At 40.3% G+C, this 288,358-nt stretch overlaps 1 protein-coding gene across 1 annotated transcript; it reads left to right on the top strand.

Moving 5' to 3' along the window:
* The first annotated feature begins 45,987 nt into the window (after window positions 1-45,987).
* ACER3 (alkaline ceramidase 3) lies at window positions 45,988-259,885 on the top strand. Its single transcript, XM_036744926.1, has 11 exons — window positions 45,988-46,198; window positions 160,788-160,898; window positions 184,736-184,788; window positions 199,748-199,800; window positions 205,630-205,711; window positions 210,816-210,851; window positions 235,457-235,515; window positions 244,638-244,739; window positions 246,248-246,352; window positions 257,788-257,833; window positions 258,113-259,885. Exons 1-11 carry the CDS (start codon window positions 46,093-46,095, stop codon window positions 258,167-258,169), a joined length of 810 nt encoding a protein of 269 aa, XP_036600821.1. The 5' UTR covers window positions 45,988-46,092; the 3' UTR covers window positions 258,170-259,885.
* Window positions 259,886-288,358: the final 28,473 nt, after the last annotated feature.

Raw genomic sequence — 288,358 nt, 5'->3', positions numbered from 1 at the left:
GACCTGAAGTCAGGAAGATTGGAATCCAGTCTCAGACTGACAAGCTTGTGTTGTGCGGCAACAAAAAGTCTTTTATTAGCAGCTGTAGTAATGATAACAGCAACAGCATTTAGCATTTATATAGTACGCTAAAGTTGGCAAAGCATTTTACAAATATGATCTCGTTTGATCTTCACAGCAACCCAGGGAAGAAAGTGTTATCATTATCCCTATTTTACAGATGAGGAAACTGAGACACAGAAAGGTTAAGTGACTTGCTGAAGTCAGTGTGGCTGGAGGTAGGCTCAGCTTAAACTTCTTTGTGGCCAGTTAGACTGGGTTAAGGCAGGAATATCTACATATGCCCCCAAAGACTGGGTTCTTCCCTCCTCCAAGATCCTTTTTTCTGGTTTTTTTTTTTTTTTGTCTTTTAAGATTTCTTTTATTTCTCATAATGTTTAGTATTTATTTAATTATTTATTTCATTTGACATTTTCCAACTACATGTAAAAAACTTCGCATTCTTTTTTTAAATTATGAATTCCAAATTCTCTCCTTCCCCCCCATGCCTCCCCTACCCTTTGAGAAGGCAAAAAATATGATATTGATTATACATGCAAAATTACATAAAATATATTTCCATCTTAGCCATATTGCAAAAGAAAACACACACACCCACAAAAAGGAAAATAAAAAAAGTTTTTAAAATATGCTTTAATCTGCACTCAGAGTTCATCAGTTCTGTTTCTGGAGGTGGACAGTATTTTTCATAATGCATCGTTTAGAATTATTGCTGTTATCATGTACAATGTTATGCTGGTGCTGCTCACTTCACCTTGCATCAGTTCATATAAGTCTTCCCAGGTTTTTCTGAAGCCATAACCTTCATCATTTCTTATAGTACAATACTATTTCATCACAACCATATATTAGAACTTGTTCGGCCATTCCCCAATTGATGCACATCCCCTCAATTTCCAATTCTTTGCCACCACAAATATTTTTGTACAAATAGGTCCTTTTCCCTTTTCTTTGATCTCTTTAGGATAGGGACATAGTAGTGCTATTGCTGGGTCAAAGGGTATGCAGTTTTATACCTTTGGGCATAGTTCTAACTTGTTCTCCAGAATGACTGATCTAGTTCATAGTTCCACCAATAATGCATTTGTACACTTATTTTTCCATGCCCTTTCCCCTAGGATTCTTAAGAGCTTTGGACCACTTTGGGACTGACTTCTGTAGAATTTAGTCTGTAAGATTCCTGTCCTTTCTCTGAAACCTTTGAAATCCTCTCTGTCCAAACCTAGGATGCCTGTCAGACTGTCCAGCTTTGCTCTCCTCTCTCACTAACTCTGAGATAGAGTGGTCACTTTCCCCACAAGGTCCCTATCATTTCCATCCTAACAACCAGTTCTGCCTTGCTGATGGGAATCTGACCCAGAAGTTCCCTTTATTGGTTCTTCCTCTTTTTGAAAAATGAAATTGTTGTTCAGGCAAAATAAGAAATAACTGAATTGTTCTGCTTTTGGCAGAAAAAAAAATGTCTAGCAGACAATTGAAGTCCCTCATCACTACTACAATAGCAAGCTTCAGTGTCAGGTTTTGATCTGTTTCCTGGATTCCTCATCCAATCCTTCTTTCTACCCAGGTGGTTTGTAGTACACCCCAATGCACACCCAGCCCATGGCTCTGTGCATACCTAGGCTCCAAGGACAACAACATCTGGCTTTCTATTCCATTCCCATTCATCTCCACCCAAATGCTTTCTGCTGAATTTCCTCTCTGGTTGTTAGATTTCCTCATATGAATGAATGAGTGGGTGAGTGAATGAATGAATGAATGAATAGAAAAAACATTTATTAAGTTCTTACTATGTGCCAAACACTACGCAAAGTTCTGGAGATAAAAATGCAAAGTAAAGATAGTCTCTGTCCTCAGAAAGTTTACATTCTAATAGAGAGACAACTCCTATAGGTTGGTTGTGTTTCTGTGTGTATACATATACACGCATGTATAGCTGTGTGTACATATGCGTACATGTGTATATATATGCATGTGTATAAGTATACATGCATTGTATGCATACCTGTGTATACTTATACATGCATACCTACATATGTGCATGTATACATACCTCTGTGTGTCTGTGTACACACACACACACACGCACACATACACACATACATACATAGCCAGGCAGCACATGCTTTGTTGGTTTATTTACAGGCAGACACAGGATTGGAGGCCTTAGGTTTTATTGCTGGCTCCTTTCTTGAATTTTATCTCCCTACTCTTATTATTCCTCTTTGACATTTACTTCTCCATGGTACCTGTCTTGGTGGATATACACAAGCAGTTTTCTCCCTCCTCTTTTCTTTTTCCAATTCAAAATACTTTCTGTTTTTCAATTTGTGAAACTCGAAGTAACCTTCATTGGGGCCATTCCACCCCTTGCCAGGAATATATCATTCCTATATTTTAAGCCAGGGCAGAGAGATCAGATATTCAAGTCCTAGGTCTGTCACTAATTAACTCTGTAACCTGGGCAAATTATGTGACTTCTTGGTGTGCTCGACTGTAAAAAGAAGGATTTGGACTAGTGGCCCCCAGGGTCCTTCCATGGTTTAGCGATCTATGCATTTAAAGTATTGCTTTATCACCTGGCAGCTGCAAGTGGTTAGAGTTGCATAAAAGGACTGGTGTCCTTCCAGCTAGGGTTTACTGAACAGAATACATCCTGGGTCATCTCTAGTTATCCTCGTGAATATCAGGTCACTGGATCCAGATGGCTCTGGAGGAGAAAGTGAAGGTGGTGCACAGCCCTCCCTCCCTAACTCAAATCAAAGTCAACTGCAAGTCATGTCGTCATTTCTCTGATGTCATGGTCCTTTTCAAGACCGAAGGACAAACACAACAACTTGCTGAACTGAAGTAGGGTGGACCTTTCTCAAGGGGTAGACCTTGGACTTTATAGAATTTGATAGGTAGAAGGGAATTCAGAGACAATCTAGCCCAGGGGTGGAGAACCTGCAACCTCGAGGCCACATGTAACCCTCTAGGTCCTCAAGTGCAGCCCATTGACTGAATCCAAAGTTCTGTGGTGTTTGGATTCAGTCAAAGGGCTACACTTGAGGACCTAGAGGGCCGCATATGGCCTCGAGGCAGCAGGTTCCCCACACCTGATCTAGTCCAACCCTAAGGTCACATGGCTAGTGAATAGTTGAGCTGACATTTGATCCTGGTCTTTTCTCTCCAAATCTGGTGCTCTTGCCAAGTTTTCAAATGAGATTGACAAATATTTCCACATTGGATCCTCAGAACAACACTTTGAGGTAGAAAGGGTAAGTGTGTTATCATCCTCCTTTTGCAGTTCAGCACACCCTACCTGGAAGGACACTTTCCTTTCTTCGGCTTCCCCTGATATCACCCTAAGTGGGACCCTTATCCACTCCTGCCTGAACAGAAATAACCAGTCAGCTCGTCTTTAGCTCTCTCCTTGGCTCCAATTTGGACACACTGCCATATTAATTTTATTTCAACCCTGCTTTCATCATATGATCCCACAGACTTCTAAAAAAATAAATCTTATAAGGGAGTCCCCTATTCCTTCCTGCCTCTAATCTAACCTTCCCTATCTAGCTTTCAAGACCTTCCATAATTGGGCCCCAAACTGGTAGGAAGATGTAGTGGAAAGAACCGTACTGGGAGTAGAGTTAAGGGACATGTGTTTCATTTCTGGCTCTGCTCCTTAGTAGCTATATGACTGAAAGGGAGTTTCTTCAACTTTCTGAACTTTAACTTTCTTATCTGTCAAACAGGAATGCTCAAACATGCACTAGCTTCTTTGGGGAGTTGTTCCAAGGCAAAAAAGAAGAAAAAATGGTAGGACAATCTGGAACAAAAATTCTCTACTAAGGCCCATGGACCTTTCTTCTCTTTCTTTTTTTAATGAACATTTTATTTTTCCTTATTATATGTAAAAACATTTTTAACATTCATTTTGTAAAACACAAACCTTTTAGAAATATATATATTTTTGATTATTTATTTCAATAAAATTTGTTTCTTGTTTAGTCCTTTATATTTTATTCATTTAAAAACATTATTGTGGGAAGACGTCTATAACACACACATGCACACACAGGTTATACATCTCTGATCGAATCCTGCTTCTCAAAAGACACTCTTGACTAGTTGATCTCCTCCATCATTCCAGGCCAGCACCTGTTCGTGTTGATCCCTCTTCTGTTTCCTTACCTCTGATGATTTCCCTTCTCCCTTCATCTCCCTAGCCTCTCTCTACCCCTCCTCTAAGCTCCCACTCACTTTCATCCCCTAGCCCACAGGCATCTTCCATCTCTCCACTCTCCCCATCCCCCCATTCTCCCACACCTCCCCTCCACCCCGGCTGCACTGTTTCTGGATATGTGCTTTTGTCAGGGTAGAGAGATAGTTCTCTGCTGAGGAAGGTGAGGAAACTCCCTCTTCCAAAGCAGATTTACAACTAGTCTGCAACCTAGAGTTTTAGAGAGTTGCCTGGTGGAGCTATAAGCTTAGGTGTTACCCAGGGTGACACAGTCCATGCCTATAATGCTTTCCTTCCTCATCTTTGTCTCCTGGCTTCCCTCCAGTACAAGCTAAACTCTCACCCTTTACAGGAATCCCTTCTCTATCCTTCATAATTCTAGGGACTGTCCATTTTTTATTATTTCTAGCTTATTCTTTTTGTATTTTATTTTTAATTTATGGAATAAAACAAGTATTTCCATAACATAGTACAGTAAAAAAGATGATTGTACTTGAAACTACAAATCTATTATTCACAACTCGCTAGTCTTTTCAAATATACAAAAAAATTATCACATAAATTCTTTTCTTCCTCCCTGGCTCCTACCCTAGAGATGGCTACCATTAGACATAAATACACACACACACACACACACATAAAATTATTCCATACATACTTCTATTTCTCAATTCTTTCTCTGGATGCAGACAACATCTTTCTTCATATGTACTTTATAGTTAATTTGGGTATTTGTAATAGACAAAATAACTTATTTGCTCAAAGTTATTATTGAAACAATATTGCTGTTACTGTCTACAGTGTTCTCTTGGTTCTGCTCGTTTCACTCTTCTTTATTTCATGCAACTCTTTCCACGTTTTTCTAAAATCATTGAGCTCATCATTTCAGTATTTCATTGTGACCATATACCACAGCTTGTCCACCCATTCTCCAGTTGATGGGCATCCCTACAATTTCCAGTTCTTTGCCGCCACAAAGAGAATTGCTATAAAAATTTTAAAACATATAGGTTCTTTTCCTTTTTCCCTAATAATCTTTGCAAATAGACCAAGTAGTGGTATTGCTGCGTCGAAGGGTAGAAGTGGTTTAATAATTCTTTGGGCATAATTCCAGATTGCTCTCCAAAATGGTTGGATCATTTTACAATTCCACAAGCAATGAAGTAGTGTCCTAATTTTTCCACATCCCCTCCAACATTTGTCACTTTCCCCTTCTATCATTTTAGCCAATCTGATAGGCATAAAATTATATCTCAAGGTTGTTTTATTCTGCATTTCTCTAGTAATGATTTGGAGTGTTTTTATATAGCTATAAATTGTTTTGATTTCTTCATTGGAAAACTGCCTGTTCATATCCTTTAACCATTCATCAATTGGGGAATGACTTTTATTCTTATAGATTTAGCGAAATTTCTAATTTGTGAATTTCCCTCTGTCTTATTTTTATTCACTATTTTCCTTCTCGGCCTTTCTTTTTTACCCTATCCCTGTTACCTTGTCTTTTCCCCTTACCCCCATTCTTTGTTTTACCCACTTCTCTAAAATACCCTCCTTATCTTCTCCCTCCATTCTTAATCTTATTCTATATACCCCTTTAAAGGTCCCTCCCACACCCTATATCCCCCAGTTTTCTCACCTCTCTCGAAGTTCAAAGGACTTCTAAACCTCTTCAGGTGTACACTTTGTTTCCTCTTCAACTCAGATGAGAATAAGGTTCCAAAATTACCAACCCCCACCTGCTTCCTCTGTATTAGTTCTTCCTTTCACGCCCCAGTTTTATGAAATAATTGCTCCTTTTTAACTTTTCCTACCCAATTTTGTTTTTTAGAATCACCTCATCATACACAACTCAGCCACAACCTTTCTTTCAGACTACCTTACTAATGATAGCAGTATTAAGAATACTGATAACATTTTCACACATCATAAGTAGTTTAACTTTTATCAGTGCCTTATAATTAGTCTTTAATGATTTCCTTATATTTCTAATGGATCTTTCATATTGAATTTTCCATTGAGTTCTGATCTTTTTGTTGGAAATACCTGAAAGTCTTTTAGTTCACCAAATATCCTTTTTTCCCATTCAGGATTATATTCAACTTTTCTGGATGCACTCCCAGCTCCTTTGCTCTTGAAAATATAATGTTCCAAGACCTGTGGTCTTTTAGTGTGGAAGCTGCTAGGTCTTGTGAAATTCTGGTTGTTTTTTCTGCAGTATGTAAATTGCCTTTTTTTCTTGTTGTTTGCAATATTTACTCTTTAACCTGGGAATTTTGAAACTTGGCTATAAAAGTTCAAAATATTTAAAGTTTATTCTTTTTATAGCTGGCTTGTACATAATTTGTACCTATAAAGGACCTCTGAGCTCCCAAAAAGTTTTTGTTGTTTAATCATGTCTGACTCTTCATGACCCCTTTTGGGGTTTTCTCAGCAGAGATACTGGAGTGCTTTGCCATTTCCTTCCCCAGCTCATTTCATAGATGAGAAAACTGAGGCAAACAGGGTCATACAGCTAGTAAGTGTTTGAGGCCAGATTTGAACCAAAGAAAAGTCTTCCTGACTGCAGGCCCTGCATTCTATACCCTGCACCATTTAGCAGTCCTTCCTTGAAAGTAGGAACTGTCTTTTACCTTTTTTTTTGTATCCCCACCACTTAGCATAGTTCTATGCACATAGTAAGCACTTAACAAATGTTTATCAACTGACCTCTTGACAGCCAGTACATGTCAAAAGTGGGACTTAAACCCAAGACAGCAATCTGTTCAGTAACAATGCCCCCTCCCAGAAAACTCAGTACCTGCTTATTCACCAGGTGTTTTACACATACAACTCCCCCACCCAAATTAGAAGCTTCATAGTCATTAAATGTTTAGTCAGTGCTTAACTACGTGACCCACACTACTAAGTGTTGTGGATACAAAGAGAGGCCAAAACAAGTGTCCCTGCCCTCAGGGAGCTCACATCCAAATAGGGGAGAGAACATGCAAATAAATGTGTGCACACAAGATATGAACAGTGTAAACAGAGGATAGGCATTAGCACCTGGAAGGGGAGTAGGAAATTTTTCTCGCAGAAGGTAGAAATAGAGTTGTGTCTTGAAGGGAGCCAGGGAAGCCAGAAGGCAAAGACAAGGAGGGACCACATCCTAGGCTTTGCAGAGGGCCATTGGAAAGGCACAGAATTGGCTGACCAAGTTGTTGCAACAATTCAGCTAGCAGCTGCTGTGAGGGTGAAAGACCAACATAAGCCCAACAACAAGAACGCTGCCAGCACAGATTCTTCCGATCTGTTTTACTAAGGAAAGTAACATTAAGGGGTTAACAATCTTATTTCAATCCAACATACAAATATCATTCACTTAGTTCAGGGGAAAAAGCCAGCACCCTGAACTTCAGAGCAAATACAAAAAAATTACAAACATCAACAGACAGACCTTATCTGATTCAAATCTTAATGCATAGTTACCAGAGTTTAATAAAGTCTCAACATTTGGATTTGCAAGGCAGGAGGACTCTTAACAGCTGCCCAGAATCTCTTCCAGTCACATGCCACTCTTCCAGTCGGTGAGAGCCCCAAGCAAATAGCTCTGTTCTCTCTTTTTATACAGTCTTTGGACTTCATCAAATGTCATCTGAGTGACCAGAACTTAGGCTCCTACTATTGGCCCTGGTCTTAGCAACTTCCCTTAGGACCCTGAAGGCTTCACTCCTGCATAGGCTTAGCACCTAGTAAACAGAAGATTGGGCTTGGGGCTTTGTACCTAGTAAGGCTCAATCAAAGACAATTAATTTATCATTCTAAAACAGTAAAAAAAAAAGTGCCAACTTAATTGATATTACATAAGTATGTCTGTGTAAGAGGAACCACAAAGAGGTGTGCATGCCTGGACTGCAGAGTGTATAGACTTGAAAGATATAAAGGGGCCAGGCTATGAAGAACTTTAAATGCCAGAGGACTCCCTATTTAATCCTGGAGGTAATAGGAAGCCACTGGAGTTTATAGAGGCAAGGAGGGTGACACACACAGTAGGACCTGCACTTGAAGAAAATTACTTTGGTGGCTGAGGGGAGGATGATTTGGAGTGAGGAGAGACTGGAGGCAGGTAGACCAACGAGGAGACCACACTGCAGGGGTCCAAATGAGAGGTGATGCACTCAGGTACTGGTGTCTGAGAGGAGAGACAAGGATGTTTAGGTGAGATGTTGTGAGGTTAAAAATGACAAGGTTCAAAGAGAGATTGGATCTGTGGGGCTTGGCCACTTAGAGTGGAACCTTAGGCAATCCATTTCTTTCTATTGGACCATAGAAGGAATGGGGGGGGGGGGTGCATGGGTGCAGAATATTACACATGATGCGTAATTAATTACACATACAGACACAGTCATCATGTTGATTGGTTTTGTTTTAACTTTTTCTTCGGTATTTTTTTGGGTCTCCTTTAGCAAGTTGTTGACCTGTTTTTCATGATTTCCTTGCATCACTCTCATTTCTCTTCCCAATTTTTCCTCTACTTCTCTTACTTGCTTTTCCAAATCCTTTTTGAGCTCTTCCATGGCCTGAGACCAATTCATATTTTTCTTGGAGGTTTTTGATGTAGGATCTTTGACTTTGTTGACTTCTTCTGGCTGTATGTTTTGATCTTCTATGTCACCAAAGAAAGATTCTATAGTCTGAGTCCTTTTATGCTGCTTGCTCATTTTCCCAGCCAATTACTTGACTTCTGAGCTTTTTGTCAGGGTATGACTGCTTTCAAAGTGTAGAGTGCTTTGTCCCAAGTTTCAGGGGTTTTGTGCTGCTGTTTTCAGAGCTACTTCTATTCTGAGGTGGTATGATGTTCTTCTCCTGATCTGTGCTCTAGTCTGTGAGTGCAAGCACTCCTTTCCACCATGTAACCACCAGGACTCCCTCTCCACAGCCACCACAAAGCTCTGCCACACCAGTGCTCCTCCTCCCCCAAGAACTGCCAACCAGGACCGTGACCCAGATCCAAGCAGGGCAATGCAAGAGAACCCTGCTTCTGCACCCACAAAACCATCTCTACACCCTCGCTCTGATCAGCTGCTTGATTCCCCCTGCTGTCTGTGTGCCTGGGGCCAGAAGCAGCTGCCATGCTGCTGCTGCTTCTGTTGCTGCTGCTGTGGCAGCCACCTCTGCTGCCCTGGGGCTGGGGCCGGACCGAGCACTTCCCTCACGGTGATCCAGCAGTTTTCCCACTGACCTGCTAAGTTGTCTTTGGCATTTGTGGGTTGAGAAGTCTAGTAACTGCCACAGCTCAGGGATTTAGTGCCCTGAGACCTGTTCCTCCCCCCTCCCACCCCAGCTCTACTCCACACCTGGTCTGTTCTGGAGCAGCCCATGCTGAGCTGCACTCCACTCCCAGCACAGTGTGATAGACCCTTCCCAGTGACCATCCAGGCCATCTTGGGCTGGAGACTTGTTTCCCTCTGTTGTTTCATGGGTTCTGTAGTTCTAGAATTTGTTTAGAGTCATTTTTTACAGGTGTTTGGAGGGATTTGGGGGAGAGATTAAGTGAGTCCCTGTTTTCAAGCTGCCATCTTGGCTCTGTCCCCTAATTTTTTCTTTACTACAAGGGAATGTTTGTTGGAGGTCTGCCTGGTTTCTCTGGGAGTGACACATAAGAACCGAGGACTTTGAAAAACTTTACTTTAAAAAAATGAGTGGTTTGGACCAGATGACCTCCAAGGTCCCTTCCAGCTCTAAATCTATGACTCTCTTATTCCCCTGCATGTACTCTATGTGCCAGTGAAAATGGATTACTCATTACCCCTGACCTATGAATCTGGAGGGAGCTGGTGGCACAGTAGATAGAATACCAGGACTGGACTCAGGAAGGCCCAAGTTCAAATCCAGCTTCAGATACATACTAGCTGTGCAACCCTAGGTGAGTTACTTAGTTTGCCTCAGTTTCCTTAACTGTAAAATGGGGACAATAAATAATAGCACCTACCTCACAAACTTAGCAAGGTTCCTAGCACATAGTAGGTGCTATATAAATATTTATTTCCTTCCCTTCTCCCTATGCTCTCTTACCTCTGAGCCTTTGTTTAAGCTTTTTCTCTCCTCCAAGTGCCAATTTAAATGCTACTTTCTCCAAGAAGCCTTCCCTAATCCACACAATCAATAAGAATTTTCTCTCTTTAATTTCACATAGCCATTTGCTTCTCCATCAGTCAACAAATCTTTATTTAGAATTGGTCCAGTGACTCCCTCAGTGATCCTGAGTAAATCACTGTCTCCTATCTAAGCCTCAAGTTCTTTGCTCATCCTGCCTCCCCTCTCAGGCCCCTCCTAAATTCTCCTAGCAGTTTTTTTTTGTGCATTGTAGTTATCTGTGTTTGTATCTTATGGGCCAGTAGAGCATCAAGACTTCAAGAACCTGATTTTATCTAATCTCTGTATCTCTCTTGTTGCCCAGCCCAGTGCTCTGAACATAGCGTGTGTTACTATTGTGAGATGAATTATTGCGTTATTATTGCTGAACTGAATTAGATGAATTAATTACTTCTACAGGAGCTGGCTTAGCAGGTCATATATCATAGAAGGTTTGAGTGGGAAATGGGCACAGAAATCATCAACTCTCTACTTTTACAGAAGACAGAATCAGGGCCCAGAGACAGGAAAGGAGACTTGCCCATGGTTGCAAAAGCTACCAGCCAAATTCTAAATAAAGATGTGTTGTCTGCTGGAAAATCAACATTAGTAATAGTTCAAATATCTATAGTCTTTAGGTTTAAGAAGTGTTTTCCATTTTATGGATGAGAAATCTGAGGCCCAGAGAGGTGAAGAGATTTCTCTAGAGTCACGCACCTAATAAGTGGCCTAATACACTGGAATTTGAATATAGATCTTTTGACTCCAAAGCCATATTATTTCAGTTATGCTATAGTTGTTTCTAAAAACTTTAGCAACCCACAATTTTCTTATAACAACCCTTAGACAATAATAGTAACTCACATTTGCATAATGCTTCAAGGTTTTCAAAGCAGTTTCCTCAGGATAACACTGTGAGGTAGGAGCTATCATGCCATTTTCCAGATGAGGAAACTAAAGTTCTAAGAGTTGAAATGTTCAAAAGTTGCCCAGTGTCTTACAGGTAGTAAATATTGGAGCCCAGGACTCCTAACTTCAAATCAAAGCTTATTTCCACAATTCCACATTACCTAGGAGGACAGGGGCATGGAGTGGGGCTTCCTGAGAAGAACCCAGTCCAGTCTTAGCATTATCCTTAAGCCAACTTCCTGAACACCCATGCTTCTGGGTGGTTTTGGTTATTGACATGGTCAGTTATGTTTATGGTTTTCCTAATATTGACCCAGCCTGGAATTCCTGTTATAAATTCAGCCTGGTCATAGTATATAGTCTTTGTGCTAACATTTTATTTAAATTTTTTGCATCAATATTCATTAGGGATATTGTTCTGTCATTTTCTTTCTCTTTTTTGACTTTCTCTGATTTGCATATCAAGACCATATTTATGTTATAGAAGAAATTTGGTAGGACCTCTTCTTTTCCTATTTTTTCAAACTCTTTATGCACTATTCGAATTATTCTTTAAATATTTAGAATAGACAGAAATAGTTTAGATAGAAATAGTTCAGAATAGACAAAATGGTTAGACTAGATAGAAATAATTAAGAAATGATAGACTTCACATGTAATCCTTCTGATCCTGGCTTTTTTTTTTCCTTTGGGAATTCATTCATGGCTTGTTCAATTTTTTTTTTCTAAGATAAGGTTATTTAAATCCTCTATTTTCTGTTCTGTTGATCTGGACACTTTACATTTTTGTAAATATTCATCCATCTCACTTAGAGTGTCAGTTTTATTGTCATATAATTGGGCAAAATAGCTTCTAATTTTCTTTTATTTCTTCTTCGCTGGTTGTGAATTCATCTTTGTCATTTTTATACTGGTAATTTGATTTTCTTCTTTCTTTTTTTTTAATCAATTTAGCCAATGACTTATTTATCCCCAAATTCCCCCCAAAAAAGAAAAACCCAGCTCCTTGTTTCATTATCTGTTCCTTTATTTATTTTATTTTGCTTTCAGTTTTGTTATAGCTCCTCTTCTTGGAGCAGATTCAGGGCATTTTTACTGACATGCTCAGGGTTTTCACCTTTCCCTCAGTATTAAACTTCCTTGATCCCTCAAATACCCCTGTGCTTTCCTGCCCCAGGAATCTGCTTGGATCCTGGCATTCTGAGATCTGCCGTCCCAGATCCTTTGTTTCTTACCTCCCTCCTCCCACTGCTGCTACTACCGTATGTTGGTGCCCACTGCCAGCCCACACTGCCCTCTTTCCCTTCTTTCTCCACCTCCCCCAACTCTGACATGATCCAGTCCCAGCTAAGTGGTACAGTGAATAGAGTGCTGAGTCAAGTAGACCCGTGTTCAAATCTAGCCTCAGACGCTTCATGTGTGATCCTGAGTGATTCGATTTACCTCTCTCTGCTTCAGTTTCCCCAATTGTGAAGCGGCATAATAATAGCACCTAACACTCAGGGTTATTGTGAAGTTCAAGTGATAATAATATTTGCAAAGTGCTTGGCAACGTAGGTGCTTAATAGATGTTTATTTCCTTCCTTCTAGACCACAAAAGTGCATTTTCTAGGGTTCACTCGGAAGAGAAATAAGAATATGCGAATAAATACAAAAAGAATATTATGAAGGTAAACTAATCAGGAGTGCCTATGCCAGGAGTTAGGAACCTGTAGCCTCGAGGCCACACGTGGCCCCCTAGGTCCTCAAGTGCTGCCCTTTGACTGACTCCAAACTTCACAGAACAAATCCCCTTAAAAAAAGGATTTGTTCTGTAAAACTTGAAATTAGTCCAAAGGCCTCACCCAATGACCTAGAAGATCATATGCGTGGCCTCCAGGCCACAGGTTCCCCGCCCCTGGCCTATGCAAAATGAAAGAACTGTATTCAATCCCAGACTGGCTTTTTCTCCTAATCTTTTACTAAAATTGTGGTCCTAACTTTACACATAGGCCGAGAACACTATACCTAGTATCTTTCCATCCAAACACAATCATACCAAATCTGGAATTTGTTCCTCTGAACTCCCAAGGTCAAGTTCATTAGACCATTCTGCTAATTCTGTTATCGTTCTCAATGAGAGGTTTTCATCTTGCCCATAAGGTCATGAGTGGCAATCATAGAAACATAGATTCAGAGCTTAAAGAAATCTTTGAAATCATCTAATAGATACCTTTATTCCCTACCATCTCTACCTTTCCCCCATTTCATAGTTGAGAAAACTGAGGCACAGAGGAGTAAAGTGAGTTGCCTGAGGTCACAAAGATAGTAAATAGTTAAGCCAGGATTAAAACCCAAGTGCCAAATCAAGCCTTCTTCCCACTAGTCTCTTTCACATCAGTGACAGTACTCTGACCCATCTCCCAATTCCATACAAGTCCAAATACTCTTTCCATTACAGTATACCATAGCTGACAACTACCCCAGAAGGACCATGATGACCTCTGGGGATCTGGGGTGTAGGTTTATGTAATGGCAAGCAAAGCGGGACTTTTTGCTATTTTTTCTTTTGGAGTGCTTCTGAGCACTAAGGCAATCAAGTTCCTCTGATTTAGCTTTGCCTTTGGTTGAATTAAGAGTCTTTGATGACCTGCTTAAGTCACAAAAAAGCCTAAGTCACATGAGTTTGAGTCACATGGTTGTGACACCCTCTGTTGGCTGACCTTGAAGAAATGTATATATACTCTGAGGTTAGTATTTTGCTTTGGGGGCTCACTCATTGGAAGAGTGTTACTGTGATTTGGCCAGACAAGACTCTGAGTAGCCATCAAGGAGCCCCCTGGCTTTGAAAACCCAGATGTTGGTGCTTCTCTCCCTGGTAACTATGTATGTTTTGCTATGGTCAGACAATTAGAAGCCTGTCTGTTGATTTGTGTTATTTTCTCTGTTTGAAATTGCTGTTTGTATTTGCTCTGAATTTCCGGGTGCTGATTTTTCCCCCTGAACTAAGTAAATTATACGTGTGTGTGTTTGATTAAAGTAAGATTGTGAACCCCTTAAAGTTGCTTTCCTTAGAAAAGCAAATCAAAGAACCTGTGCTAGCAGCCCTCCTGTGTGCTGGTGTTGTTGGTGTTACACCTCCATAGCAGCTGCAAGCAGCATTGTTGTTACAGTTTATTAAACAATGAATAAGGCCTCTCTCAGTGTGGTCTGGATCTCAGCTGTGATTGCTGCCCTCATCTTGTGGAAGCATTTCCTTAGCGAGGTTAGCTGTTGATGCAGAACCACTCTTAGAGCATACCTTGATGAGAGCCCCTGCACATTGACCCCAGAGATCAAATTTACATGATATTAACATTCCTTGCAGTCCTTAGTTAGTGAGCATACACCATTATATTCCAGTGAGCCCATGAGCTCATCCATATGTATATTTCCTGCATTGGTGAATATCACAACCTATCCATACCTGTCCACCGAGGGCAACTCTTGCTCATGTTCCCCACAGGAAGTCCATGCAATGTTTCAGAGGCCTTCTTTGTGTGCACCTGACATCATGAGGTTACTGATAGAGCTGATGAACTGACTGTTTTATCTTATGTTCTTACCACATGACTAATTTCATTAAATTAAGAAGCTAGTGGATAACAGATTAGGGTGAGCTCTTCTGCTTTCCCCTTTCATTCTGTGCCAGGCACTTTCATAAACAGTGATCAGAGAACCAGATTCTATTGCCTACCTCTCCTGCCCCCTCAACTGAGCAAGTTCATACCAAGACATGCTTGACTCCAGTTGAAAATATTTTTATTCAACGACCTGTATTGGAGATTATCTATCATTTTCCAGCAAAGCTCTTATAGGGGAAATGGCTTGCTCAAGATTACACATAATGGCAGAGCCACAATATGAAGCCAGATCTCCTAAGTCCAAGTACAGCGTGACTATACTCTGCCACGGGCAGGCTCTACAACATGATAGGCAGACAATAGCCTTACTCTATGCTCTTTCCAGCATCAGTGGTCCATAGCTTTTGTTCTGACCAATAATAATACATTCGAGGCAGACTTGAGCATGAGTCCTCATAAGCAACAGAAGAACCGAGTCTGGAAGGAAAAACTCAGGACAAATTGGGATACAAAAATTCTTTTTAAAAATATACTTTCTAATTGACTAGCCCATCTTAAAGGAGATTTATGGGGTTAATCAAGACTGTGATTACTAAAATTTCACAAAGCTAAGCTTAACGTGTGGGCTCTTTTATTTGGAGGCAATTATGTTTTTCCTTGAATCCTCCAGATCAGAGAGAGAATCACCAAATCCCAGCATTGGAAGGGACCCCAGAGTCCATTCAGTTCACCTTGTGCCTGAACAAGAATCTCATGTAATATTCTCCAAGGGGTCTAACTTCTACTTGAAGACCCCTAGTGAGGGGGAGCTCAGGTGGCAGTGTGTTACAGTTCAAAAGGCAGAGGGTCTTGCTTCAAATCCCATCCCTGCCCTGCCACCTGCTGTCTTTGTGATATTGGGCAAAGCAATCGATATCCCTGGGTTTTGTTTTGTCTTTTTCATCTGTAAAGTGAAAGTGTCTCTGATTATTTCAATAATTCAAGAGATCCATGCCCCTACTCCCTCCCCACCCCCTGCCTCCTGATCTCTATCCCTCCACTTCCTAGAGTGTCTTCTGGGGTTGCTATGGCTGAAAGAAATTCATTTTCTGGAAGCCTTTCTGAGATGAGCTTTTCCCCACTTAGCTAAGCTGGTCTTTATCCAATGACTGGGGGGAGGAGGGGCAGTGTAGACATCCAGAAGCTTTTTCCCTTGGCAGGACTTGCCAGAGCTTGGCTTCTGCCTCTCTACTTCATAGTGAACTCTCTGATGTCATCCTGGACGCCTCATTATCTCTCACCCCCCACATCCAAGCCGTTGCCAAAGGCTATTGATTTCCCCTGTGCAACGTCTCTCCAATACATCCCCTTCTGTCCTCTGACACTGCCCCCACTCTGGTGCAGGCCCTCATCACCTCATGCCTGGACTGTTGCAATAGCTGCTGGTGGGTCTGCCTGCCTCAACCGTCTCCTCATTCCAATCCATTCTCTATTCAGCCACCGAAGTGATCATCCTAAAGTTATGGTCTGAGTATGTCATTTACTCTAGTGAATAAACCCAATTGGCTCACTACTACTGCCAGGATCAAACAGAAAATTTTGTTTGGCTTTCAAAGCCCTTCAAATCAAATTGGATGACAGCGTTAAAGCTCTTAGCACAGTACTACTGTCATACAGTAAGCCCTCAATAAATGCTTATTTCCTTCCTTCCTTCCTTCTTTCTTTCTTCCCTCCAGACTCCCTTCTTCTTTTCTACCTTCCTTTCTTCCTTCCTTCCTCCATCCTTCTCTGCTCCCTTTCCCCCTCCTTTCCCACCTTCCTTTCTTCTTTTCTTCCCTCCCTCCATCCATTCTTCCTTCCTTCTCTGCCTCCCTCTTTCTTCCTTCTTTCCTCCTTCATTCTTGCCTTACTTCGTAACTTGGGTTGCTCCTACCTTTCCACTCTTCTCAATCAGTCAGTAAACATTTATTAAGCATATACACTAGGCCAGGTATTGTGCTAAGCTCTAGGGACATAAAAAGAGGCAAAAGACAGTCCCTGCCCTCAAGGGTCTCACAGTGTAATGAGGGAGACAATAAACAAATGGATATATACAGATAAGTAATACACGGGATTCATAGGAAACATTAATGGGGGGGAGCTACAATTAAGAGGGTTGGGAAAGGTTTCCTTCAGAAAATCAAATTTCAGTTGATACTTAAAGGAAGCCAGGGAAGCCAATAGGCGTGGATGGGGAAGGAGAGAATTCCAGGTATATGGGACAGCCACAGAAAATGTCCAGAACCAAGAGGAGGAGTTCCTTGTTCAAGGAACAGCCAGGAAGCCAATGTCACTAAATCTCCCCTATAGAGAAGAAGAGTGTAAGACCAGAAAGGTAGAAAAGGGGGTCCATCATGAAGGAAAAAGAAGAGATGAAAAGCCAATAGATTATGGTTGGATAAAGAGATTTCAGGATTCTTGAACATGGAGGCAATACATTTGTGGGTGATGGAAAGGTCAAGGGTGTGGCCATCCTTGTGTGTGGCTGAGGAGGGGCAGAGGAGGTCATGGGAAGTGAGTAGATGGAGGAACTGAGTGTTTAGAGTATTTGAGGGTGAGCGAATGTGTATTTGATGTCCTCTACCATGAGGGCAGGAGTTGGGGAGAAGAGAAAGTTCATTGATGAAGGAAGGGGAGTGACCTGGCAGCCCATAGACCATAGCTACCAAGATTTCAATTAGGTGGTAGATACTAATAGCATGAACTTCAAAGGAAGAGAGGTTACTAACTGAAGGAGTAAGGGGGAGAGCCTAGAAGTTGCAGTGGGGAGCAAGGAATATTCCAACTCTCCCACCTCAATCACTGAGTTGAAGTAAGGAATGAGTAAAGATGCAGCCAGTGCAGGAAAGGGTGGCAGGAGAGGCTGTGTCATGGGGGGAGCCAGCTTTCAGTGATAACTAGAAGATGGAAGGAGTAGAAAAAGAAAAGATTTAAGATGAAGGAAAGTTTCTTGCCTATGGAAAGGCATTCTAAACTAAGTTTGTTTAACTTTTATGGCCTAAGAAGACTTAAAAGATTGCTGTATGTCAAAAATGATTTCTCTGTCTCTCTGACATAATTTTTGTCTATTAAAAGCCTCGTTAGAATCCTAATATGTGTTCAGGGCTGTTTTTCTGCCTCCTGAATATGTGCTTAAGCAAAATAAAACCTAGACTTTTGTCTCTATCATTTTTAACCACAAACAAACCAGTTTGACTGGAACACAGTGTATGCGAAAGAGAGGGAGGCCCAGTAACATAGAGTAGCAGGTAGCAGGAACCAGATTGTGAAGGGCCTTAAGGAGACTGAGGGTCAGAGAGGCTGAGGATTTTTAACCAAAGTCAAACGCTCCCACACCAGCCAGAAGTCAGATGCAGAACCTCCGATTCCCAGCACAATGCTCTTTCCACTTCATAGCCCCGCTTCCCCTATTGAGGGTAAGCTGCTAGACAGAATGGATAGAGCGCTAGGCCTGGATTCAGGAAGACTCGAGTCCAAATCCAGCCTCAGACACTTACTAGCTATATGGCCCTGGCAAGTCACTTTGATTCTGCCTGCCTCAGTTTCCTCATCTGTAAAATGGGGATAATTATAACCCCTCCCTTACGATCAAATGAGATCTTTCAGGTTTTTTGTTCATGCATCATCTCATCTGAACTTGTGAGGAAAGTCCATAAGGGGCTGTTAAGGCAGCTAGGTGGTCCTATATATGCTAGAGTCAAGAAGACCTGGGTTCAAATCTAGCTGCAGACATTTACCAGCTCTGTGACCCTGGGCAAGTCATGTAACTATCATCCACTTCAGTTTCCTCCTCTGAAAATGAGGATAATAATAGTACTCACTTCCTAGGGACGTTGTGAGGGTCAAATCAGGTAATGTTGGTAAAGGACTTTGAAAACCTTAAAGCACTATGGAAATGCTTGAGCTAGGAGTGTAGTAGTAGTAGTAGTAGTAGTAGTAGTAGTAGTAGTAGTAGTAGTGGTGGTGGTAGTAGTAGTAGTAGTGGTGGTGGTGGTGGTGGTGGTGGTAGTAGTAGTTTTGCCAGGCTTGATGTAAGGATAGAATGAGATCATGTTGATAAAGCACTTTGCAAACTTTCAAGCACTATGGAAATTATTATTATTATCATTCAGATGAGGAAACAGACTTTGAGAGCTTCTGTGGATTTCCTGGGGTCACCAAAATTATGGAAGAACCAGGATTTGGACCCTGGTCTCCTGACCCTCAGTCTGAGGCTCCTTTCTTTCTGCCGCACTCTGCCTTCCTTTAATGATTACGAAGTATTTGATGTCCAAGACATGAGTGGGAATCCTACCTCAGATACTTTCTGGCCGTGTGAGCCTGGGCAAGTCACTAAACATCTCTGAAGTTGTTTCCTCATCTGTAAAGTGTGGGTAACACCTACTATGGTAGGGAGGATCAAATGCTCCCTAATAATTTATATCCTCACAACAATCCTGAGAGGTAAGCAGAGCAGAGATTTTCATTTTTGTTTGTATTCTCAGAACCTAAGATACAGTGCCTGAAACATAGTAGACACTTCATAAATGCTTGTTGACTGACTGACTAACTGAATGAATGAATGAATGAATGAATGCATTTTAATGCCCATTTCACAGATGAGGAAGCTGAGGTTCAGAGAGTTTAGCAGCTTGCTTAGGTTTACCCGAAGTTACTCAGTAGAGGAACTGAGATCAGAACTCAGGACTTCTCACTTTTAATCATAGTTATTAAATGTGCGATCTGGTTCTTACATTTACCATGTGGCCCTAGACAGACCACTTTCCCTTATGGGACCCCAGCTTCTTGCTTTGTAATTTGGGGATAATAACAGCTGCAGCGAGATGGCATGTTGGACAGAGGGCTAGAATCAGGACTTGAGTTGAAATCCTGCCTCAGACATTTACTAGCTTGGGGGCCCTGAACAAATCACAGCCTGATAATGATAGCACCTGCCTCACAGGAGGGTTGGGAGGCTCACACGGGATGAAATGTGACAAGGGCTTTGAAAGCCTTAAAGAACTATGTAAATGCTAGCCATTATTATTATGTTATGCTCATGTCCTACCTAATGGGGCTACAGTGAGGAAAGCACTTTGGAAGCCTCCAAAGGCCAGGGAAATTTGAACTATTAGCCTAAGGAAATGAGTCCCTGTGGATGGCAAGGAAGCCTGCCACCCTCCTAGTCGGTATAAAAGAGATGTTCTCCCATATTTATGTTTAGCTGGGCTGACAACATTGGCAAATGCTTGTTTTAGTGGACTACCTCTCCCTACGGAGCTAAAGGGCTGGGTGGATTCCTTTCCTAGATGTGAGAATAAATAGCCTGGACCTTTTCCCTCAATGTGGAGGCAGGAGGCCAGAAAAGGGCATGTAAGGATATGTTAAGAAAGCAACAGCCTCCCAGGCTGCTTCAGCATTTTCTCCTCCAGCCCAGCAGAGAGTAACTGTAGATGTAGATCATCTGGGTGGCAGAAACTGCCCCAAACTGGGGGCTCACAGAGACTCAGATTGCAAAATCCTAGAATCATCAATTCCTAGACATCTTAAAGATCTCCTAGATGTTGTAGGAAGATTTCTGTTTAAGGTCAGGTTGAATCAGATACACACTCAGGACTCTTCTAACCATGAGATTCCTTGATTCCACCATCAATCCAACCCGAATAGAAAGACCATCTGCAGTGTGTCCAACGCCTGGGTTATCCAGCCTGAGTCTAAAGACCTCTAGGCAGGCACACTCTACCATGGCATCCCTACCGGAACCCTTCTTCCAGGTTGACATTGCTTCATTAACCATTACTCTGACTCCCATCATTCAAGCAGTTCTAAATACACCTATATTTGTATGATTACCTAGACTTTAGCTTGTTTATTAAAGCAGCATGAGAGACTTTGTCAAATGTTTTCCTGATATTCTGGTTTAGTTAAGTCAACAAGCATTTATTAAGTTTCATTAAGAATTTATTAAGTATTATGTGCTAGGCCCTGTGTTAAATGCTAGGATAACAAATATAAGCAAAATGGAAAAACAATCCCTGGCCTCAAGGAGTTTCACTGATAGTCTTTCAAGAGGCTACTCCCAGGACTTGATGCACCTTTGCACAAAGCTCTGGATTCCTGGGACCTTCTTCATTCTATGAGTCAGAGAGATGAAAGTATTTTATAAGGAAGGGAGGAGTGGGTGGGGTCCCACCCAGGCAGATCTAATTGGTTTCCCACCTCCTGAGGTCACAAACAGAGAAGTCAACTAGCAGGGAAATTGTGCCTTTCTAGCTTCGGATATTCTAAGCATATAAGATTCCAGATATGGGCTAGGGTAGAGGGGGTAGGGCCAATAAAAGGGGCAGGAGGAAATAGGTACCAGGCATCAGGGAGAGGCTTGTTGGACAGAGAAAGACTAGACCAGAGCCTAGAACACCTTTCCACAATATTTCCAAGGAAATATTAATTTTCTTAGTAGAGAAATCAGAGATACCAGTTCTAAAACTCTACAACTTAAAAAATAGTACTAACTCAAAATTAGCTAAGTCCTCTTTCTCTTATCTATTATGATCATTCCCTCTACTCTGAACAATATTTTGAAGTTCATTTTCCCAGAATCAGGGTGTTGGACTAGACAATTTCTAAGGCCCCTTCTACCTCTAGAACAGAGGTATTTAAACTTTTCTTGTGTCATGAACTCTTTTGGCCGTTTGATGAAGCCTATGAGTCCCTGTTCAAAATAATGCTTTTGAATAATGAAGAAATTGCTAGATTTCAATTAGAAGTTAGTGGAAATGATGATGTAATCTTTTTTTCCCATCCAAGTTCATGGACCCTGCGAAATTAAATCTAACCTGAAATCTAATCCCAGTTTAAATCTATCCCCAGGTAAAAATCCCTTCTCTAAAACCTACGATACTAACTATAAATTCTAGGAGTTTCATCATATTATGCCCATAATTCCCTTCCTTATCTATCATGAATTCTAAGATGAAATGTTTATTTCCTCCTAAGCCTCCCATGATTTCTACTGTGGCAACTAATTCCTCTTTATTGGCCAAAATCGGATTCAAAATAGCAGTTCCTCTTGTTATTTCCTCCTCCTGAAGAATTTATCAGCTTCTCTATTTTTATCAGAGAAAGACAGAGACAGAAGAGACAGAGGTGGGGGGGGAGGGGTAAGGGGTGGCATAGAGAGAGACAGACAAAGATAGAGAAAGAAAGAAAAGAGAAGGAGAAAGAAAGGGAGGGAGGGAGAAAGAAAGGGAGAGAAAGGGGAAGGGGAGACAGGAGAGAGAGACTAGAGAGAGAAAGAGTGGGGAGAGAGAGCACTTCCATGCCAGCTTTGTAATCTGCTTCCAGAACTTATCATCTGGTTCCTCCTTCTGGCCAGGCAGTCTATAATATGCTCCCACAACAATACTGTTTCTGTTTCTTCCTCCAGGAATCCTTACCCAAAAGCTTTCCACTATGTTTCTGTGTGGCATGGACTTATGAATCCAAGAATTAAAAACAGAGGCATCTCAAGGTAAAAGTAGAAAGGAAAATTTATTACGATCCCGCAGGAAAGGGCAACTCGGACACCAAAAGGACTGGGGGTCCTCTCAGTGTCAGAGCGTGCTGGACACAGAAAATTGGGGTGTTTATATAGGTCCCTAACCACAATTCCCCCTCCCAACCTCCTTTCTCTCAGTTTGCAGATGTAAGGTTTCAGGGTACAATCCGGACGTGATAAATCTATCCCAGGGACAATGGCAAGGAACAAACAGTATGGTTATTTTTGACAAGCAGGTGACGGACATAACCTTCCCACCATTCTTATCCCATTCTCCAATCAATCTGAAGTGATAAATCTATCTTAATGACAATGACAATGAACAAATGGTTTAGTTATCTGTGACAGGCAGAAGCCAGTTGTTGGTTACTTCATCTTCACATCTGTGGCAAACTAGCCTTTCCCATCACCTTTACATCTGTGACGGATATCCCCAGCACCCTTACACCTTGTCTCCCATCATTCATACCTAACTGGTCTTACACGTCTACATTGCACCTGGCTTTCTGGCTTTTCATCCATTTTTCTGCTGAGCTGAGGGTCCCTTATCCTGGGGTCAATACACATGGGGTGAGCATCCTGTGTCCTATCCTTACTTTCAGAGGATTTTATGGTTGCTGACTTATTCACCTCAACCCTTCTTTCTTTCAGGCCTCTCACCATTAGGTAAATACACAGGATGTGAGCATCCTGTGTCCTGTTCTTGACCTCGGGGGCCTTACGGTCACTAGCTTAGCTTGCAGAATGCAGAAGGAAAGATATCTAAGTAGAGAAATGGCCTTACAGAAAGGAGAATATCTAAGTAACTTGCTATCCTACTTATTTCTATTTGTCTAATTCGTTCCTTTTTATGAGAGGTCTTCACTCGTTCCACACATTTCCTCCCCTGGTTTGCAGATTTCATCATATGAATATATATTATCAATATACCATGCTAAACTACCACCTCTTTTATCTCTTCCTTTTGAATAAGACATAACTTGCATTTTATTGGTTTTTTTTTGTTTTTGGAGGGGGGAAGGCAGGGCAATTGGGGTTAAGTGACTTGCCTAAGGTCACACAGCTAGTAACTGCGTCAAGTGTCTGAGGTCGGATTTGAACTCAGGTCCTCCTGACTCCAGGGCTGGTGCTCTACTCACTGCGCCATCTAGCTGCCCTCATAACTTGCATTTTAGAAATAGCTAGTATACATTTCATATTTGCAAGGCAATATTTACCCACATCTACACATACGTATATTCTCATTTTATTTTCACAACAACTCTGTGCAGCAGATGTTATTATTACCTCCACTTTACAGATATGGAAACTGAGATTGAGAGAGATTGAGTGACCTGCCCAGGATCATCCAGCTAGTAGGTGTAAGAATCAGCATTTGAACCCAGGTCTTTCTGGCTCCAAGTATAGCACTCTTAACCACTGTACCATCTAGCTAGGATACTTTAAGGTTTGCAAAGTGTTTTCTATACACCACTCCTGTGAAGTAGATGGTTTAAATATCACATTTCACAGACTTGCTAAGGCTCGGGGATGTTCAAACCTTGCCAAGGGTCACACAGCTAGGAACTATCAAGGCCAGAATTTGGAAGAGATATCATTTTAGCATAAGTAAAAAGTTTCTAACAATTGGGAGCAATTCACAAGTAGAACAGGTTGCTTTGGGAGGTAGGGAACTCCTCCATCCCAGAGTTCTGTGATTCTATGAATATTTGTCAGGGATGTTGTAGAGGGAATTCCTGCTCCAAGAAGGGTTCGGTGGAAACCTGCTAAATAGAAGAATCTGTGATTGTTATAATCAATCTATTGATCACCAAAGTACCTGCTATGTGCCTGGTGCTGTGCTCTGGGCTTTGCAAAATGTGAAAAGCAAAAGCTCTACCACCCTTGCCCTCAAGAAGGTAGTGCTAGATGGGGGAGCCCAGATGTATAGCTGTCAAAGGATAGCTAATGACACAAATGGTACGTACTAAGCAAAGTATGGGGAAGAACTTCCCATTGTTTAGAGATGTTCAAAAAGAAAATTGCTGCCTTGTTAGGTAAGTAAGATTCAAAATAGAGGAGTTTATATTTGATCCTCCAGGTAATAGGAAAGTCCTGGAGTTTACTGGGGCATGGAGTGGTGCATAACTTGTTCAGGATGGAGGAATTTAAGCAGAACCTGTTTGATCCCCTGCCAGGGAGGCTCTAGAAGGGATTCTCCCACTGAGATCCCCTCCATCTCTAGGCTTTGGAAATGGTATCGTCTATGACAGTGGGATCAAGCTCATATAGAAAGGGGAACCCCTAACCCGTACTTAATCATCCCTGGGACCACACATTGATTTAGAAAACCACATATTAATATAATCTGTGTTTTATTGTCATTTTATTTATTTTGTTAAGTATTTCCCAATTACATTTTAATTCGATTCAGCCACACTGGGGAATTTTGCCGGTCAATGACACCTAGTGCCTGTGTATTTGACACCTTGGGTCTATAGCTCTTCAGATAGGCAGAAGAATGTGACTTTTCATATCTCTTTTTTTAAGCCAAACTTACTCATTATAATTTTGTAGCATTCAATTTCAATTGTTTTGTTGCTTTTTTCATTCGTTCATTCCTTTTTTCTTATTTTAATTTTTTCAACCATTACATTGTCCTGGTCACTGCTTTTTTATTGTTTTCCTAGACTTCTTTTTTTTTTTTTTTTGTTAATCCATCATTATTTATTTATTTCCTGGACTTCTTACTTCATTTTGCATCAATTCATATAAATCTTCCCATGTTTCTCTGTATTCATGTTAATCAATTCTTAATTATCATTTCTACAGTTTGTTCTTTGCCCTACTCATTTTCAGTTTTATTGTTAAATCTCCTTTTGGCTGTGATTTTTGCTTGTGTTCTCTGAAATGATTACTATTTTATTGCATTGTGATCTTCTACAAGGAGGTGTTTACTCTGTGTTTACTGCCTTTTTACACTTATTTGCAATATCTCTGTGCCTTAATACATGGCCAATCTTTGTAAAAGTTTCAGGTGGTACTGAGTACTTTATATATTCTTTAACAGTCTCATTTAGAAGATGTCAGTCTTTTAGCTCTAATTTTGTTTTGTTCAGTTCCATATTTTCCTTTTGTTAATCTCTTTGTTTGATTTGCCCACAACCAAAAGAAGGGTATTAAAATTTCTTGTCACTATTATACTCCTGTCTATGTGTTAATTTATAAATTTAAATGCTAAGTCATTTGTTTAATATTGATATCGGTTTGTTGTTATGGTTCCTTTCAGCATAATGTAGTTTCTTTATCTCTTTTTTAAGTTGTGAATTTTTGCTTTTGCTTTGTCTGATCACATGATCACAACTTGAGCTTTTTGGATTCACATTATTCGTACTAAATTTTGATCTGGCCCTTCATATTTATTCTGTAAATGTTGGGGTTTTTTTGGTATGTTTCCTATAAGCAGCAGATCATGGAGTTTTGTTTTCTTATCCAATCTGTTTCTCCAATCTGTCACTCATTTTCAGTCTACTGAATTGTTTTATCCACTCACATTTAAAGTTATGAGAGGCAGGTTTATATTTTCCTCCATGTGTCTCTAATATTGAGGAGTTGTGGTCTGTTTCTTGTTTTTCTTTTCTTTTTTTTGGCCTGAATTAGGTTCTTTTTTTTTTCCTTTTCTCTTGTAAATAACAGTACTTAGTCTCTTCAGTTATTTTTGGTTTCTCTACTTATAGGCAGTCCTAATCCCACTGGTTCACTTCTCCTCAGTTTCAAATACCCCCCATCATATGTTACCCTTTTCCCTAGTTTTTGGGGTTTTGCTTAATGTTTAAATTTCTGGGTTTTTTTTCTTCCTTTTATCTAGTTAAATAATTCATCCCCTTCCTTTTTCTCTAAGTAGTTAAATAAAAACTTCCTTCTCTTCTCTTTTAACTTGTTTTGTTTATTTTTATTTAATTTTCTGCATATTTTTCTAAAAAGGATTTCTCTCTCATTCTTTTCATTCTTTCGTTTCCCTTTCTATTCTCAGCATTTATTCTTTGATTCATGACCTTTATTTATACTTTCTTTAGTCTGTTCCTCATGGAACTAAAGCCTGTAAGGTATCTATTTTGAGTTCCCTCTTCCAAACAGTTTCAATGTTGTTGTCTTGTAGGTCTTGTCCCCTACCCCTTTTTCTGTTTTGCCTTACTTTTAGAAACACCAATTCCTGCAGCATAAAAGTATTACATGCTTTTTTCCTATGGTTTATTCCATTACATGGAATTTTCCTATGTCTCTGTTCAGCTCATTGATACTTTTTGTTCCCTCTATGATCAATTTTTCCCCCATTTTCCATGTAATCTCTCTGGATCACTGCTCTCTCACTCTTTTGGGTGTCCATTGCCTCAAAAAACTCTAATTTCCCTTCTTTTGAGGCAGGATACTGTCCATGGAGGTCTAATTTTCTTTCAGAGGTTAGTTGGGGTCCTTCATGCTCGAAAAGGATCAAAATGACATCACTACGTTGGGGCCAAGGTACAGTGTGTCCAACTGTGCAGATCAGACCAGTACAAGTTCGGAAGACTCTACCACAAGTTGGGCACAAGTAGTTCATATGAACATTTAGAGTGGAGGTGTCTCCAGATTTGCACATCTCACGTTTCTTTTGAGTTATTGCAATTCTGCTTTCCTCTTAGAGCACAGCACCTTCTTTGATGTGGGCACACCATGCTGGGCAGTCCTTTGCCAGTATTTCCCATGTAGTAGTCTGTCTAAGCACCAAATCCCTGCAGATTATATCCATTGTAAAGTTCTCATATCCCATTACAGAATCTCTCTCTCTTCCCATGAAAAGGTTCTTCAGAGGGATGCCTTGCCACTACTGAATCCAAATTCCCTTTTCCTTCATTGCCCCATTTCAATCCTTCTCTTTTCTACCTTACCTTCTTACATCCTCTTTTCCTGAGAGACTCAGAAGTTATCTTCCCTTTATTGCTAACCATTGACTTGATTAGGGTACAAGATCCATTCCCTTCTATCTTCTTCCTCCCCTCTCCCCTTTTGTATATTCTTTCATTCTCCAGTTTGGTCTCGCAAAAAAAAAAAAACCCTCTAAGGGTGTTGTGAGGCTTAGTCTATGGTGTTTCCAGCCTCTTCCTCCATCACCATTTCTATTTGATTTCAGCTCTAACCCTTCATAGTCTGTGATAACACATTTCTCCTGTATTTCTTTCCTTCTTTCTTTCCTTCTTTCTTTCTTCCTTCCTTTCTTTCTTTCTTTCTTTCTTTCTTTCTTTCTTTCTTTCTTTCTTTCTTTCTTTCTTTCTGTCTTTCCATCTTTCTTTCTTTCTGTCTTTTCTGCATTTCCTTCTGTCTTTCTTTCTTTCACATTTCACTCCGAAGCTCATAGATTGGACCACAAGAGGTCCCTGCCCAAGCTCCACTTAATGGCTATAATTTTGGCCCTTCTGGCTTAACTGTTTCTCTTTTGACTAGTAACCTTGAGGGTCTTCCTCTCCCGGTTTGATTTTTTTCTCATTAAAAGGGCCATCCCTTGACTCACTTCTTAAAGAGGTCTATTCACTGAATAGGCTTTACCTCACTCAAAGTGAAAACCTGAATAGGCCTTATCCTGAAAGGGCCAGGGTCTCCCATTGCATCCTGGGCCATCTCCAGTCATCCTGATGAATATCAGGCCACCGGACCCAGATGGCTCCGGAGGAGAAAGTGAGGCTGGTGACCTTGCACAGCCCTCCCTCATTCAAAATCAATGGTAAGTCATGTCATCATTTTCCAGATGTCATGGTCTTCTTTGAGAACAAAGGATGAACACAAGTTTCATATTCTCTGAGAGACAGCATGGCACAGTGAATAGGGCCCTGGATTTGACCAGGGTTCAAATCCTGCCTTGAACTCTTACTACCTGTGTGACCCTGGGCAAGTCTCTTAATCTCTCTAGGCTTCAGTTTCTTCATCCGTAAAATGGGGGAGTGGATGGACTTAATGCCTTCGAATGTTACCTTAGAGGTTACCTCTAAATTTATGATCTGTGATCTATTTATTCCTCTATCCTTTCATCCCATTGTGTCCTCTGGTACCCCCACTCTAAACTCCTCTTCATCTGACACTCTTTCCTTCTTGTAAAGTTCACCTAAATCTGGCTTACTCCAGAAAATCCTACATGTTTGTCGACTTTCTCCAGTGCTAGACTCTCCTCTCCTTCTCTGAAACACATTAGGTCAGGAAGAAGAGTTGGCATACTCCTTGCTATCCAAAGCTGCTTCTAGATTTTCTCTTTGCCACTATCAAACTCTTCCCCTTCCAGGATCACTTCCTCTTATAGATCACCTTTTCTTTTTTTTTGAGGGGGGAAGGCAAGGCATTTGGGGTTAAGTGACTTACCCAAGGTCACACAGCTAGTAAATGTGTCAAGTGTCTGAGGCCAGATTTGAACAAAGGTCCTCCCTACTCCAGGGCTGGTGCTCTACTCACTGCGCCACCTAGCTGCCCCTAGATCACCCTTTCTGCAGCATACTCCACTTCACTCTCAGTACCTGGCTCACAGTCTTCCTCTTCATCATTCTCCCTTGACCTCATACTTAGGGACTTATAAAATACATGTTGCAGATATCACTACTAGGTCTGCATCAGATTTAAAAAAAAGGAAATGGACCTATATGCACAAAAATATTTATAGTATCTCTTTTTGGGTAGCAAAGAATTGGAAGCTGAGGGGATTTCCGTCAATTGTGGAATGGCTGAACAAGTTATGGTATATGATTTGATGGAATATTATTGTGCTATAAGAAATGATGAGCATGATGCTCCCAGAAAAAATGGAAAGACTTACAAGAACTAATGTAAAATGAAATGAGCAGAACCAGGAGAATATTGTATACAGTAAAAACAATATTGTGTGATGACCAGCTGTGAATGATTTGGCTATTCTTAGCAAAACAATGATCCAAGACAATTCTGAAAAGGACTTATGATGAAAAATGTTAACCATCTCCAGAAAAAAAAGAACTGATGGAGTCTAAATGAAGATTGAAGCATACTTTTTCTTTACTTTATTTTTCTTAGGTTTTTTTGTTTGTGTTTTCTTTCACAACATGTCTAACATGGAAATATGTTTTGCATGAATGTACATGTATAACCTATATCAAATTGCTTTCCTTCTCAGGGAAGGAGGGATAGTAGGCAGGAAGAGAATTTGGAACTCAAAAATGTTTTAAAAACTAATGTTAAAATTATTTTTACATGTAATTGGAAACAATAAAATATTAAATTAAAAAAACACATGTTGCAGAACCGTCAAGGCAGTCTGGCCTCCATGTTCGTCAACTTCCTAAGTTTCTATATCGCTTCACTGAACCACAGCCATTCACAAGGGTGATAATACCTTTGCTCTCATTATTATCCATAACTCTTTTACTTCTATGTTTTCAAAGACTTGAATTCCTCTCTGATGGCAATTTCCTCTCCATACTCCATTTCTTCTACACTTTTCCTAAGCCTGTTCTTCATCCTAACTATGGCCTCTGTTGGTTTTATCCTTTTCTGCCCTCCCAATATTCTGTTCTGGCTTCCCTTTCCTCTCCTCAGAGTCTTGACCCTGTGGTCGACCAGTTCAATTTTATTACTGTCCTCTATCCTTCAATTACTTTTCTCTGAGTCTTATTGCCACTCGTGCCCTGCCCGTCTTCACCCCTGGTCCATCTCTGCCACCCATTTTCTCCACTCTTGCTTCCATGTTACAGAATACAACGACACAGACCAGGTACACTACAAATTCCTATTATTTATTTTCCACAAGCACTCCGCTGCCACCTGGCCTTCTAGTACAAACTAGACATGAAAAATAACCAACTCTATACTTACTTAACAAATATTTACCCAACCTATGGCTGTAGATCTCCAAGGAGAGAGAATATGTTCTCTCTTGAGGCAGGCTATTCTAATTTTTGGTAGCTCTAATGGTCAGGGAATTTTTCCTCATTTTAAGCCTAAATTTTCCTCTTTGCAACTTCTACTCACTCCTTCTAGGTTCATTATCTGGAGTCAAGTGAAGCAAGCTAAGTGCTTCTTCAACTTACCAGCCCTTCAAATACACAAAGACAGCTACATTCCTTTTCCTGCCAAGCTCCTAGAAAGAGCTATCTACTCTCACCACTTCCACTTCCTCACCACGCACTCACTTTTCAATCCTTAACAACCCCAACACTCTACTGAAACATCTTTATCCAAATAATTTTACCAATGATTCTTTAACTACTAAATCCAAATCTTTTTTTGGTCCTCATTGATGCTATGGCACCATGGAATGAGCACTGGATTTTGACAAGGGGTGTTACGAGGCTCAAATGAGATAATGAACTAAATCACTTTGTGAACCTTAAAGTTATGTAAATACCAGTTGTTATCATTATCATTATTTTTATTAGTCTTCAGCCACCAGGCCTGCAGTCTAGTGATAACTTTATTCTCTCAGCCTTCTCCTGCACTCCTGCTGAGCACAAGTAATGTCTATAAAGCAGTTCAGGATTGTGCTAGTAAATGTTTAACAACTGGCCTCTCCAAAAAAAAAATTGTGCATACATACTTTAAAATTTAATATGCATTTTAAAGACTTTCTTAAGTCTAGACAATCAACAAAATAATAAATCAAGCTCATAATTGTAGTGATTGCCAATTTTTGAGTAAATGCTTACACTGAAAATATAACAGTTGAAGAGCATTTAGACTCCTGATTTGGATCACAAGGACCTGAAGGCATATCCTGGCTCTGCCATCTTATTTGGGTGACCTTGGTCAAGTCATTTAAACTCTCTAGGCCCCAGTTTTCTCATCTATAAAAAGAGAGAGTTCGACTAGATGAACTCTAAGGTTCCTCCAGCTCTAGATCTAAGATCCTACCTTCTCTCTGTGGCTTTTGACACTGAAGACCACACCTACCTCTTGGACACTCTCACCTCCCTTGGCTTCCATGACAATGTTGCCTGCTGGTTCTCCTCCTAATGATATCACTGCTCCTTTTCAGTTTACTTGTCTGACTCTCCATCTATTCCCAGATAACTAAATATAGATGTCTCTCAATGCTCTTTTCTGGACCTTTTTTTTTCTTCTCTCTCTGTACTCTCTCTTCCTTTGAGATATCATGGATTCCCATAGGTTCAATTATCATCTCTAAGCAGGTGACTCCCTATATGCCCAGCCCTAATCTCTCTCCTAATTGGTCTAATTGGTCTCTCTGCTTCTAGTCTTTCCCCTTTCTAATCCCCTTTCCAAACAGTGATCAAGTCATCTTCCTAAGGCACAGGTCTGATCATGTTGCTCTCTTGCCTAAGCCCTTCCAGTGTACGCAAAAGAAAACATTAACTCGTAAGCCTAATACTTAAAGACTTCCATAACTTCAACCACTGACTTCAGCTTACCTTTCCTGTCTCATCTCATATTATTCCCTTCATGGACTCTACATTCAGTCTTACCTGGCTTAGTAGTCGTTCCATTTTCCATCTCTGTACATTTGCACAAGTCATCTTCAATGCCTAAAATGCATTCTTCCTCATCTACCATTCTCAAAATCCTGACTTTCCTTTAAGGTTTAGTTCAGGCGTCACTTCCTACAGAAAGCCTTCCCTAATCCCTCCAATCTTTAATTCTCTCTTCACTCTTCAAATTACATTATACAAATTTATCAAATACCTATTGTTTCCTACTAGTAGGACACAAGCTCCTTGAGGACAGGGAATGCCATATTTTTCTCGTTGTACACCCAACACCTAACACGATCCCCTGCCTACGGTATATGATTAATAAATATTGTTGATGACTTGAATTCTGAAAGCATACTATACATTCCAGCTTATCCATGGCAATGAAGAGAACTCAGATCAATAGGGCTGCTGCTGAAACATCTCAAACTCTATTTTGAACTCAACATGAGATAGAATTCTTCACTTTTCCTCCCTAGTTCTCACAATGCTACAACAATTCATCTTGTACAATGATTTTCCTACAATAACTCTGTGAGAGAGGTAGACCATTATCTGGTCTACTTTTACAGATTGGGTAACTGAGGCTTGCCTGTGATTACACAGCTATAAGTGTTAGAGCCAGGATTTGAGTTTAGATTTCTTCTGTCAGCAGGTCCCACACTTTTCACTCCAGTACCAAGCTTCTCAGGGAGTCTATTGGTAACCTCTTCCTCCCTGAATAGTAGGCTAGACAAGGAAATAGGAAGACTATAAGAATCCTTTACTTCCTGGATTATAGAATTCCACGGAACTCACTACTTCATGAAGCAGCGTATTCTGTTGTTGGATAAATGTAATTGTTAGAGAATTCTTCCTTATGTTAAGGCGAAATCTGTTTCCCTTCATTTTGTTGATAAAAAGGCAAATAGGTGGCACAGTGGATTGAGCACTGGGCATGAAGTCAGAAAGACACAATTTCCTGAGTTCAAATCTGGCCTCAAACACTTACTAGCTGTGTGACCCTGTTTGCCTCAGTTTCCTCATCTATAAAATGAGCTGGAGAAGAAAATGTCAAACCATTCCAGTTTCTTTGCCAAGAAAACCCCAAATTGGGTCATAAAGAGTCAGATACAACTGAAAACAACTAAACTACTGGTCTGGAAAGTCTCCAACTATTAGGCTAGCCATAGATTTTGTGTTTATCATTTGAGAATTAATCTAAGTACACAGAGGTTCATCACGAAAAGTCAGTCACTAACTGAGAAATTGGTTTTTGGTCAAGAAACTCATGAAATCATCTTATAAGTCTTAGAAAGGTTTCTGGTGGTGTTGGTGAAGATAATTCACCTACTGTGGGAATCACAAATAAATATAAGCAACATTTACTGAGCATCATCAAAGCGTTACCAGGATAAGGAGCTGGCAAAATGGAGAATGAATCAGAAGAGGCAAAATGACCTGAATTAGTTCAACATCATCTGCATGACCTGGACTGTTTGTCCATGTGAAAAACCCACTAAGGTTAAGACAGAAACATTGAACTCTACAGAGCCGCTCACAACAATGTGCATACTAGAGTGTAGGTCAATGATGGCTACTGAAGAGTAGAAGCTGACATTCATTCAGCATGTAAGTGAATTCAAATCAGTTTAGTTTAGGTCAATTCAATTCCTGCCAAATGGAGAACTTCACAGAAGACCAGAGCTCCTAGGTGCAGCTTCTCATATGTAGAGATGTTGGATAGATGTATTGGCAACCAAAAATGGACTCCTTAGCACTTAGTCAACAAGTGCCCTTGACTAGTTTGGCTTTTTCCCCTGAACTGAATGCTGTTTGTATGTTGGACTGGAGTAAGCTTGTCGGCCCCTTCACCTTGCTTCCCTTGCTTAAGATGATGGAAAAACCGTCAACCCCTTCACCTTGCTTAAGCAGATTGAAAGAACCTGTGCTTTCCCCGGAGTACCTTACACCTCCGCAGAAGCCGGATGGTTAAAAACAGCTTCCGTTGGAGCCAGAGGCTGCTACAGCCACAGCCACAGCCACAGCCACAGCCACAGACGAAGCTGAAGCAGGAGCTGCCAGTAGCAGAGCTGACCTATGGGAGGAAGCTGAACAAGGACTTGAGGCTAGTGGGTAATCTTTTTACCATAGAGGGGGAAGCATGATTTTGTTTTACACCATCATGCTTCTCTGTAGCCTCCTGGTTATTCTTGTGAGGCATACTTATTGGGCCTGGAAACTTTTGATCAATATGTCAAAATGGGGATGCTGGTTCATGGGTTGGTTACTGTGGAGCCTAAATATATGTTTTGATTCTTCTGCCTTCTACTTTGAGAGTTTCTTATATCCGGCGGTTCCGAACCTTTCAGACATGTTTATGATCCTCTTTGAGATTATAAACTCTGCCCTCCTAATACAATAGGTCACGTAGAAATGGTGGTGGAAAACAAATGGATCATCCGGCTTCCAGACTGGATCTCGGAATTCCATATACAGTAGACTAGGAGGCTTAAAACTCAGTGTGATGAATCAATGAAACATTTGGTTGTGTGGATAGAAACAGGAAAGACTAGTGTAGGATCATCAGTTTTGGTATCTGATGGATCTGCATCATAATCAATCAATTAATTTCAACAATTTGTGAAATTTATTAAGCATCATCAAGGTTCTTTAATATTGGCACAGTAATAGAATTATTGCTCACCCATAATGCTAGGAGGAGCCCTCATAAGGGCTATGTTGAGTCCTGGGGGAGTCTGATTTCTAAAAAGAGGGGTCAGGCCCTTTTGTTTTTCATTGTCTCTGACCTATATACCCTTATTCTGGAGACCTGTGAGAAATCACTTAAAGTTTAAAGACCTACCCCCCAAAGGCGGGGTCATTATTATCATCTTCCCAAAAGGACTTAGAATGATATTCAATGTATACAAATGTCCAAAATATGTGTAGTGAGCAGTATGAACTGGAGGTCCTAATGCAAGGGAGCAAATTTGACCTCATAGGGATTACTGAGACTTAATGGGATGAGACCTACGACTAGATTATGGTTCTGGAAGGATATACCTGATTCAAAAGAAACAGGATAGGCAAAGGAAGGAGGGGGAAGTGAAATAGCATTTTATATTAAAAAGATATACTTGAATGAGGAAATACAGGAATGAAAGGGAAAGAAGAATGGTAGAGGATGTCTAAATAAAATCAATGAAGGCATAAACAGAAGCCATATTACCATTAATATATATTACAGATCACCTGGACAGAAAGAGTAAATAGATGAGGAGCTTGAGAAACAGATCACAAGTCTGGCACCAAGGCATCATAACATAGCAGTGATGGAAAACTTCAATTATCCAAACATTTACAAAAGTCCAACAGCTGTTATTTTCTTGACTTGTCTTACTTACAATTTCATTCTTCAAAAGGTGGAAGAACCAACAAGGATGAGGGACAACAAAGATAGGGCCTTGGATTTGGTGTATACAACCCTCCCCTCAAAACAAACCCTTAGACACTTACTGTTCAAGTCAGTTAATCTCTTTGTGCCTCAGTTGCTTCATCTATAAAATGAAGGGATGGGATTCAGTGGCCCCTGAGAGCTTTTCCAGCTCTAAATCTAAGAAACTATGAGGGAGAACTTCTATTTTTGGATCTGATTCTCACCAACCTGGAGAACTGACTCCTGGAGCGGAAATGATCTTTGGAAGAAAGTAGCCCATCCACTTTATAATTTGTGGTAGAGAAGGAGAAAAATATGAAATCTGATATGCAGCCTAGATTTCAATAGATTCAGAGGGAATCATCAATAAGATTCTGTGGTCTAAAATTTGCAGAGGAAGTCTGCCCATGAGGCATGGGAAACTCTCAAGAATGAAAATCCGAAAATACACAGAAAAAAATTCTAAGAAGAGGAGAAAGGACAGTTGTTTAAAGATACCAACATGTCCTGGGGAACTCACCAACCAACTTAAAATTTTAAAAGATACATATACAAGTTAGAAACAAAGACAGTAGTGGAGGACAGCTATAAAATCATGGTATGTTCTTGTAAGAGTAGTGTTACAAGTGCTAAAATTCCCAACATGGTGTGCCCTGCAAGGAAAATTAAGGATAACCACAAATTCCCCTCCCAATTTTAAAAGCTACATTTGAGGAAAGAGAAGGATCAACAGAGGAATGGGACCACTGGGGTTTTTTTTTTTTTACATGAATGGGATGATAGTAATTAGTCCAGGAAGACAGAGAAAACGTAGACTTACTCAACCCTTTTTTTTTTTACTGCCAAGGTAAGTGATCTTTTGACTGAAAAAGAATAAGAATAATAAATAGGGAATTGATACCCAGGATAAGGAGATAGTAAGAAAGAAGTTAGCTGTCCTTGATGAGTTGAAGTCACCTGAACCAGATGAACTATGTACAAGCATACTGAAAGAATGGACAGATAGAATTGCTGAGCCATCTCATTGATGTTTGATAGATTCTGGAAAATGGCAAATATACTGAAGGGTTATAGAATAACAAATGTCTAATTATCCTTTATACCACATTACCTGTAAGTAGAATCATCCGAACCCGTTTTGGATGTGATTTGCCAAGCTTCATTTTGATCCTCTCGACAGCTGCAGGTAGACTGAAATGATAAATTAGATGACAAACTAAAATCTTCCTGTTTTGCATCGTCACTGGATAAAGCAACAGAGGTAAAGATGCTCACTTGATTACAATATGTTGAAAGTGTTAGAGAAGATTTGTTGTTTTAGAAACCTTGAATGTAGAGCCCTATCAAAATAAATTTGCAATAAAATTGGCAAGTTTTTTTTCCATGCAAATCATGAAATGTGGGAGAATTATAAGAAAAGGCGGACAAAAAAGGTGGTCCTCATGCAATATAAACACATTGCTTGTTAAACAGGCCACCACTTATACTGAGAAATATGAGAAAAAGCTACATAAAGCTTTTCAAATTGTTACGAAAGTAATCAGTTTTATAAAAAATTCATTACAGTGAATGTTCATTGCAAAATTCTGTGACAATATTTTGCAACATACTAGCTTCCTTGTGCCAAAGTACATCAAAGGTTATTTTTATCTAAAGGAAAAAATTGTCATTTTTCCTAGTAACATTATCAAGATGAAACAAATTCATTCTGATAACAAGAATTTCCTTCTAATACATGTGGATTTAAAAACCTTGAGTAGTACAAATAAATCAAAGTCCTCAAATTCATACTCTGATTCATAAAAATAAAAAGGTTCATTTGCAACAAAAAGTTAGAGCTATGTGGTTCTGAATTTTCTTGGAGTTCCTGAAAAGGCATTTCTACATAAATCTCTACTGGAGAAAAAAGCTGCATTTATCAGGGCCTTCATCTATGATCCTTAATGTCATCTTCATAACTATTGAAAGGATCTAAGACTGTCTAAAAGAGGAATTCTTAACCTTTTTGTGCATGTGTTTTTGGACTGCTTTGAAAGTTTGCTGAAGCCTCTGGACCCCTCTCCAGAATAAATTTTTTAAGCATAAAGTAAAATACATAGGATTATAAAGAAACCAATTATATTGAAATGCAATTATCAAAATATGTTCTTTAAAAAATTCACAGATCCCAGATTAAGAACCCCTAGTCTAAATTCTGGCTGAAAGTTTCCAAGTCATCTGTTTATTTATTTGGAAAAAAAATAAATAAATATAGGCATTACTAAAGACTCGTAGGATTTAGAGTTGGGAACGAACATTGGAAGTCATTTATTCCACTACCCTCATTTTACAGATGCATAAACTGTGGTTGAATAAACTGAGGTTTAGCTACGTGAAGTGACTTCCTGGAGCTCATTCAGTTTAGCAAGTAGCAGAATCCAGTTTCAAATTTAGGTCCTTTAACTACGAAATCTACTTGTTTTTTTTCCCCATTACACACCATGCCTTTGAATTTTCTTAGGGGAATAAGTCTAACACGCTCTGATTAAAATCTAACTTTCCAGCCTTATTTTCTACTCTATTCTCTTACCCTACAATGTGGGAAAACACTGATTTGCAATCAGAAAACTATAGATTAATGCTGAGTTCAAATTCCTGCCGTTAGTTGCTACCTATTCGAAGTTGGGTAAGCGAGTCTCTGAACCTTTCTAGGCTTTGGAGGATTGTACCAGATGACTCTAATGGCCCTTCCAGCTCAGAACAATTTTAGGTAAAAACACATGGCACTTCGGTTGGAAGGATCGATCATTTAGCTAAGTGGTTAAAGTGAAGCAGAGAGGTGGGGCAGGGGTAGGGCACAGTAACCCATTGCCTCCTGAAGCAGCCCAAACCCTTTCAGGTGGCTCTAATTGTTGGGACGTTTTTCCTGACCTCAAACCTGTATCTGCCACTTTACAATTTCCATTCATCGTTTCTCATCAGGCAGTGCTTTGAATGGAGACTAACAATGGGGTATTGAGGTATCTTCCACAGGGAAGGGGAACCTGCAGCCTCAAAACCACATGTGGCCCTCTAGGTCCTCAAGGATGGCTCTTTGACTGAATCCAAACTTCACAAAACAAACCCCCTTAATAAAAGGATTTGTTCTGTAAAACCTGGACTCAAAGGCCACACGTGGAGGCCGCAGGTTCCCCACCCCCGGTAAAGCCTCCCCTGCTTGTCACTTTTCCTATTAAAAGAAATCTGATGGAGGTGGCTGGAAAAGACTAAGACTGCTAGTCTGTCCAGTTGAGAGCTGAGGAAAAGCTGCGAAAGGCTTAACTTCTCCAGATCCCTACCCTGTGCCTATTGCTGGCCAATTTCTTGATTTTGTTTCATATACTCAAAGAAATTATGCTTGATCATAACTTCTTTGTGATGCATGTCCATAATTTTGTGGGGGAGGGGTAGCACAATGGAAGATTCCAGTGAATATCTGGAAATACACGGAATTTAGGAGTTAAAGCACCCCAGTTCCATTTAACTACTTAACTGGATGGGAGTATCTCTGTTTAAAAGTTAGGATTTTATCCTGGCTGGAGGGATCTAAGCAGTAAAGATTTTTTTATAGTTTTGATATAAGTGAAAAAGCATTCATAGCACTTTGCAAACCTTGAAGCACTAGATAAATGCTGCCTATTATAAAATTATTATAAAAATAAACTTTTTAAAAATAAATGCAGAGTGAAGTGAATAGAATCAAGAGAATGTTGTATTCAGTAATAGCAGAGTTACTGTGGATGACTAAGCTATTCTAAGAAATATGATCATTCATATCATATTTCATATCATATCATATCATCATTCATATGAAGGACTTATCAAGAAAAATACTGTCCCTAGAGGAAGAACTGATATATGGAAGTATGTATTCCACATATATATCTATATCAAATGTTGTCCTTCTCTAATGTGGGGTTGTGAGGGAAGGAGGGACATGACTTGGAATTCAAAAGACAGCAAAATAAATAAAAATAAACAATAAAGTTTGTGAATTCCTAAATAACAACTTTAGAGATTCACATCGATCTCTAATATAGAGGACCCTGAATCCTTAGGCTAAAAAAAAGTCCGGATTGAACCAGATTCCAGGGTCTAAAGCTGAGGTGTCAAATAGAAGGCTTGTGGGCTACATGTGGACCACAACGCTCCCATAGTGCTGCACAAATGAGATTAAAATGTAATTGGGAAATAGTTAACAAAACAAATAAAAATGCCACAAAACATAGACATTGTGATATTTTATAACTAAGTCAGTCCAGAGACTGCAGGGATCCTTATGGATGGTTTGGTGGCACCCATTTTTGTTTGAGTAGGACATCAATGGTCTCAGAGAATCTTTGGGCATTGAGTAAGGTATGGGATGGAGTTACAGAGAAAGGGAATGTCATGCCTTTCAAAACTGCTTAGTGGGAGGAGAAAAAGGTGTGATTTGGGAAAAGTAGCTATGCCGAAGACTGGAAAGAAAGCTTTCACATAGCCAAATCTTGCCTCTTTCATCAACACTCAGTAGTTGTATTTCACCCTCCCCCAGGGGTCAGAGGGTATCTATTCTCTGCCATTGGCTTAAGCCCCTATTTACTTGTTTTCCTTCACTTTTAGAAGTCCAAGCACCCTAGTTCCATTTAATCTCTCAGCAGTGAGATTAGCTTTTACAAAGGAATATTTACTTCAAAGGTATAGTAAAAACATACAAATATTTCCCCAACTCCTAGGGAGCATAATCTCCCCTAAAGTCCCTCTGTCTCCATGGAGAGGAGGAGGATTAGGTTCCCAGTTTAGCTCAATTCCTATATAGCATTAGTCCCACCAAGTTCGAAGTCCAAAGCCTTCCTGGGCTTGCCTCCCAGGACCCTGGCTTCTCAGGGCTTCCTTTCTAGGATAGCAGCAACATCACACCTGGAATCCTAGCTCCAAGGTCACTGTGCTTGATCTCCCAGGTCTGGGACTCCACTTCCTGCGTCTAGAACTGAAAAGTGCAAGTGAAACAAGATCAAAATGTTAGGCCAATTTCACAGGGGAAATGACCCTCCCCCCTCCCCCGGTTTACTACAAGGTATCCATGCTATGGGGTGAATGAAATCTTCACCTCTAGATGCCACCAGAAAATGAGAACAAGACTGTCCAAGTCTGGACATTTTAAAAATGCAAGCAACTGCTGTCATTTAGATGATGGAAGGAAGATCCCAAAATGTCTTCTCCCAGAAGCAGGTCCCTGACATCTTCCATATGGGTGCTGCCATCTTAAGTGAACTGGGCGTGTGCCAAAGTCTCATTTTACACACACACACACACACACACACATACATACATAGATGATAGCTTATGATTCTAATATGACTTTTTTGAAAGCCCTATATATATTCAGCTCAATTTCTTTCCTGAATTTCAGTCACATATCATGAACTGCCTATTGGATATTTTAAACTGTTTGACCTGTGGGCATTTCAACTAAACATATCCACAACAAAATTCATTCTGTATCTTCCTGATGCCCCTAAACCCACACACCTCTTCCAAATTACCCTGTTTCTGTTGAGGGCACCACCATACTTCTAGTCACCCTGGCTGGCAACTTTGGAGTCATCCTCGATTCCTCACTCTGTCTTACTCCTACATATCCACCCATGTGGGAGTAGGGGAGAAGTCCCCTGTCCACTCTCCCTGCTAGATTCTGGAAGAGGTAGGAGGGAAAAGGCAAAGAATGATTTGAATTTTTTTAAAGACGGTAACTTGCCACCTTTTTTATTTTTATTTCGTGAGGCAATTAGGATTAAGTGACTCACCCAGGGTCACATAGCTAGTGTCAGGTGTTTGAGGTTGGATTTGAACTCAGGTCCTACTGACTCCAGGACTGGTGCTCTATCCACTACACCACCTAGCTGCCCCCTTTTTTAATATTAAAAAAATTATTAATCATCATCATCATCATCATCATTACCATGTACAGAAAAAGAAAGCATTATTTTCTGTCACCCATATTGCCAGCTGCCTTCAAGGCCTGGGCATGGAAGGGGTGCCCCTCTGCCCCCCCCCCACCTGGGATGTGTGCTCTCCTTGGGGACTTACCTTGGGGAAGAGTCTATGGAGCCTCCACAGGTTTAAAAAGAATATATCTATATATATCTATATCTATATCTATACACACACACACATACACATACATATATACATATATATACATATATATATGTATATATATACACACGTATATACACAGAGGCCCAAGAACTCTGACTCTAACTTCAATCCCAGAGCCCTTTCCCTCAAAGGGAAGGGAGGAGAAAATCCTTTTCAGGACATAGAAAAAACAGCTGACAACTAGCTCTCTTCTTCAGTCAGACTGCCCTGACAGACAGAAATGACTTTCCTATATAGAGAATCAAAGTATTTTGCCCTTAAAGGCACTAGGGGCGTAGCTGATCCTGCAGGAAGGAAAGGAATTAGCATTTCTATAGTGCCTACTATGGGCTAGACACTGCGCTCCTAAAGGCTGTTGTTGTCATTCTCCTTGACACCATTTGGGGTTTCCTTGGCAAAGACACTGGAGTGGTTTGCCATTTCCTTCTCCAGGTCATTTTATAGATGAGGAAACCGAGGCAAACAAAGTTAAGTGACTTGCAAAAGGCCGCACAGCTAGTTAAGTATCTGAGGCTGGATTTTAACTCGGGTCTTCCTAACTCCAGGCCTGGTACTCTCTCCACAATGCCACTTAGCAGCCACACCTAAAGGTCTAGGGAAGCCTTAACACTTCTTTACAATTTCCTTTAAGACCTTAACACCTTTGTTTCTGTTACTTGCCACTTACCTCCTCCAATTTGGTTGTATCACACTCAGATGAAAACAGGGGCCAGTAACCTTACTTAAGGATCCCTGCAGGAGAGTGACTTGAAAACCACATATTAACATCATATATACTTTGTGGCATTTTTGTTAGATATTTCCCAATTAATCTGTTTAGAGCTGAGCAATGTTCCATCTCACTAAAATTATTTTATCCATCAGTTTTTTTGTTTTTAATCTCATGTCTGAACAGACCTTTCTCCCACCCCTAAGAGAGCCTTCCTTCCAAATTAAAAAAAAAAAAATGTAGCCAAGCAAAACCAGCTGACAGACACATTGACCACATCTGAAAGCACAGGCAACATTCCACAGTCCCTGCATCTCTAAAAGGTGTCCTTCTGCTCCTTAGATTGGCTGGGATATACATTTCTAGTCTTATATGTCTTCTTTTCATAAACTCTACATTTCAGCCACACTGGTCCACTGACTGTTCCAGAACTCTTTCTTCCTTTGCCTGCCATCCTTCGTACTCGTAATTAATCTACTCCCTCTGTATTTTTGTCATTCAGAAGCTGTATTTTCCATCAAGGCTCTTTAGGTGCTGCCATTTCTCTGAAACTTTCTCTGATTCCCTCCCTCCCTCCCTCCCTCAAAAGATGTGGGGTCTTTCTCTCAAATTACTTTGTATTTATTTATTGTAGATAGTAGGACGGCTAGGTAGCCCAGAGCATCAAGTCCCCACCCTGGCGTCAGGATAGGCTTGAGTTCTAAATCTGGCCTCATTCACACTAGCTGTGTGACCCTGGGCAAGTCACCTCTGTTTGCCTCTGGGCAAATCACTTAACTTCTCTCCACCTGAATTTCCTTAGCTAAAATGAGGATAGTAACAGTACCTATCTCCCAAGGTGGTTGTGAGATACTAATAATGGTTAAACCCTAAGCTGTTTGGTTGGTTGTTGTCCTTTGTTCTCAAAAATGACCAAAATGACATCACTATGCTGGAGTCTAGTTACAGTGGGTCGGACTGTAGTTGATCAGACCAATACAAGGTCCGAATGAGGGCTGGGTACAAATAGTCCACATGAACATTTGGGGTAGATTCTCTAAATTTACATTTCTTTTGAGCTACTTCAATTCTACTTTGCTCCTGGAGCATAGCACTTTCTCTGATGAGTCTCCCATGTCACACAATCAGTCCCAAAGTTCTTAAGAGAGAGCTTGAGACTACCTTTATATCACTTCTGACCACCATGTGAGTGCTTGCCCTCTGTGAGTTCTCCATAAAATAGTCAGTGCAGTAACTGACCTTGGTAGACCCTCAGCACAATCTTTTTGGCAAGCTTAAGCTTGGCATTCGAACAACGTGGCCAGCCTGTCAGAGTTGTGCTCTCTGAGGGAGAGTTTTGAATGCTTGGCAGTTTAGTTTGAATAAGGACTTCAGTTTCTGGTACCTTATCCTGCCAAGTGATGTTCAGTATATTCCTATACTGGTTGACAGTCCAGGCTTCAGAGACATACAACAAGGAGGTCAGCACAATGTCTCTGTAGAACTTCAGTTTAGGAGTCAGTTTAATACTTTACTCTTCTTGCCCACACTTTCCTTTGGAGCCTCCCAAACACAGAGGTAGCATTGGCAATGTGTGCATCAACTTCATTATCAATGTGTACATCTCTGGAAAGGACACTACACGGTAAGCGAACTTTTCCACAGCATTCAAAACTTCTCCATTTGCTGTTAACTGATAATTCCACATATGAATGGTGTGGTGTTGGCTAATGGAGCACCTGTGTTTTTTGGTGTTAATTGTTAGGTCAAAATTAGTACACGCAGCAGAGAATCGATTCATACTTTGTTGCATCTCAGTTTCAGTGACTGTATTCAGTGCACAATTATCTGCAAACAGAAAATCATGCACCAATGTTCCCTCCACTTTGGTCTTGGCTTGAAGTTGAAGAATTTACCATCAGTGCCGTAGCTGACCTTGATAAACCCTAAGAACAGTGCCTAGCAAGCGGTAAACATTATCTAAATATTGGTTATTATTACTGTTTATTACAGGTCTTGATCTAGAAGAGACCTCAGAGACCATTTTATCCAGGAGTTTTTAATCTTATCCTTTTTTGTGTGAAAGACCCCTTTGGCAGTCTGGTGAAGCCTATGGTCCCCTTCTTAGAATAATGTTTTTAAATGTATATAAGACATAGAATCACAAAGGAAACCAATTATATTTATATACAATTATCAAAATATTAAAAGAAAATAAGTTTATTGCTTGCCTTATCAATGAAGGAACAGGGAAGAGAGCATGGAAGATAATTTGGAACTCAACAATTTAAAAAAACGAATGTAATAAATTGTTTTTACATATAATTGGAAAAAAAGATAAAATATTTAAGTTCCAAACTAAACAAACAAAAATAAACAAGTTTACAGACCCCAGGTTCAGAATCCATGAGCTAATCCCACCCCTTCTTTTTACATTTGGGGAAATTGCCTAAAGTCACTGAGGTAGTAATTCCCAGAGGGAAGATTTGAACACCATACTCCAAGTTAGTGATCTTTGTATATATGTTATTACTATCCCTATACCCCAATAGAAGGGTATGCTTCTCTAGGACAGAAGCTGCTGTCTTTGTATTTCCAAAATCTAACGCAGTGCCTGGGCACTTGATTGTTGAATCTGAATGTGTTGAATTTCTCGTTGTCGGTCCTCTGTTTTGTCATTTGTCTTGTATGTGTGTGGCCCCCGGATCTGATCCCTATTACCCCCAAGAGTATGTTTGGGGCAGCTCGGTGGGTGCTGGGCCTTAAGTCAGGAAAACTCAGCTTCCTGAGGCACTTAACTAGCTGTATGACCCTGGACAAGTCACTTAACCCTGTTTGCCTCAGTTTCCTCAACTGTAAAATGAGCTAGAGTAGGAAATTGCAAACAACTCCAGTACCTTTGCCAACAAATTCCAAATGGGGTGACAACGAGTGGGGCATGATTGAACAACAAAAATAGGAGGGAGTTGGGACTAATGATCTGTATGGACTCTGTACTAATTGGCATTCTGGGTGATGTGCAGTTATTTCTTGGTGTACTGAAAAGAACTCTGATTGTTGAGCCAGAGGACTGACTCAATGTGCGTTCATGGCTCAGTTCATGGCTCAGTTCTGCTCTTAGCCGAATGACCTAGAGAAAGAGACTTCTCGTTTGTGAGGCTCAGTTTCCTCCTCGGCGGTTAAGCTCCATGCTTCCTTCCGCTGCGGACTCCTACGAGCGTTCCCTGGGATTAGATGAACTCTAAGCATATACATGTCTTGCATAAATTATTGGTATTATCTCTATCCTGGAGGATCCTTTCCCTTTACTTTCTTTCAAGGCCTGGACCCCACAAAAAAGGAGGGTGGAGGGAGACGGGCACGAAATCAAGGGAACCCTGATGGCAATCTAGGGACATTTCTCCCCAGGCATCTTCGGCCTTTATTTACTGTGGTCATTGAAGACCACCTTCTTACTTTACCCCGCCCGCGTTCAGTCCCCTCAACAAACTCATGCGCCCTTCCCCTCCTCTCTGACGAGGTCTTTTCGCGCGTTAGCCTCAATACTCCAGCCCCACCCGCCATCCAGTTACCATGGCAACCAAGGTACCCGCCCCTTCACCCACGCCCTTCCCTGCGTTCGCTTCGGTCCCACCTCCGGACGACAGCCCCCTCCCTTAACCTTCCCTCCTGGGAATCGCCGCGACAACGCCCTCTCCCCGCCCCCAGCTCCTCCTCTAGGCCGGGATTGAGGAGCCCCGGGCGGCCCCGGCGACAACCCCGCCCTTTTCCCGGGGCGGAGCCGGGCTGTGGCGGCTGCGGCGGCAGCGGCGGCTGAGGCGGAGACGCCGAGGAGGCCGAGGAGGCGGAGCCGGCCGGGGCTGCCTGAGTGACGGCGGCGGTCAGCCCGGCTTGGCTTGGCTGGGCTCGGCGGGGAGGCAGCAGCGCCATGGCCCCGCTGGGGGCGGACCGGGAGGGCTACTGGGGCCCCACCACGTCCACCCTGGACTGGTGCGAGGAGAACTACGCCGTCTCCTTCTACGTGGCCGAGTTCTGTGAGTGGCGGCGGGCGCGGGAGGCGCGGGAGGGCGCGCGGACACGGGCGCCACCGGCACTGCGGCCCCGGCGCGAGCGAGCCGAGGGGGGAGGGGGGCCCCAGGGCTCTGGGGTGGGATCATGGGGACCCCAGGTCTCCGCAGGCAGGGGGAATGGGGAGCTGGTGACCTGACCCCCCAGGGATGTGAAGTGTGGGGTCTCCCACCTCCCCTCAATGCGGGGAGAATAGGGTCCCTTCCCCCGGGATGTGAAGTGTGGGGACTCCCACCTCTCCCTCCCCGGGATGTGAAGTGTGGAGACCCCCACATCTCCCTCCCCGGGATGTGAAGTATGGGGTCCCCCACCTCTCCCTCCCCGGGTTGTGAAGTGTGGGATCCCCCACCTCTCCCTCCCCTGGATGTGAAGTGTGGGGTCCCCCACCTCTCCCTCCCCGGGATGTGAAGTGTGGGGTCCCCCACCTCTCCCTCCCCGGGATGTGAAGTGTGGGGTCCCCCACCTCTCCTCAATGCAGGGAGAATAGGGTCTCTCCCCCCAGATGTGAAGTGTGGGGACCCCCACCTCTCCCTCCCCGGGATGTGAAGTGTGGGGTCTCCCACCTCCCCTCAATGCAGGGAGAATAGGGTCCCTCCCCCCGGGATGTGAAGTGTGGGGACCCCCACCTGTCCCTCCCCGGGATGTGAAGTGTGGGGACCCCCACCTCTCCCTCCCCGGGATGTGAAGTATGGGGTCCCCCACCTCTCCCTCCCCGGGTTGTGAAGTGTGGGATCCCCCACCTCTCCCTCCCCGGGATGTGAAGTGTGGGGTCCCCCACCTCTCCTCAATGCAGGGAGAATAGGGTCCCTCCCCCCGGATGTGAAGTGTGGGGACCCTCACCTCTCCCTCCCCGTGATGTGAAGTGTGGGGTTCCCCACCTCTCCCTCCCCGGGATGTGAAGTGTGGGATCCCCCACCTCTCCCTCCCCGGGATGTGAAGTGTGGGGTCCCCCACCTCTCCTCAATGCAGGGAGAATAGGGTCCCTCCCCCCGGAGGTGAAGTGTGGAGACCCCCACCTCTCCCTCCCCGGGATGTGAAGTGTGGGGTTCCCCACCTCTCCCTCCCCGGGATGTGAAGTGTGGGGTCCCCCACCTCTCCTCAATGCAGGGAGAATAGGGTCCCTCCCCCCGGATGTGAAGTGTGGGGACCCCCACCTCTCCCTCCCCGGGATGTGAAGTGTGGGGTCCCCCACCTCTCCCTCCCCTGGATGTGAAGTGTGGGGACCCCCACCTCTCCCTCCCCGGGATGTGAAGTGTGGGGACCCCCACCTCTCCCTCCCCGGGATGTGAAGTGTGGGGTCCCCCACCTCTCCCTCCCCGGGATGTGAAGTGTGGGGTCCCCCACCTCTCCTCAATGCAGGGAGAATAGGGACCCTCCCCCCCCATGTGGACTGTCATCTTTCTCTGGGCAGGGAGGATGGGGAGCGTGGAGACCCCCACTTTTCCTCAGACAAGGGGAATGGGGAGTGTGGAGACACCCATCTCTCCCAATGAAGTAGGATAGGAAGTAGTTTGGAGATTCCCACTCCCCAAACTCCCCAGGGCAGGGGATATGGACTGCGGAGATTCCTTCCCTAGGCAGGGGATGGGAAATGTGGAGACCCCTGTAAGGCAGGGGATGAGGAGTGTAGAGACCCACCTCCCTGAAATTTTGGGGATTGGGAGTGTGAAGACCCCCATCTCTCCTCAATGCATGGGGGATGGGGGGGTGGAGACCCCTATCTCTTCCCAATGCAGTTTGTTGGGGAGTTTGGAGATTCCCACTCCCCAAATATCTGGGGACAGGGGTAGGGAACTTGGAGACCCACCTCCCTAAAAGTTAGGGGATTGGAAGTGTGGAGACCTGCCCCCAGCAAGACAGAGAGTGGCAGGCTCTGTCCACAAGGCAGGTGATAGTGGAGACTCCACTTCCTCCAGGGCAGGGGAAGGCGGAATGTGGAGACTCCACTCCTTTCCAAACTCAAAACAGGGAAAGCCGGAGTATGGAGGCCCACTCTTTCAATGCAGGAGGAGAGAAGTAGGGGAGGGACCCTCCCTCAAACCAGAGGATTAGGGGGCTTCCTGCCACACACAGGAGACTAGTAGCTGGAGCCTGGACTTGCCAGGACCTTTAAAAAAAGAGGAGTGGGTGAATCCTGTGATTTGCAGTGTTTTAGGGAAAGATACCTGGCCAGTGCAAGGCATTGGGTGGGGGGCACCCTCTGGCAGAGGAAGGAGTTGGGAGAGAATGAATGGAGCCACCACTCCCCCATACCACTCCCTAGGGTTAGGAGGAGCAAGGACCCAGGTTCCAGGGGAAAGATGGGGGAGACCTGGGATATCATGCAAAAGAAGAATGGGAGAAGAGGAGGGAATTCCCTGTACACTGAGAAGTAGGGGATCCCTCAAGGGCTTGAGGTTTGGGGACACCCTTAGATTCTGGCAATTGGGTTAATGCAGGGCATTTGGTCATCCATAATACCCTGGAATGACTACAGGTCTATGTACACATCTCCACCTTCTGGGACAAACAAAAATCAGCTCCCTGCAGGTGCTGACACCCTTGCCACCCTCCCCCTTAGTGCTCTGCTGGTTACCAGGCCCCATGGGTGAGAAACAGTTGTTTTCTCTTCTCTACATCATGAACCTTAAGTTCTACTCTTCTTTCCTTTTCTCTATATCATATACTGTCTGTTCATGCCAGACTTAGCACTGATCTTTCCCTGACCTCCCCAAGCCTTGCTGTTTGTGCCACTGCTTGACTCCAGCTGGCTCTAAGTGCCTGGGGGTAATTTCCCATGCCCAAGAAAACCCCCAACCTACTCTCTTCCACTTCCCTCCCAATGATTCTCAAATTCTGCCATGAGCTTATTGCAGATTTCTCTCCTCCTAACATGACTACTTTAGGTACTGCTTGTAACCAGCTCTTAAGCTTCAGGAGAAATTCTCTTTACCCCACAACATAAACTCATAACTAGATATCTATCCACTAACAACCTGTCCTCATCCCCTCTCTGCTAACTGTTCAGTTTGAGGGTACAATACATTCTGCTCCCTTCAGTTATCTGTTTTGATCAGGCCCTTTGGTCAGGGCAAAGGGTACTTAAGGACTGTCTGTGTTCCTCAGCTTGACAGGAGAGGGGATCCCCACCTGGCTCTGCTGTGTGTGCCTGATATTTTCTTTGTGCCACAACTCTCCAACTCTGCTCACCAAACACCATTATCTTAATGCCCCACTTGGACCAGGTCCTGAGTTAGCCCAAACACCAGAGACTATCTCACTTTGCTCTCTTGCTCCCCCAATCACTATCATTTCCTGATTTTTTTAGGCCCTGAAGGTAACAGGGGAACCATTCCTGACTCTGCTTCCTGCTCCTATCTGGTCCCTAAGAAGACAGAGGCTATCTGAGGATATGACCTCACTTTTCTGTACTTTCCTGGGGACACAAGTCACAATTCTTAAGCTCACCATCCCTGTCAAATCATGCTTCAAGTGGGGTGGAGAGGTTGATGTGGGACCTGTGCCTTTCTACCCCATTGACTAGTTTTGGTCAGACCTGAGGAGGCCAAGGGAAAGTCTTCCAGAACCACTTCCACAGATCTTGTTTATTTTTGAGGCCACTAGACATATATGTTGCTTTCTTTGGTTATCTTTTTCCTTCAGGCTTCTGTCAGGATACAAGATACTCCTGTAGTTTTGCCTGGCTGATGACACCCTCTATTCCTGAGCAAAACTGCACGTCTTAACTTATATTCCTGCTATACTTCTCCCCAAGGCAAGGGGCAAGGGGCTTCCTGGCAGACGTTCTTACCTCTGACCCAGCTGTATGTACAGAGAAGAAAAGAAAAAAAAAGTGCCTTTCTGGATCTTCAAGTCATCAATCTCTTGCCTTATAGGCCTGTTTTTATGCTAAAAGCTCTTTGTTTAGGTATTTTTTTTAAAGGGCCAAGCTAGTCATATCACTTCGGTTTTTAAAAACTGTGCTTGTGCAGTATTGGAGAACTCGGACTTCTTACAAGCAGAGGTGAAAACTAAAGGGATCCCTTTTGGTTGTTTGTACATATGACCCTGGGAAACATTATTTGTCAAAGGAAGCCATCACAAATTATAGTGACAAAGACCTTGGAGTCATGAGCTAGAACCAAAGGAGATAGCTAAGCAGGTGTTTCATGAGGGCAACAAAAGAAGGAAGGGAGAGAATGTGGAAGATTGCCCTTAGAAATGGAAAATGGCCTTGTTTTCTGCATAGTTAGAGACAAATACTATGCAGGCAACTAGTGGGTTTTCAATAAGAGGATAAGGTGAAGGACTGGCAAGCACTTTGCCCAAGTATTCTGGGGGAACTGTTTAATTTGGAGGAAGTTAAGGTTAGGTCTCATGAAAAGTCATAGAAGACAGCATAGTGGGGTGAAAAAAATGTTGGTGTCAGAAAACCTGGGTTTGAGTCCTGGCTTGACCAGTCATACTTCTCTCTGAACTAATTACAGTTTCCTTCTCTAAAATAACAGTGACATCACTTACAACTCTGACCTCCCAGTGTCGTGTTGTGAGTATGAAGTAAGAGCAGTGTTGTGGTTAGTGGAAGGACCCTGGACTTGGGTTGCAGGCCTGCCCCCCCCCCCCCGGCTGGCACTGCCTCTTGACAAGGTTCTCCATTCCTCTTAAAGTGTCAGCATTGGACTACACGATCTTTAGGGTCCGCTCCAGTTCTAACACTTTTTCTTAAGTTCTGTGAGATTATGTTAGGTGCTGTACAAATCTGAAGTATTAATATTCTCAAAGAGAAACAGAAATTTGCAGTGTTGAGATAACTAGAAAGATATAGAAGTTGGGATAAATAGAAAAACAAATTGTGAGGTGAGCTCAGTATGTCTAGATTCTTAGGATTAGAAGTGACCTTAGAGAGTACCTAGTCTAACCTTTCACTCAGGCCCACAGGCCTCTCTGGAGCATTCCTGAAAAGTAGCCTACCAGGCTTCTATTGCAACATACCACATAGCCCTTTGTGACACAATATTATATTGCAAAATTACCTTGAGTATTTTAGATAAAATGTCACATTTCCGATTCTCCCCATTTCAAAAAGAAATTTGGACAGATAAGCCTTTTAAAAAAGAAATATTGAATGCCTTAGAGATCATACATCATGATGATAATGGATAGAAAAATGAACTTAGAACATAAGGCCTACCTAGGGAGATTTGAGCTCTGGTTCTTCCACCTTCTGACTGATCTCTGGATGTTCACCTTATTTCTCTGGGTCTTCCTCTCCTCAATTATAAATGGGAATAATAAATAATACTTGTATTGGCTGCCTAATGCCCCACAAGGATCCTGAGCTCTGTTTGAGAAGTACTAAGGAAAAACTGGCTCGGAAAAAAGGACAATGACCAAAAAACCCTACTTCTCCCCAATTAGAAAAGTGTCCATGAGGGAAGTGAGGCAAATGATGATGGAAGAATAAGAAATTAACAGGATAGGAACAAAATTCTGTAAGAGGAGTTTTGAGGAAGAGTCCATGGATTAAAGTATGGTGGGTAAAATTAATGTATACCAGAGTCATAAACTCTGATGTGCCAAATTAATACTTCTTTTTCTTATTACTTCCTTAAAGATGAATTTTGAGTGCTTGCCACAAATGAAAAGCAGTGACAAGTTCTTCATTGTGTTATTATTGAGTTAAGATATTGTTTATTAGGAGTCGGAGGAGCTAGCTCCAAATCTTGCCTCTCTTGCTTACTGCCGTTGTGACCATAGGCGCATCATTTCCCTTCTCTGAGCCTCTCAGTTTTCTCTGCTGTAAAATGAAGACTAGATGATTTCCAAGGTTCTGTCCAGCAGTACCAACCCTTTCACTTTGCCTCATCTGCCTTTTAATGGGATTTCCTAGAGATGGTTGTTCTTCTAGCATATATGGAAAAAATGCTGCCAGCTTTCACTTATCCTCTTATTGCCACATCTCTAATTACTATGTCCCTCTCAGTTCTAATTATCATTCTGCAATCCAGCTAACCATTGCAAGTACAAGCAGCATTAGATTCCTAGACTATATACATGCCATCTAGAAGGTAGTGTGATCATGATGAGAGCTCCCTTTTCTAAAATGCTTTATAGTTTATCAAAGCTTTCCTTACAGTTTTATGAAATTAGCATAAATTATCCCTACTTTACAGATAAAGATACTGAGGTGAAATGTTTTGCCTAAAAGTCTTCTCTTTTCCAAAACATTATTTAAACATAATAAAAGTACATGAGGCTTGAGTGACAGTATCCCAGTGAGGTAGATGGTACAAGCATTGAGCACCATTTTGCAACTGAAGATATTGAGGCTCAGAGAAGTTAAGGAATTTGTCCAAGATCACACAGCTGTGAAGTGTCAGATTGTAACCTATCAGCTCATAGGGATTATTTCATTCTTTGTACTTGTATTCCCAGTGTATATAGTACAGTGCCTGGCACATAGTAGGCATTTAATAAATCCTTATTGATTGAAGCATCAGAACTCAAACCCAGGTCTTTTCATTGTAAAACCGATGATGTTTCCAAGTAAGTGTCATGATATTTCCTGTTTGTGGGTGAAACTGTAATAATCTAGGTAGCTATGACATATCTTCCCAGTAGTAACCAAATCACATGGACTCAGAAAAGCAGAAGTATCCTAACATTTGTGCTCAAATTCAGTAGCAGTAGGCTAGCAGGATTGACTCTACTGAATAATGAGCCAAATTAAAGTTAAAAAGGTTGTTCCTGTATAGTCTTTTGGGATTAATTGCTTCAGGAATTACAGAGGTAGAAGGAATCTCAAACCAAACCTATACTTCTTGACTTAGGTCAGGAAGATCTGATTTCAATCTGGCTTCGTATACTATTAGTTGCATGACCCGAGGCAAGTCATTTATCCTTTGCCTCAGTTTCTTCATCTGTAAAATGGACATAGTGATAGCATCTACCTCACAGGATTGTTGTGAGGACCAAGTGAGATGATGTTTGTAAAAAGTGCTTAGCACAGTGCCTTACACATAGCAGATGCTTAATAAATGGTTATTTCCTTTCTTTCTTTCTTTCCTTCCTTCTTTCCTTCCTTCCAGTAATCAACCTCACAAGTCCATGATGGGGGACACATAACAAGACAATATAGTTCCTCTAAAAAAGATCCAGGTATTTTAATGTGCTGTCAGCTCCGCGTGAGTCATCAGCATGCAATCTTAAGTTGTATTTACTTAGTGATTTTACTTACTTTCTTATTTATGATAGTGTTTCTGTTGCCCAACTCACCTGTTTTTTAGTTTTATTAATGCCTTTTGTTTTTCTATCACATACTAATTATATCCTTCTCCCCTGATCCCCATACTATCCCATGAACTTTCCCTTATTAACAAGTTAAAAAAGAAAAGCTGTCCCAAAAACCCAACCAACACACTGATGGTATCTGCCAACGTATGCAGCATTCTGCCTTTAGTCCCCCACCTGGCCTTTAGAGCCAAACAACTTTCAGTTTTGCTTCACCGTCCTTTCTATATATGTTGTTGTCATTGTGTATATTGTTTTCCCCGGTTCTACCTACTTTACTTTGCGGTTATCTTTCTATATGTCTTTGAATTCTTCACGTTGGTTGTTTCTTATGGCACAATTTGTTTGCTATTTCTTTGCTATCACAGAAAGTTCTGCTATAAATATTTTGGTACATATGGGACTTTTCTTTCTGTTTTTGACTTCCTTGAGGTATATACGTCTAGTAGTGGGATCTCTGGGTCAAAAGGTATGGACACTTTAGTCATTTTTGAGGGGGGTTTAATTTCAAAATGCATTCTTAGACTGTATCTATAGAGATAGAGTTCAGAAGGAGGGTTTATTGTCATTCAGGTGTTGAGCACCACAGTCTTAGGAAGGCCATTGGCCTACTGTAACATGTTCAAAGGAGTCTGACCAGCATGGGGAGAGAGGGAACTGAAGACTATGCCATATAAGAATGGGCTGAAGGAGCTGTGTCTTGAAAAGAGAAGACTAAGGGGGAATGTGATGGATATATTCAAGTGTTTTAAGGACTATCATTAATCAATCACTCAACATCTATTTAAGTGCCCACTATGTAACAGGCTCTATGCTAGGCTCTGAGGAAACAAAACAAAAAGAAAAAAACTCTACTCTATTATGTGTTTAGACTGTGGTTCTCCAACGTATTCTATTTGGCCTCACAGGCCAGAACTAGGAGCAATGAGGTTATAGGGAGGTACATTTTAATTTCATGTAGAAGAGTGCTGGACTTAAAATCAGGAAGGATCAAAGTTCAGACTCACTTTATACACTGTTAGATTATAGACAAGTAAAGTAATTCAGCTTCTGTCTTCATCTGTGAAATGGGAACGATAATACCTGTACTCTTTACCTCACAGGATTTTGGAGGCTTAAAAAATAAACATATGTAAAAGTGATCTGCGAACCTTAAAGTGCTATTAGTTATCCTAACAGAGCTATCCAAAAGTGAAATAGTTTAGCTGAGGAAAATTGTAGATTTGTTTTTATCGCTTGAAGTCTGCATAGAGGCTGGATGGCCACAGGAAGCTGGGGCGGGGGGAGGGGGTGCGGATTCTGGCTCTAGCATAGTACATGTTGGACTTTATGACCTGATGTTCCTTACAACTATTACATTCTGAGACTTTTTTGGAAGAATGATTGCTCTCTGTAATACAACCTCCCAGAAGTGCTCATCTGATTGCTGCTTACAGAACTCCAGGAACCAAGAGCCTTGAGGCATACAGCTCCAATTGGTGAGAAGCCAAAATTTGTCCCCCCTTAATTTATACCAATTGCTTCTAGTTCTGCCCTCTGGGGCCAGGCAGAACAGTTCTAATTTCTTTATCATGACATCCTTTCAAATATCTGAAAATAGTACCTACTCCCCCCCGCCCCCCCAAGTCTTTGCTTTGTTAACATTTCCAATTTCCTCAATTAATCCTTTTATTGCACATGATACACAAAAGGTATTTACTAGATATCGAGTGTTTCCTAGTTGCCTTCCTCTTTACCATTTGTCAACCTGATCAATATTTATTTAGTATTAATACTCAAAAGGACTGATTTTGTTTGTGTAGGTATCCTTTCATTGATGCAGATTGTAACCTCTCCAACTCGGTAGATGGACTTTGAGAGCTGCTGTGGTAGTCAGCTAGTGAGGAACCTCTTCATGTTTTTGAGGCCCTTCCTTGGACAACAGAAATACAGTTGATTCCCCCACCCCAGAATCCATCACCTTTTGGCCAGCCTGACAATGAGGAGCCTCTCCAGACTTACCAGACAGTTGCCCAGAACAGGAAACCTTCCCAGCTTGGTAGATTCTGGCAGGTCTTACTCTGTGCTGGCACAGGCTCTGAGAAATCAGTAGGCAATAGTGGAGAGAACACTAGAATGTTAGAGGATATGGGTTGCAATTCCAGCTTGCCTGCTTATGACTTAGGTGTTCTGAGGTTTTGGGCCTTAATCTCCTCTCTAAAATGAAGGCTTGGACCACATTGTTTCCAAAGATCCTCTGAAGCATTGGAGGGCAGATTGCGTCGTCCTGTCAATCCTTCATCTGAAATATTGTTTCCAGAATTGAACACAATAATTTAGACAGGCCTGGCCAGGACAAATATTCATTATTCCTTTTGTAAACTTCATACTTCCATTACCCGTCAGAGGCCATATCTGTACATGGGGGACTCATGCATGTGCAAGTTGGGGCTTAAAGACAAAATTAGTCTGACTTTGTTTTCAGGTCTCCCTGAACTTGAGTACTGGCCCAGATCTCTTTTCAAGATATTTAACTGGTGTGAACCATGATCTTGTAGTAAATCATGTTGAAGGGGGCTGGGGAGGTGGGGAAGACATGGGGTTGTTTTGACTAAGGAAATAGTGGGCCTTTGGAGAATTAGAATTTGAAAACAAGAATTTAATGTGTCCAGAGTACTGGATAGGTGCTGTGGGAGGTACAAGGGTGACAGACTTTCAGTGGTTCTTTATGAATAGGTGAAAAATATGGAATTCCACTGTGTTGGCTCATGTGAAGCCATAAAGAGTTAAAAGAAAATTTTGCTCAGTGTGTAACAATATGTTCACAAGTAATGACACTATTCTTTCCACCCAGGGTTTCTCCCTGACTGCTTTATCAACTGCCTCCCAATTAAAGGGAAAAGGCTGCACCTTCAGAGTTTTAGGAGGACAAGGGATCTTTTTTTTTTTTTTTGAAGAAAAGCTTGAAGAAAGTTGTGTAATATTTAGTAAACTGCTAAATAGCAAGTGACACAGTACAGATATGGAGTGGCAAAAGGGTCAAGAGTCACCCTGCAACATACTTTTCTGCCTCACCCTGCATTGTGAACATTCCCTGATAGTGGTAGGGAAACCAGGCTTCCTACCAACACAAGTTCCCAAGCCTACCTTTCTTCCTATCATTCCCCATTTCATAGCCAGGCACCACATTTTAGGAAAGATTTTAGCAAGACGGGTACATGCCAAATTCAAATTCTACAAACCTTTTTAAGTGTCTCCAAAGTGTAAGGTAGTATGCTAAAGGCTGGGCATACAAAGATTAGAAATTGACAGCCCTGATGTAAAGGGTCTTCTATCCTGCAATGGAGGAATATAAAAGGAGCCAACAGTTAACTATAGTAGCAGGTAGAGAGAGAGAGGAGGCCAAGGAGAGAGCCAGATAAAGTACTCTCGGATACTTTGAAGAGGGAGAACTTTCCTAAGCTGAGGGTGTCAGAGGAGAGTACGCTCTAGGATGCTGAGAGAATTGTACACCATGCCATATTAAGACCTGGGGTTGTTTAGCTGAGGAAATGAAATATGGGGAGAAGCGTGAACACTTTTCAAATATATGAAGACCTTTCATATGGAAGGGAGATTATATGTATTCTGCTTGATCACAGAGGGTAGATTAGAGAAAAATGAGTAGAAATGGAGGCAGATTTCAATTTGGTATAAGGAGAAACTTGCTAATCATCTGAGCTCTCCAAATATGAAATGCACTGTTATATTCTATAGTAAACTCATCATTAGAGACTTCAAGTGGGGACTAGATGATCAAATAAAAGGGAGAGTCTTCTGATTCAGATTGGGGATGGACTAAATGACTTCCAAGTCTGACACACTTATTTTTTGTGTGCAGTGGGCTTTTTGCTAGTATATGAGGGAACTAAAAGGTGAATAACACAAGGTTTCCATCCCTCAGGATGCTTACAACCTGGGACACAGAGAATAAGATGTACACAGATAAATGGAATACAAATTAAAATATTGCATAAAAGGGGAGAAGAAAGTGGTATGAGTGATATGAGGTTAACAAGCCTTTGTTAAGTATCTACTATGGCACCAGGCTAGGGGTGTGTTTGGGTGTGTGTGTGTAAGGGGCAGGGTGTACAAAGACAACAAAGAAGGACAGTGTGGCTGAACTATAGAGTACATGAGTGTGAAAGGGAGTAGTGGGCAATAAGCCTGGAAAATTAGGTTGGAGCCAAATTGAGAAAGGCTTAACTTGCCAAATAGAGCAATTTATATTTAATTCTAGAGGTAATAGAGAGCCTTAGTAACCAGTAAGGCCACTTCATGTGAGATGGGTAAAGGAGGAGATAGTGGTAGAGGGCACTTGTGGGATAGGAGATGAGGGAGAGTGGAGAAAAGGAAGCTCATGGTGAGTGGCTTCAATTTTTTCTATAAAAAAAGACACAGGGTTCTCAGCTGAGAGATTGTGGGGAGGGAGAGCTCTGGGAGGTTTGAGGAGTGATGAAAGGTTTAGAAAAGCCATTGTGGAGAGTGGGCTAGTGAGTTTATAAGGGAGTTTATAATAGGATTACCTAACAACAGCAAGGGCCCAGTTGAGGTTGTGCAACCCACTTAGAATTGTTTGTATGATTTTCTACATCTTCCTTCCTTAGCACATATGTAGAAGCAAAGGTGGCAAATGGTAGGAATGATCCAAGGCTGAGGCTCGGCTAAGTGTAATCAGCGATGTGGTAAGGAGGCTAGAGATTTGAAGAGGACATTGTGTAATTGAATTGGTTCACCCAGGGGTCAAATTGGGGAGAAGAGTAGAGAGTGACTAAAGCAGGGCAGCTGATGTGGGAGAGAATCAAAAGGTATGGCCGAAGAGTGGGGTTTTGTAAGGGAAGGCAAAGGGAGAGTGAAAAGCAATAGATTATGGTTGGATGAGGGGACTTTGGAATTCTTGAACATAGGTATGGTACGTTTGTAGGTAATGGCAAGATCTAGGGTGTGTGTGGTGAGATGAGGTAGAAGAGTAGCCTGTAGGAGAAGAGTAGGTTGAGAATCTGAGTGATTAGGGTATTTGAGGGAGAGTCCATATGCATGTTGAAGTTCCCTAGTATGCGGGCAGGAATTGGGGAGGAGAGAAAAATTGTGAAGTAAGCACCAAATTCATCGAGGAAGGAAAGGGAGTGACTTAGGGGACTATAGGCAACAGCTACCAGAATTTTGACTGGTTGGTAGATATGAATAATATGAGCCATAAAGGTAGAGAGGTAACTGAGTGATGGAGGAAGTGGGGAAATTGGAGGTGGCTATGAGGAGCAAGGAATATTTCAACTCCTCTACTTAGACCAGTGAGCTAAGGAGAAAGAGTGAAGGTGCAGCCAGTACTAGACAGTATGGCCAGGGAGACTGTCATGAGGGGACAGCCAGGGTTCAGTAAGATTGGAAGGAGTGGGAGAGGAAAAGACTTAAGATGATGATGTAAGATGTTCCTATGGAACAGGCATTCTAGGGGTCACAGTGGAATACTTATTAAATTATCCAACTGGAGGTTCACTCTCAGGTAGTTTCTTTACATAGCTGTCTTTACTGCTCCTGGGACATCATTGCTATCCAGTAGTGTTTGATCAGGGAACACAAAGTAGTTTTAATGTTAGCCTGATCCTAATTAAGAAGATAAATCTATTGAAGAAAATGTCCATATAATCTTTTCAAAGCCAAATTTAAATAATTTGGGATAATATAATATTTTACATTACTCAGACTATTCCTGTGGGTAACTGAGAACTGGCATTCTACTTCAAGACTCAAATGGATCTATGATTTCCTTAGTATGGGCATTCCCTCCACCTGCCTACCTGTGACTTTCATTCATGTCCTTCCATAAATTTGCCACCCAATGACCTGTAGGCCTTCCTTACTTTCCTTTGAAGTAAAAAGGATGCCTTTGGAAAAAACACAGGCTCTCAGTTGATTATCCCTTATTCTCACTATGTAGCCGGTCTATCATCTTTTTCATTCACTCATTTTTTGATACTCTACTCTTTTTTAAAAAGAATTTTAAAAAATATATATTCTGTTTCTTATACGAACATAGTATCCCATTTATCCCTCCCTTTCCCCCTCCCACAGAGCTGTCCCACATGATAAATAGTATTTTTTTGGAGAGGAAAAAGAGGGGGGAAATGTCAACCTAACTGATCACTACTTTGAAAAAGCCTGGAAACATATGCAGTCTGTAATACCGGTGGATCTCCCCTCACCACGTGGTTTGGGGTTGTCTTCTCGTATCTCTTCGTCTGAGGCCCACTTGATCTTTATAATTCTACTATATTTACTTTGGATTTTTTGGTGGATTCTTGTTCTTTCCATTTATATTATTGTAGTTACTGTGTATGGGGCAGCTAGGTGGTGCAGTGGATAGAGTGCAGGGTTTGGGGGCAGGAGGACTCCCTGAGTTCAAATTTGGCCTCAGAAACCTACTAGCAACCTGACCCTAGGCAAATCACTTAACCTTGCTTGCCCAGTTTCCTCATCTGTAAAATGAGCTGGAGAAGGAAATGACAAACCATTCCAGTATCTCTGCCAAGAAAACCCCAAATGGAATCATGAAGAATTGGGCCTGGCTGAAAAACTGCTAAACCATAGTTACTTTGTATATTGTTTTCTTGCTCTGCTTACTTTGTTCTGCATTAGTTCATATTGATCTTTCCATATTTCTTTGTATTCATCCACACATCATTTCTTACAGTGCAGTAGTATTCCGTTACATTCATGTGCACAATTTGTTTAGTCATTCCCCATTTGATGGGCATCTTCTTTGTTTCTGATTTTTAGATATCACAATAAGTGCCACTGTAAATATTTTGAAATATTTGGGAACTTTTTTTTTAATCAAGAGCTTTCTTGGGGTATATAAGCTCACTAATGGAATCTCTGGTTTAAAGGGAATGGACATTTTAATCATTTTGTTTGCATAATTCCATATTGATTTTCAAAATGTATCATTTCACTGTTCCACCAATATTGAATATGTCATTTTTGTCATCTTTGCCAGTTTACATGGTGCGAAGTGAAGCCTCCAGGTTGTTTTGATTTGCATTTCTCTTTTTATTAGTGATTTGGAGCATTTCTTTTCATGTAGTTGTTAATACTTCGTAGTTGTTTTAAGAGGGCTGTTTGTTCATATCCTTTGATCATTTATCTATTGCAGTTCTTTTGCTAACTATTTGTTCACATTCTTGACCACTTATCTATTGGGGAATGACTGTTAGTCTTATGTATATTTATTAATTGTTTATATATCTTGGATACTAGATCCTTATCAGAGAAATTTGATACAAAGATTTTTTCACATTTGACAGTATGCAAATCTTGTTCAGAATCTGCTTTCCCCAGTACTGGCAGTTCAGAGCTTTGCATCACTGGTGTTTTGCTCCTGAAGGGCTGTGGCTGAGATGCCTGTCAAAGCTGGAGCAATCTTTCACAGGCTGGAGCTGGGGTCTCTGCAGCACTGCAAAAGGGGGAGTAGGAGTGATCAGGTTATAGGGACGTTTTGATCTAAGCCTGTATTGTGTCACATGACCTTAAAGTTCCAATAACATCCTTTACTCTTGTTCTCTTTCGTAATGCTTCCTATGTTCTACTCTAGTACTGTTTCTTAAAGCCTAATCTGTTTGGAGTATAAATGGAGTACAGTCTCACTTTGCTTACAGAGGAAGAGTCACATTTTATTTTACTTTTTCCTCACTGGTGCAGCAAAATTAATTTTTTTCTTTCAACTTGATTTTTGAAAGGGGCAGATGATGACTTAAGCCTGTGAGTAAATCAATTAAAATGACCATTTTTGTGCTATAATCAAAGATGATATGACTTTCTGACAGCTTATTGGGAATTTAGAGGATATGAATTCAAATTATGACTATTACTGAATCATGGTTAGGTTTTTACAGCTCATTTCTGTAGTGTCTTAGAGTTAAAAAATTTTTTTTTACAGTTGAGGAAACTGAAATTCAGCTGAAGTGATTTGCCCACGGTTATACTAATAGTAGGTATTACAGGTAGAAGTGAAACCAGATCTCCTTAGTCCAGGTTCAGAGCTCATTCCACTAAACTATGTATATCTTAGAATTATACAACCTTAAAGTTGAAAAAGATCTTATGTGCCATCTAATTTATTCCATACCTGAAGCAGGAATTCCTCTATAACATCTTGAAGTAGGGACTAAGCAAAGCAAGTGTAATTCTCTTTTGGTCATTTTCTTAGTTACCTCTTCCAGTTTTGTTTCATTCATACACCATACATTCATACATTTGCTAAGTATGGCACCTATGCCTTCATGCAAGTCATTTTGTTTGTAATGACCTATTATTATCCCCTATTTAAACTCATAGGTTGGGTACTGTGATGGATTACCCCAGGTTAAAAGAATTCTGTGAGCTTACCCCCAAATATAGCTCATGAACCCCCCTACTGATATATTTACCTTTACTATTACACCAGAATTCATTGTCAACTCAAAGCAAAAGCTTTTACTGAAATGGCATAGTAGGAAGATTTATGATAGTTCATTTCCATCATAAGCTTAGCAAGTACTCTCCCACAAACATACACACAATCAGTAGGGAGAATTATTAGGAACAGACTATGCATAATTGGGACCTACATATGAGAAACGTGAGTGGAAGGGTGACTTTACAATTCCATGCTGCTCTTGGTTGGGCATGTTATTGCTATGGACTTACTGAACTACTACACATCATTGCATGGATGTCCCTATAGAGGTTTATCGGGCTTGCTTTCTGCAGGTCATCTAGTTTTCCTAGTTTTCTGTGGTCTCTGTCAATTCTAGTTTCTGGCTCAGCTGAAGTACTTGGTTAGGGTGTGGCTAAACTATTTTGAAAAGAACAAGAACCCTTGCTCTCATATCAGTGGGAAGCCTCCCCAGTTCTGCTCCCTCAGAATCTTGGCTCTGAAGTCGGCTGTCTCCTGAGTGGTAGGATTCCAGCTCCAGGCACCAGGCTGTTTCTACACAGAAGGTCAGGGTTTAGGTCAGGCTACATAGAAGTACATGTTTCTTCTGGTCATGTGCTTCTGCAGGGTGCCATTATCCTGCTAGGGAAGAGGAGAAGAGGGAATGCCCTTCCTACCTTGCTGCACTCTGAAAGAGTTCAATCCTCCATACATTAAATTGACCCTTAGCTGCCTGTTGGTTCAGAGAGGGGCCGCTTTGCTTTTTAAAGCCTACGGGGGCATAGCTGATCTGCAGCTGATCAGCCAGTCTCTGGAGATTTGTGTGTTCTATCAATTGTTTTGTTCAATGGCCAACATGTTATATAATGTTATCAGTTTGTTTGGGTATCTCCTTTATACTGTGTTATTGGGTTGTTTAGGAAAACTACCTAATTTGGTCAAGGACTGACTGATTCATCTCCTGTATATGTCAGAAAGGGAAATTAGATTATGACAAAACATTCTTAAATCGATGCTGGTTTATAGTAAACATTTTCTCTTTTTATGGAGTTAAACCATTCCATTAAAAATTTGTTCTTTAATTTTTGCTAGGTAAGTTTGAAGAATCTACCTTTTTCTCTTTTTTAATAATTGGAACAGTATTTCCTCAGCTCTAGCCCTGAGGTATTTCCCATTTTCTGTATTTCTGAAATCACTGTCCGAAGCTCAGCAGTCACATCTGCCCATTCCTTACTACCCGGGGATTTAATTTGGCCAGGTCTGATAACTTGAACTAATTGAGTGCTGTCTTGAATATCTTACTCATCTTGTTCCAGTTGTCTGTAAACTATTTTTGTTCTATCCTTTCCAAATTCTTTTGAAGAAAAAAGACATTTATTTATCAAAATTTATTTATTAAAAGGCACCTAGGTGGCACAGTAGAGTAGACAGAGTTGGGGGCCTGGAGTCAGGAAGTTGTTCAGTCATTTCAGTCACATCTGACTCTGTCACCTCATTTGGGGTTTTCTTGGCAAAGATAGTAGGGTGGTTTGACATTTCCTTCCTCAGCTGATTTTGTAGATGAGGAAACTGAGGCAAACAGGCTTAAGTGACTTGCCCAGGGTCACAGAGCTAGTAAGTGTACCCAAGAAGATGATTCTTCCTGACTTCAGGCTCAGCACTTTGTCCACCGCACCTCCTCGCTGCTCCAGAGTCATTTAACCTCTTTGCCTCAGTTTCTTCATCTGTAAAATGGTATAATACCTCCCATGGTTGTTGTGAGAATCAAATGAGATATTTATAAAGTGCTTAGCATGGTGTTTGGCATGTAGTAAGTGCTATATAAATGTTAGCTATTTTTAATAATAATTATAATAACTAACATTTATATAGCACCTACTACATGCCAGGCACTGTGCTAAACACTTCACAAACATTTTTTCATTTGATCTTCACAACAACCCTGGAAGGTGGGTGCTGTTATTGCTGTCTTCATTTTACAGATGAGGAAACTGAGATAGATAGAAGTTAAGTGATTTGCCTAGGTCCATCACACAGCTTTTCTAGCTTTCTGTATCCGAGGCCATGTTTGAACTCAGGTCTTATGATTTATGAAAAAGCAGAAGCCAAATAAAATATTCAGTAGATATGCTTTCTCTTTGTCATCTATTGTCATCCCATCCACCTCAAGCACTTCTTCTTGCTCCAAAGTTTTTTTAAAAAATTATGTTTATTTAAAATTTTTTTTATTTTGAGTTCCAAATTCACTCCCTCCTTCCAGTCTCTCACTCATCCATTGAGAAGGCAAGCAATATGATACCTATTATACACATGAAAGCATGTAAAATATATTTGCATATTAGCCGTGTTGCAGAAAAAAAAAGCAAGAAAAAATAAAGTGTAGAAATGTGCTTCAATCTGCATTCAGAGTTTATCACTTCTCTTTCTGGAAGTGGATAGCATTTTTCATCATGAATCCCTTAGAAATGTCTTGGATCATTATAGTCTTTCGTATTTGAGTATCATCATAATATTGCTGTTATTGTGTACAGTGTTCTCTGATTCTGCTTGCTTCACTTTGTATCTGTTCATCTAACTCTTCTCAGGGTTTTCTGAACCACCTTGTCATTTCTTTTAGCTATTATGCTAAAATTATGCTATTTCATCACAATCATATACCACAACTTGTTTAGCCATTCCTCAGTTGATGGACAGCCCCTTAGTTGCCAATACAAAAAGAGCTGTTATAAATATTTTTTTATAAGTGGGTCCTTTTCCTTTTTTTAAACAAAACTTTTTTCAATAGAAGTAATAATCCCTCCCTTTTTTACCTTCAAATGTTGTTAAGATGATATGAGAGATAATCAAAATAAAAGCACTTTGTAAATGGTAAAGGGAGGCAGTGTTTCATAGTGACTAAAAAGTATTAGGAGACGTCATTTCAAATCTTCACCTTTGCTGTCACACTTTTGTCATTGTTAGCATCCATGATCAGCCTCAACTCATTCTTTACAACACCATGATATTCATTTCTTTTCAGTCTCAGTTATTGGCTATTTCTTCAGTGTATTCTGTAGTATCTTTAAAAATCCTAACTGCTTGAGGAGTTTGTTATAAAGCCACATTGAGTTTTTTTTTTATATAGCTTCTCTCGTTTTTCATTAGAATAATTTCTATTTGTGTTTTCAGAATTGTGTTGAGAGTGAACCATCTCTCTTGAGCCAGCTTCTCCTATAGAATGGCCATGGGATCCTATTTCTCTGAACCCTTTGAAATTAGCTCTTCAGAAATTAAATTTTCATGTCATTGTGTTAAGCATTACTCCCTTAGCTGTCAGAAACTCTTAAGAATGTTTGGTAATTTCCAACATTCCAGCATTTCTACTTGATTCATCAGTCCCTTTAAAAAAAAAACCAGTCCCTTCTTATTGGTCACAAGCAATTCCAAAATAGAAGCTTCCCATGCTTCTTCCAGCCACTGATAGCTGAAATTATGAGCAAGACCTAGGAAGAATTTATCAGTTACTCTACTTTTAGTAAAGAAAGCCTTCAGCAGGTTTTCAAGTAGTTGAAGTTTCCCCTAAGTTCTGTCTCTCATTTCAGTGCCAGTCTTGTGAGCTTCTTTCAGATTAACTCGTTCATCTGGCCAGATGGCTTGTAATACAGCCCTGCTCTCATTAACCTGGTGTTTTTCTCTTCTTTGATCATCCTCATTTAAAAATTTTCCTTCATTTCTCCCTTCCGCCTACCCTGGTAGGTTTCCTTACAGGAGGAATGTTTTATTGGAATATTTTGTTGATGCTACTCCACAAGCCTAATATCTCTTTTGAATAAAGTTTTTTAAAAATTAGCCCTTCCATTGTCATTTTCCTGTCATATATTATATCCTCCCAAGCCTCAGTGATGAGTATGGAGTTGAATTTATCTTACTATTCCTAACTATATTCATGCAGACCTATTTGCTAGCTAATGTTTCTCTAATACATATCGCATCCTGCTTTTCTTCTTTTCAGTTAGCACATAGTATGAGGTTAATTTCCTGTTTAAAGATGCTTCCTTTTCTTTTGTCTGCATTAGGTAATTGATTTTTTCTTGTATTTGTTTCCTTCTGTTAGAATAAAAATTAAAGAAATTCAGAAATAAGCCTTTTTTAAAAAACCATTATACTTCTTATTGACTCTGCATTTTTTTCCTGTCCCTACTGTATCAGTCTTGTCTACCTCATGATTCTCAACCTCGGTTTTTCATGGTACATAAGCAGTTTCCCATTTATCATTCTCAAGGTTCAAACCCAGACTCTCAGACTTGTGTCGTACAGCTGCTTCTTTCTGTCAGCAGAATGTGGATCCCTCTGAATTCCATTGTCTGCCCTAAACAGTCCCATGTCAGTCAATGAGGTCATTAGTAGAACCTCTGGAGAAGGGCAGCAGATTTGAAATACTACCACCTGCATTGTGGATAGGATTGTGATTTGGGGCAGATTACTGTATACATCTTCTAGGCTTAAGTTTGTCATCTGTAAAATGGAGTTAATGATCTCTGCCTTTTCTGCTTTCTAGTGTTGTTGTTGTGATCATATGAGAGATAATCAATACACAGTACTTAGCAAGTTGGTAAAGGAAAGCAACGTGGCATAGTAGAAAGAATTAGGAGACCTCATTTCAGATCTTCACAGTTACTAGTTATGTGTTGAGGAGCAAATCATAAGATCTCTTTGAGTCTCAGCTTTCTCATCTGTAAAATGGGCTTAATAGTACTTGTACTACCCTAACAGTATTGATGTGAGGAAAGTATTTCATAAGCCTAAAGTTCTGTGGAAATGTGACTTACTCCTCCTCTTCTTCCTCCTTTCTTAGACCCTCAACAAACTCTGATCTCGTTTGTTATTAAGAAACGTGTCCAATGCGTCCATGTGTTTTGTCTTTGGTTCTTTTATTCTTGTCTTTCCAATCGGTTTTTTCCTGTCTTTCTGATCACTCTTTTTTGTTTCTGTTTTACCTTCCCTGTTTTTCAGACATTGTTCTTACTTACTCCTCCCAGCACAGCTTCACAATTGCCTGCAGATTCACTCTCTGCAAAGGCTGCTAGGACAAAGTGAAACTGATGAGGAATTGATAATGGAGAGCTCTCTCCCTATGCTCAGCTGAGCAGAATGACATATGAATCAGCTTTGTCTAGTTCAGGATTTTGCAGAGGGCTAGATAGTAAATATTTTAGGCTTTGAGTGCAAAAGACATCAAGGATATTATGTAGATACTTATATGATGAGAGAAAACAAATTTCCACCCTTTTATTGACAAAATTCAAAATATATTAATAACTATTGAGTACAACTTTGTGTAATGCAGACCTACTAATGAGAGTGGAATTCTTTTTTGGGATAACATTTCACTTAATTGGGTTCAAAGTTATTGCTCTCTATCATCAAAATAGATTGCAAATGTTCACCTATTAATGCTAAAATATGTAATGAGATTTTACATTTTTCCTCTTTGAATGCCTTTTCACACAGATAGATACTGCCAAATACTGATATCAATCTCTGATCACATTTGGGAACTGATTGCTTATGTGAGATAAGAGAATATGGAGTTCATGATATAGGCCAAGAATGAACCTGGGTGACTGGATGGAAAATAGGGAAGTGTGGAAGGAGTTTGGGGCTGGAGGTGTGTAACAGCAAGCAAAGTAGGATTTTTTGCTGTTTCTCTAGATTGAGTTCTAGCCAATCAGAGACTTGTACGCGAGTCTGTGAAATTTAAAAAAAAAAACATTTATTGAGAGACAGAGGGTTTGGAAATAAAACTAAGATATTTGTATTTCCTAGTCTGATGCTTTTGACTACTGGATTACAAAGATAAATTACTAGTCTCATCCCATCATTTAACCATTTTGGAAGATGCTGTCATTTAGTGTTTTAGGAATATTTTCCATATCCTAAGTCTTTGGACGGTAAGAATATCTTGCCGTTTTTCTCCTTTACTAGGAAATGAGAAATTATTTTATTTGAGGAGTGTAGGAATTCCAATAATGAGGTTTCACAACAGTGTTTTAGCTCCAAATTTCTAGCCTCTGGGTCAAGAGTTAAAAGCTTCTCTTTTTTTATAACATAGCATAATAACCAAAGAGTTATCTTCATACTTGATTTACATGAGTGTTTTCCCTCTTGATTTTACCTCTGTATTTGAGAGTAAAAAAGAGGGGGAGAAAGGGAGGAGGAAAAATGGAGGAAGGAGGAAAGGAGGGGGGAAAGAGAGAGATTTAAAGGGCTGAGACAGTTATTAATTCACATTTTTCTAGCAATTTGAAATTTACAAAGACCTCTCTCGACCTGTGATGTTGGCAGTGTGAATATTATTATCTCTATCTTATAAGTGAGAACACTAAAGCTTAAAGTGGTTAAGTGACTTGTATTAGAGGCCTGGAGTACCTTCCTTCTTTTTTTTTTTTTTTAGGGTTTTCTTTTTTTTTTCTTTTTTTTCTTCAATTTATTTAATATATTTAGTTTTCAGCATTGATTTTCACAAGAGTTTGAATTGTGAATTTTCTCCCCATTTCTACGTTCCCACCCACTCCAAGATGGCATGTATTCTGGTTGCCCTGTTCCCCAGTGAGCGCTCCCTTCTGTCACCCCACTCCCCTCCCATCCCCCTTTCCCTTCTTCTCTTGTAGGGCAAGATAAATTTCTACCCCCCATTGCCTGTGTATCTTATTTTCTAGTTGCATGCAAAAACTTTTTTTTGTTTGTTTTTCAACGTCTGTTTTTAAAACTTTGAGTTCCAAATTCTCTCCCCTCTTCCCTCCCCTCCCACCCTCCCTAAGAAGGCAAGCAATTCAACATAGGCCACATGCATATCATTATGTAAAACCCTTCTACAATACTCATGTTGTGAAAGATTAACTATGTTTTGCTTCTTCCTAACCTATCCCCCTTTATTGAATTTTCTCCGTTGGCCCTGCCACTTTTCGAAAGTGTTTATTTTTGATTACCTCCTCCCCCATCTCCCCTCCCTTCTATCGTCCCCCTTTTTTTATCTTCTTCCTCTTTCTTTCCTGTGGGGTAAGATACCCAGTTGAGTGTGTACGTTATTCCTTCCTCAGGTCAAATCCAATGAGAGCAAGATTTACTCATTCCTCCTCACCTGCCCCCTCTTCCCTTCCTAGAGAACCATTTTTTCTTGCCACTTTTGTGTGAGATAATTTACCCCATTCTATCTCTCCCTTTCTCCCTCTCTCAATATATTCCTCTCTTATCCCTTAATTTGATTTTGTTTTTTTAGATATCATCCCTTCATATTCAACTCACCCTGTGCCCTCTCTCTCTCTCTCTCTCTCTCTCTCTCTCTCTCTCTATATATATATATATATATATATATATATATATATATATATATGCATATATACACACACATAGACACACACATATGTGTGTATATATATATATATATATACACATACACATATATATATATGCATATTCCTTTCAGCTACTGTGATACTGAGGTCTCATGAATCATACACATCATCTTTCCATGTAGGAATGTAAACAAAACAGTTCAACTTTAGTAAGTCCCTTATGATTTCTCTTTCTTGTTTACCTTTTCATTCTTCTCTTGATTCTTGTGTTTGAAAGTCAAATTTTCTATTCAGCTCTGGTCTTTTCACTGAGAAGGCTTGAAAGTCCTCTATTTTATTGAAAATCCATATTTTGCCTTGGAGCATGATACTCAGTTTTGCTGGGTAGATGATTCTTGATTTTAATCCTAGCTCCATTGACCTCTGGAATATCATATTCCAACCCCTTTGGTCCCTTAATGTAGAGGCTGCCAGATCTTGGGTTATTCTGATTGGGTTTCCACAATACTCAAATTGTTTCTTTCTGGCTGCTTGCAGTATTTTCTCCTTGATCTGGGAGCTCTGGAATTTGGCGACAATATTCCTGGGAGATTTCTTTTTGGGATCTATTTGCGGAGGCGATCAATGGATTCTTTCAATTTCTATTTTGCCCTGTGGCTCTAGAATATCAGGGCAGTTCTCCTTGATAATTTTTTGAAAGATGATATCTAGGCTCTTTTTTTGATCATGGCTTTCAGGTGGTCCAATAATTTTTAAATTATCTCTCCTGGATCTATTTTCCAGGTCAGTGGTTTTTCCAATGAGATATTTCACATTGTCTTCCATTTTTTCATTCCTTTGGTTCTGTTTTATAATATCTTGATTTCTCATCAAGTCACTAGCTTCCACTTGCTCCAGTCTAATTTTTAAGGTAGTATTTTCTTCAGTGGTCTTTTGGACTTCCTTTTCCATTTGGCTAATTCTGCCTTTCAAGGCATTCTTCTCCTCATTGGCTTTTTGGGGCTCTTTTGCCATTTGAGTTAGTCTATTTTTTAAGGTGTTGTTTTCTTCAATGTTTTTTTCAGTATTTTTTGGGATCTCCTTTAGCAAGTCATTGACTTTTCATGGTTTTCTTGCATCACTATCATTTCCCTTCCCAATTTTTCCTCTACTTCTCTAACTTGCTTTTCCAAATCCTTTTTGAGCTCTTCCATGGCCTGAGACCAGTTCATGTTTTTCTTGGAGGTTTTTGATGTAGGCTCTTTGACTTTGTTGACTTCTTCTGGCTGTGTGTTTTGGTCTTCTTTGTCACCAAAGAAAGATTCCAAAGTCTGAGACAGAATCTGAGTGTGTTTTCGCTGCCTGGCCATGTTCCCAGCCAACTTACTTGACCTTTGAGTTTTTCAGCAGGGTATGACTGCTTGTAGAATAAAGAGTACTTTGTTCCAAGCTTGAGGGGATGCATTGTTGTTTTCAGAGCTATTACAGCCAGCTCTGCCACATCAGCACTCCTCCTTCCCCAAGAACTGCCAACCCGGACCTGACGCAAATCTTAAGTAGGTTCTGCACTCCTGCTCTGATCCGCCACTTAATTCCTCCCACCAGGTGGGCTTGGGCAGGGTGGGGGGGTGGAGCAACTGCAGCTGTAGTTCTATAGCTGCACCACCCCTGCTTTCCCCAGGATGGTGACTGAACCACAAACTCTTTTCACTCTGTCCCCCTCAGCTTTTCCCACTAACCTTCTGTGTTGTCTTTGGTGTTTGTGGGTTGAGAAGTCTGGGAACTGCCACAGCTCACTGATTCAGGGCGCTAGGGCCTGTTCCGCCCGGCTCCTGGTCTGGTTGGTCCTGCCGCCGCCCACACTGAGCTCCACTCCCCTCCACTCCATTCGCAATAGACCTCATCCAGCGACCATCCAAGCTATCCTGGACTGTATTCCTGCTTCCCTCTGCTATTTTGTGGGTTCTGCAGTTCTAGAATTTGTTCAGAGCCATTTTTTTAATAGGTTTTTGGAGGGACCTGGCAGGGAGCTCACGCAAGTCCCTGCATTCCGGCTGCCATCTTGGCTCCGCCCCTTCGGTACCTTCCTTCTTAATGATTGTAGGTATGATTGTTGATATAATATAAATACAAGGAGGTCCAAACAGACTGATGTGAGATTTTAAGAGGAAAAAGTCATTTGTCACCAGGAGGAACTAGGGAAAGCTTGATGGATGAGATGACACCTTCTCTAGACCTTGAAGTAAGGAAGGGGGAATCCAGTGATGGGTTTTGAGCATACTGATGTGATAGGTATGTGTTTTAAGAAGATGACTATGATAGTATATGTGGGATAGATGAGGGATAGAAACTGGAGCTAGGGAGCAGGAGCTAAGTTAAGCAAATTGTTGTAATAGACTGAGAGATAACGAGTTCTGAGCTAGTGTGGTTACACTGGGAATAGAAAGAAGGAAACAGATATGAGAAATATTGCTAAAGTTAAAATACAAAATTAAAAAGGCTATGCAAGACATGTGATATATGTATGTGTGTATGTGTGTATGTATTTCTCAGATTCTAAGCAGTGATTGAATTTTGGATATGAGAAACCATAAAAAGAATTTTCTGAGAAAGCAAATTAATTAGTCTAAGCACCATAGAACTGATGACAGTTTGGATGAGAAGAAAGGCATTTGTGTCTTGGACAGTTCTGCTATCATAGGAAGATTGTAACTTGTAGTAAATACCCAGTTGACAGTTCTGGACTTTTCCATCTTTCTTTTCGAAGTTTAAGTGTTGAAAAGCCTAGTTTTCAGAATTTGTTTTTACCAGTAGATCATGAAGTTGAAAGGAAATTACAGGCATATCTCAGAGATATTGTGGGTTCCGTTCCAGACCACTGTAGTAAAGTGAATATCACAAGCAAGTCACACAAATATTTTGGTTTCCCAGTACATATAAAAGTTATGTTTACGCTATACTATAGTCTATTAAGTGTGCAATAGTATTTTGTCTAGAAAATGCATACCTTAATTAAAAATATTTTGTTGCTAAAAATGCTAACCATAATCTGAGCCTTTAGAGAGTTGTAATCTTTTTGCTGGAGGGTCTTACTTTGATGTTGTTGGCTGCTGGCTGACGAAGGTGGTAGTTGCTGAAGGTTGGGATGGCTGTGGCAGTTTCTTAAAATGAGTCCATAATGTAGTTTGCCACATAGATTGAATCGTCCTTTCACTTAAACACTTAGGGCCACTGTAGGGTTATTAATTGGCCTAATTTCAGTATTGCTATGTCTCCAGAAATAGGGAGGCCTAAGGGCAGTTGAATAGTCAGAATATGTATGATATCAATTAAGTTTGCTGTCTTATATGGGTATGGTTCATGGCATCCCAAAACAATTACAATAGTAATATCAAAGATCACTGATCACAGATCCCTATGACAAATACAATACTAATGAAAAAGTTTCAAATATTGCAAGATACCAAAATGTGACACATGACACATGATGTGAGCACATGCTTTTAGAAAAATGATAGATTTGTTCAATGCAGAATTGCCACAAACAAATTTGAAAAAAAAGAAAACACCAGAAAGCCTCAATATCTGTGCAGCACAATAAAATGAGGTGTGCCTGTAGTTTCTTAAGAAAGCAAGATGGTTTTGCTACTCATCTGAGTCCAATGCTGATTGCGTACTTCTTTCTATTTGTATGTTTGGCTTTCTAGGTGCTAGGAACTATAATGCTCATTTTTTCCAAAGAAGACCCTATGCCTAAGAAGCCTGGCAGAAGTAGCCATGGCATAAAGGAAAAGCACGAGACTGGCAGTCAGAAGTCCTGTGTCCTGGCTTTGTGAGCTTTGATAGATTGGGACACCATGTCGGTTCATCCATCCAGCTGGTCCCTTGGGTCTCTTCTAACTCCAGTGGCCTATGTGCTAAGGGCCTTTCCAGTTCTAATGTTCTTACCGTGTAATTCTGGGAGAGAGGACATACTTCTAATTCTAGTCTGCCAGAATTAGAAGTTATGGGATGTTGTTTGGAATAATGTAGCCCAGGGTAGTGGAAGCAGTGCTGGACCTGGATTCAGGCTATACTTCAGTCTAGCCCAATTGCTCACCAGTGTTGGCCCTGTGGCTTTTCTTTCAGCCTCTGATTTTTCATATGTGCGATGGGGATGGTGTGTTTGCACTCCCTATTTCACTGGGTTATTAAGAGAAAGGGATTATGACAATCTGCAAAAGTGAATTCTTAAAGACTATGGTACTATGATAGGAGTTTGAAAGCCATGGAATGATCAGAAAGTCTTTAGAGAGATAAATTTCTAAGAAGTGATTTAGTAATAAGTCTTGCCCAGCTCCTTATCATCAGGGCTTTTTCCTCTAAAGCATGCTTATGCTTTGGGTTGAGTACTGTCCTTTGTAGTTAGTACTGAGATGCTGTTGCTGACTCAGTCAGGCATAATTTTAAGGTACTTTTTTTTTTTTTCAGTAGTGCTGATGGGTTTTTGCATAACCATCTCCATTTTCCCAACATGAATGTGTTTGTTGGCTAGAGTTTGTGGCATATCAGAATATCAGCCTAAAATTCATTGATAAATACAATTTGATTTTTATCTGTGAAATTTAATCAAATGTAAAAATCTCCTGAATAGAGCTATTTAGTGATGCATGCCTATTGTTCTTTCTACTGGGGAGGCTGAAGCTGAACTCAGGAGTCCTGAGGTGCATTAGGGTAAAAGACAATCAGGTTTCTTCACTAAGTCTGGCACAAATATGGTGGGACCCTAAGATCCAGGGTAGAGGCTGAGGGTGAGGAAGCTACCAACCTGCCTAAGGAAGGGGGAACTAGCCCAGGGCTGAAGATAAGGGGCCTGGTCAGAGCTCCCAAACTGATCATCAGTAGGATTAGCCAGTGAGTAGCTAGCTACTGCAGTCTCAGTCTGGGTGAAATAGGGAGACATATTCTCAAAAAATTAAATGAAATAATAACACACACACCCCAAGTAAATAGTAATATCTTTTATAACACTTTGACTCTTAGAATCTTTGGCTTCCTTTAAGATTTGGCTCAAGTACCACCTCTTCCGGAAGTCCTTTTCTGGTTCCCCCACCATCGGTGCCATCATCTCCTGTAAGGTTACCTTCCATCTGCTCTGTATTTAATTTTTATATTCTGATTTACATGTGTTTGCCTTGAGGCTTTTTCTTTGTGCTTATCACAGTGACTGACACATAGTAAGCAAGTGCTTGTTGATCTGTAGATTACAGGGCACACATACACACACACTCCCTTCACTGTTAACTGAGCAACAGAGATTAATGGACTTACCTCTATGGTCATACTGTATATGTCAGAAGCAGGGCTTGAATTTATGTCTTGCAGACTCCAAAGCTGGCCACCCTGTGTCTGCTATAGCAGTTTGCCTTTCTTGAGCACTTTAGAGGTTACAAAGTATTTTTACTTACGTTACTTCGTAACATTTGATCCACACAATAGCCATGTGAAGCCAGTAGGGCAGGTGGTGCTTCCCCCATTTTATAGATGAAGAAACAGACATTAATAAAGTCTAAGTGACTTGCCTGTGGTTAATTAGTGGCAGATCTAGGGCCCCAAACCAGTGGGCTATGGATTTTTTTTTGTTTGTTAGTTTGTCTGTTTTGTGGTGTGTGTGTTTTCATTTTCTTATTTCACAGCTACATTACTAATAAAATAAAGTTCCCTTAAAGATTTGAAACTGCTTTTTAATGAGGTAAGGAGACAACTTTGCTGCAAGGTGAGCATCTTATTCTTACATGAAAAATGTCGTTTTTCCTGTTAAATTTGAATTTGAAAGAACTAAAGTTTAAAATACATGGCTTGAAGTTCCAGTCCTGACACTTTGATCTTAGGCAAATCTCACTTCATTTCTCTGAGTTTTAGTTTCTTCTTTATAAAATGGAACAGCTATTACCCTGCCTTCTCTGAGGTATGGAGGAAAGCATTATTAAAAATAGAGAACTATGGAAATGTAAGCTATTATTAGCATTATGATTATATCCCAAATGAAGAGAACTAAAATTTTTCCCTCTTTGGGACTTACCTCTGAAATCTTAAAATGATTTTTTTCTCTGAGAAAATCTTTTTTGTTTTAGGTGAAGTTCTGAGAAGCAACTTTTTAAAAAATTATTTTAAAGTTAACTTCCTTCTCTCCTCCCTGACACTATCATATATACATTGTAGAATAGAAAAGGAGAATTCTAGAAGACACTGCAGGTCTCTATTAGTTACGTCTTGCTTAAGTTTACACTGTAGATTTCAAAGCTGTCCTGTTTATGCTTCTTTCTGGAAGAAGCAATGTTTTCCATGTTGATTTCACTTTATTCTTTGGTAGATGATCTAATTGATGTGGGTGCTACCTCTACTCTTCATCCTATGAAATTCTTGTTCATGTATTCCAGTAAATCCTACTCAGAAAACCCACCCAGTGCATTGGAGCTCTTCTTCTAGTATAATTCATTTCTTTAGTATTATTGACTTAGATTTGTGGTATAAATTTAAATATTGACTTTTTTCGGTAATCAACAAAGCTAGTCCATCTTAACATCAACACTTTTTCATTAATGTACACCTGTAAGTCATGGAGTAAGATGGTCTCTGAAGAATTGACATTGAGGAGCACACAAAGGGCAATGGAAGCATGGGCTGGTTGCAACTCATTACAAATGGAACTAAGATCATCTGCAGAGTAGTTGCCTTGAGAATGTAGTGACCTTATAGCAGGGCACACTCCCCAGGGTTCCTGAGTTCCCTGTTGTCCTGTACTTATCTTTGAATAGACTTCTAGGAAGAAGACAATAGCTGTAAACCAATACCACCATCGTCATTGTTGTTTTTATTTTTAGACGTGTTTTAGATAAATATGGATGGATTGAGAAAGAAACTGGGAAAGCTAACGGAAAGCCCACATGCTCCATTGATGTCCTCGAGATGTCAAAAGAATATGAGCAAAGCTCTCAGCAAGTTGCCAGCACTGTGGCAAGCATATGGGAGGACAGGAACAAGAGTTTTGTAGGATAGGCAGGCATGGATGGGGTGTGGTGTGCATTATTGGAGAGAATATGCTCATCAGTAAGATCACAGGTCCCCTAGAGTACTGGAGTATTCATTAGTGGGATGAAGATGGAGAAAATTAGTTGTCTCAAAAACAGAGTGCAAATTAACAGAGTTTTGTTTAGAGAATAGCAGGTAAGAGAGTCTTTCTTTAATTACCTGTACTCTGCTACTCTGTTATGGAGCCTTGTTCCCTATATCCCATATAAATTCAAACTAGCTCATGATATATTAGAGCAGAGTTTTTTGCATGTGTCTTCCATAAAGTGATAGAAAAGTTTCATGGGTATTTTACAATTGGTGTTATGTTTTGGTATTCTTAAAAATTCTGAAGTTTTTAGTGTGTTGAATTCATGTGCAGATGTCATTTGGCAGAAAGAATACTTAGAAACAAGGGGATTTGAATCTCTGTTCTGCCTCTTTCTTTGCTTTTTACCTTTTTTACCTTTTTACCTTTTACTTTTTACCATTTTACTACCTGTTCTACCTTTTTACTACCTGCTTTTTACTACCTTACTATTTTTGCTTTTTACGACCCTGGGCAAAACCCTTTGGTCCTCAGGTTCCATAATCTGTCATATGAAAGCAGGTTGGAATAAATGATTTCTTAGAATCCTCTCAGCTCTAAATCTGTGATTCTTCTTTTTTTAAGATTTAAAAATCTCTTTATTTCATAACAATGATGGAAATAGCTAATGCCAGCATTATTAGCACCATTTTAGAGATGAAGAAACTAGAAATTGTTTTAGAACCAGTACTAGAATTAGGTGTAAGCTCTCATAAGTCCCTTCTAATAAAAGTATTTTTGAGTTATCTGATTTTGTGTTATATCCATTTTCTTTCTTTTATAATTTAAAAAAAAAGTTTTTCAGGCTGAGCTAATGATTTTGTTGCTGTACAGAGGAAATTCCTAGTGTGAAAATTCCCTCTATCAATGGAGACTGGCAATTGTTCTTGCACTTGGTCTTTGAGAGTTGCCTTGTACGCTGAAGTTAGTTACCTTTCACAGCCACTATGAGTCAGAGCTAGGACTTGAGCTGAGTTATTCCAGAATCTGAGGGTAGTACTCTACCTTTTTTGACTTTCCATATTCAGTTGTTTTTTTCATATTTTATTACTTAATATTTTTAGTTTTCAGCATTGATTTCCACAAGATTCTGAGTTACAAATTTTCTCCCCATTTCTATCCTGCCTCCCACTCCAAGATGGCATATATTCTGATTGCCCCATTCCCCAGTCAGCTCTCCCTTCTGTCACCCCACTACCCCCATCCCTTTTCCCCTTACTTTCTTGTAGGGCAAGATAGATTTCTATACCCCATTGCCTGTATATCTTATGTCCCAGTTGCATGTAAAAACAACTTTTTTTGAGCATCCGCTTTTAGAACTTTGAGTTCCAAATTCTCTCCCTTCTTCCCTCCCCACCAACTCTCCCTAAGAAGGCAAGCAATTCAACATAGGCCACACATGTATCATTATACAAAACACTTCCACAATAATCATGTTGTGAAAGACTAACTGTATTTGCCTCCATCCTATCCTGTCCCCCTTTATTCAGTTTTTCTCCCTTGACCCTATCTCTTTTCAAAAGTGTTTGCTTTTGATTATCTCCTCTCCCAATCTTCCCTTCCTTCTATCATCACCTTTTCTTATCCCCTTCCCCCTACTTTCCTGTGGGGTAAGATGCCCAGTTGAGTGTGTATGTTATTCCCTCCTCAAGTCAGATCCCATGAGAGCAAGATTCACTCATTTCCCCTCACCTGCCCCCTTTTCCCTTCCAACAGAACTGCTTTTTCTTGCCACTTTTATGTGAGATAATTTACCCCATTCTATTTCTCCCTTTCTCCCTCTCTCTTCCTCTCTCACCCCTTAATTTTATTTTATTTTTTAGATATCATCCCTTCATATTCAACTAACCCTGTGCCCTCTGTCTATATATATGTATATTCCCTTCAACTACCCTAATACTGAGAAAGGTCTCATGAATTACAAAAACCATCTTTCCATGTAGGAATGTAAACAAAACAGTTCAACTTTAGTAAGTCCCGTATGATTTCTCTTTCCTGTTTACCTTTTCATGCTTCTTTTGATTCTTGTATTTGAAAGTCAGATTTTCTATTCAGCTCTGGTCTTTTCACTGAGAAAGCTTGAAAGTTCTCTATTTTATTGAAAATCCATATTTTGCCTTGGAGCATTATACTCAATTTTTCTGGGTAGGTAATTCTTGATTTTAATCCTAGCTCCATTGACCTCCAGAATATCATATTCCAAGCCCTTTGATCCCTTAATACAGAAGCTGCTAGATCTTGTGTTGTCCTGATTGTGTTTCCATAATACTCAAATTGTTTCTTTCTGGCTGCTTGCAATATTTTCTCCTTGACCTGGGAACTCTGGAATTTGGTGACAATATTCCTAGGAGTTTTCTTTTGGGGATCTTTTTCAAGAGGCGATAGGTGGATTCTTTCAATTTCTATTTTACCCTCTGGTTCTAGAATATCAGGGCAGTTTTCCTTGATAATTTCTTGAAAGATGATATATAGGCTCCTTTTTTGATCATGGCTTTCAGGTAGTCCAAATAATTTTTAAATTACCTCTCCTGGATCTATTCTCCAGGTCACTGGTTTTTCCAATGAGGTATTTCACGCTGTCTTCCATTTTTTCATTCCTTTGGTTCTGTTTTATAATATCTTGATTTCTCATAAAGTCACTAGCTTCCACTTGCTCCAGTCTAATTTTTAAGGTAGTATTTTCTTCAGTGGTCTTTTGGACCTCCTTTTCCATTTGGCTAATTTTGCCTTTTAAGGCATTCTTCTCATTGGCTTTTTGGAGCTCTTTTGCTATTGAGTTAGTCTATTTTTTAAGGTGTTGTTTTCTTCAGTATTTTTTTGGGTCTCCTTTAGGAAGTCATTGACTTGTTTTTCATGGTTTTCTTGTATCTCCCTCATTTCTCTTCCCAATTTTTCCTCTACTTCTCTTACTTGCTTTTCCAAATCCTTTTTGAGCTCTTCCATGGCCTGAGACCAATTCATATTTTTCTTGGAGCCTTTCGATGTAGGCTCTTTGACTTTGTTGACTTCTTCTGGCTGTATGTTTTGATCTTCTTTGTCACCAAGAAAAAAGATTCAGTAGTCTGTGTCCTTTTTCACTGCCTGTCCATGTTCCCAGCCAAATACTCGACCCTTGAGCTTTTTGTCAGGGTATGAGTGCTTGTAGAGTATAGAGTACTTCGTCCCAAGCTTTAGGGGCTGCGCTGCTGTTTTCAGAGCTACTTCTACTCCACTGTCACTGCAGCCTCTGCCACACCAGCTCTCTTCCTCCCCCAAGAACCGCCAACCAGGATTGCGACCCAGATGCAAACAGGGCAAAGCAAGAGAACCCTGCCTCTGTGCCAGCAAAGTGCTCCCTACACTCCTGCTCTAAACTGCCACTTGATTCCTTCCAACATGTGGGCCAGGAACTCTGGAAGCAGGTGATGCTTGATCTCTGGAAGCAGCCACAGGAGCTTCCTGCTGCTGCCACCGCTGCTGCACTGAGGCCAGACCGGGCACTTCTCTCACCCTGATCCAGCAGTTTTCCCACTAACCTGCTCTGTTGTCTTTGTTGTTTGTGTTTTGAGAAGTCTGGTAACTGCCACAGCTCAATGGCCCTAAGGCCTGCTCCGCTCGACTCCCTGTCTGGTTGGTCCTGTCATGGCCCATGCTTGGCTGTGCTCTGCTCCCAGCACGGTGTGATAGACCCTTCCCAGCAACCATCCAGGCCGTCCTGGGCTGGAGACCTGCTTCCCATGGATTCTGCAGCTCTAGAATTTGTTTGGAGACATTTTTACAGGTGTTTGGAGGGATTTGTGGGAGGGCTTAAGTGAGTCCCTGCTTTCCAGCCGCCATCTTGGCTCCACCCTAAATCTATGATTCTTGATGAGTTCAGAGTACAATTTCTTACTCTTCTGTCCTTATGTAGCACTCTTGTCCTCATCTCATCGTGGTACATTTGGTTGTGAGTGCACCATACTAGAAATAAAATTGTATTAATCTGCAGAAAATAAATTCTTTGTTTTACCTGGATGATGAACAATAAAAATAGGAACAAGAGAAATTTTATTATAACTATTCTTTTATCCCCAAACCTATTACTTTAGTATTTATGGTACTATGTAGATCATAGAATATCCAATCTGGAAAGGACCTCAAATGTCAGTTAGTTCACTTACTCTCTCTATTTGATAGAGATGATGTTATTATTTGATACACAGCCTTCCCTCCACTTCATCATGAATTGTTTGCTTCCAATTAGTATAAATTTTGCCTTGTTAATATGGCCTTTTGAATGTCTTTAAAGCTCCATTAAAAACCCTTTTCTGCCTCATCATCATATTGTGGAGGTGACTGAACTCTCAAAGGCTATGCCCTTGGAATCTTATCTCTGGCAGATCCTACCAAACTGAGGAGCCTTTGAGCATAGATTTGATGTGTTTTGTATCTAAGGATGAGCCTAGCTAAATATAGAAAGGCTCATCATATAAAGGTTAACTAACAAGTGGTCATTTTTAAAATTAAAATTAATTTTTGAATGAAAATCCACCTTGTCTCTCTCTCACCTCCTCCCTCCCAAATTATAAAACCAAGAAAAAAAACCCTCTGTAAAATATGCATAGTCAAGCAAAACAAAATCCTGCTTTGGCCATGTCCAAAAAAAAAATATCTAAATTTGTATTTTGAGTCCATCACCTCTTTTTCAGAAGGTTGATAGCATATTTCATCATGGAATCATATTTGGTCATTGCATTGACTAGAGTGCCTAAAATTGTTTTCTTCACAATATTACTGTTATTATATAATTTTTTCTTCTGGTTCTGCTCACTTCAATCTATGTCAGTTCATATGTCTTCCCAGGTTTCTCTACTCCCCTCATCATTTCATCATTCTATAACTTGTTTAGCCACTCCTCAATTGATGGAAACTCTCCTTATTTCTAATTCCTCATCATGACAGAAAATCTGCTGTAAATATATATATATATTTCTTACATATGGGTCCTTTTTCTCTTTCTTTGATCACTTTGGGATCTAGACCTAGTAATGGTACCACTGGATCAAAAGGCATGTAAAGTTTAATAATTTTGGGAGGGCAGAGTTCCAAATTGCTTCCCGGTATTACTGGACAAATTAAATATTCCTTCAATACATTAGTGAGTTTACTTGTTTTCAGCACATACCTTCCAGCACTTGTCATTTTCCATTTTTTTCAACTTTGCCGATATGATGAGTATGAGGTGGTACCTTGGATTTCTTTTAATTTGCGTTTCTATAATTGTTAGTGAGTTAGAGAATTTTATCATATGGCTGTTGATAGCTTTGTTCTTCCAAAAACTGTCTTCACATTCTTTGAACATTTATCATTTGGAAGAAATGAGGTTTTTATCAGAAACTTGCTGCAAAGATTTTTTTTCCCCATTTACCTTCTTCTCTCCTAATCTTAGTTGCATTGGTTTTGTTTGTACAAAAACTTTAATTTTATGAAATCAGAATTGTCCATTTTCTTTTCTGTAACCCTCTTCCTTTGTCTGTTGATTGATTCTTCCCTTATCCATAGATCTAACAGGTCATTTCTTCCTTACTCCTCTGATTTGTTCATAATGTCACCCTTTGTGTTTGTCATGTACTCGTTTGGACTTTATTTTGGTTTACAGTGTGAAATGTTGGTTTAAACCTTGTTTATGAAAGACTTCTTTCTAGTTTTTTTAACGACTTTGTCAGATATTGAGCTTTTGCCCAAATAGCTGGGATCTTTGGGCTTATCACTAGGCTACTGTGCTTGTTTGCCTCTGTATCTTGTATAACTTTGTGTGACATGGGAGACATTGGCACAGGACCGTTCATCATGGCGTGCACACTTCAGAGAAGGTGCTATGCTCTATGAGCAAAACAGAATTGAAACAGCTCAAAGGAAATGCAGGATGTGCAAGTTTGGAGTATCCACCCCAAATGTTCACATGGACTATTTGTGCCCGACCTGTGGTAGAGCATTCTGAGCTCATATTGGCCTGATTAGTTAGCCACATTCAGACACAGTGAATCTTGACTCAAGCATAGTGATGTCATTTTGGTCTTCTTTGAGAATGAAGGACAACAACCATATTGTATAACTAGTCTGTTCCTCTAATCAGTCTCTCTATTTCTTAAACAGTACCAAATTGTTTTGATGATTATGCATTGTAATATAATTTGAAATTTTGTGCTGCTTTCCTTCCCACCTTTTTTCATTAATTTCTTTATGATTCTTGACCTTTTGTTCCACCAGATGAGTTTTGTTATTATTTTTTCTACTCTGTAAAGTAATCCTTTGATGGTTTGATTTGTATGGCATTGAATAAGTGAATTACTTTAGGTAGTATTGTCATTTTATTATTTTAGTTCAGCCTACCCATGAACAGTTAATGCTTCTCCACTTATTTGTGTCTTTATTTGTGTAAAGAGTGTTTTGTTAGTTGTGTCAAATAATTCCTTTGTGTGTCTTGACCAGTATACTCCCAAAGATTTTATATTTTTTATAGTTATAGTAAATGGAGTTTCTCTATTTCTTCCTGTCTATTTTGTTGATCATAACAGAAATGTAAATGATTTGTGAGTCTATTTTATCCTACAACTTTGCTTAAATTGTTACTTGTTTCAGTTAGTTTTTAGTTGATTTTATAGGGTTCTCTAAACTACCGTATTACCTACAAGAAGTGATAATTGTGTTTTCTTTTATTCCCTCAATTTCTTTTTCCTGTCTTATTGCTATAGCTAGGATTTCTAACACAATATGTGATGATGGACATTCTTACTTTACCCTGATCTTATTATCTTCAGTACGGATTACAAATTTGCTTCAGACCCTGCATGTGTACCTTTCTGTTTTATGTGTGTTCAACATAATGTTTGGAATTGGTTTCTGAACCATTCCCTTCCATTTTGGATAGTGCTGTGGGAAAGATTAGAAACAATGGGCGGAGTTTTGTATCTACAGGATAGTGATAGCAGACTGTAAGCCAGAGGTGACTGGTTCTAATCAGAGCTGTGATGTAGCAGAACTAGGCTTCTGATCGGGTGAAAGGTTAGAAGCTTGTACACATGCTTAACAAGCTGTTTGAGGAGGACTTGACTGGGCAGTTCAGGGGGTTGCATCTGGCCAGTAGAGAGCCAGGAGGGAGATTCAGAATGGGAGCCAGGAAAAGGATAGGCGCTTGTCTGAGTCCTTGTACTCTCCTATGCTCCATTCAGGGGACGTGCCCATTTATTCAGAAAAAATAAATGTAAAATATAATTAAAACCTTCCTGGCTTTCCAACAAGTATTGTTTGTTCCTAGACTATGTAAGTTTCTAACAGTGCCTTCATTCCATTCACATTCACAATTGTGATTGTTCATCATGTAATTCCCTCAATTCTTCTCTCATAGTCTTCTCTTTTTTTCTACTTCCTCTTTATAAAGAAGAGGGTGGTAAGAGGGAAGGAGTGAGTTCAGCAGTAGTGCTCTAGATTTGGTCTAATCTGCTTCTGCTCCCCTGCCTGTCCCCTCTCATTCATCTACAGTGATGGACCATGATGAACTAGGTGGGAAAAGTGGTGAGAGTGATATATTTACGATGTCATTCAAACTTTTATCAAATGTCTGTTACGTATAGGAAATCAGCGGGTGTTACAGGTAATACAGCAGTGAAAAGAGTACACTCTCCTAGTAGAAAAATCACTGATTTGGTTTCAGATTGTTCCAGATGCTAGTTCTGCCAAGTTACTAGCATGGGACCTTGGGCAAGTCACTTAACCTCTCTGGGCCTCTTATTTCCTCATCTGTAAAATGATAGGTATAACATAAGGGGTTGGACGAGGTGGGTCTCCAGGCTCTCTTCCTGCTTGGGCTCCAAGCTCTCTTCCTGCTCTAAATCCTCAGTTTGTAAAGTTGTGAGGAATGCTTTATAAGTTCTGAAGAACTCTAAAGATAATAATCTTTTTTTTAAATTTATTTAACATATTTAGTTTTCAGCATTGATTTTCACAATAGTTTGAATTACAAATTTTCTCCCCATTTCTACCCTCCCACCCACTCCAAGATGGCGTATATTCTGGTTGCCCTGTTCCCCAGTCAGCGCTCCCCTCTGTAACCCCACTCCCCTCCCATCCCCTTTTCCCTTCCTTTCTTGTAGGGCAAGATAAATTTCTACACCCCATTGTCTGTGTATCTTATTTTCTAGTTGCATGCAAAAGCATTTTTGTTGTTTTTGAACATCTGTTTTTAAAACTTTGAGTTCCAAATTCTCTCCCCTCTTCCCTTCCCACCCACCCTCCCTAAGAAGTCAAGCAATTCAACATAGGCCACATGTGTATCATTATGTATAACCCTTCCACAATACTCATGTTGTGAAAGACTAACTATATTTTGCTCCTTCCCAAACCATCACCCTTTATTGAATTTTCTCCCTTGACCCTGTCCCCTTTCAAAAGTGTTTATTTTTGATTACCTCCACCCCCATCAGCCCTCCCCTCCGTCATCACCCCCCATTTATTTTTATCTTCTTCCCTCTTCTTTCCTGTGGGGTAAGATTCCCAATTGGGTATGTATGGTATTCCCTCCTTAGGCCAAATCTGATGAGAGCAATGTGCACTCATTTCCCCCCTCATCCGCCCTCTCCCCTCCTCCCACAGAACTGCTTGGTCTTGCCACCTTTATGCGAGATAATCCACCCCATTCTATCTCTCCTTATCTCCCTCTCTCAGTATGTTCCTCTCTCATCCCTTAGTTTGATTTTATTTCTTTTAGATATCTTCCCTTCATCTTCAACTCACCCTGTGTCCTCTCTCTCTCTCTCTCTCTTTCTCTCTCTCTCTCTCTCTCTCCATATGTATGTGTGTGTATATATATATATGTATATACACACACATAGATATATACATACTTACACATTCACCCATATATATACATAAACATCTATGTATGCATATTCCCTTCAGCTACCCTAATACTGAGGTCTCATGAATCATACACATCATCTTTCCATGTAGGAATGTAAACAAAACAGTTCAACTTTAGTAAGTCCCTTGCAATTTCCGTTTCTTGATTACCTTTTCATGCTTCTCTTGATTCTTGTGTTTGAAAGTCAAATTTTCTATTCAGTTCTGGTCTTTTCACTGAGAAAGCTTGAAAGTCCTCTTTTATTGAAAGTCCATATTTTGCCTTGGAGCATGATACTCAGTTTTGCTGGGTAGGTGATTCTTGGTTTTAATCCTAGCTCCATTGACCTCCGGAATATCGTATTCCAAGCCCTTCGATCTCTTAATGTAGAGGCTGCCAGATCTTGGGTTATTCTGATTGGGTTTCCACAATACTCAAATTGTTTCTTTCTGGCTGCTTGCAGTATTTTCTCCTTGATCTGGGAGCTCTGGAATTTGGCGACAATATTCCTGGGAGATTTCTTTTTGGGATCTATTTGAGGAGGTGATCGATGGATTCTTTCAATTTCTATTTTGCCCTGTGGCTCTAGAATATCAGGGCAGTTCTCCTTGATAATTTCTTGAAAGATGATATCTAGGCTCTTTTTTTGATCATGGCTTTCAGGTGGTCCAATAATTTTTAAATTATCTCTCCTGGATCTATTTTCCAGGTCAGTGGTTTTTCCAATGAGATATTTCACATTGTCTTCCATTTTTTCATTCCTTTGGTTCTGTTTTATAATATCTTGATTTCTCATAAAGTCACTAGCTTCCACTTGCTCCAATCTAATTTTTAAAGTAGTATTTTCTTCAGTGGTCTTTTGGACCTCCTTTTCCATTTGGCTAATTCTGCCTTTCAAGGCATTCTTCTCTTCATTGGCTTTTTGGAGCTCTTTTGACATTTGAGTTAGTCTGTTTTTTAAGGTGTTGTTTTCTTCAGTGTATTTGTCAGTATTTTTTTGGGTCTCCTTTAGCAAGTCATTGACTTGTTTTTCATGGTTTTCTCGCATCCTTCTCATTTCTCTTACCAATTTTTTCTCTACTTCTCTAACTTGCTTTTCCAAATCCTTTTTGAGCTCTTTCATGGCCTGGGACCAGTTCATGTCTTTCTTGGAGGTTTCTGCTGTAGGCTCTTTGACTTTATTAATTTCTTCTGTCTGTATGTTTTGGTCGTCTTTGTCACCAAAGAAAGAATGCAAAGTCTGAGACTGAATCTTGGTGCGTTTTCGCTGCCTGGCCATATTCCCAGCCAACTAACTTGACCTTTGAGTTTTTCAGTGGGGTATGACTGCTTGTAGACTAGAGAGTTCTATGTTCCACGTTTGGGGGGGAGGTGCCAGCTCTGCCACACCAGCACTGCTCCTTCCCCAAGAACCCCCAACCCGAACTGGGCTTAGATCTTCAGCAGGCTGTGCACCCCTGCTCTGATCCACCACTTAATTCCTCCCACCAGGTGGGCCTGGAGCCGGAAACAGCAACAGTCGTAGTTGCCCCACCTCCGCTGCCCCCGGGGCTGGAAGCCGAACCACGAACTCCTTCCACTCCCACAGCTTTTCCCACCAACCTTCTCCGCAGTCTTTGGTGTTTGTGGGTTGAGAAGTCTCATAACTGCCGCAGCTCACTGATTCAGGGCGCTAGGGCATGCTCTGCCCAGTTGCTGGTCTTGTTGGTCCACGCCGCTCAGGCTGGGCTCTGCTCCACTCCGTTCCCAGCTCCCAGCTCCCAGCTCCGTGTGGGATAGACCTTACCCAGAGACCATCCAGGCTGTCCTGGGCTGGAGCCCTGCTTCCCTCTGATGTTTTGTGGGTTCTGCCGTTCTAGAATTGGTTCAGAGGCATTTTTTATAGGTTTTTGGAGGGACTCGGTAGGGAGCTCATGCTATTCCCTGCTTACCAGCTGCCATCTTGGCTCCGCCCCCCCATAATAATCTTTTTTATATTAATGTGACATGTTCCCTGGCCTCAAGTGGCTCGCTGTGTAGTAGAGGACATGACACAGACATATTCACACACTTAAGTGCTTTGGGTCTGGGTTTGCTTGCCCAATCCTACCCTCCTCCTGGACATACATGTTACTATTATCATACAGAGACTATCTGGGAGGCTCAGAAGCATTCAATCAGATGTCTCATACCTATCAGGGATTTGTTGTCATTGTTCATAAGTGTTAGAATTAGCCCTAGGACTTAGGAGCCACCCAGTTTCATTAGGTAATTGAAAGCTGGGTGAATCTGTCTCTTCAGGCTACCTTAATTTAAGCAGTGTGGCCGTGCAGAGAATTTGAAACCAGGGACCTGGGTCTGAGCTGTGGCTTTTTTTACAGGACAGTGTGCTGGAGGTGCACCCTGGTTCCTTTGGGTGAAATTGAGTCAACAAGGCAGTTAGAAAACAATAACAGCAGCAGCAACAACAAACTCCTACTGAGTAATAGGAATGAGAATACAAACAGCGACCAAAGTTAGACATTGACGGGGAAGCTCTCTAGGTCGTCTTGTCATGGGAACTAGTCTTTACCGGGGCAACAGGAGTGTCCAGGGAAAAGAGAAATCCATTGGGTCCAAAGAGCTACGTTTCTTTCTCCATCAGTCTTCAGATTTTTTAAAGTGGGCAACCTCTGTCACCAAAAATTTTTGATGACACAACCATAACATGCGTATTTACTTAAAGTTACAAACATGTGGAACTGCACTAATGTGCATTATAGAACTTATGTAAAAACCAAAATTTATGACGAGGTAGAGATGAAGTAGTATTTGATCCTAGACTCTGTATGGATTCACTGTAATTTAATAAGTAGGAAACTGACATAGAGCTGCCTTTCAGGAATATCAGTTTGGCACTGTGTGGAGGATGAATTTCAGTAGGGAAAGGCTAGAGTCAGGGAGGCTATTGCAATAGTCCAAGTCAGAGGTTATGAGGCCTTGAATAAGGGTGGTGAGTGTGAGTGAATGGAAGAGGAGGAGATGTTGTGAAAATAGAAATGATGAGATTTTGCAACTGATATCCTTTGGAGGGTGAAGGAGAGTGAGTAGTGACTAGAAGAGTAATAGTGCCTTGATAGAAATAGGAAAGATTGGAAGAGGGCAGGATTTTGGGGGAAAGATAACGCATCAGATCTACTATGTACAGTGAAACTCACCCATGCCTATTTATCCTGTGTGACTCATTCTGTCCTACCTAAAATGAAAAGGGGAAGGGGGCAGGGTTCTTATTCATTGGCCATTGCTCTGAGCAGAGAATCTGACCTTTTGTCATAGCCATGAGAGGATCTGGGGACAGGGCATTTTGCCTGCACAGCAGGCAGATCCAGTGCATGGGTTGCACTCAGGTTGCCCCTCCCACCTGGAGGGTCCTCTATATGCCTTTTGCAGCAATAGGAGGACAGTGGTAGGAGAGGGAAAAGTGGAGTGTTGAGCCACAGGGGCTGAAAGGGATGGTATATCTGTGTTGGAGATAAGCCCACAATTGAGTATTATGGAGAGAATAGAATGTGACCTATCCTTCTTCCCACCAATTGTTTTATCATTTATCCCTTACAATCATACCACACCCCTACTTGGGAGGCCACGGCCCTTCTTGGTACTTTGCTTATAAGATGTTTGTGGCTTTTATGGAATTTGTCACATCACTGAAAGCATTGTCTATTTTAATCAATCAGCTAAAGAATGGTACCCTGTTATGGAGCTACCTTTATCTTCTTTCTGGGACTCAGTTACTAAGGGCTGTGCATGTGACCTTGTCAAACCATTAGGACCTAAAGTCTGGGCAGAACATGTGGTAACAGGGATTGCCACTGACTTTGTGGCCTGGCTCCTCATTTGTAAAGTAAAGAGCATGGACTTGATGATATCTCAAATCTCTTTCTATTTTAAACCTATGATTTCCTAATCTCAAATGGAGGTCCAGCTGAAGGGAACAACCCAAACTCTTAGGAAAGCCACATCTGAATGTATGAAACACCCCATCAAATTGCTTGGGCATCTGTACCTGATCACACCTCTGTTTATATGCCCTGACTCATACTCCCTCAGCTTCTGTGTCACTGATTACTCTCTGACTCAAACCACTAATAATTCAGGTGAACAGTAAGTGTCCCTTCATATTCTGTTCTTCATGTTCTGTATTTCTCAATACCTATTACAGACACCCAGGGGCTAATTTTTTACAACACTCTCTCCACTGATTACTAGTGCCAAGAGAAAATTTTGATGCTCATTTATAGTCCATGGGGTAAATTAATGATTGCAGACAGCTGCACCATTGATATCTTCCCCACACATTTGTCTGCCCTTGCCCTGGGGTTCTCAACTCAAAACACACAAAACATGTAGCTATATAACTACAGCAGAAGGCAGACTGTTCACAGGAAAGGAGGTGTGTATATATTTTGGTGACCTTAGAAAACCATAGAGGAGTTAACATTTGAGTTTTGAAGAATAGGTAGTTTTAGCAAGTGTAAATTTGGAAAGAGGACTTTGTAGACAGAGGGAAGAGCAAGGAGAAAGCGCATGGAGTTTTTGGGAACAGCAAGTAATACAGTTCGGCTGGAGGATATAGTAATATATGTGGAAAAAATATATATGTACATATATACAGACATACACACACACACATACACACACACATACACATATGGAAAATATGCCCGGAACGATACGTTGGGGTCAATGAATCACAGGATTTCAGAGTTTGAAGGGACTTCGATGACCATCCAACTAGTTCAAATGATATTTGAAAGGGACTCTCCATTTTAATGAACTTGGCAAGTGGTCATTAGCCTCTGCTTGAAGATGTCCAGCGAAGTGGAACCCACTGCCTTACAGATCACTCCAGTGTAGCTCTATTTGTCAGGGAGCATTTCCTTACATCACATCTAAATTTTCTCTGCACTTTTCATCCATGTGGCTCCTGGTTCTATCTAATAGGGTCAAGCAGAACAAATCTAATCTCTCCTCCCAGTGACAGAGCTTCAGCTGTTCAATGAGAACGACCGTGTTCCCCTAGGAACCTTTTCTTCTTCAGACATTTACGTACCTGCTGTCTCCTCATCTGAAGTGTGAGCTCTTTGAGGGCACAGACTTTTTTTAAACTTTCTTTGTATCCCCACACAACACATTATCTGGCACATAGTAGGCACTTAATAAATGCTTTTTGACTAACTGACTTAACTAAACAGCCCAAATTCCTTCAGCTCACATGTCATGGACTTCACCACACTCCCTTCCTCAGACATCATCCAGCTTATTATCAATGCCCTCCCCTAAGCTGTGATGCCGAGCACCAAACACAGTGTTCCAGATGTGGCCTGGTGAGGGCACAGTGCAGCAGTGACCAGCATCTCCAGCCCCACACTAGCAGTGGCTCAGGTCCTGCTGCTGATTAGCTTTGGTCTGTTAAGAAGCCACAGGCTGTGTTCTTAACTGTAGTCAACCGTCTTTCCATATATCTGCCATTTGCCCTAAGATACACTAGATAATAAGATGGGGGTCTGTAAAATGAGGGGGTTGGACTAGGTGACCTTCAGTCATCCCTTCCATCCCTACGTCTTGTGGTCACATGATTTAGTTTAATTCCACTACACCATTGGAAAAACAATTCAGTGTAACAAGCCTCATCTCAATCATGGCCCAGTTTCTTTTCATAAGGGGCTAGGACACTGCACTTGTGATTTCATTGATATCAGGAGCTCATAGACTAGCGCATGTCATTGGCTTCTCTGCAACTCGTCATGAAGAGCTACCTAGAGCACTAAGAGGATAAATGACTTGTTTGCCCAGTGTCATGCAGTCTGAATATATCAGAGACGAGACTTGAACCCAGGTTTTCTGGGCTTTGAGATAGGTTCTATTCAATGTGCCACACTGCATTTGTTTTCACCTTCAAAGGAAATTATAGTTGTTAGTATAAGGTCAAATGAGATAATGTATATAGATTTTTTATAACTCTCAAATGCTCCATAAACATAACTTTTTATTATTATTGTATGCCATCTGCATTATGCATCTCTGTTTGTATTTTGATTTTAAAAGATTGTGCTTCAAAGGTTCTACTGAAGTTTCATTTAATGCAAAGATCTGTTATCAGCATTAAGATTGATTATCCCTGGTTCATCTAGTAGTCTACATAGGAAAAATGTCCCAGTTTTTGGAAATCTGAAATGGAAATTTCAGAGTGCAAATTAACATCATTGATTATGTATCAGCTCATTTCTGTATTAAACTTCTGATTGGAGCAGAAGGGGGGAAATGCAATCCTTGTAATACAGCTAGAAATTGTCATTTAATAATAGGTGATGATAATAGCTTTATATAGCACTTTTTAAGTTTTGCCAAGCGCTTAACATTTGTTAATTCATTTGATCCTCACAACAACCTAGGGAGATAGTGCTATTATAATCCTCATTTTACAGATGAGGGAAATGAGGCACAGAGAGGTTAAGTGACTTATCCACAGTCACACAGCTTGTGTCTGAGGCAGGATTTAAATTTCGTATTCCTGACTCTTAAGTTTACCGCTCTTATCTCTTGAACCTCCTAGTTGACTTTTTTCATAATGAGATAATGAGCTTTCTAGTACTTTTGGTGGAAATTATCTGTTACTGTTACTTTTTATATGAAATAATTTTGCCTTATTCACTTGGATTGAGGAAATTCTAGAAAGTGTCCCCTGGGCAAGGAAGAATGAGTCATCAAAGTAAATGCTAGGAAGTGGTCAGAGTATAGAGAGGCAGGCTCAGTCACAGCTCAGGACCTGTCCATCATATCAAGCACAGGCATTCTTCAGAAAGGAAACAGCAGCTTGGTGTGGAGTCCAAAAGAGGATGAGAGCTTGGAAACAGGATGGAGCAAGATGCTTATTTCTGGCTTTTGGAAGTAACTGGCATGATTCAGGCATATTTTTAGAAGGAAGAGATACCATCAAGGCCACATACATGGCTGCTAGGGAGGATCAGCCCAGATAGGGTCTTAGGATAGTAGATGAAGTTCTGAGCTACTGCAAAGGCTAGACCCAGCCTCACCAATCAGCTGGGGAGTTAATGCTCTTAAGAACAATGGAGAGGACAGGAAGAGGACATCCAAAAGTTCAGGCTTCATGTGAAGAAAAACTTCCTAACAATTTGAACTCTCCAAAAAAGAGACATGGACTGCCTCTGGGGAGTGGAGAGGTTCCATCAGGAGGCAGTGGATTTCCCCTCAATGAGAGCATCAAGCAAAGGTCAGTTACCCTTTAGAGTAGATCCACATTCCCATGTGTGTGGGAGGCACCATGGTATTGTAGTTAGAGAGCCAGACTCAAAATCAAGAAAGCCAGGGTTCAGTTCCTGCCTCCTGTGCATAATGGCTTTGTGACCCTGGGTCTTAACCTCACAGTGCTCCCAGGCACCTCAAACACTATAAATTAAAACAGTTGGAGATCTGGGTTGGAAGGTTATATGGATGAAGTCACAGGTCCCCACTCCCTGAAAGGGCCTGGGCAGGGGAACCAATATTGATACTCATCATTTCATGGGTATAGGGAATGTCTTAATAACTCCCAGGCAATTGGTCTATAACGTAGAGTCTTAAAGAGTTGCCTTGGAACACAAAGGAGTCAAGTAGCTTATCTGTGGGCACACAGGCAGGACTTAAACCCAGGGCTTCCTGAATTAATTGCCAACCCTCTCTCCACTGCTACCCAAAGCCAACGGTACTACCCACCATACCATGATGCCTCTGGATTTCTGTGATAAGAAAACCTCAATGCTAAGAAACTGACAAGTGATATATTATAGATGAAATCAATAAACAAAATATTTAATCAATGTTATTTGTAGAGGAAGATTGAGGGGACCCAAGAGAGAAAAATAAGGAGTAGAATAAGTATCATATTATAGCTTATTAGGGTCTGTGATTAGTGATTTAGTCAGTTGGCCAATAACAAAGGGAAGAAATTATTTACTAGGATTTTGAGTTCTGTCTAAAGGAGCCTGGTAAGTCCTTCAGAGGGCAGCTAAGTGGTACAAGTGGATAGAATGCTGGTCTTGGAGTCAGGAAGACCCCTTTTCCTGAGTTCAGATCTGGCCTCAGATACTTACTGGCTGCGTGACCCTGGACAAGTCACTCAACTATGTTTGCCTAACTTTCCTCTTCTGTAAAAGTGAGCTTGAGAAGGAAATGGCAAACCAGTTTCTTTGCCAGGAAAACCCCAAAAGCGTTCATGAAGAGACAGACATGACTAAAAATGACTAAGTCCTTTAGTACTTCAAAAATTCATCTTGTCTTTTTCTACTTCACAGCATCTTTCTCAAATGTTTCTTTTCTCTACTTATCCAGCCACTATCCTAGTGCAGGCCCTCATCACCTCTCACCTGAACTACTTCAAAAGACTCCTTGTTGGTCTCCCTCTTTAAGTCTCTCCATTCTGGTACATTTTCTACTCAGCTGCCAAAGTGACTTCTCCTTTAATCTAAGTCTGACCATGCCATGCCCCTTCTTAAGATCAACAATAAAGTCCTGTGGAATTTAAAAAAAATTTATTGCTATTTTTTGTTTTTAATACATCACCAAAATTTTCCCTAATATCTTTCTTGGTCCCTGTTCCAGAAGACTTTTCCATATAACAAATAATATTTTAAAAGAAAAACAGGAAGATGGTGGGGTAAGCAGTAAACCACTGTAACTCTCCCATAGTCACCTCCAAACAACCATAACATAGAGCCCCCAAACATATCCTGGAATAGCAGAACCAACAAGAAGATGGGGTGAAATAATATTTTAGCCCAAGAAACTTGGAGGGATTAGCAAGAAAGGTCTGTCTCACAAGTGAAAGGGGAGCTCAGCCCAGGACTGGAAGCATCAAAGCAAGCCCCACCTCAGCAAACCAGTGGGAGATCCTGAGCTCCAGTGTGGTGGAGCATGCAAATGCCAACACCAGGACCCACACCTCCCCCAAGTGCCTTAGTGTTGTCAGGATAACCAGCAGATTCCAGCTCTGAGAGCCACCATGTACTTCTGCATAGCCCCAGGCAAGCAGGTAGTGTCCAGTGGCTAGACCTCCTAATGCTTCATCTCTGGGCCAGACAACTTTAAAATAGGCCCAGGGAAACAGGCAGTCTCCAAAGGCCTGACCACCTATGCTTCAATGTAGCCACAGGAAAACACAGAAACACCCCACTGGGTCTCAGCACACGCCATACACCACCAGAACCCCAGCTCAGCACCAGGTAAGCTACCAGACCCCTATGGCCTCTAGCAGCACCAGCCAACCTCCACCTCATGCCCTCAGTGCAGCACCAGACATGAGGAGTCCCCCGTGGACCTCAGAGCACTATCAGTGCAGCACTAGGTAAATAGCCAGAGTCTGTAGTCACTAGCACAAGAAACGAGATCGTGCCCCTGCCACCCTGGGAGCAGAGCTCAAATTTAAGGAAAAGGCTTTTTGGCCTTTTCCTTAAATTGAAAACAGAAGAAATAAATGAGCAAAACTGATCAATAGATCAAAAAAGTCTGACAATATGTGCAGTGTATCTGTAGGCTTCCCATCTTTATTAAGGCATAGAGGTGCAGCTGTCTTCTAATCTTTTCTTTGGAGCCGTACTGGTTGTTAAAATTTTTCAACATTCACTTTTGATGTTGTTCTTTCTGTTTATATTGTTGTAGTCATGTTTTTTTCTTGACTGTTTACTTCACTCTTTATTTCTTCACATAAATCTTTCCATACTTCTGTGTTCGTTGTATTCATCATAAATTAATGTATGTTTTATTATTACCTAATTGATGTACATCTACTTTGTTTCCAATTCTTTGAATATTTTGGTGTATATGGGAGCCCTCTTATTATCAGTGGCTTCCTTGGGATATAAATCTAGTACTGTAATCCATGAGTCAAGGGATATGAACATTTTAGTAATTTTATTTGTATAATTCCAAATTGGTTTCTGAAATGGTTGTTTTGATCCATAGTTCCACCAACAGTATGTCAGTGTGCCTCTCTTCCCACACAAAGACCCTTCAACGTCGACTATTCCCTTCTTTTGTCATCTTTGCTAGCTTGCAGGTTGTGAGGTGAAACTCCAGGGTTGTTTTGATTTGTATTTTTTTATTAGTAATTTGGATCATCTGTTCTTGTGGGTCTTAATAATTTGCAGTTATTCTTTTGAGATTTGTGTGCTCATGTTCTTTGACCACTTATTCACTAGGGAATGGCTTTTGGTCTTACTTATTTCTGTTAATTGTTCATGTCTCTTGTTTTCCAAACTCTTATCAAAGAAATTTGATACAAGATTTTTTCTTACTCAGCTGCTTCCCTTCTTGCCCTACATGCATTAATTTTGTTTTTGCAAAAGTTTTTCAGTTTCCCATTGGGAGGGGTAATTCTATCTCTTGTTTGATTAAAAACCATTCAACCCATATCCATGAAAGGTATGTGATCTACTTCTCTTCTAATTTTTTTATGATACGATATTTAATAAAAAGGTCATGTATCCATTTAGAGTGTATTGTGGAATGTGTTATAGGGTGTTGTTCTAGTTTCCCTAGCAATTTTTTTTGGAGGGGGGAAGGCAGGGCAATCCTAGCAATTATTATCAGATAGGGAGTTATTTTCCAAGTAATTTATTTTCTCCACTTTATCTGAAACTAAGTTACTGAGTTCCTTTGGTTCTGATTCTCCCTTGCCTTGCCTACTCTGTTCCCATGACGTACCTCTCTTTTTAAATAAGTGCCAAATGGTTTTAATAACTCCTGCTTTATAGTATAGTTTGAGGTTTGTAGAAATACTCTACCCTCTTCATACTTCCCTCTTTTCATTATTTCCCTTAATATTCTAGAGTTTTTATTTTTCCAAATGAATTTTTGTTATTATCAAGTTCTTTAGACCATCCCGATGATAATTTGATTTCCAAAGCATCAGAATTGTAAATTAACTTTTGTAATGTTGTCATTTTTATTATATTGGTATGGCCTATCCATGAGCACTGAATATTCCTCTAGCTCAGAGGTTCCCAAACTTATTTGGCCTACCACCCCCTTTTCAAAAAGAAAAATTACTCAGCGCCTCCCTGGAAATCTTTAACCCTTTAACTTTTTTTAAAGTTTACACCATTTAAAAAAATCATAATTTTTTTAAAATGATACATCTTAAGTTTAATAATTTGTTGTAAATTTGTGGGGTTTTTCCTGCATTGAAATTTTGATGACACAATATTATGTCATGTAACGGTATAGTATAGTACTGTGAACGAGTCATTACACGCACATATTCCTGCCTGTGCATGCTGGACTTTCTGACAACAGATGACATGCTCGTCTGCCAACACTTGCTTGTTAAAGACCTGTGGGCAGACTTGACCACTGATTGGTTATAATTTGCATTTTGTGTGTTTATTTGGAAAATAATGTAATCACTATGACTTTAATTCTGTTACACAACAAATGAAAAATCTACAAATGTTTTTTCAAAATTTTCTTATCTTCTCATATTTCCTTTGCTTCCACTGTCTCCTTATTCTTATTCAATGTCCCCCATTTGTACCTCTACTACCACCTCCTTGGATCATTCCAGCGCCCTCAGGGGGTGATGTGGCCCACTTTAGGAACCTCTACTAGCTGTTTCAGTTGTTCTTTATTTCTTTAAAGGAATGCTTTGCAACTGAAACTATACAATATTTTGTGACCTTTGGTAGAGTAATCCCTAAATATTTTATGCATTTTGTAGTTACTTGGAATGGGATTTCCATTTCTATTATTGCCTCTTGGGTTTTGTCATTATTTTATAGAAATTCTGTTGATTTTTAAAGGTTTTGTGGCCTGAAATTTTGCTGAAGCCATTGATTATCTCATTTAGCATCTTTGCTTATTCCCTAGGATTTTCTAAGTAAACCATCATGTCGTTAACAGATAGAGTGGTTTTATCACCTCCATTTTAATGCCTTTAATTTCTTTCTTTTACCTTATTGCTATTGCTAACATGTCCAGAACTATGCCGAATAATAGCAAGGAGAGTGGACACCTTGCTTTCCTACTGTATTTATTGGTAAAACTTCTAATGAAGTATCCATATGATAAGATGTTCACTTTTGGTTTTAGATAAGTACTTTCTCTGATATTAAAAATGTTACTCTGTGCCTATAGTTTCAAGGATTTTAAGTGTAAACGAGTGTGGTACTTTGTCAGATGGCTTTTCTGCATCTATTGATGTAATCATGTGGTTTGGGATGTTCTTGCTTTCAAAATAATTCATTACATCGATTGTTTTCCTAATATTGAATGGTCCTTGCATCTCTGGTATAAATCCATCTTGGTCATAATGATTGATTTCTTGTACAAATGTAGCCTGTTAGAAAGGATTTTATTTAAAATCGAAAATTCATTAATGATATTGGTCTATAGTTTTCCTTCTGTGCTTTATCAGGCTCAAATATTTCCCTCATAAAAGGAGTCTGATAGAGTACCTTCTCAAATTTTGATGATAATTTATATATTTTTGGTACTAATTATTTTTTAAAAGCTTGATGGAATTCTTCTGTGAATCCTTAGGATCAGAAGCTTTTAAAAAAAAAAGTAATTCCTTTGTGACAAGTTCTATTTCTTTTTCTGAAACTGGATTAAGATCTCTATTTGGTCTTTTGTGAGTTTGGTTATTTTATATTTTAGAAGGTATTTCTCTATTTCTTTTGTGTTCTCAGTCTTTTTTTCACGTAAATGTGCTTTGTACATTGTGATACTTTTTTTCTTCTTTTTAAATGTTTGGCTAAAGACTTATTAATTATATAAGTCTTCTCAAAGAACAAGCTTTTGGTCTTTTATATAATTTTTGTTTCTAGTTTATCTATTTCTCTTCAAATTTAACATCTCCTTTTCTGTGCTTATTTTAGTTTTGTTTATTTGTTGGCTTTATAATTTTAAAAATGCTTATTCAATTTAGTAATCCTTTCCTTTTCTAGCTTATTAATGTATACTTACAAAGATATTTTTCCCCTGAGGACTGTTTTACTGCATCCCAGAAATTTTGGTCTGCTGTTTCATCATTATAATTTCTTTCAGATAACTATGAATTATTTCTGTGATTTGCTCTTTGACCCTCTTATTTAGGATTTCATGCTTAAGTCTACATTTAGATCTGTGTCTTTAATAGCCATAATAACGTTATTAATGTGGCAAGTGGGATTTTTGTTTTGCATGCAGTTTCTCCAGACATGGTTTAATTGATATTTCCATTTATATTTTTTCAACCACTAATGAAACTGATATTTTGTTTTTATAACAGTTACAGCAGAAAATCCCATTTCATGCAAATGAGATGCTAAAAATGGTAGCAGAATTTGTATCAGTTTTGTAAACTAGAGAACTCTTTGTTCCATATAGCCAAAGAATAATGAAATCTTCTGATTCCGAGGCTTGTTTCAATGTATTATTACAAGATCAGTATATTTGTTCAGATGAAATAAGACCAAATTTATTTCTAAAGTTTAATGTAGGTCTCTCAAATGGCAGCTACTTCTATAGATTAGTGAAGTTATTTTTTAAATTGGGAAACATGGAGATACTATTTTTAAAATTTATTGTCTTATAGCGCTAACTTTTTCCTAAATGAAGACATTTTATTTTGGGAGATGGGTCAGAATATGAATTTGAAGACCTTACAGTGATTGGAGTAGAACACTGAGTTTTTTTCAAAAAATATCAACAAAATAATTTTGAGGAGGAAGTTTTTGTTATGGAATGAATTGGCTTCATTTTGATTATCAATAAAAACAGAAGGCAAAAATGGCAAAAAGGAAAGGGCAAAAATTTCTTTTTAATACTTTGACATCAGAAATAATATGAAAGTACCCTTTGCTGTACCCATATCATCACATAATTTTTAGTTTTCTTTTTAAATTATATTATGTGAAGTTGATTGCTCTTGTGATAACTAGCTCTTTATTCCCAATTTGTCAAAACAAGCAATTCTCTATGAACAGCACATGATGTGTTTACTTTGCATGAAAGACCACATTTTAAACTATTGTTTATGTTGCTTTTCGTCTCCTAACATTGATCAGTGCAAAGTTCAATATAATTCTCCCATTTATGCCATTTTCATTTAAAAAGCTGTTTATTATATTGAAAATTATTTTTACGTAGCAGTGTTCCATAATAAAAATTTCAACAAAATGCCATAAAGAAATTAACAAATTAACATCTTTAAAAATATCTGTAGCTTCATCCACTTGTAGTGAAAAAAGAGAAAGATTTTAGTTTCTCAGTAAATTGATCACAAAGATTTTCAGTCATCTGGATAATTCTCCTTCCCACCTAAATAGAACCATTCAAAGCAGAATCATCCAAAGCAGCTTTGTATAAGATTTGTTCAGCATCATTTTATACTTACCAGGAATTATTTTCTTCATTAAATTTTTGTCCTTTCTTTTCTAAGCAGTTAACACTCTCTTGCATAACTCTTGTTTCTTTTTCCAATTTTTCTTCTACCTCTCTTATTTGATTTTTAAAATCCTTTTTGAGCTCTTCCAAGAAGGCTTTTTGGGCTTGAGACCAATTCATATTTGCCTTTGAGGCTTTGCATGTAGGCATTTTCACACTGTTGTCCTCTTCTGAGTTTGTGTTTTGATCTTCCCTGTCACCATAGTAGCTTTCTATGGTCAGGGCACTTTTCTTTTATGTTCATTTTTAGCCTATTTTGTGACTTTTAAAGTTGAACTCTGCTCTTAGGGCACAGGGGGCACCATCCCAAGCTTCTTGTGCTGAGGCTAGGGGCCTGGTCACTGACTTTCTGCACCGGGTGCTGGTGGCTTGCCCACTGCAGTGGAATGAGTGCAGGTCCTGGAATAAGAGAGATCTGGGTTCAAATGAGGCCTGAGACACTGGGCAAGTCACTTAACTGCTATCTGCCTCCGTTTCCTTAGCTGTAAAATAAGGATAATAAAACATTTGCCTCCCAGGATTGTTGTCAGGATCAAATGAGATAATATTTGTAAAGCACTTAGTGCCTGGCACCCATTAGTGCTTAATAAATGTTTCCTTCTTTCACTCATCCTTTCTGAGACAGCCATCTTTTATTTTTATTTATTTTAGTATATTTTTTATTAATCCGTTCCTCTCACTACCTCCCTTCCATTTAATAAATTTTTAAAACATTCCTCAATACCTATCTGCATGGATGATCATAATTAGTTCCTGCTGTAGCCATGTCTGAAAATTCAAGTTACTTGTTATATTCTAAGTTCAATATCTCTCTGTCAAGAGCAGAGAGTAGACTATTTCATCTTTCTTATGGACTTGTGTTTTATCCTTGTATTATCAGAGTTCTAAAATCTTTTAAAGTTGTTTTTCTTTATAATGTCATTTTATAAATTGCTCTGATTCTGCTCTTTTCACTCTACATCTATTCATACAGGTCTTCCCAGTTTTTCCAAGCTATTTTTAAATTAGTTTTACCTGCCACTGTTTCGCTTTGTTTTATGAGGCATCATGGTCAAGTGGCTGGAGAGATAGTAATGGAGTCAGGAGGACCTGGGTTCAAGTCCCGCCTCTGACACAGAATGACCAAATTAAGCAGATAGTTTAATCTCTGAGTGCCCTGGGCAATTTTCTTGCCCTGTAAATTGCAGAAAAATGTAGAACTGCAAAGAAGAGGGAAGTTTGCTATCTAGGACTTTCCAGTACCAAATAAGTGACAGATCTGACTTCTACCATCTTTCCCAACAAGATTTTACTACTGTGTTACATGCTAAGCCCCCTTATTTTTGACTGCCACCTCTCTCCACTTGGCAAGCAAATCAGGTGTTTCTTGACTAGGGCCCTTATAGTGTCCTTGTTATCATAATCTGTCTTTTTCCTTTCTTCCATTCATATTCCATTTTTCATCACCAATAACCTGTTTAAATAGCTCAGAATGGAGTTGTCTAATTGCGTGCCATATAATTTCTCATTTTTGTTTTAGTTTTGTACTAATTTTAATCTCTTCTCTAACAAGTTGGAGGTCTGACTATGCATAGACAGCTAATTCAGGACTGACCCCCCACATTAATAAGAAGTGATGTCTCAACTTGTTAAATATAAATAAGCTTTTTGAAGTTAGTCAGCACTTAACAAATCTAGTGCTTTATAATTCTTTTCTTGAAGACACTCATGACATATTGATGTAAAGTTTCTGTGCTGTAGTCTTAATATTTTTGGCTCTTATTCCTGATTCATATTTTCTAGTGTGTTTCTAGCTATTCTCCACCTTTGACTGAAATGACTTGAATATCAGTGTATTTATTTATTTACTTTGGAGGGCTTTATTAAATTTCTCATAGAATCGTTCTGCCTCTTTACCACTGCAGTGGATGTTGATGCATAAGCTATAGTAGTGGGGTTCTCCACAAATATTTAACTATAAACATTGTGATGCCAAATGACCGATGAAGTTTTTCCATGAAATCATGTTTCTGGACACACAACACACAATTGCCTACTGTAGTATATGTTTCTACAAGGAGGACCTATGAGCTATCCTTTCATTTAGATCTTTCTGTATTCTGGTTTTATTTTTAGCAAAAATGTCAAGATTGATATGATTCAGTTCCTTCATTAGTATGTCCACTTATTGGATGTTGAATCAAGGATATCATATTTAGAGAAGCAACAAATAAGCTAAAATTTATGTATGTTCTAAAAATTATTTGATTTTTAGCACCCTGTGCCCATTTTTCTATCATTTTCAATCTCATTACAGAACCAAAAGGGAACCACACAGAATTGAAGACTATTTTGCATTTTTCTTTATTTCATGAGTTACTGTGAAAAGTATTTATTACTAAGTGGTCAGCCTAGCATGAGCCTCTTTAAACTTACTAAGCTGGTCTTCAGAGAGCAGACTTAGTCTGCAACCAGGGCTTTTCTAGCATGAAGTAACATGTCATAGCTTGCACTCTGCTTGTGTTTAACTTCCAGAACCCAAGTCACCATTATGCCATGATGAGGCCATGAGTAGGACTTTGTGGAGGACAAGAAAACATGGGAATTATCTTTAAAAAAATTAACCTTGTGTAAAAAATTGTGAAATGTTAAATAGCAATCAAAATAACCGGACTAACTCAGCAGTATAAGAAATATTACAAGAGATTCATTTCATGGTTACAAATGAAACAGATAGTAGGTGTTGTAGTTTTGAAAGAGGAGAGTCCAACCGTATAATCAGAAATATATGGGTTGCTTGCTGCTTAAAAACTGAGTGCTCATGTTGTTCACTCACTGTATCTCCTCTGTTCTGTCTTTCCTTTAATCTGCTTTTATCTGTTGCTGCTTCATTTTCTTATCCATTCTGCATTCTCTGATTTCCTTCTTCCATTTCCATTTCTCATTTTGGTTACTTTGCCTTATAGTTTAGTTGTGGGATTTATGGTAAAAAAAAAAAATCACAGCTGCTATAATGACTATGGGTGCCCCCACGGTAGTGTTTTAGTTGTGTGTGGGCTTACCAGCTGCACAGCTGCCATAATTGGGTCACAGAGAATTCTCTGTTTGCTCCCCAGCCTACACCCTTTGGCTGCCCTACTCCACTCCCTCTGGCCTTCTTTAAAGCAGTTTTTCTCGGCCACTTGAAAGCCAATACTCAGACAATGAATACCCCAGAAAAATACATCCCCTGTTCTTGGGAACTTGACCCAAAGATTCTGGCATACCCAGAAAGCCACTCATTTGAGAACTACAAGAATAAGACACAAACAAAAGATGGAAAGTCTTGATCTTGGATTCCATTCATAGGCTTTCCCTTTTTATGTCTGCTTTAAATGAGGAGGCAGGGGGAATTTTAAAAAATTTAATCCAAAATTTTGGATTTTGTGTTTTACAGTTTTAATCTAAAGAGGCAATGTGGTATAGCAGAAAGAACCTTAGATTTAGGCCATTTGTGTTCAAGTCTGGACTTTACCACTTACTGTAACTATATGACCACTGACATTGCACATTACCTCTCTTGTACCTTCCTTATAATATGTTTACTTTCATTTACTTGTCTGTAAAATGATGATGTTAGGTGATCTTTCCTTTAATTTAATTTAATTTTATTTTCAGTTCCAAATTCTCTCCCTTCCTTCTATCCCTTCCCTACTCATTGAGAAGGCAAGAAAAATAAAACCCATTACAAATATATATAGACATACAAAACAAATTTCCACATTAGCCATATTTTTTTTAAAAAAGCAAAAAAGAGAAAAAAATAGAAGAAATATGCTTCAATTTTCACTCTGAGTCAATCAGTTCTCCTTCTGGGTGTGGATACATGTTTCATCATGAGTCCTTTGGAATTGTGGTTGGTCATTGCATTAATCAGTTACTAAGTCTTTCAAAGTTTGTTTTTTTTTACAGTATTGCTGTTACTGTTTACAGTGTTCTCTTGCTTCTGCTCTCTTCATTTTGCATCAGCTTAGAAGTCTTCCCATGTTTTTCTGAAACCATCTCCTTCTTCATTTTTTATAGCACAATAGTATTGTATCACAATCGTATACCACAACTTGTTCATCCATTCCCTAAGTGATGAGCATGCCCTCAACTTCCAGTCCTTTGCCACTACAAAAAGGGGCTGCTATAAATATTTTTGTACATATAGGCCCTTTTCCTCCTTCTTTGATCTTTTGGGGTATAGATCTAGCAGTGGTATTGCCAGGTCAAAGGATATATAAAGTTTAATAGTTTGTGTGGGCATAGATCCAAATTTTTCCAGAATGGCTGGGCTAGTTCAAAGTTCATGCTATAATACAGATACAGTGTGTATCTGTATTTCCACATCCTCTCCAGCATGCCATTTTCCTTTACTATCATCTTAGTCAATCTAATTTTCATTTCTCTAATTATTAGTAATTTAGAGCATTTGGCTGTTGGTAGCTTTGATTTCTTTCCCTGAAAACTTCTTCATAGCCTTGGACTATATATCAATTGGAGAAGGGCTGTTAGATGATGTTAAAGTGCTTTCCAGCTCTCTAATTCTGTAGGTCACAACCCAGTCAGGTCAGTGACAAAAAAACCAAACCAATTTGATTATTTTGTTTACCAAAATTAAAATAGATACTCAAAGTTATTAGGAGGCCAATGATCTCCCAACTATTAGCTATTGATGGGCTATTTTTGTTACTATATACTATGATGACAACCATAACCAAGGAGATATCTATATTGCTTTATTTCACCAGTGTTTTTTTTATTTTAATTACCTTAACAAAGCAGCAGACATATTTTAAAATATTAAACTACAAGATTTATTCACTCAGTAAATAAATTTGTCACAAGTTATTTAACAAAGCCTTACAATATTCTTTTAGAAAACTTTAGAGAGATGATTTAAAACAAAAAGTATAGTTTGGTGGATACACAACTCCTAAGAGTAGTTATTAATTGATCAAGGTCAGCTTGGCAAAAGGTCTCCAGTGGAGTGCTCCGTGAATTTTCCCTTGACCTTGTGCCGTTTAACATTTTTATCAATGAGGAAGACGGTGACTCAAAAACCTTTTTGGGAAGTGAACCTTCTTGAGACAGAGGGGAGACAATCTGACGCAGCAGGAGTTCCTGACTCTTGGAAAAGAGGATTCAGAATCTTGGCACAGTTCCCAGCTGGTGCAAAGCCTTTTCTGTGTGCTAACCTATGGCCTCAGAAGTAGAGTGTTGTAAGTGCCAGCGGCCACTTGGTCTTGGGATATGGCTGTACCAGCTAAGAACTAGCTTCAGCTCTTACCAAATCTGCTCAGCTGAGTGCACGCTTTGGTCCCTCTTGCTATGTTTAAGGCATCCTAACTGTACTAGTTTGGTCATCTGTAGAGAAAGGGGCCCTTGGGAGATTGCTACATAGCTGAGAAAGGTATGAAATGCTGGTTTAGAAGGTGGGGTTGCACAGGAGCTGCTTGCAAATGCCAACAGAAGTAGAGTCCAGTTAGAGATTGGTGATCACTAGGACTGAGCAGCTGCATTTAAACGTGATTCACTTGACTCTAGTCTGCTGATTCTTACTTCCCTGAATAATCTGAGCTTTAGTCCTGTGTCCCTCTCCTAAAGTGGGGATTTAAATACTTTTTGCCTAGTCTTATTTTTAGAAGAGTAGGGTTGTTTTTGGTTTTGTTTAACTTTAGAGATGGCAGAGGCTTCGGAGATCATCTAGTTCAATTTCCTCATTATATAGATGCAGAAACTGAGACCCAAATATGCCGGCGCTCAGGGTTGGGTGCTCATCCAGCACACTTTACATCGCACCACACTTTCTTAGAAGAAAAGTACAGTTCGTGCACTGTACACACCACTCTGGCACTACTGTTTCCAGCCTGTGTAGGGACTGACTTTCTGATATTCTCTTTTCTTTTGATACAGCGGGGTACCCATCCCTTAGCAGTTGCACTGGAATGCCTTCTCTTGGTATTTAGCAGTGTTAAAAAATTAAAAGAAAAGCAACTTGTCCGCCAGCCTGTCTGGCCTAGACTGCATGGCCTCTCCACTCCTGCCTTGGAATCCCTAGCCTCTTTCAAAGCTCATTTCAGGCGCCACCTCCCACAAATCACCCTGTATTTATTTGTATACACACTCCTTGAAGGCAGGATTCTTTTCATTTTGGCCTTTGTACCCGCAGCTCCTAGAATGGTGCTTTACAAATATTAAGTGCTTACTGAATGCTTGTTGAATTGAATTGTTCAGCATCCCTGTAACTCCTGTCTCCATCTTCCCCACCTTGTCCCCTTCTTCATCCGGGAAAGCAGCGTCAGAGGACCCCAGCTCATGCCTTGCCTTTCTATACTTACTACGTGACCTTGGACAAAGGGCACATAAACTTGCTGAGCCTCATTTTCCTCCTCTGTAAAGTGAGTATACTGATTTTTACTCAAATGGAAAAAAGGTGTGAACATGCTCTTTAAATTGTAAATAACCATAAAAACCCTAAAATGATCGGGGATGATCCTCTTGGGCATTTTTGTCCGCTGTTCTCAAGATTTCTTCTCTTATGAAGTAGTGACTCATCATCAAACTAGACGTCGGTAATTCAGTGTGCTGAACTTTCTAGGAGTCTCAGATCTAGTGGTAAAAGGTCTTTAGACATCATCTAGTCCAACCCCTTCATCAAAAAAAAAAGTTACTGCTATCTTTTGTCTTCACATGACTTTCGTTGCTGAACATCTCCCTACTCCCTCCCCTACCTGGGAAGCCATTCCTTTTAACAGGATATCAGCTGGGCTAGCGGTCTGTGTCCTGTACCCAGAGCTCCCCATCTCTGCATAAAAGGAGGGAAGTTTATTTTCCCGTGTCTTCTTTTTAGGTCTTTATGATTGACAGTATTCAGTTTGGATTTTTGTGATTTTTCTGTCGTCGTCGTGTACATTATCTCCCTAGTCCTGCTTGCTTTACTTTGCACCAGTTCATATAAGTCTTGCAAACTTCTGACTGTTCTTCATATTCGCTGTTTCCTGCAGCACAGTAATACTCCCTGATGTGCCTGTCTGGCCGTTGTCCAATCCACAGACACCTATTTCATGACTCCTCATTTTTACTGATGAGGAAAAGGAATCCCAAAGAAGTGGAGTGAGGTATACAGGGTCATACCAGCAGTAAGGAAGGAAGGAAGGAAGGAACACTGTATTAGAGCTGAAAAGTGGAAGAGAGGGAAAGCAGCTGCCTAACCTAAAGGGATGACTCAACAGGCTGAAGTTCATACTGTCACCATCAGGTCCGAGAAAGAACTTATAGGCTTGGGTAACCTTTCTGGCTTCCCATATATCCCTAGGGACAGTCAGGGAATCATAGGATCTTAGAATTGGAAGGGACCTCAGATTATTTAGCCTTAACAGCCACCCAAAAGCATTATTTCCTCTCTGATGTCCTTGATGAGTGGCTGTCCAGCCTTCTTTTAAAGAACTCCAATGACAGCTTACTCTGCCCATTCCATTTTTGTACAGCTCTAATTTTTATGAAGTTGAATTGAAATCTGCCTTGCCATCCTGATCTCCCTCCCTAGCACGTACTGTTGTTTGTCAATGTCTCTCCTAATATGTGGAGCTCAGAACTGAGCAGCATATTCCAGATGAGATCATAGAATTGGCAATCATGATAATCTAAGTTACTTGTATGAAAAAGCGGACCAGAGGGCAGTGGGATCTCCCTCATTCTGTACACTAGACTTCATTAATTAATAATTAATTAATTAATTAATAATGAAGCCCAAGAGCACATTAGCACTTTGGCTAATTCAGTTTGATTATTCTAGTAATAAATGGTTACATTACCTAAAGGTCAGGATGTCCCACCTCAGAATCAAGTCAGGCCTGCTCTGTGCAGAGAGGAGTAGTTTCTAGATGTGACTACACTATCTCTTTTTTGAAGGATTTCCACACAATATCCAGTAGGCAATGGAAAACCGTGTCTTGTGGCTAAGAAATCAAGAGTAATACACTTCCTTTCCTTTGAAACTCTCAGAAACAGTAAAGTAGGGGAAAAGTTACAGAGTGGCAAGGCTTGCCAGGCTTAGGAGCAAAGGAGCCTGGGAGCCAGTGCTCAAACAGTAATTAAGAATTACAGATATTATGCATTAGCAGAAAGCATTTATAAAAAGTTTCCTTATGTAATAGACCAAGTTAGAAGTTTAATTTCTAGTCTTTGTCTACCATTTTCATGGTACAAAACTGAAATAAATAAGACAGTGAGGTTAAAATGATGTGTAATTGATAAAAAATACTCTTCTTTTTCAAATAGTCTTGTAACAATGCAATTCTTTTTTTTAAAGGAAGTTTTGTCATGGCATTTTCTTACTTTCTCTGCTTCTTCTCCCCCTTCCTCCTAAATATTTCTGATTGGTAGTTTTCTGGTAGAGTATGTGTCTTTACAAATACTCATAGAGTCCTAAAACTTTAGAATGTTAGAACTTATACTAGAGCTGGAAAGGACTTTAGTATGGAGAATGTTAGAACATAAAATATGGAATGTTAAAGCAGTAAAGGGTCTTCGGAACATAATAATTCATATTTATGTAATTCTTTGCAGTTCATAGAATACTTACCTCACAACAGCTGTAATGTGAGAACTAAAAGGATGTCAGAACATAGGATTGCAGAGCATAATAACTCACATAGATGGCTTTTAAGGTTTACAGAGTACTTTACATGTGTTATCTCATTTGATTGAATGTTTGAACTGGAAGGAACCTTAGACACCATATAATTTAATCCTCCTGTATCTTAGGTGAAGCAGTTGTGACCCTAAGGAGAGAAACGGCTTGCCTGAAATCACATGACAAGTTATCTACAGAGCCAGAACTAGGACATGTGGTAGTCCAGTTCTGTTTCCCTTCTAAATGGGATAGCCAGTTTCATAATTTTAATCCATTTAATATATTTTCCAGGAATCTAAATCAAATTTAGTGGCTTGTGATATTCAGAGTCCACCTTATCCTTTTTTGAAAATTAGGCCTTTTGTCATTGCCAGTCCTGAGGGCGCACCCCATGTTCACAGGTTCATTGAAGCATGGAAGGGACTTTAAAAGTTATATAGTCTAACACTTATTTTACAGAGAAAACACAGGCCTATATTGATTAACTGACACAAACAAGATCACAAAGGCAGTAGATAGTTCACAAAGGCTGATATTCAGTCCTGAGTCTGCTGACTCCAAATTCAGCCCACTTTCACCTGCGCCATGCCTCTTATGCAGTCTTCTCCCAGTGACCTACTACTGTCTCATAGTGTGGCATTGGGTGAGTGAGTCTCTTAACCTCTCTACTCATCAATTTCCTCTTCTGGGAAATGAAGGGATTAGACTAGATGATCTCTAAGGTTCTAACATTTGGTGACTGACTTCTTTGTCACCTTATCTTATCCCTCCCTGTTCATGTACTTTTCTGGTGCTTTGTTATTCCGCATGATTTTTTCTGTCTGCATTTTTGTTATTTGTCATTGTCTTCTCTAAGGGTAGCTGTGTCTTAGCAGACAAAAGCTATGTTTATCTCAATGAAAAGATGTGACATTTGGGCTTTCTTGAGATTGGTAACAGTTGTATTACCAATAGAAATTAAGATGATTTACCAAGAGTGTTTCATGGGACACAATTGAATCTGTAGGGGTAGCTAGGTGGTGCAGTGAGTAGAGAGAGCATTGGCCCTTAGCATCAAGAAGACCTGAGTTCAAATGTGGCCTCAGACACTTGACACCTACTAGCTGTGTGACCTTGGGCAAGTCACTTAAACCCAATTGCCCTGCCTTCCCCCCTCCAAAAAAAAACTAAAAAAAATAAATTTAAAAAATAAAAAAAAAACAAATCTGTAGCCTCAAACACTTACTAGCTGTATGATCCTGGGCAACCCTATTTGTCTCAGTTTTCCTTATCTGTAAAATGAGTTGGAGAAGAAAATATCAAGCCATTCTAATATTTTTGCCAAAACAACTGACAATATGACATATGTTTATTCATTAAATCTAAATACCTGTAATTGTCAGGCTGCACAGTGAGCCCAGGTTATATGCAAATATGTATTTAATACAACTAAATAAAAAGGTCTCTAATTAATCTGCTATAGAATTGGCTGTAACCAAAGGTGTTTCTGTATTTGGAACTTTGTAAAGTATAGTCAAAGATTAGACCAAAACTTTTAATGAATAAAAGAAATTAAGCCCCTCCCCATGCTAAAAGGTCTATGAAAATGCTAAATCTAAGTATTAAAGATTTTTTTTTTTGTTTGACAACACACAAATAAGCAAATCAGTATGTGGGCCCCAAAGGGCAGAAACAAGCAAATGGGATAGAGGGAAGAGAAGGAGACTTTCTGGGAGGTAGATTTCAGTACCACATAAGAAAAAAATTTCATGACAGTCTCATCTGTTCCAGGGTAGAATGGGCTGCCATGGAGAGTAGTGAGTTATTTGACACTGGTGGTATTGAAGTGAAGTCTGGATGACTGAGCATTTGTAAATGTTTTAGATTGAATTCACATTTCTGGTAGTGGTCAGACTTGGTGACATTTTAGGTCTCTTCTAATTCTAAAATTTTAGGAGTGGAAAAAGTATTAATTTAGATTTTTAGATTAATTTAGATTAGGTTAGTTGAGCTGTCAAAGCAGTAGCTAGGTACACTTGGAATCAGGAAATCTGGCCTCAGATACTTAATGACTGTGCCCCCTGGACAAGCTGGAAGAAGAATGGAAAGGTAGAAGGGGAGCCAGGTTGTGAAGGATTTTGAATGCCAAACAACGTCTTCTATCTGAAATAAAAGGGAGCTACTGAAGTCAGAAACTGGGCAGACCTGGCTTGGGTCACTCGTTGGCTTTCTGAGCTAAGTCACATCACTTCTCCTCAGTCAGTCAGTTTCTGATTCAGCCCATTCTACTGTGCCTTACTGACCTCTGCAACAAAAGTGTAAAGTAGGTCTTCATAAAACTGGAATGTTTTACAAATACTCTGAAGGTCAAAGGGCTTGATGCTGTGTCAGGTTTCTATGTTGCTTATTTAGACAGTGTAACAATATGGAGAAATAAAAATGGAGATAGAAATTTAAGGAATCAAAGCTAATAATAAAAAAGTGAATTCAGCCTATTCCTATCCAGTCAGCAAATACATGTGCGCTCAGCAAGTTCTTGCTATACCTTAAACATACTAGGCCTGATCAATGGTTAATGCATAGACTTTCCTGAAGAAGTGCTGTGGTCTAGTGGAAGGGTGCTGGATTTGGAGTCAGAGCTGAGTTGGAATCCTGGTTTGGAGCAAGTCTCCTAACCTCTTTGGCCCTCAAGCTGCTCATCTATACCTTGGACTAGTATAACCTGTACAGCACTGAATTCATGTGAGTTGTTGTTATATATGTAAGGTACATGGCATTTCTTTATGTACGCAGTTATTAGGTGGGCCACATTGTGGAGAGGTTGATCTCATCAATGTCAAGAATGACTTCTTAAGAAATGGAATTATATGAAAAATCTCATGGGCTCTATTACAAAATAACAAGATGCCTTTTACTCGAAAGCTTCAAATGGAGGCTCAAAGACCACTTGATCGTGCTTTGAGCCATTGCTGGACTAGAATACTTGTGAGATTGTGAGGTACTGAGATCTGTGCATCCCTGAGTAGTTAATCTCTATATATGTTACTGTAAACACGTCATGTGTAATTATCTGGAAGCAAACCTTGCTCCATCCCTTCACCAACTTAATTTATTAGTCTCACTGAATTCACAGTAATTCCCTCCACCCTTTAGTTCTGCCTCCAAGAAAACTTTCCAAAGTTAGATAGATACTCCGTAATCCTTATTGCTTTAGTTGGTATCTTCATAGCACTTTGTATTCAGTAGATTTACTCTTATTGGCATGTTGCTCTTAAACATGTCCTTTAGTTGTTTCAGCATGAAGAGACAGACCATTTGGGAATTTAGATGATGATTCAGAGTGGAAAACTAGGTCTTCCACTTTTTTGCCCTATAATGTCTGGTGCAATACCTACACTGGATACTCAGCAGATACCCTCTGCCCTCTGATTGGAGGGCTCCCAGGCCAGCAACTCTTTATTTCTTATCAGCCATATTTTTTGGACTGGACTTTACCACACCCCCCTCTCCAAGCATCTTCTTCTCGAGCTCCTCTCCACCCCGCCTCCTGCCATTCAACTTCCTTTTGTGTGTTGTCTTCCCCCATTAGCTCTTTGAGGACAGGGACTGTTTTTCTTTTTCTTATTTGTATCCCCAACACTTACCACAGTGCCTGGCACAAAGTAGGCACTTAATAAATGTTTATTGACTGACTGTCACCTGGAATATTCCCTAAAGTCCTGAGTAATTGGAAAATGAATTAAGGCTCAGGATAACAGATAGTGACAGATCTTCCTGCTTATGGCAGAGAGGCCCAGGACTACTAGGAGAAAATATTGTATGTGTTTTCATATTTAGTCACCAGGTACAATGCTGAACACTGATGGTCCTTGCTACCAGGGAGGATGAAGCTGGTAGATTTCTTGAGCTTAGTAATCCTGAACTATAGTGGGCTAAGCCTATTGGGTGTCCAAACTAAGTCCCACACCAATATGGTAAGTCCCTTGGAGAGGTGGTGGTGTAGGTCTTCAGGCTGCCATGGGAGGGGTAAAACTGCCCCCCTGCCCAGATCAGAAATGAAGTAGGTCAAGATTCCTTCTTAAGAAGCAGCTATGTGATGTGGTGGATAGAGAGAGTGCTGGGCCTGAAGTCAGGAAGACTCATCTTCCTGAGTTCAAATTGGCCTCAGACACTTACTAGCTCTGTGACCCTGGGCAAGTCGCTTAACCCTATTTGCCTCAGTTTCCTCATCTGTCAAATGAGCTGGAGAAGAAAATGGCAAACCATTCTTGCATCTTTGCCAAGAAAATCCCAAATGGGATCACAAAGAATCAGACAGGACTGAAGTGACTGAAAAACAACAAAATAGATTTAACATTCTTTGTTCTTTGAATTACATTCTATTTTTTAAGGTCCCTTCTAGCTCTAAAATTCTATATTCTTTGTTAGAACAGCCTATTTTTCCTTATTTCATTAAATCCATAAGGGATCTGAAATACTATCTAGTCTCTTCCTTTAATTGTACAGATGAAGAAACTGAAGACCAGGAAGGGGAGATTTGACTTTAGCCATGGTCATCAAGGAAGGCAGTAGCAGTACCAGGTGTAGGACTTAAAGTCTTCCAAGTTCAAAAGTCTTGTTCTTTCCGCTACACTATGGACACCTGGTCTCTAGGACTCTATAAAATAAGGAGATTATTTTAATGAGATGGTCAGGATCCCACATAATTCTGTCATTCTTTGTTTCATATGTTAAATTACAAGATAGAGAACATCTATCTCAGTTCACAGAAGAGAAAACAACAGAGGCCTGGAGGGGGAAGTGACTTGACTTATTATGCTGGTACCAAGTAGTAGAGCTCAGATATGAATCTGTCTTTAGTTCCAGATATCTTTTCCTGGATCTCCAAAAGTGCATCATTATATTGAGTTATTTCAATGAGATGCTTGTGAGTAAATCAGTGTTGCAACCATAAGGAACTACAGTTTAGTTCAACAAAGTTCATGAGGCTTTGGGTAGAAACAAAGTTAAGATAAGTCAGACTTGGCTCCTTTCTATACTATAAGGAGCTCACTGTCTACAAAAGTACCTTAACATAATTACAGTATAATACAAATATCATTATAATATAAATTAAATACAAGTTAAAATATAAGAAGAGTATAAAACATTGTTAAAGCAGATGAGTCTCTTTTCTGGGGGAATCAGGAAAGGCTTAATGGAGAACATGGAATAGGACCTGCATCTTGAAGGATAGAGAGGATATCAACAGGCACAGATGGGATATGGAGAAAGCCATTCTAGACGTAAGGAATATCATAAGCAAAAATACCAAGGCGGGAAGCCATGGGATCTATTCGAAAGGCAGCAAGAAATTCACCCTAGATCTCCTAATTTCAAATCCAGTGCTTTTCCCACTATACTTCACTGCTTTGCTTTCATTCATTCAAGAAAATTTATTCATTTGTGGGCAACATGTACCTAGTTTATGGGGAACATAAACACTTAGACTATACCTTACCCTCATGGAACTCATCATCTAGTAGGGGGAAAAGACACACGCACTCATTATTTCAGTACACAGCAGTAGTACATGGAGAGGCCTTTAATGTCCACAAAAACTTAGATTGCATAAGAAACACAATCAAGAGCTTCCCTTATTCTAGGGAATTCAGATCCTTTAATGCCCCTTCTTTATTCCTCCTTACAGTGGTTAGAGGTCATGGGGTAAGTCAGATTGAAACCCTTCTTGGTCCTCTCAGGCTTAGTTGACAAGATTGGAAACCTTTAAACTGAAGTGCATTGTAGTAGCAAATGTACTAGAAGAAACCTATCCCATTTTTAATTGCTAGAACAGTGGCTTTGTGATTGAATAGGATAATTGGCATGAACCCTTTTGTAGACAACAAAAAATCTGTAGAGCAATGCTCTGAAGTGTTAATGGAAATTTAATTTCTTTCCCCATACAATGTTAGAGGCCATCATTTCTCAGAGGAGCTTAATGGATTAAATTTCATCAAGAGGTGTAAAGGTATTCGGCTGCTTGTTTCTATACCATGCACAAACATGCATGAAATCCTTATTGGTGATTTCCCTGCAGTTATTAAAAAAGCATGAAGAATTTTACATTCTTCCTCTTCTACTTAAATGCTCCATAACTTGGTCTGATGAAACTCCTCATGTTCTAGGCAGTGTTGAAGTTTTAAACTCTAGGCAAACAAGCCAAAATGTCAGGTAGGGACACTTTCTTCTTTGTTAAAATAAAGAATCTCTACAAGAAAAAAACATCCCTTTCCCTTCCTCTTTGCAATAAGAAACCTATAATTTATGAGCATTTCCATTTGTGGTCCTAGCTTAGGAATACTCAGCAGCTCTTTTCCCCCAATAAGATTATATAGGCTATTAGAATGGAAGGGACCTTAGAAAATAGAAGTCAATGTTGGAAGGGTTCATTTCTTCCTTTCTGCCTTAGAAAGAAATGGTAGTACTTTTCTTAAGAGTCCTCAACACTTATTCCTGCTTCAGACATCACATTTTCATGCTCTGGACCTATTTCATAGATGACACATCAGTGAGAATTTGTTTTCATCTAAGTTTGTCAACTTTTTAAGCTGCAGAATCATAAGATATAAATTTAGACCTCAAAGGGGAATATTAGTTTTTTGAAATATCAGTCAAAAGAGGGTTGATAGTCCAACTGTCTTATTTTTCAGGTAAGGCACCTGAGGCCAGGAGAGGTTACATGAATTACCCAGGGAGTAAGTGGCAGGTCTGGGATTTGAACTGAATATTAGTACTTGAAAATCTTCATTGGGGGTAACCCATCATCTCCTAGTCCATATTTGGATAGCTCTAACTGTTTAGAATTTTTGCCTTACATAAAGCAAAATTTACCTTTTTGCAACTTTTTAACATTGCTTCTAGTTTTAGACTTGGACCAGGTAGAATAAACTAGTTTGTTCATCTGTAAAATTTGGACTAGGCATCCCCTGAGGTCCTGTCCAACTCTGTATGATCAATCCTGTGGTCACATGAGCCTAATCCTTCTTCTACATGATAGTGCTTTTGATACCTGAAGACAGCTGTCATGTGCCCCCTAAGCTTTTTCTTCTCCAAGCTAAACATCCCTAGCTCCTTTAATTGATCCTTATATGGCAGGAAAGCTCTTCAGTGTCCTGGCTGCCTTCCTCTCTAGATGCTCCCCAAAATGTGGGGCTCAGAATTGAACACAGGCCAGTGAATGTTGTTTGATAAGAGCAGGCTGCTGTGCAACTAACACCTTCTTATACCCGAAAGTTGTGACTTTCAATGCCATCCAAAAGCACATTAGCTTTTTTGGCTACTGTATCACATCATTGATTCATACTGAGCTTTCAGTCCACTCAAACCCCTAAATCTTTTATACGCTGCTATCTCACCATGCCTCTCCATTAGGTATTTGGGAAATCAATTTTTTTTAACCTAAGTGTAAGACTTTACGTTCATCACTATTAAATTGCATTGTATTAGATTTGGCCAAGTGTTCTAACCTGTCAAGATCTTATTCTGTTGTCCCAGTGAGTAGCTATACATCTCAGTTTTGTGTTTCCTACTCAATAAACTCAACTTTGAAGGCCTTCTCAACTTGGCCCCAACCTCTTTTTGCAGCCACATTAAATATTACTCCTCTTGCCGCACTCTAGAACCCTGTCAAATTGACTTTCTGTGTTTCTCACTCGTGGTACTCCATCTCCATTCTCTGTGGCTTTTGCATTAACTGTCCTCTATACCTAGAAGGTACACCCGTTTCACCTGAGCCTCATAGAATCTCTTACTTCCTTCAAGGTGAAACTCAAACAGCATCTTTCAGGAAGCCTTTCCTGATCTTCCCACTGTTTATATCCTCCTTCCCTAACTACCTTGTATCTTACTCCATTGTATTTTTAAAAATTTATTCTAGGTGCATATGGGTGCATATATTGTCTTCCCCTTCTTGAGAGTAGAGGTTGTTTTATTTTTGTATTTGCATCCCATTAATTGTATCATCTGCAGATTTTAATTATGTCATCTACATCTTTATCCAGTTTATTAATTAAAATGTTAATAGCAGAAAGCCAAGCACACATTCCTGAGACATGCCATTGAAGAGCTCCTCCTAAGTTGACATTGAACCATTACCTACTTGTTGGGTCTGACTCTTCATCAAGTTCCAAATTCACCTAAATGTACTATCATCTAGCCAACATCTTGCCATGTTTTCCACAAGAATGACAGTTTAGTAAATTTGTCAGAATGAAATAAGATTTAACTGGCATTACCTGATATCTTTCATTATGTACCTCTCCCCTTTCACTTTTGAATCCCCTAACCCCTTCAAAAGCAACAGCAGAGAAAAAAACCTAATAAGCTATTCATACTTGCTAATTTAGTGATCACACTTGAAATGAAGTTTATCTAATATATTATTTTGGCTTGGTGGTAAATGTTAATCCTTTAATCATAGAATCAGGTATTAAGAGAATTCCAGCTGTCAACCAGAAAATACAGAGGGTGTGGGGAATGGGAAGGACAAAGGAGTTACGAAATCACACCTGCCTCTAAATAAGAAGCAAACCTGAAAGCCATTATACCTGATTTAATTCTTTAAAGAGTCCATGGTGGGGGGGAATGAATTGGCAAGCCTGGTTAGAAGGGATGACTTCATTATAATGCGGTAATAAACAACATTGAATTGGGAAGCAGACTTTGGTTCTAGTCTATGAGCTATTCTGTGTTCCCGTGGAGCAAATGTCTCGCCTCTCCTCCGGGACTCATTTTCCTTATCTGTAGCATGAGGAGGTTGATGTCTAAGGTCTCTGATTCTGTGATTCTAAACCCTCATTCTATTAAGTGACCTATGGTGCTAGAGATACCTTAATACTACTAGTATTTTTATACTCTAGCTCTCCTCTGGCATTCTGGCACGTTAATAGTCAACTTGTTGTACCAGACTTGAAGTCAGATGACAAAGATTAAAATTCAACTCTGTCGCTAATTAGTTTTTTACCTTGACTAATTTATCTAACCAGAGTTATCCTTAGTTTTCCCAAGCATAAGATGGGTATAGCATTATTATTATCTATTTCATAATAACATTAATAGTGCTTGGTAAATTAAACTGTTATAGAAAATTTAACTGTTATTTTTCTTTGCCACTGAAGTTTCTCACTAGATACTCTATTCTTGGCCCCTTTTTCTTCTCTTTCTTTATTGCTGGATGATCTTGTCAGCTCCCATGGGTTCGCTTATCCTCTCTATGCAGATCTATATATCCAGCCTTAGTCTCTCTCCTGAGCTTCAGTCCTGAATCACTACTGCCTTCTGAACATCATTAACAAGATGTCCATGTCCCATAGACATCTCAGCGTGTCCCAAACAGAACTCAACTTTATTCCCAAAATTATATAACTCCCCCGTTACTGTCAAAAGAACCATCCTCTCATTGGATTCAGGTTTGCAATCTCATTGTCATACTTGACTCTTCATTCCTACCCTACTTGTCTCATCTGTTTCTAAAACTTGTTTTTTCTGCCTTTGTAACATCTCTTATATACACCTCCTTCTCTCTACTCACACAGTCACCACCCTGGTGTAGGCCTTCACCACCTATTGCCTGGACTATTACAATAGCCTTCTCGTTGGTCTTCCTGCACAAGGCTCTCCCTACTTCAATCTCTCCTCCACTTAGCTGCCAAAGAGATTTTTCTCAAGTGCAGGCATGATCATGTCACTAGCATAAAATATGAGGTCTTCTATTTGCCATTTAAAGCCTTTCGTACCCCTTCCTACCTCTCTGGTCTTCTTACATGTGTTCCCCTTATGCACTCTGTAATCTTGCTATATTGGCCAACTTTCTGCTCCTTAAGCACAACACTCCGTCTCCTCTATCAGCCTTTTCTGTGGCTGTTCCTCATTCCTGAAAATCTCTACCTCCTTATATATGCACCTATATTTTGTGTACTTCTTATGTATATACATGATTATTTATGTGTTGTCTCTACCCCTCAATAATAAGCTGCTTGAGGGCCAAGACTATTTTTGCATTTCCTTGTATCCTCACTGCTTACTTAGCACAGTGCCAGGCACATACTAATTACTTAATAAATACTTTTTGATTGATTGGGGGAATAATTTATTTTGTATCATTGTCATTAAGAATTATTTAACTGAGCACTTGCAGCTTATATGGATGATAAGAAAGCAGTGAGGTAGAATACCTATGAGTTCAAGTCTAAAATTCTTAACCTAGGAGTCAGAGCTCTCCAGGATTTGGCTCCATCCGATGTCTACCATTTTCCAAAGGTAACTGCTCAATGTTCCTGAAGTTGTACTGCACTGTCCTATCTCTACACATCTGTTCAGATTGTCCTTATGCCTGAAGTGCTCACCTGTACTTTTCTCTACGTCTGTTGGATCCTTTAACAGCCAGCCTACTGTCATCTCCTCCAGGGAGTGTTCTCTGATTGCCTTTTATGGAGTGATCCTTCTCTCTCCCTCTCCTTTAATTGTACCTCATTTGAATGATAGTATTTCACATATATATTTTACATTACTTTTTAAGCTCTTTGAAGAGAGGATTAGGTCGTGTTCATAAGAGAGAATTTGGACTATGAAGGGACCATAGGCAAGCCACTGCACCTTTCTGAGCTTTCCTGTCCTCTTCTGTAAAATAGGGAGAAAACATGAGCATTCCTTGTTTCATAGACTAGCTAGCTAGTATGTATTAATTAAATCAATTAGCATTAAAATATAAATTGCTATGGAAATGATCAATGTAACTTTTGCACTTCCGGCCTCACATAGCAATTTATACTCCTAATAGACTTCATAATGTACCATTTCACGTTATATATTCCTGTTTTATGTGTTTTGACTAAAGCTTTGTCTCCTCCGGTGACTAGGAAATCATTCTGCACATACTAGGTATTTAATCAGTGTTTGTGGAATTGAATTATTACTCCTCTTTGCAACCTTAGCACCAGGTACAGAAGCTTTCACATAGCATGCAATTAATACATTTCTATTGAATTGAATTGTCAAATTAAGATATGATTCCTAACTTTAAGGAATTCAAAGTCTATTTTGAAAGACCTGACACAAGTGAAAAGATGCACAATAGTACAAAACAGAAATGACATACACTGTGAAGAGGGGTGTAGGAAGAGGGAAACTAGAATGTCAACAAGACAGTTGGTGTTATTTCTCTAGTAGGTAAGCACATCTGTCTCATTTTCTGATAAATTTTCTCAGTGACAGCCCTTCCCAGTGCTAAAGTTCAGGGAGAAAGGTGTGTGACTCAGTTCAGTTCACTTCAATTCTTATTAAGCACCTATTACACTGAGGATACAGAGTATTCCTGTCATCAAGGAACTTGCATTCTACTGGGGGCAGTAGGGAGGGATTCAGCATATGCGCAGAGTAAGTAGAAACACAAAGTAGTACAAAGTATTTTCAGAAGGGAGATCATGCTAATAACTGGGGTATAAGGAATGGCCTTGTGTAGGAATTGGCACTTCAGCCCTGCTTTGTCAGAGCCGAGGAGGGGATGTATGTCAGGCATGGGGCAGCACTTTATAGAGGCCCAGATGTGGGGGATGGAGTATTGGGTATGGGAAACAGGTCGTAGGTCAATTTTACTGGAATGGAGAATATGTGGATAATGATAATAATCGTTATAATAATGATAGCAACTCACACTTATGTAGGTTTGCAAAACTTTTTACAAATACTATTTTATCCTCACAGCAACCCTGGGAAAATAGTCGTTATTATTCTCATTTTACAAATGAGGAAACTGAGGTTCAGAGAGTAAGTGACTCGTTCATGGTCTCACAGGAAATAAACATAAAAGATAGGATTTAAAGCCCAGTCTCCTGATTCCATGTTTAGTATTTTTCCATGGTACTATACAAATGGAAACAGGTGGTAGGAATAGAGAAGAAATTATCAACGGAGACAAAAAAATAGAAAGGTAACTAGAGTGAGATAAGTTGCTAGATCATAGGATCAGTTGGCTAAGCTGATGTTGCTACCTCAGTTGCTGCTTTCTTAACATTCTGATGAACCTTTGTGATCTGAAATTCTTTGTAGACCATTTTAAGTGGTTTCTTATACAGCCTGTGCCTCTTATCTGATATATTATGAGTGAACATCACAATCCCGTCATTCTTTAGATAGATCACTTGTCCCTGTGCCACTGCTTTCCTCCTGCATGTGTTGGCAGTGATTTAACTGTGCAGCCATTGTCATGTTTCCATGATCTCTGTGCAGCTGACTTTATTGAATGTTCTCATTTATTTTTATACTACATTTACCACCTCAGATCTATGATTTGATTTTTCAGTCCCTGAAAACAAGCTTACAGGAACCAGGTTACATGTGAAACTGTTGTTGGTTGTCAGGTTGTACAGGTTTTGATACTTAGACTTTTAACAAATGACCCCCTTTATCTCTTCTATACTGCAAAGCATTTCTAGTCCCAGCAAATCTATTTTGTTTGAGTATTCCAAAGATATAAGACCACAGAGATAGAAGGGAATTTAAAGATTATCCGGTTAACAGTAATGATGATGATATCATCACCATCATCATCATCATCAGGATAGAGATAAGTCCTGTAATTTCTTTGGTAAAGAGAACTCTTCCCCTATCAAGTCCTATTCCAATGCCTTATCTTAGTGTGGAGGTGACTCTGGGTTCTTAAAGGTTCAAAAGGAGTACAAACTCGGACCAGTTCTATTGTGCTAGAAAGGGTTTGAACCCCAATGATAGTTCAAATTTCTTTTCCAAGAACCAAATTATGTAAATACAGAGGGATACTTCATCAAGAGTCTGTCTTCCTACTGTTGAATTTTTTTTAGCCATAGCAACCCAAGAAACAAGGAAAAAATTTCAAAGGGCTCCCAGTCCTTTGTAGTACCCCCTTCTGCTTCTGCGATGGCAGTGGTAAAGAGGCAGGAATGTGAGCAAAGGGTGCTAAGAGTTACACTTTTTTAGACCATCAACAAATCGTAATTTGACTGTAAATGTGGTCCAGTGACCAACAAGTTGACAAATTTTTAGAGCTTGACATTCCTGCTATAAATGAAACTAGAAGAAAGAAGGAAGTTACAGTTAGATCCATTAAGGATGGTTCATAGGTTCTCCTTGGAGAGGCAAAGAAAGGAGTTGGTAGACTGGGTTTTATCATATGCCAGACTACAGGAAACATTTCATGGGTCACTTGGCATTCAGTATTAATATATTGCTAATAATAAGTATTTGCAAAAAGACTACCATGGAAATCATAGCAGCTTCTGTACTCACATCAGTTACTAAGGAAGAAATCAGAGAAATTCCACAAACAACTTGATAAGACCCTTCAAATCAAATCAAAATACACTCCAATATTTGGTGATATCAGTGAATAGGTGAGAATAGGGAGAAAAAAATGTTCAGGAAAAAAAGAGAGGTCAGAGACTTGAAGATTACTCAGAAGCCCCAGGCTTTTGTTTCATGGATATTTTATTTGTAAAAACAGTGGGTAGGCAATACACATAGAAAGCACTGAATAATGCCACAGAGGATGAAGTACATTGTATTTTAAGGGACAGGAAAAAATGTGCCTTGTTTGTATGGCAGTTATCTGTGAGTCAGCTATCTGTATACAATTAGACCAACTCAGCAGAGCTAAGGTTAGAATTTGTGTAAAAGACCAGAAGAGAGAATTAATAGTGAAAACACATATGACATACAAATAAAATGATTTAACCCTAAATTATACAAACAAGCAATTGAAAATCAGAAGTGGGAAATGAGTCACAGAAATGAGAAATGAGCGACAGAAATGACATTGACATACACTAATAATTTCATCCAGAAGTTTAACCAGTGTAAGTTAATTGCCACAGCAAGGAGAACAAAAGATCCCAGAATGCACCTTAGTCAGCAAACGTCTAACTTACTTGCCAGACAAAGTGAAATAGTAGCTCAAGGCAATACTGAGTTAGAATATAACTTCATCTGTATTATCTTAGGAAGAAGAATGATGGACAATTATGAGCAATGTTGTCTCATAAAGCAGAAAGAAATAGAGGGCAAAACCAAAAACTTGGCAAAATATCTAATTAAGCAAAGTCATCCTGTGGGCATTCAAGGATAAAAATGGAAGGAGGACTATAAACAGAAGAAAAAGGGAAAAGATTTGCCAAACTTATTTTAATGAGCTATTTTTTCCATCAAAGATAATGTAATTACTACATTTGGACCCTAACATCACAATCCTGGAGCTGTTTATGGAGGGGGTAGAAACAGTGCCAGAGAGAGTAAAGACAAGAAAAGTAGCCAGATAAGTGAAATGTAGAGGAGATCCATGTTGGAGGTGGTGTAATGTGAGGGCATTGGGGGACCAATAGAGTACCTTAAGGAGATGAAGACACTAAAGGTACAGAAAAAAATCTTGGGCTTCATTAATTCCCCCCCAAAAAAAAGTGACCAAGAGAGTAACAGTACTCTCTGACCTATATGCCTACTCTCCCACCTATCCAAAAATCTTTATGGAAGTCATCTATTCATGAATCTTTAGTAGCTATTTCACTCTATTTGGCATCCTTGATGAGAGTATTAGTGGGCTTTTGCACTGGGCTTTTTTTTGCACTCCTTTTCTTCAAAAGGAGGCCCACCTGACAATTAACTGAAAGATGTAGAAGACATAAGATACCATTGTGCTTATTGTTTGTTGACTAGGAAAAAGCATTTGATTGGCTAGAATAGAATACAGGCTCCTTTACAGCAGGGTATATCCCATCCATGCATAAAAATCATACAGGATTCCTAGGAAGATATAAAAACAGAAATTATACTGTTCTTTGCCCCTCTGATAATGAGCATCAGGAAAGGCATAAAATAGAGAGTTGTGTGTTTGCCAAAGTTTATTTGTCACTGTGATCGAGGGTATCTAGTGCAGTGTTCAGGTTAAGGAGGGATTCTCTGTGGATGGTGAGGTCTTCCAGATACTCCTTTGTGAATGACAAAGTGCTGATTATATGAAGATCCAGGACACTGCAGAGCCTTCTAGAAAAGATCTATAATCATTCAAAGGAATTTGATCCATCCATCCACAAAGGAAAGACCAAGTGGATAAAAATGTCTATTGCCCAGATTTCAGCATACTTTATAGTGCTTGTCCAATAGTGTATATATCTGGGACAGCCAGTATGGATGGACACTGATCTGGGCTTATTGTTTTGGGGAAATTGCAAAGCTTTTTTACTGCTCCCTGCTTTTTGTGGAAAAAAAATGCCCCCTTTTTTTCTTTGATAGTAATAATACATTATGAGTATTGCTCAGTGGCAGCAAGAAGCATCCCCAAAAAACTAAAGAGTCTCACACAGAGAAGGCAGTGGAAAGCCACGTGGTTGGTATGAGCAGTCTGCAAAACGCAATCAGTAAGGACCTTAAAGAAAGATTGGGTGCCAACTGCATAATGGGGGGATGGTGTGACAGAATAAAAAGATGGGCCACTCATCTGACAAGAAAGAGAAATGAAAGGTGGGAAGCCAGAATGAGAAAGAAGTGCCTCTAGCACTTCTAGCAGTCTTCTGTTGCAAACTTCTTTTTGGAAAGCACAGATAAGAATCACATAGACTGGCCAAGTGTGAATGGGCTGTGATTTACATAATTGGAAGGAACTCTCAGTGATTAGAGAGACATGTGAATGTATGAGGGATTTTCCGGATGGAAGAACTCCCTCTACCCATGTGTGCTGGCACAGTCTTCACACCTTATGGTTTTAGAATTGTTAGGTGGTTTACCCAGTCCTCTTGTCATCCAGCCAGTATGTCAGAGGTGGGGCTTGAACCCTTCTTCACTGCACTAAGGGTGCCTCTTATTAACAATAGACATTCACATAGCATTTTAGAGAGCTTTACTTATATTGGACCATTTGATCCTCTTAATAACTTTGTGAGGGATAGGAGAGAAAGTAGACTGGATTGTTTGATCAGGACAATCCAAACACCTCTATTAAGTACCTGCTATATTCTAGGCACCATCCTGGGACTAGGATACAAAGACGTAAATGTACTGCCCCGGTTTTAAGGTGTTATCTTTCAGGAGAAACAGCACACACACTTAAAAGTAAATAAAAAGTATATCTGGGGTAAATACTAAATACTTGCAAGGACAGGAGCTCATTGAAGGGAAGGAGGAGGAATCATGAAGAGTTTTGTGGGGGAAGTGTCACTTGAGCTGAGCTTTGAAATTTTAAAAAAGCTAGAGTTTCTGAGATGTCATTGAAGATGAATTGTATTCCCAGCTTGGAGGCCAGCCTGTAAAAAGGTCTAGAGGTGGGAAATAGAGCAACACATGGTCCAGCTTGACAGGAAGGTAGAGTACTGAAGAGGAATGATGGGCAGTAAGCTCGGAAGGGTAGCCTGAAGCAAGATGAAGGATTTTAAATGCAAAGTAAGAGAGTCTGTATTGGATCCCAAAGGACTTGTGAACCCCTGGAGCTTCTTGAGGTAAGGAGTTCCTGGATCAGACCTATGCATAGCACCTTGGCTACTATGTGAGGAATTGATTGGAGAGATGAGAAACTTGAAGCAGAGGATGAATTAGGAAATTATTGCAATAGTCTAAGAAAGAGGTAATGAGCCCCTGAACTAGAGTGGTGGCCATGTGAGGAGATAGAAGGGGAATGGATACAAGGATGCCGTGGCGGTATAATCTGTTTCTTGCCATCTAGGTTTGAATATGGGTGACGCAGAAGAATGAAAATAAATAGTATGGATATTTTATTCCCATTTTACACATGAGGAAACTGAAATTTAGAGATTAAATGACTTTCCCCTGGTTACAAAGCTAGTGTCAGAGGCGGGATTTGAACCCAGGTTCTTCCTAAATTCACATCTAGTATTCTGTTTACAATGGCCTTTTATCCAGTATATGAGAAGCAGCAAGGTATAACAAAGTGCACTGGATTTGGAGTCAGGAAATGTGGGTTTAAGTTCTAATTCTGTCACTTACTAACTAAAGGACAAATCATTTGAGTCATCTGACCTATCAACCTCATAAAGTAGCTGTGAGAAAAGTTTTCTCAGCATAGTTTTCTCAGTGTAGTTACAAATTACTTTCCACAATAGTTGGACCAGTTCTTAGCTCCACCAGTATATAATTGTGCTTGTCTTTTCAGTACCCCTTGAATGTTGGCCATTTTCTTCTTTTTATCATCTTTGCCATTTTGCTGGTTGTGACGTAAAACATAAAAATTATTTTGATTTGCATTTCTCTTATTGTTAGTCTTTCATATAATTATTAGTCATGTGCAGCTCTTCCTCTTAAGGAAAGTACTTTTTAAATTGTAGGGCACTTTAGAAGCATGAACTATTATTGTTATGTTGTCCAGGGGTTCTTAACCTGGGAATCTATGAATTTATTTATTTAATATTTTAATAATTGTATTTCAGTACAACTTGTTTCCTTTTCCTATGAATTTTGTTAATGCATTTAAAAGCATAATTGTGAGAAAGGGTCCCTAGGCTTCTCCAGAGAACTAGAGGAGTCCAAAGAAAAGGTAAGAACCCCTCATATAATCCAGTGTCCTCATTTTACAGAGTTCCAAAACGTCAAAGAGAAAGTGGCAGAAAAAGGACTAGAATCCCATCTCCTGCCTCTTTCTAATGACTATGCTATCATAGAAGAGGGTGGAGAGTGAAGAGGCAGCGCAGCTCAGTGAGAATACTAATGGCCCTGGAGTGTCAGCCATTGAGTTTGAACCCCAGCTCTACCCTTTCAAGTCACCCTCTATGTAAAGAGGACAGCAGGCATGTGGAGCCTAGAGGAAGAAGACTGGGGAGGGGATGGGGCCCAGAGACACAGTGCTGATTATCATGTGTTAAAACTGCCCAGGAAACGGTTCACATTCCATTATTTGTAAAGTTACCTGCTTTTCACTTTCATAATTTTTGCTACACTCATTTTATTTGTATTTAAATGGCTTAGGCAACCTAAGAAAAAATGTACAAGTAAAGATGCAGTAAAAATGAATTGCTTGATATTCATAAAGTCACTGTATATCAAGCACAGCAGTAAAACAAAAAAAGTACTTAATTTATTTTAGGTTTTTTGCTTTTGTAATTTTTTTTGATACATACATGTGTTGTAAAAATAGTTAACAGGGAAATAACTTGAGGTGACGATTAGCTTTGTTAAGAACATGTGTATTAAGTTGATGTAAGTGGAATAAAAGTTTTATGAATGGAAAAAAACTGCCCAGGAGGAAACAGGAAGCCAGCAGCAGGGAGAGAAAAGTGGAGGAAACACCCAGACGTAAAGACTCTGAGTCTCCCTCAGAAGTAACCAAGAGCACGCTCTGCTGATTGCTTTAGGACCGGGCCCCAGGATCAGCCAGAGGTCCTAAGAACTCCCAGGATCACATAGGAGAGTAGGATCATAGGTTTAAAGATGGAAGGAACCTTAAGAGAGATCTTGTTTAACAGGTGAGGAGACTGAGGCCCAGAGAGGTCACAAAGGTGGGAAATAGCAGCACCATGTTCAGTTCTGGGTCCTCTGGCTCCAGATGCTGTAGCATCCTTTTAACTGTTGGTGCTGCCTCCCTCAACACAGGTAGGCAAGGGTTAGAAGCAGGGGTCTGCTGCAGGAAGCCCTCTGGAGTCAGCTTGAGAGACACCATTGTGAAATATTCAGGGTGAGCTTTGATGCCTCAGACATCAGTGATGATACAAATTAACACCTTAGTTATTGTTTTGTTGATTGCCTAGACTTAAGAAGGTGATGGAGAAAATGTTAAGGGTACAGATTGAACTTAAAAGTGTGTCGTGGGAGAGCCAGTTGTTAAACATTTACCATCTGGCCCCTAGTTAAGAAGATTTTGTGAAATCTTTTGTAGTAAACATAATGGTGGCTCTGCTAGCCCCTGCGCTTATAATGATGAGAAAAATAACAACAGTTCACATTTCTAGAGCACTTCTTTCACAGCAGCCTGATGAGGTATCAGGAGTGTTTTATAAATGAGAAAACAGAGACTCAGAAGTCAGATGGTACCCGAGGTCACATAGCTAGTACCTGGTAGAGCTGCTGGGATTTGAGATCACAACTTCTGATGCCAAGTCCAGAGTTCTTTCCACCACACCCTGCCGCTTCTCTAAAGAATGGCAATAATAATTCACATTTCTGTAGCACTTTACATTTGCATAGCACTTTCCTCATAACAGCCTTGAGAGACAGTCAACATCAATTTAAAAAAGGAAATCGAGACTTGGAAAGCACAAGTACTTATCACCCAGAAAGGAATTAATGGAGTCAGGACATGGACCCAGTGCTCTTTGTAGTACTTCTCAGCTCTTTTGGATAGGCCATGCTTCCGCCCTTTAGAGTCTCACCTGAGCTTCATGGAAATCCAAGGAAACCCATCTTGAAATCTGAGGATCCAGGTTCCAGTTCTGCCTCTGACAGTTATTAGCTGTGTGATAGAGAAAGTCCCTCATCTCTGAGCCTCAGCTAACATGACACTTGCACCATGTACCTCACAGAGCTGTTAGGAAGATCAGATTAGATTGCAGATATGAAGGTGCTTGGGAAACCTACACAGCTACATATTGTCAGCTGTGATTTTAAGTTCTTGCCCTAGACCTGACGTTGGCAGCAGCAAAGTGAAATTGAATATGTTCTTCCCATTTTTTCCATTGGAATCTCTGCAGGAGATCTCAGTACTGTTTGCTGCAGGCAGATATTTCTATTCTTTCCAAATATGGGAAACTCTGGAAGGATGGGCTGATAGCAAGAAGAATAAAGTGGCTTTAGTCATTTTGAGAAGGACTAGTGCCGATTTTGTGAGAGTTACAGCAATGCTGTGGGTTTAATGATTTTTAAAAAATAATTTGCAGAAATGAGTTATGCTCTCTGTGGGTGCTCAGTAAATATTTCACTGCCTGACTGGCAGGTCATTGCCAACTACCGCACTGCCCAGTGAAAACAGCTGTATCAGTTATCATGAAATGGCAGAATTGGAAGTGATTTTAGAATATGTAATATCAGAGCTAAAAGTACCCTTAGGGGCTTCAGGGGGCAGAGCCAAGATGGCAGCTGGAAAGCAGGGACTAGCGTGAGCTCCCTGCCGAGTCCCTCCAAAAACCTATAAAAAATGGCTCTGAACCAATTCTAGAACTGCAGAACCCACAAAACAGCAGAGGGAAGCAGGGCTCCAGCCCAGGACAGCCTGGATGGTCTCTGGGTAAGGTCTATCCCACACAGAGCTGGGAGCAGAGGGGAGTCGAGGAGAGCAGAGCCCAGCGTGTGCGGTGCGGACCAACCAGACCAGGAGCCGGGCGGAGAGGGCCTTATTGCCCTGAATCAGTGAGCTGCAGCAGTTACCAGACTTCTCAACCCACAAACACCAAAGACAACAGAGAAGGTTAGTGGGAAAAGCTGCGGGAGTGGAAGGAGTTCGCAGTTTGGCTACCACCCCAGGGGCAGCGGAGGTGGGGCAGCTACAGAAGTACAGCTGCAGTTTCTTCCTGCCCCAGGCCCACCTGGTGGGAGGAATTAAGTGGTGGATCAGAGGAGGAGTGCACAGCCTGCTGAAGATCTAAGCCCAGTCCGGGTTGGGGATTCTTGGGGAAGGAGGAGTGCTGGTGTGGCAGAGCTGGCGCATCCCCCCAAGCGTGGAACATAGTTCTCTTAACTCCACAAGCAGTCATACCCCACTGAAAAACTCAAGGGTCAAGTTAGTTGGCTGGGAATATGGCCAGGCAGCGAAAACAGACTCAGATTCAGTCTCAGACTTTGGATTCTTTCTTTGGTGACAAAGAAGACCAAAACGTACAGACAGAAGAAGTTAACAAAGTCAAAGAGACTACATCAAAAGCCTCTAAGAAAAACATGAACTAGTCCCAGGCCATGAAAGAGCTCAAAAAGGATTTGGAGAAGCAAGTTAGAGAAGTAGAGGAAAAATTGGGAAGAGAAATGAGAAGGATGCGAGAAAACCATGAAAAACAAGTCAATGACTTGCTAAAGGAGACCCAAAAAAATACTGACAAATATACTGAAGAAAACAACACCTTAAAAAATAGACTAACTCAAATGGCAAAAGAGCTCCAAAAAGCCAATGAGGAGAAGAATGCCTTGAATGGCAGAATTAGCCAAATGGAAAAGGAGGTCCAAAAGACCACTGAAGAAAATACTACCTTAAAAATTAAACTGGAGCAAGTGGAAGCTAGTGACTTGATGAGAAATCAAGATATTATAAAACAGAACCAAAGGAATGAAAAAATGGAAGACAATGTGAAATATCTCATTGGAAAAACCACTGACCTAGAAAATAGATCCGGGAGAGATAGTTTAAAAATTATTGGACTAACTGAAAGCCATGATAATTTCAAGAAATTATCACGGAGAACTGCCCTGATATTCTAGAGCCACAGGGCAAAATAGAAATTGAAAGAATCCATCGATCGCCTCCTCAAATAGATCCCAAAAAGAAATCTCCTAAGAATATTGTCGCCAAATTCCAGAGCTCCCAGATCAAGGAGAAAATACTGTAAGCAGCCAAAAAGAAACAATTTGAGTATTGTGGAAACACAATCAGAATAATCCAAGATCTGGCAGCTTCTACATTAAGAGATCGAAGGGCTTGGAATATGATATTCCAGAGGTCAATGGAGCTAGGATTAAAACCAAGAATCACCTACCCAGCAAAACTGAGTATCATGCTCCAAGGCAAAATATGGATTTTCAATAAAATAGAGGACTTTCAAGCTTTCTCAGTGAAAAGACCAGAGCTGAATAGAAAATTTGACTTTCAAACACAAGAATCAAGAGAAGCATGAAAAGGTAATCAAGAAAAAGAACAAGCAAAAGAAATTGCAAGGGACTTACTAAAGTTGAACTGTTTTGTTTACATTCCTACATGGAAAGATGATGTGTATGATTCATGAGACCTCAGTATTAGGGTATTAGGGTAGCTGAAGGGAATATGCATATATATATATATGTATACATATATATAAGTGAATGTGTATATATGTATGTGTATATATATATATGGAGAGAGAGAGAGAAAGAGAGAGAGAGAGAGAGAGAGAGAGAGAGAGGACACAGGGTGAGTTGAAGGTGAAGGGAAGATGTCTAAAAGAAATAAAATCAAATTAAGGGATGAGAGAGGAATATATTGAGAGAGGGAGATAGGGAGAGATAGAATGGGGTGGATTATCTCGTATAAAGGTGGCAAGAGGAAGCAGTTCTATGGGAGGAGGGGAGAGGGCAGGTGAGGGGGGAATGAGTGAATCTTGCTCTCATCAGATTTGGCCTGAGGAGGGAATACCATACATACCCAATTGGGTATCTTACACCACAGGAAAGAAGAGGGAAGAAGATTAAAAAAAGGTGGGGGGGATGATGGAGGGGGATGATGGAGGATCAAAAACAAACACTTTGGAAAGGGGACAGGGTCAAGGGAGAAAATTCAGTAAAGGGGGATGGGTTGGGAAGGGGCAAAATATAGTTAGTCTTTCACAACATGAGTATTGTGGAAGGGTTATACATAATGATACACATGTGGCCTATGTTGAATAGCTTGACTTCTTAGGGAGGGTGGGTGGGAAGGGAAGAGGGGAGAGAATTTGGAACTCAAAGTTTTAAAAACAGATGTTCAAAAACAAAAAAAAAAGTTTTTTCATGCAACTAGAAAATAAGATACACAGGCAATGGGGCATAGAAATTTATCTTTCCCTACAAGAAAGGAAGGGAAAAGGGAATGGGAGGGGAGTGGGGTGACAGATGGAAGGGCTGACTGGGGAAAAGGGCAACCAGAATATACGCCATCTTGCAATGGGGGGGAGGGTAGAAATGGGGAGAAAATTTGTAATTCAAACTCTTGTGAAAATCAATGCTGAAAACTAAATATATTAAATAAACAAATTTTTTAAAAAAAGTACCCTTAGGGATCAGCTAGTTCAACTCCTTCATTTTACAGATAAAACTGAGGTCCAGAGAGGTTTCATTGCCACAAAACTAGGGCCAAGACTTGGTTTTTGAAACCGGTGCCAAGATAAATCTAACTCCTTTTTCAACTACACCGTGCAATCTTATGGCAAGGTTCTCATCCTAGTTACTCATTTCCTATTTACTCATTTCCACAAATACCACTACTTTATCATATATGGGACTGGTGAATAAGAGCATGTTTGTGTCAGCAAGGGTAAAAAATCAGTATTTGGAACTAGGCCAACAGTTGTATAATAAATATACATATTGGTGGTCCCATCCTTCAAGGCATAGTTCAGCTACCACCTGTTTCATTAATCTTTCCCCTGATCCTCTCACCACTCAAGCCCAAACTGATTTTTTCCTTCTCATGAACTCTTTTAGCACTTCGAATTAATAATAATAATTATTAAAGTAATTGTACAGTATTATAAGGTTTGCAAAGCACCATACTAATAATACATATTAATATATATTATTTCTATATGTATATAAAATCTCCTTTGATCATAGAACTTTATACACTAAAATCTGCCTATGATGCCTCATGAACACATTTTAATAGAGCTTTATAGTGTATGGCTCAGATCCTGAATTCTCAAAGGCTATGCCAGTGGGACAAAGGTTCCAGCAGGTCCTAGTAAATTATAAAGGTCATCAGATAAATGAAGGCCACGGTTTGTGCCTTTTATGTGAGGACCAGATTAACTAGGAGCAGAGAGTCTCATCCCTCAGTAGGTTGGCCACTAAGTAATACTTTTTTTCAGCTGTGGCAACTCACTAAAAAAGCAGAATTGCTGTCTTTATCAATAGAGGGAATACCTTCAAAAGTGAGCTCACAGATTGCTTTAGTATGAGACCATGCCATGTTTATATAGCAGTTTTCAGTAACTAAGTAGTTTTCTTTATGTAACATAGAACTGCTGCTGGACCCTGGGGATCCCTTTTCCATTATGGAGTCCTTAGTTCTGGGCCTGCAAACCTAGACTGGGCTCAGTCCTAAAGGAGTCCTGAGAGAAGGATGGGGTTTATTTTCCTACATTCTTTGGCAGCCATCATCAGGGAGGTGAGATGGGGAAGGTGGGAACCAAGAGATCACCTGTGGTTTGCTGTATCATCCTAAAGCACTAAGCTCTTCAGCGTTGAGACAGAACACCCATGGACCACCAAAATGTGGCCCAAAATCCAGTGAATGGGGCAAGGAGGAAGCTCACATTTGCCCCATTACACATACACTATTTGATTTGATCCTCACAAGTCTGTAAAGTTCCTAATGTAAGTAATACTGTCCCCATTTTGCAGTTGAGAGAGTAGTCTGTTCTCCAGGTTTGGTGTGATGGAAATTTGGAGATAAAGAACTTTGTACTTAAAGCTATAGAAATACAATGTACCACCAAGGGGATTAAAATAGTTGTTCTTGGCTCTAGGGAATAGGACTAGGATCAGTAGTAGAAGGTGCAGGGAGATAGATTTCAGTTTAGTGTCAGGAATCAGAGTTGTCCAGAAGTGTAATCAATTACTTCAAGCTGTTTATGCTGGGACTACATCATTTCAGGAATGTTGGAGGTCAAAATCATGTTTCAGCTTGGGGCTGACTGAGATAAACTCAGAGAACCCTGCCAACTCTGTGTTTCTAGGAGCATTTCTCTGGTTTGGAACAGTTCTGTAATCAGTAGAAATCTTTGACACCTTGACCTGAGGAACACCTAATGCTTCTTCCTGGCCCATTGGCTCTTTTTTCCCCATGGCAATGCAGGAGCACACATGCCTTGTTGGACTTTACTGGGATTTAGGGCTGCTGTTTTTGATCTTCAACTCTGGGTGGTGGTTTTGCAATTATAAATGCAACTGAACTCAGTGCTATCTCTCTTAGTGCCTTAGGACTTTGCTCTGCACAGAACTGATGAACTTCTTCCTTCACTACCCCCACCATGGAGAGAGCATCTTGACACTGCAACTGGCAAAAAAGGGAAGTTCCTCTTTTGCCTCTAATAATAATAACAACCCCTCTAGTTTACTAATCACACCCCCCACCCCAGGCCTGATAGAGAATCCAAATGCATTTTGTAGGTGAAGAAACTGAGGCTCTGGTCCATCCATGGTCATATAACCAATAATTCTAGTTCACATTTATATAGGGTTTGCAAAGTACTTTACATATATTATTTCATTTGCTCCTCAAACAACCCTGTGAACTAGGTGTTATTACCACCCCCCCTCCTTTACAGATGAAGAAACTGAGAGTCAGGAAGAAATAAAGTGAGTTGCGCAGAGTCATGCAGCTAATAAGTCTAAAGTGAGATGTGACTCTAGAGGTTGCTGACTCTTAACTCCTATATTCATGATGTTACGCCACCTCTTTAGTAAGTGGAAGAGCTAAGACCAAACCTCAGACTTCTAAATTCAGTTTCAGTGTTGAAATTTTCACTGTACCACATTGTATTGGGAGCTAGTCACTTACTTTCTTCTCTTTTGCCCATCACTTTTTTTCTTATGTATGTTTTCTTATGCTATTCACCATTCCTGAATTGCCCTTCTTGCTCGTAACCTCATCTCCATCTCCTCAAACCTATCCCCCCACTGTATCTGCGCCTTTGTATAGGCCTGCAAGGCCCAGCCCTAGTGCTATTTCCTTCATGAAGCTTTTTCTTTGATAGCCCATGTGGAAGCAGTTTCTCCCGCATCTATTTTAAAGCTCTTTATAGTCCTTTCATGGACTATCATTCTAATAACTTGTCTTTATATACAAGATTGGAAACTCTATAGGAACAAGAATCATATATAATTTGTAGAGTAGAGCTATTATTTTGTAAAGTCTTTAATCTTTAAAATTCAGTTTTCAATTCCAAATTCTCCCCCCTCCCGTTGTTTCTCCCCTACCCACTGAGAATGCAAGAAAAACAAAACCTGTTACAAATATATTGTCAAGCAAATCAAATACCCACATTACCCATGTGCCTTCCCCTCCTTTTCCCCTGAAAAAGAAAGAAAATATGCTTCAGTCTCCACTCTGAGTCTAGCCCTTCTCTCTTTGAAGGTGGCTCATATATTTCAGCATGAGTCCTTTGGAATTGTGGTTAGTCATTGTGTTCATCCAAGTTTCTTAAGTCATTCAAAGCTGTTTACAACATTGTTGATATTGTTCTCCTGGTTCTCTTCACTTCGCTCTACCTTCATATACATCTTCTCTGGTTTTTCTGAAACCGTTCCCTTCGTTATTTCTTACGGTACAATAGGATTCCATCACATTCATACCTCAACTTGTTCAGCCATTTCCCGATTGATGGACATCCCCCCCAGTTCTTTGCCACCACAAAAAGAACTCCTATAAATATTTTTGCAGTGAGTCCTTTTCTCCTTCCTTTGATCTCTTTAGGATATATATCTGTAAGCAGTATCATTGGGTCAAAGGAAATATGCAGTTTAAGAGCTTTTTGGGCATGATGCCAAATTGCTTTCCAGAATGGCTGGATAGTTCACAGTTCCACCAACAAGTAATTAACATTCCTATTTCCCCATAGTCCCTACAGCATTTGTCATTTTCTGTTTTTGTCAACTTCGCTGATCTGATAGATGTGAGTGAGATGGTGCCTCAAAGTTGCTTTAGTTTACATTTCTGTAATTTTTAGTGATTTTTGGAGCAGTTTTATATGATTATTGATAGCTCAGGTTTCTTCCTCTTAATATCCTTTGTCAGTGTATCATTCGGGGAACCATATAATCTTTGTAAGAGGTATCACAGTGGAGATAGAATCACTTCACATTTAAAATAATCAAAGGGATTGTCCTGCACTTTAACAGAGCGCATAAAGATCAGGAGTGTGATAACCTAAGTTCAGTCTGAGTCTAGTAGAAAGTCAGTTCCCTTAGGGAAGAGACTTTTCATTTTTTTTTCCTTTCTATTCCAAGCACCTAGCATAGTGCCTGACATATATGATTAATCAATCAGTCAGTAAACATTTATTAAGTGCCTGCTATGTTCCAGGTGCTGTGTTAAACTCTGGGAATTAAAAGAAAAAAAAGAGGATGGTCCCTGCCCTTAAGGAGCTTATGATATAATGGGGGAGATAGCATGTAAATAAATAAATACAGGATAAATAATGAATAATTAACCGAGGGAAAGCACTAGAATTAAAAGGGGTTGGGGAAGGTTTTCTGTAGAAGATGGGATTTTAATTGGGACTTAAAGGAAGCCAGGGAGGTCAGTAGTTGGAGTGGAGGAGGGAGAGTGTTCCAAGCATGGGGGACCCCCAGAGAAAATGCCTGGAGCTGAGAGATGGAGGGTCTTGTTTGTGAAATAGCTAGGAGACCAGTGTCACTAGATCAAAGAATACATTATAGGGAACAAAGTGTAAAAGACTAGAAAGGCAGGAGGTGACTGGACTATGAAGAGCTTTGATTATTGAATTTAATAAGAAAGGAACCCCAGAAGCCTGCTAGTCCAGCCTATCACTAAACAAGCCTCCACTACATACTCAACAAGTAGTTATACAGCCTTTTCATGGAGACATATAGTGAAGGAAAACCCACCACTTCCTAAGGCAGTCCATTTTACTTTTATATAGCTATAACCATTAGGAAGCTTTTTGGTGTGTCAAACCTAAATTGCTTCTCTTTCAGGGCTGTTTTCTCACCAGAGTAAAACACCCATCATAACATTTGGCCTAGGGTTAGCCATGCCAGGGTGATATGAATCAGCAGAGTGATCAACAGTAGAGGCAGCCACTGTGCTCCCCACCCCCAAACCAGATATTAAATTCTTCAAAGACAGGAACTGTCTTTCATACTTCTTTGGTTTCTATGACACCAAGTATGACCCTCTATATAGAATAAACAAGAAATGTTTATTAATATTTTTTCTTTTTTAATAGTATTTTATTTTTTCCAATTACATGGAAAGACAATTTTTAGCATTTATTTTTAAAAATACATATTTTATTTTTCTCCAATTAACACGTTAAAACAATTTTTTAGCATTTGCAGAGGTTTTTTAAGTTTTGAGTTCCAAGTTCTATCCTTCTCTTCCTTTGTCCTTCCCCCGCCTTCCTTGAGACAGTAAGCAATCAGATATAGTCATATATATGCCCAATCATGTAAAACATTTCCATAAGTGTTGTTTTGTACAAGAATACTCAAATAAAGAAAAAGAACAAAAGAAAGTGAAAAATAGCATACTTTAGTCTATATTCAGACAATATCAGTTCTTTCTCTGGAGGGGGACTAGCATGCTTCATCATCATCTTGCTGAAAATAGCTAAATCATTCATAGTTCATCATGCAGGCTGTTACTGTGTACAACATTCTTCTGGTTCTGCTCACTTCTCTTTGCATCAGTTCATGTAAGTTTTTCCAGGTTTTTTTGAAATCATCCTGTTTGTCATTTCTTATAGCACAATAATATTCAGTCACAACCATGTGCCACAGCTTTTTAGCCATTCCCAATTGATAGGCATGCCCTCAATTTCCAATTCTTAGCCACCACAAAAGGAGCTGCTATAAATATTTTGTACAAATAGGTCCTTTTCCCATTTTTAACATTTCTTTGGGATATAGACCTAACATTGGTATTGCTGGACAAAAGGATATGCACAGTTTTATAGCCTTTTGGGCATAGTTCCAAATTGCTCTCCAGAATGGTTAGACTAGTTCACAACTCCACCAACAATGAAATAGTGTCCCAGTTTCCCACACTCCCTCCTTCTTGATATTTATGATGTAACTGATAGGTTAAAGAACTAATATTTGCCTTGTTCTCTTCCCCTGTTATAATCAACTGTGGGGACTGTACCTCAGAGTCAGCACTTGCATGCCATTTTAACCAGAACCTTGGGATTGATTTAGCTTCTCTGAATTTGGCACTCTTCATGTATTATACCTAGAAAATGCCTCCTCAAAGTCCTGTGATTCAGATCTGGAGCAGAACCCCCTTTTCTTTGCTTCTTCTTCCTGTGTTCTCAGTCCTGTCCACTTCAGCCTAAATCTCTCCAGGCCCTATCTTCCTTTGCCTTCCCTTTCCATTGTGCCCTTTGTAACCCTCCTCTATTATTAACCAACTTCCCTTCCTTTCACATTCTTTCCATCTTCTAATGCTCATTGAAACCTAACTTTCTCTGGAAGTCATCATATGTCTTGGAACCATTTCCAAGGCTATGTGTACCTTCTCTTATACTTATAGAGCCAGGAACAAGTACATGCCTTGATTGGGCCATTACCTACAAGTATCCCACAGTCTTGTTCATGAACTCCAAAATACTTATCATAGTCTTTTATTCTGCCTTTGATTCCTGTGACTCTTTACCTGTTCTTTGTCCTCACAATAACTTCTAGTCCCTCCACCTCTTTTTTAGGCCATCACATCTGCATTCATGACCCACCCCTCTACTTTATCAATCTTTTTGCACCTCACTGTCCCCACACCCATCCCCCAGCACACATACACATTCTCACATTGGCCTCCTTTGTTATTCTCTGAGCAAGACCCTCCATCTCTTAGCTCTGGGAATTTTCTCTGGCTCTCCCCCTTGCCTGGAACATTCTCCCTCCTCATTTCCGCCTACTGACTTCCTTTCTAGTCCCATCTAAAATCTCATCTTCTACAGGAAGCCTGTCCCAACCCCTTGCAATTCTTGTGCCTTCCCTCAGTTAATTATTTCTTATTTATCCTGTATATAGTTTGTACACAAATTTGTTTACTTGTTTCTTCCATTAGATTGTGAGTTCCTGGAGGGCAGGAACTGTCATTTGCCTCTTTTTGTATTCCTGTTGCCTAGCATAGTACCTGGTATATAGTAGACAATTAATAAATGCTTATTGATACTCTAACTATACTTTTCCCTTCCCTGTCTAAACCCTGTGATGAATCAGTTCAATTCTACATTATCCTCTAAGCTTGAATCCCTTTTCCTCTTGTCTCATTACTGATCATGATTTGCTAAACATCAGCCTTGTATTACTCTTACCATCCTTTGCTCTTAACTCATGCACTGCTGAATGAAACCATAATGAGTAGGTCAACATAATCTCAACTGGGCCCTCACTGCTATCAGTCATTCAGCAAGCATTTATTAGGAGCTTAGTGCTGAAGATACAAAGAAAGGCAAAAAAACAAACAAACCAGTAACAGCAATAGTCCCTGCTGTCAAAGACCATGAATTCTACTGGGGGAGAAAAAACATAAATATCTAAAAGAGTGTGTGTGTGTGTGTGTGTGTGTGTGTAGATGTAGATAGATACATACATACCTATATGTACACACACACACACACACACACACAGAGTATGAAAGTGGGCAGGTGGCACAGTAGATAGAATGCTGGCCCTGGAGACAGGAAGACTCATCTTCCTGTGTTCAAATCTGGTCAGACACTTGCTAGCTGTGTGACCCTGGGAAGGTCACTTAACCCTGTTTGCCTCTGTTTTCTCATCTGTAAAATAAGCTAGAGAAGGAAATAGCAAACCATTCCAGCATCTTTAACAAGAAAACCCCAAATGGGGTCACAAAGAGTCAGACATAACTTAACAATAACAACAAGTATAAAAGTAATCTGAAAGGGAAAGGAATTAGCTGAGGGGACCAGGAAAGTCTTTCTTCGGAGGATAAGGTTTATGCTCAGTCTAAAGGAAGCGAGGGAAACTAAGAAGTGGAGGAAAGGGGACAAAGCTTTCCAAGTATGAGAGAAAATAAGTGAAAGGCATAGAGAGATGGTTGAGGAACTGGAAGGAGGTATAAGGATTAAGAAGGGGTCACGTGGGGCAGAGCCAAGATGGCGGCTGGAAAGCAGGGACTTGCCTAAAGCTCTCCCCCAGGACCCTCCAAACAACTATAAAAAATGACTCTGAACAAATTCTAGAACTGCAGAATCCATGAAATAGCAGAGGGAAGCAGGGCTCCAGCCCAGAACAGCCTGGATGGTTGCTGGGTAAGGTCTATCACACAGAGCTGGGAGCAGAGTGGAGCAAAGCCCAATGTCAGCCACGCCCAGACCAACCAGACTGGGAGCTGGGTGGAACAGGCCCTAGCTTGCTGAATCAGTGAGCTGTGGCAGTTACCAGACTTCTCAACCCACAAACACCAAAGAAACAGAGAAGGTTAGTGGGAAAAACTGCGGGGACAGAGTGAAAGGAGTTCACGACTTGGCCACCATCCCAGGGGCAGCGGAGGTGGTGCAGCTCTGAGGACAGGACTACAGCTGCAGTTGCTTCCGGCCCCAGGCCCACCTGGTGGGAGGAATTAAGTGGCAGATCAGAGCGGGAGTGCAGAGCCTGCTTAAGATCTGAGTCGTGGTCCAGGTTGCCAGTTCTTGGGGGAGGAGGAGCGCTGCTGTGGCAGATCTTGCTGTGTAGAAATAGCTCTGAAAACAACAGTGCAGCCCCTCAAGCTTGGGACAAAGCACTCTATACTCTATAAGCACTCATACCCTGATGAAAAACTCAAGGGTCAAGTAAGTTGGCTGGGAACATGGCCAGGCAGCGAAAACAGACTCAGATTCAGTCTCACACTTTGGAATCTTTCTTTGGTGACAAAGAAGACCAAAACATACAGCCAGAAGAAGTCAACAAAGTCAAAGAGCCTATATCAAAAGCCTCCAAGAAAAACATGAACTGGTCTCAGGCCATGGAAGAGCTCAAAAAGGATTTGGAAAAGCAAGTTAGAGAAGTAGAGGAAAAATTGGGAAGAGAAATGAGAGTGATGCAAGAAAACCATGAAAAACAAGTCAATGACTTGCTAAAGGAGACCCCCAAAAATACTGAAGAAAATAACACATTAAAAAATAGACTAACTCAAATGGCAAAAGAGCTCCAAAAAGCCAATGAGGAGAAGAATGCCTTGAAAGGCAGAATTAGCCAAATGGAAAAGGAGGTCCAAAAGAACACTGAAGAAAATACTACCTTAAAAATTAGATTGGAGCAAGTGGAAGCTAGTGACTTGATGAGAAATCAAGATATTATAAAACAGAACCAAAGGAATGAAAAAATGGAAGACAATGTGAAATATCTCATTGGAAAAACCACTGACCTGGAAAATAGATCCAGGAGAGATAATTTAAAAATTATTGGACTACCTGAAAGCCATGATCAAAAAAAGAGCCTAGATACCATCTTTCAAGAAATTATCAAGGAGAACTGCCCTGATATTCTAGAGCCAGAGGGTAAAATAGAAATTGAGAGAATCCACCGATTGCTTCCTGAAAAAGATCCCAAAAAGAAAACTCCTAGGAATATTGTTGCCAAATTCCAGAGCTCCCAGATCAAGGAGAAAATACTGCAAGCAGCCAAAAACAAACAATTTGAGTATGGTGGAAACGCAATCAGGATAACACAAGATCTAGCAGCTTCTACATTAAGAGATCGAAGGGCTTGGAATATGATATTCCGGAGGTCAATGGAGCTAGGATTAAAACCAAGAATCACCTACCCAGCAAAACTGAGTATCATGCTCCAAGGCAAAATATGGATTTTCAATAAAATAGAGGACTTTCAAGCTTTCTCAGTGAAAAGACCAGAGCTGAATAGAAAATTTGACTTTCAAACACAAGAATCAAGAGAAGCATGAAAAGGTAAACAAGAAACAGAAATTATAAGGGACTTCCTAAAGTGGAACTGTTTTGTTTACATTCCTGCATAGAAAGATGATGTGTATAATTCATGAGACCTCAGTATTAGGGTAGTTGAAGGGAATATACATACATACATACATACATACATACATACATACATATATTATATATATATATATGTATATATTTGTATGTATATAGACAGAGGGCACAGGGTGAGTTGAATATGAAGGGATGATATAAAAAAAATAAAGTCAAATTAAGGGATGAGAGAGGAATATATTGAGAGAAGGAGAAAGAGAGAAATAGAATGGGGTAAATTATCTTGCATAAAAGTGGCAAGAAAAAGCAGTTGGGAGGGAAGAGGGGGCAGGTGAGGGGGAATGAGTGAATCTTGCTCTCTTTGAATTTGACCTGAGGAGGGAATAACATACACACTCAATTGGGTATCTTACCCCATAGGAAAGAAGGAAGAAGGAGATAAAAAAGGGGGGGACGATAGAAGGGAGGGCAGATCGGGGAGGAGATAATCAAAAGCAAACACTTTTGAAAAGGGACAGGGTCAAGGGAGAAAATTGGATAAAGGGGGATAGAATAGGAAGGAGCAAAATATAGTTACTCTTTTACAACATGAGTATTGTGGGAGGGTTTTCCATGATGATACATATGTGGCCTATGTTGAATTGCTTGCCTTCTTAGGGAGGGTGGATGGGGAGGGAAGAGGGGAGATAACTTGGAACTCAAAGTTTTAAAAGCAGATGTTCAAAAAGAAAGTTTTTGCATGCAACTAGGAAATAAGATATACAGGCAATGGGGCATAGAAATCTATCTTGCCCTACAAGAAAGTAAGGGAAAAGCGTATGGGGGGGAGTGGAGCGACAGAAGGGAGGGCTGACTGGAGAACAGGGCAATAAGAATATATGCCATCTTGGAGTGAGGGAGGGTAGAAATGGGGAGAAAATTTGTAATTCAAACTCTTATGAAAATTAATGCTGAAAACTAAAAATATTAAATAAATCAATAATGATTTAAAAAAAAGAAGGGGTCAGGTTATGAAAAGCATTAAATATCCTACAGACAACTAGATGTCGAAATGGATAGACTGCTAGAGTCAAGAATTTTTGTTGTTGTTTCAGTAAAATGGGGACAATAATAGCATCTATCTCTAAGGGTTATTGTGAAGATCAAATGAGAAAATATTTATAAAGTGCTTTGCAAACTGTAAAGCTTCATACAAATTCTAGTTGTTGGTGGTGGTAGTTGTTATTCAGCCACTGGAGTTCTTAGAGCTGGGGTGAGGGGTTAGTAGAGAAGGGACCTTTGGACAGCCCTGCGTTTTAGAAAAATCACTTTGGTAGCTGAATGGAGGATAACCTGGAATGAAGGGAGACTTAGCTAATTAGAAGGCTCCTGCAATAGGCTAGAGGGCCTGAACTAGGATTGTGGCTATAACTGTAGAAGAAGGGGAGATAGAGAGATAGATAGACAGATATAGATATAGATAGATATATGTGTGTATGTGTACACACACACACACACACACACACACACACACACACACACACACCTTTTTCTGCTCTTATAGCCAGAACCCTAGTTCAGGCCCTCTCTCTCTCTTTCTCTCTCTCTCTCTCTCTCTCTCTAAAATGTTTTTAACACCTTTGTGTTTCATGATCCCACTCACCACAGGAATTATTCTAAACCTTTTCATTTCTCCTCAGCCCTCCTGTAATATACCCTCCATGCATTCTCTCCACTGAGTACTTTGATCCATACTTTACTGAAAAAATTAAGGCCATTCACCTCATAGGGCTATTAATTTCATCTTTTCTCTTCCTCCTCATCTCATATCACTGCTACGTTTTCCTCCATTATCTCCTTCATTCCTGTCTCACGTGAAGAGATGACCCCTTCTTCGCCAAGAAAATTTTGTGAAAATGCATTCTTGATTCCATCCCCTCACATTTTCTCCAGAAGATTGTCCACTCTCTCATTCCCACTCTCTCTATGATCTTCAATGTCTTCCCATCTACTGGCTGCTTCCTTGCTGACTACAACATACCCATGGCTCCCTTTATCCTTAAAAAAACTTTAACTTTATCTGACCATCCCCAGTAACTATTATGTTCTAGTCTTTGCTAGACTCCTTGAGATAGCTATCTACACTCTATACTTTCATTTTGTCGCTTCTCTAAACCCTTTAAAATCTACTCTTCAAAAATCTAGCATGCACCGATGCTAAGATGAAGTGGTTCTTCCTCCTGTCCCTAAGGTTCACATCATTTCTACTCCAACAGTCAGTTATCCTTGTGGGTAAGAATTAGATCCAGATATGAAGTAGTCCCTCACTGGTATTTCCCTCACCTTTTGAAGAATGAAATTATAATTGATAAGCCACTAAATTTTTAACTGCTCTGCTTTTTGTCAGAGCAAGAGCTCCAATAGATAATTGAAGTCTTTCATTACTACAGAATCATGCTTTCTTACCAGGCTTGTGATCTGTTTGTCTTCATCTACTACCTCTTTCTGTCCAGGAAGGGTATAGTTTACTCCAGTTAGAATATTTCTCATGTTTCAGCCTCCTTTGAACTCTACAAATATGTTCCACTGTGTTTCCTCTTTTTAGTTCTTATATTTCCTTACATGAGTATTTCTTGATAATACATGCTCCTCCCTTCCATTCCTATCATGCTACTTATGTTTCTTTTGAATAAAAATATATCCTTCCAAAGCCTATATTATAGTCAAGGTACTGTGCTGACAAGTCTCACTGATTACTGTTGTCAAATTTGCCTTCTTGCATTAGGATCTCTAGTTTGTCTTGCCTTGTTACCCTTTATGCAATTCTGTATAGACTTCTGGAGATCATGATTTTTATTAATGGTTCCTTTCTTGCGTATTTAAATTTCTGATTATTTCTACTGCTATTCTTCTTCCATCATAGCTGCTTTGTGATATCTTGTTTAATGGACATACATACCCATCTTCCTCTCTCCCCCTCTTCGTTTGCGGTTTAAAGTTCTTTTGACTAGAAAGAACTTTAGCCCTTGGTAGATGTATTCTGTCTCTGGTCAGGATTCCTTCATTCCTGTAATGTAAACTATAGTTTTAGAAACTCAAATCCTTATCTCAGATACCATCTTCTTAATCATCTATTCACTTTCCAAATCTGCCCTTCTCTTCTGAAGCCCATGCTTTGTGATGGACAACAGTAATGAAAACACCACCTGTGGCTCTCTAAGGTCATTAGATTCTTGCTCAGGATTTTGTATCTTTGTATAGCATTAAGTGCCTATAGGTATAAATTTGCACATAACTATTTGTTGGATTAATGAATACTCTGCTCCCCCCTTTGGTACATTTGTGTCTCTAGTTATATTGAATAAATAACACTCTCCATTAAAAATTCATTGCAGTTGTGAACATTTTTCTGCAGGTGCATTATATAAGTAATATAATAAGTATTACTACATATAAGTATGTAATAATAAGTAACTAAATGTAGGAAAAATAAATTTGATAGATAAAGCATTACAAATGTAACCTCTCCTATTTTCTTTTATTAAAAAGTGCTTTGAAATTTTATTATGATACTTTTTTCATTAGGATGCCTTAATTCCATCCCTAAAGTATTTTAAATTATATTATAATCTTCATTCATTTGGCAAATATTTGTTAAGCACCTATTTTGTATGAGATTCTGTGCTAGGTCTTGGGCTATAGATGAAAGTGACACCTTCCTTTCAAATAATTAGTTTACTAAAGGTTATATGCATTGTAAGTAAGTGTGATACATAATACCAGTAAGGAGAAGGGGGATATCCAGCTAGAGTGCTCTAGTTATTGGGGAAGACCTCATAGAAGAGGTGACACCTGAACTAGGCTTTGAAGGGAAAGAATCTCCATAGGCACAAATGTAGAAGAGAGTACGTTCCATGCAAAGAGCATGGCTTATATCGATGCATACAGGTGGGAGAGTCAGAATGAGATCATAGAATAGCTTGTACTCCAGTTTGACTGAATGCAGAGTGGCAGGGCCAGGTGCGGGGAATGTCATGAAATAAAGCTAGTGAGGTAATTTAGAGCTATACTGGAGAAGTTCCTGAATATCGAGTTAAAGAAATTGCATTTGTCCTGTTGATAATAAAGAGCCACTGAAGATTTTTGAGCATTAAAGTAAGTGCTATGGTCAGACTGTGCTGACAGGTGTGGATTCTACACAACTCATGACCATGTAAAATTACTGTGGCAATAATTGATTGAAGGAACTGAGGATACATGGCCCAGAGAAGACAAGACTTGGAGGGGATTCTTCAAATATTTTTTTTTTAAATGCAATTTATTTATTTAACATATTTGGTTTTCAGCATTGATTTTCACAACAGTTTGAATTACAAATTTTCTCCCCATTTCAGCCCCCCCCCCCCCACTCCAAGATGGCGTATATTCTGGTTGCCCTGTTCCCCAGTCAGCCCTCCCCTCTATCACCCCCCTCCCCTCTCATCCCCTTTTCCCTTCCTTTCTTGTAGGGCAAGATAAATTTCTAAGCCCCATTGCCTGTGTATCTTATTTTTTAGTTGCATACAAAAAGTTTTTTTGTTTTTGAACATCTGATTTTAAAACTTTGAGTTCCAAATTCCCTTCCCTCTTCCCTTCCCACCCACCCTCCCTAAGAAGTTGAGCAATTCAACCTAGGCCACACATGTATTATTATGTATAACCCTTCCACAATATTCATGTTGTGAAAGGCTAACTACATTTTGCTCCTTCCCAACCCATCCCGCTTTATTGAATTTTCTTCCTTGACCCTGTCCCCTTTCCAAAGTGTTTATTTTGATTACCTCCACCCCCATCTGCCCTCCACTCCATCATCCCCCCGCCTTTTATTTTTATTTTTATCTTCCTCCCTCTTCTTTCCTGTGGGGTAAGATACCCAACTGAGTATGTATGGTATTCCCCCTCAGGCCAAATCTGATGAGAGCAAGGTTCACTCATTCCCCCCTCACCTGCCCTCTCCCCTCCTCCCACAGAACTGCTTCCTCTTGCCACCTTTATGCGAGATAATCCATCCCATTCTATCTCTCCCTATCTCCCTCTCTCAGTATGTTACTCTCTCATCCCTTAATATCATTTTATTTCTTTTAGATATCTTCCCTTCATCCTCAACTCACCCTGTGTCTGCTCTCTCTCTTTTACATATATATATACACATACATACACATACATACATATACACATAGATACATACATACATACACATTCACTTATATATATACTTAAACATATATATATATATGTATATATATATATACATGCATATTCCCTTCAACTACCCTAATACTGAGGTCTCATGAATCATACTCATCATCTTTCCATGTAGGAATGTAAACAAAACAGTTCAACTTTAGTAAGTCCCTTGCAATTTCCGTTTCTTGATTACCTTTTCATGCTTCTCTTGATTCTTGTGTTTGAAAGTCAAATTTTCTATTCAGTTCTGGTCTTTTCACTGAGAAAGCTTGAAAGTCCTCTATTTTATTGAAAATCCATATTTTGCCTTGGAACATGATACTCAGGTTTGCTGGGTAGGTGATTCTAGGTTTTAATCCTAGCTCCATTGACCTCCGGAATATCGCATTCCAAGCCCTTCGATCTCTTAATGTAGAAGCTGCCAGATCTTGGATTATTCTGATTGGGTTTCCACAATACTCAAATTGTTTCTTTCTGGCTGCTTGCAGTATTTTCTCCTTGATCTGGGAGCTCTGGAATTTGGCAACAATATTCCTAGGAGATTTCTTTTTGGGATCTATTTGCGGAGGCGATCGATGGATTCTTTCAATTTCTATTTTGCCCTGTGGCTCTAGAATATCAGGGCAGTTCTCCTTGATAATTTCCTGAAAGATGGTATCTAGGCTCTTTTTTTGATCATGGCTTTCAGGTAGTCCAATAATTTTTAAATTATCTCTCCTGGATCTATTTTCCAGGTCAGTGGTTTTTCCAAGGAGATATTTCACATTGTCTTCCATTTTTTCATTCCTCTGGTTCTGTTTTATAATATCCTGATTTCTCATAAAGTCACTAGCTTCCACTTGCTCCAATCTAATTTTTAAAGTAGTATTTTCTTCAGTGGTCTTTTGGACCTCCTTTTCCATTTGGCTAATTCTGCCTTTCAAGGCATTGTTCTCCTCATTGGCTTTTTGGAGCTCTTTTGCCATTTGAGTTAGTCTATTTTTTAAGGTGTTGTTTTCTTCAGTATATTTGTCAGTATTTTTTTGGGTCTCCTTTAGCAAGTCATTGACTTGTTTTTCGTGGTTTTCTCGCATCCTTCTTATTTCTCTTCCCAATTTTTCCTCTACTTCTCTAACTTGCTTTTCCAAATCCTTTTTGAGTTCTTCTATGGTCTGGGGCCAGTTCATGTTTTTCTTGGAGGCTTTGGTTGTAGGCTCTATGACTTTGTTGTCTTCTTTAGGCTGTATGTTTTGGTCTTCTTTGTCACCAAAGAAAGAATCCAAAGTCTGAGACTGAATCTGGGCGCGTTTTCGCTGCCTGGCCATATTCCCAACCAACTAACTTGACCCTTGAGTTTTTCAGTGGGGTATGACTGCTTGTAGATTACAGAGTTCTATGTTCTATGTTTGGGGGGGAGGTGCCAGCTCTGTCAGAGCCGCACTCCTCCTTCCCCAAGGACCCCCAGTCCAGACTGGGCTCAGATCTTCGGCAGGCTGTGCACCCCTGCTCTGATCCGCCACTTAATTCCTCCCACCAGGTGGGCCTGGAGCCGGAAGTAACAACAGCTGTAGCTGCCCCACCTCCGCTGCCCCCGGGGCTGGAAGCCGAACCGCGAACTCCTTCCACTCCCGCAGCTTTTCCCACTAACCTTCTCCGCAGTCTTTGGTGTTTGTGGGTCGAGGGGTCTGGTAACTGCCGCAGCTCACATATTCAGGGCGCTAGGGCCCCCTCCGCCCGGCTTCTGGTCTGGATCGTCCACGCCGCTCAGGCTGGGCTCTGCTCCACTCCGTTCCCAGCTCCCAGCTCCCAGCTCCCAGCTCCGTGTGGAATAGAGCTCACCCAGAGACCATCCGGGCTGTCCTGGGCTGGAGCCCTGCTTCCCTCTGCTGTTCTGTGGGTTCTGCCGTTCTAGAATTGGTTCAGAGCCATTTTTATAGGTTTTTGGAGGGACTTGGGTACGGAGCTCACTCTAGTCCGTGCTTACCAGCCGCCATCTTGGCTCCGCCCCCTTCTTCAAATATTTGTAAGGTTGTCCTATAGAAGGAGCGTTATTAAACTTATTTGGCTTGGCTCCCAAGAGAACAACTAGAGCAGCTGCTAGAACTTATCGCAAGGCTGAGTTCAGTGTTACATAAAGAGAAGCTTCTTAACAATCAGAACTGTCCAGAAGTAGGAGGGGCTGCCATGTGAGAAATAGTGAATTTGTATTGGACACTTTAAGCAGAGACCGGGTGATTATTGACCAATCAACTGACTGATTATTGTTCAGGGATGTAGAAGAGAAGATATTAGTTGGGTCTAGTTTGGAATTCTGTGACACCTAATTTCTCTTCTGACTTGAAGTAAGATTCTGTAATTGCTTGTGTCTAAGATCATGTACTAATAAGGAGTAGGGACTTGGTCTACTCCTTATTACTACTTACTTGAGCCTTGGTCATTTGACTGCAACCAGTTAACCCAAGAAAGATGATCACCTATCCTTTTCATAGAAGACTTAGTGATGACGTATCTAGGTAACCTAGTCAGATGCTTAATTATCATCCGAGCAGTCAAGAACTGGAGGGAAAAATACTTTAGTTTAATGTAAACCCATTTATTCTTCTTCAGTCTTCCATGAACAAGGGACCGGGTTCTTGCTTATTAAAAAAATCTTCTGTATATTTGGATAATCCTCCTTTAACCTTCACTTTACCAGGAGTTAAGCAACTACAGTTTTTTCTTACATTTTTCTTCCCTTTGATACCCTAGAAAGCACATAAGCTGTTCGATCCAGAAGGACCTTCCAGCATAGGTTCATGGATTTAGAGCTAAAAGGGACATGAGAGATCAAATCCAAGCTCCCATCATTTTCCAGATCAGGAAACTCAGGCCTAGGGAGGTTAAGAGAATTGCCTAAATTCACCCCAGTAGCAGAGCCAGAATTCAACCCCAAGTTCTCTAAATTCAAATACAGTGCTCTTTCCACTGCACGAAATATTAGAGCTGGACATGATCTCAGGTCTTTTATTTTACAGATTAGGAAACTGAGTCCCATAACTGTGTAGTGAATTGCCACAAGGTTACACAATGAGTCAGTAGCAGAGCTGAATTTCAAGCCAAGTTCTTCTACCTCCTAGCCCATTGTTTCTCCTGCTATGCCACACTGCTACCCCATTCCTTCTCTGAAATCATCCCAGCTTCACTTTGTTTCTTTGAAAACATAGTACCTTTTTAAAAGTAGCACATAACTAGAAACAAATTAGATGCCCTATCAGTTGGGGACTGGCTAAACAAATTGTGGAACATGAGCATAATGGAATTACTTCATATCAGGATCCCATCTAGCTATCCACTCAGGCCCCATAGCTATGTGCCTGCTTCAGCTACCCCACTATTTTGGTAACAAGGTGGCTGAATAAAAAATAACATAAGACCCTGAAATGGATGGACAAGTCCTCTGAATAAGATCTGAACAAAATGAGGAATATATCAGAAAAGTTACTGATTATTTTAACAGAAGTATGCTGTTATAGGATCTTGTTGAATATTTTTCCAAAGAAAGATACCAGTTTCTAACTTATATTCAGCTTGTTGTCAAGTATAATCCTTATGTATTACTTTGCTATGTAATCTTATGCTCATACATGTTCCTACTTACTCTTTTCCTGTCCTGTATTTGTTATACTGCTTTTCTATCCTGTTGTATAAACTTTTCCACTTGTCCCTTGCAGTTTGTAGGATTATGTTTCCAGATCATTTGCAAATCCATTCATCTTTCCCACAGAATCAGTACTCTTACCCTAATCTAGTTTCATCTGTTAATTTGAAAATATTTTCAGTTCCCTTATCTGTGTCATCTGAAAGACTTCCAATAAGTTCAATCCTTGGATTGATCCCTGTGGAGTAACATTCTATATATCCACTCCAAGGTTGACTTTGAATTGTTGATGACTCCCTTTGGGGTAGAGCTGACATGACAGTACTTCATCCTGCTAATCATAAACCAGCTCCGTTGATGTCACTATCATCCCCCCAGTTATTCAAACCAAAAATCTCAGTCTTATTTGATTTTTTTTCTCCCCCATCCTCCACAACCAGTTAGTTTACAAATCTTATATTTTCTCCCTCTGCAATATTTCTATACTCCCTTCTCTCTATTCACACAGGCTTGACCATAGTTCAGAACCTCATTACCTCTTAACTGAACTATTTTAATAGCCTCCCCACTGGTCTTCTTGCCTTTGTGTGGACTTTGCCCTCTCTACTCCATCCTTCACATTCCTGCCAAAGTAACCTTCTTTATACACAGGTCTAATTATACCATCTCTCAGAAACCTTCAGTAACTTTCTCAGTGTGTACTGAATTAAGTACCAGCTCCTCCATTCAAGGCCTCTAATAATCTGGCCCTAACCTACTTTTCCAGCCTCTCCTCATAGGTGGCCTTTGCCTTGCCAAGGCAAATCCTTCTATACATACAATTCAGCAAATACACAAGTGATCCCATTCCATCTTGGCTTCTCCAGTAAATTGTTCCTTCTTTCATCCTCAGGCTCTCACAGATCTTCAGTTGCTCCCTGCCTACTGCTTCTCTCCTGCCTACAAGTCTGCCCATGTCTCCCCATCCTCAAAAAACCCTCACTTGATCTGTCCATCCCTGCTAGCTACCATCTTATATCTCTCCTTTCATGCCTAAACTTCTTGAGAAGGCCATCTACAATAGGTGCCTCTACCTCTTCCCCCATTTATCTAAATCCTCAGCATCAGCTTCTGTCTTCATCATTCAATTGAAACTCCTCCCTACAAAATTACCAATGACCTCTTAATTGCCAAATCTAATGGTCTTTACTTAAACCTCATTCTTCCTGACCTCTCTGTACCCTTTCACATCATCATTCATTCTCTTATGCTTGTTACTTTCTTCTCTCTAGGTTTCTGAGACACTACTTTCTTTTGGTTCTTCTCTTACCTGTCTGATCGCTCTTTCTCAGTCTTTTTTGCTGAATCTTCGTACAGATGACATCTGCTAAACATGAGTATCCTCAAGACTTTCTCCTGGGTGCTCTTCTCCTTCTATAATATTTTACTCAGTGATTTCATTAGCTTCCATGGATTCAGTTATCATATCTACTTGTCCAGGCCTAACCTCTCCCCTGACCTCCAGTTTCGCATCTTCGACTGCCTATTGGACATCTTGAACTAAATGTCCCATAGACATCTTAAACTTAACATGTCCAAAGCTGAGTTCATTATTTTTCCCCAGAAAAAGAAAAAAAAAACTTTCCTATTAACTGTCCACAGAGCACCCTCATCCTCCCAGCTACCTCAGGCTCACAACCTAGGTGTCATATCAATCACTTTGTCTTATCCCCTCATATCCAGTCTCTTGAAAAGTCCTGTCCATTCTACCTTTTCAGTCTCTCCTGTGTATGTGTCTTCTTGTCTTTGCTGACCCTGCTACTACTGTGGTGCAGGCCCTCATCACTTAATGCCTAGATTATTGCAGTAACCTGCTAGTCGGCCCCAAGTCTCTCCCCACGTTTGTGCACTCTCCACACAAATGATCTTCCTGAAGCTCAAGTCTGACTACTGGTTTTCACCCCCTATTCAGTAAACTACTTTGGCTCCCTGTTAACTCCACAATCAAATCTCTCTTTGGCTTTTAAAGCTCTTTATAACTTGGACTTTTTTTTACCTTTCTAATCTTTTTATACTTTAATCCCTTTAACATACTCTGCAATCTGTGCCCCTGGTCTCTGCTGTTCCTCAACACTCCATTTCCCACCTCTGCTTTTTCAGTGGCTGATCTCCATGCCTGGAATTCATATTCTCTCTGTCTCTGTGTCTCTGTCTCTCTCTGTCTTTCTCTCCCTCTTCTCTCTCTCTCTCTCTCGCTCCCTCTCTGCCTCCCCCCTCTCTCTCTCTCTCTCTCTCTGTGTCTCTCTCTCTCTCTGCCTCCCTCTCTCTCTCTGTCTCCCCTCTCTCCTCTCTCCTCTCTTCTCTCTTCTGTCTCTCCTCACTTCCATCTTCCATCTTCTGGCTTAATCCCTTCTTTTGTAAGAAGACTTTTGGGATCCCTCTTAGGGCAAGTGCCTTCCTTCTGAGGTAGCTCCAATTTTTTTCTCTCTTTATCTTGTTTTCGCATAGTTGTTTGCATTGCTGTCTCCTCCTATTAGATTGTCAGCTCCTTGTGGGCAGAGACTGTTTTTGGCTTTTCTTTGTACCCCTTAGGGACTTTACTTGACAAAAGCCTTACAGAACAATTCAGTATTCCCTGTGTATGCCTTTGCTCATGCCTTCCCTACTTATCTGTTTTCTCTAATACCATCTAAATCTGTACTGGGCAGCCAGATGGTACAATAGATAGAGGGCCAGGCCTGGAATCAGGAAGACCTGAGTTTGAATTTGACCTCACACACTTACTAGAAAGTCAACTGCAAGTCATGTCATCATTTCCCTGATGTCATCATTTTTGTCGAAAACAAAGGACAAATACAACCTGTGAGTAGTCTGAGCTGCCTGAATGGGAACCCAGACAGTTGGGTAACCCAGCTCATCCTCTCCCTCTCCCTCTCCCTCTCCTTCTCCCTCTCCCTCTCTTTCTCCTTCTCCTCTCCAAAGGAAGGTAAATTTTGATGGTCAGAAGCTGCCCAGTTAACTGGGGTTTACTGACTAGATTCTTTCCTTCCTTCCTTATTTTTCTTTCTTTTCTTTCTTTCTTTCCTCAAAGACCAAACCTTAAACGCATTTCACTCTGGAGCTCATAGATTGGACCACAACAGGTACCTGCCCAAGCACCACTTAATGGCTATATTTTGGGCCCTCCTGGCTCAGAGTGACTCTTCCCCTCCCAATTTGATTTTTTTTTTAATTAAAGGGGCCATCCCTTGACTCACTTCTTTAAGAGGCCTATTCCCTAAATGGGCATTACCACACTCAAAGTGAGAACCTGAAAAGACCTTAGCCTAAAAGGGCCAGGGTCTCCCATTGCATCTTGGGCCATCTCCATCATCCTGGTGAATATCTGGTCACTGCACCCAGATGGCTCTGGAGGAGAAAGTGAGGCTGGTGACCTTGAACAGCCCTCACTCACTCAAATCAAAGTCATCTGCAAGTCATGTCATCATTTCCCTGATGTCATGGTCCTCTTCAAAAACGAAGGACAAGCACAGTAACACCAGCTGTGTGACCCTGAGCAAGTCACGTAAGCCTGTTTGCCTCCATTTCCTCATCTGTAAAATGAGCTGGAGAAAGCAATGCCTAACCGTCCCAGCATTTTTTTTGTTAGATTTTTTTATTTTTAGTTTACAACACTCAGTTCCACAGGTTTTTAAGTTCCAAATTTTCTTCCCCTCCCTCCCCCCAAGATGGCATGGAATACAATATATGTTCTACATATACCTTCACATTAAACATATTTACACAGTAGTCAAGTCGTAAAGGAGAACCACGATCAATGGAGCAAATCATGAGAAAGAAGAAACAAAACCGAAAAAAAAAGAAAGAGCAGATAGTTTCCTTCAATCCACATTCAGACTCCATAGTTCTTTCTCTGGATATAGATAGCTCTTTCCATCATGAGACCTTTGGGGCTGTCTTTGAACCATGTATCCCTGAGACATTCCCATATTTTTGCTAAGAGAACCCCAAATGGGGTCATGAAAGATCAGACACAGCCAAAAACAACTGAATAGCAACAATCTAATCTGTTCCTCTTCATAAAGTCTTAGTAATTCTATTATACATTAAGGGAACAGTTATATCATTTAATTTAGCAAACGCTTATTAAATGCTTACTTGTATAATTTGGAAGGGAAACCCCTAACATGTCTGCTTGTTGATATATCCTCTCACTTCAAAGCCTCCACATCCATGATGCCTTCCCTGATTTCCCAAACTTGAAGTGATCCCTCTCTTCTCCTTCTCTCAAACATCTCCCTTTGACCTTTCCTATTCACCTAATTATATTCTAAATTGTATTATAATTATTTGTGTACATCTCACAGCCATCTTACCCACTTTAGTGTTGTAAGTTTTTATGGGCCAGGGACTGTCATTTTTTTTATCTTTGTATTTTTTGCACAGGATTAGTAGTTGATGCATACTTGTTGAATTGAATTAAGCAGCCATTTCTCCCTTTGTTCAGATTAAAATGTAATGTTTTTGAAACTTTGTTAAGAGAAGCAGATTTTGATACTATTACTGAAAATATTTGAGTACTGTGAACTTCAAATTAACATGCACTATAAATTGGAAACCCCTGCTGTACCTCCCTAGATAAATCCTTTACTTTAGCCAGATTGATCTCCTTACTGCCTTCTTCCCAGTCTGAAACACAACAGAAGTATTCCCTTATTTACTCTATTCCTTCTTCCAGGAATGTCTTCTTTTCTTCCCCTTATCTAAATTTTACCCATCTTTTAATGTCCAACCGCAATCTACTACCTCTGTGAAGCTTTTCGAAACTGCTCCAGCCCACCATACCTTCTTTTTGTAAACTCTTGGAACACTTATTCTGTATCATGTTTCACCTTTACTATGTATTCCCTTGCAATGTTATTTATCTTTCTGTGTGTGCACTGTGGGAAATCTCAGTATTGGGAGGGACCTCCTACCCAGTGCAGAAATTTTTATAACCTCCTCCAAAATAGGCCAGGCATCAGCAATCAGCTGAGATGTGTGCACCCTTTAAAAATTCAGAGAATAGCACAAGTTCAGCCCTTCAGACTGGTCTCCCAGGTTATAGAAACCTCACTGGCTCTAGTTCTCAGGAAGGATTGGACAAGATTACCTCAGAAGTCCCTTCTAACTTTTAAGATTCTGTGACCCTATGCCTCTGACTGGGTTACAGCTTGGACTCTTTGTTCTTGCAGGTACAGGGTTGGCACACCTGACTGAGGTTCCAGATTCCTTTCTAGAATCTGTCAGCAACTTATCCTGCTTGTTTGCCAAAGGGGACACCTCCTTTATGCCAAGCACTATACTAAGTGTGGGGATAGAGAGAAAGGCAGGAAATAGTTCCTGCTCTCAAGGAATATAAAAATATCCCAATGAGGGAGACATATAGCTATCTAGATACACAGAAGACACGTTGTAGCCAGAATGGACTTTGTTTTCTTTGAATGACTCAGCTCGCCTCGTTGAGCTTCCCTGGACGCTGGGGCTTGCTCTTCCGGGGCAGAACCAGAGCTTCCTGTGTGATGAGTCATGGCGCTGGCTGAGGGGAGGTGTGTTAACGTGGTCTACGCTGGGGGAGGGGCCAAGTCAAGAACCAATCGGCCCTGGTCGTTCAGGCGGCGCTTGATGATGTCAAAAACTCTATAAGAGGGGAGAGGACAGCTTGAAGATCCTCCTTTCCTTTTCCGGTTGGAGCCAGAGACGCCTACAGCCAAAGCTGAGCTGCCGGTAGCAGAGCTGACTAGAGGCTAGTGGGTAATCTTCTTACCGTAGAGGGGAAGCATGTATATGATTTTGCCTTATACCATCTCGCTTCTCTGTGGCCTCCTAGTTACCCTTATAAGGCGGACTTATTGGGCCTGGAAGCTTTTGATGAAAATATCAAAATGGGGACGCTGGTTTGTGGGCTTGTTATTGTGGAGTGTAAATACATGCTTTAGTTCTCCTGCCTTCTGCCTAGAGAATTCCTTATATCCTGCGGTTCCGGACCTTTTAGGCACATATGAGATTCTCTTTGAAATCATAAATTCTGCCTTCCTAATATACACATACAGGATAGAGGGGGGATATCTGGAACAGAAAGACATTAGAAGCTGGAGAGGAACTGAGAAAGGCCTTCTGCCAAAAGGAGGATTTGAACAGAGCCTTGAGGGAGACCAGAGAACTAAGAAGTGGAGGTGAGGAGTCACAACATTATAGACATGGTCAGCCAACGTGAAGATGTGATAGGAGATGGAGGCCAGAGATGGAAGGTTGTATTTGATGAGCAGCAAATAGGCCCTTGATTTTGAAGTCTTGGAAACCTTGTTTTCCTCTCATCGAAATTCCCAATTTTCACCTGTTCATGACCTGCTTTTCACTTCGCCACAGCAAGGTCTTTTCCCCTTCCATAGTGGGGAATGTCCTATAACTTGAGCTGATTAGCCACCATCCAGAGTCCCTGCTTCCCAGAGCTGGATTTTGCTGCCCTCTGCTGACTAATTTAAAAAAACAACAAAATGCTGGCCTTTTAACCACTTTCATATAAATTCAAAATTTATTCAGTGCCTGTTTTGTATGGGTTCCTTTGTTGGGCATTGGAGAAACAGAGATCAAAGAAATCACAGTCTCTTCCCTCAGAGCTTACAGTCTAAAAGATGATGAAAGACACATAACACATAAATAATTAGTCATTCAATATATATTTAAGAGTTCGGTGAATATAATAATAATAATAATAATGATAAGAGCTAACAATTAAATGGCACTTTAAGGTTTGCAAAGCACTTTATGAATATTATCTCATTTGATCCTCACAAGAACTCTGCAATGTAGATACTGTTATTATCCCAATTTTTTAAGCAGATAGAGATAATTCACTTGTCCAGGATCACACAGGAAGTATCTGAGGCCATATTTGAACTCGGGTCTTCCTGACTCCAGTGTTTTATCTGCTTCATCCCTGAATTTTCCTAGTTTGCTGTGAACTGTCATGTAAGGGAGAATTGAAAACTGCTAAAACTGAGAGTACATTCATTCATCGCTTCTTCCTTAGATATGTGACCCTTCATTTTGTCACAGAAGAAAATTAAACTTGCTTTTCCCCAGATTCTACCTATGTTCTTTTCAGACCCGGGCCCATTGATGGTTTGACTTTTTGAGCTAATACCTTCCCAGATTTCCATGTTAAAATGACTTATCTATAAATACTAGGGGCAGTTCTCAAGCTCCTTTGCACTCCCACTTACCTCAGGCCCTCTGGTCTGGGCTGTGATGATAGCTTCCTAATTCTCCTATCTGCCTGCTTCTCATTTATCCTTCATACCACTGCCCACATAATCTTACTAATGCCCAGGCATATCCCTCCCCAGCTCAGAAATCTACAATGCCTTCCCATTGACCAAAGGAAGGCCCTCCCTCGTGTGGACCCACTTTGCCTTCTGGCCTCATCTCACACTACTTCACTAATACATTGTTTGTTACCCAGTTTGCTACACTGACTGCCCCCTCTGTCTTTCACACTTTGCACTTCTGCCTTCAGTGAATTTCCCTTTAACTTCTCAACCTCTCTGACTTCTCCTTTTGAAATATTTTTCTTCCATGAAGAGCTAAGTCGGGTACAACCTCCTCTAGGAAATCTTCCCTGACTTCCCTTTTCAGCTGGGAGTAATCTCTCTTTCCTCCAATCTCTCAAAATACTTTTGGCTACTTTGCAGTTATCGCATTCTTTTATTTTGTAGTTAATTATCTCTACTAAATTGTAAGCTCTTGAAGTATGCCATTTTTCATCTTTGTATATCCAACTCAAGCTGGGCATGTGGCAGACACATATGTTTGTCACCTGTAATGAAAGAGACCTGTAATGTGGAGTCCCAAAGTACAGATTTACATCTTAGCTCGTACTAGCTTTGTGAGTGACACAATTTTAATTGACAATCTATCTTTATTATGTGTTGAATTTTTTAAAGGGCATACCAGGCCTTTCCTTGTCCTTGGTGCTTAGAAAAGTGATTGTAAAATTTCTCCCCTTCATTGCAGGTCTCTAAACTCTGCTGAGCAGACTCTGTTCTGTTGTTCTAATATACTTTTGTGCTTCCTTTTCCTATTATTTTGACCCTCCCCACTCATCAGCTATTCACATTTTATCCTTTCTGCAGAGACAGAAGTAAAAAGGAGATTAAATGCCTTTGCCTTTTCAAGGACTTTTCTATTATTATCTTTTCCTTCCTGTCCATGAGGGGTGGGACCACAGGTTCACTTTATCTTTTTCTATAGTATTACGTATAGGGAAAACTCCCCTAGATTCTGGAGAATTGCTTCTCCTTACCAGTGTCAGCTTCTCTAATTTTTATAGGATCATAGGATTTAGAGCTAAAAGAGACCTTAGAGGTCATCTAATACAATACCCTCATTGTACAGATGAAGAAACGGAGGCCCAGAGAAGGGAAGTGATTTGCCCTAGGTTACTCTGGGGAAACTTCTCCATTCCCATGTCTACCTATGGGAATCCTAGATTTAAATTGTTAGAGATGGAAGGCAGTCACAGCAATAATATGATCCAGCTGTGTCATTTTGTAGAAAAATAAACTGAGGCCGTGAAATGGGGAAATTATTTACTCAAGGTCTTCTCCTACCATATCTAGTACTCTTCCCACTATGCCACACCATCCACAAATCTTAGACCTGTAAGGAAAGCAAGCCAAAGAGCACCAAGCCAGAGTCACCCTCATCCTACTTCCGTACAACTTCCCTGACAAAGGGTCGTCCAGCCTCCTCTTGAACACTTTCAGTCACTGGAGGTTTACTATCTTGTTCAAATCATACCATTTCCTGATCCCTCCTTTCTAATCAGAAATAATCTTTCCTTCCTTGGAACTTTCATAATATTCTATACTTCTTTTGTGTACTTTAACAGTCTACTTTCATTACAGTTATTTGTGTCCTTTTCTTCTTCCGCCAAATTTTTAAAAATTAAATTAAATTTATTTTTGTTACACTGTAAGTTCCAAACTCCCTCCTTCCCTACTCAGCACTAGAAGAGGCCACCATTGTTTCTCTCTCTCTCTCTCTCTGTCTCTCTCTCTCTCTCTATCACACACACACACATTTGTACATATATATGTATGAAACCATACTCTGCATACTTGTGTTTATCAGTTCTTTTCTCCGGAGGTGTATAGCATCTTCCCGCATAGGTCTTCTGTAGCTGTTTTGAATATTTACAATATTCAGAATAGTTTGGTCATTCAGTTTTCTTTGAATAATACTGTTATTACTCTATACAGCATTCCCTGGGTTCTGCTCATTTCGCTCTTCAGTCTTTCCATGTTTTCCTAAAATCAGCTCACCATTTCTTACAGAACATCTGACCCACCAAACTTGAAGTTCACTAAGGTCAAGGAGTGAATCTGAGCATCTTATGTAGCTTCGCATGTCTCTCATTATATGGTATATAGTAAGTGTTCTGTGAATAGCGCATGCTTTAATAGCTGTCAAATTTACACTTGAAGTGAATTTTAAAGGATCAAATCAGTAATGAATAAAATGGTTTTAAAATACACAATCCAGGTCAGCTAGGTGGCGCAGTGAGTAGAGCACTGGCCCTGGAGTCAGGAGGAGCTGAGTTCAAATCTGGCCTCAGATACTTGATACGCTTACTAGTGTGACCTTGGGCAAGTCACTTAACCCCAATTGCCCTGCCTTCCCCCCCTCCAAAAAAAAAGATTAAAATACACAATCCAACTTATAATGGACTTTTCCTCCTTATTAAAACATTTATGAAATGACATTTGAATCTAGATGCTTTAATTCCAAATCTCCTGCTCTTTCCATTATACTACACTGCCTTTAGATGTTTTATAATCATTTAGTAAAGCAACACGGATGGAATCCTTTATTTCAACTAGGAGTTCTTTAAATTGTTGGTAAGGGAATCAGGGGATCTTCCATTATACTTAGTTTATTTGAATAACAATCAAAAAAGAAAAGCCTAAACCTGATAGTTATATTATTGAGTTTTTCTGTTTAAGAAATTCCTGGCAAAATATTTTTTTAGTCCTTCATAGTGTATAACATCAGCATTTCTTGCCTTTAAAATTATAGTTTGTTATCTGATAAAAGAGTGCTATTTGGAAATGTCTGTATAAAGTCAATTTAAGTTTGAAAAAAGGTGATGGTCTCCAACTCCATAGAATGGGCTGTCTTATGAAGCAGCTGGTGGAGTAGTAGATAGAGCACTGGGCCTAGAATTAAAAAGACCTGAGTTCAAATGAGGTCCATACTAACTGTGTGACCCTGGACAAGTCATTAACCTTTGATTGCCTCAGTTTCTCAGTTGTAAAATGGGGATAATAACAGCACCTACATTGCAGGGTTGTGGTGAAGATCAAATGACATTTGTGCAAGGGCATAGCACAGTGGCCAGCACATATTAAATGCTATATAAATGCTCGTGCCTCTCCCCTTCCCTTCTTTTATGAGGTATGTAGCTCCTAAGCCCTGGAAATACTCAAGCTGAAGCTGCATGGCCACCTGTCAAGGATGTTGTAAAGAGGAGTCATGCTTCAGGTGTGGATTTCACTGGATCACCTGTGCTGTCAGCTTGGTAGATAAGAGAGATGGAGAAGAGAATAGTAGATAAGGGGGTGGCCTTGGGGTCAGGGAAACCTGGGGTCAATTTCTGCAAATCTCTACTGGCTGGGTGACCATGGACAAGTCACTTCCCTTTGTGATGCCCCACTTAACTCTCTAAGATAAGAATTACAGATGAACAGCAATTCCGTAACAGGAGTTCCCTAAATTTATAAAGTTACATGACCAAACCAAAACTGTGAAGGAGAGAGTTCTCTTATTGGATGTTGTGAAGCAGAGATCAGATAGATTAGTGATCATTTCTCAGAGATTTTACAAAAAGGATTCATGCTTCAGGTAAGGACTGAGCTAGCTGACCTCTGAGAGGTCCCTTTCATTTCTGTGATGATTACTGGAGTCACCGTAAGATCCCTTTCCCTCTGGGAAGACAATTGGTGAGGGAATCAATATCTTTATTTAGTGTTTTATTGATTCATTCTAAATCTCTTCTTTGTTTTTTTGCCACAGGGAACACACTGAGTAACCTGATTATGATTCTACCTCCAATCTGTGGTGCCATTCAGACAGTCAGAGATGGACTGGAAAAGCGGTACACAGCTTCCTATTTGGCTATTACAGGTATATTTGGATATTATAGGTATGGGTGGAACTTCCCATGAAAGGATCATATGCAATATTGTCATGTTCTTTTTGTTTTTCTGTTTATAAAAGTGACTGTTCACACTTTGGCATTGGGAGCCTATTAAGAAAAACTAAGGCTCATGTTTTCATGTTCCTAAATGAAAGCCTTGATTTGAAGTTCTAGGTGGGGTTGGTCTGTTTTTCTGGCTTTTGGGGTTTGTTGGGTTTTTTTAAGTAGATGATACCTGTGTTCTGAGGGACTTTTCTAAGGTAGTAAAATGAAATTTTTCTGGCCTTCAGTACCTGATCCAGCACAACATGAGTTTAGAAGACTGTAAATTTAAAAAAAAAAAAAGAAAGGAGACTGTAAATAAGGTTCTTTATGCAGATTTACAGAATCCTTCTTGAGAAATCTCTATCACTACCAAATAGCTTAATACCGTTCCAGTTTTGAAACTGTGGCATGCACTCAAACAAACAAGGAAATGAAAATCTCAGAGGAGTTGGGTCAACAGGACATTCTTTTCCTAGCTACTGTCCCTTTCTTCTTTTGGGTTCAGGCACATAATCATACGCTCTGAGCTGGAAGAGTCTCAAGGATATCAGTCAACAAGCGTATATACCTGCCATGTACCAGGCACTGATCTGCCTGCTGGGAGGTATAGTGACCAAAATCCAGCAGCTCCTGCTCTCGAAGAGTTTACATTCTATCTGGGAAAACAACATTTGCACATACAAGTAAATACAAACAGGTACATAAATACAGAGGTAGGGAGTGGGGGTGGGGAAGTGAGGCTAAAGAAAGGTCTTATGTGGGAGATAGCTCCATATTTAGTGATGAGAGAGTGCATTGCAGGCATGTAAAGACATCGAGATGGAAGATGGAGTGATGTATGTAAGGAGAACAGCAAGTAGACCAATTTGGCTAAAGTGTAGGAAAGGGAATAGTGTATAATCAGGCTGGAAAGGTAAACTGGAGCCAGATTGGTAAATTACATCCTAGATATGATAGGGAGTCACTGGAGCTTTTTTGAGAAGGAAAGAGACATGGTCAGACCTGTACTTGAGGAATATCATTTCAGTAGCTCTGTGGAGAATGTATTAGAGGAGAGAGACTTCAGGCAGAGAAAACAGTTAGGAGGATATTGCAGTAATCCAATCTGTTTCCAAAAAAAAGGAGCCCCCAACACATATACAACATCACCGAAAAGTGGCCATCTAGACCAGAGACAATTCTTGAGGAGGTTTGGTGGCCCGCCTTCTGGTGATGAGCCTTTTTGAACTGATCCAGGCTATTCCTCAGACAGGAGACTCACAGTCCATCAAACTTTATCCCCCCTCCTCAAATCACAGCCTCTCTCTCCACCATCTCAGCTAACAACCTTCATTCATATTTCACTGAAAAAAACTGAGGCCATTCACGAAGATCTCTTTCTTCTCCCCCATCTCACAACACTCAGGTTCTTTCTGCCACTTGTCTCACCCTTCACTCCTATTTCACATGAAGAAGAAATCTTTCTCCTTGCCAAAGCCAATCCTTCTACATGCACAAGTGATCCCCTTCCATTTTCTTCCAGAAATCGCCCTTGCTATAATCCCTACTCTTTCTCTAATCTAGAATTGTTTTGTTTGTACTGGTTGCTTTCCTACTGCCTACAAACATGATCATATCTACCCATCCTCAAAAAATCCACATTTAATCTTTCATCCTCTATCGCTCTTCCCTTTGCTGGCAAAACTCATTGAGAAGGCCGTCTACAATAGGTGTCTTCATGACCTTTCCTCCTACTCAGATTTTTGCAGCATGGCTTCTGATCTCATTATTCAATAGAAATTACTTTCCCCATAATTACTAATGATCTCTTAATTGCCAAATCTAAAGGACTTTTCTCATTCCTCATCCTTCTTGATCTCTCTGCAGCCTCTGACATTTCTGATCACATTCTTCTCCTTTTTATGGCACTGCTCTTTCTTGGTTATCCTTCTGTCTGTCCACCCCTTCGCTGTCTCCTTTGACGGATCTTCATGTCATGCCTGCTAACAATGGTGGTCTGCTCAGAGTTCTATGCTGGACCTTCTTCTCTTTTTCCTCTATACTGTTTCATTTAGTGATACCATCAGCTTCCATGGTTTCAATTAACTCTATGCAGATGATTTTCGGATCTCTTTGTCTATTCCTAGCCTCTCTCCTGTCCTCCAGTCTCTCATCTCCAACTACCTTTTAGGTATCTTGAACATGTTAAAAATGACTTGTTATCTTTCCCCCAAAACCCTCCCCACTTTCTAATTTCCCTCTAACATCCAAGATACCACTGTCCTCCCAGTCACACAGAAGATGTCAACTTCTGCTCTTTACTCTCTCTCACCTCCTCCCATATCCAATCAGTGGTCAAATCCTTTCATTTCTACCTGTGTAATATCTTTAAAATGTGACCTCCTTTCTCCTGTGACACTGCCACCACCCTAGGGTAGGCCATGATCACCTCAGGCCTTGAATGTTGCAATGGCTTGCTAGTTGGTATCCCTGCCTCAAGTCTCTTCCCAACTCCAGTCCATCTTCCACTCAGCTATCAGTTTGATCTTCTGAAAATGCAGGTCTGACCATATGACCCCCTTCTTCAATAAACTCCAGTGGCTCCCTATTACTTCCAGGATCAAATAGAAAATCCTATTTGGCTTTCAAAGCCCTTCATAACCTGGTGCCTTCTTACCTTTCCAGTCTTTTTATACCTTACTCCATACTCTATATAATCCAGTGACACTGGCCTTAGTGACTGATGGTCCATCTCCTGATTCCCAAGTATTTTCACTGGCAGACTCCCATACCTGCAATGTCCTTCTACATTTTGGCTTCTTTGGCTTCCTGTCTCAGCTAAAGTCCCACCTTCTAGAATAAGTCTTTTCTAATTCTCCTTAATCTTAATGCCTTCCTTCTGAGATAACAAGGTCAACAGTGACATTCACTAGCATGTATTGAATATAGTTTGGATGAACAGCCTCAAAGTCATATAAGTGGTTCTCTGTAGGCTTGATCTTAACTTAGGGATAAACTAAAAAAGACATTCTGGGCCGTCTTTTGAAGGCATGCCACCACGTAGATATGTGTGACCTCTTCTCTCTGGATCAGCCCTCTGTAAAAATGAACTGTATGAGGGTATCTCTAATGCCCCTTCCTCTTTTGGCATTCTTTGTTTTTTCTGTGTTCTAGTTTTCTTTGATCTAGGGTCCCTTCCAAATTTGAAATTCTGTAGTCAATGATGATTTCTAAACTCCAGTTCCAACAGCCTTTCAGTGAATAAGTGAAATTGACAACCAGGAAAATAAACTGAATTATAATATAGATGAAACAAATTAAAAAGTAAAAGAAACCGCAAAAAAATTTGATACCTCTTCACAGTTCAAAACCAAATCAAGAAGGCACTGAAGGAGTAAAAGAACAAAGCCAATAATTTCCTGAACAAAGGGACCGTTGGAAATGCTTTAAATGGAGGAATTTTAATTGAATAATTTCAGTGTGATGGTACTTGTAGTCAAACAGTGTCTTGACTGAATCAGACTAATATAAGACTAGTTAGAAGTGATCTAAACGTGCTATGCCCTTCTATCCAGAGAAGGTGTTGAAGAAGCTTTAGTACAGAGCATATAAGACTAATAACCTTTTAAATTGCTGCAATTACTGTTAGTAATGAAAGAAAAAATAAAATCAATGTGCTGTGGTGACAAGGGCCTTCTGAAATAGTTTGTGAAGCTTTCTAACTTGTTTCCTTTTTTATCTAATTCTGACCACTGGACACTGCATCAGTGAACAACAGTTCACTCATTCAGCACCTGAGGAAAATACAAGGAGAAATAATCAGAAAACCACAGAACTGCCAAGGATCTTAGGGATAGATCACCTGGTCACAAAATCTCAGTGGTGAAAGGAACTTCCAGAGCTATGTATTCTGACTCATACTGGAACAAGAATCCCCTCTATAGCATATCTTATTGGTGGTCATGTACTTGTACATGTCCAGTGGCCTCCTGTTCACTTTTGTAGAGCTTTAATTATTGGGAAATTTTTTCTCATATCAAGCCAAAATTTACCTCTTTGTAGATTCCACCCAATTTTTCTGCATCTACTATCTAGAGCCAAAAAGGATAAATCTAATTCTTATCCCCTATGATAGCCCTTCAGATACTTGAAGACAGTGCTCTTGTTGTCCCCCAACATCCTGACTCTTCTCTTCTCCAGGCTAAGCATTTCTAGTTTCTTCTGCTGTTAGCATGATCTTGAGTTCTGGTTCAGAGAAAGGATAGGTAGTTTCACTGACAAAATACTCCAGGAAAGTCAGTCTCGAAGTGGTCAAAGGCTCTTAAGAATCCTGGGGAAAAGAGGTGTGGAAAAATAGGGATACTTATGCATTGTTGGTGGAACTGCGAACTAGCCCAATCACTCTGGAGAACAAGTTGGAATTATGCCCAAAGAGCTATAAAACCGTACCACTACTAGGTTTATAGACCAAAGAAAATGGAAAAGGAACTATTCGTACAAAAATATTTTTATCAGCTCTTTTTGTGATGGCAAAGAATTGGAAATCAAGGGAGTGCCCATCAGTTGGGGAATGGCCGAACAAGTTCTCATATGTGATTGTGATAGAATACTATTGTGCTATAAGAAATGACAGGGGAGCGGGGTTGGTTTCAGAAAAACATAACAAGACTTATATGAACTCATGCAAAGGGAAATTAACAAAACCAAAGAAGACACTGTACATAGTAACAGGACTATTTTTTAAAATTTCAATATTCTATTTTTTTCAATTACATGTAAAAACAATGTTAACCTTTTTTTTATAATTTTGAGTTTCATATTCTCTCCTACTTTTTCTCCTTTCTCCCCTCCTTGAGAAGGTAAGCAGTTTGATACAGGTTATACATGTGCAGTCATGCAAAACATAGTTCTATATTAGTCATATTGTGAAAGAAAACAGGCAAAAAAAACAAGTAAAATAAAGAAAATTTTTAAAAGTACTTTTTGATCTACATTCAAGTCATGTACAAGTACATGACCACCAGTAAGATATGTTAATAAGATATTGTTCAAGTATGAGTCACAACAGAGATCTACATCCATCAGTTTCCCCTGGAGGGAGACAGCATTTTTCATCTTAAGTCTTCAGAATTATCTTGAATCTTTTTATTACTGAGAATACCAAAGTCATTCCCAGTTGATCATTGTACAGTATTGCTATTACTGTGAACAATGTTCTGGACAGTAACAGCAGTATTGTAAGGATGATGAATATTAAAGACTTTGCTACTTTGATCAAGACAATTCCAGAGGACCCATGATGAAAATTGCTATCTACCTCCAGAGAGAAAACTGATGAACTATAAATGCAGATTGAAACATAGTTTTTTTTTACTCTCTCTATTTTTATTTTATTTTGTTTGTATTTTCTTTTGCAAAATAACTAATATGGAAATACATTTTGTCTGACTTCCCCTGTATAATCGGTATCAAAATGCTTGCCTTCTCAAGGAAGGAAGAGGGGCAGGAGGGATGGAAAGCATTTGGAAATCAAAATTTCAAAAAATGAAAATAAAGACCACTACTAGATCTGTATCTCAAAGAGATCAAAGGAAAAGGAAGAGGACCTAAATGTACAAAAATATCTATATCAGCTCTTTTTGTGGTGGCAAAGAACTGGAAATGGAGGGGATGCCCACCCGTCAATTTGGGAATGGCTGAACAAGTTGTGGTGTATGAATGTAATGGAATACTATTGTGCTATAAGAAATGATGAGGGGAATGGTTTCAGAAAAACTTAACAAAACCTATATGAATTGATGCAAAGTGAAGTAAGAAGAACTGGAAGATCATTGTGCACAATATCAGCGGTGTTGTAATGATGATCAGCTGTGAAAGACTTGGCTACTCTGATCACTACAATGATCCAATACAATTCCAAAGGACTCATGATGGAAATAGCTATTCCGCATCAGAGAACTGATGAACTCTGAGTACAAATTGAAGTATAATTTTCTCACTTTATTTTTTTGGTTTTTTTTTTTGCAGTATGGCTAGTATGGAAATATGTTTTCATTATTTCACATGCATAATTGGTATCACATTATTTGCCTTTTCAGTAGTTGGTGAAGAAGTGGGAAGGAGGGAGAGAATTTGGAACTCAAAATCTAAAAAGAAAATCATGTTAAAAATAAATAATAAATTTTAAAAAAGAAAGAAATTGAGGCCCAGAGAGAAGGGACTGTCATGTCCTCTGGCTCCAGATCAATGCTTTTAGTATATGATAAAGACATAAGAACGATTTCAGTGTGGCATAACAGAGAGCTGGCCTTGAAGCCTTGAATAATAATAATAACAACTGACATTTATATAGTGCTTGCTGTGTGCCAGGCACTGTGTTTAGCATTTTACAGTTATCGTCTCATTTGATCCTCATGACAGTCCCATGCCATGGACAGTAAAGAGATCTGCCTAAATGGAGGACGACTGGGTAGCTGTTGAGGAACAGTGGGCAATAAGATAAGCTTAGAGATTCATCAGATGTGGCCTTGAGGCTAAGTCAATAAATCAGCAAGTATTTATTAAGTACTTTTGGAGTCAGCTAGATGGTTCAGTGCGTAGAGTGCTGAGCCTGGAGTCAGGAAGACCTGAGTTCAAATCTAGCCTCAGACACTTTACTGGCTGTGACTCTGAGTAAGTCACTTAACCTCTGTTTGTCTCTGGAAAAGAAAATGACAAACCACTCCATTATCCTTGCCCAAAAAATCCCATGGACAGTATTGGTGTGCTATGGTCCACAGAGTCATGAAGAGTTGGATGTGACCGAATGACTGAACAACAGCAACAATATGCCTAGACACTGTGCCAAGCAATAGGAATAAAAATGCAAGCAAAATATTCCCTGCCCTGTAGGCATTTACACTCTAATGGGGGAAGACAACACATAAAAGGGAGCCAAAAAGCAGAGGGAGGAGAGAGGAGCTATCTGTTCAGTGACATGGTGAAGAAAGAAGGCTGGATAATCAAGAGTGGAACCCGAAAGGGAATGGAGGCCTGAAAGCCAGGCAGAAGATGTCGTACTTGATGTGAGCCCTGAGGATGCACAACTTTACATTGCTCTTCAAACCTCGAGTGCTGGCCACATTGCTCTTTGGTGGAAGGAGGCAGGCAGAAATAGCCTTGCACAGAGCCAACATCTGTATCATTAAATGAAGCATAGTATGAAAGAAAGAACGCTGCTGGACATATAATCAAAAGAGACACTAATACTTAATAATTGTGTGATGCCAGGCAAATTGCTTACTCTCTTTAGGCCCAAGTTTCCTCATTCATGTGAAAAGATCCTGATACTTTTATTTGTTATAAGCAAAGTGCTTTGTAAATCTTAAAGCGATATACAAATTTAAGCTAATTTAAAACGTTAACAATCCCTCGTCCAGTCTGCTATTGAATCTCTTCCTCGCCACTGAATTTTTCTATATCCTTTAAAGCCCAACTCATGCTTCTTCCTCCCTGAAGCCTTTTTTGAGTCTTTTAGTGAGTGATAACCTGCTCACTGCAGCCTCACATACCACTTTGTTTTCACTTCTCTAATGTATTTTTTATGTCATGTATTATAGTCATCTGGGATTGTGTCTTATTCCTAAGATTGTAAATTCAATGAAAGCAAGAGCCATGTCTTATCTAAACCATTTATCTCTCCCAGCACCAAAGCTCTGTCCATAGGAGGTACCTAAATGATTCCTGAAATAGAAAGACAAAATGAAATTAAACGTTCCCTGTATCAAAGTTGCAAATTCTGGCTTCTCTGTCTTTACTCTGTACTTTCTCTTCATCTGTTATTGTCCATATCTATTATTTCAAAGTCTAACTCAGAATTTACGTCCTCTGAAAAATCTTATCTGACTAAATATGACTTGCTCACCCCTCCCATTTTAGTCTAGCCTTCTCTAGCACTTGCACATACAGTTCTTAGAATCACAGAATCTGTGATAGCTGTAATCTCTAATATCTGTTCTGTCTTACATTATTCATGTTCTACTTTGTAATTGACCTGTGGTTCTTGATGCATGTGTTTTACCATCTAGTTTAGTGCCTAGCACAAAGTAGGCACTTAATAATTGCTTGTTGACTTCAACTACTGAATGGAATGAAAGCAAGACTTGACATTCCTCTGCCTTCAAGCAAGAATATTATTGAAAACATTAATACAGGCTTCTCCTAAATCTCCAGGAAGAATGAATTGTTTTTTTTTCATCTATACCTCTTGTACTATAGAAATAAAATGGAGAATTTCACCTGGCAGACCTCAAAAGTGACTGAGATCAACCCCTACCTGAAGCATAAATTGCTCCTATAACATTCTTGACCACTGGTAATCTGACCTGCACTTGAAAATGTCCAGAGAGCAGTCTGGGAAGTATACTACCTCCCAAGGCAATGCATTCTACTTTTTAGACAACTTCAATTGTTAGGAAGTTTTTCCTGATAGTGGAGGGAAAACTGTAACTTGTGTCCCTAGGTTTTAATTCTTCCCCCTGGGGTTGAGCAGAGCTAGTCTAATTAATCCTTCTTCCATTTGGCAACCTTTCAAACAGTTGAAGAGGTTTCACTTGGGTGGTCCATTAAATAGAGCACTGTACTTGGAGTCAGGAAGACCTCAGTTCAAATTCTACCTGAGACATTTACTAGCTGTGTGACCCTGGTCACTTAACCTCCCTCAGCCTGAGTCCTTATCTGCAGAATGAAGGATGATGGACTCAGTGACTTCTGAGATCCCTTCCGTTCTAAGTCTGTGATGTATCATGTGAGTTCCCTTAACTGGCCCATTTATGACATAATTTCATGTCATGTTCATCCTAGTTAGTTTTTCTTTGTCCTAGTTTTTCAGTGTGCCTCCTAAAATGTGGCACCAAGAACAAAACACACCATTTAAGATGTGGTCTCACCAGAGTGAAGAACAGTTGGTACTTTTATTCTTTTCTGTGGACACTTGATTTCTATTGATGTTTCCAAGGTCGTGGCCACCTTTATTAGTTGCCAGGTCATGCCCTTGACTCGTCTTGAGTTTACAATACACTGTCACTTTTAGGTCTTTATCAAATAACTGATGACAAATTATATTGCCTACATCACGTACTTGGGTCTTTGATTTTTGTAACTTAACTTTGTAAGTTGTAGAGAGGAGTATTTGGACTCAGAGGGGGCATGAGAGCACTTCCTTTCAGATTCCCCACAGTGAAATGGGCTGTCTTAAGGAAGTAGTGAGTTCCTTTGCCCTGGATAATCATGTATCAGGTCTTGTTTATGAGTTAGATTGAATAATTGCTGGGATTCTGTGATCCAAATACACTGCCCTCACACTACAATTCTATTAACTATTAATCCTATGGTAAAAAATCAATCAGGTTCATATCTCAATTTTTTAAAAAATTAAATCCAGTTAAAAAATATCAAGTTATTAAGTCTGTACCACACAATTTAATGGTTTATTGTTGACAATGTTGTTCACTAATTGATTTATCTGTATATCTCTTTTTTCATAGCTAGATTATAAGCTCCTTGAAAACATAGACATCTTGTGCTTTTTTTGTATTACATAAATCTTGATATTATGCTATTGTCACAGAGGGGAGTCATCAATATGTAGGATGATAGATATAGAGCTGGGAGTAACTTCAAAGACTAACCTCTTATTTTACAAATCAGAAATTTGTGATTAACCCAAGATCACATATATTTTCATTGTCACAGATAGAATTTAAACCCAGATCCTCTGTTTCCAGAGACATTGGTCTTTCCACAGCAATACACATGGATTGATTGCTATATTAAAAGGAGGTGATATAACTAAAAATGTTATCATGAAATTTCAACTTATAAAACTGCCTAAGAGTCCTAAGAATTTGTGTGTATGAAGAAATATCATTTTAGAAAACATAATATTAGACTTCTAAATTATATTGGTGCTAATAAAATCTAAGCTATCAATAAAATGAATGTATGTTTTTGAATATCTCCCCTCTAAAAATAAACATGTATTACAGAAAAAAATATATTAAGTATTTACTATGTGTAAGCCATTAGGTCCAAAATGCATAGAGTTAACTGTGATGTAAGAGAGTGGGAGATATTGCAAATGATAAACCCAAGAAGCGTACTATGGGAAATGTGAGGAGGAAAAGATCATTTTCACCTAAAGGGAGATGGAGTAGTAGAGAGGGAAGAATCAAAGATGACTCTGAAATAGTAAGCCTTGCTGACTGTGAGGATAAGGATGAATTAGAAGAATTATAAGAGAATTAGAATCAATGAAATTAGAAGAGTTGGGTGGAAGGACAGATTGAGATGAGAAAATGGGGGATTTAATTTTGGATATGCTGAAGTTGAGTCAGTCATTCAATAAACATTTACAAAGAGTCTACTATGTGGCAGGCATTATGCTGAACAATGAGAATGCAAAGAAAGGCAAAAGTCAGTCCCTACTCTCAAGGAGCTTACAATCTAATGGGGCAGACAACATGCAAATAACCATGTACAAACAAACTACATACAGGATAAATTAGAAGTAATCAACAGAGGGAAGGCACTGGAATTAAGGAAGATTGGGAAAGGCTTCTTATCTATAGATAGACATGTGATTTTAGCTGGGACCTGAAGGAAGCCAGGCAAGATAGGAGACAGAAACGAGGAGGGAGATCATTCCAGGCACGGGGGATAACCAGTGAAAATGCCTGAAACTGAGAGACAACGTCTTGTCCAAGGAACAGCAAGAAGGCCAGTGTCACTGGATCTCAGAGTGTATGGTATAAGTGATTGGAAAAGTGGGGGGAAAAGCAGGTTGTAAGGAGCTTTGAAAGCAAACAGAAGATTTCGTATTTGATCCTAGAGTTGATAGGAAGCCACTAGAGAGGGGGTAATATGGCTAGGCCTGTACTAATTTAGGAAGATCACTTGATAGCTAAGTGGAGGACAGACTAGTGTGGGGAGAGATTTTGGTTCAGGGACACCAACTCAAAGGTTATTACAATAGTTGAGGCATGAGGGTATAAAGGCCTGCAACAAGGTGAAGGCATTGTCAGAAGAGAGAAGGGGGCACATATAAGAGAAGATAAAATTAGCAGGCCTTAGCAATAGTCCGGATTGGTGGGGATGGGGAGGGTGAGAGATCTGAGTGAGTGAGTCAAGGATGATATCCAGGTTTTAAGCCTGAGTTACTTGGTAATGATATCCATAGTAGTAATAAGGAAGTCAGGAGAAATTGCAGGCTTGAGGGAAAAGATAACGAATTGTTTTGACATGTTGAGTTTACGATTTCTGTGTACAGGACTTTTAGCTTGAGATGTCCAGTAGGTAGTGGGAGATGTGAGACTGGAGATTGGAAGAAAGCTTAGACCTGGATAAATAGATTTGAGAATCATTGGAATAGAGATGATAATTGAAATCATGGAAGCAGATGAAATCACCAAGCAAAATAGTATAGAGGGAGAAGATAAGAGGGCTCAGGACAGAACCCTGTAGACCCCTTTGTTAGCAGGTCTGATGTGGATAAAGATCTGGCAAAGGAGACTGAGAAGCCGGATGTCAGATAAGTAGGAGAACTAGGAAGAAATCAGTGTCACAAAAAGCTAAGGGGTATCAGAAGCTACAGGGAGGTCAAAAAGTATGAAGATTGAGAAAAGGATATTAGATTTGGCAATTAAGAGATCATTAGTGACTTTAGAGAGAGCATATTCAGTTGAACGATACAGTCAGAAGCAGCAAAAACAAAGAAGAAAGTGAGAGGAAAGAAAGTAGATCTGTTATAGATGGCCTTCCAAGAGGATGCATATACAAGAATGGGCCTAGAGCTCTGCAAAGAGGTTAGGAATAGAGGTACAGCTTTATGAATTATTAAATTAAATAATTTAACAAGTATTTACTATTACATACTATGTGTATGCTAGGCAGTTGTAACAACAATGCTACTTACCACTACTGTGGCTGTGTAAGACCAAGCACACCAGCACACAGGAGGGCTGCTAGCACAGAAAGCAACTTAAAGGAGTTTACAATCTTACTTTAATGAAACATGCATATATCATTCACTTAGTTTAGGGGAAAAAGTCAGCACCCTGAAGTTCAGAGCAAATACAAACAGAAATTACAAGCACACATTATATAAACAGAGCAAATAACACACAGAGATCAACAGACAAGCTTCTATCTGTCTGACCAAAGAATTACATAGTTGCCAGAGAGGGGCACCAACATCCGGGTTTTCAAAGCTGGGGGGTTCCAACGGCCACCCAGAGTCCCTCATCTGTTCAAATCACACAACACTCTTTCATTAAGTGAGAGACCCAAAACAAAATCACCAACCTGAGAGCTCTTATACCCTGTTCAGGTCCCTGAGGACTCAAAGCCTACTTAGCAAAAAGGTCTGGGGCCTGGGACTTTCTTGTTTCACTCCCAATTGAAACAAAGGCAAGACTCAATCAAAGGCACTTGATGGCCTTAGCATTCCAAAAGGGAAAACCTTTAAAAGTCCCACCTTAATTACCATAACAGCAGTGGAGATACAAAGGCGGGAGGGGCGGGGTGGGGGAGTCCTTGCCCTCAAGAAGTTTGTTCTAAAGGGAGGCAACAGCATAGACAGATAAATATATGCCATGTACTTACATACATGTTGTTATATGTGTCTATAGTATTGTATATGTATACATCCGGGCCCTGTCATGAAAGCCTGACTCCGAAAGGACCAATTTTTCAATATTTTGTTTATTGCCCCTCTTGGATTAATGCAAGGAAGTCTCCAAGGTTAATACTGAGATATAGTTTATTTCTAGGGTGACCTAGATGTGGGCAACAAGGTCCTCAACCCTTGCACAGGTATATAGTGTGGTTATGGGGCAAGGGACAAATCTTTATTTCAGCCGGGGAAAAATGCTTGAGGCACTAAGACTTACTGGAACCTCTGAACAGATTTTGAAATTATCTGCAGAAAGGTGATAATTTAATCAGTGGGAGTAGATAAACTCACCAATTAAAGAGTATAAACAAAGAAGAGGATCAAGGACAGAACCTTAGGGTACATCCAAGGAGGCTGCAAGCTTAAAGTAAACGAAATTGAGAAATACAGGAGGCATGAGAGCCTAAAGAATGCTGTACTTTGGAAACCAAGGGAGAAGAGGGGCGGGGTAGGGCTACAGAAAAGGAGAAAGCAAACAGAAAAAAAGGCCACTGACTTTAGTGATAAGATCACAAATGACGATGAGGTAATATTTCAGGCAGTGAAGGGGAAGAAACAGAGTGATAGCTTGAAGGAGTAGAAGGGCCAAGGAAAGGTTGTGTGTTTTTTCAGGATAGCAAAGAGTTGAATTTATAAACAGGAACAGATATTTGGAAAGGACATCAAGGATGCATAAGACAAGAAATGACTGAGCAGTGTCATAGAGGAGCCTGGGTAGATGAGGTGGAAGCAGTAACAGGCAGAGAGCAGTGAGCCTCTTGGGAGTAACAGAATACTGACTGATCATTAAAAATAGCAAGAGACACAGTTCATTTGGAGCCAAAGAGTTCTTTTGGATAGGTTAAATGCGATGTGATTGGAACCTGATAAGGGATTTGAGGGATATTTAGTCTTGAAATACTGAGGCCGCACTTTTCATTGAAAACAGCACTGGTTAAAGATCTGAATTTTAATTTATGCTCTGCTGCTTTATTTTCTGTGTGACTTTGGGCAAGTCCCTTAATCTCTCTGGGTCTCTGAGATCTCTCCTGTCTCTAACTCTATTATCTGATGCATAAAACAAGCAAATATTTCAGGGTTAGTACTCACAGTTCATTAGAGTTCTGCTGACATCCCATGTTCTAAGTTCTCTTCCAGCTTTAAGGTCCCATCAGTTCTGACATTCTGTGTTCTAAAATCGTTTTCAACTCTGATATTCTTTATTCTTAGGTCTCCCAGTTGTGATATTCTATAATTAAAGTCACTACCAAATGATACTTGTTGAATCTTCTAAGTAGTCCAGGCATTCTAATTAACATTTATAAACCATAAAAGTCTAAATGTAAAGTGTGGTTGCTTAGGTATGTTTTTTAAAATGGAAGATAGATTTTATTTCAGCCTTAAATGATAGCTTTGTTTTCATTACAAGATACATAAATAAACTTACCCTTATTAAAATGAGTCATACTGACTTAATTGACTTCGGTGGAGTTTCTTGATTGCTGTTTTGGTGGTATGCCTTCATAGAAAAGTTACTGTTTACTGAACAGCCTGAAAGATTTCCTTGTCATTAAAACAGACCAATTTCTTCAAGATACAAGCCTGATAAATGTAATGACTTTTCATTTCTTTACTTTTCTGATGCACTTGATTTTCTTTCCCACATTTCATGTTTCTCACTCCAGTTTTAGCAGATTACTAAAATATCAAAATTCTCTCTTTTTTTTCCCCACTTCCCACATACCTCCTCCTCACCCCCTAGAGCCTTAGCATAGCACCTCCTGCTGGTTCAAAGGGCAGGTGGTATAAGCCTCATCACATTAGGATACAGTTGCTGATGTACTGTCCAAGTTCTGGAAGAAAAACATTAGATATGATTAAAGTATATTAGACTTTAAAAATTATAGTAGAAAATCAGTATTTTATTTACTCCTAGAATGTCAGTTCTAGGATGTATCATAAAAAATGTAAGCTAGCTAATATGAATGTTAGATCATCGAATGTCCAGGTGAAAAGATAACTTAGAGACATACCAAGCGTAACCCTCTCGTTTTGAAGATGGAAAAACTCAGGCTCAGGGAGATCAATTGACTAGTTAGTGGCAGGTTCAGGATTTTAATCTGTTCTCTCCTGACTGACAAATAGAAAATAAAATAAGAAAACCTAATATAGGAAAGCATGGTGACTATGTGATTAAAGAGAAGTGAACACATATAGGAGAGATTCTATGCAGGTAAATTAACAATATTTGGCAGTAGTTTGGTTATGTGGAGTAAATGTGAAGAAGGAGCCAAGGATAATAACTGAATGACTGGGAAGATGGTGATGTCCTCAATAGTAATAGGAAAGTTGAGAAAAGGGGAGGTAAAATTGTTTTGGACATGTCGAGTTTGAGATGCCTACAGAACATCCAGTTTGAGATGTTTAGGAATCACTTAATGTTGTGGGACTAGGGCTCAGGAGAGAGATTTGTACTGTATCTATAAATCTGGGAAATAGAGATGGACCCATAGGAGCTAATGAGATCACCAAGTGAAAAAGTATAAAGGGAGAAGACAAAGACTCAAGACTCAAGACAGAGCTTTGGAAGATGCCACATGGTTAGTAGATGTCACCTGGATGAGAATCCAGCAGAGGAGATTGAGAAAGAGTGGTCAGACAAGTAGGAATAGAACCAGGAGAAAACAGTATCATGAAAACTTAGAGGAGATTACTTAGGAGAAGATCATTGAGCCAAGAATGATGAGGACTAAGAAAAGGCTATTAGATCTGGCAGTTAAGAAATCATTGGTAACTTTCAGAGAGCAGTTTCATTTGAATGATGAGATCATTTGGAAACTAGATTGCATATCTAGGGTTTAGAATCTAAGGAGAAAGAGGCAGAGTAAAAGGGAATATTTTTGTCTAGCTCTCCCAACTTATAACCTCCAGAATCCAGAAATCATGCTAGAGTGAATTCTGAGCAGTAAAGCCAATAAAGTCACAGTGAATCATTTTTCCAACCCAGGGCAGCTTAGGAAGATAAACAGGGAGGTTTGCAGACACTGGGGTGAGGGCTGGCCAGGAGTGTAGCACAGTAGCAGTGCCAGCAGACCAGTAGCATCCCAGAGCCCAGTGAGTGAAAGGGAACCTAGAAAGAGCACCAAGACAGGAAGCACCAGGGCAGAAAGAGAGCCCAGGGACCCCCTGAACTAGTACTAGGGGCAGGAATGGGTACCTTCTGGAAGCTCTATCATCCATTCTGGATCACAGAGCTAGGGCAGAGAGGAGCAGTCTTAACACATGGGTGGGGTGGCCCTACCTGAATTCTGAGCACAAAACAAATTCCAGAAACTTAGCTGTATGGCTCTGAGCCCAGGAGCAGAGCAGTGACTCAGTTCTAACCCTTTTTGTTGTTGTTCAGTTGTGTCCTATTCTTCATGACCCCATTTGGGTTTTTTGGGCAAAGATACTGGAGTGGTTTGCTGTTTCCTTCTCCATTTCATTTTACAGATGAGGAAACTGAGGCAAACATGATTAATGACCTGCCCAGAGTCACATAGCTAGTAAATGTCTGAGGCCGGATTTGAACTCATGAAGGTGAGTCTTCCCAACTCCCCACCCAGTACTCTATCCACTGTGCCACCTAGCTCAACATAGAATCCTGGAGTGGAAAAACCACAGCAAGAGACCAAGACCAGAAGGGGTTCAGCAGTTCAGTCACTGAACCTGCAGAACCTCCCACTAGACTAACAGGGATTGAAATCAGCAACAGTCTACTGAAACTCACTTATTCACAAGCCAACAGACTCAGACCTGGGTCAGAAACTTGCAGATCTCAGATCAGAAAGGTGGTAAACAGACATCTCTGTGGATCACAGCACTTTGGAAGCACTGAAACCTTGCAAGCCCCCACACTGAGCTGTACAAGCATAGATGCACATGTCAGATACTACTCCTTCCCAGACTTGGGATTTTGACTTACTAAGTCAAAATCAATAAATAGGTTGGATGAACAAGCAAACAAAAGAATCCAACTATAAAGAGCCATAATGATGACAAGGAAGCTCAAGACACAAATGCAAAAAAAGACAATGATTTGAAACTATCAAGCAAAACCTCAAATAAAAATGCAGGTTAGACACAAGTCCAACAATAGCTCCTAGAAGAGTTAAAGCAAGAGCTAAAGAAAGAGATAAAAACAGAAAAAAAATTTTTGGGACCAAATAAGAATGGTAGAGGAAAAAGGGGGAAAGAAATGAGAGCTATCCAAGAAAGTTATAAAAAAAATGAACAGCTTGGTAAAATAATAAAACTTTACTGTATTAAATAAATAAATAAATGAAACATATATATTTTTAAGTAAAAGTGTAAAAAATAAAATAAAAGTATAAAACCTAACTGAATAAAATAACATCTTAAAAATTAGAATTGCCCAAATGAAAGTTAATGACTCCATGAAACACTAATAGTAAAACAAAGTCAGGAGACCTCTGTTTTAAGAGGAAAATATGAAATATCAGATTGGTAAAACAACTGACCTGGAAAATAGATTCAGAGATAATTTAAGAACTACCTTGAAAGCCATGAACAAGAAAAGAGCCCAGATATCATATTTTAAGAAATTATAAAGGAAAACTTTCCAGATATCTTAAAACCAGAGGAAAGTAGAAATTGAAAGAATGTTCTAGTCACCTCCTGAAAGAAACTACAAAATGAAAGTTCCCAAGAATGTCATAAAATCCAGAACTTTCAGGTCAAGGAGAAAATACTGCTTGGAGCCAGAAAGGAAAGATTAAAGTACTGTGGAGCCACAGTAAGGACCACACAGGATTTAGTAGATACCACAATAAAGTAGCAGAGGGCTTGGAATATGACATTCCTGAAGACAAAGGATCTAGGAATATAACCAAGAATAACCTACCCCTCAGAACTGAGTTTAATCCTACACGGAGGAAAATGGACTTATAATTAAATAGAGGACTTACAAACATTTCTGATTAAAGGATCAGAAATGAATAGAAAATTTGACATTGAAACATAGAACTCAAGAGATCCATAAAAAGGCAAATGTGAATGAGGAATCATAAGGGACTAAAAAAGGTTGAGCTACTTATATTATATGGGGAGATGCTACATGTAACCCCTCAGAACTTTATCATCATCATGGTTCTGAGGGAGAATCTAAACAGAATAAGACAGAAGGCCTGCGTATGATTCTGTTGTGTTTAAATGATCCAAGAAGAATGGAATGGGTGGGGAAGAAGAATTTACTGAGAGTAGGGTGAAGGGTAAGGAAGAATGCAGAAAATTACCTCATATAAATGTGGTGCACAAGGAAGATTTTATACAATAGAAGGGGCAAAGGGCAGGGGGAGTGGTCAACACTTGACCCTTACTCTCATCTGAACTAGTTCGAGGAGGGAAAACTACATATACATACACAATTGAGTATAGAAATTCATCTTACCCAACAAGGAAGTAGGAGGGGTAGGAGTAAAGAGAGAATAAAAGGAAGGTAAAAGAGAGGCAGTGGTTAGAAGCAAAATATACTCTTAAAGAGGCAACAGTGTAAAAAAGAGAATGAGAAGTATAGTGAATAAAATGTAGGGAAATACAGAATTAGCAGTCATAGCTGGGAATGTGAATGGGATGAACTCACCTATAAAATGGAAGAAGATAGTAGAATGGATTGGCAATCAGACTACAACAATGTTATTTACAAGAAACACATTTGAAACAGAAAGCTATACAGAGAGCAGAATCTATGATGCTGTAGCTGAAGTTTAAAAAAAAAAAAGGTAGGACAATCATGATCTCAGACAAAGCCAGTTCAACATTAGGAAAATTATTATAAGCATAATTAGCCATGTTGACAATTAAAAACAACCAAAGTCATGTGATTATTTCAATAGATGCAGAAAAAGCTTTTGACAAAATATAATACCTGTTCCTGTTATAAACACTAGGAAGCACAGGAATAATTGGAGCTTTCCTTGAAATGATAAGTAGTTTCTATCTAAAACCAAGCTCAAGCATTATTTGTAATGGGGATAATTAAGAAGCCTTTCAAATAAGGCTTGAGGGTAAAGTGAAGATGTCCATTCTCTCCATTACTGTTAAGTATTGTACTAAAAAATGTTTTCCATAGCAATAAGATGAGAAAAAGATATTAAAGCAATGAGCATAGGCTTTGAGGAAATAATATCACTCTTTGCAGATGATATGATAGTTTACTTAGAGAACCCTAGAGAGTCAACCATAAAACTAATAAAAGGGGCAGCTGGGTGGCACAGTGAGTAGAGCACCAGCCCTGGAGTCATGAGGAGCTGAGTTCAAATCCAACCTCAGACACTTGACACATGTACTAGCTGTGTGACCTTGGGAAAGTCACTTAACTCCAATTGCCCTGCCAAAAACAAAAAAAAAAAAAAACTAATAAAAGCAATTAATTTCAGCATTGCAGGTTATAAAATAAGCCCATGAGTAATCAGCATTTCTGTATATTACCAACAAAAACCAGCAGGAAGACAGAAAAATTCCATTTAAAATAGCTACAGATGGGGGCAACTAGGTGGCACAGTGAGTAGAGCACTGGCTCTGGAGTCAGGAGGACCTGAGTTCAAATCCAGCCTCAGACACTTGATACATGAACTAACTGTGTGACCTTGGGGAAGTCACTTAATCCCAATTGCCCTGCCAAAAAATAAAATAAAATAGCTACAGATAATATAAAATAATTGGGAGTCTTCCTACCAAGGCAGACACAGGGAACTATATGAAAACAATAATAAAGCACTTTTCATACAGATAAGGATATTAAATATTTAGAGAAATATCAATTATTCATGAGAAAGCCAAGCCAATATAATAAAGATGATAATACTACCTAAATTAATTTACTCGGTACTATACAAATCAAATTACAAATGTACTTTATATAGCTAGAAAAAGTCAAAACAAAATTCATCCAGAGGAACAAAAGGTCAGAGTATTAAGGGAATAAATGGGAAAAAAAACAGTAAGAAAAGGAGACTAGCAATATCGTATCTCAAATCAGGTATACAATATACAAAAGCAAGTTAGCACAGTAACCTAGTTATCATCACCATGGTTCTGAGGGAGAATCTAAACAGAATAATCAATATCAACTATTGGTGAGAGATCTCAGTATTTAACAAATACAAATAAATTTGACAGACTGTAAAAGTGGTCTGTAGCAAAAACAGATCAGCATCTCCACAGTGTTCCAAGATAAACTCAAAATGGGTACATGATTTAGATATAAAGAGTGATACCATAAGCACATTAGTGGAGCATGGAAGAAATTACCTGTGAGATGTATGGATAGGAGAAGAGTTCATGACCAAACAAAAAGAGAGGTTCACAGGAAGTAAAATGGATTGTTTTGATTATGTAAGATAAAAATACTTGTCCAAACAAAACCAGTACAGCTAAACTGAGATTGTTCTCAGAAGAAAAACAAGAAATTGAATAAAAAAAATCTTTGCAGCAAATTCCTCTGGTAAAGGTCCCATTTCTAAACTATATAGGGAACAGAATCAAATTTACAGAATAAGTAAGAACCATTCCCTAATTGATTAAAGGTCAATGAATATGAATAGGAACTTTTCAGAGAAGAAATCAGAGCAATCTATAGTCATATGAAAAGTGCTCTAAATCACTAATAATTAGAGAAATTAAAATTAAAGCAACTCTGAGGTACTACCTCACACCTATCAAATTAGCAAAAATGACAAATGCTAGAGAGCATGCGGGAAAATAGGTATACTAATGTACTGTTGGTAAAGTTGTGAAGTACTCCAACCATTCTACACAGCAATTTGGAACTCTGTTCAAACATCTATTAAGCTGTACATACTCTTTTACCCAATGATCCTGCTCCTAGGTCTATATCCCAAAGAGATCAAAGAAAGAGGAGAAGGACCTATATGTACAAAAATATTTATAGCAGCTCTTTTTGTGATAGTCAAGAATTGGAACTGAGGGGACGCTCATCAATTTGGAAATAGCTAAACAAGTTGTGGTAAATTAATGTGGTGGAATATCATTGTGCTATAAGAAATTCTAAAGGAAATAGTTTCAGAAAAAGTTGGGAAAACTTTTATGAACTGATGCAAAGTGAAAGCAGAACCAGGAGAATAATTTATATAATAGCACCAATATTGTGAAAATAATCAACTTTGAAAGAATTAGTAACTAATCCACCAATTGACCAGCCATAATTTTAAAGGACGAATTATAAAACATGTTATCCACTTCCAGAAAGAGAATTGATGGACTCAGAATGCAAATTAAAACATATTTTCTTCTGTTTCATTTTGTTTTTTTTCCCCACATAGAAATTTGTTTTGCGTGTCTATACATATTTGTGATGGGACTCATTTTTCTTGCCTTGAGTGACAGGGGGAGAGAGAGGGGGAAGAAGAGGGGAAAGGAAAAATAATTTGGAACTGGAAATAAAATAGAATTTTTTTAAAAAAGAATCTAATGAAAGGAGAGGGAGTAGAGGCATCTATTATAGAAGGTTTTCTCAAGGAGATTGACTGAGATGCTGCCCACATCCAGAGAAAGAAATGATGGAGTGCATTTTTTGTGCATTTTTTTTGGTGCTTTTTTCCTTTTGTTCTGTTTCTTCTTTCACCAGACTAATGTCGAAATGTTTTACATTATTGCACATGTATAACTGTAACAACAATGTGACTAGCAGCTACTGTGGCTGTGTAAGACCAACAACAAGAGCACACAGAAGGGCTGCCAGCACAGGTTCTTTGATCTGCTTTTCTAAGGAAAGCAACCTTAAAGGGTTAACAATCTCAGTTTAATTATATCATTCACTTATTTCAGGGGGAAGAGATCAGCCCCCTGAACTTAAGGACAAATACAAACAGAAATTACAAGCATATATTATAAACAGAGCAAATAACACAAACCAGTCTATCCATATTAATACGTAGTAACCAGTATCTGTCTCGGTTTATCAAAGGGGGGGGGCGGGCTTTTTCAACAGCTTGCCCATAGTCTTGTCACTCTTTTAATGAGTGTACCCCAAAAAGTGAACCACTAACCTTCCAACACATCCCTTGCTCAGGACCCTGAGGGCTGAAGGCTCACCATTCAGGGTATGCGAAAGTTAGTTATTCACTAGTACCACATAATATACATCGTTTCCACCAATGACTCTCAATTTTCTTAGTGCTGAGAAACACTCCAAGACAAAAAAGATCGTACTTTATCTGCCCCATTCAAAGAAAGACCAGACTCATCAAAGGCACTTAAGAGAAGAACAGCAAAAAATCCTGTCCTGGTTACCATTACAAAAACCTATACTAGATTGCTTGCTGTCTGGCGGGGTGGGGGAGGTGGGAAGAAAAATTTGGAAATTAAAATCTTTTGAAATATGAATGTTGAAAATTGTCTTTACATGTAATTGGAAAAAAACCAAAATACTATTTTAAAAAAGAGATTAACTGAGAAAGGGAGAAAAATTATAGGATGATTGCTAGCAGGTATGGTTAGATCAAGTGAGGATTTTTTTAAAGAAGAGACATACTCCCATGTTAGGCAGCAGAGAAACCAGTAGAAAGGGAAAGATTAAAGATTATAGAGAGAATAGATTACCGTGGAGTCAATCTGTGAACAAGATGGGAGGGGATGTGATCAAGGGTACATGTAAAAGTGGTTGCTTTGAAAAGGAGAAGGGCCACTACTTCATATGAGACATGTACGAAAGAGGGAATAGTGGGAGAAGAGTGTCAGAAGACAAAAGCCCTCAGCTAATGGCCTCACTTTTTTGAATGTTTGATATGAAGTCCTCAGCTCAGAAGATGACCAGAGGTAGAGGGGGAAATGGTGCTAGGGGAAGGCTTAGAGTGATTTCAATCTGAATGAGTGAGAGCATATAGATGGAACCATTAACAGAAACAGGCAGATGACAAGGAGAAGCAGATTTTGGAGGAAGGGTAATGATCAATTTTAGATATGTTGAGCTTAAAATGCTTGTGGGACATTTAGATGGAGTTGCCCAACAGGCCATGGAAATGCAGGATTGGAGTTCATGGCAAAATATATAAGTTGGGATGCATATGTAATTAGCAGTTATTTCTCTACTACCTAATTTTGTCAAGTTTGTATTCAATTTGCAGCTTCCCCCTGACCATTGAAAGAGCTAACAGGGATTTGTGCTCCATATATTCCTTATGATGGGCACAGTACTTTACATGTGTTTCAAATTAAAAGGGATTGCAGCTACTAAATTCAATAGCTGTAGAGAAAATTTGAAAGTAGTGAAGAAGCAATGTATAATGGGGGCATAAGCTTAGTCTCATTCCATTGCCCTCAGGGTGACCCAGATTCATCTCCCTTCTTTTTTTCTTAATTTGTACACCTTCTACTTTTGAATGTCATCAAACTTCTTTACTTCTTCCATTGAAATCATACACCAAACATCCTTCATCTCTCTTCAGTTGAAATCTTCTTGTCATTTCATTTTCTTTATTCTCCAACTGAAAAAATCCATAACCCATTCCACTTCTTTATTTTCCAATTGAACACTGATCCAGTCTTCCAAAATTCATTGACACTAGTTGTCGCCACTTCCTTTATTTTCCAGTTAAGGCAAGACACCAGTCCTGTTTCTTTATTTCTGTAAATGGAAAAAAAATATACCTACATATTTCTTTCATTCTACAGTTAAATCAGTACACTAACAATCTACTTCCTGATTTCCCCAGTTAGAATACATACTGATCATCCTGCTTCAAATCCCTGAGGGTAAAGGTTTATTGTATTATTTACAAAGCAGCTGAAACATCTCATCATGCCAAAAAGGTCAAAACTGTTTCTCCAGTGGTTTTGCTCATACAACCTGGTCTCTATACCAGGGACACAACTTAACCAGTGAGTTAACTGATGGAGTATTTTGTTTGCAAAAATTCCATTAGTGCATTATTAATTACATTAGAAATTCTAAGTTCTTCCTGAAATTTGTTTCCTTTGAAATTAACTAACACTGGTAATGTTGCCCTGCTTTGCTCCCAAGTCCCTCTGCATCCTCTTCCCCTTCAACCCAAATTTTGTGCTAATTGTTGTTTTTCTTTGTTTCAATTTCAGTGGTAGGATTGGGATCGTGGTGCTTCCATATGACTCTGCAGTATGAAATGCAGGTCAGTAACAGCAACTAGGTCTGAACAGGCATGTATTATGCATAGCAGTGGTGAGTGATGGGGAAGCCAAAGAAAAGCACCCCCACACTCTTTCCCCTTGCAGCATCCCCTGCTCCCACCCCCACCACCTAAGTTTGCCTGTCTGTTAGAACTTGTTTTGGGAATTTGTACATCTGGAAGAAGTGAGACTGACAGTGGAAGGGGTGAAGAGCAAATTGGGTCCACACTTAAGTAATTCCACAAACCAGTTTGTGGTGGTGTTGTGTGTTAGCGTCCTGGGCTGGGAATCAGAAAGATATCTTGTCACTTCCTCTCCCTGAGCCTCGATTTCCCCATCTATAAAATTGGTGGGGATGGGGTGGGATGCAGTTTGAACTAGATATAGATCACTTTGTATCTACTTCATATATACTTATACATACATATTGTCTCCCCCAACTAGACTTAAGCTCCTTAAGGTTGGGGGCTGTTTTCACTTTTATCTCTGTATCCTCAGTACCTACCCTCAGTGCCTAACACATAGTAAGAGAAATGCTTTTTGATTGAGATTGATTGAGTCTAAGGTTTTTTCTGACTCTGGTATTCTATGTTTTAAGTTCTAACCCAGTTTAAGTTCTTACCCTGTCCTGACTTTCTATGTTGTTAGGTTCCATCAGGTTCTCACTTTTTATGTTCTAAGGCCACTTCTAGCCACACACAGCTACCAAAGTAATTTTCCTCAAGCATGGATCTGTCACTAAATAGCACTTGTTTCTGTTTTGGCCAGAGATCCTGAGGGTCTTCCCTTTCCAGATTGATTTTTTTTGACTAGGTGAAAGAGGCCATTCTTTGCCTCATTTCTTACCTAGCCTTAATCACCGAATGGGCATTGCCTCAAACACTGAGACTTGGGAAAGACCTTAGCTTAAAAAAGCTAAGGTCTCCCATTGCATCCAGGGCCGTCTCCAGTCATCCTGATTTATATCTTCCTACTGAACCTAGCTGGCTCCAGAGAAGACATTGGGGCTAATGGCTTTGCACAGCCCTCCCTCACTTAAATCCAATTCACTTGCAACAACAATAACTCAGTAAACTTCACTTTTATGCCTGTAAGATACATACATATATGGTCTCCAGTAAATCTGCTATTTGACTTTTAAAATCCTTCACAACCTGGCCCCAACTTATCTTTCCAGACTTATTTTCCATTACTCTCCTTCCCATACCACATGGTTAAGCCAGACCTGTTTTCTCTCTGTTCCTTGCCTACAACAGTCTAACCTTTCTTCTTTATATTGTTGGACCTTGGACTTGCTGTCCCTCATGGCTGGAATGCACTGCCTTCTCACCGCTGTGTCATAGGAGCTCTTAACACTAAATCCATCCCTGCTTTCAGTTCTTAAATCATTTGACATTAACATTAAAAATTCTCCTGAATCTATATTTTTATTCCCAATCTTTCTCAAAAACTTCAATCCCATACCATCAACTGTCTGCTGGACATATCTACCTGGCTGTTCTACTAACATCTGAAATTCAAAATGTCTAAATTATAATTCCACGTTTTCTTTCTTGAACTATCCCCAGCTCCAGATTTCCCACTTCATTCTCCCGGTTAACCTCATTCATATAACCTCATAGTTAACCTTGACTCTGCCTGCTACCTCACCCCATATCTCAACAATGACCAAATCCTATTGGTTCTACTGATACAGCTTTTCTTGCATCCATCCCTATGTTTCTACCTACATAGCCATTACTATAGTTTAGGCTCCTTACCTTTTTGCCTGAACTGTTATGATAACCTCCTAATTGAATACACATTTCCTCTTGACTCCATCTTCTGCATGAAGTTCTCTCTGATCACTCCTCAAATTACCTAGTATTTACTTATCTATGTATATATTGTATCCCTTTAGTAGCATCATAGTCCTCCATAAGGGCAAGGGCTGTTGTTTTTGCCTTTGTGGGCCCGGTAATCAGCGCATTGCCTGGCCCATTAAAGTGTGAGCTTCACTTTTAACTGCCTAGTTACAAGTGCTCAAAAATATATAAATATTTTCTTGTCTGTAAAATAGTATAGTCACACCCTATACTACCTATCCTCAAAGAATTGCTGTGAATGAAGTGGCACTTTGAATGTCAATGTGAATGTGAACAAAGGCACTTTGTTAACCATAAAATACTATATAAATGTGAACTTTTATCACTGTTATCATAATTATTACTAGAAGCTCATTAAGTGCTTTGTTATTTACATGAATTTAATGAATTTCACAAAATATTAGCTATAATTCCCATTAGTTCAGCTCTTATAATACCCTACTCTGTAAGTGATTTTAGTTAATTATTTCTCAAAACTGAAAAGAAAAAGGGAGTTTAAAAAAAAAAGCATATGACAGATCCACCAAGCTAGTACCATAGAAAGAGTTATAATGTAAGAAGAAAAAATTGCTATAGAGATACCTAGTAATTCACAGATGGTGGAGTCTAAGAAAGGGATTAATAATAAGACTCGTGGCCTCAGATATCAGTACGTAGATGCACAGAAATAGGAACAAACAAGGTGAACTAGAAATCCTATTATGTTCTCAAATATTCAGTGATATCTGTGAGCTCATTAATTTGGGGGGGGGGTCCCTTCAGTGATGCAGATCGCTGCAAAGACTGTTGTAGTCCGTGTTCTTATGTCAACAGCATGGGTAGAGTGATAGCATTAAACGATCGGCCTTTATTTCTGTGGAAAACTTGGGGTCTTTAAAGGAGCTTTACAATTTCCCAAAGACATTCCAATGTACTCACCACTTCCTATTCAACTCTGAGCCCTCCTTAACATCCATTAGTACTGTGTATCCTACATATGATTATGTATGCACAAGTTTTACAGGTTCTCTTTCCAAATGCGTGTGATAATCCAGGAGATTGATATTCTTCATCTATTTGGGCTTTCTTATGGGCATGGTCAGGCCAGACTTTTTTTGAATGTTTCTAGATCTCTTCCAGGATGGTGTGCTTTGTTTTTGGGAAACAGTGAAACTAGCATAATGTCATCTACAAATGGGAACGTCTGGAGGACCTTGCTATCCACAAAATAAATCCTCTTCAGCTTGGGCTCTGAACAGGGTCTTTTCTGTCTCTTTGTAGTTTTTGCCACAAAGATGGAAAAAATCATTGAGCACATACATCTCTTGTTTTATTTTTCATCTTATATTTAAGATCAGAGGGTCGTTGAAAAGTTATTTCTGTTGTGTTTTTCAGGGAATCTCGAATGATTTTTTTGAAGTATAAGGATGGGAGGTACATTGTTAGAAAATAGCCTTATTTAAAGCAGCATTTTGTGCTACTAAGTACTTTTTTCATAATCAAACAATGTGATCTTATATTCTCAACATCTTTCAGGCTTTAGAGCCTACTATGTGCTAGGTGCTGAAGAGACAAAGAAAAAAGAATTTATTTGGTAAAGAAATGGTCCATCGGTGAATATTGCTTTGAAAGCCGCCTTGTGCCCTGTTAATATTCCAATAAGGATTCCCTTAGTCTGTATATAGACAACTCATATAAAAATGTTATATGGTTGGGAGAGAAAGAGTATGTGTGTGTGTGTGTGTGTGTGTGTGTGTGTGTGTGTGTGTCTCATAGTTAAGTAGTTACTGATCTTCTCAGTTTTGTCTTTTTTAGTATTAATATGGCCCATAGTTTTTTTTTTACTACTTTAGTATCTTCTCCCCTTAGGTTCCTTGTATGTTGATCCTAAAACACGAGGCAGAGTCAAGATGATGGAGTATTTAGTAGCAATATGGAATACCTCCCCATTAAATCTCTTCCACAAAGATCTAGAAAATGCACTAGGCCTTGTTTCTGATGAAGAAAACCCCAAAAATGTCATAGTAAGTAACTTTTCTGGCCCAGAGAGGCTTAGGGAAACAGAAGGAGAGGTCTGTGGACACAGGGCAAGATTTGGCAGGAGCACGCTGCTCACGGAGCATTCCAACACCCAGGAACTAAAAGAGAGCTGAGACTGGGCCCCAGCACAGGAAGTCAGAAAGAGATCTGTGAGCAGGCAAAGGAACAGGTGCCATCTGGCAGGTTGGTTGCTCACTACACAGTGCTGGGTCACAGATCCTGAGTGGAGATGACCTCAAGGGAGAGCATGGGCCCTACTGTGTACTAAGGAACAAATAAATTTCAGAAGCAAATATTTACAGTGTGGCTCTGTTCCCAGGAGCAGAATAAGAATTCGTTGTTGAAGTTGAACCCAGTGTTGTAGCCTACAATGGAATAACCAGAACAGGATTCCCAGATTAAAGGGGGGCCTGCAGTTCAGTCACTCTGAACCTGCAGAGCCTCGCAGTTAGCTAGTAGTGGCTTAGTCCAGTAGCAAGCTACTGAGATTCCTGACCAGGGTTAAGCCAACAGACCCAAACCAAGTCAGGAACTGGCAGAGGTCAGATTCAAAGGATGTGAATAGACCTCACCCTGGATCACATCACTTTGGTAGCAATAAAAGCTTGTAGACTCCCAGCCTGAGATGTGAAAACAGTGGGTTATAAGAGGACAGAAGCTCAAGCCAGACATTTCCCTTCCCACCTCAGCCACTCCTAAAGCATATGGAACCCATCACCAATATAAAGCTCAATATACAAACTCAGAAGAAGAAAATAACCCAAAAACATCTATAAGCAAATGAGAGAAAACAGGAAAAGATAGGAGAGCTATGGGAAAAGATATAAAAAGAGAATTAACACTTTGGAACAAGAGGTTGAAAACTTTACTGAAGAAACTATTCCTTAAAAGTTAGAATTGACTAAATAGAAATTAATGGCTCCATGAGACATCAAGAAATGATAAAACAAAGTCAAAAGACTGAAAAAAGTAGAAGAAAAGGGTAAATATCTCATGGGAAAAACAGCTGACCCAGGAAAGAGATCAAGGAGAGATTACTTAAGAATCTTTAGACTACCTTGAAAGCCTTGACCAAAAAAAAGAGCCCAAACATCATGTTTAAAAAGAAAAACAATTGTAAAAGAAAACTGCCTAGATCTCTTAGAACCAGAAGGCAAAGTACAAATAGAAAGAATCTACCAGTCACTTCCTGAAGGAAACTCCAAAATGAAAAATCTCAAGAATATCATATCCAAAATTCAGAGCTCCTGATTCAAGGAAAAAGTGCTGCAAGCAGCCAGAAAGAAAGATTTTAAGTACTATGACACCTCAGTCAGGGTTACACAAGATTTAGCAGTCACTAGGATCAAAGAACAGAGAACTTCAAATATGATAGTCCAGAAGGCAGAGAATCTACGCTTACAACTAAGAATAACCCACCCAGAGAAATTGAGTATAATCCAACAGAGGAAAAAAATGCATCTTTAATTGAATAGAGGACTCCCAATCATTCCTGATGAATGGACCAAAGCTGCATAGAAAATTTGACATAAAAATACAGGAATCAAGAAAAGCATAAAAAGATAAAGGGACCACTATTTACATTCTTTGATGGAAGATGTAGTATAATTGCATCTCACCCAGCAAGATTCTCAATATATTGATTCAATATATTCAATATATATATTCAATATATATTCTCCTCAATATACATTTAGTCTAATCTAGCTGCATTTCCTGTCTTCATTTTTTTTGGTTCTGTTTCTACCTACCCTATAAACACAATCAGAATGTAATATTAGGGTTCAAGTATGGTGGTTCTACTGTCCTTTATTGGTGAAATTAGTTTTTTATAGTAATCTTTGCAGATCTTTTCATTTTTCTTCTATTTGCTGGCTTTCTTCTGTTTTCATCCTTCAGAGCCCTTGGGATGAGTTTGCTTAGTTGGATCACTTGCAAAACTTCCTTTAAACTGAGTTTACCTTCCACAGCTTTACTCTACTTTTTGAGACTATACTATTCATAATCAGCCATCATCCTTCATTGTAAAAGTTCACAAATAAATTTATTTTAAACCTGCTTTGCCTTTGGCTGCCATCTCTCTCTCTACTTGGCAAGCAAGTCAAATGTTCTGTGACTAAAGCACTTTCTGGGCAGCAAAGTGGTGCAATGCATGAAGATCTAAGCCTGTAGTCAGGAAGACCTGAGTTCAAGTCTTTCGTCAGAAACTTCCTAGCTGTGTGACTGCTGGCCAAGTCACTTAACCTGTGTCTGCTTCTGTTTCCTCAATTGTAAAATGGAGATGATAATAACACCTCCCAGGGTTGTTGTGAGGATCAAATGAGATAATATTTGTAAAGCACTTAGCATAGTGCCTGGCACATAGTAGGTCCTATATAAATGCTTTTTCCTTCTTTTCTTCCTTTTTTTCTTCATTCCTTCCTGGACCCTTTCACTTTTGTTGTGGCATTATATTTATAACATTTAACTATTGTAAAAAGGGGTTTCTTTGGGGTTTTTTTGTAAAAAAAAACTGGTAGCATTGTAAATTTTGGAGACTCACATTTCTTATTTCTGATTTTTGTCTAAGTAATATCCAGGATTGAGTTGTTTCAGTTATATGCCATCTTTTTTTCATTATTCTTTCTTCTTGCTTTTTTACTAATTCTGATATTTGCCCTGAAAAGTTAGTGTTCTAACTATACACAGCTGATTCAGGAATAGCATCTATAGAAATAACTAGTCTTTTCCTTTTTAATTTTTTGTGATGCTATTTGGTGCTCACCATTTTGAATGGTTGTCACTTCTTTTCTCAAAAAAAAGTGTTCATGATTTAAAAGCTTGGGGCTTCTTTGTAACCTACAAGTCTTTAGCATCTCTCCTTTTTCCTTTTTTTCTATATACTTCTCACCATCCTTATCTTTTCCCACCCCATTGAAGTCACTGAGCAGCAGAGTATATGTTTATTTGAGAGTATTACCAAGTTCTTCATAGAATTTTTCTCCTTCTCTGTGCACAGCAACTGATGTTGGTACTTTAATTATTTTCATGGCACTGTGTAATTTCTTATCATCAGTTATATATCACAATATTGCTAGAAATCTCATGAAATAATGTTTCTTTGTTGCCTTTAAATATATGAATAAAAAAAATCTGCTATCTGCTTTTTTTTGCCTCTCCAAAAGGTACCTGTGGCCCTTCCTTGCATTTAGCTGATACTTCCTTCTTCGTTCTTGTTTTGTTTATAGCATGAATGTCAGAATTAATAAGATTCAGCTTCTCTAGAAGCATGTTCATTTATCAGTCATTGAACAAGAACCTCACATTTAACATACAGTCATATTAAGTTTATGGATAGTCTACAAACCATGTGATTCGTACTTTTCTTCCTTTCCTACCAGTTTGCCTCTGTCACTTTGTAGCTGAAAGGGGCTACACGGAGCTAAGGATGAGGCATATTTGACCTCATTGGTATTGCTAAGACTTGATGAGATTAGCCCTATGACTGTAAAATTACTTTGGAAGTGTATACTTCATTCAACGAATCCATGATCTAATCAATCCAGATACTTTCTCCTATTATATTAATTGCAACCCATTTATACCCTTTTATACTGTGAGACCCTTGCCCATATCCTCCCTAAAAGCCAACAGAGAATCTGCCCCATTCACTGGAAGATTTGTTCCAGACCTTTAAATATTACAGGCTTATGGATGCAGCCATCACTCTAGTCTATCCATCTGTTACCCTTTGGTCTTACTAACTGACAGATCTCCCTCCTTTTCTAATTATACTTGACCTAAATGACCTCACACTTTTGGTGCACAAGTCAACTGTAGTAATCTGTTATAGCCAATTTACAGCCACTCCAGGTCTCTCTATTGCACTTTGGGTCACCCACAATTTTGGTTCTTAGAGATAGTAGTATTCCTTGACTTGTAGCCATACACTACATACAAAAAGTATTGGTGCCCCCAAAAGAGGTTTTTTTTTTGTTTCAAAGAGAAGCTCAGGATCATTAAAAGTATTACATACAGTGTTCCAAACAGAGTTTTACCTGCTCTCCTCCTATTCAATTCTTGGCTCATTATTTATCTACCTGCTTTTTCTAGATGTGTTGATGGAGTGACTCATTTAGTTGTCCATCTGACTGCATATCTGGTTTCCTTCAAGACTAATCTCAAATGCTACCTTCTATAAGAGACCTTATAGCTGATTCCTCTAGCTGCTAGTGTCTATTCTTTAAGGGTACTTTGTATCTATTTGTTCTCTATCTTGTATAGACCTACATATATATACGTGTTGTGTCCTCTGTTACAATGTAAGCTCCTTGAGGGCAGGAAAGGTTCACTTTTGTCTTTGTATCCCTAACACTGAGCACAGTGCCTGGTATATAGTATAGTTGTGGTTTGTCTTTCATTCTCCAAGAGAACCATGATATCAGGGAGATGATGACATGATTTTCAGTTGACTTTGATTTGAGTGAGGGAGGACTGTGCAAAGTCACCAAGTCTCACTTTCTCCTCCAGAGCCATCTGGGTCCAGTGGCCAAATATAGATCAGAACAATGGAGATGGCTCAGGATGCAATGGGAGACTTTGGCCCTTTTAAAGCTAAGGTCTTTTCAGGTTCCCACTTTGAGGCAGTACCCATTCAGTGAATGATTTTTTTTTTTAATCAGACTGTGAGGGGAAGACCCTGAAGATTGCTGGCCAAAACAGTTTCTGTTTACATTCATTCTGAGCCAGGAGGTCCCAAAAATAACCATTAAGTGGTGCTTGGGCAAGGACCTGTTGTTGTCCAATCCATAAGATCCAGAGTGAATTGGGTTTAAGGCTTGGTCTTTGAGAAAGAAATCTAGCCAGTAAAGCCCAAATTAATCAGGTAGCTTTTGGCCATCAAAATTTACCTTCCTTTGGGCAGAACACCCTCAGGTAAAGGGAGAGGAGAGGAGAGGAGAGAAGGGGAGAGGATGGACGAACAAGTTGAGTTGCCCCACTGGAACTGGCCATCCCATTCAGGCAGCTCAGATTACTCACAGGTTGTGGTTTGTCCTTCATTCTCAAAGAGGACCATGACAATATAGTAGATGCTTAATGAATGTTTGTTATTAGAATGTGGACAATAGGCATTTTGTTTTGCTTTTCTTGTGATGGTAAACTAAATGCTTCAAGTAGTTCCCAGATCTCATTAAAGATTCTCTACAGTGTTCTTTGATTTGATGCAATTGACACTGGTATAAGGAACTCTAGGTGTGGAAACTTCCCCTACCTGTGTAAGTCAGCACCTTCTCTGTAACTTATAGTCTTAAGAGACTTGTAGAATGTCATTTACAAATAGGAGGCTCTGGAGGGCCTCACTTTCTACAAGGAATGCCACTTCCATTTGTAATTCTTGCTGGACATCATCCATAACAGTGGCAAACACTTTACCAGAATACATCTCCCTATTCTATACCTCACTTGATATTAATAATCATAGGCCCATCAAACATAATTTTCTTTGTTGTCAAGGGATCTTATATCATCTTAACATGCATGGTAGAAGCATTTTGTTTAAAAGCCTTTAAGGCTATATTTACTTTATCAAGTCAAAATGAGATGGAGTGTTTTTTAAGCCAACAAACTATAAACACAATAATATGTTCTTTACACCTTTCCAATCATTCATGTGACAGAAAAGATGTCTGTTGTAAGAAATCACTCATGTCTGTTCCCTTATTTCCATCAGTATGTATATAGGTCATTCTCATAATAATTATATAGAATATAACAGTAGGCATGAGAGTTAGTAGTTATTTATATCTTCTCTAATGTCTATTTCAGTAGTATTTTTTTCCATGATTTTTCCAATATTTCAGTATTAAGCCCTCAATCAGATAATCTTGAAAGTCAGTCCCTCAGTGCTTTCCACATTTTTGAACATAGATTTCTTGTGTATTTTTGCCTGGTCCATCTTCCTGTCCCTCCCCTCTTTTATACCATTTCAGTTTCCTCATACAACACATCAGAGACAGTGCTTTTAGAGTCCAAATGTGGTGCTTCTATTGCCATCAATGATGAAAACAGTTTTTCATATAAATACTAATATAGTTATTCTATTTCATATCTGTTGCCCTTTAACCAGTGTCATCTTTTAATGCTCTTGGAATGATCTGGCATAACTTGGTCTCATACTAAGAATTTTGTAGACTCAGTTTTTTACTCCATCAACATTTGCCAGGAGTTTTTTAGTTCACACTACTTATAATCTTCTGCCATCTTTCTGCATTAAATTTTGAAAATTATTTTATATTCTAAACCAGCTCTCACCATTAGCTTCCATGTTCTTCTTGAGAGAATGTTTGCACACCAAGGAAGGTTATAGGCTCTTTATATTTATCATTATGTCAATGGCTAACAATTTAAATCTTGTAGGAAATTATAATAGGCTATACTGATATCTTAGCATTTATCTCTCCTTTTCCTAGAGCAGGTAGGTGGTATAGTGGATAGAATGCCAGGCCTAGAGTCAGGAAGACCTGGGTTCAAATCTAGACTCAAGACACTCACTAGCTGTGTAACCTTGGACAATTCATTTAACCCTGTTTGCCTCAGTTTCCTCATAAAATGAGCTGGAGAAGGAAATGGCAAATGATTGGCATTATCTTTGCCAAGAAAACCCCAAACAGGGTCACAAAGAGTTGGACGTGACTGAAAAACAACTCCTTTTTCTGGATCATTAATATTTACTAGAACAAATTGGACCTACTGTAATTATTTATCTCCCATCTTCTTCTCTGTATCTTCCAATCTGATGTTGCTTTTGACCTTTATTCTAATAAGTTGATGGCCTTACAGCACCCAGTCAACTGATTCAGAAATAGTTCCTTCCATAATAATCATCGGTTTCTTGTCTGTCATAAGTCCACTTTGCTTTTTTATGTTATTCAGTGTTCACTATGTCTGGCATTTTCTGACTTTTGAAGAAAATAATAATGGTACTTAGGTTTGAGGTTTCTGAGTAGTCATAAACTTTTGGCCTTTTCTGTTTCTTAATTATGAGCCATATTTTCAAACATATTGTTTGCCATTCTCCCCAGTGCCCAATTTTATACTGAAGTTATTGCCAAATATTAAGTCATGTGTCAGTTTGATTAGGAGGATCTCATCAAGTTTTTTGTAGAATTTTCCTACAGAAGTTTTATCTCAAAGCATGATTGTGACATGAAGGTGACCCCTGGAGTCTTGAAGGCTGTGCAAGTGGAACACAAGCTATGGCAGATTCTACCATCCTGGAAGGACTTTGAATATGGTCCTCAGAACAAATTGTTTGAGCCTTCGAGGACTAGGCTAGCTGAGTATAAAGAGGAATTTTATCAGCAGGTTGGTCACTAGGTAATGAATAGTTTTTTCCTGGTCAAACCATGAAACAAAGAAAAATATAAACTATTCCTTAGTCCTATATGTGGCCTTCTTCCATTTCTATATTGTTGGTGCAGAGTGAAAGATAAAAGATTCATGGGATGCTCAAAATCAGGCAGACCCAGATCGATTCATTCTAAGACCTGTGTTGTTTTCTCTACCACCCAGGGTGGCCTTTTTAATGTTGTAGGTCCTGATCACTAAGGCCACACTAGGTTTCACTTGGAGGATTCTGCACCTGTCACTGAGGTTATCTGGAAGACATTGGATATCTGTTGTTTGTCCTTCATTTTCAAAGAGAACTAATGACATCACAGGGCGGTGTCTTGACTGATTTGTGAGTTGGATTTAAGTAAGGCAGAGTTGTAGAAAGTCATCAGCCTTACTCCATCTTCCAGAGTCATTGAAATCCAGTGGCAAGACAAAAGTCAAGATGACTGGCAGTGGCCAAGGATGCAGTGGATGACCTTGGTGTCTTTGATGTCTGACCAAGATCTAAGTTCTCCACAGTGCCTACTTTAGCTCCCTTTTTGGCTGTTGGAACAAATTGTTCTCATCCTCCCTTTCTGCCAGGGGAAGTCTTCATATGCTTGGGGTAAATACCCCTCTCCAGATCACCAGGAAGTTTGAGACTCACTGATCTCTCTCAGCCTGGTTTAAGCTGTCTGCCAAGATAGTTTTACTGGGCCGTGTCTGTGGAGCAGGCTACACCTTCTTGGAGCCACAGCAGAGAGTAAGCAGACTGTAAAGGTGGATGAGCAGCCCTGAAAAGGGTGGGCAAGCCCTTCCTCCAGAGGTGCTAGCCCCCCTTGAACATCCCCTCTACCCCACTGGGTCTCAAGAACTGGCATACAAAGAGAGGAATGAGCTCTACAGAAATGAGGCAGGTTCCTATGAGTCACAAAGACAACTGGCCGTGTTACTCAATGGTCAGCTTTGCATTATTTTTCCTTTTACAAAAAGCCTCTCTGTAATTCTTGTGTCTAGTAGCCTCTATCCCTTTACAGGAAAGCACAGAAGACTGTCCCCCGGGAATAGCATTTCAGAGAAACACATATAACTGTTAAAAAATAACCATGATGAGATTTTCAGTAACAATACTGCACCTTTGTAGGAAAACAAAAAAGCCCACTTTTGTGTTAAAACAAGTGTCTGCTTATTGTTGTAATTTTAGAAAATGGGAAGAAATTTCCGTGGTGGAATCGAAAGGGCAGCTTGCTGTCGGCCGGCCAAAGATGAGCTACATTCTGGCGGCCTTTAAAAACCTAACCTTGCCAATTCTGGGAAGGGTCAAGGCAGAGTTAAGGGCAATAATGGGACCTCTGCACTTCTACCAGGGGACAGCAGAGGTGTTACATTTGTGTGATGAAGTGTTCATGTTTGCTGTTGAAAGATGCTATCATCTTAATTTTAAGTCTCACTCTATGGACCAAAATTGCAGGGTATCTCGTAAGTCTTACTGCACTTTCCAGCTATTTGGGGTCACTCTGTATAGATCCTTGGAGGACAAAATAAAGAGGGAAATTCTCTTTATTGTATTTATAATGCTATTTTAAATTTACTTTTATTGGTCTTTATTGAAAGGTACTACTCCAAGGTACTTTAATACCTTTCTTGTTAAAACATGCATATTAATATTGCTATCAAGCTTAAGAAAATTATCTTTTTCTTCCCTGGAAGAAAAATTTTATTCAATTTTCATTGTAGCTTCCAAGTGACTCATTATGAAAGTCTTTAATTTGACTTTCATAAACATTTTTCTACCAAATTAGGAGTATGATAAGGAAAGAATAAATTGTGAAGCTTTTCATTTGACAAAGGTTCTGGTATTTTTATTCTACTGACTTCCTAGATTATCTCATTTTTGCTTTATTTTAATAATTAAATAAAGAAGCTTTGGGAAGTTGTGTCTACATAAATGTCATTTAAGTGATATTTAAACTTTATTATTTAAAAAGTTGCTCTTTGTGGTTAATTATTTTAATTTCTCTTTATTTACATAGTTAACATGGTACTATAGAGCAGTGATTGTCAAACTCAGAACCAGCAGGCACTAAAATGTCCTCCTTTTGACTTAGAAAACCATAAAATAGTTTTATGTTTGTTTTTATTTTGTTAAATATTTTGCAATTGTATTTTACTCTGGTTTTGGCACAATCAGGAATATTGCGGGGCCACAGTGTGGCTGTGTGTTTGTCACCTCTGATGTAGAGGACACTGTTTTTTCCCAAGGATTGCCCTATCTCCCTACATCCAGTCATTTTGCCAAGTCCATATAACTAATAGTGCTATGATCACTCCCCCTCAGATCTACAGCCATCACCCTGTGTAGACTCTCATTACCACCCAGTTGACTGTTCTCTCTGGGCTGCAGTTGATTTCTAAGGTCCCTTTCAATTCTACTATGACAGCATTGCAGCAGCCTTTTAACAGGTCTGCCTGCCTTTATTTTCTCACTATTCCAATCCATCCATAATGTCTAATAACTAATCTTCTTGTGCATAGGACTTCAGTAGTTCTTTGTTGCTTATTGAATTAAGGTCTCATTCCCTCCCCTGACATCCCAGGCTCTCCACAGCATGGTATAATGAATGGAGTACTAAATTTAAAGTCAGAAGACCTGGTCTCCAATCCCATTATTACTCCTTGCTGTGAAAATAGTTGTGAGCCCCCTCCCCCACCAGTAGTCTTAAAGCAGGGCACACTGAGAACCTGCTCTAGAATTTATATTCTAGATGAATGGTGTCAAACTCAAATAAAAACAGGAGACATGTTCCAGAAGCATATTGACTTAGAAAAACACATTACTATTATCTGTGTTCCATTACATTTGTATTTATTTTGTTAAATATTTCCCAATTACATGTTAATCTGGTTCTACACTCAGGAGTATTGTGAGCAGCATGTTTGACACTTTTGCTCTAGATGGATCTCTAAGTTCCTTTCTAGCTCTAAAGCCTTTGACAATCAAGCACCATCCTGTCTTTCTAGTCTTATTGTAAACTATTCCTCTCCATGTAACTATTCCTCTCCATGTGCTCAAAGTTCCAGGCAAAGTGATCTACTTTTCTTCCCCCTCTATATGCCCCATGTGCTCCTAACTCTATACTTTTCCTCAGGCTTTTTTCCTCTATCCCCTTCTCCGTTGATTCAAATCTTAAGCATTCTTCAAGACCCAGCTCAAATGGGACATCCTCCATGAAGTCTTCCCTGATTTTCCCAGTAAAAAATTCTTTTTTTCTCAGACTTTGCACAGCACTTTTTTCCTCTTGTGTCCTTATGTTCCGTTTTGTATTGCACTTTTTTATGTATCATATATTGCCCTTTTAAATTGTAATTCTTTGAGAGTAGGGATTTATCTAACACTGAGCACAGGACTCTGTATATAATAGCTGCTTAATTTTTATTTGTTCGACTGTTACAGGGTTTTTAAAGCCTTAGCCTTACTTTAAAAAAAAAAAAAGTACAAACTGTCAGTGAAAAGTCAGATGATTACTGTGTTCAATTCAATAAGCATATGTGCCATCTCCTCCCAAAGTTGCTTTGCATCTATTATACATTGCGCATGCGCGCGCACACACACGTCAACTTGGGATAGTTTTTCTGTATTTTTTATTGTTATCATGTTCATTTTGATGTGTGCAATTATTAAAATTTTGTGGTTTCAAATTTTGTGTGTCTTTTCCTTTTGCAGCTATTGGATGAACTACCCATGATCTACAGCTGTTGTATATTTGTCTACTGCATGTAAGTACTCGCATTTCAGAAGAGAGATTAACCAGCAGTTTGATTTGTAATAAGACATTCTAAGCATTTCTCTTTTGAGGTCAGGACTGCAAGAATTATCATCTAGATGTTACATATGAAAGAACTCTGTGTGACTTGCCTCCAGTCATACAGTTAATCAATGTAAGATCCACACTCTGGGTAGTTCATGAATAAGTAATAGTTCATTTATATCAGATAGAGTTGCACAACTTTAAACAGTTTGAAAAATATAAGCGTTATGTGTACTCCATGGTTGCACTGATGTCCTTGTTCTTGCTACTAACATAGATTTCTTTTTTTTTATTTTTTTCAGGGGGGAAGGTAGGGCAATTGGGGTTAAGTGACTTGCCCAAAGTCACACAGCTAGTGTGTTAAGTGTCTGAGGTCGGATTTGAACTCAGGTCCTCCTGACTTGAGGGCCGGTGCTCTACTCACTGCACCACCTAGCTGCCCCCTAATATAGATTTCAATACCTCCACACCTGAATGAACACTTTATCTTATATGGTGTTTATAGTGTAGTTTATGTGACCCAAAAATGTGCCACCTGATGTCTAACCTCTTAGTGATGAGTCTCTCTTCCCTTAGCCATTTAGACACACAGTTAGTCTCCATGCCCAGACTTAAAGCTTTTCCAGCTGTGTTGGTCCTCCCTTCATATATCCTTTAAGAGTCCAGGGTCACTTCCACATCATGATGAGGAACTGAAGGAGAACTTTATTGGCAAAAGTATTACTCATGTTGAATATAAATTTATGTTATCTCAAAACTCTAGTTCCAGTTTACAAAGGAGCTGACATAGTTGGTTTAAAATTGATTGCCCTCAGAGTCACTGTCTCTTTGTACCAGGGGTACCTGGTCGCACACACTTGACTCTTCTCTTATTACTTTAAAACATAGCATCTGTGGTATTTGCAATATCTAGCATTTTACTAAGCTATTTTGCCTCTCCTTTTTACTTTGAAGACGTTACTCCTCAAAATTTTACCATATTTTTAACTCATCTTTCTATCTCTGTATATATCACTCCTCCTAAACCTATTCTTCCTCCTTCACTGAGACCCCCAGCTCCCCCTCCCTTTAGTACTTTCTCAGACCATTATTCCTGCTCTGGGGGTGTATGCACATTCAGGAAAGACTAGAAACTCTGGTGTAAGGGCTGCCCTCCTTAGGGCTTCTTTCCACCTTGGGTATCCACCTGCCACCCAACTCTCACTTGTGGCTCCAAGGAGCTGTAGCATTAGCAGTGACCACTCCCTGGTGAACTCTTTCAGCAGATGGGCTAAACTAGACTGAGGATAACCAAGGTCTCTCAAACCTGTCAGTGAGTTGAGGGGGGGGTTGTCTACCCCAAGCGTGTGAAGACTTCCTCCAGCAGAACAGAAGGATGAGAACAGTTTGTTCCAACAGCCATGAAATTACTGAAGAAGGTGCTATGGAGTTCTTAGAACTTGGTCAGACATCAAAAAGGCCAACATCACCTACTGCATCCTGGCCCATCACCAGTTGTCTTGACTTCTGTCTTGCCACTGGACTTTGATGACCCTGGAAGAGAGAATGAGACTGACAACTTCAAGCAACTTTGTCTCACTTAAACCCAGTTTATGTGCAAGTCAAAAAACATCACGCATACATTTTACCATTTTCACCCACCTCAGAGTCCTCTGGTGACAGGCAAGTCACAAAGCAGCAGGTGCATATACACTGGGAGCTGTAGTCACAACCCTGCACACAGGCAGGCCAGACCATAGGGTCATTTTCTCACTGGACTGAAGCAGCAGTGGGATTTTGCACATCCCTGGGTATCTGAGCAGCCTTTTTAAGGATGGCACTACTCACCTCCTGGCACAAGAGGTGTGAAAAAAATTTTTTTCCAGAAAGTAAGACTTCTTAAACATGATATATACCTTTTCAGGTGTTGTTACCACTCCTCAAGATGGGAATAATGGAGAAGAAGGAGAATTATGTTCCAGGCTGCAGCTAAATCTTGAATTCCCACTAGTTCATCTGTCAGTAATGGCAGCAGTGACCATATGCTTTTCCCACCACTCTTCCTTTCCCTTTTACTGTGATATACCAAACAATTATCATTTTGTTCATATGGAAACACTATCTACTATTCTTCTGTAAGACATCTCAACTTTGTGTTATAGATAACTTTGTAGATGAGCTTTCAGAGTTTTCTGAGACTCTAAGTGGTTTTTACTTTGCCCATAGTTACACACTTAGTAAATATCAGAGAATAGGATGGCATAGTGTACAGAGTGCCCAACAGTGCTCCAAGCTCACTTAATAAGCATTTATTAATCACCACTTCTCTGCCAGGCACTGTACTAGGCTCTGGAAATACAAAGAATGAGACAGTCCCTCTCCTTTAAGAGCTTGAGATCTTGTACCCAAGACCCTTTTTGATTGCCCTAGAAATACAGAGTAAAAAATATCAATTTGTTCTTTTGTCTTAGACTGTAACTAGAGAGTCAGTTTCCTGGTGTGTTTGTAAATCAGACCACCTCTCCTACAAAATACAAAGTAATTTTATCAGGGAGGGCGCTTAGGAAAGACATATAGAAGGTAGTACTTGAGCTGAATGTTGAGTCAGAAGATAGAAGGTAATGCATTCCCAACATTCCAGGCATAAGGGATGGCTAGAACAAAGGCAAAGAGAGGGGAAATGGAGTGTCATGTAAAAGGAATAAGAAGAAACCCTATTTGGCTGGATTGTCGAGTGCAGGAAGCACTGGGAGAATATTCCAGACTGAGGCTAGAGAGGTAGTTTAGTGGCTACTTGTGAAGGACTTAAAAAGCCAGATAGAGTTTATATGTGCCCCAGACACAATAGGAGTCATTGGAATTCATTAAATAAGGGAGTGCCATGGACACACCTATGCTTTAGGAAAATTACTTTTTATGTTGATAATGGACAAAGTACATAGAGACTTAATCCAGAGAGGCCAATTAGAAAGCTGTTGCAATAATCCAGGTGACAGTGTGAATAGAGAAGAGATGAATGCATTTACTAGCTGTATGACCCTGAGCAAGATATTTAACATCTCTCAGCCCTAGTTTCCTCCATACAATTACCTTAAAATGGAAATAATACTTTTCATCCTTGTTTGTACTTTGTCTCCACCATTAGATTGTAAGCTCCTTGAGGGAAGGTACTATCTTTTGCCTGTTTTTGTACTCCTAGCACTTAGCACAGTGTGTGGCATGTAGTAGGCGCTTAATAAATGTTTATTGTTTGCTGGTAGGAAGTAAAATACCTGCTTTCATAAGATAAATAGTAGAAGTAGTATAGTAGTCTCAGCACTCAAAATATACAGTGCCTATACAAAAGCTATAATATAGAATGCTGTAATGGATCCATGATGTCTTTCGTACATATGAGTACCCCAGTGCCATCAAAAACAGTCAATTCCCACATTGTCTCCTTGGGTGACTTTTGTCCATGTCCTTCTAGCAGTCAGTCCTCTAAAAAGGTTCACCTGGTATTCTAGAAACCTTCCCCTGGACCATTTAATATCTCATGGTGATGTCCTTGTGATCTCTGCCTGTTAATCCTTCATCAAGTCAACATAACAGCCCATCATGGAATCAAGAGACTTTGGTTTGAATTCTAGGCCTCCCCCTTCCTGGCCTGTGAGTGTAGGGATATTACAACCCCTCTTTGGAACACTGTTTATGGAGGCAGAAACTGAGGTTTAGAGAGCTTCTGTGGCCTCCTCTAGTTCAATAACAGAGCCAAATCCAGCTTTTCTGATTCCAAATCCAATTAAACTCTGTTGAAGGGCCAAATAATGACCTCCTGCAGTTGCCCAAGATGAAGCTACAAGTTCCTTGCCATCTCCATAAGTTCAGGCTTGTTATGTAAATTAGGTAAGGGGCACCCTAGATACAAGCAATGAAAAGCAGTGTTTCTGACCATTCACAGGATAGCCCTACTCTATACGTAAATCTACTTGTGGTAACACAGAGGTCCCTTGTGTCATAGGGAGATCAGTGATAAGACATCTCAGCATAATGAAAAGAGCTAGAATCAGGCCCTGCTTCTACCTCTTCTTAGCTAGGTGACCTTGGCAAATCACCCAACTTCCCTGATCTCCCAATCTCCAGCTTCTCATTTACTTATCTGTACAGTGGTAACAGTCATGCTTCCATTGTATGCATCCCAAGAACTATGTGAGGAATAAATAAATTAATATGTACAGTAATAAATATCATTTACATTTACATAGTGCTTTGAAGTTTGCAAAGCACTTCATATATACATATATAAAATCTCATTTGAAACTCAAAGCAACCATGTATGGTAGGTACTACATACAGATGAGGAAACTGAGGCTAAGAGAGATTAATGAGTTGCCCACGGTCACACAGAATTTGAATGTAGGCCTTCCTGACTCCACATCTGGCACTCTACCTACTACAGTCATGTAAGCCAACACAGAAGTGTTAGGGCTTTCTGAATGCCTTCCTCTCAGGCTTCCTTGAAGATGAAGCGGAACTCTCAATATCTGTGCTAGCAGAGTACAATCTGTGACAGGCCCTGTTAGGCTGGAACAGCTTTGGCATGGGCCTAACGATGGAGGCTGTGTTCTCTCATCACAGGACCAGCTAGTAAAGTCTGAAGATAGTCATCTCTCAACTGCAGAACTCAGGGGAGGGAAGTTTGGGGCCACAGCAGCTCATAAAGATAGTCTACTAAAGTGTAGAGGATTTGAGTCATCCTGCTGAAACCACCTATCCTTATAGAGGGATAGCGAAGATGTTTTAGGGTTTAGGAAAGGAAACTGAGAGACCTTGTCATCCAATAACTTCATTTGGCAACACAAGAAACTGAGGCCCCAGGGACTTCCTCATGGTCAATGACAAAGCTGGAAAGTAGAGCCCAGGTCTCTTAATCCCATATCTAAGTCTAATTTGACAGTGTCCTGTGACATCTGACACAGGCCTACCCAGTAAGGCAGCTAGTGAAATCCAAAAGTATTTATTAAGTGCTTACTGTGTACCAGATGCTGTGGTAAGTGCTAAGGATACACAGAAAGACAGAACCACAATTCCTTGCCTCCAAAGACCCCACAGCCTAATGGGGGAGAAAACATGCAAACAGTGAGGGACCTACTAGAGATACACAAAGTAGACAGAAGTAGCCTGAGAGACAAAGGCATCAGGAGCAGGGGGTGTGGGCCAGGACAGACCTCCTGTGGTAGGTGGCATTTGAGCTAAGGATTCTCACTGACCTCGTGACATGGTCATCTCTGCTGAATCCTTTTATGTTCTCTGTCCCCAAGAGCTTATGCAGCTTTACAGCACAGCTCCAGGGATGTATATAACACAGGAGAAAACACATGCAGACACTCCAATAATTAGACCCTTTAGAGCTACACAAAGGGGTCTCCCCTGGCTCCCCTGCACACTCTCTTACTAACACACTTGGTTCTGTGGTCACAGACATTGTCAGGGCTTATTGGTAGCATATCCTCACAGAGTTCTGGGCTTCCTCTTTTCTTTTCTATTTCCAGAGCTTATAGAAAGTGAGTGAGGCCGATGCCCTTATAGAGCCAACAAATGCTGCCTTTCTGCCCCCAAAGTTCAACTCCTTGCCTCTCTGGTTGTCTGCTAACCCAGTATGTCCAGTGTATCTTATCAATGGTTATCAAGTCCAATTTATTTGAAAGTTGTAAAGTAATTTTCCAAAGAGATATTCTTTAATCACCACAAATCATATAGAATGTAGTATGAGAAAAAAACAACATTCTTTTTGTTATGATGATTCTGCTTTTTGAAATATGTCTCTTTTCTGTTTTAGGTTTGAAAGTTTCAAGGCCAAGAACACAGTCAATTACCACCTGATTTTTATATTAATGCTATTCAGTTTAATAGTAACCACAGTAAGTCCTGTTTTGTGTCCTACAGAGCTATGGATGTATGAGTAATTTTCTTGCCATTTAAGCTTAGCACATTGTCATCTCCCAACTTTCGACTCATACTGGGCAACAGAACACATCTCTCTGATCAAAGATAGAGACCTAACTTAGAGAGATTACATCCAGAAAAGTTATTTCATGTGCAGATTTCAGTTCTTGCTTTAGATGAAATGTCTTATAAAAGCACTTCTTTTTTATTAAGGGAAGGAGGGTGAAAATAAGTCTTTGGAAGCAAGAAAAAGAATCATCTTAAATTTTGATCAGTAGGGGATAGAGCATTGGATTTGGAGTCAAAGGACTTAGGTTCAAAAACTAAGTGGAAACCCTATCAGCATCATAGGATTTTAAACTGGAAGAAATCTTAGACGTCAAGTTGAGCCCCTCATTTAACAGAGAAGAAAACCAAGGCTCAGAAAGGCAAATTCACCAAAGTTGCCAAAAAAAATCATACAGCTCTTAACAACTGGAGAGGGGATCATAAAAGATAAAAAATATAACTTTGATTTCATAAAATTACAAAGCTTTTGCATAAATGAGTTAGAATTAGAAATGGTAGAGCAGGAAAAATATTTGCATTAACTGTCTGACAAAAGTCTGATATACAAAGTATATAAGGATTTGAAACAAATATCTAACACCAGGGGTCATCTAATAGATAAATAATAAGATGACATGAACAGTTTTCAGAACAGTTATAAACTATTAATGACAACATGAAAATGTGTTCCCAAATGTTAAGTATTAGTAAGAGAAATGAAGATTAAGACAAGTCTGAGATTTCACCTCACACTACACAAATTAGCAAAGTAAAACAAAAATGGGACCATTAAATGTTTAAAAAGTTATGAGAGGACAGGTGTCTGCTGCACTTGGTGGAGTGGTGACGTCTTTGGACCATTCTGGATTTCAGCTTGGAATTATTCAAGCAAATTAACTAAATTGCTTATATACTCTGACCTTGGAATCTTCTTTTGGGTATACGCCCCAACAAAGTCAAAGATAGAAATAATGATGGTGGTATAATAAATAACCTTTATATGGTGCCTTAAAGTTAGCAAATTACTTTACAAATATTATTTCATTTTATCCTCATAACAACCATGGGAAGTAGGTGCTATTATTTTCTCACTTTACAGTTGAGGAAACTGAGTCAGAGGTTAAGTGACTTGCCCATATCACACAGCTACTAAGTGTCTGAGGTTAGATTTGAACTCAGATCTTGACTCCAGGCCCTTTATTCTATCTCCTATGCCACCTGTGAAGGTATGTCATTATATCAAGATTTTCCTTAAATTTTTTTTATTTTATCACCCTTGAAGGAAGGATTGAGATAAAGGTGATTAAAAGATAGAGGACATCAATAAAATAGGGTGGTTTTGTTTGTTTTTTTAAGTAACAGATCTGCCATTTAAACCCAGAATTCAGACTCTCAGTCTAGGCCACTATCCACCACCACATGCTACTCTGTTGTGTTCTGTCTCTATGACCCTGAGGAAGTCATTTCCCTTCTCTGAACCTCAGTCTATAAAAAATGAGGATAATGATACTTAGGTGGTCAGATCAAATGAAAACATTTATAAAATCTAAGAATCATAAGGTGCTGTATAAATGTAAGTTGCCATGTTTTTAGTGACATATTTAAATACAACATAGTGATGTATTTTATTTCAGAAAAAACACTGACCCTGATATTCTGTGGGCTTAGTTTAACCACTTTAGCAGTCAACAATGTGAAGCTTTTCTGAGACCTTGGGTCTTTGTCTTCCAGTAAGAGACATTTTGCATTGAGAAAATATTCTCTACTTCCTTCATAAAGTCCTCCAATGTCTTATATAATCCTTGGTACAAAGTAGGTGCTAGAACATAAGCTATAGGATGTTAGAGACTTTTTCCTCCTCAAATATTCTTAGTTTATTTTGTTTGGACCTCTCCTTTGTCCCTTTCATTCCCTACCTTGTCCATACTTATCCCCATATGTGCCAATGTAGGCTCATTGAGGGCAAGAACTTTTCCATTTTTTTTGTCTTTATGTACCCAGGACCTACTACAGTACGTTGTACAAAACAGGCACTTAATAAATATTTCTGGAACAGGGATCTGTATTTAACCCTGTCCTGCTTCACATCACAGATGACACAAAGCTAGAGGGGTAGTTAACATATTGCATAACACATTGTAGGGTCAGGATCCACTAGAATATTGAACTGAATCACTTGAAGTGAACTTTACTAGGAATACACAAAAAGTCTTATACTCGCATTCATCAGCATCAGTTTCATAAGTACAAGATGGGAGAAGAGTAACTAGAAATCAGTTTGTCTGAAAAGGGTCTACATGAGTTTTTAAAATTAGGTTTTTGTTCATTTTGATTTTAAAATTTTTTATAACATCTAGATGTCCCCCTATATTCCTCCCTTTTCTCCCTCCCAGAGAGCCATTCTTTATAACAAAGAATTAAAATTTTAAAGGAAGAAAAAGAAAAAAAATAGAAAAACCAATCAACAAATTGAAAAAGTCTAATGATACAACATTTTACATCCATGGATTTCCTTTTCTCACATCCCCACCCCCACCCCACAGAGAAGCTGGGGGAAGTGTCATATCTCTTTTTTAGTGGCAGTCTTGTTCTTTTTAATTTTGCATATTTGGTTTCAATTGTTTATGGTTATTGTTCTTCCATTTACATTGTTGTAATCATGTAATCATTGTGTACATTGTCTTCCTGACTCTTCTTTACTTTGTAGCAGTTCATATAAGTCTTTCCATACTTTTCCATATTCATCATGTTCTTATAGCACAGTGATGTTTTATTATGTTTGTGTGCCACAGTTTCTTTAGTCATTCCCCAATCGATGGGCATCTGATCTTAGGGATTTTAATAGACTACAAACTCCACATGAGTCAACAGTATGTTGTGAAAACCAAAAAATATAATGCAATCTTAGGCCATGTAGACAGGACACAATTTGGTGGCACAGTGGGCAGAACAGGGCCTGAAGTCAGAAAAACCTGAATTCAGATCAGGGCTCAGATACTTCCTAGCTATGTGTCCCTGTGCAAGTCACTTAACCTGTTTGCCTCAGTTTTCTCAACTGTAAAATAGGGAAAATAATAGCACCTGGCTCCCAGTTTTGCTTTGAGAATAAAATGGGATATTTGTGAAGTGCTTAGCACAGTGCCTGGCACAAAATTGACGTAGTAACCCTTTTCCTTCCTTTCTTCCTAGCAGACATAATGGTTTTAGACTTATCCCCGGTCAGACCATATCTGGAGTATTGTATTCTGTTCTAGGTGGCAAATTTTAGAAAAGACTTTAATAAATTACAGTCTCCAGAGGAAGCAGCCAAGATGGTAGAAGTATTTTAAAGGGCCATGACATCTGCCTTGTATTGGAAGGTCTTATCTTATGAGAGAGAGGAAGAGACATGTCCTGCTTGTCCCAAGAGGTCAGAACTAGAAGCAGAGAGGGAGGAGAAGCTTCTGAGGTCAATGGAGATTGGGGGAAAAAAAACCATCCTAGCCTCTTGAGCTGTCTAAAAGTGCTATAGAAGATAGGCAGTTTCATTTTACTGGAGATCTTTGAGCCAAGACTGGCTGACTGACTATTTGCTGAGGAAGCTGTAGAGAGGATTCTATTTCAGGTATGAATTGGAGATGGCTTACATAAGAGAAAGTATGTGCTTCCCCCACTTCAGGAAGCAGGGGGAAAAAAAAGCAACCCTCAAAACCAGAAGCTATGAGAAGGGAAGGACGATTCTCTGCCCTATCACCCTTTGTTCTTTAAGTGATAATATTTTTCCAGGATTAAGAGGAAAAGTAGTAATTCAAAAAGATTAAAAAGCATTGCATGAGTGCCATTTATATCGACAGGGACAGGGAATTCATAGCAACCATGGGTTGTCATCCTACAAAAAAGTTAAAACTCTTCCCAGAGAGGTGCAAGAAAGCACTTGAACTAGACAGTTTTAGCACATTCCAAGCTTTTAAAGAACCAATTGTGTGCTATGGCAGCCAAAAAAAGCTAACATAATCTTAGACTACATGAATAGGATCCTAGTGTCCAAAATGAGGTAAACAGTAGCCTTACTCCATTCAATGCTGGTCACATGCCCTCTAAAATAGGATTTCATTAACCTTAGTTTAGGGTATCACATTTTAGGAGAGACATTGACAAACTAGAGCTTGTACAAATGAGGGTTACCAAAATGGTAAAGTATCTAAGATCATGTATGTCATGAATGGATTTTAGTTGTTCAGTCATTTCAGTTTTGTCCAACTCTTTGTGACTACATTTGGGATTTTCTTGGCAAAAATACTGGAGTAGTTTGCCACTTCCTTATCCAGCTCATTTTACAGATGAAGAAACTGAGGCAAACAGAGTGAAGTGATTTGCCCAGGGTGACAGTCATTAAGTCTGAGGCCAAATCTGAACTTAGGAAGATGAATCTTTCTGACTCCAGGGCCTGCACTCTATCCTCTGTGCCACCTAGGTGGCCCGTGAATGGATTTACCATTTTTCAAAAGTGGTATCAGGCAGCTACACTTGATACAAAAACTGTGTTGAACCACATTTCTCAAAATCATCAATTCAGGGCTGAAAGGTCATCTAGTCCAACCCCCATATTTTCAAGGAAGAAAATAGATCCAGAAAGATAAAGTTATTTGCTCAAGATTGCAGAGCAAGTTAATGGCAATAAAAAGGCTAAATCCTAGGTTGCCAGACTCCCACCCTTTCTTTGATTCAAAAGAAAACAAATAGTCTTTCTCCTTTATTGTAAAACTGATAAAACTAGGGCACAAAGAAAGGAAATGCCTTCATTACCAAGGTCCTACATTAAATCATGGAGCCAAAACTCAAACTCGAATATTTTGACCCAAAGATCAATATTCTTCCTTCTTGTCTGGATTTTTCATCTGATCTGGATTACCCCCAGAGGGACTAAAGTCAGGATTGAGAAATAAATAGCATTTGTAAGATAGAGCATTGAGTGGCTTGTGAATGAAGATTGGATTGTTGGACCTTTTATGATGGGCTATATTAATGCATGTTGTTTTGAACTCTTTGCAGGTTTACCTAAAAGTTAAAGAGCCTGTATTCCACCAGGTAAGCTTTTCTTCCCTCTCAGTTCTTGATTATTTAAGAGCCTGAATTTTCTTTTTTCATCCATTTATGTTTTCATTTATATAAATATGTGTACATGTATGCATATATGTACACGTATATGTATACATATGTATAAATACACCGAGATTCACAATGTTGGCATCATCTGTGACTTACCTTTTTATTCACCCTACATATCTAATCTATTGCCAGGTCTTGTCATTTTTACCTTCATAACATTTCTTCCTACTACTAATGCCTCTCCAGAGATTATCTCCAATTTACCCTGGACATATCTTGTTAGTACATAATTCTTTAGATGTTGTCTTCCCCATTAAAATGTAAGCTCCTTGAGGACAAGGATTGTTTTTGCCTCTCTTTGTATCTCCAGTGCTTTGCACAGTGCCTGGCCACAGTAAGGGCTCAATACCTATTGCTTATGTTCTTGATCATAATCGTGATTATGATGATGAAAATACAGTTATAAAAATGAAATTTTATTGCAAAGACAGAGAGAGAACTTTCTGGGTAAAGGAATGTTATAGTGAATCCTTTTAAAGTACAATTGTTTTCCTTCCCTCCCCTTTTTGTTATGAAAGTTTGAACTTTTGTGTATTAAATTTTCTTAAAATGAAATATATAGTTCTATTTCGTTATCCATTTCCTTGTACAGATCCTACCAGCATAGTACTTTTTAGTCACTAAGAAAATAATCAGGAATATAAACTTTATTGTTAAACTTTATTTCCGTATTTTCATGCATCAGTGATCAAGGTCTTCCACCAGTGCAAATGGCAGACCATCCAAGCCTTCTCAGCCTGGACAATTCTTTTTCATGTCTTTCCCTTGATTCTCCATGAAGAATCTACCTAATACCCTGGAGGACATCTGATTCTATTACTGCCAGGATAGGACTCAGAGGGTCTGTTTGTTTTTCCTTACTCTTGCTATTTGGCTGGTCCACTTCTCTTTATTTTATTGACACTTACTTATGTTAGTCATGAATGATAACTCATATTTATAGAGTAGAACTTTATAGCTTCCAGTGTCCTTTCCTGTGAAACAGCCCTGTATAGATATCATACAAGAATTCATATTCCTTCTTCACAGATGAGGTGGAGTGATTTTTTAAAGGTATCAAGCCAAGAAGCAGAAGTTTGAAGAAACAGTATCTTAGCACTCTGGAAATGAGGACTAAAAAAGATACACAATCTCTTTTCATATTTCTCTAGAATATTCTAGAAGAGTCTTTGGAGGTAGTGGGCTCTCCCTCATTGGAGATCTTCAGACAGAGGCTAGGTGACTGTTCTGTTATGTTAGGTATGTTATAGTTTGGGTAGGGGTTGGACCAGAGAGTCAATGAAAAGTCCCTTCTAACTCTTTAAATTTAGTGATTCTGTGACCTACAACTGTTCTATAAATATAAGCATTTAGTTCTCTTCAATTTACCCCAGTAATTTTGTCTCAGCCCAAATTCATATGTTTCCTCTTAGTCAGAAATTATTGGTTAAAAATATCTATTTCTAGCAAAACCGCTTGGTCTTACTTTGATTTAGTAAGAGAAGCCAAGGTCTAGTGTCCCCAGGTGTTCTTACACTATACTCTAGGTACTGGATAGAGGGGGATAAGGGAAAGTAAGATGAGAAATGGAAGCCATGGTGCATTCCTTAGACCATGTGGAGCAGGCCAGCATACATGCAGAAAGATACAGAAGCAAAGTGAGACCTGATTCTGTTTGTGGATTTAAAAAAGGTAAACTTCCAGGTACAAGATAAGAAAGACATAGCTAGGCATGGCTAGTTCACGTGAAAAGAACTTGAGGGGTTTAGGGATTACAAGCTTCTTATGAGTCCGCAGTTTGATATTACAGCCAAAAAAGTTCAAGGCTGCGTTACAGTAGACTCCAGAATCAGAGAAATGACCCATCTGTAGTATTGTGTTCAGTTCCATGTACCACATTTTAGGAGGATGCCTTTAGAAGAGGATGGCAAGGATGGGAAAGGGACCGAGGTCATGCCATGTGAGAAGAAGTTGAAGGACTGTTTAGCTTGGAGAATAAAAAACTTTTAAGGGGGACTTAATAGCTTTCTTCACATATTTGCAGGACTTTCCAGTGGAAAAGAGATTAGACTTGTTCTACTTGGCCTCGGTGGCCATTTCTAGAGAAGACAACTTCAGGTTAATGTGAAGAAAAGCTTAACAGTGGGCTCTGCCCACAAGTGAACGGGACTGACTGCCTGAGGAGGTGGTGAATTCCTTGTCGAAGGAAATCTTCAAGAAGAAACTATTTTACCACCTGTCAGGATTATAGCTCTGAGAGGCATTGGACTAGATGTCCTTTGAGGTGCCTTCTAAGCTCTGAAATTCCCAGATATACATTATACAGATTATGAATCTGAGTTTTAGAGAAGGAAAAGTGAATTCTCCAAGAGCACCCAACAATTAAGTGGTAGAACCAAGACTCCAAGCCCACTCCTCCATCTGCCACAGTATGTAGAGTAGACAGAGGTGTGGACATGGAGGCAGGAAGACCTAGCATCATAGAATCACGGATCTAGGTGTGGAAGGAACCTCTGCAGCCATCTGTCCCAGGCCCCTCGTTTTACAGAGGACAGAATTATAAAGCCTAGGGCAGTTAAGTTGCTTAGCCATAGTCACACAGGTAGTAAGTGCCAAGAGGTTAGATTTGAATCCAGGTTCTTTGACTCCAGCTCTGTGTTCTTTCTGCTGTTCCGCGCTGCCTCCTCAGACACTGACTCTGGACAGGTCTGTTGATTCCAAATCTCACAGTATATATACAGCACCATGCTATACCTGCCTTTTCTGTAGCAAAATTTCAGGTAGGGGCTGACTTCCCCCGTCACAAGTACTCAGCAGATGTTCATAGGTTGCCAGTAATTCTAATATCAACACTTGAGCAAAATAAACACATCTGGAGCATTGAATTTAAAAGGAACATCGACAAGCTTTGTCATTTCTAGAAGAGGAATGAGCATGTTAGAGAGCAGACGTACATGAGCACTGCTTGAAAGAACCAGAAATGTTTACCTAGCATTGGGGAAGGGAGAGCATTGTAGCATCAAGTATTTTAAGGTCACTTTGATAATTGGGAGCCAGTTTATGCCAGGTTTTGTTAATAGTGGACATTTGTGTTGTGCTTTTTTTATTACATGACTTAATTGATCCTTATAACAATCCTGTGAGGCTGGTGTCGTAGGTATTATTATACCTGTTTTTGTTGTTCAGTCATTTCAGTTGTGTCCAGCTCTTTCATGACCTCCTTTAGGGTTTTGTTGGCAAAGATACTGGAGTAGTTTGCCATTTCCTTCTCCAACTCACTTTATAGATGAGGAAACTGAGGACAATAGGCATAAGTGACTTGCCCAGAGTCACACAGCTAGTAAGTTTCTAAGGTCAGAGGTCGGAAGTAGAATCATCAGTGGAAGTTAAACCACATTTCAGGAGGCAGCTAGGTGGTTCAGTGAGTAAAGCGCTGGCCCTGGAGTCGGGAGGACCTGAGTTCAAATCCAGCCTCAGACACTTGACACACTAGCTGTGTGACCTTGGGCAAGTCATTTAACCTTAATTGCCCTGCCTTCCTCCCTCCAAAAAAAAACCAAACCAACCAGATTTCAGCTCAATATAAGAAAAAAACTTCCTAACGATCAGAGCTGTCCAGCAATGAAATGGGCTATATGACAATCATATTTCCTCAAGAATATAGCCCTAGAGTGGGAAGGAACCTTCAGGGCCATCTAGTCCAACCCTATCATCTATCATCATATAGATGCGGAAACTGAGGCCCAAAGAGGTTAAGTGACCTTTGTAAAATCTCACAGGAAGACAAATTTCTTAACATCTTTCAGCCTCAGTTTCCCCATCTGTAAAATTGGGATAATAATGGCACCTCCCTGCTAAGGTTGTTATAAGGATCAAATGGGGTAAAACATATATATTACGTTGCAAACTGTAAAGTGCTACACAAATGTTAACATTAGTACTATGACACTTGTCCTCTCTGTACCTTACATTTGTTTTGTTTGTCACATGCTGTTTTATTAAACCCTCACAACCACTTTGTAAAACAGGCAGGACAGCTCTTATGACCTCCATCTTACAGATGAAAACCAACATAATTATTCTCACTTCTATAGGCTATTTTATAGTATACACAGTTCTTTCCTAACATCCAAATTTTTCCCTCTCTCCCTCACCTCCCCCCTCTTAAGATGGTAAGTAACTTGATAATAGGTCACATATGTTCAGTCATGTAAAACATTTCCATATTAGTCATGTTGTAAAAGAACAGACCAAAAGAAAAAAAAACTGTGAAAAAATAGTGAAAAACAGGATTATGCAGGGCTTTAAAAGCCAAACAGAGGACTTTATATTTGATCATGGAGGTAATAGGGAGCCACTGTAGTTTATTGAGTTTGATAACTGAGTGGAAGTGGGACTTGAATGGGGAGATACTTGAGGCAGGGACCCTAACTATCAGGTAATTACAGTAGTCTAAATGTCAAGTGACAAAGGTCTGTACAGGGGTAACAGCAGTGTCACTGAAAAGAAAAGGACTATTAGAAGAGATGTTGTGAATGTCGATTGGATAGGACTTGGTAAGAAATTGATTATGTGAGGATGATAGAGTGAAGGGTCAAAGATGACAGCTAGGTGTTCAGCCTGGATGATTGGGAAGATGATGGTGGTACCTTTGTCACTATTAGGGAATTTTGGAAGAGGGGAGAGGTTTCTTTGGGAAAGATGGTAGGTTCTGGTGTGGACATACTGAGTTTGATGTCTATGGAGCAACCCGTTAGAGTTATTTAATAGGCAGTTGGAAATGTGAGATGATCATCTGCATAGAAATGATAATTAACTCCATGGGAGCTAATGAGGTCACCAATCAAAATCGTTTGGAAGAAAAGAGGGCCAGGACATAGCCTTGGCAGGCACTCATGGCTACCAGGTGCAACCTGGCTGAAGATCCAGCACAGGTAGGAGGTGAACCAGGAGAGAATAGTGTCATGAAAACCTAGAGAGAAGAGAGTAAGAAAAGAAGAGTTACCAACAGTGTCAAAGGCTAGAGAGGACAAGAACTTGCCTGACTTGACTTGTGTACCTAATCTGTTCCACTGATCAGCCTCTGTTTTTAACCAGTACTTTACAGCTTTAATATTCTGCAGTTCTAATTATGTAGATCTATAGATATGTATATATTTGTTCTACATTGCTGGAATGAAGGTGCACGCTCCACTCCTTCCTCTCTGTGAGGACAGGGCAAAGGAATAAGGAGGAAGTTCTGAAAGTTACATGACATTTGACAGACCCTAATACTCAATAAGATAACTGAAGCTGGGAACATTGCATGAATCAGATCAAAGAAGAGATGGCTGGAAGACACACACACACACATCCCTACCTGTGATATACTGAAAGAACACTGAACAGTCGGGAGATCTGACCCTGTACAAGTCTTTTTCCTCTCAAGGCTTCACTTTCTTCTTTTGTAAAATAAAGGAGTTAGACTAGATGTTTTCTAAGACCTTTCTCATTCTTAAATGCTGTGCTATGAATGATATAATTACTTAATATATCTTGCTCAAAAAATAATTATAAAGGAATTGGAGTAGACTTGGCAGAGGTTCTTGCAAATAAAATACTACATCTGTTTTCATAAATATCAGTGACACACCAAAGATAGCCCCATTGTGGACATTCTGCTTAGCCACCACCATGTTCCAAGCTTGTTATAACCTGTGTTAGCTTCTATACTAAGTTTGGAACATAAATAATAACACCATTAGATGACCTCACCCTTAGGATAAATGCCCCTTCTTAAGTTGCCAAACGTTTTGCAAGTGATGAATGCCTTGTTCTTTGTGCATGTATCACATATATCCAACACTTCTAATGTGACCCACTCCCTTCTCTATTAGTAGAATACTGGAAATAAGCCAGCTGGTGCTTTTCAGATGTTTACCGGGCAAAAAGAAAGATGGAGGACATTCCAGGCATAGGAAGTATCATGAACAGAGGAACAGAGCTAGGAAAACACAGGGCATGTGTGCAAAGGAATAAGGTAGTAGTGTACTTTACCTAGAATACTGTGTATGAAGAAAGGAGTAATAGGCTGAAACAAAGTGATTAGGCTGAAAAGAAAGAATGGTTTCAAACTATGGAAGCCTTGAATCCCAAAGGTATTTGAACTAAAAAACAAACAGACAAAAACCAAAAAAACCTTAAGCTGACCCTGTCATCCTCTAAAGTTGTCATCCTGTATCTCTTTTCTCTTTCATCGCCAAACTTCTGGATTTGTCTATACTCATTGCCTCTGTTTCTTTATTTCATTCTGCATTCTCAGTATTTTGCAAATCTGGCTTCTGACCTAACTGAGAATGCTTTCCCTGAGGTTAATAACTCTTAACTGTGAAATCCAGTGAGCTTTTCTCAGTCCTTATCCTGCTTGACTTCCCCAAAGCTCCCCGTTGTGGTACTGTTGACCACATCCTCTTCCTGAATACTCACTGTTTTGTATCACTTTTCTCTCTTTACTTGTCTGACTGTTCCTTCTCAGTGTCCTTTGCTAAATCATCATCCTCTCCTGCCCCAAGTATGGGCATCCCCCAAGACTTTGCCCTTAACCCTTCATCTTCTCTTCATCTTATCAGCTCCCATGGGTTCACTGATCATCTCTTTGCAGATGACTCCCATACATATTTTATTTGTATATTATTTATTCATGTACATACAGTCTAATATATTTAGAAATCATCTGCATAACTGTAATAGAGAGTTGGTGATTTAGAACTAGAAGCTCAGGGGAAAGATTACGATATATGTCATATGCATATGATATATATCTTAATAATAGACATTGGAGAGAGAGAGAGAGATTAGATCCCTGTATGTATGCCCTACTCTCTCCTGAGCCCCAGTCCCAAATCACCAGCTATAAGACATTTCTACCTATATGGTTATCTCAAGCTCAATATATATGCCCTAAAATTTCCCTTCCTCCAAACTTTGCTTTCTGTTGATGGTATCTCCATCCCTCCAGTTACCTAGGTTTACAGCCTCAGAGTCATACAATCATAGATTTAAAGCTAAAGGGACCTTAAAGGCCATTTGGTCCAACATCCTCATTTTACAGCTGAAGAACTGAGTTCCAGAGGAAGTTATAATAACCACCCATGATAACACAGGTATTAAGGAGTGGAACCAAGAGTTAAACACAGGTCCTCTGATTCCAAATCCAGCACTTTTCTCTTGTAGCTTTCTGCTAGCATCTTTGACTGCTATCTTTCTGTCATACCTTCTGTATCTGATCAGTTGCTAAGTCTTGTCTGTTATAATTTTTTTGCCTCCATACTCAACTGCCTTCTATAGGCTGCTCCTCATGCCTGGAATGCACTGCCTCACCACCTCCACCTTGCTCCTTTCGAGGCTTAACTCAGGATCCATCTTTTCTGGTCCTCCCGGGTGTTAGTGCATCCCCCTTCCTCCAGTAATCTCATATTTACTTACCTATCAACCAGTTGTAACCTGCCAGGAGGAGGTAAGTCTCTTGAGGACAGGCACTATTTGGTTCTTGTATTGGTATACCTAGCACCTAGCACAGTGCCTAGTAGTAATTGGCACTAAACAAATCCTCTGAATTCTGCAGAAAAGAGAAAGCTGCTGAAGATTGTTAGGCAGAGGAGTAGAATGGCAATATCCTGGTGATAGTTGGAAGGTTGGATTGGAGGAGGAAGAGAGCAGAAGTTGTTAGGAGACCATCAATATATTATTCAGCAGATGATGAAATGAAGACAACGATGATGATGATGATGATGGTGATAACAACTGATAGCATTTTACTGTTTGAATAGCGCTTACACACATGTTCTCCTTTACTCCTTGCAACACTCCTGTAAGGCAGCCGCTGCAACTATTATTACTCCCATTTGCAGATGGTGTAATGGGCTCAGAAAGATTAAGTGACAACTAATAGAAATTTAGGGACGGCATTTCCGCTCTGGCCTTTTATGATTCTAAGACCAGCACTCGTATGCCCATATCACATTCTCTTTCTGTACGGATGAGGTAGTAGTGGAAACAAAGGTGAGGATACAGATACCATAGACATTATGGAGGGGTAGAATCAATAGGTTTTGGCAGCCGGTTGAATATGAGAGGGGAAGGGGAGAGAAAAGAGTAAAAAAATAACCCCAAGATCATATATCTGGAAAAAGTACTTCCACAGCGTTCTTCAGTACTCACTTCCTCATTGCTGGAGCACACAGTATGTGGGCCCTGGAGTGGCCTTATTGATGTTCCCCAAGGATTTGTCTTGGGGAACACTCTCAGTGACTTGAACTCATGTGGATTGAATTATCACCTCCATTCTAATGATTCTCAGGTCTGTAATTCCAGCCCCACTCTTTGTTCTGAGCTTTAATTCCACATCAAACTGGATGTCTTAGAGATCTCAAACTCAGCATGCCCAAAACCAGACTGATTATCCTTTCTTCCCACCACTGTTCTGAACTTCACTGTTTCTGCTGAGGGTATCCCCATCTTCCCAGTACTCCAGATTCACAACCTCAGTATCATCCTTCCCACCTCCTTCTGACTGACCCCACCAAAGCCATATCTTGCTAGTTCTGCCTCCCCAACATCTCTCAAATCCGTCTCCTTCTCTCCATTCGCAGGTACCCCTTTTTCAGACACTCTGGACTATTGCAGTTGCTTTTTAGTTGATGTCCCAGGTCAGGTCTCCAATCCATCCTTCACACAGCTACAAAATATGCTTTCCTAACACAAAAGTCTGACCATGTCACTCCCCTAGTCAGCGAACTGCAGTGGCTTTCTATTACCTTCAGGACCAAATAGAAATTCTCCTGGTATTTAAAGCCCTTCAAAACCTGGCCCCACTCTTGCTTTCTTTACTGACTGCACATTGCTCCCCGCAACATACACTTGAGTTCTGGCTCATTGGTCTAGTTGGTTCTCATACATGGCACTTGTGCCCAGTGCCTGAAGTCTGGAATACACTCCCTCCTCACTGCTGTCTTTCCGAATCCCTACTTTCCATAAAGGCTTAGCTCAGGGATTACCTTCCACAGAAATCCTTTCCTGGTCCCCTTATCCCCGCCATCTTGTGTATAGCCATCTATGTACAGACTTGGCTCGCCAGCCTGTAAGTTCCTCCAGATCCATGACTGCTTCATTCTTAACTTTGCGTCCTCCTCACCTCACACAATGCTGGCACGTGGAAGGTGCTTTAAAATGCTCATTGGTTGATTGGTGGATGGACATCCCTACCCACCATAATGTACCGTAAGGGGGAGGGGGGCTGGGGGGGATGTCAATATCAAACACTACTGTGTGCCTCCGAGCAACTGCTTTCCTGGATATATAGGGTGAACCAAAAATCTTTAAGCTCTAATAGCTGAAAACCGAACAAAGATTTTTGAGTTATGCTGTATATGTCCAACTGATTCTCATGAAATGCTTTCCTCACCACCGTATGTAAACCAGTTTCCACAAACATCAACTCCTTTCCATCTAGGTTTTGACACCATCAGCTTTTACACCAACTGTTCCCCTCAGTAAAGAGGGCATCAGTGGAGTTGTCCCCCATGTTTTACACAGCACCACCTGGCTCTCTTCCCTACTTTACTGAGAGCACAAAAGATCATGTCCAAAATGGAAAGGGAATGGGAAATTTTGCCATATGAGGATTGGTTCAAGGAACCATAGAGATTGAGAAGATGAGAAGAAGGGGGTGTGGTGGAGGAGGGTTGGTGATTATCGCTACCATCTGACCTGCTTTGGTTGGCCCTAGAGGACAGAGAGGCAGAGATTTTGGCTTTACATAAGTAAAAATGTCCTTAGTAATTAAGGTTTTCCAAGAGTGTGTATTGGCAATCAAAATGGGCTCTTAGCACTCAGTTCAACCAAGTGCCCTTGAAGAGTTTGGCCTTTTGTTTCCTTGATTAGATTGGGAGTCCTTGGTGACCTCCTTGCCTCAGGGGAAGGCCTCGTTTACATGGGTTTGAATGGCATGTTTGGAACATCAGAGGCTTTTAGACCACATGGGTTTAAGTTGCCTCTCTGTGACGATTTTAGGTCACGTGGGCGAGTCGCATGTGTGACTCACCCTTGACCCTGAAAAAAAATATAAAACCAGGGGTTGGCTTTCTCTTTTTCGGAGCTGTGACCCATAAGCAGTGGTGGCGCGCGTGACTCTGGGCCAGCCCTTGTTATGAGCTCCCGGGCTGAACTTATTGTATTTGACCTGTCTGTCGATGTTTGTAATTTGTTTGTATTTGCTCTGAGGTTCAGGGTGCTGGCTTTTCCCCCTGAACTAAGTGAATGGTATTTGTATGCTGAATTAAAGTAAGCCTGTTAACCCCTTAACGTTGCTTTCCTTAGTAAAGCGGATCAAAAGAACCTGGGCTTTTGCAGCATTCTATGAGCTGGTTGTTGTTGATTTTACACTCCCCACAGCAGCTGCTAGCCAGATTGATGAAACAGAGTGGAATGAACTGTCTCCAAAGGTGATGAGTTTCCTTGCACTGCAAGTTGTATGGCAGAGACTGGATAACCACCTTCTCAGAAGTGTTGTAGAGGAGAATCTCCCTAACACCCCAATAGGTCTCCATTTGGGAACCACTGGCACTGCATATATTGGGTTTTTTTTTTAAGAAAAGAAAAAATGTAATGTGTTAGGTATACCTTCACTTTTGCTAACCATACACATCTTCATTGACTCGGAAGCATTGTAATCATATCATCTTTCTTATATACTCAGTGTTCATATGCATCCCTTTACCCATTAAAATCTTCCTTCCATGCCTTGGGTTTTTGGAACATATGCCAATAAAGCTCTGAGAGGCCCTTTCAGCCTGGAAAGGCAAGTCAGTGCAGGGTGGTGATATGGTTGTCATTTGTCATATGAGAACTAGCCTCACTAAATACATCAAAGCTCATTACCAGAAAGATTGTCATCAGGTTATAAAAGTTTTTGATCCTAGCAACTCATGAAACAGACTCAAAAGTACAAAGTGATCTTTGGTCTCATATGATCCCCTTCCTCTTCTGCCACAGAGGAGGCAGAATGGCAGAAAGGGGGACCAAGAACCCCAGGAACACTAAGACATAACTTTAAGCCATTCATTAATATAGCATACTATAGTCTGTAGGAGATCCCCTAGGTGACGTACTGCGGGAGGCACTGAGACATATCATTTTGGTACTCTCCATGTAAATGAAACCAGAAGATGTAAAGATGCCACAGCTAAATGGAAAACTGTCTAAAAGTTTTTCTTGGTGAATTCAAAGAGTTGGCAAAGTAGTATTTCCCATTGTGTAAAATTTTTATTGGAGAATGACAAATTTTAACAGTGCTTGTTTGATTTAGACTTTGATATGTTCTTAGAATTGGGCCAAAGCAAACATTGATCAATCCTTGACTCTCCTGACAAGTATGAATATTTCTGGCAAGTAGAAGGAGCTGCATGTCTAGACTTATAACTTTGAAACCCATTATTGTCCCATTTTGGATGTAGGAGGTAATTCAATTTGATTTTGAAATGTGGTTTTGTATGAGTTGCCCATGAGTTTCCATTGTTCTAGGAGACTAAAGTAGTAAGAAGAGTCAAAACTGTCATATAAAAGTCATTTGAAAGAAATGAGTATGTTTAACTTGAAGAAGAGAAGAAGGGTCAGACTAAATTATCTCTAAGAGTTTTGCAGTTCTAAATTCTATGGTTCTATAGAGAAGCAAAACAGAACCCTCCAGTTAACCCCCAAGTATGACAGGACTGAAACAGCTGTCTTCCCTGGAGCCAAAGATGGTTAAATATTGATATACAAAGCCCTCCAAACCCCATATCTCAATCAGCCACTAAACATTAAGTAAGCCCCTCCTACATGCCAGGCATTGCACTAGGTGCTGAGGAAACTAAAAGAATCAAGAGACAGTACCTGCCTTCCAGGAACTTACAGTCTTATGAGAGAGATGACACACCAACAAATACATACAAAGCAAGCTATGTGCAGGATAAATGAGAAACAATTAACTGAGGGAAAGCATTAGAATTAAGAGAGATTGAGGAAAGCTTCCCATAGAAGGTGGGATTTTAGTTGGGACCTAAAGGAAGCCAAGGAGGTCAGTAGTCGAAGCAGAGAAGGGAAGAGGGAGAGCATTGCAGACTTGGGGGAGGGGGAGGGGACAATAAGCCAAGAGCCAAGTGCCCAGAGCCAAGAGAAGCAGTGTCTTGTGTGTGCCACAGTGTGGAGGCCAGTGTCACTGGATTGAAGAATAGATGTTGCGGAGTAAGGTATAAGAAGACTGGGAAGGTAGGAGGGGCCTAGGTTAAGAAGGGCTTTGAATGGTAAATGGACATTTTGTATCACATCTGGAGGCTATAGGAAGCCACTAGAATTTGCTGCACAAGAGGGGAGATTGATACGATCGGACGTAGTTAGAGAACCACTGTTTAAATCCCAGCTCTGCTACATACGCCTATATGACCTTTGGCCAATCACTCAACCACTGTAGGTCTCAATTTTCTCATCTCTATGATAAGGGGTTCCATCTTACTGGCCCCTTGTAGCTCTAAATCTGTGATCTTAAATCTGGCGTGTGTCCTGGCTGGATTAGAGAGGAAAGAGGAGAGACTCTGGGGGCAAGGTCACCAGTGGGCAATTGTGTGGACTGATGATGGAGGAAATAGAAAGGTAAGAAAGACACTTGAAGGGAAGACTTGCCAGGCCTTGATGACTGATTTTATATTTAGGATACGAGAGAAGGAGGAGTGACATCTCTAAGGTTTCATTAAATAGTAAAATGGACTGCCAGAGAAGATCCTTCCCCGTGGAGATAGGTAACTGACCAGAATTTTATAGATACAATCCTGCCAAAAAATAGGATAAAATGATAACATTTTCCTCAGGGGAATTTTTGTGGAACATAGCCAATCATAGCTTTCTCCCCTCTCCACTGAATTGTCTTCTCCCTGTCAAGAACCCCTGTGCTTTTTTAAGCATCACGACAGTCCATAGAGTAAAAGGATTAAGAAAGAGGCTGGCCACCTTATTTTACAGGAGAAGAAACTAGCACTAGGGAACAGGAGTCCTGGTTTAGTCCCTAGTGTTATAGTCCTGAGCAAGTCATATATCACCTCTCAGGGCCTCCTTTCCTTCCCCTGTAAAACGAAGAGGTTGAACACCTTCTGGCTTTCTCACTAATCATGTGGCCTCAGGGGCATCCATTTTCCTTCTCTGAGACTGTTTAATCATCTATAAAATGGAAACGATATTGCCCACCCTACCACCCTCACATTACTGTCAAAGGCGGGATTTTAATCCAAGTCTTTCTAACTCTGAATCTAGTGGTCTTTCCACTTGAGTCTTCACAGAATGATCTTGGAGCTCATCACTATCCTGCCCTCCTCTGAGTGCTCTGTGGACTGACTCTTCCTACCTAGTCCTCAACACTGTGGTTCTCTTAATGCAGCTTATGATTTTAAGATTTTTGACTGCCATGTAAACAATCTGATTCATATTGCACTTTGAGAACTCAAACCTCCAGATCTTTCTCACATGGCTTCTAGCCATAGATAACTCCCTCATCTTATATTTTCCAAGTTGAGTTTTTTTTTAACCGAAGTGTAAAACTTTACAAAAGACTTTACATTTATCTCTATTAATGTTACCTTATTACATTTGTTCCAGAGTTCTAACCTAACAAGACTTTTTCTGCATGTTGATCCCCTAATATAGTGTGTTAGCTGTGTGTTTTGTTTTTATCAGGACACTTGCTCTCCTCTGATCCTGTGGTACCTATCTAGTTTCTCATGACATTTCAGAGATCATTGATAGGAACTCAGAAATCTCAACTTCCAGTTCTCTCAGTACCCAGGGTTCATCTGGACCAGGTGTCCTGAACAAGGCAAGCTAGGTGTTCTCTTTCTGTTTTTCTACTTTTTCTTGAGAATCAACTCATAATGAGCCCTTTCTGTTCTTTCCAGGAGCAAAGACAGAATTGATTTGACAATGGTTCTAGAACTGTAGGGGGAGGACAGAGTACATGTGTCCAGGCAAGAAGGTGTCAAAGGAATTAAATGAAACATGGCCAGAGCCAGACCTAGATGTAACAGTTATTGTGAGGCAGACACCACTCATCATCAGGGCCCCAGAGTAGAAGTTTGGGAGAGAAAAGGTTAAGTCTACCAAAGCATGGTTTCTGGTCCTAAAAGCAAGGCAACTGGTAAGAGGATGGTTGAAGAGTAAGTGAAATATGGCTGGAGCTAGATCTATGTATAGAGGGTAATGTGAGGCACCAATTACTTTGTGTCTAATTTATATTGTAATTTTATATGTCCTGGTATTATCCTATATTAGATTTTAGGCCATGACCTGATTTCAGTGCCTAGCATAGGGCCTTCAACATAGTAGACATTTATAAATGCTAAAACATCCTTTTGGAGAGTCCAGAAATGGAATGCATTGAGCCTTGATCTAACCCTAACCCCAGCTGTAACCCTAAATGCCTCTGACTCCACCTCTGACCCAACCCTAGAATGCGCCTCCGACTCTAACCCTAACCCCCCATCACTGGAGGTCTTCAAAATAAGGCTGAATGAATCCTTTTGGAAAGGAGATTCTGGAAGAGATTTATTCTTATGTACCACTTGAGCTAGATGCCCTCTGAAGTCGCTTCCAACTCTGTAGTTCCATGATTCGACTGAATTTCTTGAGCAAAGTCCCAGGCATCAGATGATATGGTTTTTCCATGAGAGCTCATGGACTAGCTCGTAGTTATGTCTCCACCATGTGTATCTCTGCATGTCTTCTCAGCTGTAGAGCCTTCTAGAAGTCTCCTACTCCTCAACTTTGAGAAAGAAGGCTTAGAACTGACAAGATTCAATCATCTCCACAGGTAATGCTGCAGGGGGGCAGTTGTTTCACTTTGGGCCATTTGGAAAGAATCTTTCCACTTTTATTTCATGTTATTTTCTTTGAATCTCTTGGAGAAAAAAAATGAAATTACAGGGGAATTAACAGCCAGCCAGGAGCTCTCCAAATTCCCTTTGGAGATGCCTTCTGATTCTCCCTTTAAACTTCTCTGCATTCCCTTAAGTGAACCAGCACAGTCCAATGGAGAGAGCCTCAGAGGATAGGCCTGATTCTGCAGTGAATATGTTTGTTGATTTTAGGGAGGTGAGTCACTTCCCTCCCAAAATTCAATTTCCTCATCTATAAATTTAATACATATGAAAGCCCTTTGTCATGTTTATAAAGGGACGTACAGATAAGAAGGCTAGATTGAGTCAAGACATAAATAGGCAGGGGGGTATCAAGTCCTCTTGGCCACCATGAGAAGACATGAGTTCTCTTAAGGGCATCATTGTATGTCATGCTAATTATAGTTTTAAATGTTGACAACAATGTGGAATTACTTCGGAAATACTGTTTACTCACCAGCCCCCAAATTAAAATTGTTCCAAGTCATCTGGCCTTCATGATATAAGCAAGTAGTCCTACAGAGCCCTCTGTTGTTAAAGATTGAAATTATCCCGGAAATCCAGAACTATCCGGTATAGTATAGAATCAATTACAAATGTCAGAGTGGTAAAGGCCCCTAGAACACAATGTTAGAGCTGACTTGGGCTCTGAGAATGGGAAAATGGTAAAAGCCCTTTGAGGACAGAAGGTTAGAACGGTAAGGGTCCTTTGAAGCCATCTAGACCGATCCCCCTGTTTTTGTAGATGAGGAAATAGGTCCCTAGAGTGAAGGGACTTGGGCGAGGTCAGAGTTAGTGGCCGTCAGGACTTGAACCTGTGTTCTCTGACTGAGCAGGTAGGTGGCGCCGTGGTTCACAGAGCCCTGGGCCTGGAGTCAGGAAACCCTGAGTTCAAATTAGACATCAGATATATCCTAGCTGTGTAACCTGGGGCACGTTACTTAACCTCTGTTTCTCCTAGTTTCCTCAGTGATAAAATGGAAATGATAGTACCCGTCTCCCAGAGTTGATGTGAAGTTCAAATAAAGGTAATATTTATAAAGCCCTTAGCCCACAGTAGGTGCTTAATAAATGATTGTTTCCTTCCTTTCTTCCTCTGACTCCCAGAAAAATGTTCTTTCTACTACATGGTACTACCTCATCTATTATGAGATAAAGAATAGGAAAATTCTTTGTAATCTAAAAATCTGTATAAATGTGAAGAACTATTGTTTGCATTTTCCATTTGGGTTTATTTGGAGTTTTGAGGAATTTGGGGGTTTTTTGGTGCCGACCAAATAAGGGTTTATTCCCTGCCTTCCCACCCGGCCAAAAAAAAAACCAAAAAACAAAAACCGACTCATTTGGGTTGGCAATAACAACAACAAAAAAGGTAAGCGAGAGAGAAGGTACTGTGATGTAGTAGAAAGATCCTAAGACTGATAAAAGGGAGAACTAGGTTCTACTTTCATTTCTACTGTTAACCCTTTGTGTAGCTTTAGGCAAACTTCTTTCCCAAGTGATCTCTACAGGCAGCTAGATGGTTCAGTGGGTAGAGTGAGTGACTCCGGATCGAGAAGACTTGTGCTTGAATCCTGCCTCAGACACTTAATTAGCTATCTGACCCTTGGAGGTCACTTGACTTCTCTGTGCCTCAGTTTCCCCATTTGTAAAATGGGGGTAATAATAGAACCTACCTCCTAGAGTTGTTGTGAAGATGAAAATGAGCTCATATTTGTAAAATAGCTTTGTAAACCTTAAAGTGCTGTACGAATGCTTTGTGTGGGTATGTGTATACACTAGCTGTAATTAAGGAATGGTGGCTCGATAATCAGTGGTATCCTTTGTAGTGCTTAGCTTCTAGGATTCTAAGAAGCAAAGGGAAAAAGAAAGTAAGGAAGAAGAGAAGACAAGGATAGAATGAAATAAAGAGAGGCAGATGGCAGAGAATAGTACAATGCCAGTAATTACCCCCATCCTGGCACAGAGAAGATAATAACTTTTATACACTGCCTGCTATGTGCCAGGCACTGTGCTGAATGCTTCACAGATGGATCTTGTTTGGTACTTGTAACAACTCTAGGAGGTAGGTGCTGTTATTCCCATTTTACAGGTGAAGAAACTGAGGTAAACAGAGTTTAAGTGACTCGCTCAGGGTCACACAGCTACTAAGCCTCTGAGGCTGCTTTTGAATTCAGGTCTTCCTGACTCCAGGCCCAGTGCTCTATGCACTATGGCACCACCCAGCTGCCTGACCTAGCTGAATAACAATTCAGTCAGTCAGTGAATCTGTCAGCAAACATTTAATAAGTACTGCTTTTGCCAAGCATTTTGGATACAGAGACAAAAATGCTTTCAACAAGCTGAGGTAGGAGTGGAGGAGATAGTAGGTGCATGTGTATATACATATATATATGTGTGTGTGTGTAAGATGACGTCTATACATATATATATATATATATATATACACACACACAGATGTAAAAAATGCATATTGCAACTGTGGCTGATAGGCTCCCTAACAAGGAAGGGATTAACATAAACTCATAAATTCACACAGCCCTCCCTAGGGCCAAGATGGATCAGGCTTTTCCTTTATATCTGACTCATTCTCCCCACTCCAGAGAAACTCATGGGAAATCTCAAATGTCTTTAAATGCCAAACAAAGGCTTGATATTTGATCCTAGAGGGGATAGGGAACCATTCAGTGAAGACAAATGAGTTAGCTAATGAGACTTCAGAGAGGCCTAGTTAAGTGACCAGGCCTAAGGAAATGATACACTTACTCTGTCTTACTAAGACCACATCTGGAGTGTCACCACCTTCTAGGAATGACCTCTGATTAAACCTGGGGAGCGGCCAGAGGGCGCGGCCGAGGTGGGGAAGTGCTTCAAGTTCTTGCTATTTGAGGGTCAGCTGAAGAAATTGAAGGTATTTAGCCTGGAGAAGAGAAGACTTAGAGGGAACATGGTATCTATCTTCAAATGTTTATAGGGCTCTCATAAGGAAGAGGGATTAGACTTGTTCTCTGCGTAAGACAGAGCCAAAAGCAGCTACAAAGACACCATTTAGGTATGATGCCAAGAAAAGCCTCCTAATGTGATGGTCAGAACTATTCAAAAGTGGAAGGGCCTTCCTTAGAAGAAGGTGGTAACTTCCTCTCACTGAAGGGCTTCAAGCAAGGAATGTATGACCAGGTGTCAGATATCACTAAACCACTCTTTAGCCTCAGTATTTCCATCTGTTAAATGGGGATAATAACACCTACTTTTCAAGGTTGTTGTGAAGAACAAAGGAGATAATATCTGTAAAGCACCTTAAAATATTCACTGTTATTATCATCATTATGAATATGAGTTGAATTGGAATGCCTCTGCTGTCCCGTCTAACTCTGAAATTCTGAGAATTCTGTAACTTCTCATCATTACACAGGTAATAAGTATCTGAGACAGGATTCACACCTAGGTTTCTTGACTCTAAAGTACAGTTAGTTATTGAGCCACTGTGCCATGCTGTTTCTCATAAAGCAAAATATTAGAGCTAAATGGATCATTCAGGAGATCTTCTAGTCCAGTTCCATGATTCTGCAGAAGAGAAAAATAAGGCCCAGGACACTAAGCAACTTGGCCCATAGCCCTATAATAAGTCAATAGCAAAACCCACATCTTCTTTTGCCTCGTTAGGCTTCATTGTCTGCCTGTCTCTATTCAGTATTTTCTGTTGATTTCCCAGCTTTGGGATTATGAGATTCCAAAGACACGCAAATCCATGAGAGTTTGTTAATGGAGTTAAACCCACAAGCATGATTGTATAACTTATATTCCTAATTTTAACCAGGCTTTGGCATAAAATATACTTCAGGATAGATCGGATTTGCTATTTTCAAGGATTTAAGGTGACAGTTTGGTATGCATCAGATGTTTTGTAAGATAATCACTGCATGTTTTTTCCCCAATACTTGGAGGCAACTCTTTCAGGCTGAGGACAAGGAATTAGAGAGCTAATATATTTCCACTTCTCCTTGACATGGGCTTCCCATTCCCAGATATTGTACATCTGACTTTCCTTCATTCTACAGACATTAAGGGTTTATTTGTGCAGGGCACTCTGCTTAGCATGGACAAGAAGACCCTGACCCTTCCCCTCCAGGAGCTTCCATTTAGTGGGACTGATGAGATATCCCATAAATAAATAGTTTATCCATTACACATAATGTTCTTGTTTGTTTTGTACCAAACCTGCCTGTGATTTCATTGGTATAGGTAGCTTTAAGTGAGGAGCTTCCACTACTAATGAAGGCCAATACTTGCTCTTCCACTTCTACTCTTGGACCAGCTAGGTGGCGCAGTGGATAGAGCACTGGCCTTGGAGTCCAGAGAACCTGAATTCCAAATCCAGCCTCAGACACTTGACACTTAGTAGCTGTGTGACCCTGGGCAAGTCACTTAATCCCAATTGTCTCAAAGAAAAGAAAAGAAAAAAGAAGACTTCTAGTCTTAAAGAGTTCCCTGGGGGCAGCAAGAAGTTAAATAACTTTGCCCTGGGCCATACAACCAGTGTTTGAATGACTCTGAGGTCAGTTTTCTGTCCACTGTAATCATACAAAAATTAGAATATGGTCAGAGTGGTATAAAATGCTGAGATCATCTGAAGGGAGTACTTCTACCTGGAAACATTGGGGAAGGTTTCTGACACAACCAGGTATGACGTGAGCATAGGGCAAGATGTAAACAGAGACAGAGACACCAGAAAGTATAAAATGTAAGACATAGGGGAAGGAAAATAGTTCAATTTGTCTAGAAGACATTGAAAAACTACCAAAGGTCACTGAGCAGAAAGCGATATGATCAGAGTGATGTATTTTAGTCTAGTAGCTCATACAGGATGGATTGGAGGGAGAAGCACAGAGAGCTGAGGAGACTATTTAATCTGTAGGCATAATTCAGGGTGTTGACTGTTCAGTTGTCATCTGAGCAGCATCTATTTTGCATCCACCTTCTTCCCATGTAAATAACTTTTTGAGCTCCAGCTGCTTCACTGGGGAGGACTTCCAGCCCAAAGTGACCCACCCCCATATTGTGCAGCATCTCACCCACCATCTGTAAGGAATCCCCCTTCAGTTTGGCTTTGCATAGGACATCCTACATGATACTGGCAAACACTTTTAATGAGCATGTTCTTCCTGTTTGATGTCAATACATATCAGACACTTAGCAGATTATGAACACAGTTAACCTGTGTCATCATATCTGCTCATTCAACTTCGGCCGAATCAGGATTCAGCCCCTAATCTACTCTCTTGAAAGCCTTTGTTCTTTTCTCTGTGCCACAGTATCTCTTCTGTGTGGCCTGTCAGATGTGAACTCTTATTACCGGGAATGCTACTTTTGGTATTGCAAGACAAATTGTTGATAATGTGCTGTTTTCTTGCTGACTATGTCAAATAGTGTGAGTTCTGGTCTCCTTTCGCAAAGTCTTGCCTACTGAGGTCCTTGGCCTCAGAATGTTTTAGCCCACTTCCAAGTTGACAACCTACTTCACCTTATTCAGTTTGGGGGCTCTAAAGTACAACTTAATTTGACAAACCTTGAGCTACATTACTACCAGGAACATCATTCAGTCCAGTGCTATAGTAGTCTGGTAAAGCCTTTTATGAAGAACCCTATATCAGATCGGTAATTGAATGTCTCAGTAGGGAACCAGGAAAAAGAAATACACCTTCATGACTTTCTGAGCCACTGTCATTGTCTCTGGAAGATTGTTTCGAAACATTATACTCCAGTTTATTATTTCCTCTCTATTTATTATACTTTCTAATTTTCTCTTAGATGTTTGCAGAAAGGAACACACAGTGTATGGAAACCCTTTAGGAAGGAGTAACTCAGTAGAGTTTTTATGTTCTGAGTGTGTATGTATATATACACATGCCCCCACATGAATACCAACATGTCACATATCAGGAAAGTAAAGAAACCACAATCCTCAAACCATAAGAGGATTTGCCATCCAAAAGGTAGTATAAGAAGGGTAAAACTGCTTGATTTCAATTCAGTTCTTTCTCAAGTTCCTTGCCCTCTCTGGAACTTTGCTTCCTCTTCTGTAAAATGAGGGCATTGGATGACTAAGGACAGGCATTTGATATCATCTCAGACAGAGGTCTATGATGGAGTGCCCCAAAGACCTATAATTGGCTCTGTGCTGTTTCATATTTTTAGCAGTTTCTTGAACCCCTTAGTAAACTAGTTCAGCTCTACACTGTCCTCTTCTTTCAAGTCCCTTGCCCCTTAATCCTTTCAGTGATGTTATCCTGCCAGAACCCAGGCTTGCATTCCTCTCGCCATCCATGCCATCACTTCTCCTCACTTACTACTGAAGAAAGCTGGAGAAAATTATGAAACTCTGCTGACTGTGTTCACTACAAATTTATGTTACATAATCTCAACTTGGCCTTCACTGCAGCAAGGCAGTATTTTTACTTATGCCTAGTTGATTCACTATTCCATTCACCACAGCAGACTTTCCAGGCCTTTTCATCCCTACCTCTTCCTCCAGCCTTTCTGCTGGGAACTTTGCCTCACATTTCACTGGAAAAAAATGAGACTAGTCATCAAGAGCCCTCTTTTCTCTCATCCTCCTCATCTCTCATCATTCAGATGTCTTCAGCTATTATCTCTATGTCATAGTTGTATATTTATCCTTACTCTTTACCCCATTAGGTTGTAATGTTTAACAACTCTAACAAAGAAAGAAACATATGAGTGAAAAAGAAGACAGGTTGCTCAGGGGTGAAAAATGAGAGAGAACCAGTAGATAGCCATTTAAGAAAAGGCAGTATATAAAAATCTACTTACAAGACAGACACTAAGGGGTGGTTGTGTGTGGTACCAATAGATCCTTATATGCTTAAGGTCCTATGGAAATATGAACCCAGTATTACATTGTGTTCCTTAGACATAAATGAAATTCCACAGTGATGACAATTGCTTTCTGTACATTTCAGAGCACTTTAATAACCATCATCTCACAGAACCCTTTCACAGTAGACCACTGAAGTCAGCAGGGCAGGGATCATAGATTGGGAGCTGGCAGGGATCTGAGAGATGATCTAGTCCAGTAAAGACTTGCCTGAGGTCACCTGAGTAGTAAGTGACAGAGTCAGGAACAGAACCCTGCTCTTTTGTGTCCTCTTTCCTTGACACTGGGACTACAAATGATTTAATGGTGGTGATATTTGTTTATAATAAGTTTGCCAGAAGACACAATATGTTGAAATTAAAGATCAAACATAGCCAATAAGCAGCGTGAATCAACAGAAGGAATGAAATGTTTTAAACGGAGGAAGGCAGCTGATGTAGTAGTAGGAGCACAGTATCTGAACCGCAGAAGCTGGGGCTGAGTTCTCTCTCTCCTACTCACTAGCCCTGTGAATGTGGGTAAACCACTTCAGTTCCCTCATCTGTAAAATGGGGATAATAAGGCTTTCAGTATCTCCTTCACAGGGGTCTTGTGAGGAAAGTACTTTGTAAGCCTAAGAGTACCATAGAAATACAAGTGAGTGAGCTACTGTTAGTGCTGGCATTAAGAATAAATTTCATCTGATTTCTTGGCTTTTTAGTTGGAAATTTGGAAGGGCTGGCAAATAGAAATAAAATCTGATTGGAAAACTAGATTTTGACATATTTTTATTTTCAAATGTTTTTTCCTGTTCCTAAGCTCCAACCACTATAAAAATATGTAGTGTTTGAACTGCACTCATGGTGTGCCAGCACACAAACAAGGAGTTCAGTAATCCTAGAGGAGAGTGTAGGAAGAGTAGAAGATGAGGTACCTGCTGATTTGCTCTATGACCTTGAGAAGGTCACTTCTCTCTGGGTCTCAATTTCCTCAGTGAAATGAGGAGTTGGACTGGATGAACTCTAAGTCTCCTTCTAACCCTGCCGTTGTCCCTTCTGAGGTCCCTTCCAGACTGACCTCTGATGTTTTTATTGTTAAGCAAAGAGGAAACAAATTCATTGGCTCAGAACTTGGCAAAGTACACAGGTTCTGGAATCAGAGGAGGGAGGTTCACATTTATCACCTGGGTCCATCTTGAACAAATAACTCTCTGCACCTCAGTTTCCTTCTTTGTAAAATGAGAAGCTTTGACTGGTTGACCTCTGAGCCTCATTCCAACTCTGGCTCTTTGATACTATTGTCCTGTGAAAGTGGGAAGGACATGGACCTTTTTGTTCTGTGGGAGGCAGCACTGCATAGTGAAAGAACACTTGACTTGGTATGGGAAGAACCGTGCATTCAACTCAGCTCTCCAATGAGGAAAACTGTGTGACTGGGGGAGTTCATTCCCCTCTCAGTCAGTGTCCTCATCTGTAAAATAGGGATAATAATGCCTTAGAGTGCCTTAGGGACCCAGGTAGCTCTCTACTAGACAATTCTCTAAAATGTTAATTTGCCAAGAAAGTGCTGACCTACATTGGTAGAGAACATTGCCCGCAGGGAGCTCCCTCCACCAGATGACATCAGATCCAGACCACAGAAAGAGTGCTTGTGAGGATCAAATGAGGTAATGTAGGTAGAAAACTGTGTGGACCTTAAGGCATAGAATACTATGCACAGACAAGGAAGCTAAGGAGGGATGGATGTAACCGTGGGAAGTTAGAGAAAATGGCACAGGGTTCAATTCTAACCCTGCCCTAGCAGATTGGCCTGTTCGTGATCTCTACAGGAGGTGGCATGGCATCATAGGAGGAGTCCTGGAATGACCCCGGAAGCCCTGGGTCCTGGTCCAGGAGGCACCAGTGAATTGTTGTGTGACCTTGGATAATCACTTTTCATCCCTAGGCCAGTTTCCTACTTTATAGAATGAAGAGGTTGGACTAGATACACTTTAAGTTCCTTCCAACTCCAGCTTTTTTGCAATTTTCTGCATCAGCCACTCCCTTTATTCTGCCTCTCGTATCCCTGCAGGTGCTCTTGGAAGTGTAGAATTGAATCAGACTTGTTCACTTTCCAGTGCCTGCTTCCCAACATCAAGTACTCAAGATAGAGCGAAGATTATGATGAACTCCAAATCATAGACCCTGGTGGGGAGGGGACGTAGCCTAGCAACCACTTCACAGACAAGGAGGGATTTACACAAGGTCACAGAGAGTAAGTGGCAGGCCAAACTAGAGCCCAGGACTCCTGACCCCAGTGTGGGTCTCACTGTAATACACCAAACTTCTAGCCTCTTTCTCATTTAAGCAAATATTGAACAAAGTCCAAGTGCTTTTAAATTGCAGGTGAATGTCATCAGACTGACATGTGACTTCTAATATTAGTTCTTCCTATCAGTCTCTTAATAAAATCTCCAGTGCTTAAGCACAGTGTCTGGCACGTAAGAGGCATTTACAAATGTTTATTGACTGACTAATGGATCAATGGGGGAGCAAATGTCTGGTTTTTAGGATTCTAGGGAAGGAAAAACTATTTCATTTTTGTTTGTTTTTTAATGGTAGAGGAGGTAAAACAAGTTCAAATCCACTGTGAATTTTTTCTTGGTAGGTGAAAAAAATTTCCTTTTTAAAAATCTGTTAAAGGTTGTACTAACATCACGTTTCCTCTTTTTCCTCCAGGTCATGTATGGACTATTGGTTTTCACTCTAGTACTGCGGTCTATTTATATTGTTACATGGTGAGTCTTATGCCGTCAACACTATACTGCTAGGCAGACCGAAGTGTGACAATTGCTCTTTTAATTCAGCAGTGAACATCATGAATTGTTCTTGAGGCCTACAGCAGTGCTAAAAAAAGGGGGGGGGGGCGTCTGTTTAACAAATGTACCTGCTGTGTGTCTCTGCCCACCAGCAACCTTAGAACACAGGATATTGAAGCTCCAGGGGCTTGGAATATAGAGTGCTCTAGCCAGAAAAGGACTTTACTTGCTCACAGGCCCACAGCTAAGGAGAGGCAGAGCTGGCTTGAACCCAACTGCACCTCCGGTGTCCTTTCAGAATTGTCTAGCATCCGCTTTCATTCAGCTGCTGAAGTGAGATTCCTAGAGTGTAGGTCTGACCATGACGCTCCACCATTCAGTAAACTCCAACAGCTTCCAGTCACCTTGAAGATCCATATAACATCCTTTGTTTGGCCTTTAAAGCCCTTTACAACCTGACCTCTTCCTCCCTCTCTAGTCTTCTTACACTTTCCTACCTTCCAAATACTTGACGATCCAGTAACACTGGCTCACTTGCTGTTCTTCACACATAGCGCTCCATCTCAAGTCAAGTCAACAGGCATTATGAAACAGCACTTAATACGTGCGAGGCACTGGGCTAAGTGGTGGGGATACAGAGGAAGACAAAAATAGTTCTGCCCTCAGAGAGCTCATGTTCTAATGGGAAAGACACCAAGCAAACAACTCCATCCATACAAGATATACACAAGGGAAACAAGACATAGTCTCAGAGGGAAGGCACCAACAGTTACCTTTTCTCTCCCATGCCCACAGTGCTCTCCCTCTTGTCTCTGCCTCTTGGCTTCGCTGGCTTCTTTCAAGACTCAGCTCCCAATATGTTCAATAGGTCAACTATGAAGGCTTGGAATTCTAAAGGCTTTGAGGAGAGAAGGGAGGGAATTTTAAAGGAGCCAATGACTTTTGCTGTATTTTTTCCAAATCTTTTAAAAAATCTTAGGAAAACTGGCAAATTTTATTTTACCAATTGTGGAAACTTGCTATGGATTTCCAGCTTGGTATAAATAGAAAAAGGTTGGAAATAACAACTAACAAACAATTGAAAGGAGTTGTGGATGAATTGTAAGAGCTGAAGGCTGGTCTTCTCTCCTCATCTCACATTGCACAAATGCCTTCCCCCTCCATCCCCTCCTTCACCACTTTCTCACATGAAGAGGTGGCCCTTCTTCTCACCAAAGCAAACCCCTCTACCTGCAAAGGGATCCCATTCCAGCTCCTCTTCTCCAGCAGATTATCCCCTCTACCTCCCATACTCCCACTTATTTTCAATCTCTACCTGTCTGCTGGCTACTTCCCTAGTGCCTACAAACATGCCCGTATCTCCCCTATGTTCAGAAACCACTTGATTGATCCCTCCATTGCTGATAACCATCATCCTACATTTCTCCTAACTTTTGTGGCTAAACTCCTTGAGAAGTTGTCTATAGTTAGTGTTTCCACTTCCTTTCCTCTCACTGTTCTTAACTTGCTGCAGTCTATCTTCCGACATAACAAAATTGTAGATAGCTAGGTGGTTCAGTGGATAGTGCACCTCACCTAAAGTCAGGAAGGCATGAGCTCCAATCCAGCCTCGTGTACATACTAGTTGTGTGATCTTGGGCACTCAATTGCTGTCTGCCTCAGTTTCCTCAACTGCAAAATAGAGATAATAATAGTACTTACTGTCAAATGAGATAATATTTGTACAGTGCTTAGCACAGTGTCTGGCATATAGTAGGTGCTTAATAAATGCTGTTTTCTTCATCATAGTAGCTAGTGTTTTCAGACCTTGTTTTCAGATCTCGATTGGATTTATAGATTTTTTTTCCAGCTTTTTTTCTTTAAAAATATTCTTTGTTATATATTGCACAAATATATCAATAACATTTTTTTTATTTTTTTCAAAGAAAGAGCACTGACTAGGAAATGAGAAGATATACCTTCTCGCTCTAATTCTGCTTCTTTCTCAGCATGACTCTGGGCAAATCTCTTCTCTTCTCCTGGGCTTGTCTTCATTTTCTCCCCTATCAGATAATAACAATAGCTCCCATTTCTGTAGTTCTTTTTATTGTACAATAATAACCACCAGGGAATGTAGGGATTAAAAGAATTACTATCCCCATTTTACAGATAAAAAACTGAAATGGCCTCCCCAAGATCACATGTCTGAATAGTGATAGAGTTGGAATACAAACCTAGATCTATCTGTTCTACCCTGCTGTCTCTCAGGGACTTGCGCTATGATTTTTAGGGTCTTTCAGTCCAGTAATCCTATGACTCTACTTATGTCTGAGTTTGTCTACAATGTCCTCGACTCTGTTTCTTTTTTTTTTCCTATTCTAAAGATATGGTTGGAACAACTTGGGGAAAAAATAGAAAACCTATTCTTCTCCACCCCAGCCTTACAGCATCTTAGGAAAAAATGTTCAGAGTCCCAAACCTTGAGAGTCATTTTTCATATCTCTGAGAACACTGGCTTACAGAGGTCAGGACATTGGCTAGAAGTGATCAGGACTTGACACCAAATAGCCCTGAGATGTGGCCTTAGAACCTTCCCCTTCATGAGGCCCTACGAACTCTGAGCTCTCAGAGAACTGTAATACAGGGGTGGGGAACCTGCAGCCCCAAGGCCACATGTGGCCCTCTAGGTCCTCAAGTGTGACCCTTTGACTGAATCCAGACTTTACAGAACAAATATTCAATCAAAAGGCAGCACTTGAGGACCTAGAGAGCCACATGTGGCCTCAAGGCTGAAGGTTCCCCACTCCTGAATTGGAATGATTTCCTGATTTCCATTACATTTGAAATATTTAGGCAGTATTTTACACAAATTTCTAATTTTTACTTTGAAAAATACTTTACTTCCTGAAATCTGAAGATTTGTACGTATCAACAAATATTTGAGTGCCTAATATGCATGAGGCCCTGATGCTAAGTTCTAGGTGGAATGTTAAGATGAAAGTAACTTATCTCATACTGTTTTCCCATAACCTCTCTTTCCTCTGTTCTCATCCAACTTTCTTTTTATATTCCTTTACTTAGTGCTATTATTTCTGGAATGGACTCTCCCTCCCCCCTAAACTTTTTCTCCATCTGTTGAAACCCTTCCCTTCCTTCAAGGATGTGCCTCCATAAAGCCTTCCCTAACTATTCCTTGTGCCCCACCCCAACTGAAAGTAATCTCTTCCTCCTCAAATTTCTTTCATCCTTTTAGTTAAACCTACCAAGATTCACCTCACCTATATTATGGGTATTGGTGTATTTGTACTTTTTCCCCATTATATTTTTAAATCTTTGAGAGCCAAATCTGTATCATAACTATATTTGTAGTTCCTACACCAACCACAGAGCCTCCCCAATTTTAGACACTTCATATATACTTGTTAAATTAAATTGAAAGAATATATATGGTTTCTATTCTCAAGGAGCTCCAAGTCTAGTAGCTTATAGATAGATACACACACACAATGCACACTTCTAACTTTTATTCACAGAAACAAAAGTTTTATACTTGGAAGGGATGTGACACAGTGTGGTGCAAATGAAAACTTTTTAATATAGGTTTTTATAAGTGCACATTTTTATTATTAGAAAATTGAGTTTCCCATTCCCCAAAGACATGTAATTTTAAAGTTGGAAGGGGTCTTAGCAGCCATCTAGTCCAACTCATACCTAAGAAAGAATCCCCTTCACATCATATCCAATGAATTGTCATCCAGTCTCTACTCCAAGACCTCTGGTGAGGGGAAACTCACCACCTCCCAAGGCTGTCCATCCCACTTTGGGCAAGCTCCAGTGGTTAAGAAGGTTCTTCTTAAGTCAAGCCTAAATTTGTCCCTTTGCCCCCGTGGCCAAGCAGACTAAGTTTAATCTCTCTTCCATGTGATAGCCTTTTAAATACTCCCCTAAATCTCTAAATGTCTGCAGTTCTTTCCTTCCACTTTCTTTCTCTCTCCATTTGACATGGACTTAGGGTTATTCACCATCTTTACTGACTTGCTCTAAACCATTTCCAACTTACCAACATCCTTCTTGCCTGAGTGAAACATAGTATTCTACATGTAGTGTGATGAGGACAGAATACAATCGAACTATCACCTCTCTCTTGTTGATTCAGTTGTATCCAACTCTTCATGACCCCATTTGGGGCTTTCCTGGCAAAGATACTGGAGTGCTTTGTCATTTCCTTCTCCATCTCATTTTACAGATAAGGAAACTGAGGCAAACAAGGTTAAGTGACTTGCCCAGGGTCACACGGCTAGTAAGTGTCTGAGGCCAGATTTGAACTCAGGAAACGGAGTCTTCCTGACTCTAAGCCCAGTGCTCTATCCACTGTGCCACTTAACTGTCCATCGCCTCTCTAGAACTGGAAAATATACTTCCCTTAATGAAGCCCAAGCTTGCTTTAGCTTTTGTGGTTGCCATATCACACTGTTGACTTATATTGAGCTTGTATTCTACTGAGAGCCCTAGATCCTTTTCAGATGATGTTCAACAGAATCTCCCCCATCAACTTAATGAAGTTGATTTTTTAAGATATTGGAATTATTCAACAACAGACATTTAGTAAGAGAGTATTATCAACTGGGGAGGGAGGAGGTGGCTCTGCAGCTAAGTCTTGAAGAAACCAAGTGACTCCAAGAGACAAAGGGATATTCCAGGCATTGGCACGTGTTCTGCAATGTTTCAAGGCACAACAGAGATAGCAGAAGATGAATTGTCAGATAGGAAGAACACCCAGAAAGCCAGTCTGGAATAGACAGTGCATGAAAGGGAGTAACAGGAAATCAGATTGCAAAGATAGCTATGAGGCACATTGTGCAAAGCTTTAAATGCCTGGCTGAGAAGTTTGCACTGTATCCTAAAGGCATTAGCAAGCACCTACAGATTTTTGACTAGAGTAATGACGTAGTCAGATCTGGGTTTTGCAAATGTCAGTTTGGTAACTTAATGGAATTGGAGACGAGAGAGACCATAAGCAGAAGATCTAATTGGGAGGCTATTGAAATAGTCTGGGCAAGAGAGAATAAAGGCCTGCAGGAGGACAAAAGCTATGTGAGCGAAGGGAGGGGGGTAGAGGTATAATAAGCAAGGCTCAGCAACTGAGGGAGGGAGGAAGGGAGAGAGTTGGGGATGCCTCTAGTGTTGTAAACTTAGGTGACTGGAAGGATGGTGGTATCCACAACAGAAAGGGGGAAGTTTGGAGGAGGAGGAGATTTGGGAGCAATATAGAGAATTCTGTTTTATATGCACTGGGTTTTGAGAAGCCTATGGGGCATGCAGTTGGAAGTATTCAGCAAGCAGTCAACAAGTGTTAAGTACCTACTATGTGCTGGGCATTGTGGTCGGGACTGGAGATACAAGTACAAAGAGTGAAACAGTCTTCACAAGGAATTTACATTGCAACAGCGGAGAGGAAACAAGTACATGTATGACAACAGACTTCATAAATATAAAGTGAATGAGGACAAATATACGAAAAGTCATTATATGCAGGGTAGTTTGGGAGAGAGAATTCAGGGGGATCAAGAAAGACTTCATGCAGAAGATGCTCCTTGAGCAGTGTCTTAAAGGAAGAGGTGGTGAGGTGAAAGGAAGCGGGCAGAGCCCTCCGGGCTTAGGGAATGGCCACCGCACCAGCACAGAGAAAGGCATTGGAGTGTGAGGGAGAGAAAGGAAGCTAGCGTGACTGACTCACAAAGAGAGCCAGGTCCAATTAGACTGGAAAGAAAGGTGGGGCCAAGCTGTCTAGAGGCTTTAAGTGCTAAATGGAGGGATTTCTAATTAATCCTAGAGATAATAGGGAAGCCACTAGAGTTAATGGAGTAGGGGAGTCACGTGGTCAGACTTGCACTTAAGGAAGATCACTTTGGCAGCAGTTATAGGATGGACTGGACTGGCAGGGAGACCAACTAGGGACTGTTACAATAATCTAGATGAGAGGAGGACCTGAACTAAGAGGGTAGTGAGCTAAGGTGTGAGTGGAAAGAAGGGATCATGGGATCATAGACCACGATGGGCATGAATCATGGGTTTAGAGCTGGAAGCAGCCTTGGAGGCTATTAAGTCCAATCCCTTCATTTGAAAGATGGGGAAACTGAGGCCAAGAGGTAAAATGACTTACCCAGAGTCACCCACATCATACCTGAAGCAGGATTTGAGTCTTCCAGACTCTAAATCTCGTGTTCTCTTCACAGCATCACCTAGCAGCGTTATTTTTATGGTAGCAACAGTTGCTTAAGCAGAACTGGAGTTCATGTGAGAGATTAGAACTTAACATATAGATTCAGGAGTCATTGAGTTGAAGCTGTGGAAACTGATGAGACCATTAAGGGAGAAAGTGATGATGCTCTAGTCTGTGAAGATCTCCTCAGATCTTGACTCTGTCATCTCGTGTGTTAGTCATCCTTGCTAGCTTTGTGCCTTCTGCAAATGTGATAAATATACTATCTGTTCCTTAATTCAAGCCATAGGAAAAAAAGAAGAGGACCCAGGGCAGAGACTTGAAGGAAGCCCACATTTGCTGATAACTCTATTAACTTTCATCTTCCTATTTATCCTGTATAGAGCTTGCTTTGTATATATTTGTTTGCATGTTATTCTCCTCCTTCCCCCCTCCCCCATTGGAATGTAAGCTCCTTGAAGACAGGGACTGTCTTGCCTCTTTTTGTATCCCCAGCCCTTAGTGCAGTGCCTAGCACATGGTAGGTGCTTAGTAAACGTTGCTGAATTGAGCTTATTGAATCAAACCTTATTCAGTTCCACTTACTTGTCAAGATCTTTTTTTGGATTCTCTCCTTTAGTCTGTTTTCTCTCCCAGCTTTGTGTCGTGTAAAAATTTGATAAGCATAGCCTTTGTGTCTTCATCCGGGTCACAGAGCCATGCGCAGATCTCTGGAGGACTCCACTAGAGATTTACTTCCAGATTGATACCGGATTGTTAATGACCTCTTTGGATCTGGCCATTCAGGGTCAGGGGTTCAAGTCTCGTCTCTGCTAGCTGTGTGACTCTAAAGGCCTTGATGCTCAATTTCCTTATCTGCAAATTGCCGAGTCATCCTAGATGGCTTCAAAGGCCTTCCAGCGCTGCCATTCTGTGTTCTAAGTAATAACTTGTTCTGCTTTGCACCAAAGGGTGCAAAAATAATAGCAGAAAGATAAAAAGAACCAGATTGATACGCGTGCTCTGGAAAAGCTTCCTCCCAGTTTGAGATGCCCAAAAGGGAAACGGGCAGTGGTGAGTTGTCTTTTACTGGAGACTAAACAACTACTTGTTGTTGAAGACATTGTAAAGGGCGTACTGTGGCCTCTAGGTCCGGTCCCTGACTGTAGCAGTCAGTAGTTCCGTTACCTACAGGATGAAATGGCAACTCTTTACACTAGCGGAGGAAGCCTTCCACAACCTGGCTGCAGTCTTCCGTCTTAAGTCTTTTACTTCATGGTGATTCCCTTCTATAGTCTAGCCACAGCCTGACTATTAACTGTTCTCTGATCTCGCCCTGCCTTTACTGGCTCCATGCACTTTCATAGATCATCCGCAGGCCTGAAATTAGCGCCATATCTCTGCCCACTTAATCTTTCCTTCAATGCCCCCTTTACATACCATTTCTTCCATTTACCTTCCCTACTCCCTGAATCAAAAGTGTTCTTCCTGGCCTCGGATCACTGAATCACATAACTGGAGAGTTGGAAGGAAGCTCAGGAGCCACATACCAAAGAAACCCCGACTCTGACACACCCAACATGTGGTTCTCCCACCTCTGCTTACAGACTTCTAAGGAAGCAGAGCTCCCCACCTTCAGAAGAAGCCCCTCCATTTCTAGACCCCCAGAGTTGTTAGGAAGTGTGTCCAGATGCCAGGCTGAACTTGCCTCTTTGTAGCTTGCACCATTGCTCTTGGTTCTGTCCTCTGTAACTGACCAGGACAAATCTCCTCCACATGACGGGTCTCCAGATTCTTGAAGACAGCTACTGTCCCCCAGGAGTCTTCTTTTTTTCCAGTCTAAACATGCCCCAAATCCTTGAACTTTTCCTCAGACATCATGGAATCAAGATGGCAAACATCATGGTTGCCCTTTTCTGGACACGCATCAACATAACTGTAGTGCCCAGAAATGAATACAATATTCTAAACAGAGACCATCATAGGTGGTGTACAGTGCCTATTCCTAGAGGTTAATTTTTTTAAAACAAGTGTAAGAGTTTACATTTAACCCTATTAAATATCTTCTAATTGCATTCAGCATGGTGTTCTAGCCCGGGGGTGGGAAACCTGTGGCCTTGAGGCCACATGTGGCTTTCTAGGTCCTTGGGTGCAGCCCTTTGACTGAAATCCAGACTTCTAATTTTATATAACTGTTCTGTCCTTTGCCTTCTGGGACATCGTCCTTGAAAGGGTTAAGTCTCCTCTCCAGTCCAGATTCCTTTTTTCCCCTTTAAATCTTTAAAGTCTTAAATTTAGGCCTTTGAGGAACTCTTCATTCTTCTTAGTACCCTGGAGTATTGGAGAGGCACTCTTCAGGACCCCGCGCTTTCTTCTCTGGGAGGGACATCGGCCTATACTTGGAACACGAATAGCAAATCACTCAGCTGTGGGAGAAACACAGACACTATACATGTGATACATGTCCCTGTACAGTCGCCCCGACTTTGAGCCTTATTTCAGCTCTCTTTGTGGGGGCAAAGAATTAGAAACTGAGTGGGTGTTCCTCAGTTTGGGAATGGCTGAATAAGTTATGGCACAGAATTGTGCTGAGGCACTATTGTGTGCTACAAGACCTGGTGTGGAGATAGCCGAGAAGATGGGGCAGGGAAATGACGTGATCAAAAGTATGTTGGAAGCTATTGGAAGAGCAATCTGTCAGCGTGTGCACTGTGGATCAGAGGAGGAGGGAAGAGATCTCTGGGTACCCAGAGTATGAGGGGAAGAGCCATGTGGAGAAGATAAGCTGAGTCCAGATTGCAGAAGGCCTTAAATGCCAAGCCAAAGTTTGTACTTTATCCCGAAGACAGCAGAGAGATACTCAAGAGTTTTGAGCAGTGGATTTGACTGAATTAGATTTTGCTTTTCCTTCTCTCTACAGGGTATATCCGTGGCTTAGAGGACTGGGTTATACATCCTTAGGCATATTTTTAATGGGATTTTTCCTTTGGAATGTAGATAACATCTTTTGTGAATCACTGAGGTAAGGAAAAACAAATTTAATTACATGTTTTTTTCTGAAAGCATGGCAAATATAAAGTGATACGTACTTTTAAATATTACATATATGTATCCTCTGCCTTGCAAAGTTGATTTGAGCAAAGTGCTCTGGAAGCCTCAGAGCACTTAAGAAACCTGATCATCGTGCAGTGTATACATTTTTGACCCACCTATTTGTCACGTTTGGTAATATCGTTTAAAAGTTTTACTCTAAGTCCCCTGGGAAAATATAGTAGCAGATCAAAGCACTGTTTTAATGATAGAAAAACAAAAGGCAATTTCAATGTAGGAATAATCACAGCCACCCAGAGCATAGGTGCTGTAAATATTAGTGCTCCCCTTGTGTACAGGAGGAGTCTAAGGCCCCAGAAAGTGACCTGCCCGGGGTCACAGAGTTGGAATGTGCTGGAGATAAACTCAGGCTTCCAGTTTCTAGCCAATATTATATGTAGTTTGTTCAGAAAACTAAGATCCAGGACCAGTATGTACAAAAATAGTTATAGCAGCTTTTTTTGTGGTGGCAAAGAATTGGAAAACAAGGGGATGCCCATCAATTGGGGAATGGCTAAACAAATTGTGGTATACGAATGTAATGGAATACTATTGTGCTGTAAGAAATGAGGAGCTGACAGACTTTGTTACAACCTGGAAAGACCTATATGAACTGATGCTGAGTGAGGGGAGCAGAACTAGGAGATCATTATACATGATTACAGACACACGGTATCTGTAAGGACTAACTTTGATAGACTTGACTCCTCTCATCAATGTAAGATTCAAAGACAGCCCCAAAAGACTCATGGTGGAAAAAGCTATGTGCATCCAGAGAAAGAATCATGGAGTCTGAGTGCAGATTGAGGCAAATTATTTGCTCTCTTCTTTTTCCTTCTTTTTTGGTTTCATTTCTCTTTTCTCATGATTCATTCCACTGGTTATAATTCTTCTTTATAAGTGGACTATTATGTAAATAAGTCCATTGCGAAGGTATATGTAGAACCTACATTGGATTACATGCCGTCTTGGTGGGGAGGGGGGAGGAGAGGGAGGGAGAGAAAATTTGGAACTCAAAAATTTGTGGAACTGAGTGTTGTAAACTAAAAATAAAAAATAAATTTATTAAAAAAAAGAAAGAAAAAAGAAAGAAAACTAAGATCCGGGCTGAAGAATACAAAGGTAACTGAGGGAATATAAAACCTTAATCCCATGAATTCAGGGGAATATCCTAGAAAAGTTGCCGTATTTTACTTTATTTGTGTTATCTGTTGAATAAGACTAATAATGCATTTCTCAACCAAAAGGTGGTTTTAAATGGGGCATGAGCAAAGAATGTCAAAAGTCCTGAATGTTTATGCACCTAACCTGTAGCAACATTCTTTGCTATACATGAAAAATATATGCTTGGTAGTCCCCAGGACTGTGTCAGCAGGTGCTATAATTGCATATTTTTGTGGTTATACAAAAATTGGTTTGTTTTGTTTTTCCTCCTAACAGGGACTTTCGAACAAAGGTGCCACCTTTTGTGGGAGTTTTTACACAGTTACATGCCTGGTGGCATATTCTTACTGGCCTTGGCTCTTATCTTCACATCCTTTTCAGGTATGAAATAGAAATTTGGGGGAGGGAAGGAAGAGGGGAAACCATAGCCAACGTAGTATAGTTGTGTGTGGATGTGTTTCCTCTGTATCATACTCACAAACCCTTTGAGAGCCCAGTATGTATGGAACACAGCTTTGGATCCTCAGCCCAAGTACAGCACCTGGGGAGTAGATGCTTAGTGTGGATTGATTGATTTGGATTAGGGAATCAGATTATTCCCAGCATAGAGGAGGACCCTAAGAAGCAGGAAAAGGTTAGTAGTTGCTGCATGTGGACTGGCTTAAAAGTCTGAAGCGAGGTGGAATGACAACCAAACCAGATATTTGAGAAGGACTTGAACGGCCTAGGAGAAGAGAAAATGGAGACACTGAAAGAGAGAAGGGAGAGCTTATAATTCCTTCGTCTGCTCCACAATTTTCCTTACAACCAGCTCTGGGCAAAGAATCAAACTTAGAAGGCCTTGCTTGACACCTTATTGACTCAGTAGCTCTATCCTCTTACCCTTCCTCCCAGCCTCTCCTTTCCTGTAGACAACGCCACCACCTTCCAGTCACTGAGGCTCGCTACTCATTTGCTGAAACATAAGTCTGGCCCGCTCGCTCCATGCCCTCCTCGGTAGACTCTAGTGGTTCCCTGCTACCTCCAGGATTTGTTTAAATGTAAAGCTTTTCACAACCTGGCCTCTTCTAGCCTTATTTCTAGTCTTCTTGCATTCCGCCCCCTTCCACACCTTCTACTATCTGCCCAAACTAGTCTCCCCACCTCCACACCTTTGTACTGGGTGTCCTCCACACCTGAAGGGCTCTCCCTCCTCACCTCTGTCTCTCGGAACCCCAGGCTTCCTTCAAGACCCAGCTCCAATGCCACCTTCTGCAGGAAGTCCTCTCTAGACTCCCCATCTGCTATAGCCTTCCCCTCCCAGGCTAACTTTTATCTGTTCTGTATGATCCTGTACAAGCCTATTTATTTAAATATTGTCTCCCCTCCTCAGAATGCAAACTCCCTGAGGAGAAGGACAGTTCTAGCCTTTCATTTTATCTCAAGGATGTAACACTGGGCCTGTTTAGAATAGGATAACAAGACTTTCACTGTTTGCCTCATGTAATTTCTGTAAAAAGCTTTATAAAACACTATACAAATATGAACTATTTTATTAGTAAATTAATTTTTCTTTTAATATAAATAATATCTTTTGGGGAATAAGTTTTTCTGGCCATTTCAAAAATTCTAGTTAATCCTAAAATCTTTATTTTTGAAAATAGTCTCACTTTATTATTTTTACTCCAATTTAGAAATTTGGTTTTGTTTGGTTTTTTGACAATTTCCTTTTGGATCTTTAGGAAAAATAGCCTCAATAGCCCCAGTGTACTAGATGGAACAGGGTGTTCTGGTAAACAGCAACTGGTTGCAAACAGGTAGTCTCTTTCAGTCTCCTGCTTTGAGCAGCCCGTGTCTCAGTAACGAGGTTTTCCTGCCTGCCAGAAGTCAATTAGTGCTGACACATACTCCATATGTGAGGCTTCCTAGGAGATTGTAATGGAGAAAACCTTTGAAATCAGTTTCCATAAGAGCTGGTGCATCTCAGAATACTCTTGGTGGCCCCAGATACCTTTTCTGCTTTAGGGACTTTCTGGTTTAAATGGCAGCAGCTTCACATGGAGTATCCTGCCCAGGTCTCTCTTCCTGGGCTCTGTAAGCCCCAGTCCTGGAGGACTTCCTCTTACACCCTCTCTGTCACTTCACTTTCCACCATCCTGTGTGTCCACATGACCCAGTTATGTCCATCCACTTTGAAATGGGATTCAAATCGAAAAGTAAAATATGAATATTTTCATTCCTAACCTTTCTTGTACATTCTCTTCCCCTGTCATTATAATTTCTTATTGATGCTTTTTGTTTTTACATCACAAATATTTCAAGATATGCCTTTCCTTGTGCCTCCACTGAGCCTCCTCTTTAGCAAATAAAAAAGTTAAGCAAGAATAGCCAACAGATCTGACACTTGCAGTAGCATATGCAGCATTCCCCACCCGTAGCCCTTTACCTCCCCATTCCTTGGCTAACATTAGCCACTTTCTGACTCATTTTCAAAAATTGACCATAGCCAATAAGTTTGCAAACACTAGATCAGGATTTCCAAGTGCACCTGGAAAGTCTCCAAGCTGGCTACCCCAAGCCCCTGTTTGTCTGCCAAGATAATCTCTCCACAGCTTACTTTACCATGGATATGTTGTTCTACCTTTTCTGTCATTCATTTCCTCCATAAAATAGCAGGGCTGAGTTTTAGGAACACTAAGATCCCTTCTAGCTCTCACATTCTATAGCCTAAGGATGTTTTCAGCTCTGATCGTCTATATTGTAATACTTCCTCCAGCTCTTGTATCCTCTGTTCCCAGGGGAGGAGAGAGAAGCATTCCTTTCCCTCCTCAGAAACTTCAGTGGTAGTAGCACTCCTTCCCCTTCCAGCCCACGTGACCTCCAGGATTTGGGGAAATGAAAAATAAATCTCTGTCATAGAAGGGTAGGGGAAATCTTCCAAAGACTGACTGTGCTCAGTACACAGAAATACTGATAAAACAAGTCTGATTGGATCATGACTCAGAAGCACGGAAAACTCTTTTGTTGTTGTTCAGCTGTGTCCAACTCTTGTGACCCTACTTGGGGTTTTCTTGGCAAAACTACAGTAGTGGTTTGCCTTTTCCTTCTCCAGCAAATGAGGAAACTGAGGCAAACAGGGTTAAGTGACTTTCTTAACATCACTTCTATATCTTAATCTATAATCCTGTAATCTCTCTGTGTGATATGTTGTGTCTGCAATTCTTGACGCGGAATCAGGACACCTGGTACTCTGACTCTGCTGCTTACTGGTTGTATCCTAAGCCAGCGCTCAGACAAGGCCATTCTGATTCCAAATCTAACATTCATATCCACTTCTGGAGAGGGAACGGAAAGGGCTGAGGGCTTATCTCACTTCAATAACGCTTGAATGTTCATAGTCCCATTCAGAGGGCACAGCAAGAACATGAACAGGGCAGAGGAGAGGTTAGGTTGCCCTGACTCTGGTAATATTTTTATGGTGGACTTCGTTCAGTTTCAGTTCAGCAAGCACACATTAAGCACCTAAGGGATACAAAGCATGCTCTTGATAAGAGAATCCACAAAGGGTGTTGATGATTGAACTGCCACGACATATGTTCAGTGCGTTAGACAGGTACAGCATGCTCTACTACATGAAGTCCAAGTCCTGTATCTGTTTCCAAGATGGGAAAAGCACTCTTCTTCCTCAGTACTTTCTCAGAGATGGCACTGATGAGGTCAGAGTTGGGAGAGCTTGTTCATCAAATGTGAAAGAATTCACTTAGACCTTCTCTGTAGCCATTGGGAGCTTTATTGACGCAAAAGCTGCGGGCCTGAGGTTTAGCAAGGAGCTAAACAAAGGCACAGATGTAGGGAAGGGACCAGTCTTATATAGACAAAAAACTATACAGTCTGTAGGATGATTTTAGGGTTTCTCGTGGGTGTTGGAGATTTAGGGGTAGGATAAGTCTTACGGGGTAAGGACAAGATAAGGGAGACGGGACACATGATAAGGGAGTCTGGACTGGGACACAAGATAAGGGGAGGAGACTTTGGGGTGCCAGGGAGAGAAACTCATCCCTTAGGGTACCTTTGTATTAAGATACATTAAGGCATCCCCAGGAAAAAGGCAACTTAGGCCTTACAGCACTGTTTGCACCCACATCATTTCCCCACTCAACCACTAGACGGAGAAGTCTTTCGGAAAAGGGGCACAGGTCATTGTCTTCAGTAGCTGCTTCCTGCTGAACAGGGGTGAAGAGTCCATTTCAGGGACCAAGAATAGGTTGAGGAGAAGTGATCAGCATAGGAGTGTGGAATGCAGTGTCAGCTAAGTCCAGGATGGAGAGAGGCAAACCACTTGGGGACACCAAGGGTAGGGGTTTGGTAGCCTAAAAGCTGAAAATGGAATTTCTGCCGGTGAGAAGACACAAAGCGAACCAGGAGGTTACAAGCACGGACTAAATATAGAAGCAAATAAAATGATTAATAACGAGGTCAGAATGGGTGAAAGAAGGGGCAGGAACCATGACCCCCAGTAAGAGGTAGGGGGAGATACCAGGCAGGAGTGGATGTCTTGCATCCAAGAGGCTGCCTGTAATGTCCTTCAAGTGCTCAAAGGATAAATTCCATGCAGAGTTTCCAGGGAATAGGGGGAGAGCTCTGGGGAGTAAGCTAGTATCCTGGGAATGATGGTGACACACCCAGCAATCCTGTACTCTGCCCTGCCCCACAGAGTTCCCTATTTGAATTAAGGCATTAGGCTTCCAGTCCTGAGGAAGCAGGCCTAACCCTAGGCATAGGGTGGGAATCAGGAATCAGTGGGTTAGAAACAGAAGTGGCTCACGGTGGGGCCCAGAACCCAGCATGGCTAGAAAGCACACAGGCAGGTCCCCAAGGTGAGGAGCTTCAATGCATAGTCGTCTTTGATCACTTTTCTGTAATCTTACCTCACATCTCACATCCTGCTTCCTGCTTGCTGCATCTGCCTCAGCATTCCTGTCTGCCTCACTGTCCACCCAAATGCTTTTTTGAGAGAGGGACAAGGGAGCTGTACCTGCCTGAGTGGGGGTATGGAGGTGAGTAAAATGAGGCTGAAGCAGTGGCCAGGGGATGAGGAGAGTGTGCAACAGGCATCCTTGTTGCATAACCATCTGCAAGTGGACAGCCAATAGTCTAGAAGACACAAATCTGACAGACAAGTTTGATATGCAGGGTCCAAATAAAAGGAATATTACAAGTGACAAAGAAAGAAACCAAGAGCCCTATGATGCTATTATTGACTTTTGACATACAGGACTTCCTGATCTTGTTATTTTCTCAAAAGTTTCCGTTCCGATTCCGATTCCTTTAGGAGGATCAGATGCTATTGAGGATCCAACTTTATACATGTAAATATAAGTAACAACACTTTGCAAGTAAAAGCTTTCTACCCTTGAGTTCAATAGTTATACAAATGAATTTACTTATAAGAGACTGACTTTTACTCCAGTTATCATAAAAGACTTGGGAGGATCCATAAGTGATTAATTCCAAAACAATGCATTATAATAAAATGCTTATAATAAAACATGTTTGTACCACAGAACACACAGTATAAACAGATGTTATTTCCACAATAGCAACAAACTTTGAATGAAATTGACTTTTCTGTTAATGCAAAAGTATTCCACAAGTTACCTCCAAGAAAGTGGCACTGAAATTCTTTTCTCCAAACTGAAAATGTTTCTGATCTAGTTTCAGTAATTAATAAAATAACAGGTCTCTCAGTCAGTTGTACCAGTACTTAATTATTCTAACATCATTTTGAAACATTTAAGGACCTTATTCCATACAGACATATGTCTAGTAACAGTCAGATAATTAGGCCGAACAACCATTTACTGAGTTGTTTAAGATGTAAAAAGAAATATAATTTTAAGCCAAATAGCTCAGATCTTAAACACACGCTTTATTATAGTAGTTCAGATGTATCCCAGCCTTAGTCTATGGGATAATGATTCAACATTGTATGTGTACCTTTGTTTCACAAACTTCTTTTCCTTTTGTCTAATTATTCTCATATTTAGAAAGAATGCTCTATTCCAGGTATTTAATCTTTCACATGACTATGCAGGAGTAGTAATTTATCCAACTGTTTGCAGTATAGCAGATCGAAAAGAGCAAGAGTTCACATACTTAGGTGGTGCTCACATCTTATACTGACCACTTGCTTTGATTACAGAAATTTGCCATAAAAGGGAAAGACAAGGACATGAGTAGATAAAATATCACAGTATTGCAACCATGTAGTAATATCTCCATCTCATTGCCAGACTCAGAAATAGTCAGGTGGAAAACTTTTCAAAGGAACATAATGGGAAACTGAGCCAGGAGGATCCCATCTTAGATTGAGGCTAAGATTGTCCTCCCAGCTTTTCCAGATACAGACCTCCACCTGTAACAGTCACATTCTCTCAGAGTAGCTTGTGGCATTTCTCTCAGATAGTAGATTATTGACTATTGATTACTGGTGAATTTTTATGATCCACCAGGTAGCTCAAAACATAATTCATTATGGTCACAAGAACTTTTACCTCAGATGGCAAGTTTCACTAATCTAAAAAAATTTTTTTTAACCGGGACTTAGATCTCCAATTTTAAATCATCTTTGTGCAAAAGCCAATCACTACAGATCATTTCTATATACTTGCAAATTCCCAGCACGCCAAATTCCTCGTTTAGGAACTCCATAACTGAAACAAGCTCTTTGGCAAGCTTATAATATTAAGGATGGACAGGGACCCCTGAGAAGGGGCTGCCTTGTCTACCCATCTGTCCTTAGAGCTGCTATGGTCTGTGCTTTTGACTAGCCCTGAGGACTGCTCTGAATGGGTAGAACCCTCCTTTCCATACAACACACACACACTAATCAATTACCAGCTTTAGGTTTTAGCATTAACACATAACCAGCAATCTTATTATTTTCAAATTGTTTTAGCTGTCTCACAAACAACAAATTTCAGATGACATCAATTGCATTTCCAGATCATATAAAAATTATTGATAGAAAGATGGATTGTCTTACCAAGTGCAGATGCGATTGGCTGGTTTCTGCCCCAGGGGCCTAGGGCCTTTACCGGTGAGGCCCTCACAGTAGCTGATGCCTCTTCTCCTTCCCTCCTTTCACCAGGTGGGAGAAGGTGAATTGCAGGTGGGGGTGGAGGGAAGGGTGAAACTCTCTTTTATCTGGGATGAGAGGAATTAACAGAAAAACTCCAGGGCTGTTTGCAGTTGTACTGAGATACCCTCTTGACTCAAGGGAAGGGAGTGACCAGGGTTGTCAGGAAGGGTTTCAAAGCTTAAAGATCAATTGAAAATCTGCTAAGCTGTTTTTTAGAACCTTTCAGACCGACATTCAAGAGACTAGTGTCCTTTTGTAGGGTACCTGAAGCATGAACCAGTGACTCTGTTTCTCTGAAAGCACCTATTTAAGGCTAATCCAAGGACACAACAAACCTAGGAGTGAAATTTAGAGAATTCACAGTAGGCTTCAATATAATTGTTATCAGTATAGTAGGCCTTTAAAATCAAACAAAAAGATTTTGAAAAACATTTCTTTGTAAAAAGTATTTCCCTTTCAAAAAAAGCATACGATTTACCCTGATGTTAAAAGTAATAATCACTAAAGCTTTCATAAAATAAATTAGCTGGAAACCTTAAAGAATGGGATTTATCAAAACCAAGTTGGTGTAAAGTGTCTTTGAAGTATCACAAATCCCCAAAGTACCATAAAACCAAAATTCTCAATAATCACAAATCCCTAAGTACCAAAAGGAGTTTACCTTGGGGAGGAAATTCAGTTGTTTTTTTTCCTAAATGAAGAACACACCTCATTAAACTAGCCTTATCACAATAACAAAGTTTACCAGGCCTTTAAACACTTACTCATAGGAATTCCACTACACAGAAGACTTACACAGGGTTGATAAAAATTTATGACTAGATGGTTTCAAAAATCCTTGTTTTAGTTAACAACCTCAATTCTTAAGTACAATTCTGAATCTAACAACATCTAGATTATAAGAGGAATTGCTTTTCTAACAAACATAGGTAAAATACAGTGTCAACCAAGTTGCACAATATAAGAACCACACTACAAGCAATTATCATGTATTTAAAACTTGAAACAGGACCAATTAATTACCAATGTAGTTGGATGAGCAAATCAAATCTGGATTCATAATCACTAGTGGTAACATTTTAATTTCTAAGACCCAATACTCTTAGTACTTTAAAAGAAAAGATTATTATCTATAAAATCACACTTTCTTGAAGACATGTGGTGACAATTCCAAGTTCCAGATAACCTTTACTTCCTTGGGCTGGCACAGGGACCCTCAAAGAGGCCCGCAGGGCACTGAGACCCTGAAACCGGGGCACAGGGACCCCAAAAGAAAACCCATGGTGCAGGGAATACAAGACAGGGTTAAAAAGTCTGCTCAAGTAGAGCAAGGTGCCTTTTCTTTAAGTTTTGGAGTTTGTTTAGAAATCCCCTTCACAGATTACTTTTCCAGATTATATTGAGGTCAGGCTGTGTTACAATGGAACACTTAGACAGACACTTTTCTTTAAAGATCTCCTTCCCGAATTTCCCTCCTAGCAGTCTCTCACCACTTGTCCCAGCGTCCTAGGACAGAAGGAAGAAAGAAAAATGACTGACCCAGGGCAAGGGCATCCCCTGATACCAAGGGCCACAGTCCGACTGACCGCCCAGAAGTCAGTGGAACTTCAGACGCTGCTGACAGTGTCTGGGCACTCCAGGGGTCTCATTGCTAGGGAGACAGTGACAGCAGAAAGGGTCTGGGGAAGAAAACAAAGAAAAGGGTGCTTACCTATTATTCCAGTGGCTAGGAGAAGATCATTGGAGTCCAATTAATATTTTGACTCCCGGGTTTCAGCACCAAAATAATGATGAGGTCAGAGTTGGGAGAGCTGGTTCATCAAATGTGAAAGAATTCACTTAGACCTTCTCTGTAGCCATTGGGAGCTTTATTGACGCAAAAGCTGCGGGCCTGAGATTTAGCAAGGAGCTAAACAAAGGTACTGGTGTAGGGAAGGGACCAGACTTATATAGACAAAAAGCTATACAGTCTGTAGGATGATTTTAGGGTTTCTTGTGGGGGTTGGAGATTTAGGGATAGGATAAGTCTTACGGGGTAAGGACAAGATAAGGGAGACTGGACACACGATAAGGGAGTCCGAACCGGGACACAAGATAAGGGGAGGAGACTTTGGGGTGCCAGGGAGAGAAACTCATCCCTTAGGGTACCTTTGTGTTAAGATACATTAGGGCATCCCCAGGAAAAAGGCAATTTAGTCCTTAGGGCACTGTTTGCGCCCACATCAGCACTGGAGGTATCAGTGATGGCTAGTGACAGCAAGGCCTTCTTTGAGTGTAATTTGAGGCCCTCAGTGAGGGTAAGCTCATTGAGGGCACAGACTGAATATTCAGTCTCAGGGCACCTTAACTTAATGGCCGTAATAGTTTCTTCAGAACAACCCTAAGAATAGAGCTCAACAATTTTTTGACAATTATACTTTAAATTCATAGGAAAAATATTCTTAATGGCTCCACTCTTGTAACCTATACTTGGTGTTCTGGTAAACTTCTCCTATTAGGCAGCAGGTATTTGAGTCCACTACTTAAAAAGATAAGTAATTATTGCCAATAACCATTCCATACATGGGGACCAACTTCCCAAAGAAGCATAATGGGGTACAGGGGAACATGGAGAGAAGAACTTGAAATCATTCCCAGAAAGACTTGTTATTGTCCTGTTTTACAGATGAGGAGACATAGAGTGGTATAATGCTTTGCCCATAATCACACAGCTTTGTGTCTGGCTGGACTAGAACCCAGGTCTCCTAACTCCAATTCCAGCACTCTGATGACCTTCATCATCTTCTCCATCAAACCTCACATAGCAACTTGTTCCTTTAAATTCACTTTAATACATACAGCGTCTGCTAAGGGCCTACAACTTTCTGTGCTCTGGTAATACCAACTCAAGCATGAAAATAGTCCCTGCCCTCGAGGTGATTCTGTTCTTCTGGGGAAAATACCCTGCAACATATACACAGAGAAATCAACACCAAAATGTATACAGAGTTATGTCTGTGGAAGAGAATACCATCAGCTGGGGAACCAGGAAAAACCTGGTGAAGGAAATAACATAAGCCTTGAGCTGAACTAGAAACTCCAAGAGAGAAAAATGAGAAAGGAGTGTTCCCAGCATGGAGGGCAGCCTGGCCAGAGGCCCGGAGGCAGAGGTGGAATGTCCTGTATGTAGAATAGCAAGGAGCCAGTTGTGTTGGAACAGAGAGTACATAAGGGAGAGAAACATAAAGTCATTCTTGGAAGATAAATTGGGACCAGATTGTGAAGGTATTTGAGTCAGTCAGTTGACAAGTATTTATTAAGCACTGTGTACTTTGTGCCAGGCCCTGTGCTTATCATCGGGGTTATGAAGAATTCCCAATGTAGTAAATAAAATTACACCTAATTATATAGGGCTTCAAATAACAGAATTTGTATTTCAACCTAGAAGCAAAAGCAAATCACTGGAACTTTCTGAGCATGGAGGAGTGAAATACTGATGCTTTAGGAATAGCTGATTTTGTACCTTTGTAATGTAATCAAGTCACTTGACCTTGTTTGCCTCAGTTTCTTCATCTGTAAAATGATCTGGGAGAAGGAAATGACAAACCACTCCAGTATCCTTGGGAACAAAACCCCAAATGGGGTCATGAAGAGTCAGACATGACTGAACAACAACAAAATGTAATCATATAACATCGTGTATTACATTTATCTGCATCTGTTTCTCATTTCCTGGGTTGATTTTTGTCAAGGGCACCACCATCCATCTTTCTAGGTACCCAAGTTTACAACTTGAGAATTAGCCTTGATTTCTTACATTCCCATACTCCATATAACCATCTCACATTTCTCTCCATTCACACAATCACCACCCTTATTCTCAGTTCAGAGCACTTCTCACCTAGACAGTTACAGTAGCTTTCTAATTAGTTTCCCTGCCTCAAGTTTCTCCTCTGTCTGGACCATCCTCCACACACCTGCTAAACTGATCTTCCTCCCCTGTTTGATAAGATCTTCCTCCCCTATTCAGTAAGCTCCCCTATGACCTCTAGGATCAAATACAAATCCCTCTTTAAAGTCTTTGACAACCTGTCTAGAGTCTGCCTTTCTGGGCTTATCACACATTACTTCCCATACTGTACTCTGTGGTCCAGTCAGGCTGGCTTTCTTACTATTCTTCACGCACAAAATACTATCTCTCCTCTCCATGCCTTTGCGTAAGCTATCCCCTCTACCTCCAATAGAATTCTTCCTTACCTCTGCTCTTAGAATCCCTAGGTACCTTCAAAGCTCAGCACAGATGCTGCTTCCTACATGAGGTTTCTCTTGATCCTCACCTCCCTACCCCCAGCTGCTAACCCCTCCCCCCAAAACCACTTTGAGTCTATTTAGCACATACTTATATGTGTACATATCAGCATGCTTGCCGAGAAATAGATATCAACTCACTATAAGGCAAAGCTTATAACAGAGTTGTCTGAAAATGGAAAAGGTTGTGCTACATTGGTTTCCCATCTCTTTAGGTTTTCAAAGACCAAATGATTATTTGGTAGGACTGTTGCAGAGGGCCCCACTCAGTTATAGATTGGATTAGGTAGTAAGAGGGGAAGGGGTTTGCCCGAAATTATGCAGGAAGTAAGTAGCAGCACTAACCTCTCTTCCAAATTGAGATGTTCTGTAATTCTGACTCTGAAATGCCCTTTTCTTTCACTTTCAGCTTGTATACAAGGACACTTTATCTACGGTATAGACCAAAGGTGAAGGTAAGTGCTAGTCTGTGTGCATTTGAATACAAGAATTCCCTGTAGCTTTGGGTCAAACTCTAAGAATAGGAGCTTTGTCTCCATCTACCATGGCTGGAGACAGTGGCACCCCAATATGGCCACCCTCAGACAGACCATTGCTGTTAACCACAGTTTGATTCTTAAGATTCAGCCAGGATCCCCTGATGTTCTAGACTAGGGTGTTCTAACTCACCTTTTTCTAGGATTTGTATTGAAAAACTATTTTTCTTCTTTCTCTTTCCTCGAACCCCTGAATAGTTTTTCCTCGGAATATGGCCCATGATCCTGGTTGAGCCACCCAAGAAGCACTTATGAGAAGAGGTCCTATGAAGAAAGCACAACCTCCCACTGCTGGCCTCCTTGCCTTGGGAAGATAATCCCAAGACTCTTCAAGTTTCCATATTAAATAATGTACCATCCGTTGTGATAAAAGGATGAGTCTCTGAACACCACCACCAGGCCAGAAACAGAGTGAGAAGTGGGCGTACTGGGGACTTACTGTGTCTTTTTCTCCCTTATAGTGTCTGAAAGGACACAATATGATGTTCATGTATATATTGAAGTGCTGCAGAAATTGGGCTTCTTTAATGAGCTAGTCGTTGGTTATTGTCCAGTGGCCACTGGACAGTGACCTTTTTCCCCCTTTGATGTGGACTGAATCTGATAATATGTAACTTTTCTCTATTATTTTAAATGAATATGCAATTGAATAATGGAAGTGTTGACTGGGGTGGAGCCAGACTAAGTATCTATCCAGATGCTCAGTAGCGAACTGAATACTACTTAGCTACATCACACTTCATTCAGACACTTGTTGAAGGAAACTTAGAAGGTGCATTGGGTTCAGCTCAGCCTCTTGAACTAGATGGTGGTCCACGTTGTCTCTGCTCTCATCAGGAGCTGCACATTCTAGCTCAGCCCTGCCACTTCAATCTGACATCTGTCACTTCACCCCCTACAGCCCATTGTGCAGGCTCTTTCCACATATCATTGACCCACAGAGGGTCACAGATTCACAGCATCATTAATTACATCACAACCAGGGCCCACCATAACACTGGGGATGCCCATTATCGTGTCACTTTGGCCAATGGCCCAAGTCACAAATGGGTCATCTGACATTCCTCTAGCTAGTACTTAACCTCAGCAATGTTAGTTACCTCCCCAAAACGTCTGAGAACCTGGTTTCACCTTATTCTCTATTTTCAAGGACCTAATTCATGGTACTAGGCAAGACATTCTCTCTGCCCTCTAAGGAGGCTGTGCCAAACAAAGCCCAGTACATTAGGGTTGGAGCTGACATTCAGGCTGTGATTTCCTCCTCCTCAAGCTAATTAAAGGTGATATTTCTAACAAGTGTCCACTCTGTTGCCTCCAGCTCCTTCTGATCTTTGTAGATCCTCTTTACTTTTGCATCCTGTTTGTAGTCTAATCAAACATGGAGTAGACCTGCCTCTGCTCTGTCCAGCTTTATTCCTGTGCTTCCATTATTTTCAGCTCCAGAAAATATCAATGAACAGCATACACTGACTTTTCAAAGTATTCGGTAATTGTAAATTCTCTAAGAGACATGAGACTCACAGTGAAGTTTGCAAGGGGTGAAATCATCAAGGGCCTGTTGTGTGGAAAACACCCCCATATGTCTGCTCCTCTTAGCATCTGAGGGAAATAGGCCAAGAGTTTGAGAACAACGTCAGGCAGTGCCAGAGTACGTCTCTGGACCCCATCCTCTGCGACCCCATCAACAGTCATGTTCTATCACCAGGTGGCAGCTCATTCTTGTGTGGTCAGCCAAAGGCTCACCTGCCACTGCACCTTTGCCCAAAGGGGCGCAAGCAAATGAATGGTGGTAACATGCTTGCTTCCTCCATGGTATTGCCTTCGTTAGCTCAAGCTGGTACTCTTCAGGCAAATCTGCTCCAGTTCCTCCTAATCAATCTAGTTGTTAAAGACCCTGACCATTTTTACAGTATTAAATAAGTGACCTTAACACAATTTAAAATAAACCTGTTTCAGGTTTTTTGGAATTTGTTTTAAATGTTTTATTGGATGACTTTTCATTACTTTTTTTAAAATTTTATTTTCCCGTTTTCACTCATCCCAGTGATCCTCATTTTTTGCCCTTCAACACATCAATGCCACTTTCTTTCTCTTGGTCCAATTCATCAGCCAAGTTGAGCCCTTCTAGATTTTGTTCATTTTCCTTCCAGAAGACAAAACCTTAAACTTGAATGTGAGAGGAAGCGTTGGCTCCGGTTCTCTGTGCCTTAGGAGGCTGGGACATTGAAGAATTCCACACACCACAAGTTACTTCTCTGCCTCCTGCCTTGGGAACTCTGAAAATTGCCTCTTCCATCCCATCTTCAGCTAAGCAAATGATTAACTCTTATGGCTCTGTTCTTGAAAAGAGTGTTGGACTTAAGAGTCAGAAGACCTAGATCTGCCAGTTACTAGTCACCTTAGATCACATCCCCTCTCTGAGCCTCAGTATTCATATCCATTTGATGGGAATAATGATTAACTTACCTTGCAGGGTTATTGAGAGGACAGCAGAGCACCATATAAATGTGAACTACTTACATAATTTTTCTGCTCTACACTCTCTTCTATACATAACAATGTGCAGTACTATATCTATGATCAAGGGAACAGAATGAGAGCCTCCCTAAACTTGCCAGTGACACTGTCTACAAGGATTTGAATGTGTTAACTCATCTATCTGTAGCACTTCACAGTCTACAAGGCGCCATCCTCCAAGCCTGAAGTGGGCAATTAGAACCTTGACCTCTCACCATCTATTGAAATGTTTCTCTTCCTTCAAGGTGCAGCTCAGGTGCCACCTCCTCTATTAAGCTTTCCCTGAATCCTTCAGCTTAAAGTGATCTTATTCTCTGTAGATTTTCACAGAGCCCTTTGTCACTGTCTCCTTTGCCCCCATCATACACTACCTAGTATCACGTTCATATTGTATCTATTAGGCTACAAGTTCCCTGACAGCAAGAACTATGTTGTCATCCTCATTTGTATTCCTAGTGCCTAGCATAGTGCTTGACCTATTGTGCAGGCACATACTAAAATAGTCGAATTAACAAGTAAGGTAAGCAATGTAAAATTTATCTGTTTTACAGATAAGAAAACTGAGGCTCATAGTGATATACCCAATGTTACCCACTAGCTGAAGTGGCTCAAATACCAGCACTCCCTTATATAAGGTTCAACTAAGATTGAAATGAGGCACTTAGAAGTCTTTGAACAATTAACACTAGAAGTACTGGAATTTAAGAATACTTCAAAGGACCAAGCTGCTTCAACTGATGTAGGGTACTTTCTTTTTAATCAATAAGGCAAAATAGAGATAGGATGAAATTTTTTATTTCAAAGTAAAATTATAATGAAATTTTTGCATCAGTTGATGTGCCTGGTCCTCCTAGTGTTAAGAAAAGGTTTACTCTGCCCTAATATGCAACAAGGATACAGCAGTGCTACACTGGCTGTCGCCCCCTCATCTCCCTCTGGAAATGCATCTCTTCATCAGGGCAGAATAAGGTGAATGACATAATGACTCTTGGTCTTCAGAAATCCACCATGTCAAAGAGGCCCCCACTACCTCTGGCTGAGGCTTTATATGCCTTTAGATGACCAGGCTACATGGGGGAAGCTGAGGCAAACGAGGTCCCAGAGGCAGCTTTGTCTCCTTTTAGGGAAAGCTCATTCCTGTTGAAGGAGAGAAGAAAGAGAGATCTAAGCCTAACCCATTTTGAGAGGGAGTGAGGGGGGAAGAGAAGGGAATAAGCTTTGTCGGGGAAATGCTAGTAAATAGAAGGCCTCTCACTCCCACCTACCTCTAAGACAGAAACAACATTCAAGCCCAGGCCTGCTGACTGGGTTCTTATCAGTAAGAAGTTGTTTATAGATAGCATAAATGACACCATTTGTTCATTCCAGAAGTGGATATAATATGCTTATCACCCCTGATCACACACAGTGGGACTCTATTGTCCTTAGGGTCATTTCTGTGTCCTGTGCTGTCCTCTCTCTCCTCTCTTTCTCTCTTAAATGTCAGAGGATTGTGCATGTTAAGGGACCTCAGGATTATTGGGGAAAAAGGAAGAATTAAAGCCTCTGACTATAGAAGGTTGTCTTTTGTTATTTTCAACATCAGTTTGTGCCTCTGGCTCTGTTCTTTTTAGCACTTTTACTTCCCATGACTCCTCTGATTTCTTACATATGATCCCAAGTTCTCCAGAGATTCTGACAGGTCCAACCAAGCCAGAAGGGCTTCAAGCAGAGAGCTAGAGACAATTGTGTATATGTGCGTCATCTGGAAACCAACCTAGTCAAGAAGACCAAGGAAGGGTTCCTCATCAGGGAACTGACCACCTCAGGATAGATTTGGGGTTGGGAAAGGCCACAGTATGTTATGAAGACAATCTAAAAATGATGATCCTCCACTAAAGCCTTCCTCCAATGCCACTTCCTGGTGTGGAGGTAACCATGCCTCATAGGCTATGCTGGGAGAACAAAAGGTCTGTCACTTCTACCAAACTGCAAAGACATGGAGCATAGGCTTGCCAAATGACCCTATATCTGTTTAGCACCAGAAGACTGGCTACCAAGTAGACAACTTTTTAGTTATTACAACTCTTTTCCTGAATACCATCCACTCAGCCTTAGCAGCAACTAAGACATAGAAGGGTTTTTCAGTTTTGCTAGAAGGACCACCCACCCTCTTTGATGAAGTACTAAATATTCAGTGGAACAGTGGTTTTTACCAGCATGGTGGACTTACATTGTGGCAATTCTTTCCACCAATGCAGATCCTACTCTGTCCATGATTTAGTAAGATCATAGGATAAGTCCTAAGAAGTTGCCTGGGACACTTAGAGACTAAATGACTTATCTAAAGTTATCCAAGTAAGTGTCAGAGATGGAATTTGAGCCTGTCTTTCTGCCACACTCCAAGCCCAGCACCCTAGCCACTACACTATACTACCTCTACTGTATGTTCTTCCATATTTCAGCACCTTTAAGTTCTCTTTTTTTAAGTGTGAGTGGAGCTTCCAGGGAGATGGGATAGCTGCTGTTTTTAAACTTTCTGTCTTCCCTTTGGCAATTGTTTGTATACTGTTTGTATACCTCATACTGAAAAACCCATTTCCTGTTGAGTAAAATATCTTTATGTTCACATGCTAACAGGCCCACTGTGAATGATTCCCATCAGTGGACAGGGAACCCAGCTGCACATTTCAGCACAGAAACTGATAAACCATCATAGGGACGTTCAGAGAGCTATTTTCTAGGCTTGACATCATTTCAGTGCCGTAATTGACTACTATGGGTTTCCAAAGTGTGTGGGGTCCTTCCTAATGGGGAATGGAGGCTGTGCAGAACAAACTACTCCCTGCTTTTACCAAACACCACCTCCACCTGTAGAAATGTGTTGTTATCACTTGAATGCTCTGGTATTGTTTGGACATGAAGTGAAGCCAAATGTCTACCCAGGATCTACTAAAAGTTTGATATTGACTACTGCAGAGAGAGAGAACAACCACTGCCTCACTCCATACACCACATTGTGTGTGTGACTCAGAACACCCATTTTAGGTCTTTTTTGATCAACAATGAGGATTTATCCAATGCCTTTAAGTGACGGCCTACATATTCACTAGGTTTGGGATTTTTTTTTCAGGAGGCCTCCAATGTAACTTGGAACAATAGTAGCTCCCATTTTTATAACACTAAGGGCTGCAGAGCATTTACCTCATCACAATGCCATTAGAGTGGTGCCTATTCCTTGGGATGGATGTTACCTCGTCAGGGTGGGCGCTTCCTCCAGCAGCAAAGATTGGAAGAACTCATCCTGTGCAACTCATCCTTAGCTTGCCATGAATACACCCATCATATTGAGGCCTCTAGATCTCTTGACATCAATACCAATGGAGTGCGTAGACTATTGATTATATTTCTTGCTACGTGACTGACCCAACTGCTTTTTCCCATCCTTTGTCTCCCTGATGACATTCTTAATGCTGTTTTTTCTGGTAACTCATTAAGGTCAAGTGAGCCTTGCCCAAGGTCATACAACTAGTAATTGGCAGAAGCAGGAGCTCAAACCAGGTCTGGCACTGAATCCAGGGCCTGTTCAATTACATTATGCGGCCAATCTGACCTTACAGTATTAATCATCTCCATAACCACAGGTTCTTGCATGACAGAAGATGCTCTCCTTGAGTTCTAACTAGCAATGGCCTCCTCCCTGATGAACATCTACAGAAGACTGCCATCTCGAGTACTTGTCAGCACAGCAGGAAAATAGCTCTTTTTTGCATCTACCTCTGTTTTATTGTGTTGCACAATATCAATGCCTTAATGTAATGCATTTGCCCCTGCTCTGGGGTTTTCTATTTTCTGAAATGAAAATCATTTATTCTTAACATTCCCTTTCCCCCAGCCATTGTTCTTGTAGGATTCAGTACTTACGCACAGTTGCTGTTTTGAGTTGGCACATTAACCAAACATAACATCGATGCCTGAAACTAGTATATGTGTCTGGGCCCATGGGCAGACCAATGACAGAGCAAAGGGAACAAACATAGACAAGAAGCTGCTTCTGCAGGAAGACCAAGCGGAGAGAAGTTATCTGAGACCAAATAGCTGTCTCATCAACATTTGCTTATCTGCTCCGTAACATTCTAGGTGTCAGCCACAGCCCCTTTTTCCCACCTGGTACTTGGGATTTAGTTTTCTGCATGAACACTAACTTGACTCATCAGACTTTATACTTGCTGGAGTCATAACTTAGACTTTGAATTCTGTCCCTGGGTGAGTTCTTTCCCTTGGGCCCTGCATATATAAATGCAGGAAGAAAAAACTAGAACTGACCTTTCTTAAATATTCAGAGCAACTGGGGCAAGGAATAGTTATTTGGGAGCAGAATTGTCACCTAAGGAGCTAGTGTATTTTTAATTACACATTCTCTGTTTGGAGAATAATGGCCCTATGGTATTTTATTAAATATGAATGACTTTAAGGAAACTTAAAACAGTGAAGATATTACATAAGGTGGCCTTTATCCACATGTAACAAACTCATATTTCTATAATCATTTAAGATTTACACAACCACTCTCTAAGATAGTTAAGATAGTATTAGCCTCATTTTACGGATGAGAAAACAGCCTCAAAACGCTTTTTTCTGATTCATAGTAAATGTCAACACTGGGAGTCAAGCCTAAGTATTCTGAATCTTAAGACCAGTACTCTTTAAAAAAAAGATATTTTTGTCTTGCTATCACCTTCATTTCTGAATAAATCCCTTCCCCTGTGCCCCTACTCACATAGCCATCTCTTGTAACAAAACAGAAAAGAGAGAAAAAAGGGCAGTTCAGCAAAACTAACAAACAAAAACAGTAAGAGCATGTGTAATATGAGCCCAGTACTCTTAACTCACTACATAGGGTGTTGGCAGATTGTAGTGGTAGCTGGTATAGAAAGTATTAGCTAAGAGGAATGCCACAGAGTAAGGAACTTAATGCCAGAAATCTGATTATGGGCCAGAAATAGACCCTAGGGAATCCGCTGAACTATTCACTTCAGCTCGTTAGGTATTTTGTGTCATCTACTTCCGGTCATAAGAGCTCATCTGTCTGAATTGGAAGGAGCCTTTAGGAACTGTTTAGTCCAACACCACCTTTTACAAATGACGACACTTAAGGGAAAGGACTACCCAAGGTTGCTCTGTAAGGTACTGACACAGCCAGGTCCTGGCCTTCTTTACTGAAAATCACTAAACTATCAGGCGGTGTTCCTTCTCCATCGCTCAGGAAAGCTAGATGAGTTCCTCAGCTGGTGTTTCATGCATTCACAACATTATCAGTAAAAAGTCTCCCAGATTCAGAACCATCGATGACAACAAAAAGAGTGAAAAGGTGGTAGGATGCACATTTTTAATTCAAGAGGGAAACAGAAGCGCTAAGTACACTGGGAAACTGTACAATGTATCAATACTGCCCCGACCAGGGTCACATTTTTACAATCTCCCTCCCATGCTATTACAGAAGGAACACCAGGTTTAGTCAGCAGATGTGGGCTCAAGTCCACTTGCCATAGATGAACCTCACCTATAAAATGAGAAGTTGGGAGTAGGACATTTCTGTAATTCCTCCCAAGCCTGACATTCTGTGTTCTAACTTCCATCCCACTGCCCCTTCCAGCTATTCAAAAGAATAGTGGATTCGAGCATTCCGTATCCTGTATCCTTAATAACCCATAGCCTATGTCCTGAGATTACATTTGGGCAATTCGGTCATCCATTAGTCCTAGATCTATTACCTTTGTGTTACAGGTGATTTTTTCCTCCATTTGTTTGAGGAGCACTTGCCTAAAATAGACTGTCTTTATAGGAAAGCAACAACTGATCACAGAACTGCTAGTGTCACGTTTTCCTTGTTCTGCCAAGTGCCACAATTGTTTTTCTATGAATTTAGATTGGTGTTTTCTTTAACCTAATCTACTTATTATACCACATTCCTACTTTAATCATCTTGTTACGGTCGAATGTATTAAAAGAGTATTGTTTTGAATAAGATGTTCAATAACATTACCCTTTCTCTCTCCTACTTCACCAAATAATTATAAACATGAATGTGATGGTGCTTAGTTTCCTATAATATCGGTGGGATTTGTTTTTGTCCTTCGGGCCATTCCTGGCAATAAGATACCAAGATAATAACTCGAGCTTAGGAAAGTCAGCATTGAGCACGAGGTCTTGAAAAGAGCAGGTGTTCAATAAATGCTTACTAAATTGGATAAGGCACTGCCATGACTTGACTGTCTATTGGACATCTCCACATGGATGCCTCATAGTTCTCAAACTCAACATTTCCAAAACAGAATCTCTACTTCTCTCCAAACCATCCCTCCCTTTTTGTTTCCCTTGAGGACACCACCATTCTTTTAGACACCAAAGTTTCGGATAACTTTAGAGTCATCCTTTACTCTTCCCTCTCCCCTATTCCCCCATATTGTCAGTCACCAAGTATGTGGATCCTATAGCAACATGTTTCATATCCTATTCTACTTCAGCAGTAACTCTGATACCTTTTCCCTTCTCTTCACATTACCTTTACCCAAGTTCATACTGATTCTCTCTCACTTGGACTATTCCATTAGTCTCCTAATTGGGCTCCTTACTTATATGCCCTCTCCAATCCATTCTCCACAAAACTTCCAAATTGATATTCCTAAAACAAAGACCGACCCCCTACTCAAAAATCTTCAGCAGCTGTAGCCTCTAAGAAAAAATATAAAACCCATGGCCTGATATTTAAATGTCTCCATAATCTTAACTCCTGAACACTCTCTTACTCACTTCTAATTACATCTTCATTCACTCTTTCCATTTTCACTCCCCATAACCTTTCAATGGGTGGGCCCCCATGTCCAAATTTTCTCACACCTTACTTCTGCCTCATAGAATCTTCAGCTTTCTTCAAAAGATGACTAAAGGTGGGAGTTCACCTTTGGAGTCCAAGCTCCAAAATCCAAATGGGTTAGAGCCAGGGTTTAATGGGAATCCTAGGAAGAGACATAAAAATGGCCCCAGGTTATTGGGGGAGGTGAAGATCCAGACATGGAAATTATGAAAGGAAGATAAATTGAAGGGAATAGATAGTTGGTAGAGATTACGGGGTCCTGGGGTGAAGTTAGGTCCTAAAATAGTATGGGCAGGGAGAGAAAGAGAAGCCCCAGGCCTAGACAGAGTGAAGGAAGAATTTGACAGAGGAGATAAAGATGGATGGGAGTTTGGTCTAGGGAATAGTGATGCAAAACAGAGATAAGTCCAGGAGATAAAGATGGGGAAGGGAGTACAAGAACTGAGGCTTCTGGGATAGAAATGGAGTGAAAGACTGATGATCTTAAGATAGAGAGTGAAAAGAGATAGCTCCAGGGATGGAAATGGATGTTGGAAATAGAGAAGACAGAGGAGGGTGGGTGGGGGGAGGCATGGGTACTTATTTAGGTGAATGGCTTAACAAATTGTAGTAATGAATGCAATGAATTATCATTGTGCTTTAAGAAACTGTGAATATGAGAAATTTAGAGAAACATTGGTATTTATAAATACAAGGACTATAACAATTTAAACTAAAGGAACACTAAAGAGAAGAACTGGAGCCAATCTTCCTGGTTTCAAAGCCTCTCCAATAAACCTAGCTCACACCAAATACTAAGCAGCCCTGTCAAGCTGGGATTCAGTGTCTGGTGCAACCAATCACTCTGGGCTTGAAGATTCAAATAATCAGTCTCTCCAACAAAAATACATCCAAACATCCTCTGGTTAGGAAAAAAAAAAAGGGAGCCGTTCCCAGAAAGATAAAAGCAAATAGAAGCCTGGGAAGGAGGTTTAAAGCAATGAGCAAGGAGATCTCTGAGGTCTAGAAAGCTCTTTGACATTCTGAAGGCTGAAAAAACATCCTCCTTGCCCACAGCTGGCTCCCAAATCAGTGGGGAGAGTGGAGAAGAGAAGTGATGGCAGAATTAACCCAAAGTGTCCTGGTTCTGTTTCATAACATCTCTTGTTCACAACAGTCTCAGCTAATGTCATTGGAGTCTGGGGGACCAACTCAAGCCTCCCCAGTTCAACAAGCATCATGGCCCTCTACAGGCTCCTCTCGACTCTGATCTGGAACATTAATCCACGTGAAATTGTAAAGGAACACTGAGTCTTCAGTCCCATTAGCAGTTAGTTGGTGACACGGGACCTCCCTTTTTACTTCCAACTTCCTGCCACCCCAAAGCCCACGCAATCCACTCAAAGAGTTTACACCAGGAGCAAACAGATCATGCCATAGAGATAGAATATATCCACCAGTTTGAATAAGTTGTTTTCATTCCATAAACCCAGGAATCTCTCACTGTTTGAAGGGAGAGGTGGGGACAAACACAACACATGCACAGACACAATGTACACAGATGCGGTAATGTAGTGGAAAGAATGTTGGACCTGGTCAAATCATTTAACCTCTCTGATGCTGTTTCCCCATCTGTAAAATGATAACATTTATTGAGGGACATAAGGAAAGAAGGAAACAAGCATTTATTAAGTGCCTACTATGTGCTAGGTACTGCACTAAGCACTCATTTGATCCATACAGTGACCTTGGGATGTAAGTGCCATGATTATCCCCATTTTACAAATTGAGGAAACTTAAATAGAGGTCAAGCAACTTGCCCAGGGTCACACAGCTAGTAAATATCTGAGGCAAAATTTTAATTCAGGTTTTCCTGGCACATAGATGCCTCAGTAAATGAGATTCTTGTATATAAATTGTTTTGTAAATCTTAAAGCATTGTGTAAATGTCAACTATTAGTTGTTTTAATTCACCTTAAAATATAATGGGGCAAAAGAGAGATCCAGACAAAGAACTCTTAGAAAATTTAAGGAGAGAATGACAACTTTCACCCCACCCTGGGGGGAATTAGTAAAGGCTTCAAGGTGAAGGTGGCATCTGAGCTGAGACTCGAAGGAAAAGGAGAATTTTAATAGGCAGAGATAATTTAATAGCCAGAGAACTTCACAGCCAGAGACTGTGTTTCATTGGGAAACATCTCTGACTGTTTAGGCTGTTCTTTAGGAGAGATAATGGTATAGTGGAGAGAGAGTGAAGCTGGGAACTAGGAAGACCTTGGGTCCAGGTTCCAACTCAAACACATCCTGGTTCCATGGTTCTGGCCATGTCATGTCAATTACCCTTCATACTCTAGGCAACAAAGACTTAAGTTACAGAGAAGGTGCTGACAGGCATTGGTAAAAGGGATGTTTCCTCACAAGGAATTTGAAGAATGTCAATGATATCACAAGTCTGACACCTATCACCTTCTTCATGTTGAGCCCAAAACTGCCTTCCAAACTAAGCCCAAATAGAACAAATCTATTCCTTCCACTGGATAGCCCTTAGAACTCTCAAGAAGAGCCTTCATGCTTATCTCTTTTTTCCTTTATTTAAGTAGTGGATTTTTCCCAATCATATGTAAAGACAATTTTAACATTCTTTTTTAAATGTTGAGTTCCAAATTTTTCTCCCTGTCTTTCTCCCTCCCCTCCCCCTTTCTAAAATGGTAAGCAATTTGATTATTATAGGTTATTATAGGTTATATGCGTGCAATCATATGAAACATATTTCCATATTAGTCATGTTGTGAAGGAAGAAACAGATCAAAAGGGGGAAAAAACATGAAAAAAATCAGTTCCCTCTCTGATGTGGAGAGCATTTTCCATCTTGCTTTTCTTAGTCTTCTTGTCTGCAAGTTAGACACTCCCAGTTCTATGATGAACGACTGTTGTCTTCTCAGAAGTGAAGTGCTCTATGCTGTCATTGAGAGCCATGACATCAGTTTCTTTTGCCTGTTTTTCATTCTCATAAGAGATGGTTTGGTGAGAAGTATTGAGAAAGGGAAGTGATGGCTTTTGTTAGATTGCTTAAAGTATCAATAAAACATCTTTTTAAAAGTGAACAGCCCCAGTTCCTTGAATGGTCTCCACATCACTTCTCCTAGCTCCCCTCCAGTTCTCATCTGAAATGCCTTCCCTCTGTTCCCCTCTGATCAGCCAAATCTGGCTTCAAGCCCTAGGCCAAGTCTCATCTCTTCCTGAAATCTTCCCAGCCTCCTTCCCCTCCAAAAAGACTTTGCTCTTCCAGGAGCCTAGATCACACAAGTTAGCATTTCATTGTTCTGTGAAATGTTTCCAGCTCTCCAGCTGGGCAATGAGATCCTTGAAGGCAGGAGCTCTTTGTCTCTAGGCTGCTAATTCTGTACAGGGTGTAGCATATAAGGATCAATTAACATTTTGTGAGTTAGAGGAAAAGAGAATAAAGAATTTCATGCAAAGCCACAGAGGCAGAAGCAGCTGCCCCTCATAGAGTTGTATAAAGCAGGACAGGGTAGGATAATGGCTAACATACATATAGCACTTTAAGAAAGGAGTAATCAAAACCATTTAAAGGTTACCTCATTTGATCCTCACAACAACCCTGTGAATTATGTGCTAATATTATCCCTGTATTACAGATGAGGAAACTGAGGCTGAGATAAGCTAAGTGGCTTGCCCAGGGTCACATAGCTAGTAAGTGTGTCTGAAGCAAGATTTGAACTCAGGTCTTCCTAACACCATGTCTGTAGCAGCAGGAGACCTCAGTTCTTTTGTCATGAATTCACCGTGTGTTCACAGTTAAAGCACTTCATCTCTCTGGACCTCATCTGTTTCCTCATCTGTAGAATTACAGGGTCAAAGTAACTGACCTTTAAGGTTCTTTAGAGCTTTAATATTCTACAGCTATGAGATCACAGTCTTCTCAAACCTCAACCCACTAACTTAGCATCTGCAAAAGGGAAGAGAAAATCCAATGTCCTGCATGGCCTGGGCCCGCAGTTTCTCCCTCACTGTGTGGTGAATGCCCCAAACTTTGTGAATGAAAAACCATCTTAGAGCGTTGCTGCCACCTACAGACAAATTTGGGAAGTGTGCCTGGGACCAACGAGGTAGGGAAAGTTCAATTCACCCAGGGTTTGCTGAGCACTTGCTAATAATTCCATTCAACATGACACACATTATTGTTGTGTCCCTGGTGTCATGGACGCTGGGCTGGGCTGCTGAATTAGACATAAAGCTTAGACAGAAGGCAGCTGGTGGCTCAGCGGATAGAGTACCGGACTTGGAAGGAAGAAAACCCAAGTTCAAATGCTGCTCCCAGACTCTTACTAGTTGTGTGACCCTGGTCTCGTCATTTCACCCCCTGTTTGCCTCAGTTTCCTCATGTGTAAAATGGGGATAATAATAATAGCATCTACTCCCAAGAGTTGTGGTGAGGATCAAATGAGGTAATATTTGTAAAGCACTTTGAAAAACTTAAAACTCTATATGAAAACTAGTTATTATTTATTTTTGCCTGCACCTCCCTAGGCTTTCAAGATTGGCAAATACATGTGGGCAATTTTCTCTTCCTCATCCCTTTTTTTGTTTAAAGCCTTCTTGATCAGACAAGCAACAGAGGTAAGTGAGTAGTCCAAGGTCACATGGTTAGTATGTGACAATTCAGTACTATATTCAGTACTATATTTACTATATAGTAGAAAGTGACAAAGGTGAAGTCTGTGAAGAAACCTGGAAAGGAACCCGGAGAAAATGTACACAGTGACAGCCACAGTGTGCGATGACTAACTTTGATAGACTTGGCCCTTTTCAGCAATGCAAGGACCTAAAACAGCTCCAAAAGACTCATGATGGAAGGTGCCGTCCACACCCAGAGAGGGAACTATGGATTCTGAATGCAGAGCAAAGCGGATTGTTTAGTTTTTTTTTTTCTTTCTCATGGTTCCTCCCATTCAAGCTAATTCTTCTATACAACAAGACCAATGTGAAAATATGTTTAGTAGGAATGTATATGTAAAGCCTATATTGGATTGCATACCCTCTTGAGGAGAGGGGAGGGAAAGAAGGGGGAGAAAATTTAAAACTTATAGAAGTGAATGTTGAAAACTGAAAATTAATTAATTGATTGATTTAAAAAGAAGAAGAAGAAGAAGAAGCCTGGAAAGATTTGTGTAAACTGATGCAGAGTAAAGTAAACAAAGCCAAGGAAACAACAAACACAATAACTACAATGTAAACAGAAAGAACAACCACCAAAAAATGTTGCAAGATTATAAAGAAAAAGTACAATTCAAAAGAGAGATGAGCAAACACTCCTACCCCATTCTTTTTCAGATCTGAGAGGTTCATCAGTATTGTACATGTTTTCAGATTTTTTTAAAGATAATATTGTATTTTCCCCTAATTACATGTAAAAACAATTTTTAGCATTCACTTTTCAAAAGTTTTCGGTTCCAAAATTTGTCCTTCTCTCCTTCCCCTCCCCCCTCCCTGAAATGGTAAGCAATCTAATGTAGGTTATACATGTGCAATCAAGTAAAATATTTCCATATTAATCATCTTATGGGGAGGAAACAAAGAAATCGAGAAGGAAAAGGAAGGAAGGAAGGAAGGAAGGAAGGAAGGAAGGAAGGAAGGAAAGAAGGAAGGGAGGGAGGGAGGGATGAAGGAATGAAGGAAGGGAGGGAGGAAGGAAGGAAGGGAGGGAGGGAGGGAAAAAGGAAGGAAGGAAGGAAGGAAGGAAGGAAGGAAGGAAGGAAGGAAGGAAGGAAGGAAGGAAGGAAAGAAGGAAGGAAGGAAGGAAGGGAGGGAGGAAGGAAGGAAAGTAAGTATGCTTCGGTCTGTACTGAGATAGCATCAGTTTTTTCTCTGGAGGAGGATAGCATTTTTCATCATGAGTCCTTTGAGATTGTCTGGGATCGTTGTATCGCTGAGAATAGCTAGGTCATTCAGAGTTGTTCATTATACAGTATTGTTGTTATTATTTACAATGTTCTCCTGCTTCTGCTCACTTCACTCTGTATCAGTTCATGTAAGTCTTTCCAGGTTTTTCTGAAATCATCCTGTTGATCATTTGTTACAGCACAATAATATTCCATTACAATCATACAACACAACTTGTTCAGCCATTCCCAAATTGATGAGCACCCTCTTAATTTCTAATTCTTAGCCACCACAAAAAGAACTACTATAAACATTTTTGTACAGATGGGTCCTTTTCTATTTTCTTTGATCTCTTTGGGATACAGACTTAGTGGTGGTATTGCTGGGTCAAAAGGTATGCAAGATTTTATAGCCCTTTGGCCATAGTTCCAAATTGCTCTCCAGAATGATTAAACCAATTCACACATGTTTTCAGATTGGTGTTTTCTTTATGATGTACCAATCAGTTATGCTGATTTTTTCCCATTTTTTTGCATTTCAAAATACTATTTGTTTTATGGAGTAGTTCTCTGGGAGAAGGACAGAGAGGGGATAAATTCTAGAGGAAACTGGCGATATAAAAAAAAAGATATCAATAACAACTTTTTAAAGTAAATTATCTAAATCCTCTAAATGAGGCCAATTAGTCTGAAGACAAGAGGTTCATTAGGGCAGGACAAGAGTCTTATAGCAGAAGTGTGAGATTTTTCCTAATTTAGTAATTTTTAGTATATTCCAGATTATATTCCCAGATTTCTATAGAATAGGGTTCAGATACCATGAATACACAAGTAAGGAGGAGCTGGGGGTAACAGGAAAGGGCAATAGTCTTAAGGATTTTCAGAGGAGTAGAGCTAAGATGGAGGATTAGAGGCAGCAACCCAGATGAACTCGCTTGACATTCCCCTCCAAACAACTTTAAAATAATGTCTCAAATCAAATTTTGGAGCAGCAGAGCCAATAAAAGGTTAAGGTGAGATATTTGTCTGACCTGAGAAAATTTAGGAGGTCAGCAAGAGAGGTCTGTGACACGCACGCACGCGCACACACACATGCACACACACACACACAGTGGCAGCAACAGTGGTGGGCCTTAGAGGTAACAGCAACAGCAGCTTCAGCTTCAAGAGTGGGCACCCAGACATGGTAAAAGGGGTCAGACAACTGATCAGAAAGAGACCACGGGGACCCTTTGCTGGCACTGGGCACAGCTGGTGCCAATTGGCAACTCTGATGTCCATACAAATTTCTGGGTCACAGTTCCAGGGTGAAGAGGAGCACTTGTGGTTGGTCACAAGGCATCAGGGACCCTGGTCAGGGTTCCAGGGTTGAGAGGGGCACTAGTGCTTGTGAATACAGGGGAACGGGGGTCCCTCCTGTGTAAAGATTAGAGTACCAGGAGAGCAAGGACCACTCTCTAGATACCTTTCCCTAGATCACACCACTTTGAAAGCACCAAAAACTTGCAGACCCTCAGAACTAACTTTAAAAACAGCAGCGCAAAAAAGCTTAAAGCTTGATTCAGTGCCTCCCCACTCCTAAGTGAGCAGAGCTCAACTTTAGCATGAAGTTCAAGGTCAAGGAAGAGTCTGGGGAAATGAGCAAACAACAAAAAAAGAACTTGATCATAAAAAGTTCTGGGGTGGCAGGGAAGACCTTCGAGACACAAACTCTGTGTGAAAACAGGTATAAGCAAAGCCTCAAAGAAAAATGCTAATTGGACCCAAGCCCAAGAAAAATTCTGGAAGAGCTGAAGAGATAAAAATGGTAGAGGAAAAATTGGGAAAAGAAATGAGAAGGATGCAAGAAAATTATGAAAAGAGAATTAATAGCTTGATAAATGGTCACACACACACACACACACACACACAACTAAACACTGAAGAAAATAACACCTTAAAAAACAAAATTGGCCTAATGGTAAAAGATGCACAAAAATCCACTGAAGAGAAGAATTCCTTAAAGAGCAGAACTGGCCAAATAGAAAAAGAGGCACAAAATCTCATTGAAGAAAATAATTCCTTAAAAATTAGAATTGGGTAAGTGGAAGATAATGACTTCATGAGACAACAAGAAATAATAAAATGGATTCAAAAGAATGAAAAAATAGAAGAAAATGTGAAATATCTCATTGGAAAAGCAACTGACCTGGAAAACAGATCAAGGTGAAATACCTTAAAAATCATTATACTACCTGAAAGCCATGAAAAAATAAGAGCCTAGACATTGTATTTCAAGAAATTATCAAGGAAAACTGCCTTGTTATCTTAGACCCAGAGAGTAAAATAGAAATTGAAAGTATCCACTAATTACCTCCTGAAGGAGATCCCAAAATGAAAACTCTCGGTAATATTATAGCCAAATTCCAGAGTTTCCAAGTCAAGGTGAAAATATTGCAATCAGCCAGAAAGAAACAATTCAAATATCATGGAGCCAACATCATGATCGCATAAGATTTAGCAGCCTCCACATTAAAGAAGCAGAGGACTTTGAATAAAATATTCTGGAAGGCAAAAGAGCTAGGATTACAACCAAGAATAACCTACCCACAAAACTGAGTTTAATCTTTAAGTGTATAAAATGGATATTTGGTGAGGACTTTCAAACATTCCTGATGAAAAGAGCAGAGCTGAATAGAAAATTTGACATTCAAACAGAAGACCCAAGAGAAACATAAAAAGGTAAACATGAAAGAGTAAACGCAAGGGACTTAATAAAGTTAAATTGTTTACATTCCTTATAAGAAAATGATACATGTAACTCCAAAGATCTTTATCATTATTTTAGGGCAATCGAAAGGAGTTTACATAGTCACATGTGGGTGTGAGTCAATAATGTTGGAATGATCTCAGAAAAAATGGAGTGAGAAAGAGGGATGCACTGAGAGAAAGGCAAAGGAGAGGTAGAATGGGGAAATTTTTCTCATATAAAAGAGGCGTGCAAAAAAGAGCTTTTACAGTATAGGGGAAAATGGGAAGAGAGCAATGTTTGAACCTCACTCTCATCAGAAGTGGTTTAAAGAGAGAAGAATATATATTATATATATGTAAAATATACACACATACACATATATACATACATACATACATACATACATACATACATATACATACGTATACTCAAAAGGTAGAATGGGGAAATTTTTCTCACACAAAAGAGGCTTCATCATCAGTGTTCTAGAACCACTTACCAGAGTGAAGTCTTTGAAAATTGTTTGTCTTTGCAGCGTTGTGGTTATTGTGTAAGTCAGTGTCCGATTTTATATTCCTGGACTCAAAGATCACTGCAGACAGCAACTGTAGCCGTGAAATGAAAAGACATTTTTCCCTAGGAAAGCAGTGATAGCCTGGCCACAGTAGGTTAAGATAGAGGTCTGCGGCTTCACGGGGGGATACGGGAGAGGAGGTGTGGGTAAAGTATAGTGTGATATAAGGGGTGAGGGATGGGATGGGAAGAGCAGGCCAAATTATTTGGAGTAGAGGTTTTCATTCTATATCCTGAGGCAACTTGAAGCAAAAAGAGACCTGCGTAGGTCCATATTAAACAAACAGCAAACTGCCCTGATCCTGTAGCTTTAGAGGGAAGAAATACCCAGAAGTCCAGCCAGAGCTTAGTATATGGGGTGCTCAGGGAGGACTAATACCTCTGGTGTGAGGGCTTACCAAGCCTTTTCAGGCATCTATCTTCCCTTAGCTCCCACCTATGGCAAAATTTGTTGATTAGTACCAGTAATCATGTGGAGATGGGAGTAGTGGCACCTCAGCTCTTCCTCCGTTACGGTATCATAGGAAGCTGGGATTAGTGTACATGCACAAAGGTATTTCCAGACCACCATGTTCTGCAGGCTGGCTGTGCACCACTGCATACAAGTGGCTGACTTGGCATGGAGGAAATTCAATCAAGTAAGCAATAAACATTTATTAACTGCCTACTGAGTGACAGTAGGGGAGCGGAGGTGTGATCAAAGGTTGTGAGAGAAGGGGGAAAGGAGAGGTAGAATGGACTGGTGAAAAGCTAAGCACTGGGGATTCAAAAAATGTCAAAAGACAGTCCCTGCCCTCAAGTAGTTTGCAATCAAATGGGGGAGACAACAGGCAGACAAATATATACAAAGCAAGTGATATGCAGGATAAATGGGAAATAGAAGGAACAGAAGTAAAGCACCAGAATTAAGAGGGATTGGGGAAGGATTCTGTAGAAGGCGCGATTTTAGCTGTGGCATGAAGGAATCCAGGGAGGTCAGTGGCAGAGCAGAGGAGGGAGAGCATTCCAGGCATGGGAAAAATTCCCAGCTGCAGAAAGTGCCCAGAACCAAGAAATGCAGCGTCTTATTTGTGGAACAGTCAAAAGGCCAATGTCACCAGATCAAAGAGTACCTACTGAGGGAGCAAGGTGTAAGAAGACTGGAAAAATAGAGGGGAGCCAGGTTATAAAAGGCTTTGAATTCTAAACAGCATTTTGTATTTGTCCCCAGAGGCGTTAGGAAGTCACAGAATTTTATTAAATGTTTGGGAGGTGGGGATGGTAATGTGATCAGACCTGAATCCTAGGAAAATCACTTTAGTGGCTGAACAGAGAATGACTTGAGGCAGGCAGACCCATGAGCAGGCCATTGCGATACTCCAGGCCTGAGGTGATGAGGCCTGCACCAGAGTGGGGGCAGTGTCAGAGGGAGGAAGGGGCTTATTCAAGAGATGTTGCAAAGGTGAAATCAACAAGCCTTGGCAACAAGTTGAATATGGAGAGGTGAGAAACAGTGAGGCATCCAGGATGACTCCTAGATTGTGAGCCTGGGGGACTGGGAGGATTGCCCTCTAAAGTAGTAGGGAAGGTAGGTCAGGTCCTCTACCCTATGCTCTGGGGAGTCTTTGGAACTTACTTTGTGACTGATGACATAGTCCTTCCCCATCCTAAGGGAGGGGGAAGGGGAGTAGAACTGAAGGCAAACAGATGGGCATGACCATGGAGGGAGGCTGAAAGGAGAGGGGGTTCCTGTTGTTGCCACCACGAGCCCTGGAACAAACTGGCAGGGGAGCAAAAGCTGAGACAAAAAGATAAAGACTGTGTGTTGGGGTGACACATGAATAGGGGGTGGGGAGTGGCTGGCACCATTTCCATGCTGCTGAATAGAGAACTAGGGACTTCTCAATTTCCCACCCTTTATTTCACTTCTATTTCTCGTTCTCTCACTTCCTTGGGAGATCAATTAGCCTATATGCCCAAATCTTTATTTGCTTTTACTTTTCTGTTTCTCTATTATTTTAAAAGAAGCTATTTACTCTAAAATTGATAATCATTGAGTTGCTGGTGTGTGTGTGTGTGTGTGTGTGTGTGTGTGTGTGTGTGTGTCCTTGTGGAAATGATGGTACCAAGGAGAGGCCGCAGGTGGTAAAACACATGGGGGAGAGAGAGAAGGGAGGGGAAGAGGGACAGAGACAGAGAGAGAGAGAGACAGAGACAGAGAGATTTTATAATTGCTGGGATCCTTTCTGGCATGGAGACTCAGAGCTGAACAAAAGAAAAAGTTTTTGATAATTGAGACACATTTTATGACTTCCCAGAGCAGTGAAAAAGAAAAGATGGATCCTAGGCCATAAGAATGGCAGCCTTTGTCAGGGCCAAGGTTATGAGTAAGCTAGGTAGGGGTATTGCATTACCTGGCTGGTTTGAAAGGGAAACCATTCCCCACAAGATCAGAGCTGAGGGAATTGACTACAGAGAAAGTCATACCCTAAGGGAGGGGCTGTAGTAACACCCACACTAGGGTAGAAGGCAGAAAGAGCCTTTTCTTCACCAGCCCAATAGCACCTGCCCAATACCAACTGCTAATTACAGAGGGTGGGGAACCTTCGGCCCTCTAGATCCTCAAATGCAGCCCTTTGACTGAATCTGAACTTCACAGAACATGAATTCAAAGGGTCACACTTGAGGACCTAGAGGGCCACATGTGGCCTTGTGGCCACAGGTTACACCCCTTATGCTAGTATTATGGTCATTTTGTAAGTCTTGGCCATTTCAACATAAGGAGCTGACCCTGAAGTAATGACAGGTGTTTAATGTCTGCTGTGTTTAATAAACTGGCTGTGAAAGCATTTTTCAAAGAGCAAATTCCAAAATTGTTATATGGGTGGGGAACCTTTGGCCTTGAGGCCACATGTGGCCCTCTAGGTCCTCAAATGCGGCCCTTTGACTGAATCCAAACTTCAGAGATCAAACACCCTTAATAAAAGAATTTGTTCTGTAGAACCTGGATTCAGTCAAAAGGCCACACCGAGGACCAACAAGGCCACATGTGGCCTCGAGGATGCCAGTTCCCCACTCCTGAACCCTGGCAACATTTCTGGAGTTGAAAGGCCACTACCCAGGGTAAATACTATATACATTACTCCTTTAGGTCCTGACATATTTGGTTGGTTTTGCTTTAAGCTTATTATGTAATACTCAATTTTATAGTAGCTAAAAAGTAATAATAGAAGCAATCCTTCCACATACAAAGACCTTCCCAAAAGTCACATAAGAAGTCAATTATAGAAGCTGACCTTTGGTCTAAATTTCCTACTACATATATAAAACACATAGGGTTTTTTGGGGGGCAGAAGAAGGCATTTTATTATACTCCTTGAGAGCAGGTATAGGGCTTACTAGAACACTCACACTGATACAGCTGCAGGAGCAGGGGTAACCATTCCCTCCACTCCTGCTGGAGCTATGGTTACTTTACAATCCTTACTCTTTACATAGTTTTCCTAGGTCATGCAGTTTATATAGGTAGGATAGTGAGGATACAGAAGCAAAAGTGAAGTTAATTGGATTTCCCTTGTCTTAGTTTAGGATTAAACTACATTCTTTTACTTCCCCTACTTTCCCTCTTTAACATATGCAAATTATGCAAATCACCAGGCCTGGATTCTTGACCAAGACCAGACCCTAGATAAGCTTGAACTGGTTCAAGCAGTTTGGCCTCTCTAATTCCCCTGACTGCCTTCTCAAAAAGCATGCGCATGCATGCAAGCTTCTGACCTCTCACCTGACCCACCTTGAGGCCTGGTTTCTGCTAAAGCTGGGAGGGGGGGGGCGGGGAAGGACAACTTTAGTTCTGTGGAAACAAAACTCCTCCTCCCATTTCTTACAATTTCCCCCTCTTCTTTTATTCAATTTTTGTTTCCACATTTTTAATATTCCCTTACTCTCTTTCTCATCTGAATTTTTCTTCTTAATCATCACCCCTTTAAATATGGGAAGGATTGATAGATGCATTGACAAATCAAAGGGGGCAGTCCCCTTTGTAAATACAGATACAGAGACCCAAAAGAAAACAATAATGTAGTTGTCCCTTTAAGATTCAAAAGTCTCTCCCCATAAGGTTGTCTGGCAGGGAACAACATCAGTGAAGTCTTCTGGTCCTTGGTCTTTGTTCCAGCCATCTCCAGCATCTTCTTCTTGCCTTCTTGTAGGAACCAGCTTTCTTTCCATTCTCCTACAAAAGTTACCTTGGCACAATTTTCTAATCCTTATGCCCTGATCATTTTTACAAATTCAAAATTGGAACTTTGGCCAATTGCCATGTTTAAGAAATTTACATCAGAACCCAGTTCCTCATACTTTACATTAACTCTTTACATACTTTACTTAACATACTTTACATTAACATTTCCTCACCAGGAGGATGATATTTCACTAAGGAATTAACAGCAGACTCCAGCACATATAGTTTTAATACACAATTTGTATGTATGTATGTATGTATGTATGAGAAATGGAGACAGAAGGAGAGGGAGAAGAGGAGGAGAGGGGAAGAGAGGGAAAGAAACCAAGAGAGACAGCCCAAAGATGGCCAAGTCACTGACCATTTTGGCACCCCAGTTGGTACAACTCATAAGTTGCAGAGAAGGGGCAGGGAAAAAGGCTAGGGCTGAGCAAGAGGAACAAAGATTCCTATGTGGGCAGGCAGAGAAGGGGTGGGGGCAGGGAAGACTGGGGCTAAGGCCAAGAATCCCTTTTTCTAATCCATTCTTCTTAGAATGCCTTCTCCCTATGCCGTACCTAGATCTCTGACATCTGGATCTGCTACAGCTGTGTGAGTAATGGAGGGGGGCTGTGAAGGGGAGGTGGTGGACCTAGGCTGTGGCCTCAGCTCTGGCAGCCCCGGGTTGGGAAGGTAATGTTTGATGATTGATCCCGTATTAAGGGAGACACACACACACACACACACACATATATGCTTTCACACACACACACACACACACACATATGCTTTCACACACACACACACACACACACACACACACACACACACACACACACACATGCTTTCCCAACTCCAAAGCCCTGGTGGAAGCTGCAACTATAGTTACTATTATGACCACAAGGTGGCACTGCCTCTTCCATTCTCTTCAATCCAGACCAGAGTTGGCTTCATCCAAACTTGCTTAAACCACACTTGCTTGTAAAAGCCTAGCCCAGGAAGGAAGGGAGCCAACAGCATGGGCCCAAATTAGGAGCACAAGAGGGGCGTTTCTACCTTTTTGAGTGTTTCTACTAGCTTGTCCCTATGTGGGAGTCCCAGCGTGTATCCCCTCATACGTTTGTGCTTAATAGAGGCCCTGACATATAGGAGATGCTTAATAAATGTTTATTAACTGAATAAATAAATAATGAATGAATGAATGAATAAGTGTTTGGGAGTGGTGCCTTTGCTGTATGTCCATTCCTTTGGGCTACATAGCCTTGTGAGTTTTTGTTTGCACATTTATTGGGTGTCTGTGACTCTACAATTCACTAGGTGGGTCTATTCCACATTATGTGGAAAGAACCTAGAGATTAGAGTCGTCAGAAGCCCTGGCTTTCACACGTCCGGACTCCAAGTACTAGCCTTATGACCTTTAATGAGTCATTTAGATTCCCTGAGTCTGTTTCCTCCCATGAAAATGGTGATCGTAATTTCTGCACTCGCCTTCCTCCGAGGCTGCTTCTGGTTATCCTGTAAACCTTAAAGCTAGAGAAATAGATGTCAGCATTATTTTTTTTGCTGCCAACACCTGTGTGTATTTTTATGTTTCTATAAGTACGTGGTCAGTTTGTCCTTGGGCCTTCAACAGGGGTGGGATGGGGAAAATAAAAGTCTTCCTTTTGCTTCTCTGCCTGCCCTTTCCTGCGTGGCCCAGAAGAAATCAGAGAAAAGTTCCTGCGTCTGCCTGCAGGCCCCAGCCTGGCCCCACCACCACAGCTGTTGGTGCTGCCCAAAGCAGTGTCCCTCAGGAAGCAGAGAGGTAGCCTGCTTAGTCCCCTAAGCTCCTAATAGAATCGTGCTAAAGACAGCTGGCTATGCACCTCCCTCCCTTCTCTCCCTTTAGACCTCCCAACAACCAATCCTGATGAGATCAACCCCCTAACTTGGGGCCTCCAGAAGCCACAGCCCTGGCCCATCATCTCCCTGTCACTGCCCTCCCCCACCTCCCTCCCAACAATGCACACACAGCTGCGGATTCAGAAATTGGAGAGCCAGGGATTCTTGGCCACTTCAGAGTGTGGCCTTCTCCCCTTCCCACCAATTTTGGCTGCCTATTTTGGAACCTTTGTCTGTCTTCTTTCTTTGCCCCAGCTTTTCAATTCAGTTCAGCAGCCATTCAAGCTGTAACTTGATGCCTACCTTGGGAGAGACGCAAAGGTAGATAGGACCCTTCCTTCAGGAAGCTTACAGTCTAGAAGGTCAGGACTTCCTATAATACTAGGAATGAGCCAAAGGGATCTCAGAGGCCTTCTAGTAAAAGCTATCTGAAGAAAAACCCCCAATGTAACATATTCAACAGGTATGTGCTAGTGCTTGAAGACTTCTGGTTAGGAGGAGCCCATCCCCCACCTCTTCTGGCAGCCCGCTCCACTTTTGGCCAACTCCAGTTGTTAGGAAGTGTTTTCTGCTGTCACTCTTCTCTAACTTCTGCCCACTGATCCTAGTTCTGCCCCGACCCTTACCGCTCCTGGGCCACCCCCAGCCTAGCAGAGTAAATCCAATCCCTCTTTCATGTAAAAGACATTCAAGACAACAGCTCTCATATCTGGCATCCCCAGTTCCTTCAGTGGATCATCTCCACTCCAAATGTCCATGTGGCCTATTTGTGCCCAACCTGTGGTAGAGCCTTCTGAGCTCACGTTGGTCTGATCAGCCAGTAAGACACACGTTACCTTGATCCCAACATAGTGATGTCAGTTTTGGTCCTCTTTGAGCACAAAGGACAACCACCAGCCAATATGGCATGAACTTGAGACCCTTTATCAGCTGGATCTCCTTCCTGATGTTCTCACCCACACTGGTTGTGGGTAAGTTAGCAACCACGGGAATAATGCCTAGCATTTCTATAGAGAGGCCACTAGGTGGCGCAGTGGACAGAGCAAAGGGCCTGAAGTCAGGAAGGCTAGAGTTCACATCCAGCTTCAGTTACTAGCTATGTGACCTTGAGTAAGTCACTTAAACTCCATTAGCCTCAGTTTTCTCATCTGCGAAACGGGGATAATAATAGCACCTACCTACCTACCTACCTACACACCTACTAGGGTTGTTGTGAGGACCAAATGAAATAATGGTTGTAAAGCGCTTAGCGCAGCCAGCACATACTGGGCACTATAGAAATGCCAGCTGCCATTATTATTAGAGAGTTTGAGATTTGCAAGGCATTTTACAAGTATCATCACATTTGTTCTTCACAGCTCTGGGAGGCAAGTACCATCATTATCCCTACTTTACAGATAGGAAAATGGATCCCAAGAGACGTTAGCAAATGTCAGAGGTGGGATGCAAGCCCAGGTGTTCTTTCTTCAGGTCCAGCACTCTGATTCAGAGGCTTTTTCCCAAGGGAAACCCCAAGGGACGCAAGAGTAATTTTTGAGAAGCCTCCAAGATGGATCCTGGCCCATGTGACCTCAGAGGTTTTGGTTGTGGGCCACAATGTTCCCGTTCTTCCTAAAATGTGCCCTCTCCCCCCGTAGCCCAGATGGGGTCTGACCAGGGCAGCTTACAGCAAGACGGCTGCCTCCCTCATTCTGAACACTACATCTGTCCTCATGGACCCTGAGTACTGATGCCCTATTCGCTCTTGATAAAGAGAAACAAACAAACAAAAAACACCCACCCTGCAAAAAAAAAAAAAAAAAAAAAAAAAAAACAGATCTTTTTCAGTGGAAGTGGTCTTCCCTTATCTTATGCTTGTGACATTAATTGTTTTTGGACCCAAGTATAAGACTCTGTTTATCTCAGTTAAATTTAACTCAGCCCATTGTTGTAACCTTTAAAAATCTCGTTGAATTCTGACAATCATCCGGCCTAAAAGCTGCTGCTCCCAGCTTTATGTCATTAAGCCTAATTCCCTAAATTTATAAAAGAGGAAATGAAGATCCCAGGCAGAAAGGCTACTTGCGGTAAATCATGCAACTAACACATTCAGGGAGGGGGTTCAGATCCAGGCTTTCTGACGCCAAATCCAAGGCTCTTTCTATGCATCTGTTTGCCTGTTGTCTACCCTGGTAGAGTTCCTTGAGGGCCATTTGTGCCCTTGGGGTAAGCTGCACAAAACAGATTGAGGGCAAGAAGCCTGGATATTCAGCTTTTAGAGTCAAATTTAGGTGGGGCCAAGGGAAAGAGTAGCTAGATGGATGCAGTGGATAGAGCTCTATGCTGAAGTCAAGAGGACCTGAGCTCAGATTTGACTTCAGACACTTACAAGCTGTGTGACCCTGGGCAAGTCACTTAACCCTGTTTGCTTCAGCTTCCTCATCTGTAAAATGAGCTGGAGAAGGAAATGGCAAACCACTCTAGTATCTCTGCCAAGAAAACCCCAAATGGGGTCATGAAGAGTGACCTACTAAGCAGGAATAATTCGTTAAAATAGGAAGCCATCTTTTTCTCCAGTTTCTGCCCACCCCCCAACTCTATTCTCATGGTGCCTTGAGAGTCTTTCTCCACAGGAGCTGGTGTTTGGGATTATCTCTACACTGTGATGTACCAGCATCTCTTTTCTTTCCTTTTTTTTTTTGTCATGTTCATTCATGTCTGACTCTCCACGACCCCATTTAGGGTCTTCTTAGCAAAGACACTGGAGTGGTTTGCCATTTCCTTCTCCAGTTTCTTTTACAGATGAGGAAACTGAGGCAAGCAGGGTTAAGTGACTTGCCCAGGGCCACACAGCTACTGTTTGGGGTCACATTTGCACTCAGGAGGATGTCTTCCTGACTCCAGGCCCAGTGCTCTATGCGCTATGACACCACCTAGCTGCCCCAGCAGCAGCAGCAGCAACAACAAAGAGGTAAGTATTTCTGGTAACTAAGATCTCAGCTCCAACTCTCCCTGCCCCCACCCCTTCCTCCCTGCCCCCACTAACTCTCTAAGCTGCAGTGTGGAAGCTGATTTATTGGAGAGGGAGTTTTCTCTTTGGGAGTTCCCTGTATTAGTGGAGTCACAGGACCAGTCTAAAAACAAACATGAACTAGTCAGTTCCCTGGTCTCTTTAAGCGCTGTCAGCCCCCTCTAAAAGTGAGTGCCCAGGGTCAAAGCCCCATCCATTCCTTCCAGCTGGAGCTAGAGCAAGGATTGGCAAACATTTCTCCTTTGTATCCTGGGGTTTAGGACAGTGCCTTGCAAATAGACACTTTTTGCTCAACAAATGGCTTACCAAATGTTTCACCCATCCCAGTTACTGCCAGGCAAGTTCCTGTCTTCTCTTCCTCCTTCTCTTTGACCTTCTCCTCCCACTTGACTGCATTTGTAAGGGTCTTCTGTCACCATTGGGAGGCACTCCCTCCTCCTGTCCACCAGATAAAATACTCCTCTCTTCCTTTAGTGCCCAGATTGGGTTTCAGTGTCCTCCATGGAATTATCCCTGCCCCTACTCTGTTGTGGTTCAATCTTTTTTTGTTTTTATTTCAGTCCTGTCCAACTCTTTGTGACCTTGTATGGGGTTTTCTTGGCAGAGATACTGGAGTGGTTTGCCATTTCCTTCTCCAGCTCATTTACAGATAAGGAAACTGAGGCAAACAGGGTTAAGTGACTTGTTCAGGTTCACACAGCTAATAAATGTCTAAAGCAGGATTTGAACTCAGGTCTTCCTAACTCCAGCCCTGGTACTGTACCATCTAGCTGCCCCTATTCTCCCCACCCCCAACCCCTAATAAATGTGATCTTCCCTCCCTTCAGATTTCCCATAGCTCTCTGTCTGTGTTCTCTGCCTCCAACACATTCCACTTAAAAAAAGAAAAAAAATCATTTTCCATAGGATCATAAATTTAGAACTTGAAGGGACCTTAGTTCAAATCTGACCTCAGACATTTACTAGTTGTGTGATGGTGGCCAAGTCACTTTACCTGTTTGCCTCACTCTTCTCATCTACAAAATTGGGATCATAATAGCACCTCCCTCAAAGGGTTGCTGTGAGGACCAAATGAGGTGTTTGTAAAAAACGCTTAGCATCATACTGTGCATAGGGGGATGAATCAAGAATTTCCTTTATAGAGAAAAGACTATTCAGGATACTTCTATTCAAATCCTGGCTCCCAACTCTCCACAGAATCACTGAACTAGGGTGTTAAAAGTGACCTCAGAGATCAGCTCAAGACAGAATAAGAATGCTATGGTTATACAGAGGTGTCAAACATGCTCCTCCTCACGGGCCTCATGTAGCCCACAACACTTCCAAGTGCGGCCAGGATGTAGAACCATATTATAATATAATTGGAAAACATTTAACAAAATAAAAAAAAAACACAAAATACAGACAACATTTGTTGTTCAGTCATGTCTGACTGTTCATGACCTTATTTGGAGTTTTCTTGGCAAAGATACTGAAGTGGTTTGCCATTTCCTTCTCCAGCTCATTTACAGATGAGGAAACTGAGGCAGACAGGGTTAAGTGACTTGCCCAAGATCACACAGCTAATAAGTGTCTGAAGCTGGATTTGAATTAGTGAAGAGGAGTCTTTCTGATTCCAGAGGCCCTGTCCTCTATCCATTCTACCACGTAGCTGCTCAAGATAACATTACATTTTAAAACTAAGTCACTACACAGCTGGCAGGGGATCCTTATTTATGAATTAGTGGCCCTTGTTTCTTTAAGTTTAACACCAATTTACCCACAAATAAGTAGTTATTCAGCCTCTACTTGAAAACCAGCAATGAAAGAGGTAGCACATTCTATTTGGGAATGTCCTTAATTATTAAGATTTTTTCATAATAATAACTAGGGTAACAAGCAGATAAAAGATCTGCAGAGATTGTTATAACAGCCTCTTCTCATCGTCAAGATCAATGGCACAACCACATTTGGCCTCTAACATCACAGGACCAGAGGTGCTTATGGAGGATGTGGAAATGGCCCTCGAGACAACAGAGATGAGAAAAGCAATGTGACTGGGTCAAACAGAAACAGAAGGCAAACCCATCTGTGCCAGAGGTGCCAACACAAGTGTGGCAGTGTTGAGAAGTGGATTCATAAGGTGCTTAAAGGGAGGGAAGATAGCCAAAGCATGGACAAAATGTTAAAAGTTATAATAAAAACTAGGACATCAATAAATAAAAACCCATATAGCTACTTTTCCTTCTTCACGAAACTATTAGAAGAATCTACAAACACATTAAGGGCATCCTTGATGAAGGTATTAGAAAGGAACAGTCTTTACCAGTGATATTCCACAGTAGAAAACATCTCTACCTTCACACTAGTGCCTGAAAGATGTGGACAGTACATAATACTGCTGTACCTGTGGTTTATCAATTATGTCTGAAAATATTTGATTCTGTAGAGCAAAGTTCTACGTTAAAGGCCATGCCTTAGAGGCAGTAAGCTGGTGTAGTGCCTAGCATGCTGGACTTGGAATCAGGAAGAACTGAGTTCAAATCCAGCCTCAGATACTTAATAGCTGTGTGACTCTGAGCAAGTCACTTAAACTCTTTGCTTCAGTTTCCTCAACCGTAAAATGGGAATGATAGTGGCTCCCTTGTCCCAGGGCTGTCCTGAAGATCGAATTAGATTACATATCTTTGCAAAAGTGCTTCGCAAATCTTAAATGCTATATAAAGGCCAGCTATTATTATAATTATCCTTCTATGAGATGTCTCCTAGGTCAAAATTATACTTGATTATACAAAATTATATATACATGTATAT

The sequence above is a fragment of the Trichosurus vulpecula genome, chromosome 2, assembly GCF_011100635.1.
Source record: "Trichosurus vulpecula isolate mTriVul1 chromosome 2, mTriVul1.pri, whole genome shotgun sequence".
NCBI lineage: Eukaryota > Metazoa > Chordata > Mammalia > Diprotodontia > Phalangeridae > Trichosurus > Trichosurus vulpecula.
Note: the sequence above shows the minus strand (reverse complement) of the source record. Positions and strands in the feature narration are given on the sequence as shown.

Excerpts from the sequence above, each read along its gene's own strand:
- ACER3 (XM_036744926.1), top strand. The coding sequence starts at position 46,093 with ATGGCCCCGCTGGGGGCGGACCGGGAGGGCTACTGGGGCCCCACCACG. Across the intron at positions 160,899-184,735 it reads TTCCTATTTGGCTATTACAG|TGGTAGGATTGGGATCGTGG; the intron begins GTATATTTGGAT and ends TTTCAATTTCAG. Across the intron at positions 257,834-258,112 it reads GGTATAGACCAAAGGTGAAG|TTTTTCCTCGGAATATGGCC; the intron begins GTAAGTGCTAGT and ends ACCCCTGAATAG.